Source organism: Myotis nattereri (assembly GCF_964212035.1).
Source record: "Myotis nattereri genome assembly, chromosome: 6".
Lineage (NCBI taxonomy): Eukaryota > Metazoa > Chordata > Mammalia > Chiroptera > Vespertilionidae > Myotis > Myotis nattereri.
This window is the reverse complement of record NC_138081.1, coordinates 75,972,624-76,216,416: the sequence shown is the minus strand read 5'-3', so window position 1 is coordinate 76,216,416 and position 243,793 is coordinate 75,972,624. Positions and strand designations below refer to the sequence as shown.

Sequence of the window (243,793 nt, the reverse complement as noted above, 5' to 3'; positions counted from 1 at the left end):
GTTAAGGCCAGAGTTATTACATTTCTATTTTTCCTGAAGGACACTGTAAATTGTTTGAGCTTCTCCTATTTAGACTATATTAAACAAAGTTGAAAGACCTGTTTTTCCTTTCTTGCTCATTTTGAATTTCATTTGCATTGCCTTTGTGAAACCAGAGTGGTCATAAATGTGTGTGTGTGTGTGCGTGTGTGTGTGTGTGTGTGCGTGTTTACACATCCATATTTGAACGGATGGAGAGGAAAAGCCAGGAGGAAATTAATAAATTATGAATAAATTCCCTCAATAGCTTGAAATTTTTCTTTAAAGATAGAGAAGGGGTGGGAACTAATAAGAGTATAAAGTATTTTTAAAATATTTGTGAGAGACTTTCATTAAAATGGAGTTTTGTGAGAATCTATTGACAGACTCAAAATAACAGGAAATGGAAATGAGTATATGTTTCTAAGTTTTTATTTTTAAATGTACATTCTAGATCAAAAATATTTAGTATTGTAAATATTTTATTTTTTTAATCATCTATAATAATAAAAGTGTAATATGCTAATTAGACTGGACAGCCAAACGACCTTCCAGACATCCTTCCGGATGACCTTCCGGACAAAGCCAGAGCTGTGAGGGCCAAGGCAAGCTGCTGCGGCTGGGAGGGCCAAGGCCCTTGCTCAAATTTCGTGCATCGGGCCTCTAGTATATGATAATGGCTTATCTGCCTAGTGACTAGAACACCCATAAGCCTACATGATTTTTACATAGACCCTCAAACACTAGAAATTCTTCAAAATAATCCAGGTTCTAAATCAATTATAGTAAATCCTCACTTGATGTCAGTAGTTTCAGCAATTTTATGCAAACTTATTTACAACAAATCCAATTTAGCATAGGCTAATTGATATAAACAAGAGTTAAGATCTTAGGGAATCTCATGAACATTACAAGGAAATGACTTGAACTAAATATTATTTGAGGAACTTCTGTCTTTGACTTTTTTTTCTTGGCCATATACTTTAGTATTGTGGCTATCAATTCTTTCCTTTATACCTGCAAACACATGGCAAAGTATTTTTAATAGTATTAGGTGTCCATTGGAACAAGCTGTTTTGACTTTGCTAGTACTCATTCTATTTCTTTTATAGGAGAACTAATCTATTTCCTCTTAATGGGATGTTAGGTTGACTCACAATGCCTGGGGGAAAATGAGGTTATTTTGAAAGTGTATCTTAAAATTTCCTATCGGTAGCACGTAATTGTGGATATTAAGATTTGTCTTCACATGCCACATACTAGCAGAGGAGTTCTCTTTGCTCCATGACCCCTTTGGGTACAGAACCTCCTCCCCATCCCCATTTCCCCATCCCCAGTGATTCAAACTTCTGGCTGCAGATAGGCAGTGTCTCAGTGTGAATGATGCTCACTGAGTAAGGTTAAAATCATAGGTTTGCAGAATGCTCTTCTAAAGGAACTCTCTAAAAGGCAAAAGAGATCACAGCCTGTGAGATGCTAGCTATGGAATGTGACAAACTCACCTTTTGGAGAATTTCTGTGGTTTAGTGATTTTAGTCCAACAAAGGCTTGCATCTTTGTCTGTTTGTCCCAATCTCCTGAGCTTGCAGTTGAGCCAAAAATCTCTTGAGCCAAGCTTTCTCGCAAGATTTCCTGTACTTCCTGTTTCTATGTGAGCCAGAAATACCATGAGAATGACCTTTCTTGTGGTATTTTTGCACTTCTACCCTGAGATGAAGAGAATCCCATATTGGGCAGAATTTTTTTTAATTGTGCAACATTTCCAATTATCAAACTTTCAAATGAAGTAACTTCCTTCTTCCACCTTTGAGATGGTGTTTGCTTGGCCCTAATTCATCTCCACTAGGAAGTATTCATGTTCAATGATCCAACATTGAACATAACTTCTCTAAGATATTTTTACAAGGAAATATGTAGAACAATATAGAGAATACAGTGGAAATATATTCTTGGATTTTAAAAAGTGCCATTCTTTAAGAAATGTGTAATGTGGAGTTGTATGATGAATACATTAGTGTATGTGACATATCATGTATCTGTTTTCTTTGTTCTTAACCCCTTTGTTCTGAGGGTCAGGATATCCTGATGCTAAGTACTATTGCAAAAAAACTCAACAAAAATAAAAATAGTCGAACACTTAGGAAACTCTTCAGTTGTTATGTCAAGGAAGTTTGTGACTGAGGAGTGAGTTTAAGACATTATTCAGGAAATATGCCTATTAAATAAAACAGTCTCGATTCTGGAGAGACTTAATGCCCTCACTCTGATGAAAAGAAAAGATAAGAACTGGAAGGGTTGTCAAAAGTGGTAGAAGTGTCAGACAGATGCTTAAATGCTTTCATCTCTTAACAAAGAGGGAAGTTTAAAAAGACACATCTTTCTCAAAAATGGATCACTGATTATTCCCTAATTGGGTTGTATGAATATCTGGTTGTTATGGGAAGAGCTGTCTGATTAATATTTTAATTAATAAATTCATAAGCAGTAGTGTTTTCAATGTCATTTACTGTTGCTTTATACCCTCAAAGGATGTTGACCCTTCTTTATCTATTAGAAAAGACAGTAGGCTTGCCAGTGTACTTTTCTATCCAGAAAAAAGAAAAGCCACTTAATTCTGTATGGAAAACTCAGCTTATCAACCATGGGTTTAGAAGAATAATAAAAACAACAAAATTACAGTAGATGGTTTCAACTTTTAAAAAAATGATATGAGGCCGTGAAAATAAAACACGCCCTACAATGGTCTTCCTCCTCGCCCCCAGGTCTCCTCTTCCCTCCCCTAAAGAAGCATCCAATGATTGTGTGATAAACCAACGCTGACAGAAATATAGAGCAGGACTGACAGATTTTACATCAGCAAAATAAAATGCCAAGCAAAATAATGCACTTTGCAATGCAGAGAAAGGCAGGATTGTTGCAATGGCCTCCAAGAAAACAGAAGCTATCCGCATGAATGTTCAAGTTCAATTTGTTTCCACAAACCCGATTTGCTAGCAAAAGTGCCAACTACAATACCACCCTGCCTGCGTTTATGTCCAGAGCTTTTCACACAAGCTGCAGGGGGCATCCTCTTTGTTGGATGGGTTCTGACTCCCAAGCTTAGCGCCTCTGTCTCTGAGCCCTGGGACCCTAGACGCGCGACCCATGATTGTCCTCAACTGTACCACTCTCCGTGGGGGCACAGCAGCTAGTGGCCCAAATATTAAGCCCACAGGGCTCTGTTTCTGGAAAGTGAATCTTCGACACTTACTTTCCTTTCTTCTCACTGCCATTTATGTCCCCTACGAATACCTTTGAAATTATGACTATTTTCCTATGAAGTGGGTTGTTAACAATCCCAAGCTATGTGTCCGGACCATGCAACCCTCCTGCACATTTGCATGAGGACCTTGATGCTTCCCTACTTCACTTCTTTCAGAGTTAGCTTTGGAGTGTGATTCAGTGTTATTTCCCTTCCAACGGAGGGCAGCTAAGGTTACAAACGGATTTGACTAAGAGGCCAAAATCCAGTTAGGTTCGCTGAGAACCCAATGACAGCGGAGGGGGAGGGGTGTGAAGGAGGCGGGGAGGCTATATGACCTGTGGTGTTGAGGATCAATCCAAGAGCCTTTTGAAAAGCCCCATCCCCGTGGTGGTGCAGACAGTAGTGGACAGGCAAGGTGGCCCCCAGCCAGACCATCCAGAGAGGAGCAGCTGCAAATCGGTTCTGCGGGAGCTCAGCTTCCCCTGTTTTCTAAGAGCTCCTTGAAGCTTGCTTCCTGCACCACAGGCTGACGCCTTACCTAACACCCCCACAGAGCTGGCCTCTAGGGGACCCCTGTGAGAAGCTGGCAAAGGGGAGCCCACTTTTTTTCTTTTTTCTTTTTGCCTGAAGTCTTTAACGGCTAAACAGGCCACTCGACAAACTTTGACAAGCACCAAAAGAGAATCGAGAACAAATAAATCAGAAGAGAGGAAAAGCAAATGCTAAAACCTGGATGGCTTTTCCCCTGCTGTGGTTCCAGCTGCAGCCTGGGATTAATTAAGGGCTGTGAAGTCAGTGCCTGAGAGAGAAGGGGAAAATGCGTTCTATCTCTCAGGAAGGAGCCTAGTATCGGTTCTCACCAGCGAGAAGCCCCGGCAAGTGAATCGCGGTCGCTGTCAGTGTTTGTGGAGGGACTGGAGGGACAGGGCGGCTGCGCCAGGCTGGAGGAGGCTTGCCTTTCCAAAGCTGGAGAGGATTTCACGGGGGCTCTCCTTCCCGTGCCCGGGAAGAATCTCCCCTCTGCTCGCAGCACCCGCTGCGGCGGCAACAGCCCTACCTCCTCTGCTGGGGAACAGGGCAGAATGCCTGTGCTAGAGCGCTACTTCCACTCGGCAGAGCTAGGCAGAAGGTGGACAGCCCCAGAAGGTGCGCTGCCCTCCTCCCTGGGCAGCCGGCCGGGGTGCCAGCAGGGGCCGCTGCCCTGGGACTTGCCAGAGATGATCAGGATGGTCAAGCTGGTTTGGAAATCCAAAAGTGAGCTGCAGGCGACCAGACAGAGAGGCATTCTGGAGAATGAAGATGCTCTGCACAGCTTTCCAGGTAAATTGACTGTGAGGTGTGGACGGTAGCAGGGCCAGATCTGATTACTTTCGGTCCCTTTCTTGGAGAGGTCAAACCATAAAAATGGGAAAAGGAAAGAAGACGGGCTGTGCAGCAGAGGGTCCGAGGTCTGTGACGAACGAATGTTTGCTCTGTGATAGAAATGCATCTTAAAATTAAATGTTGTGGTAGGGGGAGCATTAATAGCCTGAAAATCAAGAAATCTGGGTCCTGGGCTCAGCTCACCACTTGCTTGCCCCATGGCTTAAGCAAGTGGAATTTCCTGAGCTTCAGCCCCCCAAAGGAGGGGGTGGGTTGGGTGCTCTTTAAGGTCTATTACTGCCTCTGCAATTTCTTGTTGACAAGTCAGAGTTATCTCCGAGAGAATATTCTTCTTGGCTTGTTTTTTATAATGCTCGATACAAGTTAAAATATAAGTTTCCAATGTTTAACTATGAAACCACAGTCTATATGAATGATGAAGCTTTTTATGTCATGGGAAAGTTGGTAAACTTCCTTGCCTCAGTTTCCCATTTTGATAAATGGCAGTCATACGGATTCCCTCATTGATGACAGGAAAAATGAACTCCACAAATGTGCAAATGATTCATTGGGGCTTTGTCATGTTACAAGAATGTGCTGTGTTCGGGTCAGTTGCGGAGAACTTTGCTGTGTTTCTAACAGTGGGCAGTGCAACCACAAAGACACCCAGGAGCCCTGCGAAGGCTCTCGAGGGGCCCTGATAATGCTACACACTGTGATTGCATGCAGGGTGCCACCTTCCTTAAGGAGTATGTTGGCAGGTATTTGGAAAGTGGTGGTCCACTGTGGAAGAATGAATGTGAGCCTGTGTTTATGTATTTGAAGTCGGGGCTAGCCCTGGCATACTAGTACCATTGGTGGTGAGAGATGGGGAACTAGATGGGAAAGATATGCCAAAACTTCTCTCTTTCTTTCGCATGGAAAGAAACTAGGAAATCAAAACTCGACTAATTTTGTTTTTAATCATTTACACAGGCATTGTTTTAAGTTGCCTAAAAGCCTAAAAAGAATGTGACTAAAAAATAATGGTCTGGGGGAAAGAAAGATTTCAAAGGAAGAAAAACACAATGTTAGTCTTTGGTAAACAATGAATACTTGGGAAAGAGAAGGAAAGCAATAGGACTGAGTTTTCTGTGGCAAATTGGAGATGGGTGCCCAGAGAAGTAGGTTTTGGTCAGAAGAAATGAGGTAATGCCCAAGGAATCCCAAATTTCATGTGAGTAGTATAAGAAAAAATGGAAAAACCCACCTGGGCAGAAAAGTTAACTGTGACACTTCAACTATTACCACTCTTGGTTTGTTGCAGAATATTAAATAGGTATGATGCATAATTCAAATCACATCTGTGATAAAACTATCTAGTCAGCAGATATTAGCATGCATGTGGGACTAGGTGTATTATTATCTATGTTATATGTTAGGAGTGTCTAGTTCCTGAAAAAGCAGTACTACAGGGAGAAAACAGAGCTCCTGTAACTTTTTTTATCACTTAAAAGGTACATTTTTCTGGATGTTATAAAATTGAGTTAGTTGAGTGTTATTATGCCCCTGGACTACTGCCTCACTTTAATTGGAATATGTCTCGGTGGCTGCCTTGGTTTCAAGGCCAGCTCCATTTCAACGCCTTGTCTTCTTTCTCCCCTGCCTTCCCATTCTCAGGCTCACACTGTCATGAGCATAAAGCCTGATCCTCCATATTAACTTTGGGGGCCATATGATGAAGCCCCCAAAGACCGGTTGCTTCACTTTCCAAATGGTCTCACACCTTGTTGCTGATGCTGCATGTTCTCCTCCCACCAGGTGCTCTTCAACTGAGCCATTTTCACTATAATAGCCTGCCAGTGAGGGACACAGGGACGCTTATAAAATATTTCAAAATAGCTGGTATGTTTTTACTTTGAAAAAGTGATAGTTTAAGCTATGCTTGGTTCTTGTACAGGGGTTTAAGGTAGAAAGCATCTACAAAAACAAAAACAAAAAAACCACCAAACCAGATAGTAGTGTCTCTGTCTCTGTTTCTCTCTCTCTCTCTCTCTCTCTCTCTCTCTCTCTCTCTCTCTCTCTCTGTCTCTCTCTCTCTCTCATCTGACCTTTGCCTCAGCGCCTCAGTTTCTTCAACAATACTAAACAACTTGCTATTCAAGTGGTGCCCTGCCTGTGAGCCTTGCCTTGGGCTAGGGATGTCTTTCTTTGACTCAGTCTACTGGAAATGGCTGTTCAAACTACAAAGTCTAGCAGCCCAAGCATCCTTTTCTTTGTAGTGACTTTCCTGATCTCCACTCCTGCCCCCACCTTCCCCACAGTCATTGATTCCCCTCTCGTTACCTCTTTACCTGCGGGATTTAACCTATTACATTTATAGCACACAATATTTTTGCCATGTTAGTAACCAAAAACAGAAAAATTAAATCCTGTGACAGTTTATGTATATTTTGACTGCTGTCCATAATGGATGAATAGTTTTACGTTTTTAAAAACCACAAAATTGCAGAAATTCTGAATAGAATCAACAGTCTAAAGGACTTTAGAGACAGAGGTCAGTGTTTCTTTATAAGTCATATTTAACCTTAAAGTTTTCAGCTTTTCTTTTCCTTAGTGAAGGGCATCGTTATTTTTGCTCATACTTCTAGACAAGACTGGAACATTGTTTCTCCCAAGTGAAACAGAAGAGTATTCTGAGATTTTGCTTAGGTAATTAAGGGGAGAGCAAAAAGATGTTTGGGGAAGTAAATGCATAAAAGTGTATTCGTGAGAGATTTTAAGATGAAATATACTGAACTGTGAGTGATGGGAGGCAGAAGGGAGCAGTGTTCCCTGAAGAGAGTGAGGAAGTGCCAGAGAGGAGCTGACACGTGTGAGCCGTCCTGTCATCTTCAGAGGGGCATTCACTGGAGACTATCGGTTACTATTCAAAGGCTGGAGGAGGAAATGGGGGTGACAAGAGGAAGAGAGGCTTGTCATCTTTACATGGCAGGGTGTGTGCATCTGGGCGTGCCCCCAGAGCTGAGCATGGGCACTGTTCACCCTGGAGAAGGATTCTGGAGGTTAGATCGGCATGCCCAGTCAGAGCATCAGTTTAGTCCATTGAATTGTACCCAATTACTTAATGTTATTAATAGTCCCATCATTTTTCCTTTATGAAGAAAATGAAGGGTGGTCTAATTATCTAGTTAACACTAGATCAAGTGAATAGATCAAAGAGACTAAACAACTTGTCCAGGGTCACACATTGAGGCTGTGACAGAACCAGATTTGAATCTCAAAGGCCCATATCTAGTCTACAAAACTTACATGATGAGGGCATGTTCTGAGTAATTTAAATGTGAACCAACATATGGCTTTATTGACTATATGTAGATGGGCAAACATGAGAACTCATAAATCTTGGCCAATCCAGAAAAATAGTATTGCCATAAAAAATAAGTCAAAGGATTGTACTTCCTTTACATTTTTCTATTTATTTTTTAAATATATTTTATTGATTTTTACAGAGAGGAAGGGAGAGGGATAGAGAATTAGAAACATCGATGAGAGAGAAACATCGATCAGCTGCCTCTTGCACACTCCCTCCTGGGTATGTGCCCACAACCAAGGTATATGCCCTTGACCAGAATCGAACCTGGGACCCTTGAGTCCGAAGGCCAAAGCTCTATCCGCTGAGCCAAACCGGTTAGAGCTTTTCTATTTACTTTGTAGACTTTAGTTTTAGATCCAAGCTTCAAGTGCTGGGAAGGCCCTGAGAAAAATCCCCATTTATAGTCAATAGGAGGTAAGCTTTAGAGCTTGGTGGTGAGACCTTGCCCAGAAGTTGGAGAGTGGGGAGAGGGAAAAAGGACAGGAAAGAAATACATGACTTCTCAAGTGCTGTAAGTGCAAATATTATTCTAATTGTGATTCCAGTCTGCAATCTATGTAAGACTAGACATCCCTTAGCAGGCCTTGTTCTTAGTTGAATAAATAATTTGATTTCAGAATTCAACCAAATAACTGCAGACTCTGCAGCTATAGAACTTGCCTTTCATTTGGATGTTCCTGGCCTAAATATTGCATTACATTTTACTTATTTATTAAGCTTGTTCTCATTTCAATAACCCTTGGCTTCAGGAAAATATAAAAACACACAACTCCCTCAAAAAAATTTTATTTTCTCCGTAGTCATTGTACTTGTCCTGTCTTTCAAGAATACAAATATAAATTAGCTTTTCACTCAGCCCTTAAAATAAAACAACTTCAGATGAGAAAATCTCCAAAGGAATTCTCTGATTCCAACACTCTACAATTCAAATTGACATTTAAAGTGCCATGTTAAAATACCTCACTTATCAAGCATGACATAAATTAAAGATGTTGAAGACTGAACACTTGATCATTATAATTCAAAGAGCACTTATTGGATACTTAATGTATACCAAGGATTCAGAGATGAATCAAATGCTTAATGAGAGAAGAAAAATTATCAATTTATGAATCAGAATTCTGTCTACAACTTCAGCATGGAAACAAGCCCTTGTTAGTTTAAACCTCTATGTCAACTGAAAGTATTGGCTATAAAATACATAAAACACTTGGAAAAATTCAAACACACTTTCCAATACTCATCAATATTAATGATTTCATTCAAAGCAGGACAAATTGCTATAATCAAAGAATCAATTAGTCTTAATAAGAGATTACTTGACATTAACTCATAACATTTTTCTAGAACTACTTCTTGTAGATGTTAGCCTGCATTTAGTCTGTAGCTCTACTGGATAATAATCATTGATGATTTAATCTGTCTATGAAATGCAGATGCAAAATTGAGTCAAAACCATAACACATCATCTCACCTTGAGCCAAACCTGTTCTTTCACCTGACTTCCTTGTCTTCATAAAGACATCACCCCTGCAGAAGCCTGGGTTCACAACTGCTCTCTCCAGCTCTCCAATTCCAATTGGTTCTAAGTACATAAGACTGGTTAAGAGTAATCGAGTGTTATTGCAATGTTGAAATTTTAAGTTTTAAATCCTGACTATCTGTTACTAAACTGTGTAAACCTGAGCAAATTACTTCATCTCTCTCTGCCTCCGTTTCCTCTTATGTAAAAAGGGAATAACATTAACACCTTCACAAACGGTAAGGATTAAATGAGATAATGCAAGAAATAAGTACCTAGAAAAGAACCTACGCCCTACTACATTCTCAGTAAATGTTAACTGTCATAATTATTAATATTGGTGCTATTTTTCAGCACCGTAGTGCCTTCTTTCTATTCGGTTATATATGTGGCCTTTAGTCAATTCTCATGCAGTTTTGTCTGAAATGTTGTAATAGCCTCCAACTATAGTACCCTCTCTACCCTTCTTCTTTCTACTCTGTAATTCAGATCAATAACATCAAAAGAAAAATCAGAATATATCTCGCCCCTCTTCAAAATCCTTCAATGATTCTTCATGGTCTGCAGAGAAAATCTAAATTGTTTTATCCTGCATTCAAAGCTCTCCACTCTCTGGATGGAACAAGCTCACTTTTCCCACCGTATTTGTCACTACTGCCTTCTAAGCACTTACATCCCACCCAGACAGGACAAGCATCCCACAGCTTCCTACTTGCTGTCTGCTTATTGTTCTCAAGGCCTGAATTGATTTTCCTCCATGTCCCTAGCTTCTGTTATTCCTTAAGACCCTCATATGCCCTTTCCGGTGCAAAGCCTTCCTGAGATTACTCAGGAAAAGTATGTCTTTCTCTTCTGAGGGCTCACAGAACTTTCTTTGTATTTATTTCACTGGCAAATCACTTTATTTTAGTATAATTAATGTACATTTTCTTCCTCCCCCTCCTAGATTTTTCAGCTTGTTCAAAACCTGGAGAACATTCTATTTTCTTTGTGTTCTCCCTAGAATCATTCACATGTCAGCTACTCAGTACACTTTGATAAGTGAAAAAGGGAAATTATCAGAAAGAACAAAATAGCCTCCGAGTTACCATTAAATGCATGAATGAACATTTTTTCTAGACACAGATTACTTAAGAAATATGAATCCTAGTTCTCCCTTTTAATGGAATCATTTTAAAACTTATATTCTGCCAGAAGATTAGGATTAGTCATTGTAGCTTTTAAAATAGACTACACAAGACTGAATTTCAGAACTATTACAAATATCTAAAGTATGTGCAAAACTAATGTGAGACAGTTCGCTTTTCACACAGAGAAGTAACAATTTACTGATACATATAAAATTTTAGAGCAAATTGCACATAAATTATGCCTGCTTTTATATACTTTAAAAATAATTTATCTGTTCACGCATCTTGAGACATTTTACATCAACTGAATTTCGAAGGTTACTTCGTTGACAGATAACAGTCTGTATATTTCTCTACATAATTTCAAAAATAGAATGCGGAAGGTGTGTGTTTACTCGGTCCTACAAATGAGCTTTTGAGGAGATGGAGCTGAATGGAGGATGTTATTCCCACGTCCTTTGCTCTTTGCCTGGAAACAGTTTCTTTTCCCCTTTTTTTTTTTTTTTTAACAAGACTGGTTTAACTGGACAGCAAAGCATTGACTCTTGCATCTGATTAATTTCTAAAAGGAAAACATTAGAAGCTTTATTGTAAAAATACCAAAAACTCCCATTTATTTTTTAATTTATAGAAGCAATTGAAAATGTGTGCTCTTTTCTACCCTCTGATTATTTTCACTCTTTAACTACCAATACACTTCGTAGTACATAGTAGGTATATACACTATATGAACATAGTAAGCACAGCTCAAGGTACTTGTGATTTAATATGATGCCCCAGGCAAGGGGATACACAGTGTAGACCTTTCCATAAAGTTCTACTTAAAATTGACTTCAATCTCTAAAATGCTAAGAGACAACCCTAGGAGGTCAGTTGTATACCTTTACACTTGTCTTAAATTTCCTCAGATTAAAAAATTATCAGATACCTTCCTTAAGAGTACTTCTCACATAGAAAAACATGACATGATATTTTATAGATTATAAATCCAGTCCCTGTTCTGAGTATTTTGTTATTTCATCAGCTCTTCCACACAAGCGCTGAGGGAGTACTAAAGAAGAGCCTAAAGGTCATGGTCCTTATCATGAGGAACAAGATTAACCTTAAAATGTAGAAGGCATAGGTGACAGAGACAAAGCAAGGTTTAGTTGTGTATAGCCTTAAAAGTGAGTCCAAGGAGTCAAGCATAATGCAGAAAAATAAAATCCCTAGAGATCAAAGGACAAATTTCAAGAGAGATTGAGTAGCAGTTGTATGTACTTGGTAGTAGAAATTGAAAAATGAAAATTATAAAATAAAATCAAGGTGAGAGACATAATGGGAATGAATGTAAACTTTAATAAAGGTATTAAAAAGGAAAAATAAATAACCGAGGGTAATAAGTCACATATACTGCAATAATTAGAACCTTTCCCGTTGAATCTTCAGATAATCCCCAACCTCTGGAATTGAAGGCAAAGCCCAAAATGATCTTTTTTGCTTCCTTCTCCATCTCTTTTTTGAATGGCACTCAAATATCTCACATAAATCTATAGACTTTATGACCATTTCTGAAACCCCAAAGACACATTCATTTAGAGAGTCTGTGACAAAAATTCATTCAGAAAAGTAGATAGAATTTGCCAAAGAAAGTGATTCTGAATAAGAAGAGAAAGGGACAGGTAAAGAGCCAAGCATAGGAAGGAAGTGAGGTGAGGTCACTACAAAGAAACTGAATTCAAGTGTAAGAAGTGTAATAAAAAATACATGAAGAAATGAAGAGGGAACAGTCACTGTTGAAAACATTTGTAACAACTCACAAACTTCCACGCTTATATGTGCAATAAAGTGTAGTCTGTTTCTCTTCTTCAACTAATCAAACCATCCTAATGGGAGATAAGAAAATTTATACATGCTAATTAACGAAGGGGTGGTCCCTCTCTTCCAGGTTAAATTGCTTCTTCTGGATACTTTCCCTACCCTTGCTTCTCTCCAACGTGGTATATGGGCGAATGTGTGTCTTGGGCTCCACACATGTTTCCACCACATGCAACATAAGGGCCAACCTGAGACAGGGAAGCAAAGGCATGTTCATCTGGACTTTGGGTTCTGTTTTGGAGTCTCTTCCCCACAACTCCCCAGGGTGTCAGGAGTAGATGGCTTACCCTATGCCATCTCCTTCTCCCCAGGAGAAGGAAGCCTCAGTGTGGAAGGAGCAACAAACCATATCTGTAGGCCTAATTCTCACTGTTAATGGGATATAATAAAAAATAGAGAGTTTCTTTACCTTTTCACAAAGATCAGTTCTCAAATTTATTGTTCTGCTGCAAACTCACACACAAAAACGAAGAAATAAACCAACTAAACAAAAAGCCTCTTACTATAAAGAACAAATGATGAATACTAACTTTCTCTCTCATTCTCTTTTCCTTCTTGCTATAGCATTTCTAATCATCCCTGATTGGTGCCTCTGGTGGGGTAGCAGGAGAAGATACACACAGGACAATACAAAAGTAAATAGCATACAGATATATTTCAAAAGGCATTGTCTCCATTACACATTGGTTGAGCTACCAGGTGCTGGGCCCTATACTTGAGTATTGCATACTCAATAATACTTAGTTACATTCCTATGCATATGCTAAGCCCAATTGTTCTACCTTTTCTGTTCTCTCTCTTTCTCTTAAAATATAACATGCTTTTCAGCAACCAGCTCAGGACTTTGACACTGAAAAGTTCAACTGAATGCCTGCCAGAAACAGGATGTAGACAAGTCACACCTTTCTGGTCAGTTTCCACATTCTAATACCAATTGCAATTGTCATAATCATGCAGTGAATTGTACTGGCATCAGGTCTGATACATTTTCATTGTTTGAATATGCTAATTGGAAATTTTTGAGAGTTCTTTTTCCCCCTCTTCTTCTCTAGGTCCTAGGCTGAAGATGGGGTGGGAGACATTGGGAGAAGGAAAGGTGCCAGCATTTTAACAGGGATCACTATTTTCTTCTAGCGTTTTAACAGGAAGCATTTATTGCCTCTTCTATGGGAGTTGATACCAAGAAAGTGCTGTATCCCTCCCTGTCCTTCTCTCTATAACTCATTCCACGTTTAGGTACACCTATTTGCCTCATTTCTTCTTTAAATATTAGTTGAGTTTCACACTGCTTTTCTTAGATTCTATAGAACAAAAGAAAAGATTTCCTTGTCAATTAAATTGGTATATAAAATTAAGAATTATAAATTCAACATATTTATAGACTCAAAGTAAATTATTTCTACCCTCTTTAGTCCTAATTACCCTATTGTTTGATTTGGTGATAACTGTGCTGTAGAATATAAATAGATAAAATTAAACTAATGCAAAGTTAGTTTTGAAAAAAAATTATTAAGTCTCTCAAACACTGTAAAATTAATTAGAAACACTCTAGGAGGTCACAGAATGGAAAATGTCTTAATGTTACATACAAATATTTAGCATCTTCTACTACTTAAGAAGTATTAACTGAATAGGGATTTATTCCCAACAAAGAAATAGAAGAATTTGAAACCTATATTTACTGGTTATTTATTCAAAATATTCAAAAAGGGAAATAAATATGTAATTCAGATTTTTAGGTTTGTCTTCCAAAACAATTCAATTGAATAATTATCTTTTGAGTGTCTATTCCATGCATAACATTATGCTCTGTATCTACAAAGGAAAAGAGGTTTTGAGCTGTTGGAAAAGACAAATACATAAACAACTCACTGACATCAAGGCAGAATGGCATATGTTTTAAGATACAATAGAAATAATACTCTGTGGGAACATTGAGGAAGGACCATGACTGTTTATTCAACTAAATTTATTTAGTGATTATCATGTGCCAGGTGCTGTCTAATTCCTTAGAAAATAAAAATTCATGAACCAAGAGAGTTGAGGTAGAGTTGAATAGATGGATAGAGTGAGTGAACTAGGTAAGTGGCATGTTATACTAAAGGCACATACAGAAGGTCTGTGCCAACAAACAAGGGAGTGGTGAGTCTTTCTGTATGATGGGTGTTAAAGGCGTTTTCAGAGAGGAGGTGATATTTGAGGTACATTTCAAAATAAGCTACATATCTCCAAATGAAAAAGAGATGGAAGACACCAGAAGAATAAGAAGCAGTGGACAAAATTCAGAAAATTCTAGGGACTACCCAGTCATGGGATGTGGAATATATTAGCCACTGTGGAGAGCTGGACTTGGGATGAGGATAATAATGGACTTCTAACCATCAGTTCAGTGTTTATTAACCATATTTAGTAGATATTGAGAATTTTGAGAAGACGAATATATATATATATATATTCTAAATATATATATATAAATATATATATATATATATATATATATATATATATATATATATATTTAGAGAGGAAGGGAGAAGGAGAGAGAGATAGAAACATCAATGATGAGAGAGAATCATTAATCTGCACACCTACAACCTGCGCATGAACCCTGACCAGAATCAAACTGTAACCTCCTGATTCATAGGTCAACACTCAACCACTGAGCCATGCTGGCCTGGCTGAATATTTTCCCTTTAATGTAAAAACCAATTTTCCCAGGTCCTGTAACATTTTATACAGACCCACAAGAAATAATACACAAATCATCAAGCCAAAGCACTTTACTACTCGACACCACTCTGTCCTGAGGACTTGTATTCTGGACGTTCTTCCACCCAGAGCTCCCATTCCAGCCATGCTCATCTCTTCCCCAGATTCAAGACCTGAATCAGTCCCAGAACAGTCTACCTTTGCCAAGTCGTATTTCTTCCTGTCTTCAGATTGCTGTGTTTCTTTAAGCAAACCATTCTTTCAAGGCTAGCCGCCACAGGATAAGGAAGAAAATACATAAGAAAAGCACAGTTTTTTATATAGTTTATAATGTAATGAGTTAGATAAAACCACATACTCAAATACAAACCAAGTGACATAGACACTCCATGAGGGCTGGCGTTAACTCACCCCTTTCTAGAGTGACCAAGGAGGGCTTTGTGTGGACTGGTCAAGTCATTACAGCTATGTCTATCAGTTAAAGTCTCAAGAAGAAGGGATAGGTGATCTACTTGGTAAAGGAGTTAATATGAATGTAAGTACAAAGGCAGAAAAGCACGAGAAATGATTGAGAACAGGAGATTCATCTATTTAGCTTGGTATGACATTTGGCATAAGGAATAAAGAAGGAAGGACATTAATGGGACCAGGTTGCATATGGATAAGAAATCTTAGTTTTGTAGAACCATTGAAAAATTTCAAGTGGAGAAGTACAGGTCCTTGCATTGTATAATGGAAAGATCAAATAATCGAACCACTTCATTTTTCAGATGAGAAAGCTGAGGCCCCCACAGAGCTTACATAGCTTCCTTAGAGCCAATTTGAAGTCCCTTGATGTCCAGCCTTGTTGTTGACTCAGCCATGTTGCCTGCCATGGTCAAATCCTTAAGCTCCTCAACTCCAAGAATTTCTTCTCTACACAATAATCTCTTTAAATCTAATTTTCTGTCTTTTTCTACTCCCAAGCAGCAACATCTCTGATTGTTTTATATAAAGGTGTGATGTCCACCCTACACAAGCAATAATGATATGTGTACCCACAAGTGCATATGCATATATCTGTACACGTATTTCTCTTGTTTTCAAACTTAGGTTAATATTTGCTCTGGGCAAGTCCCAAGTCCTCTTTTTGTGAACTTCCCCATCTCCCTCCTCTCCTTCCCCATCTAGAGTGACTGTGGTGTATTAAAAGGGTAGTCAGTTGTCCACTAGAAAAGAATACAAGAGGTGAGAATTTATACGAGATTGTGAGCTTAAACAAGGTTATAGAAGGTAACTAGAGATGGTAGCTGCTGGTTGCTGGACCCATCATAAATGAAATGTTACTGAGATCCTGTTCAATAGCTCTGTTTCTATCTTCATTGCTGCCTAGAGGTAGAGTTTCAGGAGGGTGGGCCAGACAGAGCCAGTGCATGTGGCTATTGGCCCATAAACCAAGGATTAATCTCTCAATCCCTCAGTCTCTCCTTGCTAACATACTGAGCTCAGTGCAAGCAAGTTGAAGATTTACCAGCAACATTTAGGCAAAATTTTATGACGCTTATCCACACCCACTCTTTTAAAACTGTAATATCCTGCATCTGTAAGGTTTTTGTGTCCCCTAAGGAAAAGTGTAACCTTGGTGTTCATTTCTCCTTCTTTTTCCTTCAAAACTATCTCTCCCTCCTCTCAGAAGCCTTCTTGGCTGCCTACAGAAGGCCATTCATAGCCTGCCTGCTTATACCACCCAAATAAGGTATAGTTAGAAGTACAATGGAAGTGGCTTCTTCTTTTTAATGAATAGAGCTTGTTCCATTAAAAATAACACCCCACTCCGAACCATTACAGAAACATTTTTTGATGTTTAAAATGTCAGTGACTGTGAGGAGATAGGGTTGGACAGAGCTTTTTGATGTTGTTCTTAATTATTTTTACTTCATGTTCCCTGTACCGCGGGCTCTAGCTGAGGCAGAAACAGAGAAATGTCATAAAATAACCCTCCCTCGAAGTATATTTGGCCTGACAGGAAACAGGAAATACCAGAAAAGATCACAAGAAAAGCTGTAATCATAAGATTTCTAGCCTAATTCTTTTGACGTCAGCAGTTTAGATAAGTCAGATAAGCAATCACAAGCATCCGTGAGCTCAGAGTGCCAATCCAAATACCCTCAAGTGCATCTTCAACCCTTTTGAACTCTCGCATTGTTGTTTTGCTCCTGCCCTCCTCTCTTCCCTCAAGAAGCATATCCTGAAATTGTGAACTATGGATTTCATGTCAACATTAAGGTATTCAAAGACATTGCACAAAGTTTCCTATAGCCAATTCAGCTTGCTTGCTGCATTATAAACCCTGGATGAAGCTGATAGTTAATCAGTAAAAAAAACAAACAAAAAAAAAACTAACTGGTTTGTCTCAAAAGGAGTTCACTTCCTAAAGTTTACTCCAATCTTGACAACTAAGCTAAAGCTATGAAACATCTTGATAATATACAAAAAGATATATTAACATATCAAAGTATGCCAAAGTCTTCAGTGACTCCAATCATCATTATTATCACCTTTGCTTGGCCACCACTACCGCCATTGCCCACCACAACAAAATATTTATGGGTTGATTAAAAATGAATGACACGTGGAATACATTCCCCTCTGAGAAGTTTTCGTCATTTCAGAACCAGAACTGTAGAGAGAACTTCACCATTACATAACAAGCAGAGGCACATGTATGGGCTGGTCAGAGGATGAGGTAAGAGTTTAAATAAAGATTTAATCGATATTACATTACACATAAATTTAAACATTTTTTAAGAGTTGAAGATAAAAACTTTATACATCTACCTATTTCCAAAATGATGTGTAAGTCATAAGATAAGCTTACAGTAAAACATAAATACTCAAAGTCAAAACCATTCTGTAAGACAAAAAACATATAGTACACTCTGACCAGTGTGGCTCAGTTGGTAGGGTGTCAGTCCCATTCACCAAAGTGTTGCCTGTTTGATTCCCAGTCAGGCCCATGCCTGGGTTGTGGGCCCAATCCCTGGTAGGGGGCATGTAGGAAGCAGTGATCAATGTTTCACTCTCATATTGATGTTTCTTTCTCTCTCTCCCTCTTCCTTACTCTCTCTCTCAAAATCTATTTTTTTTAAATGTTAAAATTAAGAAAAAAACATATAGTAATGTAGGAGGGATGGAAAACAATTATGAGAAGTAATTGGGCATCACTGAGATCTGACCTTCCTTGCAAACAGGCCAAAGGGGAAATAACATAATTATTTTATTTAATACAGCATTTATTATCTCCAGAAGATTTGCTGGGAAGAAAACTGTTTTTCCTGGCTTTGGGTATGTGGCGCACTGATGAGGGCTCTCTGTGTGCTAATGGAGGATGGTCTTCCAAGAAGTTTAAGCAGCTGTGCAGAGGTGTGCCACCAGGGGAGTGTTTCACAGGGTCTCTCAGTGAAAGGTGGCTCCACAGAGACCAGAGAAGGAGCAGCCAAAGGTGAGGTGGCCCCAGCTTGTGGCTCTGGGCAGTCTGACATAACACGGGGTCAAGGACATGTGTATAACTGTGGGCAGTGAGAGTGGAAGAGTGTGGCCTTGTGAGAGAAGTGAGTTCAGCTCTTGTGACTGACAGTCCCCCAGAACATGAAACCCCCACCGTCCCATGAATCTCAGAAAGGGCATACCTGCCATTATCATCTTTAAAGTGGAAAGAGAAAAATTAAGAAGCAAACGCCTCCTCTTAGATGGTGGAAATGTTTTTATATTTGCATTTGGCTCTAATTAAATACACATTGGTAAGGCGTCTTAATTACCTCAGAGACAAGTCCTGAGTCTTTACCTAGGTTTTTACCTGGCACTCTCTCCCTTGGGTGCCACCACTAAGCTCTTTACTTTATCATTGTTCCCTCAGTGTATGAACCCATGTAGGAGCACTCAAAACTATATGTTGTGTTAAAGTTCAGAATAAATAACATCTGAATGTATTTTCCATTTTACTTGAACCAATGTCCCACACTTCATCTAACATTCTGCTCAGTAAAGTACCTTCTTAACATTCCCCATGATTCAGAAAATTGGAGAGAACATATGTATTTAGATTAAATGATAAATATTATATTCAAGGAAGAACAGAAAGTATGAAAACAAGTGGATTTATTCCTAGTCAGTACAAATGTGATGAGCAGATGGGTGTTAAATGTGTTGAGAACTGCAGAAAAGACATCTTTTCTAAGATCACTTCCAAATACTAGTAAACTTGCCAAGGAAGGTTACCAGCTTGTGTCTGTTGAGGGTGTGGGACGATGGAGGGCTAAAGCAGCAGATTAATGTTAGAAAGAAAACAGGGGATACTTCTCTATAATTAATTATCATGATTAAAAGATGGGCTCTGTAGCCAGACTGCTTTGCATCCTTACTAAACTTGTTGGACCTCAGTTTTTTCATCTGTAAAATGGAAATAACAGTAGAAATTGTGTTATGCTGCCGCTATGAGGATTAGGTCAGATAACCCACATAAAGATCCTAACATGCTGTTACAACATAGTAATCACACTTTAGAACAGGGGTGGGCAAACTTTTTGACTGGAGGGCCACAATGGGTTCTTAAACTGGACCGGAGGGCCGGAACAAAAGCATGGATGGAGTGTTTGTGTGAACTAATATAAATTCAAAGTAAACATCATTACATAAAAGGGTACGGTCTTTTTTTTTTTAGTTTTATTCGTTTCAAATGGGCCGGATCCGGCCCGCAGGCCGTAGTTTGCCCACGGCTGCTTTAGAACACTGATAAGTGCTAATGATTATTATCCTACCTCTTCTTATGGGTAATAACTACCCAGAAATATTAAGTTGCCTTTTTAGCTTATCCTTGAATAGCAAGAAATACTCAATTTACACTCATTATTCCAAAGTTCATAACTCTGAATCATAAATAAAGTGGGAAATAAAGGCATAAAATAATATGTTGGTTTAATTATATTAATTATATTTGCAATTCCAGTGGTACATTTCTGGAAGTCCCCTTTCATCAAACTTTCACCCATTATACATCAGTGTGTACAATGAAAGCCTAATACCTCTGATCAAACAACTGCCAAAATGTTCTGATTAATTTGGGTGATAAGGAGTTTAAGTGGGTTGGGTCAAAGTCCCTGTAAAAGTAATTTCTAAAAGCATGTTGAATTTGCCAGTATTTGATTGTCAACTAAATCCTTAGCTAAAATACATCCTATATAATAAAACCCTGATATGCAAATCAACCGAACGGTGAAACAACTGGTCGCTATGATGTGCACTGACCACTAGGGGGCAGACACCCAACACAGGAGCTGCCCCCTGGTGGTCAGTGCGCTCCCACAGGGGGAGCGCTGCTCAGCCAGAAGCCGGGCTCGCGGCTGGCGAGTGCAGAGGCAGTGGCGGGAGCCTCTCCCACCTCTGCTGCAGGTGGGCAATAAGGATCGAGGAGTCCTGGACTGCGAGAGCCCTGGACTCCAAGAGGGATGTCTGACTGCCGGATTAGGCCCAATTCCCAGGGGGATCTGGCCTAAGTCGGCAGGTGGATATCCCCTGAGGGGTCCCGGACTACAAGAGGGAGCAGGCCAGGCTGAGGAACCACCCCCACCCTCAGTGCACGAATTTCGTGCACCAGGCCTCTAGTTAAAATGTAAGAGGCTTGTGTTCTCATTTTTGAGTAGTCTATCATTTATGGTATGAATGGCCAACTATTGTCAAAAACCCATGTAATTACAAACTGTTTTACTGGAATCTAGTCTCTAGATTACCATTTTGTGGGGACAATATCTGCTTAAGACTTTTTAATGCAAAAAGCCAACTCACAACATGTTGCCATTAGAATTCCAGCCACAGCTTTTTAGGAATCAAGATTGATCACTTTTGACAAGCAGCAGAACTTTCCAAAGCATCACAGAGAGAACCTTCTCAGAAAACCAGGGGTTTTGTAAGGAGATCAACATAACAGTTCATTTCTTAATGATGCTGGCAGGGGTCGATGTCTCCTAGTTTTGTTCAAGAAAAACCGTTAGATTTCCTTGTGAGATTTCAGAGTTTGGATGATCTTCAATGGGAGACAAAGGACACCCTGAGGACATATAACATCTGCTCACACCAAAATCTCCAAAGAAACCTGAAAATATTAGGAATAATCAGCATGTTTGTTGGGCAAAGACTGTTCATCCCACCCCTTAGCTCCATCCCACTTCCAAGGTCTGTTTCCTGGGAACTCAGCAGAAAGGTGGAAGTAACAATAGAAAAGTTAAGACAAAGAATACATGGTTAATTGATTTTAGGGGAATAGGACTAGTAAAAGCTATCCCACTTTAAGATGTGCTGGTCATTAGCAGCCCTAGTATATAATATTCCAATGCTTTAAGCAATGGTAGATTCAGGAAGCTTACATACCTCAATTCTTTTCAACTGAAATGTTGATTGGTATCCTCTTATGCTGTAAAACATGTGGATTTGGGAAAGATGAAAGGAAGGACAGAGGGAAGGGAGATTTTCATAGGTGGCATTTATAGAATTCAAGGAAAAACAACTATATACTGTATTCATTTACTTGTGCTATTAGATTTAAGGAATTCCATTGAGGACACTGATGTGAAAGAAAAAAATTAATTTATGTAATAAAAAGCCTAATATAATATAAGGCTTTTAGGTTCTGCTATGAAAAGATCATAAATAAGCTCTAGCTGGTTTGGCTCAGTGGATAGAGTGTCAGTCTGTGGACTGAAGGGTCCCAGGTTTGGTTCCGGTCAAGGGGATGTACCTCGGTTGCAGGCTCCTGGCCCTAAAGCAACCAATCGATGTGTCTCTCTCATATTGGTGTTTCTCTCTGTCTCTCTCTCTCCCTTCCACTCTCTGTAAAAATCAATGGAAAAAATATCCTCAGGTGAGGATAAAAAAAAAAAGAAATCAGAAATAGGATTGGGAAGTCAGCAACCTAAATACACATAATCCACTTTTCAGATGCATGAACTATGAATGAGCCACTCTGAGCAGCTGCTCAGCATGAGCAGTGCTGACACATAAAAATGACCTGTGTTTTGCATCAAGGGTGGTGTAATAGCAACTTTACAGGGTAAGAATTCAAAGTGATTCATTTTTCAGGCCAAAACAGATGGAAGAATAAATGTGGACTCCATCCCTGGCTCTGATCTCTCAATAACTCCTCAATGCAATTATACAAAATTAATCAATTCCCTGGACATAGAATCAAAAGACACATTCTTACTTGCTATACCGCTGCAAACTTTCCTCTCTGCACCAGCCCTGGCGACCTGAGCCATGGTGGAACCATGCCAGGAGGACATGGCCACTTGAAGCAGAACCCACGTTTGATTTAAGCTCAGAATGACAACTTTGGCAAGGCTGGGTGGTGGCTTTCTGCGTTTGAGCAGGAAAAGCCGAGATGCTAGGCATAAATTTTAATTATGCAAACTCCAAGAACATAGTTGCTGTTTGAATACTATCCTAAAGTTCACTTGATTAATTTCCCCAAACTCATGCCATTTAGTTTTCATAATTATTTGACATTTAAGATTTTAGCTCTCACCTCCTCACAGTTGACATAAACTGCTTCCATAAATAAAAGGCTAATAATCCTATGTTTTAATTAAGAAGATAGTGATGATGATTTTAGGAACATCAAACATCACTCTACAAAAAGTACTTTCCATAAATTGATCATTCCCCTTCAGGACTCAGAGCTCTGACAAGCTTGGAGAGGGATACCAAAAAATATGAACTATACCCCCTTCTCTTGAGAATTTGCAATCCAGTTTGGAATCAAGCATGAACCATTAAGTAAAAATTCAAACCCTTATATTCATAGAATACTAGTCTGAAAAATTAAGATACTTCAGAATCAAAAGGATAATTAATTTGAATATATTTGATAAAAATTAATATCCAATTTATCCCTACTTATTCCTTAGATAAACATTATTTTGCAGAGTTTTTTTTTCTGAATAAAGATTATTTCTACATCTGGGTCATAATCCCAGACTTGTGCCCTGTCCCTGACTTTGAAAGAGTGGACTGATTTTTTTTTGCTTCCGTTTGATTTATGGTATTTTCCCTCTCCCTATGTTTTTTTCCCCAGCTCTGTTTTCTCTGCCCTCTTTCCTTTGCTGCCCACTTTAAGAAAACTTAGTATGTTAAAATTCATATTTATAAATAGCCAATAACATAGATATTGGCTTTACAGAAGAAGCATATAAACAAAAATCTAAAATTATTTTATTAGCAAAATGAAAAAATGCAGTAAATCAGAGAAAAAAGTATAAATTACAAGAAAATCTAATTGTGATAATAGAAACAAGTTTATTATAAGGAGCTTTCACATTCATATTTAATCCTCATAACAATCCAGTGAGATCGACAGATACAGAGTTATTACTCCATTTCACAAATGGGAAACTGAGGCTCAGGTTACATAAAAGACTTGTCCCAGATATCAAGGCTAATAAATGATTAAATGAGAAGCTTTTGGATTTTTGGAACAACCTAAAAAGTCCTTGGACAAATGAATGGATAGATAAATCCATGTACATACACATGAAATTATTCAGCCTTTAAAAGAAAAGCCTCCCATTTGCCACAACATGGATGAACCTGGAGTATATCGTGCTTTGCAAAACAAAAAGAAGAAATATTGTATGATGTCACATATGTGGAATTTAAAGTAAGCAAGTTCATAAAAGCAGAGAATAGGGTGGTGGTTGTCAGGAGCAGAGGTGGGTAGGGAGAAGGAAATTGATTGATGTTGGTCAGGGCATCAAGGTTCAGTTCTGGAGACTGCATGTACAGTATGGCGATGCTAGTTAAAGATACTGTAAAGTAGACTTGTAATTTGCTAAGAGGATAGATCTTAAATCTTCTCAACACACACATCTACAATGATAACTATGTAGAGGTAATGATATGTTAATTAATTTGATAGTGGTAATCATTTTACAATGTATACAGATATTGAAAGATCATGTTGTAGCCCTAGCCGGCTTTCTCAGTGGTTAGAGCATCGGCCTTCTAACTGAAGAGTCTTGGGTTCAATTCTGGTCAAGGGGATGTATCTTGGTTGCAGGCTCAGTCCCTGGTCCTTTTCAGGGCACTTGCAGGAGATGTGTCTCTTTCACATTGATGTTTCTCTCTCTCTCTCTCTCTCTCTCTCTCTCTCTCTCTCTCTCTCTCTCCCTCTCTCTCTCTCTCTCTCACCCCCCTTCCATTCTCTCTAAAAACTCAATGGGAAAAAATATCCTTTGGTGAAAACTAACAAAAAAACACACAAAACATCATGTTGTACATGTTAAATATATACAATTTTAATATGTCAATGGAATCTTAATAAAGATTTTTTTAGGTTTTTAAAATAATAACAATAATAATAAATGAATGAGAAAGCTTTGCACAAAACCTGCCACTGGTAATGTGCTCAGTAAACTCCAGGGGTTATACTATGTGACAGCGGGACTGTAATCTTGACTTCTGATTTCAAGTCTAGGGTTCGTTTCACTTTATGCACATTCTCTGATGCATTGCACTTCTTTAGAAAAGAAAAGTCCTTCAGGTGGTTTTGGTTGCTCTTTCAGAGCAAACCTCAGCAGGAGGATTGTCATACTGTTTCCCAGAATTTTTGACTGTTCGTGATGGCTGCCTGGTAATAGCTGCGCAATAATAATTTCTTGAATACATGAATGTAAATGAAAGAGACAAATGCTATGAAGTTGACTGCACCCTCTGTTTTATTTTACTCTTAAATTCAGTTATTAGCTAGTAGCATAACAAACAACTTTGTTTCCTAATGAATCAATATTAATGTTAACAGCATTGTTTATGGAGGAGTCTAATAAAAGATGTTAAGAAATTCTGTCCCAATTCAAAAATAGTTGTTTTGGGTAAAGAGGCCTGAGAACTAGTCTGGGTTTGGGAATCCTTGGGCAATTAACCTTTAATGACTCATCTGTCTCTCTCCCTCCCCCCTATAAGAACAAAAGGTAGCTTCACTTGCCAAATATAAAAGTCAAATTGGGACAGTATCTCTCAATGCTTTCACTTACTTAACACTACGCCACACGGGTCCTATGAGATGTGTTCAAACTCAACCACCCATAGGTAAAATCCAATCAAACCCATTCATCAAGCATTAAATGAGCATCTAATCCATGCTGGGCATTGCATCAGGCCCAGAGGGGTACACAGATAACGAAGACTAAGATAGTACAGGGTGGTGATTGAGAATGCAGGTAACACACCCAGCTCTGAATCCTGGCCTGCTGCTTACTGCATTGATGATTCTTGGTAAACTAACCTCTCAGGTCTCAGTCTTCTCATTTGTAAGGTGACTCTGGCACATTGTCAGCCACAAACGTAGGATATTAGCTTTACCGTTTCAGCCCTCAAGAAACTCACAGTCTAGTGACAAGACAAAATGGAGACAACAAAATACTATGTGGTGCTTGCTCTGACAGAGCAGGGAAAAGGTCTGTGAAAGGTCTGTGAGAGCATGGAGGAGTGGAGGCCTGACCACATCTGAGGGCATAGTGTTTATGGACTGAACTGTGCTCTAATGTTTTAACTATGTTTTTATTGATTTCAGAGAGGAAGGGAGAGGGAGAGAGAGAGAGAAACATCAATGATGAGGGGATTGAGCCCACAACCTGGGCATGTGCCCTTGACCGGGATTGAATCCAGCTGGGACCCTTCAGTTTGTAGTCTGATGCTCTATCCACTGAGCCAAACTGGCTAGGACTGTTCTAATGTTTAACATGCAATCTTCCCATCACCCTCATGTGATAAATACTATTATCCTATTTTGTGTATAGGGAAATGAAGGCACTAAAAGGTTAGAAGAATTGTCGAAGGCCACACAGCTGAGGCAGAATTTGAACTCACATTGGGGATCTCCAGAACTCACACTATTAGCCAGGATAACACACAGCCTCTTTCCCTGGAGGTTTTTCAGAAGATCAGAGAGTTGCCAAGTAAACAAAATGGAAGAAGAACATTTCAGGCCTGAGGAGAGCAGCTCCTTTCCCTCCTGCCACCACATCCTCTCCACCACCTATGTCCAGTTGGGTTCTGGCCCAACCTCAAAGCCCAAATCCTTCTCTAGAATGGATCTGAAGTCCTTCCCAAGGTCCCAGATTGCACTGAATGAATCCTAAGAATGTCCTAGGAATACACTACAATCTATGAGTTGATTCTAGACCAGGGGTGGGCAACCTTTTTGTAAGTGCGTGCCAAAACCAGCAAAATCTCTGACTCAAAATTCTTCTGCGTGCCAACCCTAATTTTTTGAGAACATGTTACGCCTACTTGATATCTCTTAAGGTATATGTATGTGAAGAACCTTGAAGAAATAATAAAATTCATTCGAGCAACAAGAACACAGTATATGATGATGAAAAATACATTTATTTTTTAATGTATACATGTACACTGATAGTCCGACAGAAAACTTTATGATTCCGTTTGCTATTATCAGTGGGACTTTTGCTGCTGCATCACTGATGACAGAGATTTTACATCAGGTTTATATTTCATGACCTTCAGAGATATGCACAAGCTACTACTTTCATCCGTCAGGCTACTCCTATTACGAGACTTAACAAAATTCATCACTGAGAACAAAGATTCACAATTGTAAATGGAAGATTATAAGAGAGGGTTTCACATGCCAGCAAAAGTTACTGGCATGCCATGTTTGGCATGCGTGCCAGGGGTTGCCCACCCCTGTTCTAGACCATTGTGAATTCTTGTCGGGTAGGGATAATGGGGAGGGGGAGGAAGGGGAGTAGAAACTGATTACACTGACCTGAGTTTGAATTAGATTTTCTCCTACTTTTCTGGATTATCAAGACCTTAGTACAGGCTTGCACCCTTAAAATTGAGGCAAATTGAGAGGCAATTAAAAAAAAAAAAACCAACAGTGAAAAGAACCTGGAATCAAATATTTGTTATGATCTTGGGCAGGTTTTCAGTAAAATGAGACTAATATGAACTACCCTGCCTATAAGAACAAGGTTCTATAATGGACAATGTATATGAAAATGAATTTTAAGTAGTTATGGGGAAATGATGCAAACTAGGATTTGCAGATTTGTAGCCAGTGGCCTGGAAGAGGGAGCAGAGTTTGAGTTAACAGTGTATGATTAACTTAGGCACATGGAGAATCTAGCTCAGTGACTGATAAATCTTGAAGATACCACTTTAAAGCCATAATTGGATATTTTAAGATTAAATATAAACCAGAAATATCTCACAAAATCAAAGAAACTATATATGCCCATTAATATCCTTCCTATCCATATCCTCCTGCCTATTTCTCCCACCACCCTGGCAAGTCAGGGCCTCCTTACTACATACCTAAACCACTGCAGCAGATCCTCTGAGGTTCCTGCTTTCAATATGTCCTAAAGACAAATCCATCCTACACACAGGTTACTCTTTCCAAGGCATAGCTCTGCTTATGCCATTCTCTTCAAAATCTTCCAGTGGCTCCCCCCTAACCTGACATCCAAGGCAAACCATGAGCTGGCCCCACTCCTTAATTTCCACTTCTCTGTTTCACCTTCCCTAGGTGCCAACAAAACGTGACAGCTCATGTTTCACTTACTCACTGTTATTTCCTGCCTTTCAACATTTACTCTTGTTTTGCCTGGACATTCATGCCTTGTCTCCAACCCTTTAATTTCCAAATTCCCTTATCCTTCAAGAATCAGCCCTTTCACCACCTTCCTTAATATCTCAGTAATAAATACCCCCACAATTGTAACCCACAGCATCTTTTTCATCTTCTAGCTTGTGCTCTAGTTATCATTATATATTTCATATCTCTCTGGATACATAATAAATCTCCCTCCAACACCCCCCCATTTGCCCAGGGCAGGGTAGATACTCATTAAAGTTCATTTAATTAATAATGTTGAATGAAGAACATAAGTGTTAATACAATGTGGAATAGCATAATTTTATATATTTTTTCAATTGATTTCAGAAAGGAAGAGAAAGGGAGAGAGAGAAAGAAACATCAATGATGAGAGAGAATCATTGATCAGCTGCCTCCTGCATGCCCTCTACTGAGGATGAAGCCTGAAACCCAGGCATGTGCCCTGAGCAGGAATCGAACTGTGACCTCCTGGTTCATAGGTCGCCACTCAACCACTGAGCCATGCCAGCCAGGCAGAATAACATAATTTTTAATACAATGTGGAATAGGATTATATTTACATGTGATAAAATTATCAAAATATTCACAACTTCTTAATTGCACATCTTTCCACTCTGGGGTTGTTTGTAGAGTAAAACAGAAGACTATTAGTAGCTACAGTTTTTCTGAAAGTGCAGCTGTATTGACATTGCAGCTGCAAAGAAAATGCACAAACAGGTCAAACAAATGCTTTAAAAAAAAGACAAACCGAATTACTTATTTTTTTATCTATGTTTGAGAAGCCAAAAATCACCAAACAGCAGGCGAATAAAAACTTCAGCCTTCTATATCATAAATTCAAAAGCTACTCACCTGCCTCTTCATTGATGGCAAGTTCATTGAATACTAGGCTGGGAACAAGGGGCTCAAAAGAAGGAATATACACCTGCTCCTTCGAGTATGGGGTTGTAATGGAGACCACTTTTCTCTTGAAGCTCTGAGCATCTCTAGTTGAGTTCTGTTTCATTCCCTTGCCTGTCTGAATCCTTTCTGAGCTATCTCATATAGTTATCCCCACCTGTACATCTATAAAATTTAGTATATCTGATTAGGAATGGTGCTTATGTGATATTTTCATCTAAATTTTGTGTTCTGGACTTCTTAATCTTTATAATTTAGGTAGAATGCCCCCAACTCCATTCATCCCCCTTTCTTCTAAAAGGGAGTCTGTCTCATGGTCCATAATGCATTGTTTTTATTGTCTTTAGCTTAATTGTCACTCTTTTAGGAAGCCCTTTCCTAATGGCTCTGACAGGTTAGGCCCCTAGTGCAGGCTCCGATTGCCTCTTTCATTCTCCTTCATGACACTTGTAATTATCTGTTTAATTTCCACCTTTCCCCGAAATACTGTAAGCCCTTAGGAGCAGGAACAGTATCTGTCACTGCTTTATGCCTGACACATGTTAGATGCTCAATAAATATTTGTTGTGAACAAATGAACACACAAATGTAAGTATCAGAGTCCAACCATGTGTAGGCTTATAAGGGTGGCGTATGTTTGTGTGCGTGCAACTACATATATATCTTGTCCTTACAGACAACCTGTAGCCCAAGTACCACAGAACACGCATGTGCCTAACAGTCACTGGAGGAGACACCTACTTGGACTTACCTGGGGACAGGGGACTTTGACAGCAGCTACCTGCGAATGCTGCTAAAACCTGGGCTTGCAGGCTTTTCTCAGTTTACGCTGAAGATGTCATGTAATCATGTTAATAACCATTTCCCCTACACAATTATTCACAAATAAGCTTATCAAATTAAACATTTGATTCACAAAATTACATTCCAGGCTAAGTCATCCTTTTTTCTCTCATAAAAGAAGTCATGCTAATGCTTATGAGTGCCATGCTCCAATTCCGGAAGCCCACTGCTTCTCCTGTAGTTACTGGTGTCTTAAACAAGCACCTGACTGAATGCCAGGGTACCAGGAACATTGTTTCTTTAACTCCAGCTGAGGAAGCACTGCAGGTTTCTGCTCAGAATCTCCCCACCCCTTCCACATACCCGGAGGCCATAGGCATTGCCTTGTAAAAGGATCAAACCCAACCCAAATAGCAAGCAAGGAATGCAGGGTGCACGTTGTATATTCAATAATATTAATAAATTACAAAATTTAGTATGTCGGATTAGGAATGGTGCTTATGTGATATTTTCATCTGAATATCACGTTCTGTATTTTTAAAAATGTCTGGCTGGGCATCGATTTCAGAAAGAATTCTAGTCCTAGAATAGCAGCTGTCATTGAACAGTTAATTCCTACTTTAAGCACTAAGTTGTGCTCTTTATTTTATCAGTTCTTAATAATGATATGAAGAGAGCATTTCCTCCTATGATTTTCAGAGTTCTAAGCAGTGGTTTACAATCAGGTCATCAATTTTACCACCACCACAGGACTTCCTCAAAGCTTCTCACATTCCAATGGCTTCCATAAAAGTTGTTTGGGGTTACTTTACGTTTTATCCAGGCATGTCCACATGTGGCTCTTTCCTTATTTTTAGTCAGTCTTAGTTGCAATCCAGAAGGAAGTACCTGGGATGCAATGCAATCATCCCGTCCCCATTGCACAACAGCGTGAGTGCTATGCCCATGAGCAGGGAACCTGGGTTCACCCAAGATGAGAGAGTGAGCCCTGAGAGCCAGCGTGCACCCAGGATTCCTTGTGTGCTGTTTGGGATTGGCTTGGTCCTTCTAGAAGGCAATTGTATGGTCATCAGATAATGGTGGGACGATTCTGAACTAAATCCTGAACAGAAGTGAAACCTTGTTGATGCTCATTTACAAAGCCATCATTTTCTTATTAGAGCATGCATACATTAGGGAAAACACAATGCCCTTAGAGAATGTGACAAGTTAATGGAATAGGCATGGCCTGGGCAACAGAAAAAGAAGATCTATTCTGCTTTCTTGTTGTAGAAGACCGAAGAAACCCAGCAACACTTAGAGATATGGAGTTACACAGCTTTATTATGCCGGCGGTCTCAGAGGAGTTGCCTCCAAAGTTGGGTTTCTTTGTTTCCCAAATATGTATGGGACTTCCGGACCGTTCATGGGCTTTGCAAAAAGCCTCATGTGTTGGGATGGGGGCCTTGAGACCATATCTAAGGGTCTGGCCTGGCGCCCATGCTGATAACCCACTCCAGGGGTTGTGTATTGTTCATGGTTTCTGGCCTCTGTAAAATGTGAGCATTTAGGTAACAGGTTTTGCAAGACCAGATTGTGGAGAAAGGGGCAGTGACTTAATTATAGGTTATCAAGAATGTGCATTTGGTTACTGCACAGATTCAGAGTGCTATCCCCGCCCCCCCGCCCCCCACAAACATCAGGGTTACATTGGAATTAGCCTTTTAGCCTTCTCACTCTCACCATGAGATGCAAAACAGTTATGGGAACAGATGTCTAAAGTAAAAGGGAGTGCGGGGGGGGGGGCGGGGTTGTTGTTTGTTTTGTTTTGTTTTGTTTTCAAAAAATCATCAGATATGCAGTATATTCTGTTTCATAAAGTACTGTGATAAATATAATTTTAAAAAGAAAAGTTGGACAACATTACTTAGCAACTGAAGCAAAAGAGATGGGGAAATAGAGCACAAACCTGAAGCTCGAGAAATATGAATTCTGGCTGCATCTTTGTCAATGGCTCCCTGAGTATTCCTCTGGACAACTGCTTCTTATCTCTGTAGGAATTCCTTCACACGATGGAAATACATAATTTGTCTTTCTCCCTCATTCGCATACACATTCTAGATAAGATGAGGTATGCATATAAAAAATTTCAGCTTCAAATGTCTTCACTATAACAGTTTACACATTTTTCTTCAGACTAAGTAATCCCAATTCTAAGGGAGACTCCATTAAGTTTATTTCTGTTTCTCAACTCTGACCATCTACTCTGCTGTCAACTTTCACCACCATTCGCACTAGACGACATACTCTATGAAGAACTGTACACCCAAAGCTCCGCATAAATATTTTTGTTGAAGTGAATGAATGAAAAGTAAACAGTATTTAAATTATAAAAACTAAAGCTACTAGTATATAGGAAATTCTAATTAAGACTTGAATAGCAAGATGTAAGAACTATGCACAAAGCATGCCTAGAATGGAGGTGTTTTTCTTTGATTTTTTTGTTTTGTTTTGTTTCTCATTTCAACTATTGTAAATGAGACTTTGACCAGCATTTCATGTTGATATAGATGTGGCTTCACATCTAAGCAAGGAAGGTGTTTTTCAAGTTGCTGGAAGTGAGCCGCCCGGCATTTCCCACACATTGGGCTCTGTTTTTCCAACACCTTGTGGATCACTAATTGGAGTTTGCAGACTCCACAGCCAAATCGCAAGCATTCCTCTGAAATGAGTGTGACACACACTTCCCTTTCAGAGTCAATGAAAAGAAAAGGTCAGGAAGAGGAAAAGCAGCAAACAATGATCTTCCAATTAATTTACAAGGAACTGAATTTCTGTTCCTTGATTTTCTCTAGGAGTAGGGGAAAAAATGGGAATGCAATCTGAAAGGAGAATGTGTGCTTTATGTTTAAATCCTAAAAACAGTTCAATAGTTAACTGCCCACATCTCATTAATCTGCACAGCAAAGGAAGAACTATTTTGAAATGATCGGAAAATGTCCTCTCTAGGAAACTGCAAAGGCAGAATAGCTGGAAGCAGCAAGCAGGCAGGGGCACATCATGAGAGAGGAAATGCTGTGTGCATGCAGCGAACCAATCTTCAAACCACTTGGAAGCCTGTGGGACTGTACTGGCATGTGTAAATACGGACATGTGGGGTCACATGCAACGCACTGGTGGAAGGATTAGGATAATCAGCAGTTAACGTGTCCTCAGAGAGAAAGTCATGATTCTGTCCCTCAATTTTAGTCTTTTAAAACAGTCTCAGAAATGCAAGACTGGTATTTTTAAAAGCATTTGATTATATAAATGTGCAGTGTTGAAGGCATTTAAGAATTCAATTAGTAATAGACTATCTGAAATGTGTTAAATTAGTATCTAGCCAATTAAAATAAGCTGGGTCTTTTCAATGAATCATTTCCAGCATTTTTGAAAATTTAGTTCTATGAAATACAATTATAAAACATTTAAAAAAGATCTTAAATTTTTGTTTGCTTTTTTTTATTGCTGCTGTTTTAAAATATCTTCATCAGAAATAACTCAGAGGTGACTTGCCTTGTAAAAATATCACAAAACTGAATGTCAAAAACGTATATTCAGAATGGTAAATATAAATGCTCAAAGATTGTAAAGAGGAAGCCCTCTCCTTCCCTCCCCTTCTCTCTCACCTCTCTGTGGCCATTAAAAAAACATGTTACTCAAACAGAAAATCTGAGCTAAAATGAACACAAAAATCCCCAAAGTTAAAGAATATTAAGTTGATAAATATCAAAAATTAAAAATCCCCCCACTGGTCAACTCTTTCTCAGCATACATGTTAAGTTGCAGGCAATTGACCTATCAGTTGAATATATTGCACTGTATTTTAAAGAATCACAGCCTTTTAAAAGCAGATGCAAGATTTAAAACCAGTTTTAAGAAACAGCTACTAAACTCAAAAATATTTGTTAGCATAACCATTCCAATGTAACATCCAGAAGAGTTTATTAGAAGTAATTGACCAATCAGAAAGGATATATGCACCCCTATGTTCATAGCAGCACAATTCACCATAGCTAAGATCTGGAAACAGCCTAAGTGCCCATCAGTAGATGAATGGATTAGAAAACTGTGGTACATCTACATGATGGAATACTATGCTGCTGTAAAAAAGAAGGAACTCTTACCATTTGCAACGTCATGGATGGAACTGGAGAGCATTATGCTAAGTGAAATAAGCCAGTCAATGAAGGAAAAATACCACATGATCTCACTCATTCATGGATAATAGAGACCATTATAAACTTTTGAACAATAATAGATACAGAGGCAGAGCTGCCTCAAACAGATTGTCAAACTGCAGCGGGAAGGCCAGGGAGGGTTGGGGGGCAGGAGGTAGGGGGGTAAGAGATCAACTAAAGGACTTGTATGCATGCATATAAGCATAACCAGTGGACATAAGACATTGGGGGATAGGGGAGGCTAGGGGACTGTCTAGGGCGGGGGGATAAAATGGACACATATGTAATACCCTTTGTAATACTTTAAGCAATAAATTTAAAAAAAATAAAAAAAAAGAAGTAATTGAGTCTTTAAACTCCAATTGAATAGGAGTAAAATCACATTTCAACGCCTTCGGCTTAGAATCAGTAGAATAAGGTATATTTTTATAATTTCACAATGGTAACCAGGTAGACACTTATTAAGCTTAATGAATACCCACTCAATTTGCTTTCAGACTTATATATTTCCCAATTTGTTATTATATTAATATGTGGTGCTCATATAATTAATATTGGCATATTCAAGCCTCATCACTAACAAAATTGTTCAAAGAAAAACATTTGTGTACTCTAATTTACTTTTTTATTTTAAAAAGTCAGTAATTGATTCAGATGGGATGGTATTTTAGACATTCATTTATGCCATCATTCATTTAATTTAAAAAAACTTTTTTTATACTTTAAAATACTAAAAAAAAAAAAAAAAAAAAAAAAAAAAAAAAAAAAAAAATCCACTCTGGTCAGTTAGAATGGCACTCCTTGACTATTTTTTTTAAAAAATTTGCAACACATTAACTTTTTATTATCAACAAACTAAAGTACTATAATGGATTGATTTTCCTATATGATCATATTACTTAAACACCTACCATTCGAATCAAAAAGCTAAAGTTAGTAGCAAACAAGTTATTGTGGCTTACATAGGAACCAAACCCAAACTCTTGCTGAAAACGAACAATTGAAATTCCTGTTGAGGTTTGAAAAAGTCTCCACAACCCCTTAAAAATGCACTGCTTTTCATGCAGCTCAGCACTTCCCAGCCAGGCCAGAATGAGGAGTGCCGAGATCCCTGTGGTTGATTCTCTCCCAAGTATTGCAAACCCACGCCTGGACCAAGAAGCTCCAGGAATCTCATCAGAAGCCTTGACCCCAGGAGGTTTCTAGCTAGATTTCCAAACCAGAGAGGTTTGGAAAAGATCGCATTGAACCTTCGACCCACTCATGACTTGCCCATCAGAATTTTGGTTTTAGGCACTCACCTTAGAGTACTGACTCCTTTCACTATAACTACATAGTTAATGTGCCATTTGCACTGCAAGAAACTTGGCTGGAGACGGTGAACATGGTTCAATTTAACAACCTAATAAATATATTGAAAATAACCAATGAAAACAAAATTACAGAGACTGTCTTATAACTGAGCTGCCATAGTCTCTGCAGCCAACCTCAGCCTTCACCTCAGCGTTGCTCAAAGTAATCACTAAAACATCAGAAAGGCTGGACACGAGGAAAAAGTAAAATATATAAAAGTTGAATTTCAAAATATTTGGAATTTTATTTTCAAAGTGCTAAAGAAGAGGCGAGAGATAGTCCATTCCACAATAATTACGGAAACACTTCTAAGAAATGATACTTCTCTGGGCATCAGTTTCCTCATTAAATGATGTTCAGAGTGCATCATTTAATATTTTAAGAGTTAAGTGAGATGAGCCTATGACAGCACCTTATAAGGTACACAGCACAGTCAGAACTAAATAGATGTCAGTTTCTTTGGTTTCATTCATTTAGTCATTAATTTGGTCATTCAACAATTATTTATTGAACATCTATTTATGTGGCAAGCATTGCAATTGGTATTGAATATACCTTGGTAAATATTACAAATATAGTTCCTGCCCTCGTAAAGGCTACAATCTAATGGGGGAAACAGAAAATAAAGAAGAAGGGAGGGACGGAGGGTGGGAGGAAATCAGGGAGGAATATAGACAGACAGAAATTATCATCAATGCTATGAAGGAACTAAACAGGTTTCATTGGTAGGAAATGGGGGGTGGAGGGAAGAGGGCACCTGATTGGATAGATGCTTGAATTTTGTTTCTGCATTTTTCTGTTGACCTTAGGAAGGAAAAAATGTCTTCTGGTATCTGTATTTTACCTTAATCAGTTTCATCATAAGCTTCACAGTGCCACACTACCCTTTGAAGAGACCGTGACCCTTGTAAGACAGAATATTTCAGACAGAGGCTATACCACTGGACAGGGATAGTCTGGCTAACTTTTATCTTGTCATTATATTTCCTTTTCTGAGAAAGGTCACAGGAGAGGTTTTGACAGAGTGATGCTGTTGATATTTAAAATCCTGACTCTCTTGATCCTTTTCAGTCCAGCTGTAGACCAGCATGCATGATGGAAACTGGCCTGGTTGCCATGGTGGATAATATCTTGACAACAGACATGGGTCAGGTGTCCATTCGGGATCTTTCAGGCTTGTCAGCAGCTCTTGATAAAGCTGGTCAAGTGGTTTTTATTGGCTCACCTGTACGTTCTGGGAGGAACAGCTAAGAACCACTCAGCGCGCCCTTCTCTTTTTGGAGAAGGCCCAGTGAGTAGGGTTGCTTGTGGCTGGTCTGCTCTGAGAACACGGCTGGTTCTTGCGTCGTTTGGCCTGCTCTCCTGGTCAAAGTGTGTTAATGGAATAGCTGAGGTGGCAATGGCAACAGGGGTGGCTGCACTGAAACCTGCCTTCTAGTTCACAGGCCAGGTCACTGATGCCATTTCTGTATCACACTACCAGGGCCGCACCGAAGACCTCCATCCGAATGACATTAAGGCGTGTATACATCACTCAGCACATGTTGCTGAGCCACTGCCAGGCACTGAGATAGGTCTTAGGGCAACAGATGTTAAAGAGAACCTCCTTTTGGTGTAGAGCAGCGGTTCTCAACCTGTGGGTCGCGACCCCTTTGGCGGTCAAATGACCCTTTCACAGGGTCGCCTAAGACCATCCTGCATATCAGATATGTACATTACGATTCATAACAGTAGCGACATTACAGTTACGAAGTAGCAACGAAAATAATTTTATGGTTGGGTCACAACATGAGGAACTGTATTGAAAGGGCCAGAAGGTTGAAAACCACTGGTGTAGAGAATGTGATTGGGTTAAATGAAGGTGGAAATGTTCTTTCGTGAGTCACAAAATTTAGGGCAACTGTATCGATTTGCTAGGGCTGCCATAGCAAAGTATCACAGACTGGACAGCTTAAACCACAGCAATTTATTTCCTCACAGTTCGGGAGGCTGAGTCCAAGATCCAGGTGTTGGCAGAGTTGGTTTCTTCAGAAGCCTCTTTCTTTGGCTTGCAGATAGCTGTCTTCCCCCTGTGGCTTCACATGGTCTTCCCTCTGTGCCTATCTGTGTCCACATTTCCTCTTATAAGGGACACCAATCATGTTGAATAAGAGTCCATCCTAAAGTCCTCTCGTTAACTTAGTTAGCTTTTTAAAGACCCTGTTCCAAATACAGTCACATGCTGAGATATTGGGGGGTGGGACCTAGGTCTAATTCCTTGTTGGAGAATTCATTCCCACCCCGTTCCCATGACAAAAAGAAATTTAGGAAAACTAGATGTTTTTCCTTTAGATGAGATCATTCATTTGTTAACTATGATAACTCAAGGAAAGTTCTGAAACAACATCACAACATAAAAGACGGGTCAGCAGGTTATTAATGAATAAAATGGTCTCAAGCCACAGCCTCTCTGTCTCTAACTTTTTTTCTCCTGAGTATTTCTCTTTAGCCATAACAGAAGCATAGTTTAGACTCCTTTAAGCCTGGATTATTCAAAGCATTAAAGGAGAGAAGGAATCAGAAAAGTATCCTGTTGTTCTCAGAGAGCTGTAATATCATGTAAATTCTTACTAATGTACTTGGATACTAGGATATCAAAGTGTCAGGAAGCTTTAAGAGAAGGGAGAGAAAGAGAGAGAGAGAGAGAGAGAGAGAGAGAGAGAGAGAGAGAGAGAGAGAGAGAGTTCAGCACAGGAGAGAAGAAAAGAGAATGTCCAGGAGGACAGTAGGACAGTGCCAAGTAGCTGCAGGAAGGAGGTCGATAAGAACAATCTCACACCTGTTGGGCTGGGCGGTGTTAATGTGTTTTACCGTTATTTCGGACACGCAGAACACTATGCAAAAAGAAAAAAAAAAAGGTATACAATAAAGAAAACATAAACACAATGTGGCTCAGCTGTGAAATATTAAAACAATAATAATGGATATAATTTAACCCAAACTGGAACACTTAGGGAATGGAAATTGGGGAAATAAGGGGGGAATAAAGGAAGGGCATGTAAGAGTGCTAATTCCCAATTTCTCTAGCTGTTTAAAACTGAAAATTAAGATATCGCAACACACATATATTATTTAGAAATATGGAGGTTATACCATAATAAAAAATATGAAACTTTTGAAAATAACTACCCGTGGGGTGTGTGATTGGAGACTGGGGTGGTGGTGAGAAAGAGCGTTGCTTTTTGTGTGTTGACCTTTTTTTAGTGGACTTTTTAAACTATCTATGGTGCTACTTATATAAAAGTTAAAATATTAGGTTAACTGGCCCAAATGAAATACATATCTCAGGTGTATCTTTTAAAAACTTAAAGGCTTTTCAGGGATCTTTCAAAAAGAAGAATTTTGTAGTCGAAACTGGTTTGGCTCAGTGGATAGAGCATCGGCCTGCGGACTGAAAGGTCCCAGGTTCGATTCCGGTCAAGGGCATGTACCTTGGTTGCGGGCACATCCCCAGTGGGAGATGTGCAGGAGGCAGCTGATCGATGTTTCTCTCTCATCGATGTTTCTAACTCTCTATCTCTCTCCCTTCCTCTCTGTAAAAAATCAAAAAATATATTTTTTAAAAAAAGAAGAATTTTGTAACTGTAAATCTTTGTAATTATTAGTGCATTCTGTAATATTCCTACAATTATGCTTGTGAAAACAGTTTCATCAATCCTGGATTATTTTATTTTTCAAATGTCTGGCATACTTTCTTTTCTTGTATGAAAAGCTGAGCTACTTTAAAAAAATAAAGAAAAAGAAAAGCTGAGCTACTTGATAAAGCACATGAATGTGTTTGGAGATCTAGTCTGGCTCAGATAGGTGCACACAGGTTTCCATGATTACTTGAAATCCTAAGGAGTCACCATTGCTAATTCAAACCTGGCCAGACTTCCCGATTCTAATCTCAGTCCAGGGTGAACTGAGGTTAGCTACTAAATAGAATGTTCAGTTCAATTGAATGTGAGCCTACTGCCAAGCTACATGTGAGCTGAGTGCTCCAGGGTGCCAGGTGATAAATCGAGGAAAGAGCAATCACAGGAGAAGGATGTTTTTGCATAGGCACAGGGTCTTCTTCTGCAAGAACACTGGGCAGAATTGTAGATCGGGTACAAAGAAGATATGGCTTTGCACTGTAAAAGGCAGCCTTCAAAGGACTAACTCATCTGGGGGAAAAAATGTATGTATGTCAATGCAGGCTAAATGTGAGCTACTTTTGATAGGTGTTTGGTAAATAATTGTATTCTTGGAGTGCCTTCCCAACCTTTAGCCAAGCACTAATCCTTTACAACCTATCTGACTTAAGAAAAATGTATGAGTGCCCACCTGACTACTTTGATGAGCAGACATTGCCTCTTCCCCACCTACCCCTGCAAGATTCCCTGAAAAATGTCAAGGTTAAAGTAGCCTTGGATATCTGAGCATCCCAGTTCCAGATGAGTGATGATAACTCAGAATGCCAATGGTGAGAAAACACTTTAAATATCCCCTGGGGAAACATGCTGGTGTCTGAAGAAGACAAAAAGAAAGAGGAATCTCTCTGGATTCTTGGGTTTGCAAAAGATACACACAACTTTGTGTGCAACTTCCAAATAGTCTTCTTTTGGGCATTGTAGATTATATCATAAGAGGTGGATGGATTTATGTTTTTAAAGTACATATATATATATATTTTAGACTAAATAATGTTGAAAGATGTACAGTGTACACTCCCATAAAACAGTCTGATAATTTTAAAAAAAATCTATGCATGTTTATTGCAAATTAAAAAAACACACACACAGTAAAGTACAAAGTAAAAAGTAGCCCAAATCCTATCGCCCAGGGAACACCTATTTTGCAAATACCTTTCCAGACATCTCTGTATGGACACACATGCAATTTTATGTAAATGGGATCATGCCCTTCAAACTGTTGTCCAATTTGGAGAACAATGTACTCTTAATGAGTAGATAAACTTTCATCAGGCATAGCAGTACCCTGACTTTGTTCTCCAAATTTTAAAACCATCACTGTGTATGTTCAGGATGTTTGTTTTACACACGAAGGCCCAATCTTGAAGCTGTGCTGTTCAATACAGTAGTCACTAACCATGTGTGACTATTTAGAAGTAAATTGTTGAAAACTGAGTTCAATTAAAAATTCAGTTCCTGAGTTTCACTAAGCACATGTCAAGGACTACATAGCTGCTTATGGCTGGTGGCTACACTATTGGACAAGACAGAATCGTTTCATGATGGCAGCAAGTTCTATTGGACTTTCTGTGTTGGAAGCAAATGTTCTTCAGACACAGACCGCTTAAGACCGGGGTTTTATTTATACACCTGAATTTTCCAAGCGCTTTGACTTTTGACTCTTGCCAACATAATTTAGGGTTAAATCCCGACTGTAGAGGCCAGAAGTCACAACTCAGAGACCAGCCATTTGGAGGAAAGCAAAGAGAAAGACTTTGCCACTGTTCCCATTAAATTCTCACAGGTCACGGCTCGCAGCTGTTCGGGTGACACTCTTCATAGCACTCTGCTCCACTGAGACGTCATGTCTCTTGCTCACTCTGAATGAGTGTGAGAGTTTGAGGGTAGAGGCTCCCTGGTAGATTGGGTTCCATCCTACTTCAGCGTGGGAAAATCACTCCAAATATCGGAATATAAATAAAACAAGGACAATTAATGAGCAGTAGGGTCTGGGAACTGGATTCAAACCAACCACCGACCTGCAGTTCCTCTAGATCATATGCTATAATGATGAGAAAGGGAATGAAAAAAAAATGTGTTCTGTATCATGTTCTCAAGCTGAGAAAATAATCCCTCCCCTCTTTTTTTGGTCTCTGTGTCTCTAGAGAACATAATACAAAATTAAATTCCAGGCTTGTTCTAATAACTTGAGATCAACTTTCTAGTTTTCAGAATTTATGTTCAGTCTGAAGAAGCACCTAAAGTTACATGCTCTCCATTCTCACACAAAATGCCTCCCTCCTTCCCCTTAAATCTCTGGAGGCTGAAAGTTTGGCAGTCAGAACAAACATTCTCACAGAAGATTTCTTATCATTTCTCCTTCCACTTAAATTTTAACTTCTTCAAAATGGCCTTCAGGGTTTCATTTCCACATGTCTTCCCCCAGTCCTAGTAGGAATATGGAAATATGAGATGAAAATAACAGCATGAAAAGAAATTTCCAATTTTTAAAAGTTCCCAAAATGGCTCAGTTTGAGGTCTGTAGGAAGACTTGCAGCCATTTTTCATTTGGCATGAACTGTCTTATCTCTACTTATGAGCCATTTTTGTTCAGTGGTTTCCCATTTGATGTGAAGCTCTTTCTCAAATCTCTATCCTAAGGAACAAACAGCCTTTGGAAGGACTAGTGACTCTTCTTATTAATTCATTCATTCCTCTGTTTAGTGAACATTTATTAAGCTGCTTCTATGTACTAGGGAAAGAGCCAAGTGTTATTTTTACAAACATTAATAACAAATGGCTCCCATCCTTTAAAAAAAAACTCTATGGAGAAAGAGAAGCAAGCTGTGATGACTGCTAGGATGAAGAGCTCCGCAGAGGAGACACACCCACTGCAAAATGCATGAGAGAGGTGTGGTCTGAGAAAGCTGCCTCTAGATCAGCGGTTCTCAACCTGTGGGTCGCGACCTCTTTGAGGGTTGAATGACCCTTTCGTAGGGGTCACCTAAGACCATCAGAAAACACATATATAATTACATATTGTTTTGTGATTAATCACTATGCTTTAATTATGTTCAATTTGTAACAATGAAACTGGGGGTTGCCACAACATGAGGAACTGTATTAAAGGGTCACGGCATTAGGAAGGTTGAGAACCACTGTTCTAGGTGATACTTGAACTGAGTCTTTAAGGATAGCTACAGATTAGCCAATCAATGAAGGTGGATAGGAATATCCCAACATAGGGCAAGGGGAGAATGGCACAATGTCTGCAGAAGACCAAGTCAGTTGATGAGGTTGGCCCAGTAAATCAGGCAATCAGGCTGGAGGAATATGCAGGGTCAGATGATGAGAAGCCCTCTGTTTCTGAAGGTGATATAAAGTCATTGAAGGGTTTTAAACATGGCAACAACAAGAGAGATTCATAATGTTAGAGAGATTAACGTGATGTGTTTGGAAGGGATGGACTAAAGGGGGTACAACATGAGAAAAGAGAGCGACATACACACCAAATAGATGGTGACAATAGTGCCTCAGATGATAAATGAGTGTTTAATCTAAGGAGTATTGAAGAAGTAAAAGTACTCAATGAGACGAATTCAATAAATATGGGGAAGTAATATTTTGAGGATCTAATAAACAGTTAGATAAATGGAAGGGAGCCAGAATGGTTTAAAAGACAATTGAATAATTAAAAATAAACTAACCTTTTAATCTTTGTTTTGAGAAAAGGGTGATTATTATCAGACATCTATCCTGGCCTCCAAAATATGAAATATATGAAAAATCCTAAGAGAGGAAAAGAAAGAAGAACACCTTTGGGTTGTCCCATGCACTTCACAGTTGATTCTCATTATCCTAGAAAACCTTGCCTCTCCATTTATTGCTTAATTTTCTAAACTTCAATGACTCTTTAAAAAACAAGCAAAAAAATCTAAAAGATCATTTGCTATGTGGAATATTTTGAACTTTAGCATCAACCTATATAAGGCCCTTTTGGTTAGTCAACAATGTTTACTGAGATTTATTCTGTACTAAGCATTGCAAGTACAAGAGGAGATAGACCTTCTGTTCAAATTTATCTCTATTCCATTTTATTTGCATACTTAAAAAATTCTTTGTTTGCCTGTATCTAGTTATTATCTTCATACATTATAGCAGTGGTCCTCAAACTGTTGGAGAACTTGTTAAACTAGTTTCCTGGGCCTTCATCCCAGAGATAATTATTCAGAAGGTCAGTTAAGGTAGGACCCATGAATTTGCATTTCTAGTGGAGTTGCAGTTGTCTGAGGGCCACATTCTGAGAATCACTAGTTTACAGCTTTGTGTGAGAGTAATTCTGATCTGTGAAGCAATGTAAGGCTCTTTTTCTAAAGCACCCATACCATGGAATTGACGTCAATGGGAATTACACAGGCAACGAAAGCGTCATGCCAAGGCCTTAAGTGTTTATGACCAAGCCCTCACTACCTAGTTCTTGCCTCCTGTTTTCTAGCTGCATTTCCCATTGGGTATTGCTGTTGCTATCAGTCTGTATGTTGCTGCAGTTACGGCTCTTGATGAGGTCAAACAGTCCCCGATGGAGAGACTTGAGAAATGGGAGCAAACTTTCCTCTGTCTGAACTTCTTTTACCCTATCTGAACTTAAAAGCTAAAGATTAATAAACTGATCACATCATCACCTTGGGAAGGTGGAGAGGTTTGCCAAATATTACCAGACACTGGAAAGGCTGAGATGGTCAGCTCAGGGCCAGTCATGCAGTTAGCCTGGACCACAAAAAAGATAAATGGGTAAGAATCTGCCTCTCAGGGTAAATATAATGGCTTGCCAGTTACCTCGGCTACAAATTTGTTTTCTTGTGAACAATTTCAAATTGTGGATCCTTTCTATGTGCAGTTAAGTCCTATTTGTTTATTTATAATATTTAGAAGTTGTTCCTGTCTTGGCCTTCATGTGTATATTTTTCAGTCTCACATACAGGAAAATAAACAGGAAACTATTGAGTAATTCAGGTATCAAGTGAAGAGAACAACAGGAATGAAAAGGATAAATTTTAAAAATATTATAAAGCAAATGGTAAAAGGCTTGGCTCTCCAAAAGGGAGGAGAAGAGGAAGTTGAAATTAGTTGCCAGGTTTCCAACTCTTTTGACTAGGGGAAGGATGGCATCAATTACATAAATATGGAGATTGAAGAGGTAAAATGTTGAGTTTGTTTTGCACATCCAGGTGATGGTAGGACAGCAAAGTGGAAGTGTTTTAAAGTAGTTGGACATCCATGACTGGAGTTCAAATGAGAACAGTGATTTGAAGGGTAGCATTGGGGCACCTCTATGTAGAAGTGAAAACTGAAACTCTGGCAACAATGAGCTCATGAGAGAGGGTCCATGAAGGAGCAGTCAGAGCACTGAGGACTGAACCCTAAAAGTCCTTCCAGAAGGGTTACAAATAAGTGCTTCTTGGAGTTGATACTTTTGTGTATTCTCTGTTAGTGTTTTCATTAACATGTAGATAGTGTTTCTAGAACACAGTATAGAGTTGCCAAAGAAGAGACTCCCCATGTGCCTGAGGGTGTGCATATACCCACTTGCATATGTGCCCATCTGTATAGAAAATATGGCTTAATTTGCATAGTATAGAAGTTGAACTGGGGGCATTTTCAGTTCTTTCAGAAGGCATAATAAAATAGTTTGAAATGGAAAGCTAACTACTATTAAAATGTCTGTAACGTTTCTCCTTTTCCCCCCCATGTCATTCATGCCATGTGATACTGATGGGGGATATTTTCCAGCCCCATTTGAAAAGCCTCCCCTGAAGTCGCAAACCCAGTGATTTGGAAGAGAGATTTCAAATAACTCAAAATATACAGTAAACAAGCTGGCCTTTTCGTATTAAGTGTACTAAATGAAAGAAACCAGATGCTTTGGTTGGCTTGGAACAGCCGGATTATGATTGGCTCTCCTTTACTAATCATTTTCTTTGGAGCATCCTCAGCTTCTTCTCCTTTCTTCTTCTTCCTCCTCCTCTTCCTCTCTCTTCCTCTCTTCTCCCCCATCCCTCCTGCTCTATCTGGCTTTTGTTTTCAGACAGCCATAAGTTTACCAGATACAGGAAACATAGTTCCCAAATCTCAAATGGTTTCTGAAAATAGAGCTGCTCATTTAAATTGTTTGCCTGTACTCACAAAAATGTGCTTACTGGAAACCTGGTGTGAGAGCCTGAATCACACCTTCAGTCATCGTTCTTAATGTGAAGGCCTCTTCTATGTGATAATTTGATGTGACTTAAAAATAATTAAACATTAAAATATTCCTCTTTTACTACTACTACCTGAGACATTTTATAGGACCTTAGGAAACCACTTAGATCCATAAATTTCCAAGTTATTTATTTATATAAAATCATGAAGCCTCACAACCCTCTGAGAAAGGGGTCCAAACCGAAATATCCATGTTCATTGAAAGTTAGATGGAACCTCAATGAAATTGAGTGGCCCTTCCCTGACACACAGGCTTTTCCTGGCCAAATCTACTACGTCAAACCAACTAATACTGTGAGAAATTATTTAATGTGGATTGAAATCTACTTTCATCTGAAGTATCTAGACAACTGTACCAGAAATGTATTTTCAGCTCAAACTCTAGGGATAGGCTCTCAAGAAGGGACAGAAAGAAGAAAATGGAAGCCTGGGGCGGGGGGGCGGGAAGGGAAGACAAATTTCACACAGGCTGAAAGCAGTAACAATAGATCAATACTATTGATTACCTCAATGATTAATATACCACATATTTTGGGGCAATTTCATGTTTCTGTGATTTAATATAAACATCAGTAGACTCTAATGGAAGGGTTAATTATGGCTTAGGTAATAAACATTTTGTAAGTACAAGGTGTTCCATAAGTACTGGGTATAAAAAGCAATTGCCAGACACTACCTCACAACTGTGAAACACTATTGTATTGCAATCGGATAAGTGAATCTCATTGTAGGCCAGGTCATCTCAAGTGTACAAGTATTCATGTTCTCCCTTTAGGGAGAACTTTTCGTTGTGCTTTAGTAAATCAAAGTTTAGCAGTGGCACTGATTCCAAATAAGTGTGTGTGGAGGGGGCAGTAATTTTGTTTTTCATTTCATGGAAATGGAAAGAACACTCCACAAATTCTCCATGGCTTCTTTTTTTCTCCAAAACACCCATCACCTCCACCCTTTCTCTCCACCCTCCTTTCCATCCAGGGTCTCAGCCCCAGGCCATGGCTGGTCCTATGGCTTCATTTGGCACTTGCAGGAACACCACCAGGTAGAATGGGTAGGGCACATCCTGGAGATGAGCATTACAGTGTTTTTCCCACCCCCGTTGAATCCAACAAGAAATCTTTTCCTCAGATGTACTCTTGTATCAGACACATTTCAGTGGATTAACACGGTCACTGAGGCATCAAAGATAGATACAGGACTTTTTGTTGTTAGTCTTTTATTTCAGAGTGTCTTAACTTCCCAGTTCTGAAAACAGGAAAAAGAAAATACGTAGGCTTAACACTCTTTTCTGCTGTATCACTCAGGAGGAAAAAGAGTTCTTTTCATAGAAACTACACATAGAGAATGAGCCAGGAAATTTTTTTGTTTGTTTGTTGGTTGGTTGGTTTGTTTGTTTTTTACGTCTTGACTTTGAATACTCAGGCCAAAGGTGCTGTCCTGGTACTGTTCTGTTTTGGAATTTATGGGGATTTGTAAAAAGCAAAGACAAAAGCTTCTGAGCTGGTTTTCCAGTGTGTCTTGCTTTCGTAATGCACCAGGGTGTCCAGAGAAGCAGCTCTTTGCCTGGCTGACTCCCAGCTCATTGAATCAGTTAACATCTCCTGACAGATATGGAAATCTTGACTTTCATCTGTAGAATGCTGGCTATCCAGGGGATACAGAGGAAAAGGCGAAGAGTTGAAGCAAAAACAGTGGAAAGAAAAGTCAATACTAAAAAAGTGAAAGGAATTTACGAAGCTCTCACCCTTTTCCAAGAACAGCTCCATTTGTAATACTGGGGAGTAACTGTTAGGTGTCGTATTTATGCGTGTCCTTTCCCCGCTTTAATCCCTGACTTTGTGGTGCTCCGTCTCACTGGGTGACATTGAGATGACAGGGGGTGACCTAGCTGGAGAGGCCACACTGCGGACTCAGCACTATTTCATAATTCAGGCCACCTTCAGGTGGTTATTATTAAGCTCTCAGCTTTGTGAGGGATTTTTATTACTCGTCCTCAGAATGCTTGCCCATGGTACCCTTACAGTTCTGCTTTACCGGCCAAGTTTTACACTCTTCTGCCAGGCTGCACTTGCTTCTTTCTTACATAGTTATTTGTAACATGTGTCCAACAGACAGTTATTCTGCATCACTTACCAATATACCCCACCAAAATGCATCTTTGCCAAAAGACAAATGGTCCCATTATTTTGTTTTCTATGTTTGGCTTGTGAGCCTGGGTGACCGGAATGATGACTCCCATGCTTTGGGAATATTCTAGCACACTTGACTAGTCTGAATACACGTCTGTACCTTCCTTTGGCATCTACTCCTATGTTAGTATTCCTTTCCAGGTTTCATATGATATTACAAATGCTTTCAGTATTCTAATTCATTTCTGAATGGCTTTTAAATATTCCCATATGCTTTCTGCTTTTTTCCCTTCACTCTCTTTCCTTTATTCCATGTTGGCCCCATATTGGAACTTTTCAGAAAGGCACATATTACAATATTGGTGTATGCGGGAATCCAGTTTCTCTTTTCCGGACCAACATATCTGCAGTAACGTACAAAACCTTGACTATGAGTGTGCATTTCATCCTAGAGTGAATTTTTATTGCATCTCCTTTGACAAAGGATTAAAAATGCTGATATTTTACTCAGAATAAAAAAAATGTAAAAAGGAAAGATCTGTCATTAGAGACACTCAGCAACAGCTTGAGAATGTCAGCAACTAAAGCTGTGAGCAAACAGCGCCAAGGTGGATGGAGCAGCTGCTTTGGAAGAATATTGAGGAGCCAGCTGTTATTCCCATTGGCACAAGAATGTGCCAATCACCACCCAAACTGCAGGAAGCCTGGGCCAGATTCTGGGAGAAAGAGCGCCTTCACATGCCAACTAGAAAGGGGCCTCTTGTTTCTATGTGTCAAAATTATATCCACGGTTCTTTATATACTCTTCTCTCTTGAACCACCCATTCTCCCTTCATAAATTGGAATGGAAAAGAAAGGGTATTGAGGAGGAAAATATATTTCTCTCTCATTTCAAATTGATATAACAAATAGTTTTGTGACTTAAAATGTGGAGTATATCATGGCTGGGGATCGTATGTTGATTAATGATGCAGACATAACAAAAATACAAGTGAATTTCAGAGGGTGACAATGTACCAGCCCATATAGATCAGTCCATTTTCTCAAGCTCCCTAACTGGGAACCAGACATTTTGGCTTACAATAACAGTACTCCAAAATTTCCTAAGAGACTTTTTTACCTCCAAGCAGAGAGAGAAAATACATTTTCCTCTAAGTTTGTTTACCACAAAGTAGGAAAGCAAAAGAAATTTTCCCCAAAATTTATTCTGACTTGGAATTTAAGTCAATTCTGTAAAAATCAGGCCTGGTTAACTTTCACTCTGGCTGAACGTAAATAGTTTTTCAAGATCCTCAAGCATCAACGTAGACCATTAAAAAGCAGTAATTTCACATCCCTACAGTTCAATGTCTAAGGCATACAACGCTTCTTAATTAAACAGTATAGTCTTCTCCAAAAGGGGGATTATAAAAGAATCCTTCCTGTGTATACCTATTCCTAGCTGGAGGCAATTTGTTCTCATATATTTGTTTAGAGAGTATCATGCAACATAGACATGCTTTACATCTGAAATTGGTAAATCTCTTGCTCTCAGAACTATCCCAGAAATGTGAATAAATAAATAAGCAAAAGCCGAAACCGGTTTGGCTCAGTGGATAGAGCGTCGGCCTGCGGACTGAAAGGTCCCAGGTTCGATTCCGGTCAAGGGCATGTACCTGGGTTGCGGGCACATCCCCGGTGGGGGATGTGCAGGAGGTGGCTGGTCGAAGTTTCTCTCTCATCGATGTTTCTGACTCTCTATCTCTCTCCCTTCCTCTCTGTAAAAAATCAATAAAATATATTTTTAAAAAAATTTAAAATAAATAAATAAATAAGCAAAATGATGAGATTTTCCATGGTTTCAACAAGTCAGTCCTGGTGAGAGAAAGTATTCTCTTTAAATTGCATAAAGAAGAGCAGACAGTCAATTCTTTGGGACAATCCACCCCATTGCCAATACACCAGTGCCCACGAGGTGATGCAGCTCTGACCTCTTTTACCAGGAAGCAAGAAAGCTACTAAGGAGCATTCGAAAATTAGACAAAATAGAGACAGGAGCAGATGGAGATAAGTGTAGTAGAGACTCGTGCAAAAAATGAATACTTGAGTTGGTAATGTGTTATAGCACAAGCTATACATATGCTGTATATGTCACAACATGTTCTCATACTGGTAGGGGATAGAAAAGGCTGCTCCATAATGTGGGAGTGAAGCAGTATAACCCTTTTTAGAGAAACATGATAGACAACTTCTCTTAATGTTAGGAGAAAAAAACAGAAATTGGTTCAAAAATTCGCAAACGCTGATTGAGGGCATGCTGGGTATCCGTGCCGCAGGGAGTACATGAGCCATGAGAGGAACAAAGGCAAGGACACATTAAAAGTTATCAAAGCAGCCCTGGTCGGGTGGTTTTTTTCTTTTTTTTTTTTTTTTACACTTAAAATGTGTGCATTTATTGTATGTAAATTATCTATAATAAAATCATAATATGCTAATTAGACCAGACGACCTTCCATTTGAAGCTGGGGCTATGAGGGAAGCCCGGGTCCCAGGTGCCAGAGGGAAGCCGGTGCTTGCAGCCAGGGGAAGGAAGGCATACTCTTGCATGAATTTTGTGCATGGGGCCTCTAGTAGCTCAATAAAGATGATTACAAAAAAAACCTTGTCCCTGGTGGCAGTGAAAGTTGTTCAAGTGAATTAATTACCTCTTCATTGTTATTTTCCTCTGCCATTTTCAAATGCGGACATACACATTGGCTTGCTAATATCTAAACATGGTGACTACCGAGCTTGCAGGCTCCTCCTGAGACTGGGCCTTAATCGGGGTACTCGCCACTCAGCTCTCCGGCTCGCGAGGTGGGCTTGGAAGCCCTGTCGCCGGCGCCCAGTCCCCACAAGCCACAACCGGCAGCTCCGTCGCGGCCCCGCCTCGGCGTCCTTTTTTTTTTTTTTTTTTTTTTTTGGTGTATATAGGAGGCAACTGATCATTATTTCTCTCTCACATCATTGTTCCTCTCTCTCTTTTCCTCTCTCTCTAAAATCAATCAAGACAAGATTAAAAATAAAAAAGTTATCGAAACACAATGTAATACTACATTACAAAAAAATGCCTTAAGGCAAAGTGGGATTAAAAGCCAACTGAACAAAAGTCCACATATTATATGATTCTGTTTATATGAAATGTCCAGAAGAGGGAAATTTTTGTAGACAGAATGTAGATTCATGGCTGTTTAGGGCCCAAGAATACAGGAATGGAAGCCTAGAAGGGTTATAACTAACAGGTATTGGGTAATACTTTCAACAATAAATATAAAAATATTAAAAAATAAAATAAAGGTTATTGGGTTTCTTTCTGAGGTGATGAAAATGTCCTAAAGTTCAATAGAGTGGTGAAGGTCTGGGAGGGGCGGATGTGGGGTGGAGGGGGTTAATGGGAAACAAACAAACAGGACATCTGTAAAACTTTCAACAATAAAGAAAAAATAAGTAAGATTGACCAAGAGAAAAAAAAGAAAATGTCCTAAAAGTTGACTGTGGTGATGGTCATACATGTCTATGAGTATACTAAAAACGATGGAATTAGACATTTTAAATGAGTGCATTGTGTGCTTTGTAAATTATATCTCAATAGCCATTATTTAAACACTTCAAGATCATAAAAATTTCTTTAGAAAAAGGAAAGCCAAATAAGTGGAAAGAGCATTAAATATTTCAAGAAGGGGGTCTTCTTCCTCCAGCCCCCCACACCCCACAGGACAGAGAGAGGGAGCTGTGAAGAATTCTCACTGACCTGGAAACACAAGTAAACCCTTCAGAGAACACAGGTGCCTCATTTCCTACCACATTTGAAGCCCACTTAACTGTGAGGCTTGATGCGACCCCAGTTCAGTCCTAGGAGCGTTTTCGAGTTCGTGAATTATCATTCAGCTTCTTTTCCAGACAAAAGGGTTTCAGCTCACCACAAATGAATGCTTGGATAAAAAGAGTAGACATTCAAGCTGCCTGAGGCCCTCTCATAAATAACAAAAAAGATTGGCACCAGGTAAGTCTTACCAAAGACTACAGCATTTACAAAGTTCTTCTATTTGAATTTATTTCAAGCAGTCAATAAATAAATGGTTCCACGCTATTAAAAATGGAGAAAAGGGAAGACTACAAACATGTGCTTCTACCTCCTGCAATTTGGTCCCTTTCCCCAGCTCCCGTCTCAGAGAAAGATGTAATTGTCCACTTGATGACCGTGGTACCCGGCATATTTTCTTTGGGACCATCTTTTGAATATTATTTTTGTATAAAGCCAAGTAAGTGAATGGAGAAGTTGGAAAACATAATCAGAATGTTAAATTGACACCGTTGTAGATTTTCCGAATGCCGAAAAACAAGACATGAATGGAAACGAGTTTGCCAAAGTGAACATGTTATGCATCTTTATATAGGGCATATTCCCAAATGGAACAAAATGTACTTGGATAAAATAAAATAACAAAATATTTATTGAACATTTTTAATTTATGACATATATTTGACACATTTAGGTAGAACCCTTATACTCAAAGACTTACATTCTAAGCACTTACTTCTTTGCATGTGTCTTTTTCTCTCTTCCTTATTTTCTATCTCAGAGGCGCTTTTAGCTATTTGGTAGGAGCTATAGATATTCTGCCCAACCACAGGCCTATAATCCCCCTGGAACCATTTGTCCTTCCAAACTATCTTATTGACATACACAGTGATTCTTAGTGATTTTGCAGGCTCTCTGACATCCTGTAAGACGCCAAACGAGATTTTTTAAACTAACCCAAAGAGTCCCGTATTGACATTAACCTTGAATCACCCATAAATGACTGATCATTTTGTACCATCAGAGACAATATCCTTCCATTGGCAGGGCAGCATGGACCCCTTCACACAGCTATGATAAAGGCTGAACCTGTATGGAGCATCAAGGTTTAAAGAATGAAGCGATGCCGAAAATTCTAGGAAAGACCCAAAAATAAGTCCACAGTAAAGTTGGTGATGAGTTATTGCTAAAGACACACTACAAACTTAAAGGTCCTTGTTTAGGAATTTGGAGAACTGTGCTTCTGGTTGAAGAGGCTATAGGGATAAGAGATGGCTTAATGGATGCCCTACTATAAAATAGGCTTTGTGTAATTGCTTCTATTTTCTTCAGAATTTGAATTGTTAGTTCCATATATAAACAATACGAAATGTACCTGTATCTTATTGTGCTCTTACTCTTGTCGGTAAAGAGTTTTCAATGGTGCTACATTGTATTGTTTTAGTTATAATTTTGCTTTGAAGTGTGAGTATAGATTGTTATTGACAAAGTCCTTCCTCAGCTCTAATTGTTCAATAAAAAAAAAAATGTACCAATTACCCTTCCAAGTTTGAGCTGGGCCTTATGCAGAGTGCCCTGTTTTTGTTCAGTGACCAAGTTTCTCGTTGAGCCAAGAGTCTTTATCTCCCTTTCTTCTGCTCCCCCACCCCAACCCTAGCCAATTTGGTTTCCCCAAACAAACCATTCCTCCATCTATTTCTCCACTTGCTGCTCTGGCCCTTCTTTTTGGCTGATCTAGGAATTCACACTCTACATTTTTTACTACCTTTGTCTTTTCAAAATGTTTTACAAGTTGATTTGTTCTACAAAGCTGCTTCCAGCTCACCAGAGCAGTAATAATCTATTCCCCCAACTGAAGTGTCCAAATCTGAACAGGACACACTCAGAAATGACCACAGATGATGCACTGATAAATATTTGGTTTCTGTACTATTTGATTTTCCCTTGTGTCTCCGCTCTACTTTGTGGGCCAGTTGTGCTTTTGGGTGTGTCTTTTCACATGTGTGCTCAGTTACAAAATTCCCATTATCCCACTGACACCCATCAGTGGTTCTCAACAATGTCTCCCTACTGAGTTCACTGGGAATCTTCATAAAATTACCTAAGCACAAACTCACTCCAGACCCATTAAACCAGAATATCTGTTTGAAAACAACTGATTTAAGATAGTTGTAAAACAGAGTAGAATGTTAGTCTAATTTTGTTCTTCCCCATCCTGGGATAAAGAGGGAAATTCCTGACTAGTCTGGAAATACAGTGGAAAAAATAAGAGAAAATGTCATGCTGAATCATGACTAGAAGGTTAAAGGTGAGCAAGGACTTATCTTTTTCCAGGACATCGCCATGTCAGTCCAGAGAAACAAAAACATTTGCTTCAAATGATGGTCCCCTCTTGGACTCCAAGTTTCCATGACCCATATTCCACCCTACCCAATCCCTGCTGATAAGTGGTAAGATTCTTTGAAGATTGATTCTATTGAATCTATGACCTCAAACATATGATAAGCTATGTTTGAGGTTTGTTTTCAGGTAGTATTGTCTTACTTGTATTGATCAGAGTTTCCCAACCAATGTGCTACGAGCGGGTTTACAGTGTGCTGGGACATTGGCCCCCTTCAGCCTCTGCAATGGCCAGGCAAGTCTGAGACAACCAAGAGCCCAGTCCAAAATACTCTGGCCTGGAGTCACCAGATGCATTTAACCCAACGGGAATTAGCTGTTGTTTTCTATGTATGTTATAAAGTGGAAAAGCAGGGAAGTCCTGGAAAAAAGTACAGATGGTAGAATCTTGAGTGTCTGAAATGATAAGCAATACAGAACACCAAGTTTAAGTTCAGTATAGAATAAATGATACACTACACAACATCCATCCATCGGTTACAATGATAGAGGAGTAAGGCCATATGCAGCATACTAGATGACGTGAAAAATTACTCATGCTAAGTGAAATAAGCCAGTCAGAGAAAGATAAATACCACACGATCTCACTCATTTGTGGATTATAGAGAACAACACAGACTGATGAAAAGGGACAGAGCCAAAGACTGAGAAACAGCGCTCAGGCTATCAATCCCCAGAAGGAAAGTAGGGGAGGGCGGGGGTAAGGGGAAGAGATCAACCGAAGGACTTGTATACATGTATATAAGCCAAACCAATGGACGTGGACAACAGGGGGATGGGAGCATGAGTGTGCGGGGCGGGAAGGGGGGGGGGGTTAATGAGGGGGGTGAGGACACATTTGTAATACCTTAACTAATAATAATAATTAAAAAATTAAGCAACTTGTACTAAAAGAAATTGTCCCTCTGATATCACCTGGTAGCATAAAAATTATTGTCATTATTGTTATATTGCTCACAGTCACAGTAATGCAATATAATAATACATGAGTACGCCCACCCTTATGGCTCAGTGGTTGAGTGTTGACCTATGAACTAGGAGTTCATGGTTTGATTCCCAGTCAGGGCACATGCCCTGGTTGTGGGCTCGATTCCAGTATGGGGCATGCAGGAGGCAGTCAATGATTCTCTTGCATCATTGATGTTTCTATCTCTATCTCCCTCTTCTTTCCTCTCTGAAATCGATAAAAATATATTTTAAATAATAATAATTATACATGAATATAATAGACTTATAATAGATACTCAGTGAACATTGATTGAAAAGATTATTGTTTATTTATCATCTCCAAAAGAATTATATCAATACATTTGGATCAGTTTTTCAGTCCCAATTCTCAAAATCATGGATTTGGACATAAAGAATTACTTCCTTGGGTATAATGCTCACAAGAGGAAAGTGGTATAGCAAAATTCATGAAAAATGGAATTCCTGACTAATTAGACTTTAGTTTCAAAAAGTGAGATATTTATGTTGCCATCAAAATAGATTCTAAAAGTCTATAAGGACAGAAAACTCAAAAAGACAAATGTATTATAATGTTTATTCATTCAGGTAATTCAGACATTTTTCCCAATGATGGCTAAGACATTCTTTTGGGGTTTGTAGATAAGAAACATAGAAACCACATTATATTAAGATCACAAAATATCTCAGTAATCAAGAATAGAGAGGTTTACCTAAAGAACCCAATGACAGTGAACAGAAAGTTCTCTGATAGGTTTGAATATTTTAAAAACATTAATAACATGCACAAAAGACAGAGGAGGGTTCATCTAACCAAAGGTGAACCCAAATGTGTGATGCAAACCAATAATAAAGAGCATTTTTAAAGGTTTTATTAAAATGCTCCTTAAAGAACAAAGATGGAAAAGGACTGGTCCATGGTCTAAGAAAGTGGCAAAACATCAAATGCAGCAGAAGACTAAGAGAAGGCAGTAAAAGCTCAGTTACCCATTTCTTGTCTTTCTTCTTGTCAAAAAGAATAAATTCAAAAGAAGAGGTACAGCTTTGTTTTCAAAAAGGGTCAGTGTAGAGGACTAGAATGGAAGCCAAAGAAAGTGAAAAATAGACAAAATAAAAACAAGGGCAATTTTGCAAAAATTCAAGTTTTTGGGTCGAGTGAGTTATACTTCCAACTATGTGCAGATATATTTGCTAAACTCCTGTCAATAATCCTGGTGGAATTTTGGAGAACAGGAAAAGTGTCAGAAAACTAGAAAAAGGCAAAAGTTGTCTGAGTTTTATTTGGTTAAAAAAAACACACACACATCAAATGACCTCTGTTTATAAAGTAGCTCATCTTCAGTTTAGCCACCAAGTTCAGTTATGATGGCTATGTAAACAAACAGGGGCGGAGTGTATTCAAAGTACAGCAGAGTTCTGATTGGGCAAGTTAATGTATGATCCAGTCGATCCTATCATGAGTAAGTTCCAGTCACCCAAGTGTAGGTGTCAGGGTCTGTTTCTGCAATAACCAGTGCAGCTTGAGTTTTATATTTTATCTGCTTCCTAAAGAATCCTATACCTAGTCAATATCCTGCAAGATCTTTCCTCCAAGTATGTATCCTGCAAAAACCAGTTTAATTAATTTTGAGATAAAATTAAATACTGCAAAATGCACCTCTTCCCAAAATACATGTGCTTGTATCTTATATACTTATAAAATTGATGTTAACTGGGTGAATGAAGTAGCCATATGACCATGTGCCATGATCCATTTTCTGTCTTCTCTGTGAAGCCAGGAGAATATTTATTGTGGTATAGCAGCCTTTTCCTGAGAGGGGCCTGCACCCTCAGGCCCTAAGAGAGTGCCTACCTTGCTAAGTGATAAAACCACCTGTGGGACAGTGGGGGGAAGGGGTCACACAGTAACAGCCTTGGTGACTGACTAGATTTACCATAAGGAGGACACAAGATAGGACCTGAGTTATAGGAAAAGATAGCATATTCATTTTGGGATCTATTCTATATAATAAAAGCCTAATATGCTAAGTGTCCAGTCATCCATTCAACCAATCAAAATGTAATATGTAATGATATGCTAAGGCCACTCAACTGCTCACTCTGACACGCACTGACCACCAGGGGCTAGACAGTCTACCGGTCAACCAGTCACTATGATGTTCACTGACCACCAGGGGGCAGACGCTCAATGCAGGAGCTGTCCCTTGGTGGTGAGTAAGCTTCCACAGGGGGAGCACCACTCAGCCAGAAGCCAGGCTCACAGCTGGAGAGCTCAGTGGCGGCGGTGGGAGCCTTTCTTGCCTCCGCGGCAGCACTAAGGATGTCCAACTGACGGGGAGTGGGCCTAAGCCGTCAGCCAGACATCCCCTGAGGGCTCCCAGACTGTGAGAGGGTACCAGCTGGGCTGAGCGACACCCCCCCCCCAACCCCGTGCACAAATTTCGTGCACTGGGCCTCTAGTTAAATGTATAAAGTTCCCCAACACTCTATTCTCAACAGAGAAGCCAATGAGGACTTTTAAGAACATTAGTCAGATCATATCACTCTCTCATTTAAAACTTTCTTATGACTCCCCGTTTCTCTCTGAGTCCCTAAACATCATTTGTCATCTGTGTGCCCTCATCTCTTCCCACGTGCCCCACACTCTCTCTGCTCCAGTGTGCTGGGCTCCCTGCTGTTTCTAGAACATGCCCACAGGTTCCTTGTGGTCTTGTGCTTGCTGTTCCCTGAGCCTGAAATGCTCCTCCCAGATGGTTTCATGGCAACTCCCACATTTCATTCAAATCTGTTCCCTGTCACCTTAGAACAGTCCTTAAATAAGCAGACCCTCCTTTATTTAAGCTGCAGTCCTATCCCCATCCAGGCCGCCCAGCCCTCCCTGGCCCCTTCCTTGCTTTATTTCACCCATAGCACCCACCTCATGTCCCTATAGACAATTGACTTCTTGATTTTGTTTACTGTCTATCTCTCCCCACTAGAAACTGAGCCTCACAAGAGCAGTCACATCTTGTCTGTTTTGTTTGCTGCTATATTCCCAGGACCAAGAACAGGGACTGGCATATAGTAGGTATTCAAATAGCTATCTGAGGAATAAATGAATAAGTATCCAGTTGGTCTGTAACCCAAAAATGAAATTCAAACCTAAGCTGTAGACTTATTCATATAGGACAAGAATGCAAGGAGTGATGGTACCAAAGAAGAGAAGGTAGAGGACCTCTCAGCTCCCCCCAGTGCTAAGATTTTTACCTACGTACTACACACACACACACACACACACACACACATACACACACATTCATATTCACTCACACAAAATCTCCAGTATGTATTTTAAGTATTTTCCCCAAAACAGTCATCTTAGAAAATACTTGAAAAAAACATGTTTTGTGGACAACTGTGTTTGGGAAAGGCTAGATGATCTCACCTTCTCAGATATTCACAGTGAACATTAATACATTGAAGGATCTGAAAGATCTCACATGTGTTAGTATCATCCAAATAAATGGCTGACTAATACAGATTTTGGTACCAAGAGTGGTTCCAGAGGAACAGAATCTTAAGGATGTGTCTTCTGAATCAGTTTCAGATTTTTAGAACTGACTCTCTAATCTGATTAGATTTAAAGATACTAACTACTTTATTTCCCATAGTAGAGAGAGCGCTGATAGTCCATGTGGCCATAATATATACAAAATATCAACATAGGGTACTCCTAATCAGCACTTACAATCTTACAAGTTTCTGGGTAGCCATGTAGGTGTTTCCTTTGAGCATTTTTGTCACACTAACAAGTATAATGAGATTTTCTGATGTCTCCTAATGTTGCTGAAGAAAGTAGGGAAAGAAAAAGTTGAGCTAAGGGATTCAGATTTCTACCTGAAGTGCTGCATAAATGACTGGAAAGCTTCTATGTCTGCCCTGAAAGAGATTCATTTCCTACAGCTGCAGAGCTGAGATTTCTGAAAACCAAGCCCAGAATCTCATCCTGCTAGTGGCTGGTTTACAACACAAATTGATTTCCCAACATGGCAAGTGGTCTACTGTTAAAACGAGGGCATTGATTAGATGGAATGGGATCCTGAAAAGTGGGATGAGGACATGAAGCCCCTGACGAAGCGGGGATTTTGAAACCCTCGATGCCGATGAGCCTGCTTTTCCAGTCAGAGCAGCCTCTTCGCCTATCATAAGAATATATAACAGCCTGGGGGTGTCTTAAACATCAGAGATTTGTTTTCTTACAGTTCTAGAGGTTGGAAGTCCCAGATCAAGGTAGCAACATATTTGGTTTCTTCTGAGGCTCCTCTCCTTGGCTTACTGATGGCCACCTTCTTGCTGTGTCCTCACATGGTCTTTTCTCTCTGCTGTGCATCCCTGGCAGCTCCTCATGTATCCACATTTTCTCTTCTTAAAAAACCACCAGTAGGACTGGATTATGACCCACTCTAATGGCCTTAATCACCTCTTAGAGGACCTATTTCTAAATAGGGTCACATTCTGAGGTACTGAGAGTGAGGGTTTCAACATATTTGAATGTGAGCAATGGGTGGGGGTTGGGGAAATACAATTTAGCCGATAACTTGCAATATTTTTAAGTTTAATTTTGTTAAACCTCTATGTTTCCCAAGAATATTTGACTATAACACCCTTAATTCACATTTTAATTACATATCAAAAAAATAATGTTATTCACTTTGAATACACTTTAACACTGACCTAGACTTATATAGCAATATCAATATTATTTTTATATAGGATAATACAATGTATAATTTATATAATATGTAGTATATTATGTATGCTTAATATTTATATAGCTATATCAATAAGAATATTCTTTTTAAAAAATATATTTTTATTGATTTTAGAGAGGAAGGAAGAGGGACAGAGAGATAGAAACATCACTGATGAGAGAGAATCATTGATCGGCTGCCTCTTGCACACCCCACACTGGGGGGTTGAGCCTGCCACCCGGGCATAAGCCCTGACTGGAATCAAATTGTAACCTCCTGGTTCATAGGTCAACACTCAACCACTGAGCCACACCTACAAGGCAGAATATCCTAAAAAACAAAAACAAAATAAAACAAAACACAAAAACCACTTTATTACAAAGTGATTGACAGAGCACTTTTATCCATGTGATTTCATTTGATTCCTACTTTCTGTGAGATATACAGGACAGATATTATTGTCCCTACTTAGCAAAACAGAAGATTGAATAAGGCCCAGAATGTTTAAGACTTACCAAGTTCAGAGAGGTATTAAATGGCTTCTCATGCTATTGATTTCTTTACTTGGTGAAATAATTTTTAAATCCTATCTAATACTAACCCTCCCTTAACATTATATCATGGCTCTCCCTTCAGATCAAGACATATTGTAACATGGACTGTACCATATTAGTTAAGAGCACAGGCTGTGGAGCCAGTTACTCTGGTTTCAAATCTGCCTTCATGCTCACCTGCCATGTCATCGTGAAAAAGTAATTGAACACCTCTGTCTCTCAGATATGATATTGACAACAGAGTATACTTATATCTAAGGGAGTTATTGTCAGGACTAACTGAGTTAATTCATGAAAGTAATTCCAACAACACCTAGCACATACTAAATGCTCAATAAGTCTTAGCTATGACTATAGAAATATGAGTAACTGGTTTTAATGGCAAAATAACATCCTATAACATGGATATAAAATAACCAATTCAACCATTTCCCTACTGAGTCCAGTTTTTGCCATCTGTTTCCCTCCTGAAAAACAAACAAAAAATGAACAACACTTAGAGCTGAAAAGAATCCCAAGTGCCATGTTGGCACAAACTCCTGGAATGAAGAACTCCCAAATACCTTCTGGCTCAGAGCAGACTCCAGCAGTGAGTGTGGTGGCCTGATGCTCCTTCTGAGGTCAGCAGACTTGGTGTGGAAGTCTCCTAAGAACAGGCTATCTCGGGGGACTTTGAGTATTTCCTGCCCGTGATCAGCAACATATTTTCTTGCAGTATTTTGGCAGGTTTGTCCTTGTTCCCAGCCAGAATCAGGAAGTTCAGAAGCACATGAAAACAAACAATACATTAAAACGCTTCTCTCAAATTATTCAAAGTCCAAAAAAACACAAAAAATTATTCAGCAATATTAGGACTTGGTTGGTATTTTATCTTACTAATTATATTTATTCTCATTGATGTGCCCATCCTTTTTTTCCTAAACAAAAACTTTTCTTGGCAATAATTCCCACTAGATATTTTTTCCTTGAAGTATATTTAAGTATAGCAAGTGACTAGACAGGGCATCATTATATTTTGCAAAAATGTATAAGTATTTTCATAACCTGGCCTGTTTGATCCTCTGTTCACTTTTCTAATTATTGATACTATCCTTAGAGATTACTACTGATCTTAAGATCAGCATGATTTTTTCCTAAAAATCCCTTCCCTTCATTCCAATGACCATAGTTGGATCAATTGGAAGCCAATACTATAAAGTACTACTTCTCAAAAATTTACCTATCACTTACGATCCATCTAAATATCAACTTCTTAAGAAAACTTGCCCAGTTTCCCAGCTCTACACAATGTCCAAAGAACTCTGCTTCTATTTCTCACTACAGTCGCTCAACTAAGTCCAAAGGACTTCTTTCAGTTATAATTTCACTTGCCCTTTCAGCAAGCTCTATGTGAAAACCATTCCCTCCCTCTTGAATGACTCTCTTCCACGACATAACAAGCTTCTGGATATCCTCCCACCTCCAAAGTGGGCCTTTCTTCATTTATGGACTACTCCTCCAGCAAGAGATTCAGTGTTTCAGCTGCTCAGGGCTGGATTTAGGCCCTATTCACTTCTTACCCCATTTCCTAGGCAACTTCATACATGCTCACAATTTTACTTGATTTATAAACTTACATCTCCATCTCAGACATTCCCTCTGGGTCCCAGACCCATATTTTGCTTTGAAATCTCAGTAACACTTAAACTCAGTGTGGCCAAAGTTGAGCTCATAAACTTTTCCCCAAAATCTGGTTCCTCTAGATTTGCCATTCTTGTGATTAGCATAATCAATCATCCAGTTATGCAAGCCAGGAATCCAGAAATGATCCTTGATACTTCCTTGTCCCTCAGCCCTCATGTAATTCCTCACCACATGTCAATTCTATTCACTTCTCTACCAGTACCATCACCCTTTCCAAGCTACCATCTTTTCTCACCTAAACTATTAGAGTGATCTCTTAACTAGTAATTCTTGCCCCACTCCAATCTAGTCTCCATACAATCATGGGTGAGGAAGGTTGAGGAGGGGCAGGAATCTCAGAAGAACAGTAACAAAATATGAAAAATAGCTACTGGTTTTTGAGTGCCTACAGTGTGCCAGGCATTGTGTGTGTGTGTGTGTGTGTGTGTGTGTGTGTGTGTAATACGCATTTATAAAAAAAAAAACACGCTTTGTTTTGATACAATTCTGGCAGTAAAAATCACTATCCCAGAAATAAGTGAATAATGTACAAGCTTACATTATTTTCCTTATTAAGGCAGACCCAGATCACATATTCCCTAAAAAAAACTCCTCAAATTATTCCCTTTATTTTCAGTCTTTATAAGAAGACATGTTCTTTGTGTTCTTTTCTTTTGCAGCTTCATAGAATTCTCTTTAGGCATTCCTGCTGCTTCCTTTTCAATACCTTTTTTTATTAGATACCTGTCTTCCTGGTGATTAAAACTTTTTCTCTAATTTTTCCTCTGTAAAACCATCTAGCTGAAGAATGTCTAGTCTGAGTTAACACCTTCTTTACCTGCTATCTAATATTCATTTTCACAGCACTCAAGTCCCAAAATGCACATTTGTCACAAATACCTAATAATTCTAAGCTAAAGTTGCAACGTCATATTATACTGGTTAGAGATGTTAGAGATTCTGACTCGCTGAAATTTCCTTTTTCTAGATTTTAATATAAAGATAAGGTTTTTACAAAGAGAAGAAATAACTTTTACAGAGCTCTCTCAGGGCCAGCCCAGGAACACGCAATTAGTGCAAGAGATCAATGGACAGGAAGCCTCCTGCTCAGTCCGGTCAGCACGTAGCTCTTAGTGACCAGACAGGCCCAGACTCACTCAAGAAAGCAAAGCAGGTTTGAAGCTCCAGAGGAGGAATTGGGCCCAATCAGCCGTTTGGACCTCCTGGGGGCTCATAGCACTGGGAACAGTCATCTCTGCCTGAGTTATCTCCACTGGCGGCCTGGACTGTCCCATAAATCTGGGGAGCGATTAAATTGCACTCACTTCCTCCTCTTTGTTAGACTAGATAAACATCTTCAGAGAAATAATTCACTTGGCTAATTGAGAGTAGTCATCTGAGATATTCGGAGCTGCCGGCTGGTGAATGTGCTTGACTGAGATTTGGATATCTGGGTTCTCTCTGCCTTCATTTTGCAAGTTTGCAGCAGCGACATGAATTAGTAATGCCTAAGAAAGTTCAAAAGGGACACCTTTAGTGAGAGCTTCTCCTCTCCCACTGTATTCGCGCTTGCATCTTCCTCACACTACCACCATCTCACCCTCCTCGCCACACCCCTGCTCTGAGTCTCCATGCCGTGTTCTCTGAGGCCATCACCATTATCCTCTTCATTCGTCTCAGATGCAACTGCTCTGTCCCTTTCCTACCCTCTTCCGCCACCCTGAAGTGACCTTGACACCACGATGGGGCCAGAGTCTGGTTCTAGTCATGTGGCCCGTGTTTCAGCCACTGTAAGTTGTCATCACCATCAGAGCCTCCGCTCTCGTTGCCAGTTACATAAGAGGCCACATAACTTCTGCTCCCTAGCACAAGCTTTTATTAAACAGAGACAGCCCACGAGGCCAAGTGGGCAAGAGGTCCATCCCGGAACCACGTCCCCTGGGAGAGTGAGTGGCCGACTCCAGGTCTTGATTCCTGGAACCAAGGAGCTCAGCTCGCTGCCTGTGTTTGCAGCCTTAAATACATACTCAAGGACGACATGTTATGTTTTCAGCCTGAAGGGGCAAACGAGGAGCAGCCCTTTCAAAATAAGAATTCCCCTGCTGTTTGTTTCATTTTGGAACACAATGAGAACAGACTGAGGACACGGCTGAGCTGTCAACGCTTCCTACCCTGCTTCCACAGCACCTTTCCTTTGCCAGAAAGAGAGTTGCTTAAGTTAAACAAGGGCCTAATGAATAGTCAAAATAATTGTTTAGCTTGGATATAAGGCCTTAGGTAAATAGATGATTGCCTGAGGCTGAGGCCAGTAAAAGCAGTCCAGCAGGACGCCACTTGTTCTGTTCTCCGGACACCAGCCAGTGGCCTCTGCTCCTCCGGGGGCTGTTGTTACTGAATTATTTCTCTCTTCCCACAAGCATACTGAAGCAATTTAGCATCCAAAGGGTTTCATGAAAGCAAGGAGAAAGAGCAAGATCTTTCTATATTATAAATATATACTTAAAACCGTAATTTTACCATATTAGAGTTTCAATGAAATGAAATGCTCAAGATATGGAATGTTTGATGTGGTGGAAAATGTCTAAAATGCATTCATTGTTAGCCCACTTAAAATTGTCCTGCCTCCTGCTTTACTAGTTTTTAACTATAATTTAATCCTTTTCTAAAACAGCTATTTACTACCTCTACAGGCCGTTATTAGATTTATGAGTAATTCTCTTCAAGACTGGAATTGTAGTTATAAACAGTATAAGCACTGAGAGGAAACTTTCAGGTTTGGGTTTTGTAGTAGTTGTTGCCGTTTATTTGTTTTGTTTGTTTGTTTAGGTATATTTGCTATCAAGTTACTGCATTGTTATTTGTCTTTTTTTCCAAAAGTGAGGTTGCATCATAAAAATTCTACTTAATTAAGAGCTTGAGTAAGTTAGTTGCCAGGTAATTTCAGTGTTGCTGAATAATTGCTTTCCATTTCTTATTTGAAAATAACAGGTGCTTTGTTGATCCAGAGCAGGATCTGGTTGTCTGATTCTATAGCCCATATCCCTGGACTACTATTCGAATAAACAACATCCATCTGATCAACTCTCATATTCATCAAGGAAGTAAATTGCCCTGGTATTCAGTTTCCAGGATTCATGATGAATATATAGTTGGTTTATTGGCAAAGAGTAATCAAAGGCTACATTTGGGTAATAAAAAGATAATGCTTAATTGGTTATATAATTTTTTTTATCCTGATAATCTGGAAAAATGGGTAAGAACATGGAGTTTGGAGCCAATTCTGAGTTTGAGCTCAAGCTCCATACTTATTTGCTCTATGATCTCAGACAAATCATCAAATGTCCATTGTCTTTAGTTTCCTCACCTGTACAATAGTCTAATAATCATACCTACTTCATTGGGTTGTTGGGTAGATGATATGAGAAAACATATGTAAAATACTGAGCACAGTGTAAGTATTCAGTACTTGTTAACTATCATCTTATTTTCATGCACCTTATAATTTCCTCACAACAACCCCTTGGGACAGGCAAAACTGCTATAATTATTCTAATTTGAATATTAGAAAACTGGACCTCAAAATGGTTCTTAATTTTCCCTCGGTCACCCAATATGGTGAAATGCTGATCCTCTCAGTAACAGGAGTTCCCTGCTTCCTAGCATGTCACTCTCTTTTTATCAATTCTGCCTCATGGTTCTGTTGCCTGTCAGTTTCTCTAAAGTCTTACATGATAATGGCCCTCCTCTGCTTTATACTCTCAGATGGACAAATGGAATAACTTCTGGCAGAGGCCTTAAAATGTACCTTAATATTATACAGAAGTTTTCTGGGAACATAGTGCTCTCAAGACAGCAAAACCAGGATAACTCTTTGGTAATAGTGAGAAAAAAATACTAGTAGAGAAATGGTTTCCAGCTGGTGAGCCTGAAACGCCTAGGAGAAGCCCAAAACGTCAGCAAATCCATAAGTCAGGCAGACTTTGTAAACCAAATTAACATGGTCTCATCTATGCAGTGTTTCAAGTGTATGTCTAGCTCACTGTCAGTCATAAAATATAAATTCATTTACAAGCAGTGCTGAATTTGTTATATCATTTTTAAAAATAATTTTTATTGATTTTAGAGAAGAAGGGACAGGGATAGAGAGACAAAATATCAATTATGAGAGAGAATCATTGATCAGCTGCCTCCTGCACACCCCTCACTGGGGGTGGAGCCTGCAACCCAGGCATAGCCTGGTTCATAGGTCGATGCTCAACCACTGAGCCACGCCAGCTGGGATGTTAAATAATTTTAACATGCTATACTATTGGCTACTAAAAATATAGCTTCTAGCATAAGCAGTCTGTGATTTTTGTTTTCATTTTAAAAACCAGCTGTGCCCACTCTAAAAGGTTAGAAACCAATGGTATTGAGGAGAGAGAGCTCTGCCTATGAAGTTTAACAACCTAGATTTAAGGACTAGCTCGACTAATTATAAGTTTAAAGCACTATAAACTCAGGCAGTCAATTAAAGTCAATAGACATCTACTGAGTGCCTTTAAGGGACCTGAGCCTTGAGCTGGGTTTAGGAGAGTGAGTAACAGTCCTTCACTTTCTTCTCTGAGCCTCTATTTTTCTCACTTATAAAGTAAGTAGAATAATAGTGACTCTCTTCACAAAGCTAATGTGAGGGTCTAATGAGATCAAACCAGAGAAAGAATATACTGGGAGGTTTGTGAATATGCTTTGTAAACTCTTTAGAGATTTATAAACAGAGGGGACTCAAGACAACTGCTGAGAAGTAAACCCTTCAACTCTATTGACCATCCACCCCCATGAACTTATCAAATGCTGACAGCATTCCCTAATTTGATATCATCTTATGTTTATATTTCAAATATTCTTTTCCATATCTTCCCTTCTCCTCCCTCTTCACTATACTCCATAAATTGTAATATTCTTTAATATCAATATGTCACTACAGTATCAGATTAGCACTAAATAAGGCACCAATATAGAATTCAAAGTAGGGAGTAGCCCAAAGGCTCAGAGCTTGCAGTTTATAAGCCCAGGTGCACACAAGGCCCATCTGTGAGGGTTATTTTAAACATTGTCAATTGCATGAGTTATAGCCAGTGAGGATCTCACCCAGTTACTAGTTAACCCCAGGAGTTAGAAAGACTTGTTCCTCCTCTTTACTCATAGGCTGAGGCCACAGTATCACCTCATGTCAGGGAAAGAGTGGGTCATGGGAGAGGACCCATTACTCATGGAAGAAAACTTTCCTGATTCCAATGCTCAGCAATATATTAGGTCTAATGTACTTGTACCTCTTTTCTGATTTCATGTTGTATGTACTAATTGGGGATTTGGTCTTTCTATTTATTTTCATCACTTAGAATCTGCTAAATACTAGACAATACACAAAGAACTATGGAGAAATGCAGAACATGTAATACGAGTAATCTGTATTTGCAGGACTGTATAAGGAAGTCAATGCAGCATTTATTGCAAGGCAGCAAGTGTTGTTTTATATTCTCCAACCAATGATACCTTGAAGTGAGGCAATGGAGGCTCAGAGCCTACTTAATCCAAGGTCTACATTAGTCTAAAATTCTGGCTCCCTCCACTCTACCTCAGTACCTCCCTTCGTCTGGAAAGCAGGACACACCGAAAAGGAAAGTGAACACAGACATTAAAAGAAACCTCCAAATAAGTTGTCCAAGGGAGGCTGTGTCTGAAGTGCCTGGAGCTAGGCTAGCCTTCCTCTGAGCAGATTCTGAAACAGATCCATGATACAACCTGGGGAACCAGGAAAGTGGACGCCAGTCAGGAAACGGTTGTGCTAGGTCCAAGAGGAATGACACTGGGTGATCAAATGTCTAATAAGTATAAAAGCTCTAATCCCAGAACACCATTTGTCCTTCCAAATTAGGATGCTTCATCTTAATGACCCTTGGAAGGATAAAAAGGCTATGAAAACTTTGCAAATTACTATAATTTTCACAGTCCCATCTTCCAGGCAAATTATAAAAGAGAACGCTACTTCATTTCTTAGTTTTGCCAAGTTCCTTAGGCTCAGCATTCATTAAATATCCCTTCATACATGGCACAATCTGAAGCAAGATGAATGGAAATCATGTTTCTCCTGATATTTGGTGTTGGTTCCAGTGACATAAGTGGGTAAGAGGATTTACAGAGGAAAAGTGAATAAATACACTGGGCAACGTTTTCAAACGGTTGTTTGGACCTTCTGTTTTCTAGGAGATGTACGACTAAGGGGTCAGACGGGGGTTCCTGCTGAACGCCGCGGCTCCTACCCATTCATTGACTTCCGCCTACTTAACAGTGAGTAATCAAGTGTACCTGGAAAGGAACAAATGTTTTCTTTTTTGAAAAAAAAAATCTAACTTCCCTCTGAACTTCAAAACTCTCTGAGGTCTGCCTTCCTTCCTCCATCTCTCCCCTCCCAAGTGGAACTTAACCCTTTGTCTTTAGATTTCCTCACTAGTGAAGTAATTCTGGCCCTGCCTTCTCAGAGATTTGGGGGACGGGGTGTCAAATGAGATAATGTCAGTTTTAAAATATATATGTAAGTCTTAAAAGTGAAGCCCTACAAAAGGAAACTATTGTCATTATCCAGCATATCCTCTCTACCTTCAGTTATTAGACTAGATAAAATTCAATAATTTTATAATTTATCTAAATTATATAAATGTATCTAAATTACATAAATTCTATAATTTATGTAAAAGTATACATAAAATAAGGAAACCTAAAGTTGCCCTTAGTAATCTACCCAATATTGATTCTCCCTTCTTTGTCTAATCTAAATCCCTATGGTTCATTCTTGGGTTCCTGGCAAAACCCTTCACCTCAGTGAGGTCCTTTTCGTCTGCATTTGCTGCTTCCTCCATTATGACTACCTCGAAAGTTCACTTATTTCTACCTTTCCCCTTCATATATCGGTCCTCATTTGGAATATTGCTCCACCTCTGGTTCATAATTCTCTTAATCTCAAATTCCTTTGGCAATCCAAAACAGTGACCAGTCACCCCTCCAGATTGCCTGTCTCCTAACAATCATCATCCTTCTTCACTTTGGACTTGGAGGTGGGGGTAGGAAGTAGATAAATCTCACAGTTTGCTCCAAGGTTTTCAGTGTTTGGTTCTCATATCACTTCCAATCTATAAATTTCAAAGTGCTGGGTTGTACACACAGAGTTTTACTTTTCTTTGGCATAAACAAGTTCAGCTAAAGAGGTAATTTGATTTACCTCGACCCTTGGAAATGACTAGAAGAAATTAGAACTGGCTCTTTCTGCTCCTTAGATCCTCAAAAGGCCAACAGGAGATGGATTTGTTTGTATTTCTGGCTTGTTAACCTCCCGTATCAATGTGCAATATCTGTTTTCTCAGTGTTTCAGGGACACAGTGACTTGGAGTCATTCTTTCTATACCAGAGACACTGTTGTCTATCCACCCTGAAATCCTCTTTCTCCCCTGCTCAGCGCTCCACTCTGAAGAACTCTTTCACTGTCTTTCCCGGGAACACATGCAAAGGAATATTCATTAGCCTTTATTGTATTGTGCTTTATAAATGGTCTCCATTTTTACTCCCTCCGTGTATAAAACACATCCCTAATCTATTTCAATCTAATTCAAGATCTTAAAGGATTTTCTCTTTATAGATACTGAGCTCCCAATATCTATTGTTAACTTACCAAATAGATTAAAGGGTCCCCTCAGAAGGATTACATTAAATGATTATAAATGTCATAAGCTGAACAGCTCAGATAGTACTGAAGCCCTCTGAGATTCTTCCTTTCTGTGGCATTATCCATTTCATTGTCTAATGCCCCAAATACCTTGTTAGGGAGACTAGAACCAGTAACATCACTGTGGTCACTCTCCACAATTTCCTAACTTAGCCTTCAATTAAACAGCTTGTTAGTAGGTAACAGAAGGCATATGGATATCTGTGTTATGTACAGTCACATAGTGAGATATGATATCGGTCATATCTCCTGCTTCTTCATGTGCACTCTATTTAATTCTTAGTCATGTTTTTGTTGCAGTTTGTCTGAGTTGTTAGTGTGCTTTATGCCTAAATGGAAACATTTTAAACATAACTTTATAAAGATTTTAGAATAAATGCCTAAGGAACATTTTCTCCTAAACCTATCCTTTTACTAACAAAACAGGAATCCAATTCTACACAGAAAGTACCTCACTAGTTTAAAGTGAGTTTTTAAATATCATTTTCCATAATTTTGAGTCGTTTTTTCCCAAGTATAGGCAGAGATCCAAGACTTCATTTTTCTCGGGTGCTTTCAGTTTTGCTAGCATTTGTTGGGCTTATTTTTAAACCATTTGTAAGAAAATCTGAATCACCATGGCCTCTATTCCCTGTGACTTGCATCCCTGAATCCTTCTAATATGCTTCGTGAAACCCACATGGCTGATATTCCCTGTCCAGAATGTTCCTGGGTGCTTGCTCTCCATCATCCACCTCAATATATGCCTTGAATGGTTGGAACATGCACAACAAAAATGTACGTTGAATAGTAAGGCCCATTGAACATTTCCGTTGTTCCCTATAGCCATGGCCCCTACTTGTCACAGCAGATCCAGAAATGTCAGAATTAATATCTAAAATAACTTTCCTTCTATCAGAACAAAGTTTTTAAATATTAGATCAGGGATGGGCAAACAGCAGCTGATGCACCAAATCTGTGCCCCACCCCTGCCTGTTATGTAAATAAGATTTCTCATTGCAGTGTTATTTATAATAGCCAAGATTTGGAAGCAGCCCAAGTACCCATCAGTGATGAGTAGATAAAAACGCTGTGGTACATTCACACAATGGAATACTACTCAGCCATAAAAAAGAAGGAAATCTGCCCTGGCCAGTTTGACTCGGTGGATAGAGTGTCGGCCTGTGGACTGAAGGGTCCCGGGTTCGATTCCAGTCAAGGGCAAAAGCCCAGGTTACGGGCTCAATCCCCAGTAGGGGGTGTGCAAGAGGCAGCCGATCAATGATTCTCTCTCATCATTGATGTTTCTCTCTCTCTCTCCCTCTCCCTTCCTCTCTGAAATCAATAAAAACATTTTTTTAATAAAAGAAGAAAATCTTACTTTTGTGACAGCATGGATGGACCCAGAGAGTATTAGACTAAATGAAATAAGTCAGTTAGAGAAAAACAAATACCATATGATCTCACTTCTATGTAGAATCTAATGAACAAAATAAACTAACAAACAAAATATAAACAGGCTCATAGATACAGACAACAGACTGGCAGCTCTCAGAGAGGAGGGGGTCAGGGGGCTGGGTGACAAAGGTGAAGAGATTAAGAAAGAAAAAAGCAGACACAGATAACAGTAAGGTGATTGCTAGAGGGAAAGGGGGAGGGGGAAGTAAAAGGAGGTAAAGGGGGGAATAAATGGTGATGGAAGCAGACTTGACTTGGGGTGGTGAATGCACAGTACAATATACAGATGATGTATTATAGAGTTGTACACTTGAGACCTGTATAATTTTATTAACCAATTTCTCCCCAATAAATTCAATAAAAAAATTTTAAATAACCTGGGGGGAAAAAGATTCTATTAGAACACAGCCATGCCTATTTGTTTACATATTATCTGGAGCTTCTTTCACTTTATGATGGAAGAGTAGTTACAACAGAGACCATATGGCCCATAAAGCCAAAAATACTTACTATATGGCCTATACACAAAAGTTGCCAACCCCTAACTTAGATTTTTAAACAGAATTCAAAAGATTTTATGACCTCTACATAGGCACATTCAGTCCAGTCTATTTTTCTTTGTTAATATCACTTTTTTCTTTTCAATTCCAGTGCCATTACTTTACTTTTAAAAATGGATTCACATTGACTAAATTAAATGAGACAGAAGTATAAACAAAAGGGCACCTCTTTTACTGATCCAGATTGTACATATGTATTTTTTAATTGATTTCAGAGAGGAAGAGAGAGGTAGAGAGAGATAGAAACATCAATGATGAGAAAGAATCATTGATAGGCTGCCTCTTGCTTACCCTCAACTGGGGATCAAGCCCACAGCCCAGGCATGTGCCCTGACAGGGGATTGAACCATGACTTCCTGGTTCATAAGTTGATGCTCAACCACTGAGTCATGCCAGCTTTGCCTGACCCAGATTTTAGACTCCACAATTATAATTTCTAATTTCACAATTTTTTTCTGGAAGAGGTATCCCTTTCCCCATATTTTTGAGGGCACAGTACTACAATGCCCATGTACTTATTGTCTACATAATAGGTGACAATATATACCTGGTTGCCTGGCATAGTTCTAGTTTGCACCTGTTGTCCAGCCATATTTATTAATAATGCCACCTTTCACTCCCAAAATAATCTGGCTTGAACAATTAATTACAAGGCCAATGGATAATATAGCTTTTCCCCAAAAAGACTACTTGGAGACAACACCTCTCAAATGTCACCTGCATTCTAGAAATGAAGATGAGAAAATCTTCCTAATGATATCTATCCAGATCCATCCATTTGCCCATTAACATATATGTTAAGATAAAGTTACTTGTTAACAGCCAGTTGCATTTCCTATTAATATTTCAAGCAATTTGAAAAAAAAGGCATCTATATGAATTTTCAGAGGCTTCTCTGGGTAAGTAGCAGGAAACGTACCTTCAGCACCATTGTGTGGAACACAGGAATGATAGGCCTTTAAACAGGACAGTTATTGCTACACCTGAGTATGGAAGGGCAGAGAAGAGGGAGAGAAGGAGTAACAATTATTTGTATTCCACATGAGAGAACTGGAGCAGGGCAGGAGGAACAGAAATATAATGGCTCTGTTATACCAATATCAACTTCCTATAGACTTATTTCATTCACTAACTCTGTTGAGGGGGGAAGAGCAACAAGAGAGGAGAACACGTAGAGAAGAGTGTTCAGAGAGGCATGGGGCCACAGAGGTGAATGTGACAAAAGCAATCACAATTCTCTGCAGAACAGGTGGCTACAGCACGGCCCCTTCATCTTTCTCTCCTGGTTTAATATAATCAGTAGCCTGAGTAGATAATGACTAGGTGGAGATGTTCCCGTGGCAACCATTTCAGACCAACAATGCGATTTCCACACTTGCTAGCATAGGAAGGGACGCACAAAGCGGATATTCCCAGTGACTGGGGACCCTGAGGGAAAGAGGCCGCTTCCACTGGAGGTGTCAGGGCATCCATATCAGCTGCCACAGAGAGCGCGGGTTCCAGCCCAGCCTGGGCTCTGCCGTAGTGGGTTAATTGGATATTTGGTTTTCCTGTGGCTTAATTTGCTAATATTGGTCTTTACATCTCTATTCCTCCATAGCTGCCTTCCTAGGCAGGGCCATTTTAGCTACACATGCATGAGATTATTTTAGTATAGCTACAAAATATTTTCCTTTTCTTATTATTTCTGAAATAGAACTAATATTTACACACACACACACACATAAAGGTATAAGTGACCCAGTGACTCAAATGCTCTTTTAAAAGCTGCCATCTAAAACATATTACGCCAGGGGTGGGCAAACTTTTTGACTCGAGGGCCACAATGGGTTCTTAAGCTGGACCGGAGGGCCGGAACAAAAGCATGGATGGAGTGTTTGTGTGAACTAATATAAATTCAAAGTAAACATCATTACATAAAAGTGTACGGTCTTTTTTTTTTTTTTTAGTTTTATTCATTTCAAACGGGCCGGATCCGGCCCGCGGGCCATAGTTTGCCCACGGCTGTATTACACCCTTAGAAACACAAAATATAAAACATATCCATGAAGGATTGTAAACCAAAACCCACCCAGTATGTTACCACCTGGTGCAAAGTGATAGCCCAACTTAAAGATAGAGGGGTGCCTAAACCGGTTTGGCTCAGTGGATAGAGCGTCGGCCTGCGGACTGAGGGATCCCAGGTTCGATTCCGGTCAAGGGCATGTACCTGGGTTGCGGGCACATCCCCAGTGGGAGATGTGCAGGAGGCAGCTGATCGATGTTTCTCTCTCATCGATGTTTCTAACTCTCTATCTATCTCCCTTCCTCTCTGTAAAAAATCAATAAAATATATTTTTAAAAAAAAAAGATAGAGGGGTGATAAGCTTTAAAAACTTCATTTTCTAAGAGTGAGCTCCATGTAGGTGATGACAGCCTTTCAGTAATCTTCTTTAAGATAATTTTCACATTACCTATGAGAATGAGACCCACACAAAATGCAAAGAACTTAAATTAAATAAAACATTATGGGATGAGATGTTGTTTAAAGGTATAAACTTGTAGCTAGTAGGAAAGTAAGTCTTAAAGATCTAATGCACAGGGTCATGATTATAGTCAGCAGTGCTGTATCATAAACTTACACAATGCTGTAAAGTCAACTATATCTCAATTTTTAAAAAAGAAAAAGAGAAAACAAAATAAAATAAACACATTCTTAAAAAAATATTATAGGGTGATTGGAAAGAAGTGCACTGAGGGGATGCTATCCCCCCTTCCTCAGCGCCCTGACCCCCAGCCCTGAGCTTCTCAAGCAGACGGGGGAGGGGCCAGCTGGGACTGAGCTTCTCATGAGTGCCAAAGTAGCACCCCACAATTTCAAAGGTCAATATTTTCCTTCCTCTAGAAGAAAGGCCAAGCATTGGTTGTGGTTGTGGTGCCTTCTGACTCACCTGGACCATGTTGCATGACGTGTTCTCAGGGTTTCTGCCTGCAAGTTCCCCGGTACTTCAGATGCGGAAATGCCAGACCAGTAGGATGGTCAGCCACTGAAATGCCACTACACTGTGGAAGACAGAGCTGATGGTGTCCTCACTGTTTCACTCATTCCTTGTCACTACTCATCAGTGGCCTGGGGTTGGCAGTGTTCCAGGAGATACAAAGATGAATGAGACATAGCCGCTGCCTTTAAGGATATTTAGAGACATAAGCAGCTATATTTTAAGGGATGCAATACATCTATAATACATGCATGTATAATGGTAGTATCCTTAATATGAGAGGCATGTATCTGAGTACAGGATTCAGAGGAGATTGGGAATGTTGAGGAAGGGAACAATTAATTTTGTCTTGGAAAATTGGAGAAGCCTTTCTAGAGGCATTAAAACATGAGAAATTTCTGAAGCAACAACAAAGTGAAGGACAGCTGCATGCTAAAGCCAACTTTTAGGGCTTCAGTATCAGGAAAGAGTTGTCAACAATTCTATTCAATTGGGTATAAATTCTACTGGAAAATGAGGTTTTCAAGTAAGGACCAGAGAAGTCAGGAGAGATCATGCAACATACCCAAGTGTCTGGGAAAGACCATAGTCACACACACACACACACACACACACACACACACACACACACATACACACACACAGTTTTAATCTAATTCTAGAACTGAAAACAACCATTGCTTTCTGTTAACCTGGCTGATATCATTTAACAGATTTATTTTTTATCTGAGTGATGAAAAACAGAAAATGGAATCAGTGAGTCCAATATTTCCTTTGGGTTATTATTTATTTATTCATTCATTCATTCAACAAATAGAACACCAACTCCATTCCAAGCAGGCCACGAAGCCAAAATGTCCTGAGCCACATCAATAACCACTGGACTAAGATAACTTTTTTTAATCGTCACCTGAGGATATGTTTTTATTGCTTTCTAGAGAGAGAGGAAGTAAGAGAGAGGGAGTGAGAGAAACATTTATGTGTGAAAGAAACATTGATTGGTTGCCTCCCGAAGGTGCCCCAGCTGGGGATCACGCCCACATGGAATACTATTCAGCAGTAAAAAATATGGAACTCTTACTCTTTGAGATAGCATGGAGGGACCTGTAGAGTATTATATTAAGAAAAATAAGCCAGCCAGAGAAAGATAAGTATCACATGATCTCACTCATATGTGGAATCTAATGAACAAAATAAACTGATGAACAAAGTAGAACTAGAGACATAGAAGCATGGAACAGACTGTCAGATCTTAGAGGGAAGGCAGGGGTGGGAAGGTGGGTGGGAAGAGATCAACCAAAGAACTTGTATGCATAAATGTATAACCCATGGACCTACACAATAGGGTGGTGAAGGCCTGGGGCGGGGAGCAAGGGTGGGATAGAAGGGATCAAAAGGGGGAAAGGGGGACATATGTTAATACTTATAATAAAGTTTTTTAAAAACACACATACTACCTAGGTATGTGCACTGACCAGAAATGAACCTGCGACCTCTTGGTATACAAGATGATCCTCCAACCAATTGAGCCACCTGGCCAGGGCTGAAATAACATTTTATATGATGACTAGCTCTTGTCTCAAACTGCTCTTGACTACAGTTTTCCAGAAATATCAAATGCAAATATATGAACATTTATTTTTAAGTCAACAAGGATTAGGGGTAGCAGGGTAGCACCTACCATATCCTATCCCTAGGCTGAGGATTCTGAGTGCTCAAAAGGAAACTTTCAGATATTCCTCTAGTCTCAAAGACCTAACAACCTCATTACATGGACAAGACAAAGACACACTAAACCAAGAGCCATACAAGAGCATAAATTATCTAGTTCTAAAATAATTGACACCAACAGTAAATCAGAGATTAGAGAAGGCAGAGATTACAGAGGTGCCATGAGCAGAAGAGAGCTCTGTGGTCTGGTGCTGAACTCTGAAAGATAAGGTCGAGTGTTGACTGGTTAACAAATTGTCTAGAGTGAGACTGAGCTGACATATGGGAAACATTAACTCACTAAATAGGAAGAAGGTCCAGAAAGTAGTGAAGTATATTGGCTAGAGAGAAAATGAAAGTCTTGAAATGCCAAGATAAAGAATTTGAACTTGATTCATTACGCAAAGAAGATCACTAGAGAATTCTGAGAAAAAGATGGCCAGGATAAAATAGTGTTTAAGAACATTAACTGACACCCATATGTAGGAGGGGACAGACTCAAGGAATCAAGAGAAATGTAAGATTATGATGGCAATAGAAATAAAGGTATAAATCCAGAGATGATGTGGAGAAGAGGAAATAAAACTCAGTGATCTGAAAGCTCCAAGAGTTGGACTGGCCATCTGAAAAATTGAAGATGAAGTCGATGGTGAGGAAAGTTGAAAGGTGAATTGGGGAAAAGATGGTAAGCTCATTTGGGACAATTTATTTGTAGTAGAGTCAAACAGAAATATCCAAGAAAGAGCTGGAAATAAGGTCCTGCAGTGCAGTTGAGAGGCCTGATTTGGAAGTTTCACTTGGGAATGACAATCATCCATGATCCATGGCTAGAACAGGTATCACAAAATCAACAACTTCATTATTTAAGGGCCCCTATAATTTTAGTGTATAATAAGCTTAATTTAGCAAAGCTCAAGACTGTTGACAATAAAGCCCACAAAGAAATAAGTTTCACCAGCAATTTATTTTCCTCTGTGAGAAACTATTTAGACACCACCCTTGTTCCCCACCACCACTACCACCACCATTGTGGGTTCTATTTGGTACAAACATGGCTGCTTGTGTCCTGGCCCAGTGGATTTGCTAACTCACCTGAATATAGCAAGTTAAATGGCAGTTTTCTATTGCAGCACTTGCTTTAGTAAAATCCTAACCCAATAGGAGTATTTCTAGTGACTTTTTTTCATAGTGGCTTCTCTGGATTTCTGGAGACCATAAAATGTAGAGAGAAACAGGAGTAAATTTTCTTTCGATTAAAGTTACCCTATGAGTAACAGAGCTAGAATGACTTGTTTATTAAATAAAATTAACCTCCTACCCAGAATCAGGCACAGCCTATCTCTTATGATTTCATTGATAAAAAACAAATGAGGGTTATGTCCTCTTATTGACACCCTACCTTAAAAGTTTTAGAAGCTCTATACGACTTGAAATGGTCCCCATTTGACTAGATATATGAAAAAAAAAATACAGTGTGTTCCATCCTTGGAATCTTGTGTGTGTTTCCGAACTGAGATCTCAGAAGATTAAGATCTTGTTTTCTCTCTAGCTAACAAACCAAATTGCCTTAGGACTCCTGGGTGGTTTATTACTTATAAGCAACCTTAGGAGGAAGAGCAGTGGAACAGATGCCCGAGAAAAGTGGCAGCAATTAGGGAGAAAAATCCCAAGGGGAAGGTGGCCCATGTCACTGCCCCTGACAACGGCCACCACAACAGCCTTGAGATGGGAGGTGCTTAATCCCAGGCCCAGGGTGCAGGAGCCAAGTGTGGATCCCTCTTGGTCAAGGCTCCCTGAAGCTGTTATTTCCCTAAGGTCTAGAGGCACCGTAGGGTTGCTGTGAACACGGGAAGTAACAGAGGCCATTAACACCCAACCACATGCTGCTTGTCTGACTCATCTATCGTGGTTGTCCCCTGAGAGTTCCACGCTCAGTGAACCCCCACTGCCCAGTGCACTCTCTAAAGCATGGTCAACAGAGGAAGCTGGCAGAAAGATAATGAGCTTTGAAGTGAGACTGGGTTTGAATCCTACTTCTTTTGTGAGTCTGGGAAAGACATCCAAACTACTTAATATCCACGCATGTGAAAGGAGAACGTAACACCAGCCTCACTGGGTAGAGGTGAGAAATGAATGAGATCAATGTATCCAGCAACCTGTCTTGCACACAATAGATCTTCAATAAATGTAGTTGAACTTTAGAGGTACCTTCTTCTTTGGCTGAGTACCCTCTCCCCAGCCACCTCTTCTCTTAGGAAGCCCTGGCCCAGCATTATGAGCCTTCTTCAACCCTCCCAGGGGTCTGCCTCGTGATAGCCATTCCCTCCTCGGTGCTCCCACCCCATCTCCAAAGCATCTATTACATTGTAACTGCAAATTCACTGAACCTGAGCTTCTGGGTACTGTCCTGAGGTAGTAACACAGCAAGTCTGGCTCCGGACCATCCATGAGTGTTTGGGAACCATGAGTAGCACTTAGAAATCACTAATATAGGTCAGTTATGCCATATAGATATCATATCAAACAATACTAATATTAATGGCTGATATGTATGGAGCTCTTGGCTTCTAGACACTGATTTATGTGCTTTGCACAGATCAACTCATTTAATCCCTACAAGATCCCTATGAAGTAGACACTACTATTTAAACTGAGGCCCGAAGAGTAAAAATAACTCACCCCCAAAAAACTTGTTACCCAGAATTCAAACCCAAAACTACAAGGCCAAAGCACAAGCTCTTAGCCATAATAGAATATAATTCTTTCTTATACATGAATTTTAATGTTCAAAGTCAATACATGGATGCAGCATATTCCTTTTATATGACATATATATGACAATTACAAACATTAATTATTTTTTACATAATAATAGTCATTCTCCTTTTATAGTACACTGAGACTATTTGCTTTTTGGTGTGAAACTGCTTCAATATTGAACAAATTGTTATATAATTAATTAGGAAATATGTAATTATATATCTATGTGAATATTAGATTTTGCAAGTTTTCAAATGTATTTTATAATATTCCAGAAGGTGCCAAGTGAGGAATTGCTCACTTCATCAACAACCCTGTGCTCTTTGATAAGAAAGAGAAGGGTGTGGAGGTGACAGCGCAGGACTCTTGTCAGCTGTCTCCAAATAAGGAGGAAATGGAATCACTATTGTGATAAATTAAAGTCGGATTTGGGGCTGCCACTGGTTGCTTTAATTTTTCTCAAGGGGAGTTGGTTATTTCCTGTCATGCAAACTGTGCTTCGATGAAAGACAGTTTCTCAAAATGTTTATAATACAGAGTGGGACAAAAGTAGGTTTATAGTTGTGAGTACACAAAACAGAGTTTATTCTTGTACTATTATTTGTTAATCACTGTATCATTTTCCATATGAACAATTGTAAACCTACTTTTTTCCCACCCTGTATATTAAGTAAAAATAAGTAGTATGCAATTTTGTATATTTTAAAAGAAGATCTCAGTTATGTTTTAAAAATATACATAAATTTAATGAGGGATTATTTCTAGATGATTATTATTTCCTTCTTTCTATTTTTCTATTTTTTCTATCATAGGCATATATTCCTGTTATAATCCCAAAAAGTAAGATTTTTTAAAAAGAAAAAAAAAAAACACCTCAGTGTTGACCAGAAATAGAATCTTTTTTTTTCCTAAATAAAGTAATATCAAGATGCAGAAAATGAAGTTGCAGTTATGAGCCAAAAAAAAACATTCTTTGCTAGTCCAACTTGGAAAAGTGATTGGAAATTGTGAGGCCGAGTATTTATCAAAGCTACATATGGGACTTCACAATGATGGCTCCTCATTTGAAGATGAAATTTATTCAAGGAGCATGAAGTCAAAGTTGTAATCTATGATGAAACAGCACTTTACATGACAAAGCTTTGAAATGAAGGCATGCTAAGAGATCTTTCAGCCCAGTTTCTCAGTTTAATAAGCAAAACAACAACAAAAACACAAGAAACAACAAACAAACAAAAAACCAGAGCGGCCAAGTACCTCACTGCAAGGTAAGAAAAGAGTTAAGATCCAGGATTCGGATCTTTTGACATTCTGTTTTCCACTCACCACATGGCCTTCCTTATTTAATTTCCACCTTACTGATAGAAAATGAATTTACCCCTTGCAATGAGAGAAAAGCTAAGACAAGGCTTCCCCTGCCTAGGGTTGGCATTGGCTCTGGCGCCCACTGCCTGGATTTGGATTCCAGCAGCAGCGGCTTCCCAGACCTTGCCTTTCAGGTTCCTGGACTGGAAAAGGATTGAAGAGGATGAAGATGTATCCCACAGGGTTACCGTGAAAGGTAGTGAGTAAATGTGTCTGAGGTGCTAGCATGGTGTCTATCGCAGTAGAAAATCTCAAAAATGTGGACTTTTATTATTACTGTTATTTGTATTCCTACTTCCCTGTGACCATATGTAGAAGCGCTTGTGAGGAGAGTGTCTAACACATAACAGTACAACTTGACTTACGTTGAAGAAGAGTGTTTCATTATCCCTTTTCAGTTTCCTTTTCTTTCACTTATTCATGCTTTCAACAGATATTTATTGATCTCTGCCTACAATGCCAGGCACATCTCTTTCTGAAATATGATCACAAATAAAATGAGAGAGAAAGACAATAGCTGGAAACGTGGGATTAGAAGAAAGTGTTTCTGCGAGACAGGCACACATGCTGAGAATCGTCTAATTGAGAAAAAACTGTGGACTATATGGAAGAGAAAAGTTATAACTGAGGCAGAGTGTCCTGATAAGGTGGGAGGGAGACTGGCCATAGCAACAGAGGCAGCTCTTCTGATAGGACATGTAGAAAGAAGGAATGGCTGCAGAGTAGAAAGTTTGGGAGGTTTTGTAACAGAAAAGGAAGGCATTTCCCGTCTAATGACTTCCAGTTTCTCTGTACAATAGGAAGCTAGGTGGGGAGTAGTGAGGACCAGGCACTGGAGGACCCTCCTCTGACCCAGCGAGGCAGTTCTGTGCCCTGCCTAGCCACCAGCACTCAGCATCAGAAGAACCACAGCTATGGCCCCACAGAAAGGGAAACCCCAGCAATGGCATGGTGACAATGGCCTCACCGTTGTCAGCTAAGTCTACATCTTTGCTTTCTCTCTCTTTCCCAGTGTGGGCCATTGTTGATAAGCCTGTCACTATGCCTGCCCTTGCCCCACAGTCCCCCATCTCCTGGCAACACAAAACTGGAAAACAAAGAGACTGATAACCTCATGTCAAAGACTCCTCTCTCGTGCTTATTTGTGCTCTCTGGGTAATGTAATCTATGAGGAATGTCCAGCCATAAACACGAATTTTACTTCTGCACACTCACCCTACTACCACCCACAAGGGCAATCCATCACATGAAGACAGCTGACTGCAGCTGGGCTCTTTCCAGGCTGGGGCTGGGAGATGTTCCCTCCTTGCTCTCCTGCCCCAGTGGTTCTGGATCCTATGGCATGTGAAGATTTCTAGCACCTTTTCTCCTAAGAGTTGCCAAGAATTGAGTCAAGCACAATGCACTCACCTTAGTATAAATTACAAGTCCCACTCTCCCCCTCCCTGGCCCATCCACCATTTTTTGACAATCCTTGCCATGTGAGGAAGGAAAATCCCCTATCTCCTCTCTTCTTTTCTCAATCTTTTATTGTATACCTTACCACATTCCATTTATTTTCTGTTTTGGAGACAATTGTTGATAAAGACCATAAAGCTAAAAATCAATCCAAAAATATCTCCCTGGAAGACCTGGAGTAAATCCCCCCTTTTTAAATTAGAAAAGGTAAGCTAGATTAAATGATTTCTTGTGCCAGTCTAGCAGCTATGGAAGATAAATAATGAACAAAACATTTTTAGAAAACCTGGTCTACAACTGAGGTAAACAACAGGTGATTATAACCAAAATTATAATTAAAAAACTAACACAAAAGCTATTTGAGGCATAACTTAGTTTTTCTTCCATGACTCATGACTTCTCAGAATCTTATAATGCTTCAGAGTCACTTATTTTAAATAGCAATCATTAACTGGCACTTCAAAACAATCTTAGTGTAGAGTTTAGCTTTCTTATTTTTAAAATTTCCATTTGCCGAACCTATAAAGGCCAGTGATGCCACCTGATCCTTTGAAAATAGTCTAAAGCAATGGTTTTTTCTTTTAGTTGTTTGAAAATAGAGTAATGCGATTGATGAATTTCATCTAACATGAATAGCTAGATAAGTAAGAAACACCTACTGTATGGAAATTAATAATAAGTCATGCCACCATAGTTTTATGACAGGAATGTTCTCTTGGAGTATTTCTGAACTCGCTATTTAACAGCTCTACCCTCTGGTAATATTTTTAACTGTCTTTAATAAAGAAGATTACGAGAAGAAACACTTATGCTCCTTTAAATGATCATTTAGAACTCTGCAACCATTTACCAATGACATTAATGGCATGAATAATGGGAAAGCGTGACTTAAGGTGATTTAAGGACAATTTAAATTACATATAAAAAATGAAAAGAAAATTATTAAATACCACTCTTTAAATTGTGGAGTTGAATTTTAAATGGGGCCGAGAAATATGTGCAAAGCATCAACAAAATATTATGCTGTTAGAAAAGCTATGCAAACAAAAGAATGTTGAAATCGCTTTGCTATATAACATTAGTTGCTAAATAATAGTATTGATTGTACAGCCCTGAGGCCAAGCTTATGTCATCTGATTGGTATGGAGTGTGCCATGTGCCCGTCTGTTTCCTTCTTGGGGTGAGTGGAAATCAATTTTGCTTTTATTCTCATCTTATGTTAATGACACATAAGCTCCACAGGAGAGGAACTTTGTTTCATTCATTGCTGTATCCTAGCGTCCACATAGTAGGGGCTTGAGAATACTTGTTAAATGAGTGGGTTAAGCTGTTTATTCAAGACTTGTTGTTGTGGATGGCCATTTTTATTTTTGTAAAGTTAAACTGTGCTTAACCTGCTGACAAGTGGCTGGAGAGTTTGCCATGTTACAAAAGCTTTTCACATCAGAGCTCAGTTAAAGGGTATCTTCATGAAGAGATCATCAATATTACACGGAATAGGTACAATATTACATATATTCCATCCTACTTTTAAATTATTTGTATTTTTTATAAAGAATTAATCATTAAAATTAATATTTAGGACCTAATTTAGGAATAGGAGAATCTATAATAATAAAAGCATAATATGCTAATTAGACTGGACAGCCTAACAACCTTCTGGATGTCATTCCGGACATCCTTCCTGATGAAGCCACGGTGGTAGGGGCCGAGGCAGAGGTGGTTGGGGGCAATCAGGCAGGCAGGTGAGCAGTTAGGGGTGATCAGGCAGGCAGGCAAGTGGTTTGGAGCAATCAGGCGGGCAGGTGAGCGGTTAGGGGCGATCAGGCAGAGATTGGGCCTAAACGGGCAGTTGGATATCCCCTGAAGGGTCCTGGATTGCGAAAGGGTGCAGGGCGGGCTGAGAGGACTCCCCTCCCGTGCACAAATTTTGTGCACCAGGCCTCTAATATGTTATAAGGAGCAAAGAAAATTAAAGCATGGGACTGGATTATCCTTTGCCCTTAAATTGTATTTTCCAAGTCTGTAATCTACATTAGTACATAGCGCCATTCCCCAAAGTGTGGTCTGCCTACCAAAGGGTATACAAGATGATTGTATTATGACAGGAACAACCTTTTACTTTTACTTTAAGTGTTGCATATTTATTTCAGTGTGTACTAACCAGCACACTGGAATAAATGTAACTAATATCAAATCTATTTTTTATTCATATCAAATTTATATACAATATATTTAAGTAAAAATTGATTGATTTAATATAAAGAAAGACACTAAATAACTAGTGGTGTAGGCCGATATGCTAAACACCGTAATAACTGCATGCGAATGACTGAAACTGGGAAAAGTCTGAACTTGGTTTCTGCTTGGAGCAGTGAGGCTCAGACAGAGCAAAAGCTGTGCTCCTAAGGAGTAAGGCTCTTCTGTTGCTGCACCATCTTTACCAGCTACACTTTTACCTAGTAGAATGGCTTTTAACCCTCTCAGACCCAATGCCTCTTTTTATAGCACATATTTTTAATGTCCTCCTTTACTATCTTGAAAGGAAATCCATAGCCTATTTATTCACATAAACTCAAAAATATATATATTATAAGTTCCTAGCTATATTATAAAGCAGAAATAAAAGAACTGCTATATGTATCTTAAATACATAATGTTTGGGTATAACCACCCGAGAAGGCATAATGATGTAGTTTATATTGCAGCTACATGCAGAGTCACTGTGAATGTTACAGCAACTAATGCAGGCTGATACGTCTGCAATGTTAGTAACATAATCCGATGTCTTGCCACTAGAGATTTCCTAAGATGGAGAACAACTCCTGATAAGGTCTGCTCCACCACCCCTCCCTGCCAAAGTTGCATTCCTGAAAAAAGAGTATTAAAACTGTGCAAAAGAATACTTTGTGCTTATGTGTAGAACCAGGAAACAGGATTAGGTTTCAGACTTATATAATTACAAACAGGATTTCACCTACATGAATACCTGAACAGCCATTGCAATGTTGAACGAGATAGAGACAACTGTTGGACGTGTAGAACTGTCCCAAACACTTTGAGGCATCTCGCATCTCTGACTCTTCCTCTAAATTCCACTCGGATCCTGTCCATCACTGTGACAACCATAAATGCCCCTCAACATTTGATCTCATAAATCCAATAGCACTCTCAGCCTTGTTTGTTTCTTAAGTTCCTCATTACTACTAATGTGTAGTTATTAATCCACTGTGGCCTTTTATTTATTAGTGTCAGCTTTGAGTTCTAAAGCATCTTAAACAAAGAAGATTACTAGCTCTATGGCTCCTAAAGCTATGATATTCTAATTTATTATTATTACTGAAGTTTTATTGTTTATAGCTTGTTAAAGTTTCCCTGTTGGCTCAGAATTGGTAAAATAATAATAATAATAGAATACTTAAAGTAAATTTCAGAAAATTTGGTTGCTTTTAAGGAAAATATTTCAGAGTTGAGACTCCTGAAAGAATCTGAAATTCAATATAACTAGAAATCTGGTTACTAAAAATCAGATACTTTTTGAATTATCTACGCCACCCAGGGCTGCAAATTTTGACAGCATAGCTTTAAAAGCAGATTCTTGGCATAAATTTGAGTGGATTTTGACCAAGTCATGTTGAGAAATTTGCAACTGCAGCATTTATTGGGGTATACAAGAAAAAGAAAAAGAATTAATGAAACTTTCCAGGGTAAAGGACCTTCAACTTAACTGAACTTCTGAACTTTACGCCCTTTTGTAATCTTTCTGACACTTTGAAGAATAGTTCTGGAGACTCTCCAAATAGAACACTACTCACTGTTCATTCTTAAACACTGAAATCTGTCAACCCAACCAGGTCATCAAGGGGGCAGACTGTGATTTGTCATTATGAAGAGGGATGTTCTCTAGGACACCGAAGATGCTGGGCAGATTTTGCTTTCTACCAAGAGCTAGAGCCTGGCATTTTGAGAGTCTAATTTCCCTTCGTTTGGAAAGCTGGCTTAGCATGTATGCTTGAATCAAAATATGCCCTACACAAGTTACCAAAGCGATGGTTTGACATCTGTTCCCTTAATTATTATCACAAAGCTGACTATTGAAAATAACTAACAGAGCTTTATTTTCAAAAATGGCAAGTTGAAAACACTTGCCTCAGCTCAAGATAGAACCTGCTTTTTTTTTAATTAGCAATTCTATGTGCAACAAATTAGGGATTGAGTGGCAAATAAGGTAAACAGTTTAGTGGGTAAGAAAGACAAGTGAATATGACAATTCTGATATGCATAAATAACTGCTTTGCTGAATATAAGTTGGGGTTGGGCTGCTGTAGGAGCCCAGCACAGAACCCCAGCAACCACTAGAAAGGACAAGGAATACTTTTCATACAACCACCTTGTTTTTCCTCTCTCCGCCCCTCCACCCCAACTTCCAGTTCTCCCCCAAACAGAGCCTCAGCCATTCTGAGATAGAACCCCAAGCTTTAGACTGTTCCCTCTGCCCCCTTCCATCAGAATCTATCAGACACTCCCTGCCTACCTGCAGATTAATTCAAGCTAAGGTATTCGTTGATTGGCCAAGCAATTCTTTCCAGATGATAGTTGTATTCTGACTAGGTCTGTCTTTACACATTCCACTAAATATTATTGAGCATGTATGTACTGTGTGGGTTAATTTCATTTCTTTTACCCAAAAGACTAATAATGAGTAGAAGAGCCAAGACTTGAGCCTGGCCATCTCATTCTGGACTAAGGGCTCCTTCCTTGGAATTACATGTTTAATCCATTTTATCGTACCATATGTAGCCTACATATGTAGCTTCATTGGCTGAGACTCCAAGTAAAACAGTAGGATGATGCTAAACATGGTGCACCTAGGTGGAGATGTGTGAAACATTAGGGAGAATGGTAGCACTATCATAGTGCCATAGCTGCTCCTAAAGGTCCAAATCCCATGAGGGCACTGCCTAGCTATCCAGCACTCTAGCTGCCTGTGGGAAGAGCAATTGGAGGTCCCAAGACAGTTCAGATATCCCATCCCCAAGCCAGGACCACTATTTTCAGCTCTTACTGCAATGGAGGAATGTGAGTGAGCTCCCTTCTTAACAGAGAACTCTCTGAGGGAAGAGGCTGTGTCTTCATCATATTTGCATTCCCAGCACTGCCCAGTGCCTAAATCAAAGTAAACCCTTAGTTAATATTTCAAGAAGAAAAGGAATGCACAGGCAGGAAAGCAGGAGGGGAAGGGGGGAGAAAGGAAAAGGAATAAAGCAGGAGTAAAGGGAAGAGAAGGAAAGGGAAAGGGAAACGGAAAGGAAAGATAAATTATTAAAATAATCAAGGACAATTGTCCTTGGTTGTTCCACAAGTGCTTAGCTGAATTGATTCTATGGCTACAAAGTCACTGCCTTCCCTTCTTCTCTTCCACCTGCTTCATACACAGCAATTAAACTCTTCATTCTGAAAAATCCAGTTTCTGAATGAAAATGAGCTAAAATAATGAGCTACGGTAAAGACATAAGAGAAAGCTCAACACAAACACTTTGCATACTCCTTAGTGCATTTCTATGCTACCTGCTTACACTCCTTTCCATTTGCAACTCCACAACTCCTACTTGAGCAGGCCTCTCTAGCATTAGAAGGTTGTGTGTATATTCATATTTTTTCCAATATGGGCTTCTATAAGCTGAGTTTTAGTCATCTGTGGTCTCCATTGTCCTGAGAATAGGAACATATTTCCAACTGACCACTCTACCCCTGCCGTAGTTAGGCGTCACCTTACCTGGAAGGGCATGTAGAACCCAACCCATTACCAGAAAGAATACAACCTCACAGGTTGCAAATCTAAAACCCATGTGGGAGTCAGGGTGGTGCAAAAAATTTCTTTTCAGATTGGCTTTCACTGGTACAGAGACTACCTCTGGTGGATGCTTGTATGCCCCTTCTCTTTTTTTTTTTTTTTAATATATTTTATTGAGTTTTTACAGAGAGGAAAGGAGAGAGACAGAGAGTCAGAAACATCGATGAGAGAGAAACATCGACCAGCTGCCCCCTGCACACTCCCCACTGGGGATGTGCCTGCAACCAAGGCACATGCCCTTGACCGGAACCGAACCCGGGACCCCTCAGTCCGCAGGCCGACGCTCCATCCACTGAGCCAAACCGGTTTCAGCATCCCTTCTCTTTTGATTTCCCTTCTTCATGTCTTTTTCCTACCCCTTTCTCTCACCCTCTCCATCCTGCCACATCCCCTACAGACATACCAGGCACCATCAAGGGCAAGAGGCAAAGTGAGTCATCACATTCTTGAGAGTAGAGCCCACTAGACAAATGATCTTCCTCTTGCTCACATTTTCCACTTTGCATGATAATTTCTAGGCATTTATATACTAAAATATTGCTTACCCATCACAGCCTAAGTGGAACCAAAAGCAGTAAAGACAATGACGAGCCTATTCCACCACCTTTCTCTAGATAGCTGAGGGCAAAAACACTGTCTTAAAAATCCTGTATACTCACCCTAACCAGTTTGGCTCAGTGGATAGAGCATCAGCCTGCGGACTGAAGTGTTCCGGGTTCGATTCCGGTCAAGGGCATGTACCTTGGTTGCAGGCACATCCCCAGTGAGGAGTGTCAGGAGGCAGCTGATCAATGTCTCTCTCTCATTGATGTTTCTAACTCTCAATCCTTCTCCCTTCCTCTCTGTAAAAATTAATAAAATATATTTTTTTAAAAAAATCCTGTATACTGGAGTGCCACAGTACCTTGTACAGAGTAGGTACTTAATGGATATTTGCAGGTGGAGCCTTCCTGGTGTTTACCACATGGCTTAGATCTAGGCACCAAGAGAGGCTCAGAAAGAACAAATAGCCAAGTCATGCCAAAGGGCTGAGTTTCATTGACAGCTACCAAATAATAGTTCATATAGATAACTATTCTTGATTAGGATGTTATTTAGCATTATTAAGATAATTAATGTTATCTTTAAGAAAGAGGGAGAAAAGAAGAAAGGAAAAAAATGCCTGTGTTAGGTAATATTATGCTCTCCGACCACCTCTCAATCAGCAGTTGCCCTTTGACTAAAATCTTATGTGACTTGAAGTCTTGGCTCCAACATGGTTAAACACTAGGCCTGTGTGCATCCTTCACAGTTTTATTTTGAGCAGCCTGTTTGCCCAAATACCTCCCACTCTTTCCCTTCCCCAGAAACTGCGGCTCTGCTCTATGTACACAACAAAAATGTTTGTCTTTTCCAGGGCTTGAAGTACTAACCAATGCCTACGGATGTCTTTGTATAATAACATAATAATCAAATCACATTAAGTCAGTGTCAGTAATACATGTGTTTCTATTTTAAAATCTACACATGATTTATTATTCACCTTCGAATATTCCATTTGTGCATTTAGTGAAAGAAATGGGAAAGTTACATACATAGAATCACTTCCAAATTTTACTATGAGGTTATTTCTCTGTCTTTTTTTCTAGGTAAATCTTTATTGATTTTAAAACACTTGTATTTATGAATTATAATAAATTTCCTTTTGTTTTAATTTTACCATACTTTTTAAAGGAAGAGAAGCTGAGATTTCTTGAGTATTGATGTATAGGGTTTCGTGTTAGACTTTCACACGTCCCCTACTTTTGTCCTTTCCTATAAAGAGCAGGATATAATGAGCAGAGAATCATTTCCAAAATTAGATAGACTTGGGTTCCAGTCTCAGCACTGCTACTTACCAGTTGTGTAATTTTGGATTACTAAACCTTTCAAATCCATTAGTTCATCTGTATAATGTACCTATTAATAGCAACTTCCTATGCCCACCTTTATGAAAAATAAATGGGATGACAAATGTAAACATACCTAGTAGGTCCTCAATATTTCTTAGTTCCATTCCCCTACTTCCAAGGGCTGTTCTTGCTATAGGTGAAACAAGTGGAAGGAGCGGCCACTTATTTTTGTTCTAGATTAAGTATATCAGTTATATCTTTAGGGACAGTTCAGGGGCCCAATCAGGTGGACACTGCAGTAGTCACTGAAACAATTCTTTCCTCTATGATCTAGCTAATGTGAAAATATATAGCTTTCCATGCCTGTTAATGGTATGAGTCTTATTGGAAGTTTGTTCCTCTCAAGTGTCCTATACCAACAGTTGTAGAGGTGATTACACCTAAGGTGCCACTATAACCCATAAAAAACCACAGGCCATAGGAGACAAACCTCAATGTACAATTAAACATCTCAAGTTCTCTGATGAACTTGTATGAATATTTACATTTTAAGTTTTATACTCCAACCAAATATAACACCCATTTATTTCAATCCATCAAATCAGAGGATTCATTTTGGTGAAATATAATTCAAGTAATCTTTGTAACCTACAAAGAAAAAGGAATTCACTTACAATATACTTTCTTTCCAAATAATAAAACATAAAGGATGCTTTCTGAAAGGTTTTGGAGATGCATGTTCCTGTCTATACCTCTACCAATGGATAAACTTTGTACTAGTCTATGCCTATGCTAAAGATGCACTTATAATCATTTCAGAAAATTCATCAAATTCAGAAAAGAAATAGAAATATTGTGTTAAATGAATGAATCTTCCCTGTTCTGGACAATTCATTCAAGTCAACAATTCCATAGCAGTTCCTACAAGGAGGAAGGTAATGTGCTATAGTAGGTATTAAAAATAGAAAACTTATACCTCATTTGGGAATCACCTCATACCTTCATTTTTTATTCAATAAATGCCTTTTAAACCAGGCACCATACTATATAAAAATGGCCCTATCCCAACATGGTATACAATAGTGTTCTACATGGTAGGAGAGCTGAGAAGATCCACTACTATGATACCAACCACAGAGTGTTAGGAGGACTCACAGAGGATCTGATTGAGAGGTGAGGAGGAAATACTTGAGGTGGGAAATTGAAGGGTGGATGGCATTTTAATAGGTAGAGACAATATCCAATTGTAAAGGAATGTGGGAATCAGTACAGAAACAGAAAAACATGGGGACATGGGGAGGAAAAAAAAACAGCAAGAACAGACACCTAGCTCTAGCCGGTTTGGCTCAGTGGATAGAGTGTTTACCTGTGGACTGAAGGGTCCATGATTTGATTCCGGTCAAGGGCATGTGCCTCAGTTGTAAGCTCCTGGCCCTGGTCACAAGCATGCGGAAGGCAACCAATCAATGTGTCTCTCTTATGTCAGTGTTTCTCTCTGGAGGGGGAGGAGGAGGAGAAGAGGAAGAACAGACACCTATTTATCTGCAAGGGAACTGGTGGGAGATAAAAATGGAAAAATAAGTTGGCATCACATTGTGGGGAGCCATGAATACCAGAATTAATAATATAAATGTAGCTAAGTAGACATTGGGGAGCCATTGAAGAATTTGGAGTAGAGAGCTGACATGATGGAAATTGTGTTTGAGGAATAAATCTGTCAGTGGGAGGTGAGATAGATTGGAGGGGACAACTGGAGGCAATCAAGGGGTTAGTCCATGATCCTGGGGCAGAGGATAAGCAGACAGATTGAAAGGGGATCATGTATATTACAACACACATCTGGAATTTTTGTAGTGAACTATAACAATCCAAACACATATCTCCAAATGTAAGAACAAACTTATTTAAAATATATGCTGAGCACTATGGAGTTAATGCAGCAGTTTTTAACCTCCGGAGACTTAGAATCAACTGAAAGTTTGGTCATCTCAATTTGCTCACCACAAACCATTGCCCTCAAAACCCAGGATTTGCTAAACATTTCAAACTCTGAGAAGCGGAGGGTTCAATAAAACCACATTGTGCCTGGCATATATTTCTTCTTTAGGACTGAGGAAATTTGAGCTGCTTCTCACTAATTCATTTACATTTCATTCAAACTGGGATTTTGAAAAGTCTCTCTATTGCCCAGAAAAGTCTTAAGAGCTTATTTTTAAAGCCCTTTTCCCTCCTTACAAAAAGGAAATAGTTTTTCAACCATCCCTGGACCCCAGAATTTAGAGATTCATAATCCACGGGGTGGAATGGGGTGTATATTAGGTCAAACAATAGGCTAAAAACAGCATATTTTGTCAAAAAAGCAGCACACTGGGTAGTTCAGGAGGACAAGGATTTTAACCCTCTTGGACACTTTCTGAGCACATTTTCCTAGCACTGATGTAGCAGGTGTGGGTACAGTGAACTGAGGAAGGAGTTCATTCTATTCTATGACTCATATCAGCCATGTTGGTTTTCTCTTTACTGTCAGGAACATAAAAGAGAAATGACAATTGAAAAGTAAACATGTTAAAAAGTGGAACTAGAGAAACAATTTACCCTGCCTTAAAGACTTTCTTTTTCCTCCTCCTCCTCCTCCCACTCCGTGGCAGTGTCAAAGCAAAACTCTTCTTTTAGTGACAGCCGTCAAGTAGTCGTGAGTGCTGTACATAGAAGAGCTGATGACATGGGGATTTAATACACCTCCATTCAAGACCTCAATTTAGAGAACTTACTTCTTAGCTCCTTTTAACTCAGATGTATCATTTGCAAATATTTTCTCCCATTCAGTAGGTTGTCTTTTCATTTTGTTGATACTTTCCTTTGTTGACGCTTTTGGTAGTCTCATTTATGTTTGTCTTTGTTGCCTTTGCTTTTGGTGTCAGATTCAGAAAAGCATCACTAAGACCTATATCAAGGAGATTACCATCTATGTTTTCCCCTTAGAGTTTCATGGTTTCAGGTCTTATGTTCAAGTCTTTAATCCATTTTGAGTTAAATTTTGTGTATGGCATAATATAATAGTCCAATTTTATTCTTTTTCATGTGTCTGTCCAGTTTTCTCAACCCTTTTTGTTGAAGGGGTTGTCTTTTCCCCATTGTATATTCTTGGCTTTTTGTCATAAATTAAATGCACGTATATGTGTGGGTTTATTTCTGGGCTCTTTATTCTATGTATCTGTTTTTATGCCAATACTATACTTTTTAATTACTATAGCTTTGAAATACAGTTTGCAATCAGAGAACATGATGACTTGATCTTTGTTCTTATTTCTCAAGGTCACTTTGGCTATTTGAGATGTTTTGTGGTTCCATAGAAATTTTAGGATTTTTTTTCTATTTCTATGAAAAATGCCATCCGAATTTTGATAGGGATTACATTGAATTTGTAGATTGCTTTTGGTAGTATGGACATTTTAACAACATTATTTTTCCAACCCATTAGCATAGACTATTTTTCCATTTATTTGTGTATTCTTTAATTTCTTTCATTGCTGTCTTATAGTTTTCAGCATGTAGGTTTTTCACCTCCGTGGCTAAATTTATTCCTAGGTAATTTATTTTTTTGGATGCAATTGTAAATGAGATTTGTTGTCTTAATTTATGTTTCTGCTAGTTCATTATTAGTATATAGAAATGCAACAGATTTTTGTGTATTGATTTTGTATCCTGCAATTTTACTTAGTTTATTAGTTCTAACAGTTTTTTGATAGAGTCAATAGGTTTTTCTAAAATAACATCAAGATTATTTCTATATTTTAAAAGGCTTTTTGGCAGCTTGTTCTTTTTATGAATAAATGGAGACTTTAATGTCTAGGGAGGTTAAACTGTGAAAGATGAGAGTTGAGTGACAGCCATCAAGTAGTGACAGCAATTGATTAATTAGTTTGATTCCAGAATCAAAATCAAACTAATTAATCAAACTAATTCATTCTTCTCCACATTTTTTTAAAATATATTTTTATTGATTTCAGAGAGGAAGGGAGAGGGAGAGAGAGTCAGGAACATCAATGATGACAGAAAAATCATCGGCTGCCTCCTGCATGCCCCCTACTGGGGACCCAGGCATGTGCCCTTGACCAGAATCGAACCTGGGACCCTTCAGTCCACAGGCCAACGCTCTATCCACTGAGCCAAACCAGCTAGGGCTCAACATTTTTAAAACTGCATCTTTAAAACTAGAATTTCATCCAGATTTCTCCAAGGCTCATCGTTCTTGAAAATAGAAGTGTAGCACACACGTAGGAAAGTTATTTAATTCTGTCAGCATACATTTAACACCTATAACTTGCAGCATATTGTGCAAATGCAAAGAAAACTAGCAGGAATCTGGCCTCCTAGACCTTCAGCCTAATGAGAAAGTCAGATGTGTAGATTAGAGTGAATTTGCGATCATATAGGCCCAGCTGAGTGTTATAGAGGTCAGTCACTGGGCAGGAGGATCTGGGCCCAGGACTCCATTTGGGGGTTTGAGAAAATGATTCCAAAAACTAACATGTATGTTTTAGCATGTTGTACTTTATAACTGGAATATTATTTTTAAATGTCATTTGATTATATTTCTGTAAACTGAGAGGATTATTCAAATTAAATCAATGAATTTTATGTGACGTTTTCATCATGTGTAAGATTATGCGCTAGCTATAAGGGATTACAAAATTGGATAAGATGGTTTCTGACCTTGGGGAATAGTAAGTTATTTATACCAATAACTCTGTAGAACAAGACATATTAAAATTTTTATGAGAAGAGTAAACAAAGCATATGAATAACCACTCACCCAGGAAGGAAGTGTATTATAAGTATCATATAATTATTAAAACATATAACAATAATTATATGACATATAAGTATTATAATCATTATTAGTGCCGTGTAAAAGTAGGGCATTTGTTATTAATATTATTTTAAAGATTTAGTTGGATTAATGTTCTGAAAGTATTGATATTAGATTTATGGAGTTGGGTCTTCATGCTTGCTTGAGGCGAGTTCTGTTCACTTAAATAGAAAGATTTTCTTTGTTCCTGGTATCACCTGAGGTGCTCCTGCACCAGCTGCTAATGTGCATACTCTGGAAACAATGCAGGCAGACCTTGCAGAAGGAACCAGGCATACAGCTGACAAAAAGAGCCTCATCATATAGGTGTGCTTATAGCTTTTTTTATCCCAGGTATTTATTCTAGGTTTAAGGTTTCTCCTGGTGCCAAAATTTATTAGCCCTTCTGAAGAGAATATGTCATAGAGAAGGTACTCAAAATGAAAATAATTTTTATTAGCATTTTTGCATCTAAGCCAACCCCAACTTGTGAATTTTTTAATTACCATACTGGCCATGCCAATTTAAACTTTATAACCCTAAAATTAGTGTCTAAATAGCACAGAAATGTGTTAATATGCACATATTTGTGAAATTCATAAAAGAACAAGTAAGCAGAAAATGGATTTTACAATGAAGGTCAATGTGCACATAGATTAGGCAATGAAACATTCTGGAGCAGCACTTTATAACCATTCCAAATGGGATTTGGGGACCCATAGCCCATAAAACAATAAAATTCAACTAAAAAGCACCATTAGGATGATTTTGAATGCCTTTAAGTAATAATCTTTTTAATTAGATAAAGGCATTAAATAAACCAAGTGTTTTATTATTAGGGACATTGTTAAGACTAAATTTTCACAAGCTGAATTTAGTTGAGTTATCTGTAAAACTTAGCTTCGCTAATCATTTAAATGTCTATTTAAAAATACATATTATGATATATCTAAAATAATAGCTATTCACTGAAAGTCCTTTGGAAACAAATGTGTCAGATCTTATTCAGTAATTGTACAGCACATTTTAACACTTCACAAAGCAGTATTTATGACTATTATTCACAGATTGTTCTTTATATGGTTTTTTTTTCTCCCAACTGTACCTTCATCTTCTTATATGCTATTTTTTCATTATTTCACATAGCACAAAGTACTCCCTAAATGAAAGTTGGTAAATAAGTTATTAATATTGTTTTAAATAAATTTGTTTTGGCATTATTGAATGTTCTTCCTCTTTAGAGAGCTACCTTGAGGATTTATTTTTCATTTAGCTTTATGTATGTTCTCAAATAAGAAAATTAAGCCCTTTTGCTTTTATAAATAGCTATCTAGCATCAATTCTGAATTATTTTCTTGTGATAAAAGACTATCCAGATGGAAATACTAAAAAGCATTGTCATGGCTTGCCTTGGTAGTTTAAAAAATATTGCTATATATAGCATATGCTACATTTTTTAACCTATAGGCTACCATAAAAATTAACTATGAGATGATTTTATTGTCTAGGTTTATTTTATTATTGAATTAGTAGGGGCCCAGTGCATGAATTCCTGTATCTTGAAAGGAACTGTGGGCTGCAAGGCTGCAGTAGGCACAAGGGCGAGTCTCGGCCCATCCTTCGCACCTCCACCTGGCCCCTCCAACCACGGGCCCCCTGTCTGCTGGCAGCCCCGCTCCCGCCTCCACTGTTCCCACTCGCTGCTGGTTCCAGCCCTGCGCGCACCTGCTAACGGTGCAGAGTGGTCAGGACCAGCTCCGGGCACCAGCAGAGGGTGCAAGCGGCGGCTCTGGCGCCAGCAGTGGGCGCAAGTGGGGCCGGCGCCAGCAGCAGATGCAAGCGCCAGGTGGGACTACGGCACGCAGGAGCAAAGAATTTCCAGTAACCACCAGAGGCTCGCCCCAATGGCAGTGACCAGCAACCTGCCTTGGTCTGGTGCCCCGCTCACCTGCTCCACCATCCGGCCATGGTCAACGCCCACCATGTTCAGCTCATGCCCCCTGGTGGTCAGTGCACATCATAGCAACCAGTTGTTCGGTTGTTACCTCCATTCGGTCTATTTGCAGATTAGCCTTTTATTATATAGGATTTTTACATTATCTGTGCTTATGCTCCAAAGATGTGATAGGACTGGAACTAGGGTGAGGGACTGAGGCATTTACCTTGGGCTCAAAATTCAAGAGGGTACCAAATAACTCAGTAATCAACATATCATATTTTAACAAAATATTTTTAAAGTAAAAATTAAGGCCAAGAGCCCTAGCCGTTTTGGCTCAGTGGATAGACCGTCAGCCTGCAGACTGAAGGGTCCCAGGTTCGATTCCAGTCAAGGGCATATGCCCAGGTTTCAGGCTCAATCCCCAGTAGGAACTGTGCAGGAGACAGCTGATCAATGATTCTCTCTCATCATTGATGTTTCTATCTCTCTCTCCCTCTCCCTTCTTCTCTGAAATCAATAAAAATATTTATTTTTTTAAAAATTAAGGCCAAGGAATATCATAAATTTAAATCAAGATCAAGAGATCTGTGTTCTGTCATGTTTGTGGACTGTTATCAGTTTGATTACAGGGTGAAACAAACAAGTAGGGAAGGCGAGAATCTTGTTTTCTTCTTTGGTTTAAGGATAATAATATCTCCATTTCACAGGATCATTAGATCAATAGTATTTTAATCAAAATGACAATTTTAGTGAATAGAAACTATTACTTTCTGATCATCTACATTTACTGTATGTAACTCTTGTATGGAAAAATAACATGTAACTCATATTTAAGTCCATATCCTCATTTCACAAATTTCCCTAATAGTTTCATTTATGGAAATTTTTTCTAATCCAGGATCCAATTCAGGGTCATGCTATGCATTTAGTGCACTATATCTGGCATCTAATATCATGAAACAATACCCAAGTTTGTCTTTTATACCATTGACATTTTTTAAGAATATAGGTCAATCATTTTGTAGGTTATCCTTCAACTTGGGTTTTTCTGATATTTCCTTTTTATTAGGGTCAGATGTGCCTTTGGTGGAGGAACACTACACAGGCAATATCACATTATATCAGGAACTGACATCATATGAGGTCAGTTTCTCCCATCACCGGTGATGATAACTTTATTTAAAATAGTAGAACATTTGTTCACAAAAAATACTACTCATTTTTTTTTCTAATGAATATTTATGGGGAAGATACTTTGATACAATGTAATTATTTTGTTGCTTTTTAAACTTTGGCTTAATAATGTTAGTATCCATGGATGATTCTATTTGAATCAGTTTTTACTATGAAGGCTGCAAAATGGTAATTTTCTAACTCTTAATTTCATCTACATTATTGGTTGTCACTCTCTGCAAGAAAGAACTTTCCCTTCTCCTTATTTATTTATTTACTATTTACTTGCTTCCTACCAGTATGGACTGTGGATTCTTCTGTCCGTCTAGTGTTTATGATCCATTCTCCCATTTCCCATTTTGATGCTCCAGTTTTCCCATATTTGCTCAGAGGGATCCCTTCAAGTTGTCTCCTCGGTCATTTTTAAGTAATCCCATCACTATTTGAGCCCTCCCTTATTTTTTGGCATAATAAGAAGTTATAGTTCATCTTGTTCTTTGCCTGCCCTAGTTTTCAGCCATTTCACCAAGGTGGTCTGGTTCCCTTTACTGAAAAATTGTATTTGAAAAAACAAAATCTGAGTGCTAAATATGCTTGTCTACTAGGGCGTTGTTGCTTCTAGGCATACAATAAAATGTGCTCTTTCAAGCGCATAGTTCAGTGAATTCTGACAGATTTATATGCCCACGGTCAATGCTCGGTCTTCATTGTACTTGATCTATTAGCAGCATTTGAGACTGAGGGTCACAACTTTCTCCTCACAATATTGTCTTCACTAGCCTCCCAAACAATGGTACTCTCCTGGTTTTCCTCCAACCCCCTGGGTACTCCTTCTGTCTCTTGATCTTTTCTACTCTTCTCCATACCCGTTTAAGTTGAAGTACTGCAGAACTCAGACTTGGATGCTTTTCTCATCTGTATCTACACTCGTTCCCTAGGTAATCTCATTTGACAACTGCTAAATTTATGTTTCTAACCCAGTCTTCTCCCCCAAGCTCTGGATTTTATATCCGCTTATTTCTGTTATTTCATGTGTGTGTTTTTTATTGATTTCAGAGAGAGGAAGGGAGAGGGAGAGACAGAAACATCAATGATGAGAGAGAATCATCAATCGGCTGCCTCCTGTACGTCCCCTACTGGGGATTGAACCCACAACCCAGGCAAGTGCCCTGACCAAGATTCAAACCATGACTTCCTGGTTCATGGCTGGACCCTCAACCACTGAGCCACACTTATTTCTACTTGACATCTTCACCTGATTTTCTAATAGACTTCCAAATTCAACATATGCAAAACTGAAATCCACCCTCACACCTGCTCCACCTGCAGTCTTTCCCATCTCTGATGATGGCAGCTCCATTATCCTGGTTATTCAGGCCAAAAACTTGGGGGTACCCAAAATATAGTCAGGACCTCTTCCCTACCTCAGCACTGCTCTCACATGGTGTGAGCAGCCATAACCTCATGCCTTGAGTATTTCAATGGCCTCAACAGGTCTTACTACATCAAAACTTACTCCTATAATCTGCTCTCAGCACAGAAGCCAGGATGACCTATTTTAAATGTAAGCATGATTGTACCACCCTTTTACTCAAAGTTTTTGAAGTGGTTCCATGTTTCACTCAGAGTAGAGCCCAAATGTTGCAATGGCCTACAGGGTCCTGTATGATTCTCATACCCCCTTTGCTCTAAGCCCTCACCTCTTACTCCCCCCTTTCTCTCCCATCTCCATCCCCACAGGACAGGTGCTGCTCTCCCTCCTGCATACCAGCATGCTAGGGATCCTTCCCACTCTAGAGTTATTGGTGCTGGTCCCTCCATATAGAAGGCATTTCCCCAGATATCTGCTTGGCCAGCTCCCTCATCTACTTCAAGTTTTTTTGTTTGTTTAATTGCAGACTCTGATGACACCAAACATAACTCCCCTCCCCCAACACAGAACTTCTGAGCCCTCATTCCCTGCTCGCCTTTTTTGTTTTTACCCATTGCACTTAAGACCTTCTAACACATTGTTGTAAATTACTTCTTCTTTATTTTTATTGCTTATTGTCTGTCTCTCTGTCCTAGAATGAGATCAGGGATCTTTGTTTTTCTCACTGGGGCATCTAGAACTGAAGGATCTCATCAGGTTTCTAGAACAGTGCCAGTCTGTCCTTAGTCACACTCAAAATATTTTTTATATATGTATTTTTTATTGATTTCAGAGAGGAAGGGAGGAGAGAGAGATAGAAATATCAATGATGAGAGAAAATTATTGATCAGCTGCCTCCTGCATGCCCCCGACCGGGGATCAAGCCCACAACCCAGGCATGTGCCCTGACCAGGAATTGAACCATGACTTCCTGATTCATAGGTCAACCCTCAACCACTGAACCATGCCAGCCAGGCTCAAAATATTTTTTAAATAAATAAATCACCTACTTTATCTTGTACTTTGACTTGATAAACTGATAAAAATGAGTAAGAACTCACTAGTAGAATTGAGTCATATAATCCATTTTTTTAATATTGATATGTGCCTAAACACCCAACTTTTATTATATTCCTCTTATCTACTTGTTTGCCTCTTTCCACACATGAAATCTAGATTCATTTTAAAATAAAATAAAAAATTAATTAGGCAGCATTTCCAGAGAACAGTAGGTTTTGTCTGCCCTGAATTATGCCTTAGCATGTATAATACAACATAAGTAACAAACCGATATCAGTCACTCACTCACTGTCGGTGGGGAGGGCCGCATTGCTAGGGAGCCCCGGACCACTGTTTCCGCTGCCTCTGGCATCCACTGTGATTTTGAGCTCCATAGAGGGAAAGGGCAGATGGGAGGAGGCATGAGAGAAACCAAAGTTCTTTATACATGAACAGTACATTTTCCTACTAAACTGTTCAATTGACTCCAGATCCAAAATTGGCAGCAGATGTCTCTTACGTGGCCGTAGAGTGACTCACAGCATTTCAGCTGAGACAAGACTTACCTTGACAGGCATTCAGATAACGTGCTTGGGGTATTTCTGGGCAATCACCACGATGTCAACAGTCAAGTTTTGAAAGGTACATGTGAATGAGTATTAAAATCTCTCCCTACTGACAGGATCAGACTCTCACGGCCACCAGCACAAGAGAATGTGCTCCATTAGAAAGCAAACGCTGCATGTCAGGAGAGCGTAGGTGGCTTTTAGGCTGAGATTGTTGGTGCCTTTGCCACTGATGTTCTTGGAACATTAGAAAACATTCCCCCTTGTCTAAGCTAGTGTATTCTCAGTCCTTCTACTTCAGGTGCAGGGTTTGATCAGACTAGAATGAGTGTAGAATGAGAACCTAATCTAAATTTTCGAACATTGGTTCTAATGCAGCAGAAAAAAACCTTAACTGTTTCTTTAAATGCATGCAGAAGTATGGGAATTTTTCTTACTAAGCATATTGGCATCATTAATAAGAAAATGCAGTTTTTAATTCATACACTTTGTCTTCGAAAATTACATTTTAAAATATCTCAACTTTAAAAATTTTTTTAAATGTATTTGTTTTTAGTGAGAGAGGGGAAGGGAGACGGGGAGAGAGAGAGACAGAGAGAGAAAGATTGATTTGTTGGCCCACTTGTGTATGCATTCACTGGTTGATATGTGTCCTGACCGGGTAGCCAACCTACAATCTTGGTGTATGGAGATGATGCTTTAATCAACTGAGCTACCTGGCCAGGGCTAAAAATATTTCAGTATTTTAATAAACATAATATATAAGAAATATTACTTTTTGTTCTAGAAAAATTTTAAATATAGAGTTAAATAGACTATATTTAAGAAAGCATTGAGAGCATCTTTATAAAAAAACTAGAGGCCCAGTGCACGAAATCTGTGCACTGAGGGAGGGTTGTCCCTCAGCCCAGCCTGCACCCTCTCCAATCTGAGACCCCTCTGGGGATGTCCGACTGCCGGTTTAGGCCTGGACATCCCTCTCACAATTCGGACTGCTGGCTCCCAACTGCTTGCCTGCCTGCCTGCCTGATTGCCCCTTAACCACTCCCCTGCCAGCCTGATTGATGCCTAACTGCTCCCCTGCCGGTCTGATTGCCCCTAGCTGTCCTCCCCTGACAGCCGGTCGCCCCCAACAGACATCCCCTGCCAGCCTGGTTGCCCCTAACTGCCCTCCCCTGCAGGCTTGCCCCCACCCCAACTGCCCTCCCCTGCCGGTCATCTTTTGACCACATGGGGGTGGCCATCTTGTGCGAAGGTGTGAGGGTCAATTAGCATATTCCCTCTTTATTATATAGGATATGTTTTTTATTTTTATGTGGGCTCCCTACTGGGGACCGAGCCCACAACTCATGCAGGTGCCCTGACTGGGAATCAAACTGTGACTTCCTGGTTCATGGGTCGATGCTCAACCATTGAGCCATACCACCTGGGCTTGAGAGCATCTTTAATACTTCTCTCCTTTATAATACCTTGTATTTTTACATAGTGGGTAAAATGGGCCTTATAAATATATAATTTCTGAATTTGGTTACTTTCCACAGATACAACACACTCAGGGGAAATTGGCACCAAGAAAAAGGTGAAAAGACTGTTAAGCTTTCAAAGATACTTCCATGCATCGAGGCTGCTTCGTGGAATTATCCCACAGGCCCCTCTCCACCTGCTGGATGAAGACTACCTTGGACAAGCAAGGGTGAGCTAGCTACCCCCATGCCACCTCACCGCAGACAGGGGCCGAGAGCATGTGCCACCATGGGTAGTAGGGTTGAGTCCTGCTTCTGACACTGAGATGCTCTGTGGCTTTGGCTGGTTACTCAACATATCTGAACTTTTTTCTCTAATATAAAATGAAGTTAATAGAAATACACACCTCATAGGGGTGATGAGGTAAAGCATGTCTGCATGCTAAATATATTCATACCTAGTTATTTTTAGTGTATAAATGTGCAAAACATATTTAACCCATTGAATTATCTCATTGTAATAGCTACTATGAAATTAACCCAATAATTACCAACTCTTAATTCCATTTTAAGATAGCAATATGGTGCATTATCTTTTTCATAATTTTTAATTCATTCAAATAATTGTTACTAATTTTATAATTATTTTTGCCATTCATTGGTCCAACTGAGGGTAGACACTAATGTGTGACATTCTAAACAAAAGCCTGCAGGCTATCTCTAACCCAAACTGCCAAAGGAATTTAGAGTTTAGAAATAAACTGCCTCAGTTTAAATATAAGTCAAAGGTAGTGTCTTATAGTTTACATGCTAAGTAATATTATGCTATATATATATACTATTAAGAAATAAGTAGCAAGTAATATCAGAAGAACTAGTTCCCAATATTAGGTCTACAAAAGAGAAGGGGTCGGGGATCACGCCTTCTAACAACCCAAGGCCTGAATTGAGCGAATTTGCTTGTTGTTGTTCATTTGTTTGGTAAGAGGAGAATAAGACCAAGCTCTCAGCACCGGAGCCTCAGTGACAGCAGCCACCTCTCGAGAAAGGCAGCACTGAGACACAGAAAGAGCAGCGGGCCAGAATTCATGGTATCAGCACCAACTCCTGGCTTGGCCCTTAGATGTGTATGACTTGGGTAAAATGCTCACTCCATCTAGATCTCACAAACAACCTCTTAACCCTTCATTGCCCTGATGTTGTTGTGAAAGTCTTCGTGGGCCACGATGAGGCCTTTGGATTTCTCACAAGATACAAAGAAGCCTTTCAGGGGCAGCTAGGGGAGCAGGAGCTGGTCTTACCTTAGCCGTGGCTGTGAGAGGAGAGGAAGAAAGGCAGTCGCAGAAGCTACAGTGAGGAGAGAATCAGCACCTGCAACTTTGCGTCTAACTGAGAGTTTCTAAGCATTGGGGTATTTTTAAAAGAAAAATAGGATTATAAGCCTATTGAAAGTAGGTCTTTTGATTACCCCAATATTTTCAATTGCTCGCTCTTCAGTTTTCTGTTACAGTGGTTCATTTCACATTTAGTCCCACCTTGAGCAGAATAATGTGCTCAGCCATCGTTTTGACTCCATTTTATTAAAATTAGTTGTAAACCTGCCTTAAGTGAGTAATAGTTTACCATGTAGAGGCTTCACTGAACTATAGTTTTAATAGACATCTAACATGGGTGTGCTTACTATATATAAGCACTGTTCTAAGCCCTTAAATTACAGGCATTTATGTTTACATATGTTACATTATTTAATCCTTACAACAACCCTCTGAAGGAATAATATCAGCCACATTTTTCAAATTCGGAAACTGAGGTACAGAGAAGTTAAGGAACCTGCCCACAGTTCCACAGCCAGTAAGAGACGTGGTTGACATCAGATCAGGCAGACTGATCCCTGAGCCTGTCCCTTTAACACTATTGTGATTAGCCAGTAGAGTAAGATTTATTTCACCACAAACCAGTTGTACGTTGACAGTAGAATGCTACTGTATTTTCACCATCTTAATTGGTTAAGCCACTGTGTCTCAAAGTGAATATTTGAGTCTTCAATGTGATTCATTTGAGTGTGTTTTGTTTTGTTTTTTGCCTTTCAGCATATGCTCTCCAAAGTGGGAATGTGGGATTTTGACATTTTCTTGTTTGATCGCTTGACAAATGGTAAGTCACCCCAAAGAATTCACACTAAAATATACACCATAAATGGGATTAATTTTATGAAAACAATACTTATTTTTAAACATTGGTAATCCTTTTTCCCTCTTTCTCCCACTTTCATAAGTCTCCAGCACTCAAGGAGGACCAGGGCAGGGAAAATTACTGCCAAAAAAGAAGAAGGAATAAATTCGGCCTTAGAGTCTTAAGACAGTTTCCTTCTGGCCTTGATGATCCCAAAGGAATTAGGAAACCACAGATTAGATTCTGTCCTTGCAGAGCATCTTGGCTCTCTCCAAAAGGAGGAAGTTCAATGTTAGCCAATAATATTAGGACCTGCTCATCTGATCAGTCCTGCAGGTATTTGTGCACTTCATTAAGTGAGTCAAACCTGCCCTGGCGCCCGGTATTGTCCAGGTATGTTTGGCGTCTTCAGAAGAAAATAATTGCTGAGGATAGAGTGGAAACACTTAGGCTGCAGCTGAAAGGAAAGTAGATATTCTTTTTGGTTTCACTTTTAAAATGTTTGTGCCTACAAAGGCTTCCTTTAAGAAAATAATAAAATCCTATTATATTTTCATCTGCCTATTCAACTAATGCTGATGAGCTTAGGGAGCCAATGAAAGACATCATATTTAATGCTAACTTTCCGATGTCCCACCATCTACCAAGCTTGTGATTTGTCGTTGCAACTTGTTTTCTCATCATTCTATTACTGGAGAAACAACATATAGTGGAAAGAGTACAGCCTCAGACCATAAAACTGAGCTTTCCACTGTGGAAAGCTAAGTAGGCCACATAGGGATGGATTCCATAATTCCTTAGCTCCCTTTGCTCAAATCATCTGAGAAGTTGGTACCAGTAAATGAAATTAACTGTGAACCAAAGAACATGTTCAAAAGAGATTATACGCATGACTCATAGAAGTATGAAATGAGCACATGTCGAAGATTTGTTTAACTCAATTAGCAATGTGGTAAGATGCTATAGGTCTTTCAAAGGAGGATCCAAAGAGCCACACATATATAAGCAGTAAGAAACACATGAATTTATAAATAGCTGTAAAACTGGGAAGAGGAAATCAATTATATTTCCATCTGAATTATTTTGTTTGCATGTATATGGACAAGAGTTGCTTGAAATACTATCAGTTATCTACAACTTGATAGTTGTGAAAGAGCCCAAAACAATGAAAGTTGCAGAAACACTTAGAATGAGATACCCTGGAAGAGTATTCTTAGGCAACACATTGTTTTTATTTAAGACATCCAGTCGTCTTCTTGGCCCATTTCACAGTCTTTCATAAATTCTATGATACTTTTAAAATTCAAAATCATGATTCTTTAGTAAATAATATTCCTTCAATATTTACATGTTATTGTAGCTTCAAATTTGTATCTTTGCCAGCTTGAGTTATAAAATGTTTCAAGGTAAGTATAATCTTGATTGATACCTAAGTAGGCAGATTCCTTCTATAACTCCTTATAACTCTTAATATTGCTAATAATTCATTGCCTTTGGTATAGGGAGACAATCTGAACTAATTTTCTTTGTACAATAAGAGAAAACCTAGGACCAGATCATAGTAATGATATCCTTTATACTTGAATAATTTCAAATTTAAAGGGGAAAATAAATGATCCCATTAGAGACCTTTCATCACAGAAACTGTGGATCCTATTGTCAATCTTGATAATTTAATGGTAATGAAAAGGAGTTAAAACTGGTGACTGTTTTCCTCCAGGAAACAGCCTGGTAACACTGCTGTGCCACCTCTTCAACACCCATGGACTCATTCACCATTTCAAGTTAGATATGGTGACCTTACACAGGTTTTTAGGTAAGTCTCTTTTTTCTTTCATAGTCCTACCTCCTTTCCCATGAATAATGGCAGTCCACAATAAACTAGCAGGAACCCTAGCATGATAGATGAAGACCTCAAATTAATCTCAGATTATCTCATCTTAATTTTAAAATATGGTTTACCCATTTAAATCACTGAAAAAAATGTTTATTTGGTTAGTTATGTTTACAGTAGATAAAGGCTATACAGAGAAAACCAATAAGAGCAGGTACCCGTCAAAGAAGTTACTGAACTGTTCACATGTCAATAAAACTCCAGTAAGGCATGCCTCAAAGAATCCCAATCTGGACATGAGTTGTTGAATATCTTCAATAGACATTCTTTTTTTAGTAATAAGAACTACCATTTATGTAGTGGTATGTTTTTCTAATCATTTCAACAGCCCTGCAAGTTGGGCATTATCCCCACCACTTGGCCCACAGTTAAGGAGAAGTTCAAAGTGGTCTTGTACCTTGCTCAAGGTCAACAACTTATCATTGGCAGAGCCGCAATCTAAACCCAGGCTCTCTGACTTGAAAGACCACCATCTTTCCCCTTAACTCCACCATCACTCTCTGTCCAAAACAGCCCCAGTCTTATTTGACGTTATGTGCATCCTTATTTATCTGCCAGTGAGTTATCTAGGGCACATTTTTAATCACCACATAACTTTCTGCTGCCACTTAGTATGTTTCTGGCTTCTGTGCTTTGAATTTGAAAGCTGACTTGATGCCATCAATAGTAAAATAGCAGTGAAAATGATAGCCACAGTAGCAGCAACCAGGCTTATATGGTGCTTACATATGCTGGGAACTCTTCTAAGGACTTGCATGTATTAACACTTGCCATAGCCCTTTGAGATTGGAGTCATTGTTATTCCCATTTTATAGAGAAGGAAACTGAGGATCCTTGTGGTTAAGTCACTTGCCTGATACAAATAATAATGATAGGGGCAGAATTCAAATAGAAGTGTAACATAAACCTGCTGAATAAAAGGTATACGTGACACAACAGAAATTTTTTAAAGCAGCCACAACATGGATCAGTTTCAGAAATACAAATAACCTCGGGCAATTGAAGTTAGATTGCTTGAGCAAAGTAATGGCCATGAATAAGGCCAAATAGGTTTGATTTGTCTAGAGAAGGAGAATGCAGATACTTTGGACATGTGTATGCACTCAGAGTACATGTAAAGAATGCAAAGATTTGATGACAAAAATAACACCAGAATCCAGAGCCAAACCCACAGCATGGGCTGACAAAATGTGACCACACTTGCAAACCTGGATGCTCTATACACACAGGCTATATTGCATCCTAAGCATTGCCTTGGTTTTTAGCTGAAGCAGGCTAGTGGCTTCTCTAAATAGCAAATTAAAATTGCCTTGCTTATGTCTCTACTTGATTCCAAGAGCACTCTGGTCCTTAAATTGGAAGGGCATGAAAGATGATAACTATTCTGAATGAGGCAGAAATAAAGCCAGGGAGTCCTCAGTTGGATCAACACAGTAAATAGAAAACCTGCCTGAAGAAGCCCCAGATTTGCTGTGGTCAGTATTTGTTACTCAAGTGGTAGACCCATCTTTGGATCTCAGGAGTCTGATGCTACCTACTGGGGCTGTTTAAAAGGAAACCTCTCTTATGGCATAATATTCGTAAATGGCAGCAAAATTAAATAATTAAACTATAGTGTGAAGTAAAGTTGTTCATTTCCTACATATTTATTTTTCCTATGAATGAAAGCCTTCATGAATGCCAGAGAGGGATGATTAATGAAGGTGGTGAGGGTTCCCAAGGGCCTCACAAATCCTTTTAACCTTTTCCCCATCTGCCTTCCCCCTTCTCGCCACTAAAAGCAGCTCAGTAGAACTGTGAAACTCCCAAGCCATGTTCATTTTTAAAGAATCCCTCGGGTGCACATTTTGGAGACACTAATATTTTTAAGCAAAAGGGACCCTTAATAAATCTGAGGTCTTCCTGTTTTGGTTTTAACTGACTGTGATATCTGTTTACCTCCTAGTCATGGTTCAAGAAGATTACCACAGCCAAAACCCGTATCACAATGCTGTCCATGCAGCCGATGTCACCCAGGCCATGCACTGCTACCTGAAGGAGCCAAAGGTAAGGCCAGACCCGGCTGCCTCCTCAGCCATCTGGAAATGCCAAGTCAACTACTTGCTGGGTTCTAAATCACCCAACATACCAGAATAGCTGTTATGGGTCCTTTATAACACAAATACAAATTGTTTAGATTCCAGTTCCAATATCAACTCTGATAATCATGCAATACTCATGAAAGAGAATGTAAATTTTCCAAGGTTTCCTTTCATAACTTGTATGAAAGGCTGCATTAGGACAAAAAAAAAATCCTCCCCATGATAGTCTGCATCTTATATATCTTCAACAGTCCCAGGAACTAGCCGTTTTGCCTTGAATCTTTGCTACAAATGGTACCAGCATTGACATTTTCTGGGAAAGGTCCCCCACCTCATGGTTGTTGATGGACAAATAGAATCAAAACTCCTCAAGGCTCAAACTCCACTTCCTACTAAGGCAACTGAATATCCTGATTCAGGCCCAAGAAAATGAGTGAACGTCACAGACCTCTTAGCAAGCATGCTCTGATGTGATCAACCAATCCAAAATTAAAAACATGAGGACAGTGCTTGTTACTACAAACCGAGGCATTTCTTAGTCGTATAAAGTTGGTATAACATAGAGGATGAATTTCTTAAGGTTTTTGAAAATAAAATCCCAGTCCAAGACTCTGTTCAGTTCAATCAGTTTTAACATCAACCACCGACTATGCAGATGCCAAACCAACATTCCCAAGACAAAACTGGGTAAATGCCTCATCCGTATAAAATAGCCCGGAGACATTAAAGGCTTTCTTTTTTAATCTCTAGGTAGCCTGAAAGTTATATATTTAAAGTTAGTGTTAGATTCCCATTCCCCTGCTTGTTTTCCTAGCTAACAGAGAGAGAGAGAAAGAGAGAGAGAGAGAGAGAGAGAGAGAGAGAGAGATTCTCACACACCCACACACTCCACTATTACACATTGAATAAATATGCAAATTTTGCAATTCATTTTTTAATATGTTTTTATTGATTTCAAAAAGAGGAAGAGAGGGGGAGAGAGAGAAACATTGATTGGCTGCCTCCTGCAAGTTCCCTACTGGGGATTGAGCCCACAACCCAGGCATGTGCCCTAACCAGGAATTAAACTGGGCAACCTCCTGGTGCATAGGACAATGTCCAACCAGCTGAGCCACATGGGCTGGGCATTCAGCACACTCTGAATTTCATATTCAAAGGGTGGCAATGATATAGTGGATGGTTGAAATAGACAAATTATTCTTTTATGTGTCCATCATTTTGGTTTTAACGTTTTACTTCATTTGTAGTTTTCTCTGAAGCAAAGCTGATTTCAGGCTCTGACTTCTCCTTACCCACAGACAGGCAACAACACTGCAACAATAAAAGGAAACGGAGTGGCAGTAGGAAATGGAGGGTACCTGAATGGTCTATACAATTTGACTTGCTCAGTTACTTTCTGCACAGTCCTTTCTTGCAATTCCATGTGACTCTCACCTCACCGACTGCTTCAGAGGATAAAAGTCTGGAGGATGAAAGGCCTGGACAGCTTTGTGATGCTTCATTCAGTATGATTTAGCCAAAACAAATGGTAACCTGTTTGTGAAAACATACCCTTTGACCTCCCAATTTGACTTTCTTTACAGCTCGCCAGCTTCCTCACACCTCTGGACATCATGCTTGGACTGTTGGCTGCAGCAGCCCACGATGTTGACCATCCCGGGGTGAACCAGCCATTTTTGATCAAAACCAACCACCACCTTGCCAACCTGTATCAGGTAGGAGAGCTCAACACTGGGCCAGGCACAGAATGGCCAACTGCCTTAGACCCAGTCCCGGAGCCTGAATCTCACCCTTGGAGATGGCTTCATTCAGGGTCAGCCATAATGATGAACACAGCCAAAGAGCATGGGTTTGAAATAGGTCCAGGATATCCCCCCAAAAGGAATAAATTGGTTTACAAGGATCTACAAGGAATTCAATTTGCTCTGAAGCAGATTTGAAATTATTAGAAGTCAAGCAGGATCCTTACTCTCTGATGGTCTGAGAATATCTGTGTCCCTGGGAATTATCTCATATATCATGGCTAATTGAAGCTCATCTTTGTAGGACTTCTATAAATGATACTGCTCAGGTGCAACCCTAATTCAGACTTATGTCTCTAGGGCCATTTCTGTACTTTATAGGCCTCTGAGTTAGAGGTATTTTATCAAAGACAATAGACATTGTTTAAAAAAAACTAGTTCAGCAGCATGAGAAGATTGGCCAGGAGAATTTTCACCCCATGATACTGTTTCAGATATTAAGCCATATGTCATAAATGAATTATCCCCAGAGTTTTCAACAGGATTCTTTGGAGACCTTTGGTTGTCATTCACAAAATCATTACATACAAGAAAATCATTGATCTCAATTTTAGTAGAGCTTCTGTAAAAAATTTAGTGCTGAAAGAATTCCTGGCAGACCCCTCCCATAAAACAGCTTCCTTCTACAAGATGTTGCAGCTTAAGAATGCATTTATTTCCAACAAAGCACAACTGGAACATTTTCAATAGCCTTTCCCATCCAGTTGATTTGCTTTGGGCATAGGGAGAAACTGGTATTCCAAGGTTTATGGCTCCATCTGGTATGTATTTTAGCATTGGGCTTCCCTGGGCTGTCAGCCAGCACCCGGAGCTGGGATAGATATGGTCATAGAGAGGGGACAGGATGACAGAACTAAGAAAGTCTTTTGATGATAAACTAAAAACTAAAAGAAAAAGAAGGAAAGAAAGAAAAAGAAAGAAAGAAAGAAAAGAAAAGAAAGAAAAGAAAGGGAAAGAAAAGGAAAGAAAAGAAAAGAAAAGAAAAGAAAAGAAAGAAAAGAAAAAGAAATCAATCAATGCAATTGGCTACTTAATCCATTCCCAAATAATCTAAATGCTTATATAACTTCAATTTCTCATCATCAAGTAAATTATATCAATGGGAGTTTGAGAGTGTTACTGCTATTGGGTAATTTACACATAAAAATTAGGTTCATCATACTGTACTTTGGCAGGTAGTAAGTATATATAAAACATATAATGAATTCACATTTAGATAGAAGTCAGAAATATACCAGATATTAAAGACATAAAAACAAGAAAGTAAGTGTAGATTTTATCAATAATGAAGAATTAAGTACCCACTGCTAATTAATAAAAATTGATTCTCAAAAGCAAGATACTCTATCTTCTTAGGATACTAAAAAATGTTCTCAAAAAATGGATTCCTTCCTCAAACCTTTGAAGTGCAAATAGTTTTAATAATTTTTATTAACATTCCAATACAACTAAATTCTCCAGCCTTTTCAATACAACATATAGTTTTGTATATTTTTCATCAGCAACTATTGCCTATATTTGATGATATACTGGGATCTAGACATACAAACATGAATAACATATAATCTCTGCCCTCAAACATTTGTTCAAACTCTGATGTGCAAAATCCAAGAAAACGTAATCACAATTTGAGAAAGGTTTGAGGAATTAGCTAAAGGTATGCATTTAGATACAACTTTTTTTTTTAAGTATTTGAAGAGTAAATGCCTGTGTTGTTCGTTGCATCCAAAGATATTACTATAATCAAGTAAGTTATTATTTTTTTCTAGCAGTGAATTTATCAGCGTCTAATATTTGATAGAAAAGAAAAAGGTCCTTTTGACAGTGACTAGAGAGAAATTTGGGTACAGGACTCAAAAACCACATTCAAGATACTGTCTTCATCAGTCTCCTGCTTGACTGGTCTTAGGACCTCTTGGAGGCTAGAGATCTGTCTTTATGTTATAGAAACAATGCTGAAGGCAAACCAGTATTATAAAATTACTTCCAATATGAAACTTTTATCAGTCAAATGAGATTTCAATTCTGCCCCCAAAATTGATGCTGCCTTTAATATTTGGCTATATACCATTGTTGACTATCTGAAGGAACTCCCAAAAGATAAATTCCCTGTTAAATTCAGTTTTAAAAAGTATGTAACTGACCTTTATTCAACACTCACTATGATTCAAATGATGTGCTAAATGCTTTTTATGGATTATATTATTTAATCTTCACAGTAGCCCAGTTAGGTGTGTAGTATTATTATACCTATTTTACAGAAAGGTGAAAATTGATACTTAGGAAAAATCAAGTATTTTTCCTAAAAACAAACAGCTAATTAATGACAAAGCTAGGATTGGAATGCAAGTCTTTTGTCTCCAGAGCTGAAGTGCCTACACACAATACATACTGCCTCTAAAACTCATATAAATTACCTACTATGTGCAGAAAACTAAGAGCTCTCCTCCAGGTTATCCTATTGCAGTGAGGGAGACAAGAGGATTAGAGATCAGTGGCTTAAAGCAGGAGACTTTGCTAAGTACTCTATAGTAGACAGTGAGAGAGTATGGGGGGAAGACAGTAATTGATTCTACAGATGGTTTCTGAAAGTAAAAAAACTCATGGAGGAAGCATGGTGTAAACTAGCCTTGAAGCATGTGTAACATTTTGAGTAACATTTTGGAAGTCACTAGAGACAGCACAGTCCGGTGTACGCACAACTTCATAATAACTGAAAATGGACTGTCCCTGTGGCCTTTAGCTGAGCATACTCCTGCCATGAACACACCCTACTCTCAGATCAGTGTCTGATAAATTCCCTGTAGATTAGCTGTACCGAAAAGGACCTGGGTCAGAAAATCCCCACACTGCGCAGGCTGTAGATGAGGAACTGGCATAAGTCTCCAGGTTTTCAATTTCAAGAGGAAAAATCATGGTACATAACATATAAGCTGAGTGAGACCATTAACAACACATGATATTTAAAAATATTTTGGAATTGTAGCCTTTTAACCTACCAGGAGTCTGCTGGTTGAGACATGAATGAACTTTCAGGAAATTACATGCAGATTTTGAGCATGTACCTATGCACATATTTCTAGAGAGAGGACCCATCACTTAGACTCATATTTTAAAATGAATTATAGATTCAGAAAATATTAAGAACCATGGTAATGAGTGAAAATATATTTATGTACACACACTACATATATTATACAACATATTGTGAAATTATACAGAAACATGCACTCACATTTGGTTAACAAAGAGACAATAGAAAGGATGTGCTGGGAATTATGTGGCTTTGAGAACACCCTGTGCATGACTACTACAATCCAGATTTACTATAAATGAGATAAAATGAAAGGATGTCCTCTCCCTCCTTTTGTTGGCTATGTTCTTTCAGCTCGGATACATAAGATCGTTGCATAATGCCTAGCCTGTGCTTCTGCCCTGAGACAAAGAGAGAGCCAGGACAGCTGGATGAAGGCTGGGTCAAGGGGCTCTCTCCCATTGTCGGTGCCTGGGCTGGACTCACTAGCTGAACTTCCAACCCAAGTTCAACATGAAGGCCATCAAGGCACTTCCACCTGGCACCTCTCTCATCAGAGTGGAAACAGCCCAGGTGTCCATGGTGGACTGAGAGGGAAAGAGCATGTGAAAGATAGAACCCACAACTTGCCTCTGTCCCTCTACCCTGCAACCCCACACACACCTGGGCTCAGCCATTGGGCAAAGTAAGCATTAAGTCACATATGGTATTATTACAATTGCAAAAGAAATCACTTTCAGTTTAATTTAAAATTGAATTCCCTTTGATGGAGTCCAGCTATGTATTAACTAGTGACAGAGCAACCTAATGAATAAAATAATTAATAATTAATTGCTCCATAAAATTTCATATTTATTACATTTTATACTGTCTTGCAGAAGTTTATAATCATTTTCTTAGTCACTTATCACAAACACTAGGAGGAGGTCAGCATTTTTAACCACTTTTTATTATTTTAATGACTCTGAACCATAAATATGGAGCTGACAGAACCAGAAGTGTTCCTTCCACCGGGTCCTACGGCCTCTTCTCAAACAAGCAACTGCATAGGTGATACGTAACTTCACGATCCCTGCAATAGCAAAGCTGTTTGAGCAAATGTTGTGAAAATATTAAAAAGGAGGCTCAACTTTGATTTTCTACTTGATAAAGTTTCTGCTGCTCATGGCGAGGTGGCTGGTATGTGGCAGGTCCGTGGCCCTGATCTGAACACAGGCCTGCCCCTTGGACAACAATGAATGTCCAGGCTCCTTGCTCCCAGAACAGTGACTTGGGCAGGTGTAGGTCGGACAAAAGAGCGGTATCTTCAAACAGGCAGTAAACGTAGCAGTGCTGTGGTTTCTCCAAAGGCCAAGGTCTGTTCCTCTGAGACCTCCTGGGCTGGGACTCGTGCAGCATTACCAAGGAGACCACTTGGCTTGTTAAGGAAGAGCTCAGCCACTTCATTATCTCCTAGAGTCTTGCTTCTCTGTTTCATGAGCAATTAAAAATGAAAACAGACTATGTTCATGTTGTTTTTCTTCCTGTATCCTCTGGTTTAAAAGAGTAATTAACTCTGACTCCTGTTGAACACCAGACTCAGTTTAGCAACATCATCCTGAGTATTTTAATCAAAGAAAGTGTCCAATAAATAGCCCAGGAGTGGCGGGGAGATGGCGGGGGTGGGGGTGGGGGGAGAAAGGGTGCAGAGGGGGGCGGGGGGGAGGGACCAACGGTTTGAAGCCACCTTGTACGATAGCAAACCTGCTCTGCCAGATTTCCTTTGACAAATAGACTCTTGATTTAATTTTAAAACCTGTATTGTTGGTTTACTAAATGCTAGCTGTGTTATTATTGGGGGACAAAAGGATTGTTTTTGTTCTCAGAGTGGATAATACTTAAAAATTCAGATACAAAGAAAAATAAAGGTTTTGCTGTAGGGGATTTAAGGGTTTCATTTATTCCAAATTAAAATTCTAATAGGTTTTGTGACACAAAGGTGGATATTTACTGTTTCAGCTTTAAAGTCAAGATTATTCTTAAAACTACAAATAGGAAGCGTTTGCAACACTAGAACAAATTGTCCCTGGGATAAGGTGAAATTGCTGAGGGGATGCTCTTACGGGTAGACAGATGTGGTACCCTAGGTGGGGGTCCAAAACAGTTCCAGATTTCAACAGAAGGGCGTCATCGCATCCTGTGCTCAGATATCCATGAGCATTTCTGATTATTTTCTTCTTTAATTCAAACCTACCTTTTACTGAGACTGTTCTCTGAGCCACTGTGAAAGCAGGTGAGCCGATAGGAGCAGAGCCGCCTCCCTGTGAGTGGGACCCAGGTAACTCCGGTTGTTCCCTGTGAGACACCCGTAGGATCCACCCTGCTCGCCCCAGCCTCTCCCCTAGTGCAGGACACCACCAGCCTTGTCTTGTCTACATCCAGGCCGATATGGCTCCAACCTTTCCTCTGCTAACCCAAGGTGCCTCCCTAAAATCCCACTGCCTCAGGATTCAGTCCAAATGTCATCACAATTTACAAATCCTGTTTTGATCTGACCCTGTTATACTTTCCAGCTTCACTTCCCATCATTACTCAACCATGCCTCTGTGCATCATCCCATCTGAACTTCTCTCCAAGTCCTGAACGTATCGCTCATTCCTTTTCCATTCAACAAATGTTCATTGAGTGCTTAGCACATGCCAGGTGCTGGGAATACAGGAGATGAACAGCACAAATGAAAATCCCTGCTTTCTACTAGGGGAAACAGAAAATAGCTAAGTAAAATATGTAGCATATTAGATAGGGTTCCTCTTACTTACAGGTCTGCAACATGTGCTCTTCCTTCTGCCTATTTTAATGAATTATATTCCCTCTCCATGGCCTGAACTCTTTGACTGCTCTCTAACTCACTTATTCCTTCTATCTCAACTTGGACATATCTTCCTCCTGAAAGATATTTCTTTCAATGTCCATCTTCCATGTCCCTCTTCTACGATCTCACAGCCTTCTATTTTTTCCTCTATCAGTGTTCTCTCTCAAACCTGCCACTGCCTGATTCGATGTCCACATCCCCATAGTCTGCAAGCTCCTGAACACCCACTTATCACTGTTGTATCCTCAGCATCCAGCAGGTTTCTGGTGTCCAGTGAACACCAGAGGTTTGTTCGATGAGTAACTAGATGGGTAGATGGATGGACCCATGAACACACTGGACACATGCAGCAAGAAAGACAGAACCTGAGTAACACTGAGAGGCGGGGACTATTGGCAACGGCGAGTACACACAGAGACCGGGGTGGAAGCCTGACAAGCAAAGGTACGAGCACGCAGACCAGGGAGACCACCGAGCCAAGGCACGCACCCCCGCTGCCCCCTTAGGAGCTGCTCCTGCTGCTTATTACATTCTTGCTACCCCACATCAGGGGTCCAGCATAAAGAATGAGAAGCATATACTGAAAAATTCCTTATGATTATTTTCTTACTTTAGATCTTACTAGAGGCCCGATGCATGAAATTCGTGCAAGAGTAGGCCTTCCTTCCCCCAGCTGCCAGCACCGGCCCCTCTGGCACCGGGACCCAGGCTTCCCTCTGGCCCCAGCTTCGTCCAGAATGATGGCCGGTCTAATGAGCATATTACCCTTTTATCATTGTAGATAATTGACAAATTATCTGATATATGTTATTTCTAGAAGAGATATAATTTTAAAATCTCTTAGGCTTTTACTTAAGTCTAAGGATTTCATAACAAAAGATCCCAAGTCTGGCTTCTATCAGCTATTGACCAAAATTTTAACAGGACTCTTTTTCTTTTAGCAGTTACTTAAACTTTTGCAGCTACTGGACTTTCAGGTTTCGGAAATTATTTATTCAGTATCCACTCAACAAATATTTACTTTTTAAATGGCACTGTGCCACACACTGGGGCACAGAGATGAATAAGATACACTCCCTGCTCTCCACAGCAATTATGTATGGCAGCCGGTCTCCGACAAGGCATGTGTGCCCGTGGGGACACTCGCAGGCTTCCTAAGGGGGCTAGGCATGAATATGCTAACAGAATCCATTTTCAGGTCCTTAAACCGACCTGCCAGGAATGTGCTTGCAGGGAGTCAAACCAGTCCTACTTTTCCACTCCTTTCCCAATCACCCTGTCCCCACTTTACAGAAGACAGAGCTCTTACCCATGATGCATGCTGCATATTGCTCCAGTTGTGCCAATATCACAAACTGCCTCCATGTGAAAAAAAACAAGGGAACAATGAAAATATTAAAGGAAGTCTCCTATGACTGAGGTGCTATAACTCTCCCAGACTTCTCATAAATAGATGCATCTCTAATACATTTTTATTCTTAAGCAACTTATTTTTTTCACATTTGTAATATAAGTGTATTTTGATCACTTAGTTGCTAATAATTATAGTATTATAAAATGCAAGCTGGAAAAACATTTACTACTTAGAGACTGATGTTAGGAAAATTTGTTCAGTTAAAATTTCAATGCATATGCTTATTTTTGCTGCAGAGAAATGTGATAGGGTGACAATAAAAGAATTTCACACATAAAATGTTTTATATTACTACATAACATAAAATTCTATGGGAAAATAGAGTGGAAATATAAATTCTAGAGGGAAAAGAATCAATTTATAATTTTCGACTAAAAGAATAAATTATTCATGTGTTTTTTTCTGTGGGTGATGAATGGGCATTAAATGCCATTGGCTTTTAGGTTCCCTTAGATGTATTTAATATATAAAAGAATGTTATGACTTTACATTAAAATTCTATATTTACAAATATACAGAACATTGCATCTTTTGTTACCATGGAAATTTGTGATTTTAGGTATCAATACTTTTAACAATAAAGTTTTTTTAAATAAATAAAAAAATATTTTATAAAACAAAATATAGAAAAACAGCTAAAAATAATAATAAATAATAAATTAAAGTAAATAAAAAGTATAAGGAAAGCACCATTTTTAAAAATTATTTTCAAGAGTAAATGAAGAAACCTGTGTAGATCACTGACACATGAGAGCAAGGCCAGGGAACAAAGTTGTCACAGTCTTTTAGGCACTGGGATAGAAAGAAGCTTGAATTGGGGTGTGGAGCTAGGAGAGGGAGCTGTCAGTTCTCTTTGGAGAACCAGGAAGGTCTTCCCCAACAAATGGTAATGGTTTATCTCAAAAAAAGGAAATGTGTGCCTTGGCTGGTGTGGCTCAGTGGGTGAGCATCGGCCCAGGAACCTACTGAAGTTAGTGAGCTCCTGAGGGCAGCAATTTAGTCATTAATCTTTGGATCCCCTGGGGCCTGCCCTAGCACCTGGCATAATAGTAGCACTCAATACATATTAATGTTTCAATCATTGATTAAGGACACGGTAGGAAATTCTGTCAGATAAATAAGTCACATTCTGGCAGCTTAGGGAGTGTGGACTGAAGGAAGCACTGCAATGAAAGAAAGGGGTAGACATAAGTGATGTCATGTTGGAAGAGCCAACAGGCCTCAGAGACTGATGGGATGTGAGGACTGAGCGTGGCTGGAAGATGAGTTCGCCCCCAATACAACCGAAATCTACTCAACTCCCAACATTCAAACTGCAGGGTTTTTCACAATGAAACCAAATTTGGAGGGAAAGATTCCGGGCTGGATTTTCAAACTAAAATCTAATTAAAACAGGCAACCATGGACTTTTGAAGCAGCGACTACACATTATTTTTGGAGAAGTAAGCATCACTACAGGCATTCTCCAGTTTGTAAATTTCCGGCTTCTGAATATTTGGATGTGGCCCCACAGAGGAAATTCTTGGGAGGCAGCTAGGTGTGTGTGCAAAGCTCAGGTCTTGACAACTGGCAGGCCTGGGTTTAAGGCCTTCCTCAGCCCCTCACTAGCTATGCAAACTCTCAGAGAAACCTGAAACTGTATTACCTATGAGTTAATGATGAAAATAGTAGAATTATGTAAAGATTAAATGAGATCGTGTAAACTGGGTGCTTCATAATTGTTAGTTCCGCTTCCCTGTGCTGCCCTTCTTTTCTTATTCTCTAGGATCCACTGAAGTACCCCAACTTCCAACACAGTTCTAGCCAAAACACACTTTTATTTATAGCGACTGCCCCAGAAAGGTTGTGTTTATAATCGAGTACTCCATTGTCTTTTATTCTGTGCCAGCTTCCAGGCCCCCTCAGTTGCTTTCCATCTCCCTGGTGCTCATCTCCAAATATGGTTTCACCAGCAAATTTCCAAGTATCCTGTTATTCTGTCTTTGAAAAGATTATTAATGAAGATGTTAAATCAGGCTGACATAAATAACAATGCTTAAAGCAATCCTCCGGACACTTTTGTTCTACCCATCAGAGATATGGTGTCATTTGTCATTAGGTCTTGTTACAGTTTTCCAGCCCCTTAAAAACTCACACGAAGACACTCATTTCACTTGAATTAATCTTGCAAGTGACCGCTCATGAGTTACGGAATTATATGTCACCACAAGATAGAACATCTGTTACATCACACTAACCTATCACTTTCTTCCCTCATAAATCTTGACGGTCAAAACAAATTAGTCTAGCATGTTATTTCTAATAAACAGTCTCTTTTGTTGTGTGTGGCTCATACCCAAAAGGAGATAATAGACCAGTTGATAAAAGTAACAAAATCTCATCACTGGTTCCAACATAGTCAAGTGATAAATAACGAATAATGACTCTTTGGCAAGGAGAGAAATGAATAGCAATAAAAGAGCCCATACAGAAGGTCAGTATCAGACTGTGCCTCATGGAACTAAATCCTACAGAGTCCTGGAGAAAAATTGCTGTCTGGGTTCAGAACCAAATATAGTGGCAGTTTTCTTGAACTTGCTTTTTCCTAATAGATCCTTGGTTGTGTTACTCACAGAGGTTCTCTTTTCTCACTTCCTGAAAAAGTTGAGCATTATATGGGTGGCTCCGTTATAGCAGCAGGAGGCATAATGATGGAATATTTTCCCCTCTCTCTCTCCATTTAGTCTCCATGTTGTTTTATTTGCTTCTTTCCCCTCACCTTTTTATTTCATTGTGGCACAATAACACAATATAAAATTTACAATGTTAACCATCTTAAGTGTGCATTTACATTGCTGTGCAGTCGCCACCCCCAATTCCTCTCTAGAACTCTTTATATCTTGCAAAACTGAAGCTGTGCACCCATTAAATAATAACTCCCTATTCCCCCAGGCCCTGGAACCACCATTCTTTCTATCTTCATGAATGTAACTACTCTAAATACTTCATATAAGCAGAATCATGTAATTTCTCCTCACTTTTAATGAATGCTATCTTCCTGTATTTTTCCTAAGTTTTATAATCCCCACTTGAAACAAAATGGAGAATGAATAAATAAACAAATAAGGAAATAGAGCAAAATTATTTCCAAGGAGCTAGGTGAGTCCCATTCTACATTTATACATATCAAGTCAGTAGTAAGGCCGTAATGTTTGCTAACTAGAATAAAACACTGGATTGTAAGAAATATTCATTATTTCAATAGTTAATATTCAGACAAGCAGCATATTTAAGATAACAGTGGGGTCAAAGGAGAGACTGAACATGGTAAAAGTTCCTACAAGGAAAGAAATATCAAGATAATGGAACAAGGAAGCAATTGTAGATTCAAACTGAGAACTAATGGGCTAAGTGCCAAAACACTAGGTCATAAAGATTACGGACAGAGCTGTCCCTATCGCAGTGGTTCGCAAACTTTAGTGTACATAGAAATTAATCAGTACAAACCCACCTCACCAAAACTGGATTGACTGGGCCTCAGGAGTCGGAGTATGTCATCAGCTTCCCAGGTGGTTTACGGAGAAGGTTTCTTATGCGTGTTGAGAAACAATGGTGAGTGTAGTAGATCAGAGAGACTGTGAGGCCTGCCTCTATTTGGTTGAGTCGTATAATCTTGGTGTATCTTATGCACATAGCCCCATGGTATCCATTACTACCTTTTTGTATCTGCTTCACTTTCTTTCTTCTACATTGAGTGTTGCCTGACCAAACTAGCAAAAACAGTGGCTGAAGCAGGAGTGAATGACTCTAGAAATAGACCTTCATTCAGTCCTCCACTATAGGGCCAGCAAGGGCCACTATCCTGTCTTCCGTGTAGCCTTGAGAATAGGCCCTATGATTGTTTTATTTTGTGTTGCTTTTTCAGTCTGCCTCTTTGTCATCAAAGAGGGAAAATGCTGGCCTCAGGGAAGCTGTGTTCAGCATGAACGATCAGTATGTAGCTTCTCTCTCGTTTATAGCTTTAATTTTCTCTCTAGAATATGTCTGTGCTGGAGAATCACCACTGGCGATCTACAATTGGCATGCTTCGAGAATCCAGGCTTCTTGCTCACTTGCCAAAGGAAATGACGTAAGTAGTGCAGAGATGAAACACACTGATGTCCACACATAAGAGATAAGCCGCTTTCTCTAGGGCACACTTGAGACCCCCCGGGTTGATGGTAGGGAGCCAGCTCGCTGTGCTTCCTGCCTGCACTCTGCATTGTCCATCAGAGGAGATTCATGTCAGTTACGGCAACGCAGAAACCAGAATCTCTCTGTGAGCTTTGAAAGGGCCTTGGATCGTCTCTGACCTAACGTCAGGAAAAGGAGAATAAACAGCTCTCCCCTTTCACACTCTTCAGCATCAACACTCTGCTTTGCCAAATTCCTGTCTTTTATGTTAACAAAATTGTCCTCCCGTGTAGACCCAAATAATAAATATTTATCAAAAAAGAACACAGGAGTTCTCAAGCTAGCTTTAAGACTAGTTCAATGACGTTTGTTTCATAATTGCCAGTCTCAGCGAAAATAAAAGTCAGGAATTTTTTTCTAAAATGTCTTTTGTTAAGTAACTGAGTTGGCCCCAGCAATTTTTTCTCCATCAATTTACGTAGGTCTATGGTATTTTAAACAGAATGGGAAATACTAGTTTCCTGATCTGCTGTTTGTTAGCCCGAGTATTTAGGCCTAGTCCTACTAAATCCAAGGCCAAGGCCCTTGCCTCACTGAATGCATGGCCCCAAGGTAGCTGCTGTACTGTCTACCTAGGCCAGCACAAATTCTGATCTGTGAAATTAAAATGCACAGAACCCGAGGTAGCTAAGAGAGAAGTAAATAAATAAGCCTCTGTACCCTTCTTTCTGAAGGGCACACAGCTTAAGGTCAGGTTATGTCTCCCCATAAAACAGGCAGTATGCTCTGGCCTCCGCGGTTTATTCCTGGCCATCTGATATTATCTCATGCTGTTTCCTAGCACCCGGAGGAATGTTGAATTTGCAGGAAGAATTTCAGTTCTGATAACTTTTTACTCCCAGAAACTAAAAAGCAATCCTCATGCATGAGATCAAAACTTGTGCCTTTTACTAAAACAATACATTGCAAAGATCAAGGAAATGCAAAAAGAACTAAGAACTAGAGCAAGAAATCATGTAAGAAGGAGATGAAATAGGAGGTTAGTGGCAGGGTCAGCTAAAGAAAGAAAGGAGAATGGAGGGAAGGAGAATGGGGACAGGAAAAAAAACAAAACAAAAGGAAAAACAGAGGACTTGTCCCAATAATGCCCACATTAATTCTCTGTTTCTCAGTTCATATTCATTTCCTAAGATACTCCTATTCATCCCTACGGATTCCAAATAAAAGTCCCAGATTTTTTATTTCTTTGTGGAATGTCTTTGCTTTTGCTAAAAGAATCGTTGGTATGCAATAATATGTGTGAAAGGGCTTTATAATGAAATTTATCATCATCATAACATGATTATTCCTTCTATCCTCGTGTAAATGCTTTAAAATAATTTTTCTGTTTTTAAAAGTAAAGGTTAACTGTACAAACTAAGGAAAGCTCAGAAAAGAACTAGCTTAACCATAAATTTAAAAACTTATAGATTAAGCTACACTAAAAATTAAGACTTAATTTTACCAAAAGACATCATTTTTTAAAAGTAGAAAGACAAGCCATATTATGGAAGAAGATATTTGCAACACATAAGTGCCAAATGACTATTATTGAAAAAATATTTTAAAACTCTCAGAATCAGTAAGCAAAAGGGAGAGAACACTATAGGATAACAGAAACTTCACAAAAGAAGAAATATCAATGGCAAATAAACACATGAAAATATGTCCTACCTCATTAGTAATCAAGGAAATTCATATTAAAACTATAGGAGTTGCATGACAACTCTCAGATTGACACTTTTGTTTTATTTTCTCTATACCATTTTTTACTAATATATTGCTTGCCCGTCGATTTTTAATGGTGCCTTAATCAACCACTATCATTTTTAAGTTCCAGTATCTCTTTCCAGCCTACCTGGGGTTTTTTCCATTTATCAGTCTTTCCATCCCACAGTATCAGTCACTACTATGTCTTCATTATTATTATTACTGTTATTATGCTCTTCTTTCCCCATTAAAATCTTAATATTTGAGCTTGTTTCAACTCTATAAAAGCACAACCCAAACTCCTATGATTCTGTGAGTCTTTTTGTCCTCCATAAAGCAGACATTTCTACTTCGCTTTCAATTTTTCCACCCATGGGAACCGTGGGAATGCAAAAACTACCACAACTTTGTTCACCCGGGGTTTCAATCACTCGCTACAGTTCTTGGTCTGAGGGCAGAAGCCATGGTGGGTGAGAAATTCACTCTTGCTCTGTGAGGGACTGGAACTTTGTGTAATAAACAATATCAACGGCAGGAATGAGATTGCAAGCCACCTGTTGATGGCAGAATCAATCACCCTCCTCAAAAGGATTTTCTCTCTGTGTGTGTTTTCTCTTTCATTCTTGTGGATGCAGACAGGATATTGAACAGCAACTGGGCTCCTTGATCTTGGCAACAGACATCAACAGGCAGAATGAATTTTTGACCAGATTGAAAGCTCACCTCCAAAATAAAGACTTAAGACTGGAGGATGTACACGACAGGCACTTTCTGCTTCAGGTAAACCACAACAACAAAGCCATTATTCTTGCTGGGGTAACAACACATAGGGACACGATCATTAATGTTAGCACATTTGGGAAGGAATATCTCCCATGGTATAAGTTAGAGCAGTGACCTACTTTATGAAAAGCTTTGAGACACGTGAAATTTTTAAGTGGTTTCCAAGCAAGCAAAATCTGGGTTTCGTGTCAGTAAGTTGATACTATCTCACTCTTCCTTGTTTGGTAAGTGCTTCACCACAAAGTAACCACCCCTCTGGGCAGCTGCACACAGTAAGAACCTACCACATCTTGTTGCTTGATGTAAAATTGGCCACTGTGATACCTGTGCAGTTTTAAAAGGCTGTTTCTATAACACAAAAGTATATTATGTTAACTATGGTACAAATAAAATATTAAGAAGCAAGTAACCTTCCTTTACCTGAAATCTATTTAATCAAACCCTGCTTTACTTAAAGTCATTACTACCTAAAGTCATATTTTCATCTGAGGCTCAAACATTTTCTCTCTGTGTGTATTTACCTAGTCTTAGCAGTTTTAGGCACCAATAATTAAATTGTTTCAACTGAATTAATTAAATCATATCAAACCCAACCCTTTCTGTGTCATTCTATGGCAAGAAGCCACTTGCAACATGAGAAAAAGAGGAGGAGTGGACGCCAGAAGTAGAATTCTGAGTTGGTATCAAACCAGCGCCTTCTTCTTGATCTTCCCTTTTCTTTTGTCTTCCTTTTGGCACAAAAGACTGAACGGATGGACCCTGGACTCATCTGAATAGATCAACTTTAACCAGGGGGCTGGAGCTGCAGGTGGCAGACTGGACCGCGCAGTCTTTTCTGCTCCATGCCTCCGTGCTGCCCCCTAGCTGTCCAAAGTGCCCCATCCTTCCCAGGAAATGCTCTCCTGCAGCCCTGTATCTTCTTCCTTCCTCTTCCCAAATTAGTCTTCTCTTCCCTGAGTGCCACAAAGATCAGCCAGGGTCTGGTTTTAGAGACTCAAACCAAGTTGTGAGTAGCTGAAAGATTTGGCCTGAGCACTTGCATCTCAAAGGGAAAGCTAGCTAACACAAAGAAACCCCTAAAGGGCAGAATTTGGAGGGGACTTCTGCCCCTGACCTACTCCAACATGTACTGGTGCCCCCATTAGCCAGGAAATAGAGAAGCAACCAAATTTGCAATTTAATATAATGCAGGCTCTCCCAGACCCCAGCACTGTTAGCAGCTCTATAATCCCAGGGAACTGGGTCAAAACAAACAGACCTTGCTGGTGGGCAAGACATACCGCAGGAGCCCATCTGGGCTGTGGTCTCTCTGCAGCTGGTGGTAAGGGGCAGAATCTACTTCTCTGGGAACTCAAGTTATCCTCCTCGGATCAACATCACCGAGAAAGTGACATCCCAGATCCAGACCAGTTTGAGGCAAGCCGAGAGGCCTTGATTTAGTTCTGCAAATAAAACACTCCTAGCTTGATATGACCTAGCTCCCTGGCTGACAGTCTGAGCTTGTTCACACACACAGACACGGGAACATAAATGCAAACACACATCATTTAAGTGATGTATGTGGTTGGCCATTTTGGCCACTGTGAGAGTGAGGTCCAAATGATCTCACTTGAGCCTGGCTAGGGCCCCGGTGGCCTCCCTCCCTGTGAGAGGTGGGGCAGCAGAAGGAACCAGGCCCTGGCTTTCCTTGGCCAGCACACCCCAAGTCTCCTCCAGAAAGCTCCGTGTCCTTGGACGGTGGCTCTTCTCTCCTTCTCACTGCTATAAAGTGGGAATTCTGAATGAAGGGTTTGTGTGTGGTGAAGAAGTGTTGTTTCCTGAAGAGACACATCAGGGAGGCCCTGTGTGGACATGGGCCTGGCACCATGAGGCACTCTGGCGGGTTGGACAGCCCCCTGGGCTTGGGGTGCATTTGCTGCTGAAAGATCACTCTCTGACAGTCTCTGCCTGCCCTGTCACTTCTCAGATTGCCTTGAAGTGTGCTGACATTTGCAACCCCTGCAGAATCTGGGAGATGAGCAAGCAGTGGAGTGAAAGGGTCTGTGAAGAGTTCTACAGGCAAGGTTAGTTGCAAGCCTACAGCTGCGTTTTCACGGCCCCTCCTCCTTTCAGGCATTTGTCCTAATAAAACAGGAAGTGGCTAATCTATCATGACATTTGTTCTTTCATCAACTCTTATTATCCTAACCTTTCTCTAACTCTCTTGCGAACCATCCATTCCTTTTTTGGAAATAATTTCAAAATAAATAACATTGACTTATTACCGAAACAGGTAGTAATGAGGTGCAATAAAAGTGAGTGAGAACGGAATATATATTTTTTTTAATGGTTTCCCTCTGTGGATATAAACATGTGAGGGACAGTTTGATTTTTACCCTGACCTTCATTTTAATGAGCTGAGCACAGCCTAAAAGCTAAATGCCGTCTGCGGTCAATGTTTTCCACTCTGACAGAAGGCCTTCACTCCTTTTGTGTTCCTTCCCCTCACTTTCTCAAATAAAGCTAATAATGAAATAGAACATCGCTGACCAAGAATTAATTTCATCCTCTCACATAGATACATGAAAAGTCAAATGGCCCCAAGTTAGGGTATAATGTTTAAGAGATCAAACTCATTCGGAAATAAGGCACTGAATTTGAGCAGGATCTTGCCGTCGGGTGGGATATCAGCCTTTACACACAGTTTTGCTTCTCCTGGCCTGGTTTCAGTGCTCAGGATGTTTGTTCAGGCGCAACAGTGCCCTGATGTTAGTGATGGGATCAGGTGTGAGAGGCTGAGAACAAATAAAGCCTGATGTGTCCCACATACCAGCTCTGGGGGAGGTCAAGTAGCTACAGTGAGCCTTTTGGAGAAGCCTCCATCTAAAGATGTGTCGGTGACATTGTAATGGCCCTGAAGACAGAAGACAAAGCAGAATGGATTGGGTTGTGTGGGGCCAAAAGGCTCTACTCACCGCCTCTTTCGCTTAGAGGAAAAGTGCTCACGTGTCTCCCACAATCTGTGTCATTTCACTGCAGTTGGGTGTAAGTGGTTACAAATCAAAAGGTCAGTTCTAGTTGCCCGCGATATAAAATCTCCACTGAGGGAAAAACAAAGGAAAATAGGATGAAATTGGAGCAGACAGGTTTCAGATTTGATATGATACTTCCTTTACTGTGGGATATAGAAAATATTGGAATAGCGTAGTGAAAGGAGGGCTAGGTTCTTCGTTCTTGGAAATCAAACAATGGAAAAGAGAAGAGATTCCACTCTGTCCCTCTTGGTTTTGACTCAATCATGTGCTCCTGTTGGCATTTATTGCAGTTTAACCCCTTCCTTTGCTTAGCTTGCACTTTTATTTGGACTATGAGCAACTCGGGGACCCTGTCACCTGGACAGATTGTAAAGTCCACACAGTTGGTATATCAAAGTTGTTGTCTAAGTGCAGAATAAATAGGACCAACCAAGAAAAATAATCTGTAAGATCTCTGCCAAAAACTGGTTGTTGTTCTCAGAGTATATGCACGCGCAGCCTCATAAGAGGAACAACCTAGAACATCTGTTACTCTGATCACTAAAGGTGAGCTTCCATGCCCTTTGCTCTGGCATGTCTCCTGGCAGAGAGAGAAGGTAGAGAGGGCATATTAGGTCCTTGTTATTTAATTGCATGTTGGTCTAGCAGAAGTTCAGCCAGTTTAAGAAAAGAAAGCAAACTCTTGCCATCTAAACTACACATCCTCCATACTGAATTGATATTTTAAAAATTCTTTATCATTTTGATTAATCCTATCTGGCTTTCAGTTTAGGATTTGGGCTTCCACAGACTGCTAATAGCCCCATCCAAAGTATCTTTAATAACTCGTGGTGTTGAGCAAAGGACAGAGAGAAAGGAAGATGAAATTAGGAAAACAGTGTTAAATTCTGAGAATGGGGGTTAGGATTCTACCCCTTCTCTTAATGCCTTAAGCAAGTAGAATCTCTGTCCTGTTGGAAGTACAGATGGGTGTCTTCTCAATCAACCAGATTAGAGTTAGGCAGAGTGAAAGTAGTGGGGGAAAGGCAAGAGAAGAATAAACAGGATTTGATGCCTCAATGTGGAGGGTGAAGGAAAAGGAAAAATCAAAGACGATTCGTCCAAAGTGTCAAGATTGGTTGAAGAACCACTATTAACAGAAACAGGAAGGTAAGCAGTAGAATTGGCTTTAGGGGAATTCAATTCAGTATTAAACAGTGGCACGCCCAGTCCTCAGCCATTGTCATCCGGCTTCCCTGAGCTCCTCAGGTTAAGCCAGAATGATTGCCTCACATCGTTCTTGAGAATCGCCAAAGCACAGACACCAGGGGAGGCACAGCTACAGCCTTAGAGAAAATGAAGGAAATGTGGCATCTCTGAGGTCCTGCCTCAGTGGTGAAGTGCAGACATTCTGGAGCCTGACTCCCTAGGTTGGAACCCAGGCTCCCCTCTTTACTAACAGTGTGACCTCGGTCAACATACTTCCTTTCCCTGCATCTCAATTTCTTTATCTGTCAAATGGGGATTATAATGAGGTGGTTATGAGGATTTAAAAAATTAGTTAATTGTAAGTAGTTAATTACATAGGTAAAATAATTAAGTTAATTACGTAGGTAAAATGTTTAAGGCAGTGCCTGACACACTGAGTGAGCACGTATAAATGTTGTATTTTTAGCTCCTCTAGTTTGGAGGGGCACGTTCATACCAGTAAACCCAGCTAATCTCTGAGGACCAGCTTATCTACTACTTAGCCAGATTGTTTTTTCCCAATGCAGCAATTACCCACAATTTTTCACCCTCAGGAAGAACCAATAAAAGTATTTCGATAAAGCTTTGCATGAAGCATTTCTCCTTTGGTTTTCTAGCTTACATAGGGATTAAAAAGAACTATCATTCTGACCTTTATACTTTTTTAAACCTTCAGTTATATTAGGTAAAAGTCTAAGGAATGAGAATGAAAGATATCAGACCCTTATTTCTGATAAATTTTGTAGCTGCACACTGAGATGCTCTTCAGATGAGACCTCCTGGTTCCTGGCCTCCATTTCCTACCTACTTATCATTTCTGGTTTTTCAGGTGAAACCAGACGAGGGTCAGGAAGAGTGAAAGGTGGGGGAGAAGCATAAAATCTGTTTCCTTAGCCTGTAACTTAAAGCCAGAACTTGCATTTCAGGTTAGGAATGCCCATTAGTCGTGTCCTTGTTTTTGTAGAGCTTGTTCGAAAGTTTATTTTTGTCCCAGAGCACAGCTATTTACAACAAGCCTATTATAAATGGCCATTGACACTCTGATATTTTAAATTTTCACAGAAGCTACCAGAGCAAGACAGGGCAAATGGAAGCAAAAGGCTTCCTAAGGATAACAAGGCAGAGAACAGTAATTCACAGAATCCTTTTTCCAAATAGGCTGATAAAATTATCAACGCTCATTTGCATAAGTTCTAGATTACCGACGTGTTTCTTCTTTCTTCTTAGGTGACCTTGAACAGAAATTCGAACTGGAAATCAGTCCTCTCTGTAACCAACAGAAAGATTCGATCCCTAGTATACAAATTGGTGAGTCAAATTCAATTTTAATTTTATTTTTTTATTTTTTTTAAATATATTTTATTGATTTTTTACAGAGAGGAAGGGAGAGAGATAGAGAGTCAGAAACATCGACGAGAGAGAAACATCGATCAGCTGCCTCCCGCACATCCCCCACTGGGGATGCGCCCGCAACCCAGGTACATGCCCTTGACCGGAACCGAACCCAGGACCCTTCAGTCCGCAGGCCGACGCTCTATCCACTGAGCCAAACCGGTCTCGGCCAATTTTAATTTTAAAGGAATATTTTCAGCACCTCTGCCAAGAATCACAAAGAAAAGACGATCTACACACAGTGTTTGAAAGGCCCAAACTAGAGCTTTAATCAATGCCCCCATGAATGACTGAGTCCAAATAAACACCGTAATCATGACTAATCTACTGGGTAATTACCAATTGAGAAGTAATGAAAACTTGGGTAAAGGCTTTATTATAAACCCTTAACTTACCTTTATTAACTTCATTAACTAACCTTTATTAACTTCATATTTCATAATTAAATCAAAACCAAATAGAGTAGAAGTCATAAGAATCAACTATTTGCTGCTGAGGAGCAGATTAGTTCACCTTCTCTTAAGGACTTAACGGGTGGGAAGTCAGCAGAATCGGCCTTTAGGACCATCCCAATTTGGATAACTATGACTCGTCCCCAGCATTCAACTTCCAGAGCCCAGGCCCAGATCCATCCCGGCCCTGCCAGCCATGCTATGCCTTGTGGCCAGGGTTTCTGTGCTTCTCTGCTCTCCTTCAAAACTTACCTTCAGTCTCACTCTCTTAAGCCCACACTCTCAAGTGTCCATTGCACTGAACTGTTAAACTGTGATGTTAATGAATCTAAAATAATTATTACTTTTAAAAAGTTATATATAAGATGGTTAAGCAAAGCAAACTGGAAATTTTAGGCACCTTAGGGGGAAATATTTTTGAGCCAATAAGAATTTCCATCACTCCTTAAACACTCTACCAATTTATTCCATCTACATATTATAAAGCATGTTTTTCTTTTCCTTACAGTTCCCTCCAATTAAAACCACTCAGAACTTTAATGTCTATAATATAATAAAAGCATTATATGCTAATTAGACCGGCACCCTTCTGAACAAAGCCAGGGCTGCTGCGAAGGCCAAGGCAGCCACCTCGTCTGTGAGGGCCAAACCCCTTGCATGAATTTCGTGCATCGAGCCTCTAGTTTTACTTATAAGCAATGGCCCTGACATGTACCAGTTCATGTTTTTCACCAGTTTCCACAGGCCTCAGACAGCTTAGTGCATTCGCAAAGTTGCAGACCTCAAAGCCTCAAAGCTTAATGCCCTGACACTGGGAGGGAAAGGGGCACTGGAAAAAGATAAGCTTAAAATTGAGAAAACCAGAGCAAGTTAATATGATATGCTTACAGTTGAGAAAAGATAAACCAAAGAACTTACATACTTATATGTATATCCCATAGACACAGACAATAGTGCAGTGAAAGCCTGGGGGGCGGGGGGGAGAGGGTGGATAGGGGCTTGGCAGAGGAGGGTAAAGGGGGGAAATAGGGGACATCTGTAATACTGTCAACAATAAAAATATTTCTTAAATGATACACTTATGATCGCTGAAGTTCAAATCAAATCCTCAGTCCCATAAAATATGAAGTAATCCCAAGGAAATAGGAACAAAATTAACCTAGTTACAAAGAATTGAATGGAATCTACAAACATTAAGATAAATATGTTGGAATAATGAGATTATTGGTTGTCCTTTTTTTCCTTAATATTGTTCCGTTGTTTTTACCATTAAAGTGATTCCTCCCCAAAAAAGGGAAAGGGAGGTTTATTAAAAATTGAACCCAGGAAGAATCTGGGGCAGGTGAAGCCAGGAATTGCTGGGAGAGGGGAGGAGGAACAGTGTTAACAGAAATGCAACCTTGGCCTCCCTTGATCCAGCTCCCTCCAGTCGAGGTTCCGCAAATGTGATTCAAAAGGAATACACCCTGACCAAACTCCTAATCCACTGACCCACTTTGTTAAGCTCTGGATAGAAAAACTTGCCAGGCACCTGTTAAAGACACTTGGCACCACCAAAGAAAAACATTCGCATTGTTAAGCACACAACCTGGATTTTCACGATGAAGCTGATTTCAGAGATTCTATCCTGTTGTCATGAGAACACATTTATTTTGTCAGATCATACGTCCTGATTTTCAGCTCAGGAAAATGTGGTTACCATAGATACCTGTTTTTAAAATGGGATGGGGACTAAGTGACTAGGAAAATCCCCTGGATGCTACACCAGCACTCCAATAATAAAGAGAAAAAGAAGGTGATTATAAAACAATCCTTAGTCATTTATCTTTGTCTCTGTTTCACATCTCCCAGCTGTGTAGGTTCAGGCTTGGGAGGTGTGGTGTGTAGAGCTAGATCAGACTGAACTGGAAAAATCCAAACAAATAAATAGAGTCCAATGGGGGCTGCAGGCCTCAGCGTCCCAGACAAAGGTTTTCCCAGTGGGTCCTAAGTAATGCAGCAATTTCCTCTGTCTTGGTTCCCCTGGGACTGAACATGTCCGCTCTCTTTTCCCAGTCGCAATCCACATGGGAATTTCCTGAGTGTCATCCCAGGTTTAGATCTGATTTTCTGTTTAAGTCATTCATATTCACCCAAGTGGAACTGGGACTTCCTATCTCCCCGCCCCACCCACCCCACCCCTGCTCTCCTCTTTCCATCAAACTCTACCTTTTGAAAAGAAGATATTGGATTGAAAGAATCTCTGGTGACATGTGTAGAAAGATGAGGAGAAGAGGCTTTCCTTCAATCTTTGTTTACTCTAAGGCCGCCATCTCTCCTTTCCCCCTTCCCACCCCTTCAAGAGGACAATATCCTGGCAAAGTCCATTTGCGTAGCAGAGGGAGGTTCCCAGGTCTGGTCCTGCGTTTGAAATGAAAGCCTGCCCTCATCTGAAAAACAATCTGTCGTTCAGACTTTAAAATGGCTTTCCTATCTACTGTAAGAGGTCTTTATACAGGACAAGTGGAAACACAGAGGTGTAATTCTGGAGTACTTTCAGGAAGAAAATGAGTTGATTTTTAAGTATTGGATTTTAAAATGTTGGATTCGTAATGTTTTTATATTTAAGGTAAACTTGATAAATATTTACATCTAAAACATTATCGTTTTGCAAACTATCTTTTTAGATATCTAATCTTTGTTAAGATGAAAGATATTAGAAACTAGATATGGAGATTGTGAAGGAGGTGAAGAAAATTCAGGAATAGGAAGCAAGAAAATTCAAGAATGAAATCCTTACTTGTTCACTGCCTACATAACCTTATTAAAATACAGACATAGCCGTAGCTGGCTTGACTCAGTGGATAGAGCATCAGCCGGCAGACTGAAGGGTCCCAGATTCGATTCCGGCCAAGGGCACATGCCTGGGTTGCGGGCTTGATCCCCAGTGTGGGGTGTGCAAGAGGCAGCCAATCAATGATTCTCTCTTATCATTGATGTTTCTATCTCTCTCCTTCTCCCTTCCTCTCTGAAATCAATAAAGACATATATATTTTAAAAAAAATACAGACATAAAGTCACTGGCTTAACTTTCCTCCTCAGTTTGGGTTATCTAAGATGATCTCATAATATTTAAATTATATTTCACTTAAGATGAGATAATGCAGAAATGTACAGTAACATTCTGCATTGCTACATCCTCTTCCCATCTGTATAGCATCCTCAAAGGCCAAGGATCTACTCTTTGTCCAATGAAAAGATAATCAAATCAAGCCTCATAATTCACATGCTTATACACATACAGGATGAGTTGGTGGGAGATTATTTTGCTGAAAAACACTTGCCTTTTCTCCCCACACCTATATTTCAAGGAAATAACAATAAAACCTAAATATGTATATGTTTGTGATCATTCTAATAATTCCTGCTTAGACTGAAAGTTATCTTTACTTTCATAAATCATGTTTAATATGAAACACACATTAAGAGTGAAATATGATTAGAAAGCAACAAGTCTAAAATAATTAAGAGAACAGGCATGCAAAAATAGAAGTCTTATATCAGTCTTATCTAATTAAACCAAGACTTTTATGTACGTAAAAATCTGTATTGAAGATGAACTTTTATTTACCTACTGTTAGTTGCTTAACATAATTGAAAGTAAGACAAAACTATGAAAGGATAATCCTTAAAAAAGATTCTACAGGCTAATGTATGAATTCTTCAGATGGCCTAAATCAGTGATGTGCCCCTTGCTGATTTCATTTTCCCTTTCCTGCCTCCCCACCCATTCTCCTTAGTCCTAGCACAGACTTCCTTCCACTTGTTTGTTTATGTCCTTCTCCCTCTGTGAGGAATAATAACCAATATTTACTGAGTGTTTACTATGTGCCAGGAGTTTTCTAAGCATTTTACATGTGTTAGGCCATTTCTTTGTCATAACAACCCTGTGGGGTTGGTACCCTTCTTAACTCCTTTTTACAAATGAGGAAACTGAGGCACAGAGAGGTTAATGCCACGCCTAAGAAGACATAGCTCACGCTCCTTGGCTGCGGGTAGGAACCACATTTACTTTGCCTCCATATCCCCGGGCCGAATACATAGTGGGCCCAGTCGTGTCTGTGAGGGAGGGAGGAGTATGTTTTACTGCCCTTGTGGTGATGCGTTTGGCCTTGCCTGTTTCAGGGTTCATGACCTACATCGTGGAGCCACTCTTCCAGGAATGGGCCCGTTTCACCGGAAACAGTGCCCTGTCTGAGAACATGCTAAGCCATCTTGCACACAACAAAGCCCAGTGGAAGAGCCTGCTGCCCAAGCCACACAGAAGCAGTGGTGGTGGCTGTGCTGGTGGCAGCCCAGACCACACAGACCACGGGACTGAGAATGAGGAGCAGACTGTGACTGAAGGCATAGCCCCCTAGTGCCAGCCAGGCCTGCCCCCTGCTCGGCACACAGAGAATGAGAACCACCTTGAGCAGAGACCTCCTGAGAGGGGAGTTCTAGGGGTTCTTCGCCATTAACCCAGCTACTCTCTGGGTTTCATCCTGGGGCTCTTTGCTCCCACTCACCTTGCTCCCACTCACCTGCCTCCCCTCCTTCTTCCAAGTGTACAGAAGCCATTCATCACCTCAGCATCAGCTGCCGAAATGAGCAACTCCATTCAGTAACATGGGAGCCAAGTCCAGGGGCACGCCTGCCCCTCACGGAGAAGACTGGGAGAAAGAAAGAGGTGCTACTGCCATGTCCCCACGGCCCTGGGTCACACTGTGACAGGCAGCAGTTCCTAAGTCCAGAGCATTTTAGCATTTGCCATCTGACTGCTGATCTGCATGACAAAAACACCAGCATATTTGGAACTCCAAGGATATTGGTCTTAAGTGCAAGAGCACAGATGAGAGCATGAGAGAAAGAACCTTCTATTTTAATAATAATTATTATTATTATCAAATAATAATAAATCTTTTTAACTTTTATATTTTATGCACTAGACAATGGATCTAAAACTTTGGACTAAGACCCAAACTTGAACAGGGGGTTCATCGTTTTGTTACTGACTTTATGCCACTTTGGGTCAGAGATTTGGCATCTTCTCGATTTAAGAATCCACGTTTCCTATCCGATCCGAGGGGAAGGTGCTGTACAGTTCATTCCTTTGCACCATTAGCCAATCTATCTTTTATCAATAACTCAGTTTCAATGACATGTTTATATTCACCACATGTATATTTTCTGTAAATACCAAGCGCTACTGATTCCCATGCCAAAATACATGAGTATTATGGGATTGCTACCTGTATAAACAATGGCACTGTGAACAGAATCCTGTTAGTTTTAATACAAGAGAATGCATTTGTAAATATGGTATAGAGTTTATTAATATACTATTGTTTGCAGATAAACGCCTTAACTTTAAACATCTTTCATCTTCTGAAAGCTGCCCAACTTCAGTCCTCACAGATGTCCTTCTGAACTGCCTTCCCATACCCATCTTTCTGCATCCCAGCTAAGGTCACAAATCAAACCCAATAAAGTCTTTGAGGAAAGATTCTGGAAACTTCACGTGCATTCCACTTGAGACCACAGCGTTTGATCTGTGGCACCAAGCATCATTTCCTCAGATTAACAAGACCCTTTGGCAAGCCTGAAGTCACTTTTCAATGCAGCGATGTTGCACATTCTGTCCCCCAAGCCCGTTGATGAGCTTGTGTTTATGTGACTCTTGTCATGGAACATGGCAGTGGGTCAGCCTTGCAGGAGACATGGCAGGTCTCAGGAGTCTCTATGGCCCTGTCACCTAAGCGTCAGGGAATTCTCTGCCCCTCTCCCACCCTCCCGTCCATGACTGTAGTACCAAAGCACCTTTGGTTAATGGTTGGCGTGCATTTCTTTGGTGTTCATCGTAACTGGATTTTTCTTTTTCTGTAATTTCATGTGAATAGCTACCCACCTGTTTAGCTGAAGATGGGTGACGTTATTTAAGTAGAGAACATATTTCCATTTTCTCACAGAATTTACCTTTCTGGCAGGCATTATGCTGAATCATGGCTGTCACTAGCAGAATCAGCTGGGAATTTTGTGGCCATTTTTCTTCTGCAAACACTTGGCTGTAAATCAGCTTGTGACAGTCTTCTCTAGTCGGCTAACCTTTGTTCATTGAACCTTCTGTTTAGCAGCCCCAGCATCACTAATGTTAGGTGAAAACCGACACTGCCCTTTCTCTTTACCTTAAACGGGGTGGTGGTGGAGGTGACTTTATGATAGTGTCTGCCGCTATCCAGCTGTCTCACAATAGAACGCCAGTTAACTCTCATTTCCTACGTGCGGCTTTCATTTCTCCTAACTCACAGATGAAATGTTGGAAACTTGATGGGACTGTAAGAGGTTCCTGCAGAGAGACTAAGGCTTTGTAGTTAAGGTTTAGGAAGATTTGGGAACGTTGGTTATAGTTTTATTAAATATGGAGAGATTGTCAGATGGTAGTAAAGAAAGTGTGGAAAACTCATGAAATGGATGGATTTGATAAGTTGAAATAGTTGGTAGGGGTAAGAAGGGAAGTTGTGGAAACTTAACACTAACTTTATTTTTTTTTTTTCTGTAATAACTATGAACTGACAGAGGATTCTTTAGTGCTGTAATACTCGGAAGCTCTCAGCTTGGTAGGGCCCCAAGAGGGAAGATGTTGAATGTATTCCTGCTTCCAAACCTCACTTATGTTGGTTTGATGATGCAGAAAGGGCTTTTGAGTCGTCTATTTTTAATGTCCATGAGATCAAAGCAAGGACAGCAGTTACTGGGGACAATACAGTAGAGATTAGAAAGAAAAGGCTATTTTAGCTCTACCTTGACTTTAGGAAATGGACTTTGTTTAAATTATATTTATATTGTAACTTAAATAAATAATATTGGGGGCGTTTTTACTAGTTCCAACTTTATAGGGCCAAAGTATTTATGCTACAATTAGGTCTTAAAGAAAAAGTCACAGAGAAAACTACCAAATATCCAGGGGTTGAGCCTATGAAGCAGCTACTGGTGCAATAAAAATCAGAAGTAAAATGAGACATGTGGCATTTGTGGCCTCCGTTCAGTCATCTTTCTTGAGATTTCTTGAGTTCTTTATTTTTAGGCAAAACAAGAGAATGTGAAAACATTTCTTTCTTGCCTACCAGTAGCTCTCTTGCAATATTTCAGTGGAAGGAGTCCAGTTACTAGTCAAGACACAGCTGCAGATCATCCATGGACCTTGTCTTCACATTCTTCTTCTGGTCCATGGGCCACCGACAGCTGACTTGACTTTAATTCTTTCACTGCTTGAGAAGAAAGGGTCAAAGGGCTATTTTTAGTAAGCAAGGTAAAGTTGAAATCAAATTAAAAGAGAGAAAGAGAATATATAACACTGCCAGGCCTGGTAGGCAAAGCCTGCTTTTCCTTGTAACAGCCTCTGTGAATAGTTAGAACCTTGTTCATGAAAGCCTGACCCACCCATAGCCCCTGCGAGGCTGAGTCAAGATCCCAGTTTCTAGTGCTTACGGCTTCCCGCAAGGGGACTCAGAGCGCATCCTGCAACACTGTCCTTGTATAGTGCTTCCTACAAAATGCAGACCTGTTTTGTAGCCTTTTCTCATATAGAATCAGATATGCTCATTGATTTGAAAATCGGTTATGAGCTTGTATCTCACTGTATTTCTTACGCTTTGTTCTTTTAAGCAAATCCTTAAAATTGTGTTGTTTTGTGTACACAAGTAAGCTTTGGGGAGGGAAAAAAATAAACACCTTGTGAGTTTTTGCTCAAAATGTGGCCTAAATATCCATTGGCATGTCTAGATAAACAATCAAAATAAAGATAATTTCTTAAAAATATAACAACATGCTAATATCCTGATTCTCACCAAGTAACATGTTACCAACTATCCAATTGGATTCAACAAAAAGGACCCCTTGCTAAGTAGAGGAAACATCCAAGAAAAAGAGCACAGATGCAGATATGGGCCATGAGACTTCTTCCACGGGGGGTTGCAGAAATAGCCATGTCCTTAAAGGCATCACCAGCCAGTTCATCCCAAGTTAGGGAAACAGGGCCACCATTCAGCTCTACCTTTCCCCTGAATCCTGATATTTTTCTAATCCACATTTGTAAAACTCATATATGAGAGAGAATGGAATCCAATGTTTTATGTTGGGAAAAGGTAACAGACTCAATTCAAAAATTACGTGTTCAAAATATGGTCTTGCATATCAGGATTGGAAGCCACCAAGTAAATAGAACAGTTCGGGCGGGATGACTGAGTGTCCCACATTTATCTAGAAATAGAGGAGAACAAAACACAACCCTTGTTTCCCAGAAACGCCCTCGTCTCCTTATAACCCATGTCCATTATGTTAAGATTGGCGTGCAGGATCTCATTGATTTCTTAATGCCTCCCATGTCTGAAGGCAACGCCCCTTATCCTTTATGCATGTTCTATGTCACAAAATCAAAATAAGACCCCAGTGTAAAGGTCCCAAGTAAAGGGCAGACATGACTTAAATGTACCTGGAAACTTAGCTGACACATTGCCAAACAGGCCCCATCGATGTGAGCAGTTGGATTCCTATGCAACAGATATTGATTGAGGATCTACTATGTGCCAGAGACTGTGCCAGACACTTGTGATCTAAAAAGACCCCGCCCCTCCAGGAGCATGCCGACTTGTGGAGAGACTGGCATTGCCAGTAAACACTTCCTGCGGGATTCATAAGCCGTCTGTGAGGGCTCAACCGCATCTAAAGCTCTCTCCTGCGGTACATCATGGAGCACAGGTAAGCTTTGGAGACTAAAGTGGGTCCCCATCTTGGTTCTGTCACTAACCTACTCTGTGACTTCAGGAAAGTTACCAAACCTCTATAAAATTATCTCTAGACAGTAATATCTGTATCATATTGTTGTGACAAAGAAAAGAGATTGGGTACAAAAAGCACCAGGCACTGCCTGGGACGTGGTAGGCTTTCCAGAGTTTCAAGAAGGTTGGCCAATAGCTATTAACACCTGGTTGAGAATGTGGAGAATATATGGGGGACATTTGGTAAAGAAATGCTGGTATTCTTACCATTTGCAACAGCATGGATGGAACTGGAGAGCATTATGCTAAGCAAAATAAGCCAGTTAGAGGAAGATAAATATCACACAATCTCATCATTTGTGGAATATAATGAACAACATAAACTGATGAACAAAAGCAGATCCAGAGACAGAGAAGCATCGATCAGACCGTCAAACCTCAGAAGGAAGGTAGGGGAGGGTGGGGGTAAGGGGGAGAGATCAACCAAAGGACTTTTATGCATGCATATAAGCTTAACCAATGGACACAGACAACAGGGGGGTGAGGGCATGAGTGAGGGGGAATATGGGGGGATGGGGGCAATGGGGGGATAAGGACACATATGTAATACCTTAATCAATAAAGGGAAAAAAAAGAAATGCTGGTAACTTTACGTTAGGAAATCAAGCTCATGTTTACAATTTTTCAACAGATTGGTTAATTTACGACTTATTTATTGCAAGATTGGGTAAAAGAATTAACCCTTCATGTCGTCGCTCAAAAGAGAGCTCTTCCTCAGCTACAGCCCACTTTTCTGTTTGGTCCTCTATACTCAAGAGTAGAAGATAGATAGTGTACCTTGCTTGCAGTTCTGTCAGAAATTTCTGAGAAGGAAACAGTGGGCAAAAAAGAGAGAGAGAATCATTTCTCTTCCTCGTATCTGTGCCTCCAAAGCCCTCATTTTGGCTGGGGATAACGACTCTGGTCCTCTGTGTCAGACCCTGAACCTTTTCTGGGCTTGCACAGGCTCTGAGGGAGAAGGTGGGTTGGTGCCTCTGGGATGCACATGGCGCGCGCACGCGCGCGCGCACGCACACACACACACACACACACACACACACACTGTCCCAGGGCAGAACAGAGAGCAGGGGGCTTCTTACCATCCCATCAGAGAAGAGAGGAGACTCAGTCCTGCCTCCATGGGAATGTAACAGACAACCAAACAAGGAGCTTTTCACTATGAAACTGTCCATAATGGGCTTTTCTTTTTTTCCCACTTAAGCCAGAGAGATGATTGGAACAATTTTAAGTTTTAGCTGGTATGGTTTGAAAATTGCCTGTCTTGATCATCTAAGCAACGACGTATTTTCTTATTCAATTGCCTGAAATGCTTTAAATTCTAATATTCCAAGGGCTGATTTATTCTTCAGTCATTTTTCCCCATTTAAGGAAACAATGTGGTAGAGGTTTAAAAGTGTGGCTTTGGAGTCAAACTGAGAAGAATTCAGATGACTGTTATCATTTGCTATTTAACCCCAAGTAGTTAATTTAATCTTTCTGAGCCTCCGTTTCCTCCTGTATAAAGTGAGAGTGACACCTACCTCCCAGAGTGAGGTCAACATTTGAGACATACATAACATATAGTTTCTAGCAGAAGGAGTGTACTCAACAAATGTAAATGTCTATATGTTTAAAAGGAAAAAAAATCTACAAAGTGGGAGTTGGGATACATCTTTTGCTTTCTCTAGGTTGTACAGTTTTTGTGCAAAAGGAAACACAAGACCAATTAATAGACACTGAACATGATTATAACTACAGGTGACCAACATGACTGTAAAATAATCCTTATGATATGGACAAAATGTTATAAAAGTGTATTACAGAAGATAAAAGTGTTCCTATGGAACTAAATACCTAAGATCAGAGAAAATAAGGAGCTATCTTCTTTTTTCAATATGTTTTTATTGATTTTAGAGAGGAAGGGAGGGGGAAAGAGAGAGAGAAACATCAACATTGACAGGCCACTTCCTGCACATCCCCTACTGGACTGTAACAGCCCATCATGGACTGTTTCATAGCAAACAGCTCCTTATTCACTCGTCTGTTACATTCTCATGGAGGCAGGACTGAGTCTGCTGCAGTCTTTCTGCCCTAGGGTTCAGTTATCTGGAGAAGGGGCTGCGTATAAATGGATAAACTAGACATGAAATATAAATTTGGGAGGCATGTTGTGGGATCCAGGGGAGGCTTAGCTCTAGTGACTAAGCTCTCTGAATGTCCGGACCCTCGGCTTTTTATTCACACGTTTTGCCCTTTAGTAAAGCAGATATACATATCCAAGGTAAAGTCCAGGTAAACAATAATGGACCATCAGGTTAGGGGAATTGCCTTCAGCTGTTCCAGCAGCAGGTAATAACATGCAGATTTTCAGTCCTGCTGAATATGTCCATTCAACCTTTTGAGGACTTCTCACATTTATTATGACCTGCTGAGAGTCTCCTCTCTTCTCTGATGGGATGTTAAGAAGTGTCCTACTCTTCTAAGTGATGGGGATCGAGCCCACAACCCAGGCATGTGCCCTGACTGGGAATTGAACATAACCTCCTGGTTCGTGGGTTGGTGCTCAACCACTGAGCACATGGGCCAGGCAGGAACTGTCTTTTTTTATGTTAAAGTAAATACTCCTCAGTCAGCCAGAGTGAACCAACCTGTTTAATCTACTGCTTCCCTAGAGTCCATGACAATACAACCAGGGCTAGAGAGAAGGTTTACCTAATAAATAAAACTTGATGGTTGTGAATTCCACTCACATCCTACAATCCTCTGATGTTTCCAGTGGCCCTTCCTCTCATAACTTCAGATCCTTTCTGGATACTGACAGCAGAGGCAGAGAAATACAGGGTAGTCTCTGTAAATAGATGACCCTACAATCTAGTTCACTCTTCTAAGCTAACATTTTCTATGCTGGGCTGGGGCTGGGGTCTCTTCTCCACGTCCCAAACAGAGAGAGAGACGTGAACCAGTTAGTTAAGTTAGGAGGTGCTTTTGGGATTAGGGAAAAATGAATTGGACAGACACAAATTTAGATTAAAAGCTTGGGCTGGGTGTGGCATCTGCCCTCTCATGGAGGGACAGACAGAGAGCCAGCACCAGAAGCAGTTTTATTTATACTGGAATTACAGGAAGTTACATCACATCTGGGTGGGCCTTGAGCTCCTGGTGACATCACGAGATCCATCCCCTTAACACTGGGCGGGAAAGTCAGACTGAGTGGCGTCCAGTCTCTTGACTGGTCCCACCCTCAGGGCATGGCTCTGCCTTCGCTCTGAGTTTCAGCTGTCCTAATTAAACCGAGTGTTTACTAACAGCCCTCAGCAATTTTCAATATTGCTTTAAAATGTGACAAAGATATTCTTTAAGTGTTCCCTGAAGAAAAAATGGCTTCAAACCCAAAGAGTTTGAGAAACAATGGGTTAAAGACACAGGTTCTCTCCTGCAGCCTCTGTGTGCTAAAGGAGAGGATGGGAGTGATCTCATTTGTTTGGATCTAATTGTGGTTTCACATCACAAAGGCCTCCTTGACCACACCCCATTCATCATTTATCACATTACCTCCCCATTTATCATTTGCCTTAATATTGCTGGTGACTGCTAGTAATTTATTATTATTGATATATATTGTATGTTCTACCCAATGTGAGATGTAATATAACAATTGTGGTTAATTCACCTGAGTTTGTGGCTTGATTTTACTACTTACCAGGTGTCTGACCTTGGGCAAGTTTCCAAACATTTTTTGCCTCAGTTCCTTCATTGGTAAAATGATGATAAAAATATCACCTATTTCATGGAGTAGCTAAAGATTAAGAGTTTATGCTTGTAAAGCACTTTGAATGGTACCTGACACATAGAAGTCACTCAATAAGTGTTGGCAAAAGCCATCTCCTTCTCTTTCACCTGTGCACAGCTCTCATAGACCTGATCTGTAAGCTCCTTGATAACAGGAATAACTCCTTGGTAACAGGAATAACTACCTAATAAATATAGTCTCCATAGCGTAGCACAGAAGGTACAAAATAAATACTTAAATGAAAAAATATATTTTTGATTGATAAGTTGAAAATCACATCAGAATAATATGCTAATATTTAAATACAAGCAAATAAGTTCTGATTGTAACAATAAATGTCCCAAGAATTTGAATGCAGATGTTGTTTTTCTCTCTGGTAGTCTTATCTGTTCCTAGGAACATGGTTGAGAAAGATAATAGGTTTTCTCCTGTCCGTTTATAAGCCTACTCTTCTAAGTGATGAGGACTAAGAAAATGCCCCCGAAAGACTTGATGTCCAAAGACCTCTAGTTTTTCTCCCTTCCAACTGGAAAAGAAGCCAACAGAAGGACCACAAAGTGCTTTCTTTGAGAGAGCAAACAAAAGCCCCATTTTAATACCCAATCCAAGAAAAGACAGAGACAAATGCCAATCCTCATCTTTAAAAGAAACGTAGCCATAGCAGATGAGTCTCCTGCTCTGTCCTTGTTCGCTAGCACCCGAGATTACCTCTCAGGACTGCTGCTTCCTTCCCAGGAGGCAGTCACACATGCATATGTAAAGGTGTTGGCAAAGGAAGCCTCATGGACCAAAGTGCAGGGTCAGTGGGGGGTTATTTATTTAACCTGTCTGGCTTGTTCAGTCAATCACTGCACAGACAGCGAAGTCTGGAGCATGCGTGCCCACCTCTGAGCAGGATGAGGTGAGAAGGACGCCAAGGGGCAGGCAGACCACCAAACAGCAGCCTTGTGCCCGGGCAGGGCCTCCCTCTGAGAGTTTGGGTTTGTAGAGTGTCATGGAAAGTGCTGTGGGATTGAGGGCGGAAGAGGAGGAAACCTGGACTGAATATCTCAGATGTCTACTGCACGTTAATAACATTTTATTTGGGCTAGCAAGCAAACCAGGAGCAAGCCATTACTGGGCATCATTCTTTCTTCTTCGTCATATTCAGAACTAAGTGTTTTAGGGACACAATTTTTTTTTTTATGCACGGTTGGTAAAGACTCTAACCGGATGTCGAGTCTGTCATCAAACTGTCCACATAAATCAATTTACTTGTAAGGAGTTTTCCTGAGGCTTCATTTCACTTCAGAAATAGTAATAATATAGCCTATTTTGCAAAGCTGCCGTGAGGATTAGAGCTAGTAATGTATGTGGAGTGCTTTGCCGTGTTTTGCATATTATTGACACTTAGTAAATACTTGTTTTAATCCAGCAAGAGCAATGGTGATGCTGCCTCTGTTCCATTTTTTGCAAGAGATTATTCCATTCTTTTTCGAACTCAAATGAGACTGTCAATGGAGATAGGAGGCAAGGAGGAGAGATGACGGGGGAGTAGAGTAATGAGTTTCATTAACATGCAGGGAAAATAAGCGCTTCAGGGAGAATAACCAAGATGAAACAACCTCACTACTCCCCTTGTGTGTTTGTTTCCTGGGGCTGCTGTAACCAATGACCACAAACTGGGTGGCTTACAACACAAATGTACCCTCTCCCCGTTCTGGAGGCCAGAAGTCAGAAACCCAGGTGTCAGCAGAGCCGTGCTCCCTCTGAAGGCTCCAGGGGAGAACCCTCTTTCTTTCCTTAGCTTTATTTTTATTGCTGACACTATTCCAGATGTTTCCATTCCCCCCACTTTGCAAGAAGAGTCCTTTCTTGCCACTTCCAGCTTCTAGTGGCTGCCGGTAATCTTTGGTGCTCCTTGGGTTGTGGCAGCTTAGCTCCAGTCTCTCCCTGTGTCGTCAGATGGCCTTTTTCCCTGTGTTTATGTCTGTTGTCTCTTCTTATAAAGAAATCAGCCGAAACCGGTTTGGCTCAGTGGATAGAGCGTCGGCCCGCGGACTGAGGGGTCCCAGGTTCGATTCCGGTCAAGGGCATGTACCTGGGTTGCGGGCACATCCCCAGTGGGAGATGTGCAGGAGGCGGCTGATCGATGTTTCTCTCCCATCAATGTTTCTAACTCTCTATCTCTCTCCCTTCCTCTCTGTAAAAAACTCAATAAAATATATTTAAAAAAAGAAAAAAAGAAATCAGTCATAAGATAAGGGTCTACCCTAATTCAGTTTGATCTCATTTTAACTAATTACATCTACAAAGGCCTTATTTCCAAAAGATTCAGAAGTTCTGGGTGGGCATGAATGTTGGGGAGGGAGGCGCTTTTCAGCCCAGTACACCTGTCACCCCTCACTTACCAACCCCATGCACGACCTTTCATCCTCCCTACCACACACACAGCCCCAAAGGCTACAGTCGCGTCCTCTAGATCTCCCCTGAATGAGGCTATTGGGACAGACTGCTTCAGGTTTGAGATATGGTTGATTTTGCATATTTGGAGGAAAAGCCTGGAGAAATCACACAGGAAGGGGGGTTAAAAGCACATCTTTGTTTCTTCTATATTCTTTCCTTACTAATTCAAATCTGCCAGGGGGGGAGAAAGCCTTCAAAAATCCCCCTGGCATCAACCACCTGGGGATGATGTGATCTCATTCCACATTTCCACATTTTTACTATCTCATCATCATTATTGTTCCAGATGTTTCCATCCACTCATTCATTATTTTAGAAGCAACGCATTTGATGTGAGGACGGGTCCAGGAGGTTTGGCCATGGGAGTGGGTAGCTTCAGAAGTGCGGAGGGCAAAGTTATTGCAGATAAGGAGCAAAGAGGTCCTGGCGAGATGAGTTATCTACTTCATCACTGATGCAGGATGATGTCAGGACTTGGGGTGAGAAACCTGAGCCCCTCCAGTAACTGGGGTAGAAAATATGGAATGTCAAATGATGAAAGCGACAGGAGGCGGTGGCACTCATGGCAAGAACCCCAAGAAGAATCATTTCAGGGGTTTAGATCCCTCAGTGAGGGTGGAGGACTAATAGTGAAATGAAGCAAGACCTCAGGTGATACTGACCCCATCCTTACCACTGACATGAAAGACAGTCGGTAACAAATGGCTTCCAGAAAGCTGTGTCCTTCAGGGACAGTTTTTGATTGAAGCATGAAAGATAAACGAATGCCTGGTGCAGAGAGGAGAGAAATACGAATGTGTCTATCCTGGTCTGGAAGCTTCAGAGAATGGGATAAAAAGGTCAGAGAAGGTTGAATCAGAATGACATGAGAGAAGATAAATGAATGAAGCTTTATTCTTAGGTGTTGAACCAGGTTGGGGTGGGGGGGTGGGCGTGATTAAGCTGGCAATTAGATTGCCCAGAGAATTAGTCCCAACATTCCCTCTGTGGCTGGGAGGAGACTTGGGGAGTTACAAAACCTTCCTAGATCTACTTCTAAGCCACAGGGGAAATGGAGGAAATTCTGAGCTCTTGGACGATGTGACCTATTGTGGTGGCTCCAGGAATACTCTGGTCATGTGCAACTTCTAGGCAGGTACCCAGAGGGTGGTTCGAACCCAGAAGGCCCAGGCTGGAAGGTGGTGGTGGGAACAGGCTCTTTAAGGGAGAGGTAATGACCAGGAGAGCTTGGTATACTACCGGCCCTGCTTTTCCTTTTGGCGTCTCAGCCCAGCAGTAGCTGTTATAGATTCTGCGTGCAATCTGGAGGCAGTAATAGGCCTGCAGGTAACGCTTCTCAAATCTCCTTTGTATTGTGTCCCGAGGTCAACTAAAAGCCCAGGAAGCATGCTGAGGCAGGGAGGGCCATCAGACCACCAGTTTTCTGGATGAAACAAAGAGGCAGAATAAATTTGAAAAGTGGAAAGGAGTCTACCCCTGACCAACCAAAGGGGCCACTCTTTAATGATGGAGAACTTCATTTAGCAGCAAAGACCAAAAGGTAAATGATTTCTGATAAATACTTTCAATGATACATTGGAAATGAATGTAATCACTTAGTAAGGTATCAATCAAGCAACATCAAGATTGTAATCTAAATTCAGAGTCCTGTACCCGGTTACACTCAGCTCAAGGAGAAAAAAAGAAAGAGGTTCCACTTGAGCTCTCTACACTAGATCAGAGTTGGCTCTCAAAAAGCCAGGGGACATGAGGAAAAATAGATCACTTAGAATAGCATCCCCACTGTACAGCTATTTCTTATTAACACTTCATCTGAGAAAGAGATTTTAGAATTTGCTAGAAAATATCTATTTTCCCCTGAATGTGACCTTGCAGTTCAGAAACCTCCAAGTCCCCTGGAATTTTTATTTAGAATTCCGGAGAGTTCAGTCAAGATTTTCAAATGCAACTACATCTTCTCTAACATTATACTCAGGGGCTGTTCTCCTCCTAGAACCACAGGGTATATAATCCAATATTCTCTTGAAATAAAAGGGTTATATGATAATTCTGTTACCAAACGAAAAACCCTAAGGAGGCATCCTCCTTTCATCCCTCCTCCCCAGCGGAGCTCCTCCCTCTCCCCCCTCGCCTCCGGGGAGGAAGAAAAAGAGAGTCTCTCTCTCTGTGTGTGTCTCTCTCTCCCCCCCTCCCTCTTGGCTGGAATCGAACCTCAGGCCCTTCAATCCTCAGACCAATACTCTACCCACTGAAGCAAACCAATTTGCACTCTTCTCCTCTCTTTTTTTTTTTTAGGGCCTAAAGTAGAGGGTTTCAATCACCTTCTTTTTCCAGTAGATTCAACTAAGACCACTTGTTGAGGTTAAAGCACTCACATTTGCCTTTTGTTGACCACTGAGAGAGAAAAAATTCTATAGGGCCCCCGGGGCCCCTGTAGTTCAATCGTGAAATCTCTACATGAGCAGACAGAAAAGAAGAATCTGTCATTTTTCTCCATGTCTCTAATATTCAGAAATGCTCCCCAAAGAAAATTGGGGAGAAGGGACAGGGAATAAGGTTATGTGTATGTGTGCTCAGCTCCTGATAAGCCTTCTCAAACTCTGAAAGAACAGGATAACTCCCTGTGGACTAAAAGGCATCTCTGGTCAGCCTCAGTCTTGAACAATGTCTTGGCTTAATAGTCCTTTTCCAGGGAGCAGGTTGCCTAACTGAGTGAAGAAGTTGCACCATGTGTATGTTTTCCATCCCATTCCCTTGACCTCATCCTCTTAGGTTTCTTCTCTGCTAAGCCAACTTAACAGTTATATCTCAGACTCAGGCTCAAAAACCAGGTTCATCTATTTGCTTCAACATAACCCCTCCATTGAAAATTGAAAACAATTCAGGAAGGAAGACTTGCAACATAAATGGCACCTGTGAATGCTCTGGAAATTAATCTGTTATACACATCATTCTTTTTTGAGGTTGTTTTATCTTCCTTCTAAAGAACTCAGAAACTCAATGGCAACTTGAAACAGAGCCCAATTTAGTCCTGTCATTAGACCAAGAGGGTTTTATTCTTCCTGGTCCTCTGTCAGATTTTAATTGGATGTGGTTTTATTCCCCTTCTCATCTAATACTGGAACATATCCATCTACACAAAGATCTCACTTTTAAATGATGTTCTTGTATTTCAAGAGATCTTTTACAGGGGAAAAATAATAGCTCCCTTCTAGACAAAGCTCATGGCTAGAAAGTGAGTCTATTTATCTCCAAAGATTCAACAAATTCCTACAGTGTTGGGCCGAAATTCCTGGTGGCTAGAAGAGGAGGTGGGGTTCAGAAGGGGGACATGACTTGCTCAGAGTCACATAGCTAAGTTAGTGTGTCACCTGTGTACTTTCTTTCTTCTCATAGCTATTGAGTACTTTCCCTCAAAGTGAGACCCAGACTCTGGTTGGAACAAGAATTCCTGTCCTATGCTCCTCCGAGATATAGCACCCTAGAGAATTAACATGTTCAGCTGTTGCTATTGTCTGGTGTAAATCTCTCTATATTCACCTGTTTCCCTTAGGAGAGAGTTACTCACTGGACCATGGCTGAAAACCCCATAGTCCAAACCTTGGTGATCTCTCAATGGTTGGTTTATTCTCTCAATGGACCTCTTCTCTGTAGCCACACACACCCTCTGTCCATTCCTTGTACTGTTTATAGTACCTCCCATCACAGGGTCTGTGCATTTATGTATTTCCCACATTCAATCGTCCTAGCCCACCCTACCAGCCACTGTTCACCGGCCTAATCCTCTCTCATTCTTTAGGTCTTATTTTAAATGTCCCCAAGGCAACCACCACCAACCACTGACTTCTCAGACTATCAGGAATATAGCTACCTGGACCATTTATTCATCACACTGATCACATTTGTGATTATTTAATTGAGAGTCTCTCCCACTTCTCCATAAACCTCATGAAAATGAGAACGGAGCTAGTCATTCTCTTCATCGCGATAGAAGTAGTCATGTGTTGACGAACTAGCCAATGTGGCCTTCAGGCTCTGGGGTGGAGGAGAAAAAGCAGGTGCTTTCATTATAAAGGACAATGGGACTGGTAGGAATTTGTCCACTCTCCTTTATGATGGGCCTTTCAAAAGGCTTGTTTAATCCCACAGGGTCCCACAGGACCCTATTAAGCTCCTGGATTTTGTAACTGGCATCAAAGAAAGCAGGTCTCTAATACCCTCACTTCATTTACAAGCTAATCTTCAAATCTTTCTCCTTAGGCCTCCTTATGTTCCAGGACGGCTTCTCACCTCTGAGAGTCTCCTTCTCTGATTTCATTTCTCCTGCATATAACACTGCCTCCAAATCGTTTTGCCTTTCTCCATCCCCAACCATGGTTGGAGCTCCATCCTTCTTAGCTGAAGATGTGCCTGTCCATGTTCTGGTTCCCCCCAAATGCAGCTCTATGGATACTCCAGCCTGATTCTTGGCCTTTCAGTTTCTCAAGTCCTTTGCTCCCTCAACCCCCAGAGTTCCGCATATGCTTTTCCACTGCCAGGACTATTCTTCCTACTCTGCTCATGTGGTTAACTCAGACTCATACTTAAGACAACAACGCAAATAAGAACCCTTCCCTGACTCTTAGCTTCTGTTAACACCATAAACAGGGCATTATTTAAAAAAATATTTGGAGAGCAAATGTAATAATCTGAACAATAAAGATTTAATTAAAAAAAGAAAAGAAAAGAAAAGTGCAACCACAAAAAAATAAAATAAAATAAAAATAAAAAATATTTGGAGCAGTTTATAAGGTTGTATTTGTGAGATTATTAATGTCTATCTGTTGTAGACTTTAAACGCCAAAAAGCAGTCATCCTCTGCCCTTGACCGGAATCAAACCTGGGACCCTTCAGTCCGATGCTCTATCTACTGAGCCAAACCAATCTATGCTCTTCTCCTCTTTTTTTTTTTAGGGGATAAGGCAGAGGGTTTTCAAGCCATACCAGAGGAGGGATAAAGAACTCTACTTCTCTACTTGGATACAGAGCAGTCCAAGTAAGACCCCAGAGGCTTAAAATAGTGTACAAGTTGGGGAATTATGATGTGTTCCAACCAAAAAGTGAAAGAAAGGATGGAAGGAGATGAGATTGGAGACAGGGGTCCCAGGCTGCCCTCACATGGAAGTCGTTATAAAGCCTCTCTTTCTCACACTCTCTCTCCACTCTCTTTCTCCCTTTCACCAGGTTCACCTATTTGCTTTAAAATAACCACTCAATTGAAAATTGAAAACAATTCAGGCCTTAGTCAGGATGTTCACCTTCACCTGAGAACAATAGGGAACCATTTGGCAGACTTAATCAAATGAGTGGTCAGAGCAGGTTTTCTTTTTAAGTTTATTCTCGTTGCTGCATTGAGAATGGTCTGAGAAGGAATGGACAAGAAAGATTTGGACAGAGCAGTCAGGTGGTGATAGGTAAGAGAGATCATGGTGAACTGGAGTGGTGGAGCAATAAGATAGAAGGAGTATTGGACAGGTGTGGAAAGTACTTCTAAGGTAGAATTGATAGTTCTTGCTGATGGGTTGAATGATCTTTTACCCTCTCTGCATCCACCCGCTTGGGCATTTAACTTTGAAGTGTCCTCTGCCTCTGTCTCTGGACTTGACCATGTGCCTGGCTTTGGGTGATAGAATGAAGCAGAAGTGCAAGTATGGTGCTTCTAAGTCTACAACTTGAGAGGCCTTGCTCTTTCTTGTGTTTCTGTCATCTCCATGGGGACATTCCTGAGGTAGCTACTGGCCTGGAACAGATACATGGCAGAGACTTGAAGTGCCCCGTCAGCCCAGTTGACACTCGTTACATCAGTGGTCGGCAAACTCATTAGTCAACAGAGCCAAATATCAACAGTACAACGATTGAAATTTCTTTTGAGAGCCAAATTTTTTAAACTTAAACTATATAGGTAGGTACATTGTTATTAACTTAATTAGGGTACTCCTAAGGCTTAGGAAGAGCCACACTCAAGGGGCCAAAGAGCCGCGTGTGGACCACGAGCCGCAGTTTGCCAACCACAGCCCTAGATGGTTCTCAACCTTGGCTGCACATGAGAATCCCCTGGGAATCTTTTTAAAATCCTGATTTCTGGGCCTCATTCTCCAGAAATTCTGTTTCTTGGTTACTAATGTTGTGGCCCCACCCCATAACAAAGAAACAGAATTTCCTGCTGAGTGCTTTGGGGGGCCTCCCACCGCCCCCCTCAATGTTTCTCTCTTTCTTATTCCTCTGTTTCCCCCCTCTCCCTTCCTCTCTGACAGAAAGCATGTATAAACCCAGGCGAACTCTGATCAATGGCAGCAATGTTAACTCCCATAACCTCGTAAACACGTGTGCCCCTGGCGACGCTCTTTGCTGGACACACGCAAACATCTCGGAGGCCCGAAGGTGTGAACGCAGCTGCCACACGGAACGGCGGGCGGGGTGGAGGCACTGAGCCCTGACCGCGCTCCCCAGGGGGAGCCTGAGCTGGGGCCTCCGGTCCCACGGGAGGTAGAGATCCCTGTGATGAGAAACGCTGGGCACCCGGGGGCGGGAGGCCCTCCTCCCAGACAGTCCGTGAACAACCGGGCTCACGCCACCTACTAGGCCAAACCCCGTCCTCCTGGAGGGCGTGCCCGCCCTGGCTCAGAGGTCCAGGCTGGCAGCGTCTTGCCCACCGGCTGGCCGTCCCAGAGGCAGGAGGTCGGGAGGCCGCTGCACGGGCTTCTGGAGCTGAACCCTGGAGACCCCGTCGGACATCTCACCTGCCCAGGCCTGAAGGGTACCTGTGCTCTCGCTAGAATTCCCTGGACTTGGAGGTGTATTAACGGTCGGCGGGTGCCATGCTGAAGGATTTACCATTCAGTGTCCATTAGGGATGTCTTCTGAAAAGAGCTGAGAAAGCCCCGCTGGTAAAGAGCACGGCGCTCTTTGCCTCCCCTTCCCCGCTCCAGTTTCTGCACTATCGCGTCCGTGCAATGTTCCAGTTCAAGGCTCCGTGGGCCCAGGTCGGGTCAGAGAACTGCGGAAGGCGGCAGGCTGTTGTCTGCTGCCCCTTCGTCTTTTCATGCTTGTAGGTGCGGCTCCTCGGCCTAGCGCTTCTCTCTGTTGCCTTTATTGGTTGATTCTGTTTTGTTTCACTGCTGAATTGTTGTTAGATTGTTGAGCAGACTTCTTTTGCTTGTTTTAATGTTTGTGTATTGCCTTTTATTTATTTTTTTAATATATTTTATTGATATTTTACAGAGAGGAATAGACAGTTAGAAACATCGATGAGAGAGAAACATCGATCAGCTGCCTCCTGCACACCCCCGACTGGGGATGTGCCCGCAACCAAGGTACATGCCCTTGACCGGAATCGAACCTGGGACCCTTCAGTCCGCAGGCCGACGCTCTATCCACTGAGCCAAACCGGTTAGGGCTTGTGTATTGCCTTTTAAAAAATTATGGTAAAATACAGGTAACATAAAATTATACCCTGAACCATTTTTAAGTGTACAGTACAGGGGCATTAAAGGCAGTTACATTGTCACTACCACCCATCCCCATAACTCCTTTCCTCTTGTCATCTGAAACCCTATACCTAGTAAACAACAAGGTCCCAATCTCCCCTCCCCCCACCCCGGAGCCACCATTCCAGTTTCTGTCTGTGACTTTGACTAAGTACCTCATATTGGTAGACTCAGACAGTATTTGTAACTGGCTTATTTCATGTAACAGACTGTCTTCAGATTTCATCCATGTTATAGCACATTCTTCAGTCTCCCTTGTTTCTTGGGTGCGGGCTTTGGGGGGCAGCTGGTGGTTCAGTATCAAGGGGCCAGATGGGGCTGTGGGGGGTGGAGGTGCTTTGCCCCTTTGGTTTGTTTTTGGGGTCTTTTTGCCCTTGTATTTTAAAAGGCTGGGACAGTGTCATTGTCTTTCCCCTCCCCCTCAGCAATGCCATCCTAGACTCTGATTTTCTGTGAGGTTCTCAGAGCCCCTGACTGTCCTACATCCCCACCTTCCTTTCCACCCCATCCATCCATTCCCTGTTCCTACACAGAGCCTTGCCCTCCATTCTGGGCCTTCACTCTCTCCTCCTTCTCCTGTCTCCTCTTCCCATCACCCCCTAAACAGGTCTGGCGAGAGGCTGTGGGGCGATGGGCAGAGAGACAGAGGCGGAGGAAGGACACAAAGGGATGTGCCGTCTTCTGTTCATTAAACAAAAAGTTGTCTTGTGGTTGCCATCTCTTTATTACTGTTAGAGGCCTCATTTTATATCTATAAACATTAAACTGGGTTGTATCACGGAAAAAAAAAAAGAAAAGAAAATGAAAGAAAGAGACAGACACTGAAATGGAAGAAAAAAGCTGGGGCCGGATGGGACCACTGTCTTCTGATGCAGAGATAGGGACAGGGACCCAGAGCGGAGACAGCGTATTTATTTTATACAGCAAAAACAGGAAGTTTTACTAAAAGTCAAGACAAAGGAGATTATTTCATTCTTGGGTGGGCCCAGAGTCATATTCATTCCTGGTGCTTGGCTGGATTTAAATAACAAAACCCATCCCCTGCCACCTGGGCTGAAGGTCAAGCTGACAACACTCCTGCCTTTTGGCAAAGGACATGTTTCCAGGACGTGGCTTTGCCAAAAGCCCCTGGATTCGGCTGCCAATAATTAAAGAAATGCCCATGTGACGGGCGCTCGCTACGAAGTTATACTAGTCCATTGGGTTAGTTCAAGAACACTTTGGAAGGAAAATAGAGCTCAGCTTGGTTTAGATGGTTACAAAACTTCTCAAGGACTTTTAACCAAAAGAATTCGACATTTGAGATGTTACTCGCTCCCCACCAACCCACCCACAACTCTAATACAGTGAACCAGCAGCTGTCTACCAAGCCAGTGATTTCCAGTGGGAATCCATGGAAAGGCCGCATAGAGGAGTGGTTACAGGCAGATTGCCTGAACTGGAATTCTGGCTCAGCCACTTACTAGCTGTTGATCCTTTGGCTGGTTTCTTAATCTCTTTATGCCTCTCTTACATCAATGAAGTAATAATAGTACCTCTCATGGGGTTGTTATGAGGATCAAATGATTGGAACAATGCCAGTCACATACTAACAGGTTGATAAGTTCTTAAATTTGTAAATGGTCCTAGGAACAGAAAACATGCTCTCTGGACCTTGCTTGAGCTCAAGGAAGGAGGGTCGCCATATGCACATTCTCAGTGTGTATTTCAGTATGGGCCCTTGAGCGTTCAGAAATGTTTTACTTCCATGGCAGGTGTTGCAAGACTCCTGTCATATCTTTGGAGTCAGTGCTCCCAGCACTCGGTCTTTTCTGGGACTGTCTGATTTATCTCTCCCAGCCCTGCCACAACCTTTTATGGTGGGGGTTCAGGATCTGAAGAAGGGGCCGACGCACAAATGAAAACACTAGACAAGAAATATGAATTTAGAAGGCATGGGGGGCCAGGTGGAGTCCTCTCTCTTGGAGAGGCACACTGAAACCTGGCCTTATCGCTTTTTATTCAATTTTAGATACACATCTTGCCCTTAGTAAAGCACGGCAAACAGGTAGCAGACAAACCGTCTCTAAGGTCAATAAAGATCAGTAAAGATCAGTAAGGTTCAGGAAACATTTACTTTGAGGCTATCAGGTCAGGAAATTGCTTCGAGCCACCACTATCTCAACACAGCCCTGCTAATGCCCGAGGTCCATCGGCCTTCCGCATTCCTTGGTGCACTCTTACGACAGTATTGGGAAAGCCGTGGCTTCCCGCACAGCCCAGAATATATCACAGTCTAGCAGGGCTTCCAAAAATGATTGTTCAACTTAAAGGAACCTCAGAGAAAATAGTTATAGAAGCCTGAAGTTAAAGCTATGAAGAGGGGACAGAGTGCAAAGAATGGGACTATCTGAGAGTGACGAACCAAGGTATGGTCAGGGTAGCCTGGAAACCAAGGCCTGGAAGGAGAAGTGTAACTCCAGCACCTCTTTCCAGGATCTTCAGCTTGATGATGCTCTCTCCATGCTAACTTGTCCACACTGGTGAAGCGTGCCAATCACCAAGCTGCTTAGAACAGAGCCGTACAAGTTACTAGGAATAAAGAGGACAAACTTACCATACCTTGGTGAGATGTGAGCAAAAGCACAACAGTTGAAAGCGTTCCAAACAGGACACAGACAGCAACTGTAATATTAGAGTTGGTGGGGAAGGGAGTAACACCTCAAATGTTGAATTCTTTTGGTTAAAAGTCCTTGAGAAGTTTTGTAGCCATCTAAACCAAGCTGAGCTCTATTTTCCTTCCAAATTTTTCTTGGACTAACCCAATGGACTGGTATAACTTCCATACATTGTGTTTTTATGTAATGACTAGAGGCCTGGTGCATGAATTCATGCATGGGTGGGGTTTGGTAGACCTGCCCTGATTGGAGCTGATCAGGGCCAGGTCGGCCAGGGGGAGGAGCCTCGGGTGGTTGACCAGCCAGCCCCGCCCCCAATTGGGGGGGCGGGGTGGCGATTGGGGCCGCAGTGGGCGTCAAATCAACTGGTTGTTCCAGTCAATCCGGTTGTTCTGGCATTCTGGCCACTTGGCTTTTATATATATAGATTGCCATCCTGGGTCTCAATTTGCAAGTTATGTTCTGCTTGAAATTGGGGCTTGTCATTTGGTAGTAGAATTGCCATATAATCCTTTTATTTCCTGAGCAGTTGCTGTCTTAATGATGACTCTGCTTCCAGGGGCTCACTTACTCTGCCCGCAGTTCCAATCAAGTTCCCTCAGCTCTGCTCCAGTCCTCACCTCATTCTCTTCTCCGATGTGTCCTCCATTTCCTAAGATATTTAAATGCTGTTTTTTTCATCTAAACTCTGACATCTCAACACTAAAATAATTTATGTTCCAACCCTGTGAGAAGCATGTAGAGGAAGACTAATCACCAGAGGCTTGGAAGAATGAGAAAATAGCATTTCCTGAGCTAGATGCAATGGTATTCAAGGCCCAAGTCATCTACAGTCGTAGGTCAAATAATTTTAAAATGTTCACTTAGGGAATCATAATATCTTACCAAAACATAAACAGAAATAATAGAAACAGCAGAAAACTTGCCTTTCCCTCACACAGGAAACAGATATTTTCTCTTTTTGTGTACATTTTAGAATAGTTGGTACAGCTTAATTAAGGCTGAAAAAACAAACAAACCCTAGAATCTCATTATATAAAAACCTCCCCCCAAAGTTCCTGTATTGCTGTCTGCACTTCTCATGAACTCCTGACTGTAATCTGACTTTTATCTTTAAAAGGTCCCTGAAACTTCTCATCTTCACATATTCAGATGACATTTCTATGCTTATCTGCAACTTTTGTCATTTTGGGCCAGTTTCTTCCTTTGAACATTCTTATTCACATCATAGTCTCCTGGCTTTTCTCCCTGTACCTTCTAGCCATTCTTTTGTAAGTGACCATCCAGTTTGTCTGGGACTGCCCCAGTTTTAGCACTGAAAGTGCCACATCCTGAGAAACCCCTCACTCCCAAGCAAACTGGGCTAGATGGTCACCCAAGCCGTAAGTCTCCTTTGAAGTGTTTGTGCCTCCTACTCATTACTAAATGTCAGTGTCCCAAGGGCTCCATCCTTGGCCCTCTGACCCTTTCACCATTAAAGTCTCTTTGTTGGCCTCATTCAACACAAAACTTTAAAAACTATGGATATATTTGTATGATGGTTATTAAATCCATGTCTTCTTAAAACCCAAATAACTTAATGTATCAAAGCAGAACACATTTTCTCCACAAAATTTACTTCTTATCCTGTATCTTAGTAAATAACCAACAATGTCCATCCACCTAATCCAGGGATGGGGAACGTGCGGCCCACAGACCATATAAGGCCCATGAAATCATTTCATCTGGCCCTGCCAAGGTGTTAGGGGTGAGTTAATTAAATGTTTGACCAAATATATATCAGGCTGATTTTTAAGCTGATAATTTTGTATGGCCCAAGAATGATGTTATAAGTATCCAAATGGCCCTGGGCAAAAAAAGCTTTGCACCCTTGACCTTGCCAGACAAACTAAAACCTGGAAATCTTCCATAATTCCTCCTTCTCTCTCACCCTGTTGATTCCACCTTCACCACCCATCTCCATTTCTCACATACAGCTTTTGTTCAGACTTCATAATTCCCCATCTGAATATTACAACTCACTCTGCCGACCTAGTGGTCTTTCTAACATGTTAACCTAAGTAACCTTTGTGCATCATTGAATGGTCCCCCCAGTGGCTTTTCAGAGTAAAATTCAACTCCTTCATTTAGAACACTAAGATCCTCATAATCTGAACCCTGCCAATCTCTGTGATCTCCTCTCATTCTCTATCCCACCCTCCCTCTTGGGTTTAGAGACACCTAAGGTCTCTAAGGTCTCTAAAGTCCACATGCTATTTCCCACCTATGAGCCTTTCCCCTGAAGGTTCCCTCATCAGGAATTCCCATCCCCAATTCACCCTTTCTGGACCTTTCCAACTCAGATAATGATGCCTTCTGTATGCCTTGGCTGCACTCCATTGGACCCTCTATCATAACACATATCACTCTGTGTTCTCATCATTGGTTATGTGCATATCTTCTGAGTGGGCCTTGAGCAACTAGAGAATATCAGCCACGGGTTAGTTGTTGGAAACCCAACACTTAAAACAACAGTGCTGCCGAAACCGGTTTGGCTCAGTGGATAGAGCGTCGGCCTGCGGACTGAAAGGTCCCAGGTTCGATTTCGGTCAAGGGCATGTACCTGGGTTGCGGGCACATCCCCAGTAGGAGATGTGCAGGAGGCAGCTGATCGATGTTTCTCTCTCATCGATGTTTCTAACTCTCTATCTCCCTCCCTTCCTCTCTGTAAAAAAATCAATAAAATATATTTAAAACAAAAAACAAAAAAAACAACAACAGTGCTCACTGAAAGTTTCTTAAATAAAAAAGTGAATAAATGAGCAAATGATTTGATACCTGAAAACCAGATAGGATGGCTATAAATGGTTTCATGAGCTTTATTTCTTAAAGTTGATGTGTCTACATTTTCCCACATTTTAGAAGCTAGAGAACGTGGCAGAGTAGCGAGAATGAAAGCAAGATTCCCATGATAAAAGGTATGTGAGGTTCCTTCATTTAAAATATCTATGAATTTATAAATGTGTTATGAGAAGGATTTTTACAGACAATTGTTCAATAAATAAGTGAAGCAATAAAGCAATCATTGTAAGACTGTATGTGAGTCTTGTTTTCTGAAGAAGTCACCAAACACTAAGAAATATTCTGTGGACAAAGAAGACTAAGACATAATCCTTGCCTTCCGGGAGCTCAAGACATGCAAGGTGGCCTCAGTGGGGACCCCACAGAAGAGAGACTTCTAGCCTTGGTCTGGGACAGAAAAGACTTCACAGAGGATGAGGACCTTAGAATTGACTTTGAGGGAGAATCTGAATGAGACTGACAGTGAGAAAGAATCAGAAACATACACCACAGTGTGGAAAGTGGCCTTACCATAAGTAAGGGCCAAATTTGCCATCCTGTACACCTGGTGATGAGGCCCATCGGCCAGATAAAGCTGAACATAGGAATGAGCAGGACTGTAGGGTGAGCCAAACACCACATGGCCCACCTGTGCAGCACCTCGAATGCCTAAGGATGGTCAAAAGACAAATATCTCTTTGGAGCGGTCAGGTAATGAGAGAAATGGTGTTGATTTAGTAGTTGGTTGCCAAACCAGCTGAAAGATAACAAAAACAGAGAAACCAAGGTATTTTTACTATCGTAGTAATCAAGAACTGACAGGGGAATTGGAATGCTGATTTTCTAGGAGTCCTCATTTATTGGGAAGTCTCAGACATAGGAAATGACATGGCCCATTACGAATTTGAGTCCAGAACAGAGACCTGCATGCCAGAGTATGGGATGGCAGGGCCGAGGAAAATCCAAGTAAAGGAAATCCAAATTCTCTGTGAGGAAGGTCTATGTTAAGGAACACTTTCTTATAAAAGAGATAATGCATTAACATATAATCAAGAAAATTAAAGCCAGTTAGTAATGAGAGCATAGGTACTGTACCAGGATGGATATTGAGCTGAGCTCCCTGGATAGAACAAATGACGGCTTCACTGCCATGGCTGAGGGGCTAGCAGTCGGCTAATCACCGGGGCAGGACTGGCTCACAGGGCATCTGGCAAACCTGAAAGATCTGAGCGGCACGAAGGCAAAGCCACAGAGACAGAGATGAGACTAGAAAGCTCAGGCAGGTGCCCTAAGTTCAGTCATGCACAAAGCTTTTTCCAAAATATGAATAAGTTCATATTTCTTTGAAAGTTTGCTCTCACATCCATTATTTCATTGGAGTCTCAAAATGACCCTGTCGTGTAGATGGGGTAAGAATTATTGTCCCTATTTTATGACCAAGGACAGTGGGACTCGACATTAATAAATTACTTGTCCAAGGTCTCACAGAGAGTAAAATATGGAGCTGCTCTGGGCTTCTGACTTCAAGTTCAGTGCTCTTTCTCCTATCACAGGGCCTCTCTGACTTAAGCCTCACCCTAGAAAGAGAGAAAACAAGGACTGGTGAGGGGATGGGAGGCCTTGCAAGGCTGGAACTCGGTGCCCCAAGTGAGAAGCTGGGGTCAGGAAGGCTCTGTGATCAAAGAGAGCTCTGGAACCTTGGTCACCAGGTGTCCCTTGGCGTGACAGGGAATGGCAGGTGACCACCTCATCCTGATTGGCCCAGATCTGTCCTCATATTACACTGTCCAGTCCCTGGTCCTGGAAACTTCCTCATTCTTGGGCAGACGCAGATGTTGGTAGCCCTGCGGAGAGCAGAAACTCGGGCATCAGAAGAGGGCCTGGGGTTCAGACTGGGCTCAGTCACGCAACAGCCCATGTGGCCGTGGTGCACCATTTAACGTTCTGAGTTAAAGTTTAGAGATGAAGTTGGTCATTAGTACCTGCCTTTTCTGTTCAAAGGGCCTCTGAAATTGCCCTTTTTCTTTTCTTTTGTCAAAAAGGGCCACATATTATTATGGTTCCACCTAATAATTCATAGTGCAATTAGTAGGATAAAGGAGATGTGGGAATTAGTAGGATAAAAGGAGATATGAGAATACTGGGCAAAGAGTAGAGAGCTTACAAGTATAAATTATTATTACTATTATTATTATCATTATTATTATCATTATTAAATGACCCTTTGCTGTCAATAGCAAAGTGGACACAGGCCTGGAGTGACAAAAGTGCTCACTCAGTGAGGAACCCCTTGTTCTGTAATATTTCTTTAAATTTCCAAGAAAATTACTACCATATAAAATGTTCTCATGTAAAACTTTCCTGCCCAAGATTCATGGTCATTCTGATGTTTACCAAATAATCAGAGAGCAAACCAACAAAACCAAAGGGTTTTGACATCTAGTTTGCTCTTAAAACAACAACACATTTCTAAAATTGCAACTTAGATGTGTATCGCAGTGAACATAAATAAATGCCATCACCAAGACTCGTGAAACCAGAAGCAAACCACAGAAATGAGCCTACTTAGCTCACTGGGAAACATGAAGACGTGAGAGCCCTGCTTGCTGGAGCCCGTGTTCACGTTGTGCTACCCAGAAATATCTGTGTAATTCATTGAGCAGGACAATGTACTGTTTCCACCTCATACACACCTCAGAGACGTGCAGAAACAAAGGAGATCAAGCTCCATCCCTTAAAAGAAAAAGGGAAAGGAAGGTGTAAGAAACGAACTCTACAGAAAGGGCCAGGTCTGTCTCCTGGGCCAGACATGAGCTCAGACAGGAAGAGTGATTTAGAGCCATTGAAACAGGCCCCTTCGGCTAAGGAACCCTGTGAACCTTCTCTGACTTCACAGAACACTCACAGGATATCGGTAACAAGTGCACAGCTTCTAGAAAATCTGTCTGCTTCAGACACGGGCACTGGCTTTGCAAAAATGGCATCAACAAAAACTAGCAGCTGAAGCCCAGGGCCCTGAGAGAGTAGCATTGCCAGCCACACGTAATGTGGCCACAAGGAGCCCAGCCACCGTCTCCAGGTGGAAAGAGGGCCGCCCTTGCTCCCGTGGCCTGTTCTTGCTATTTGCATTGCATTTATAGGACTCCGGACTATGTGTTAACTTGCAAAGAAAGCGTTGGTTTCCTTTGTAATGCTGAAAGTTGTTATACCCCTGAGAAGTACTTTTTCTCAAGCCCTGACAGAGCAACAGTTTTACACACAGGCAGCATTCAACCAACTTTGGGAGTTATTGCTGTTGCCAAAACCCTTTCAGAACATGGAAAATGCAGTCCTGAGCCAGGCCCATTAGTCCGTTAGTGGGGACACCTGCTCCGCCCTTCCCACCGCGTGCTTGCCGGTGGCAGTACCCTGGACCCTAGTGATGGACAGTGCAGGGGACAAGGCAGACAACGGCCATCGACCAGGCCGACTGCATGCACACACGCACATCTGGACCTATCCCACTGCTGGGGTCTTACTAACAGGCAGAGAAAAACTCTAACCCGAGAGAAGAAACAGCATAAGCCCAAGGAAGTCTCAAGTTTTGGCAGCTAATCAGTGGCAACTTATGCGGGAAACAGTGCGAGAACTCATCACAAATGCCAGGCCTACCTGAACTCCAATGGCCTGAGATGCTCCCTGGACCAAAAGGACCCCCCCAGGCCGGAGAGCCCACCCAGCAGTCCGGTGATATGGTGATGATGAAGAGGATGGTGGTAACAGCTCACATTTATTCAGCACTTGGGCAGGCATGGTTTTAAGGACTTTGTATGAATTAACACACAACAGCTCTAGGAAGTGAGACCTACGATTTCAGTTTCTGTATGAGAAAGCTGAGGACCGATGAGTTAAATCATTGTCCAGGCCAGCTGGCTCCAGATCCTGACCAGTTGGACAGCCCTCCACATGCTCTCTGAGGAGTCCCCTCTGCCTGAATACCACCAAAGCAGGCAACTCCACAGCACCAGCCAGCTCTGATCATTGCATTCGTTGGTGTGAATGTATCCTGTTGCACAGGACCTTATCAGCAATTGCACCTCAGGAATTTTCCACACACATGTGCATGCAGACAATTATGGGTGCCTGCTACAGGAACCGCCCACATTCCCACTGAGAGGTAACCACAGTGGGGCCTTGACTTACGAGTGTCACGACTCACGAGTTTTTTGAGATACCAGCTGTCTCTCGGCTGATTTTTTTGCATTGAGTTGATAGAGTAATTTGAGTTAACGAGCTCGTTAACGAGCTTGGTCTCGGAACGAATTAAACTCATAAGTCAAGGCCCCACTGTAGTTATATACGTACATCCAGGATAACCACCCAGGGCTCTAGTCTGTAAAGCTGGTTCCTCTGCTACCCCCCTTTAGTCCTGCAGACATGTGGCTTGACAAGTGGATGGCACCTTGGTGGGAAGTAAACCAGACCCTTTCCTCTAAAGCAGCAGCTCTCAACCTGTGGGTCGCAACCCCTTTGGGGGTCGAACGACCCTTTCACAGGGGTCACCTAAGACCATCGGAAAACACATATATAATTACATATTGTTTTGTGATTAATCACTGTGCTTTAATTATGTTCAATTTGTAACAATGACATTGGGGGTCACCACAACATGAGGAACTGTATTAAAGGGTCGGCATTAGGAAGGTTGAGAACCACTGCTCTAAAGTGTTAGCAGCCCCAGGGCAAGGCAGGTGCACAAACCAGGCACTGCAGGCACAGCCCTATAGCCTCACAGTGAGTAGCCACGCAACAGTGAAAAGAGAGGCACACACAGACCCACAGAGAGATGCCCAATGACCGCAGCTGATCTGAGGAGGGCATGGGGAGATGTGTCTTGGACTTGTAAGTCTTTAGGTCGTGTTTGCATTTTTACATGTACGTATGAGCCAAGGACACCTTACAAAATAACAAAATTTGAAATAAAAAAAATTAATAAATAAACCAATGAAAATAAAATATTCATTATTGATCAATCACAAACAACTAAGAAAAAAACAATCTAAATGTCCAAAACTTGAGGGGATGTATAAATACAGAAGAGGGTACAACCTCAGTGAAATATTGTACAATTATTAAAAGTTGAGGATGCGGAAGTCGTGTAACAAAGTCGTGTAACATCGTTTAGATGATGTTAATGAAAGAGCAAAATGCCATTCTGTAAGTGCAGTGTGACTGCGATCACAACATGAAGAGAAATGTCTTCTCTTACCGTTTCTCCTAAAGGTGGGGATGGGAACCTTCCTTTGTTGGGAAGGTGGTTCAACAAGCCCATCGGTGCAGAAGCTGAGGGCTTAGCGCTTCTCCTCGAGATCCCTGGGGAGAGTGTCAGCAATTTCTATTCTGCACCCCGATGACACTGTAAATTGAATGGATTCTTTCCACAAAGACCACATGGAAAGACAGGAGACAGCCAACCCTAGATTGTACAGAAAAGGAAAGAAGGGTTGAAATAAACTATGATAAATTGCTGAGCAGTCATGTTAGTAAGGGATTCCCTCAATTTTTTTTTTTCTAATTTAGGTAATGTGATTTTATTACCTCTAAACTTTAAGAACTCAACGTGTAGGTGTCTTTAAGACAGTGGTTCTCAACCTTGGCTGCACATTAGAATCACCTGGGAATCTTTTTAAAATCCTGATTTCTGGGCCTCATCCTCCGGAAGTCCTATCTCTTTGTTACTAATGTTGTGGCCTCACCCCACAACAAAGAAACAGAATTTCCAGAGGATGAGGTCCAGGAATCAGGATTTTAAAAAGATTCCCAGGTGATTCTAATGTGCAGCCAAGGTTGAGAACCACTGATTTAAGAAGAGCAATGAGACGCAGCTCAGCTGTCAACGGCAGGTGGCAGTCTTACGGGAAGATTAACGGAAGGCTTAGTAATGAAACCTCCATCTTTCTCAGATCTTCAGGGCTTTAGGTTCTTTCTGCCCTAGTGTTCAGAAGGGAGTCTGAGCTGAGGGGGTAAAGGGAGAGTTGGGGAGCAGGAGGAGGAAGGAGCACCTTAGAGTCAGAAACAATTAATATTTTCTCTACGTTTTTAAAGACACCTTGCCCTGGGACTGCATCCCAGATAATCGACGCTGATAGAGAAAATGAAGTTCATTACAGGGAAAACTGTCGGACAGACAAGTGGGTCCTAGAGCAAATGGAGCCTGAGACACGACTGGAGGCAAAAACGACAAAACCGAAGCTGTCCTGCTTCGGGCTCCTCATGCGAAGGCAGGACGCTTTGGGAAAGGTAATATGCTGGGAAATAGAAGGCTGCAGGAAAAGGGGAAGAGCAAACATGAGATGGATCGACTTCATAGAAGAGCCACAGGCATGAGTCTGCAGGAGCTGAATATGGCTGCAGAGGATAGAACCTGGGGGACATCACTCATTCAGAGGGTCACCAGGAGTCAGAGCCAACTCAACAGCACATCACACACACACACACACACACACACACACACACACACACACACCATTGAACCTAACCAGCCGTGGGCAAACTACCGTCTGCGGGCCGGATCCGGCCCATTTGAAATGAATAAAACTAAAAAAAAAAAAGACCGTACTCTTTTATGTAATGATGTTTACTTTGAATTTATATTAGTTCACACAAACACTCCATCCATGCTTTTGTTCCAGCCCTCCGGTCCAGTTTAAGAACCCGTTGTGGCCCTCGAGTCAAAAAGTTTGCCCACCCCTGAATCCCTTACTAGGATGCTGTTCTCACAATGCTCACCAGAGGGCGCGATCGAGACTAATCCCTTGCTAGGGTGCTGTTCTCTAAATCCCCAGAAGAGGGTGCTACTGAGCCTAATCCTTTATTGGGGTGTTGTTCTCAGAATGCCCACAAGAGGGCAGATTAAAAATGGCCACAGTGTAATTGGATGGTACACAGACATACTCCCTGCCTGGACCAAACTGGGGTGCAACTAAAATACAGAAAGACATGCTGAGTAACCCCTGAAGACTAGCTGGAGCTCACACTGATAACCAAGGACGGAAAGTGCAGACCGCGTAGAGACTGGAAGGAAGGACGGAATTGCGAAAGGGCTGGCCGGGCTCCCACAGACAGAGCTAAAGTTTCAGAGACATGTCTCCGCTGTTGAGGGTTCCCACTGAGGGCTCTGGGTCATAATCCCCCAGCTGGGCCCCCAGCAGAGAGCACCCGAACTGAGAAAGGTGCCCATAACACCTGCCTGTGAAGAGCAGCAGGTTGCTGTCTGTCAGGGAGAGATGGCTGGAAGTGCAGGCACCCTCTTGAGGGCCAACACACAAAATTTCATGTGCAGGCACTTACCTTGTGCTGCAGCAGAGGGAGGGCAGAATGGACCGGAGCGGTGTGAGCAGAAGCCAGGGTTGAGGGCTCTGGGCTTAGAGCTCAGAATGCAGACACCACGGTTTCTTGTGCTGAGTCAGAGAGAGAGAGAGAGAGAGAGAGAGAGAGAGAGAGAGAGAGAGAGAGAGAGAGAGAACAGGATGTCTCAATCATATCTGTTCCATAGAGTATATAACTGCACAGTCTTGAGGCTGGTTTCCCCAAAGAGCACATTGTATGAAACATTATTTTGCTAAAGTCCACCACATCTTGAGCATTTCACCTGATATATGCTGTGTTGATATTAGTTTCATAGGCTTGAGCGCAAGCTTTATTTTGTGCGAATTCCAGCATTAGCCTCCTTCAACCTGGTTTCAGATCTAAACTTTTAGAAAAGCATATTAAGATGGGCTCCTGTGCAATCTACTAAAATTGTCCATCTTTTCCTCTGTCCAGAGTGACAGGGAGGAGTTGTGATGAATAGAAAGAGCATAGACCAGGCATTAGGAGACTGGAGACCTAGTCACTGGTGTGACCTAAGTTATTGTTTAATATTAGCTAATACACTTCACATCTTTGAGCCTCAGTTTCTTCTCTATAAAATGATGACTGAAAGGGAAAAAAATGACTAAATATTTAGAGGCTGAAATGTATATTGTTATAGGCCTTATCACTTAACCTATTATTGTAGCAAAACAATTGCAATAGCTTTGAAAACATATATTTGCATGTATATGTTATGGAATCCCTAATAAAAATTCCCCATTTTAATATACCAATCTTTACTGGGATATAAGCAAAAACTGTAAACTTATTATTCATAATAGCCCTGTGCTTGTCCCTAGTGAAATAAATAGTTGTGCTCAAACTGAAGAACTTATGAGAACCTCGGTGCAATCTTTAAGTTTGGCAATTAAGCAGTACTATCGTTTACTTGTATCATTGAATTTTATGAAAGATTTAGTATTTGGTGGGGAAAGCGTTGGATTAGTCTGACATGAGTAATCTGAGATCTGTCAAGGACAGGGCCATTTATAATCCATGAATGTCGTTAAAAACAGGCTGCTTTTGCAAGCAATACTGAATCTAACCTCACTCTGTAACTTCTAAAAATTTGGAATTCAAATGTGATAGATAACGGATTAGCCATTTTAACAGCAGCCGAGGCCCTCTCTGATGCTATACTGCTCTCTTGTGGCCCACAGGGAAAACTGCAGTCTGAAGAGTTTAGGTTCTTCCTCCATTTCTTATTTTACCATGCTTTACATATCCTTGCATGCTGCCTTAAAAACTTTATGAAATAAAGCAAAATCTAAACAAGTAAAACATTATGTCTACGACGAGCAGTGTTGCCTAAGGTTAAAGATGAGTGTTTGAAAACCAGTCTGCCTGGGTTCAAATTACCAGCTGTGATAACTAGGAAAGTAACTTAGGCTCCCTACACTCTGTTCCTCCTCATCTGTAAAATGAAGGTAACTATAGTACCTGGTGTTATTATGGGAATCAGTGAGTCAATATATGGGAAGGACTAAGAACAGGAGCTGACACATGATAAGCGCCATTAAAAGTGAGAGCTCAAGGTTAAGTTACAGCCCGTTCTCAAGTGCAGTGACAGACCTTCTCAGATACCCTCAGACCACAGCTCCTGGGTGAGAATATTTGGCACAAAACACAGAAACTGAAATGGCAACCAAGTTGAGCTATGAGTATACAAGTCATCGACTGTTCATGCTGTGCATGGGCCTGGGGCACACTCCATTCGCCTCCTTCTCTCACAGCTGGGGAGCAACTCCCTTCTCCTGGCGCATTCCCAGCACTTTTCCCGTCGGTCCCAGAGCCACACGATGTGATAACTGCTCCGTGTTCTGCGTCCTTGTAGACATGAGTGGTTTCCAAGAAGAGAACAGGACAACCAGAGCTTACCCACAGGGAAACCTGGGGCCGTGGCTGGAGGGGGACAGACCTTTGGCGACAGAAAGGCTTTCCTTCCCTTCCCTGCCCCCAATTTTTTAAATTCAAATATTTTCAAGAAAATAAGTGTAAGAACTAGCCTGGGCAATGACAGGACATACCGTTCGCGCTAACCGCAATGCAAGGCGGGCTGGGCTCTGCAGGTTTTTGTACCTATGTCCCTTGTAATGGACTGTGATGCACCACTATGATCCGTGTTTGGAACGGACAAACCTCTGTGGAAACTGCCCTGTTCTGAAGAGGACTGCCTTGCTCAAGGCCGTGCCCCCTTCCCCAGAGTTGGGTCCACGTGAGGGTATAAGGACCCAGCATCCTCAGAGCAATGGGAGACAACCCCGCAGGGCCAGTCCCAGCTCGGAGCTCCCTGTGAGACAGGAGACTGCGTCCCAGCCCAGCTTCTCCCTCACTCGGGCCTGCTACTTCCCTTGCAGGGGATTAGCTTGAGGGCAAACCCAATAGACTTCCTGCACATTAATCTCTCTCAGTGTCTGCTTCCGAGAACGCCACCTGCAATGTAGCCCTTTTCTCACACCTCACTCTCCCTGACCTGTTTCTGGTGTGTTTTCTTTTCAATTTAAAACCAATCCAATCGCATACTTAACCTCTCCAACCTCAGGAGAGCCTGTGCTGAATATCCAGCAAAACCTATTTCAAATTCTCTCTCCATTGTTACCATGTAAATAGCTGCTTCTCCCCCAAGTTAAATTCTACTTAAATTTTATAATTAAAACACAAATGTTTGCACTGTAAAAACAAGACTTTGATTCCCCCTCTTCTTAACAATACCTGGCCCCCGGATTCTGCTTCATACTCCACAGAACTCACCTCCCTCACTGCCTTGACAACCACGGCTGTCATTATCTGTGAATCTCAACCAGTTGAGATTCTGCACAGCATTTATTTCCTCTGGTCTATCTTATCAACTTTCTTTTTTTTCATTTTCCAAATATATAGTATTAGACTGCTTTGTCAAATACCGTTGCTCAAACACCTTGGCTTATCAAGATTGACAGCCAATGGGGAAGGAGAATGTACTGGAGTCTAAGGCATCTGAGGAAGAGGATGGGGAGAGAAATACTTCTAGGCGAGTGAGAGATTGTTTTAATGTCAGGAAAAGAAGCTAGCATTTATATAACTTGCAAGAACAGAACCCATTTTAGCATTCATAGTGTATTTAGATACGTTTAAAATGCAATCAAATATGGTTTTATAAGTGAGGTATTCACTAATTTATGGACAGGTTCATGGTGAATCCCTACACTGAATCCCTAACCCTAAGGAACTCTGTGGCAAACCAGGAGCCCAAATTTAGGCCATTCTGGAATTTCAAGGCCTGAGCTCACCTGCTCCAGGACACCAGAAGTCATACTTCTCAACAGAGGTGACCCCATGATCAATTCAATCGTGGTGGCATTGTGGTGCTGAAATGTGCTCTTGCAGCAAATTCATTCTGAAGTAGAACAGAGAAGGCCACGCCCCCCGCCCCCCCCCCCCAAAAAAAAAATCAACTTGAGCAACCTGGTCAGTGTGGCTCAATTGGTTGGAGCATCATCATCCTGTACACCTAAGGGCTGTGGGTTCAACTCCTGGTCAGAGCACACATCTAGGTTGCAGGTTTAAACCCCGGTGGGTGCGAGTATGGGAGGCAGCCAATCAATGTTTCTCTCTCACATCAATGTTTCTCTCTCTGAAGTCAATAAGCATGTTGAGTGAGGATTTAAAAAAAAACTTTTATTTAAATCAACTTGAGCTATCTCAAGAGATATACTTCTCTTGGCTGAGAGTGGTATCTTCCAAGGGTATCTGCTGGTTGTTGGGGAGGGGTTGTTCTTTATACATTTTAAAATAAGAAAACTATAAAAGTAAAAATGCAAGCTACCCTGGGAAATAAAAAACAGTTACTTCATTGGGGGTGGGGGGAGTTCTAATTACCTACAGAACTCATTCAAAATATAAGTTCAGATTTCCAAATGAAGTAGTAAGAAGAAAAAACTGAATTTGAAATGCTACAATACACAACCACATTACAAATGTACATCTATTTTATTTACAAAGGAACAGAGTATAACTGTAATGTGGAACAAAAGAAAAAGATAGCCATACATATTTACATAGTAAGTATAGGTAAAACTTATGATGATTCTTTAAATACTAGCATTTATCAAATCAGTTTCTAAAAGATAATCATCACCTTCAGGAAGAACTTTTAGGAGGCTCAACCTATATGATTAAAGCTATGACTATCTGAGTGAAACAATTACATTCTTTAAAAACCTTCCAAGTTTCTGGAGGTCAAATAAACCAAATCACCAACAATTTTTAAAAGAGTCAAAGGCTCTTCAATTAGGATGTCATAATTGCTTTAAGAAATTGTTTTTTAAAAATTCAAACATACTGTCATTTGCTGAGTGATACAATATAGACTTAGCTTGTATTAATATCTTAATCCATTAAAATGGTTTCTATTATCTTACAATGATACCCTACTGTTCTCTAATGAGAAACATTAAGTCAGTCACTACTTTGCTCTTAGAAAAACCATTCCAAGTGTGTATTCAGCCTTTAATAACATTAACATACATGAAAAAAAAAATCAATGATTATACCTATCATCAGTAACCAAATCCAGAGACGGGTATTCTTAAAAGTCAAGACTTTTCAGATCTCTGCACTAATATATCCTGGCACACAGACTTCCTTTAACTTCGCTAACAGATTAACATTTGGTGAAAGACATGCTGGCGAATCTGTGTCTCTCCTTGTAGCACAGACACAGCTCACGTCGCCCACACCTTGGTCGTGACGCCTTTTGCGTTTGTCGGTTCTTCCTTTAGGTCACTGTCCTTTTGCCTGTGAAATGTGATGTCCAAACTGAAATAAAGCAGATGTTTAACACAGAAATTATTCCAATGTTTAAAAAAAGAAAAAATGGCAATACCAGCAACAAATGCCCCCTTGAGATTTAATCATTCAACAATACAGTTATTGAGAGTGGGCCGTGTGGCAGGCACTGCCCCTGAAACGACACAAAAAGACATGCTCTTCCTCCCAGATGCACAGCTGACTGGAGAGAAATGCTCAGAACAGTGCACAGTCTGAGACACCTCGGTAATACCTCATTAATCCACTGTCGCTGGGAAACAGGATGTTCTATTCAGTATATTCAGCTACCCAAGTGAATTCCTTAGGTAACTGAAGACTTCAAACATCCTAGAATTTTAATAAACCAGGTTCTAGTCACAGCTCTGACAATCAGACGTGGGGTTACGGGCAGATTACTTAAACACCAGGAGGTTCATTTTCCTCGTGTGTAAAGTAGGTAATATTAGCCTGGAGATTTTTTTTTGTATTTTTAGGATATTGCTGTGAAGATCGAATACTATGAGTAAAAAAGTACTTTGCAAGTTCTAAATCTATATACAAATGTTAAGCATTTATTTGTAGGCACATTTGATTATTATAATAGTTCTAATCTATATAATTTTTGTCTTCTTAGAGTGAAGGATGTAATTTTCTGAGTCAACATAATAAACATCAGATACTGTACACACACACCGCGGCTCAGACTACTCACGCTAGGACCCGGTAGGACAATCTCCCCCCACTCTGCTGTGCTCCCTGCGTTGCTATCTGCTTCTTAGTTTTTCCGTCCCCTCTGCTGATGGCTGCCACCCTGAACGCTCTCCACCCGACTTCAGACCCTGCTCCTCTTCCACAAGCTTCTTGTCCCCAAGGGTTACCCCCCTGTACTACCTCAGCTAAACTACGAGAGGAAATAAAAACACCCTCAAAATTAGAATTAAGCCTAAATTTTAAAAGATACTTCAAGTAAGGAGCAAGCTTCAGGGTCAAGCATTGGAAATATAGTATGGCCCTTTAAGCCACCAAGAAGCATTGTCACTAAAGAGAATAATGATCCCATTTGTCTTAAAAGCACAGTTAACATTCTATTTGCCTAAATAATCCAGAGTCTACATTTGACTGGAACAATGGAGCATTCTCACGTGACCGTAGTTGGTGTGAGCCTATGGCATGGCTCTTCTGTGTCCTCCCAAAGAGTCGGCCCCAGCTCACGCCGCAGACAGCAGCATCGAGCGAGCACCTGCCCAGGTGAACCGGCACAAACTTGTGCGCATATTTTCCAAATCAAATGTTTTATTTCAAAAACTTCATAGAGGCTGAAAGCTAAAATGAGTATGTAAAAGCTAACGAAGACAGAAACATTAGCAGCGCCAACAAATAATTGTGTCCCAAGCATGTCACACTCACGGTCGGACGCATGCAGCCCGCCGGCCGCGAGTATGACCAGCTGGGGTAGCCCATTCTGCACAGTTACTTTAAGAGAACTTGAAGGCGAAGACATGTCATAAATAATACACTTTAGAAAAACTGAAAAATTAACTTTACATTGTTAGAGCTCAGCCTTGAAGTTTCTGGACTAGAAAATGGAGAAGACTCCCAAGACCTATTTTCTTTCTCAAAGGAATCATCTTCTTGGAACGCAAATTTCTGCTTCAGTGCCTGGGAAATTAAAGACACTGGATCCCACTGCGAACTGTGTCTTTTCCTCTTACGAATGGGTCTGCCTCCAGGTGACCTATTTAAAAAAAAATAAATTAATTAAAATTGGTGTAATTTAAGCTCCTTGTTAACAAGCACAGCAGAAATATAAGCATAATGTACTACAATCTAATAGGTCAAGAGAGTGAAATTTTTTACCACGAATCAGAAAACCAAGTGGGGCTCTACCACAACCTTGTTATGACCTAGGACTCATCAAAAATCTCTGTGCTGAAGATCTTTATTTTTAATCACTGAGTGTTTCAGGGGGAAATTTTAAAAAAATATTTAAGAACTTTTAAAAAAGAGTTCATGAAAAGAGAAGCTTTCACCTTCACTTAATGCCTATTAGACCAGGCTCCTTGTGACAATTTGAGGGCAGAGCAGTATCCGGCTCCCATGGAACATTCTGGGGGCAGATGGTCAATGAACATGTAAGCAAGATGACTGGGTGCAGTAAGTGCTACGAATAAAATAAGCAGGTCAACGCGACGGTGACTAGACGAAAGCACCTCAGATGAGATGACCAGGAAAAGCCTCTTTAGGGAAATGACCAGCTGTCAGCTTAAGAGTAAATATTGGTGGACTCATCGGGACGGAGCTTGGTGCGTGTGAGAAGAGGAGGAAGAAACCAGGACGAGCTGCCGTACCACGAGTACCACAGGAAGTAGGGCTGAGGTTGGAGAGAAGCCAGAGCCGGGTCCCGGCGGGACTTACAGGCCCCAGCAAAGTGTCTGTATGTTATTCTAAGCTCGTGGAAAATCACCAGGGGTTTGAAACAGGGGAAGGCATGATTGACTTCAGTTTTTAAAGGAACACTCTGGTTACTATATGGAGAAGAGGGAAGGAGGCAAGAATGAAAACCAAGAGACCAGCAAGGAGGCTGCTGCAGGGCTCAAGCTGAATGAGATGGTGGCTTAGGTGGGAGTAGCAGTTGGATCATGAGAGTACAGAAATTTGAGCTACATACTGATGGAATTTGAGCTATGTGGGACAGAAGGTATTAAGAAAGAGGTATTAAGAAAAAGTCTACAAACAGAATGATGAACTCCTACCTGGCTTGCATGCCCCGTGTAACCCGCATTTCTCCTGACCAAGAAGGAGACTGGAGAACTTCCTAGGAAAACTCAAGCCCCAGAGAAAAGACAAACAACTACTGAAACCTGGGGTCTGGCCAACGTGACCGGGTCTCTCCTCACTCACTAAACTGTAAAGCCCCCGGCGGACACGCCGCCTCACACAAAGCACCTGCAAGCGGCTTCTCACCGTCTCACTTTTAAACATGAATTTTTAGGTCCCACATCACCAGATAATTAAGGATTCAGAACCACACCTAGAAACCAAAATCAACAACATTCTACACACTGACTTAACTAAAGACTGTGATTTAACGATACTGGGAAGATGTAGTAAGTGTATGTGTGCCTGTGTGTGAGAGGGTAGAATGTCTATGAGAATATATTCCTAATCTTTAACAGTGGGAAGAAAATATAAATAAAATATTAAGAAACAGCAAATAAAGTATGTTTTTTCAAAACTATGGAGCTAATATACTAGAAGAGTCAAAAAATTGAAATGATTCTCTGGGAGGGCCTTTTGGGGTGAAAGGAAATAAAAGAGAAGATGTGTATAGGTTTAGTTTGATAAACATAATTTTTTAAAACATTCCTGATAAAATTTTGGTTCATTTCTCAAATTATGACAACATACCGTTCAACAGCACGAAGTTTAACCTTATTCATATCCTTCAGAACATCCAACATGTTTGGCACATCTTTGTTTTTCTGGTTTTCTGAATGAGGATTATAATTGGTCTTACTAGCACCTGGGTGCTGTCTTTTCACTTCAGTTGCTGTATTCTCTGAGCCACAAATATGAGCATATTCTGGCTGCACAAGAGAACATGGAGGCTGCAGAGAAGAAAGCTGAGGGGGCAGCGGGGGCGGAGGAGGAGGAGGAGCGGGAAGCACTGAACTTGAAAATGGGTCTGGTCTGACACTGAGTCGAGCAGTTCCTGAGGATGGCACTTGTCCCAAACCACTAGGCCCATCAGTCGAGTCAAAGGAGCCTAGAAAACAAAGCAGTCTGTTGAAAAATCATGCAAAATTCTCTTTCACATAACACTAATCAAAACCAAAACAGAAACAATTTCTGTAATGCTGCTAAAATAATGACGTGGCCAGAAAGGAGAAGCAATCCCATCTGCTTTGTCATTTCTGTAAGAGTCAAGCCAAATAGGAAATTTACTTTTAATCCAGTTAGGGTTCTCTGTGCTGGCCCTTAAAAGTGGGAATAGGGAGAAACACTTCAAAGAGAAAATAAAAAGTGCTTTTTCAGTAATTCACATACAATCTAAATTTCATCCTCTATTTTAAAAAGCTAAAACATGATCAAGAACTTATAGTTAGAAACACTCAAAATGGTATCTCTATGATAAACACCCAAGCATACACGTTAGGCAAGAGCTTAAGGATGAGTCGAGTACAGTCGTCTTCCTTATGCATTTTCACTTTCCATGGTTTGTTACCCAAAGTCAACCTTGGTCCAAAAACATCAAATGGAAATTCCAGAAATAAACGACTCGTAAGTTTTAAATTGAGTGCCCTTCTAAGTAGCACGATGAAACCTCTTATTGTCCCACTCTGGCTCACCTAGGACATGAATCGTCATCCCTTCACCCAGCATCTCCACACTGTACACACTCCCCACCCATCACTCACTCCGTAGCTGTCTGGGTTATCAGATCGACTGCTGAGGTGTCACAATGCTTGTGCTCAAGTAACCCTTAGTTTACCTAATGTTGGCCCCAAAGCAAAACAGTACTGATGCTGGCAATACGGATATGCCAGAGGGAAGCCGGGAAGTGCTTCCTGTAAGTGAAAAGGGATGTATTTATCGGAAAAAGCAGAATATATATATATATATATATATATATATATATATATATATATATGGTTCAGTACTAACTGTGGTTTCAAGCATCCACCCGGAGTCTTGGAACATACCCCCCTTGGAAAAGGGGGGACTGTTTTACTAACTCTTTCATAAGAGATTTGCTCCTAAAAGGCTGTAGCACATAATTGCTAAAAAATGTGTATTTACATCTCATTTTTATTATTACACATTATGTAATATCTATTATATATGTATATTTATAGTATAATGTATATACATTGTTATATGTAAATTATATGTGTGTGTGTATGTACACCTATATATATTACATGTGTATATCTATAAGTTAAAGCAAGTTTTGTCTCTAAAAATTTAGAAAAGGGTCATCTAGAGAACATTATTCTCCTAACGAGGTGAAATAGCAGCAGTAACTTCAAACTACAAATCTATGAAATCTCAAATCTTTCAAATTAATCCACTCTTCCTCTTAAATTTCCAATGATTTTCTGAAGATTTAGAAAAGTTTACTTAGAAAACAGGCTTTTCAGTATAAAACTACTATCTTCTGCAGTATAGTTAGCTCTTCTTTAAACCAAAACTATCTCCCTCAATACAAATGTCTTTTTTTTTTTTAATCCTCACCTGAGGATATGTTTTCATTGATTTGAGAGAGGAAGGGGGGCAGAGAGAGAGAGAAAGAGAGAGAAGAAACATCGATCAGTTGCCTCACGGATGTGCCCCAACTAGGGATCAAACCTGCAACCGACGTATGTGCCCTGACCATGAACAACCTTTTGATGTACAGGATGACACTCCAATCCACTGAGGCACCCAGCCAGGGCCAAATGTGTCTTAATTTATTCTAAATAAACATCAAACAAAACATTTTTAGATAGCCAACATCTTTTTGTATTTAATGACATTCACGAGATACATAAACATCAAGCGTTCTTATTCAGAACTGTACTGACTGAAATACTAGGCGAGTACCATCTACCTGAAACAAAAACCCAATGTTACTTACCACAATTAGTACTGTTTTTCAGCTCCTGCATTTGCACAATTGCAGCAATCTGAGAACGAAGAAAAGTGAGCTCGTCTTCAAGGGCAGCTATTTTTTTAATTGCAGCTTCATTTACAGGCTGAGAATTCTTCACTGGTTTGTTATGTCTTAGACCAGGTGACGGTGGATCCCGAACTAGTTGCAAAGGATGGAAAACCTCGGTCTCCTCTTCCTCATTTTTCCGTATACCATTTCTGGGGGTGGAAAGAAGGAAGAAATGGGGATGGAGAGAGGGGAAAGGGGAGGGGGGGGAGGGGAAATTTTCCAAAAGAAATAAATTATTTCAGTCCAAGAGGAGTACAGACACCAAGACAAAATCAGAGTAGCTCTCTTTATCCCATGACTTATCTCTATACTCACTGGGGACAAACACAACATCTTATGTAACTGTGTATTCTCAGTATGTAAAACAGAAATTAACCTTTAATAGGTGACCAATAAGTGGTCAGTGAACGAAGGAACAAGCCCTGCTTTTAGACTGTAAAACAAAAATAATTATCCTGTAACTGTTCTTCCTATTCACTTTAAACACATGACAAGTTGTTTTATTTAGAAATTCTGTGTTCTGAATACACAGTACTGAAAGGCCTTATATTCAGTACAATGTTAAGAGTAAATTTACGGTATTCTAATTTCTTGAAAATTGATAACCCAGTTTGACATGTAAAAAATTTAGTCGTAGTATTTCAATTACTGAGCCTGGTTGTGCTTATAGCCTGCATCTGAATATACTAACACATGTTAGTATTCCCTAGGAGAAAACACACACAAATGTTGAAATAATGTTTAACATCATTGCCTGTAAGAACTAGGTTAAGTTTTGAATAAATATATGAAATAAAATAAACCTAGTTACCTAGTATAGAAAATAGCTTTCTCATAAATACAAACACAGTGACTGTGATGCTGTTTAAATATCATTCCTTCCTAGGCCTGGTGCTAGGTTTAAATGTTCAGTAAGAAAAACTGGCTAAACCTGAGGAACAAGCAGTCATCCTTATTAGGAAAATATTAGTCGGACACAACGCAGCAGAGAGACAGACAAAACAAAAAGGCCCACTGAGTCTGAACTTGAACACGTCCAAGAATTCAGATGACAGCCCATACCCCACCTTCCAAGATCAGTATATAAATTTACCGAAATCTGAGATAAATGGATTCTTCATCATTTGCCACACACAAAATATCAGCAAAAGATGGAACTACAGAGCCACAGTTACCAGAGGCTACAGAGTTCAAGAGGGGGATCAGCTAAAGGGAAAAAAGGAAAACGAAGTCAGAGCTCTGTAGGGAGTAGGGGGAGACACATGCCATGGACATTACATAAGTTAAAAATCCAAGCGGGAAAGGGATATTCAGTAGAAAACCATGCACCTATTAGTAAGAAAAAATACTGAGGAAAATATCATCCCCAAGTCTATACGTGTAGCAATATCCTCTCCCCGGGTTAATGTCATCTATCATCAATCACAAACTATAAGAATAAAATACTTGGTATTGCTTTGTACCTGCCCATTTTTGAATGTAATTATTTAAAGAAATAAACACAAAAACACACGTGATGACTTGTTTCCAGGGATAAAGGTCTTTGCAGGAAATATTTCTTCTTTTGTTCTATCCTGTATCCCCTGGGTTACCTGGGATTATTTTATACATAGTGATTCAACACTGCATGCTGGCTGACATACCTCGAAATCAGGCCTGCGACAAGCTTCTAAAGGAAGAATTTTCCCAATAATACGAACAATACTCCGAGCTGATCCATAACCTTTGTTTCCCCAAATCTGCAAAAGCTATTGAAACATAAAATGTTGTTTTAAAAAGTACTCTATCTTAGGTATCTTTATACATCTAATGCAAAAGATGCAATCACGTTTATTTTTTAAAAGAAAATACAGAACGGTGTTCTCAAAGTCTTGTCTTCAAAGAATTACATTTTGCACCAAACCAGATCTCAATTCAGACATTTCAAGCAATTAAAGGTGATACCTGGCCAGTGGTGTCCATATTGAACAGTGTGGCCTTAAGGATATACTAGTAGATACCAGAGCTATTAACACTAGAATCTCTGCCAGCCTGAGCAATTGTATTTAAAGTGTCCTGCTGCCACTCATGTGTGCCCTCGCTAAGAACCACAGGCCTAGCGGCTTCACTGCAGTGAGAGTACGTACTCTGCATAGTCACCCGATTCTTGATTAACTTGAACGGTACCTTCATACCTCTGCAATTTCCATCCTGACAAACTTCTACCCTTCTAACTCATTCCTTCATTGCCATTGACCATCTTCATCATTTCTATTATTTCACCTCCTTCTTCTATTCCTGATCTAGGACCCTCATTTTTTTTTTTAAATCCTCACCTGAGGATATGTTTACTGATTTTAGAGAGGTAGGAAGGGAGGGAGAAAAAGAAAGAGAGAGAGAGAAAGGGAAACATCATCAATAGGTTGCTCCTAGATGTGACCGGACCGGGCATGGGACTCGTAACTTTTTGGTGTACAAGATGATCTTTTTTTTTTAATTGATTGATTTGAGAGAGAGAGAGAGAGAGAGAGAGAAAGAGAGAGAGAGAGAGAGAGAGAAAGAGAGAGAGAGAGAAACATTGATTTGCTGTTCCACTTATTTATGCATTCTTTGGTTGATTCTTGTATGTGCCCTGACTGGGGATCAAACCTATAACCCTGGCATATCGGGACGATGCTCTAACCAACTGAGCCATCTGGCCAGGGCCCCCTCATTTTGACTTGACTGACTTTCATACCAAGCAGGGATTATCAAGTTATTTCAGTTGATATGCTCTCAAAAATGGTTCAGCCTTTTTTTTTTTTAAATATATTTTATTGATTTTTTACAGAGAGGAAGGGAGAGGAATAGAGAGTTAGAAACATCGATGAGTGAGAAACATCGATCAGCTGCCTCCTGCACACTCCCTACTGGAGATGTGCCTGCAACCAAGGTACATGTCCTTGACCAGAAACGAACCTGGGACCCTTCAGTCCACAGGCTGACCCTCTATCCACTGAGCCAAACCAGTTAAGGCTGGTTCATCCTTTTGATATGTGTCCTCATATTACTAATGGATAAACTACCCCCACTACAACAATATTTACAAAGATTACTCTGCACAGGTATTCTGCAAACCCTTCATAACATGTTATGCTCTCTGTGTCACCCCAAGTAATTGCCAATCTCTGAAATCCCCAACACCACTACTTTCATCACCTATAAGTGGTCTCACCTCTCCTATTACTGAGAAAATCAAGTACAATGATTTAATATAGTTCAATTTTCACTCCTCTCCATTCAAAATCTCCCCACTATCTCTCAATTTTATTCTACTCTTGACTGTCCAGCTTCTGTCCAAGGCTTATTTATTTATAGGCTCTGCCCAAGTACCTTTTTCAGGGCATTGCTCAATCACTCTCATTTGTATCTTAAATATTTTCCTGTCTATAAGGGTCTTCCCCAGTGTATAAAAATATGATGAAGTTACTTCTAACACTGAAAAGAAAAATATTCATTCCTGCTGCCCCTTCAAGTTGATGGCCTCTCTTGATTTCTTTTCACAAACTGATGCCACCTCCCTTCCTCAGTTGAATATCCAATTACATACTATAATACAGCTGCCATTCCCTACCTACTGAAATCCCTAAAGGCACCAATAATAGAATGATAAATCTTCAACTATTACTCAGTCCTTGTTATCTTCAACATCACTATTTCTGAAATTCAGAATGCTTCAATGACATCTTCCATTACGTCATTAAAGTCCATCAGTTCAAATCTCAAAATAACATAGATAACTCCAAATGTGAATCCAGTCTTTTCTTTCCTACATTCTAGAACCATTTATCCCATTATCTGCAGGATACCTGTACTTGTCTATTCTAACAGCACATCTGGCTGACCTTATCTCCTACTCAAACTAGTTCCTCATACTGAGTTGCCTATTTATAAGGATGACACCATCATTCTTCAACTTACTTTTACTTAAAATCTTGAAATTATCCTTGACTACTCTCTTCTCATTCACACACCAAAAAGTCTATTCTATAAACCTCCCTACTATTCTTATATTCAGTCTTGTATTATACTTATCTGCAATGTTGGCTAGCCCTCATATTTTTAAACACCATAAATACAAAAACCATGTATTGCTATTCTGTATCACCTGCAGAACCAAGTATATTGTCTTAGGTGTAGGAGATGCTCAGTAAGTAGACAAAATTGGATTTGCTTTTCATTCTCAGACTTAAGTCATCCTCTCTCCTTCTGACTTATTCTGAATATTTTGAGCTATAACTTGCCATTTACCTTAACAAAATGATTAGATGATTAAAAATGTAATTTGCCTATGCAATAAAAGGAATTCCATGAAGGTCATGCCTATATTTTGTTTGTTTGCATATTTTTTTATATTTTATTGATTTTTTTCAGAGAGGAAGGGAGAGAAGGATAGAGTTAGAAACATCAATGAGAGAGAAACATCGATCAGCCGCCTCCTGCACACCCCCTACTGGGGATGTGCCCACAACCACGGTACATGCCCTTGACCAGAATCGAACCTGGGACCCTTCAGTCCACAGGCCATCGCTCTAGCCAGAGGTGGGCAAACTTTTTGACTAGAGGGCTACAATGGGTTCTTAAACTGGACCAGAGGGCCGGAACAAAAGCATGGATGGCGTGTTTGTGTGGACTAATATAAATTCAAAGTAAACATCATTACATAAAAGGTTACCGTCTTTTTTTTTTTAGTTTTATTCATTTCAAACGGGCCAGATCCAGCCCGCGGGCCGTAGTTTGCCCACGGCTGCTAGCCATTGAGCCAAACCGTTCAGGGCTGTTTGCATCTTTTGTTGGCATTTGACCCATCAGGTAAACAGGTTCCTAATAATCTTATCCCTTTTTAAAATCAAACTATCAAAGGTAAACTATTGCAAACTCATCGTAGTCACACCTACAGAGAAATAACAATTTCGCCTTAAATGCTTACATATAAATCATTTTCAAAATGAGACCCAAGAACAACTACAACAGGTTCATTCAAATCCATTAAAAACATTTACCTGGTCCATGGGAACACCGAAATATTCCAGTATCTCTCTTAAGGTATTCAATATGAAAGACATTGATGAAGCAAACACAGGAGAAGTTCAAGGAAACATAATCAGTTTCTTGATACCTTCAGGAAAAAAAATTAGAGACTGTTACTCTTGATAAATAAATAGCTGCCGTATAAATTGTATGAAATTAACTACAAGTCCTATCGTTACACATTACACCATCAACTAATCTCTTCGGGCCAGCATTATTTTGAAGTACGTCAAAGAGAGAGGGCATGGGGCTTGGGGAAGGCTTGGTACAGGAAGCTTCCATGTATCCGTTAAATTGCATTACAAGCTCATAGGCTGTTTAAGCCTCATAAATGTCAATCAACAAGAGACCGGACACTTAGCAGAGAAGCCCTCGAGTTGGCCGGGGCAGAGCAGCTCCCGCTGACCCGACAGCTGCGGACAGATTCGGGAGAGGGATGTGGTCCGCCCACCCTGGAAAGCAGGCAGGGGGCCGACACAAGCTGCAGCACCCCCCAGCCCTCCTCGCTCACTTTGAAGAAAAGGAACGTGAACCCCAAATCGGTGACTTCACTTAGTCACCCAACGAGTACCTAACTGGCCGAGACTTGCACCCGGCTGCTCCCGCGCTCAGGCCGCACGAGTCCTTGGGGGCTCTCCTACCAGCGGAGTCGCCTCGCTCACCTTCCTCCCAAGCCGAGCCCCCGGCCCACTCGGGACGCGGTCGATAGGGAGCTCAGACTCGGAATCCTCCGTTGCCTAAGCCCCACGGGCGCTCAGACCCGTGTCCGGCCGTGCGCTCGGCCTGCGGGCCCCCGGCGGCAATAACGCCCCCAGCGACCCGGGTCTGGATCGCGGAGCACCCCCTCTGCCTGGGTAACTCCACCTGCTCCCCGGTCCCGCTACTTCCGCGTCCCTGGACGAAAATCAAACTCCGCGGGCCGTCACTTGCGCCCGATGTGATTGGACAAGACTGAAGATTGCTGCTTGTGATTGGTGGTACAATAACCAATCAGATTACTGTTACTTGGACAGACTACAGGGATTTTCCTTTTTTTAAGAGGGCGGGCTTTCCGCGGGACAACCAATGGAAACCATAGGCAGCTGGTGGGCGGGACGCTGCAAAGGGCCGCTCGGGGCGCGGTTTTGGTTCCGGTGCTGTCCAAAACGAGTGTCCACAGCCGGGCGCTGTGGAATCATTATGGGCCCTTGAGCCAGGCCCGCGACCCGGAGTTCCTGTTCCACACAGATCTGCGCAGAAAAATCTTCGTCGCCCCTACCCCCAGACCGGAAACGGGGCCACTCTCCAAAGTCACTGGCCTTTTGCTGTTCGATCATTTATTCGTTCAGAGAGTGAACACATGCTTATGGGACTAGCCCGAGCTCAGCACTGTCCTCGAGGGATCTGCAGCTTTACAGTACCTAGAATGTTCTTTCACGAAACGCTCCTGGTATCCAGGCTGCCAAATACGGGCTGGACACTGACCTGGCCTCACCGTGGATGGCAAAGTGACCCCTAAGTCATAACAGGTGATATTCCAATTTTCAATTCTGATCTGAGGTTACTGGCTTCATAAGAGACCAGCTTTCTCTTCTCGTACTTTAGGGAGGGATGAATTAGTTATATGACAACCTGAGATCAACTGTTCAGGGGGAATTGCAATGATGGGCAAGACAGGTAAGGTCCTTGCCCTCCTGGAGCTCACCTTCTAGTGGAGACCGGAGAGAGGCTTTCTCTGAGCACCATAACTCTCCACTCTCCTTCCTACTTTTTTTTTTAAAGCACTTGTCACCGTGTATAGTACACGGTGGGGCAAAAGTAGGTAGTTGTACCTGAAACTGTTTATTCTTGTACTAGAGGCCCGGTGCACAAAAATTTGTGCACTCGGGGGGGGGGGGGGGGGGGAGGGGGGGGGGCGCCTCAGCCCCGCCTGTGCCCTCTCACAGTCTGGGACCCATCGGGAGATAACGACCTGCTGGCTTAGGCCTGCACCTGGGTGGCAGAGGGCAGGCCCAATCCCTAGGTGCAGCCCCTGGTCGGGCTCAGAGCGGGCCAATTGGGGAATTGGGGCGCTGCCCCCTGTCATGCACAGAGCAGGGCGGATTGGGAGGTTGCGATGCCACCCTCAGTCACGCTCAGGGTAGGGCCGATTGGGGGGTTGAGGCACCGCCCCGTCACACTCAAGGCAGGGTCAATGGGGAGGTTGCGGCACGACCCCCTCACGCACAGAGCAGGGCCAGTCAGGGGGTTGGGGCACCACCCCCGTCACGCACAGAGCAGGGCCCATCAGGGGGGTTGGGGCTCTGTACCCTGTCATGCACAGAGCAGGGCCCATCAGGAGGTTGAGGAGCTCCCCCCTGTCACTCACAGAATAGGGCCGATAGGGGAGTTGGGGCACCGTCCCCTGTCACCCACAGAGCAGGGCCAATCAGGGGGTTGGGGCGCCGCCACTGTCACACTCAGGGCAGGGCTGATGGGGAGGTTATGGCTTTACCCCGTCACACACAGAGCAGGGCCCGTGGGGGGGGGGGGGTGCCACCCTCTGTCACACACAGAGCAGGGCCGATCAGGGGGTTTGGGTGCTGCCCCCTGTCACGCTGATCCCAGTGCCGAGAGGCCTCGCGGCTCTGCTGATCCCAGTGCTGGGAGGCATATTACCCTTTTACTATATAGAATAGAGGCCTGGTGCATGGGTGGGAGCTGGCTAGTTTGCCCTGAAGGGTGTCCTGGATCAGGGTGGGGGTCCCCACTGGGGTGCCTGGCCAGCCTGGGTGAGGGGATGATGTCTTTTTGCAGCTGGTCACACACCCTTCAGGGTGGGGGTCCCCACTGGGGTGCCTGGCCAGTCTGGGTGAGGGGCTGAGGGCTGTTTTCAGGCTGGGGGTGACTGAAGCTCCCAACCGCTCCCTTTTTCCTTTTTTTTTTTTTATTCTGGGCCAGCTTTAGCTTGAGGCTTGACTCCAGCTCTTAGGCCTTCGCAGCTGAAAGTAGATTTCTGGCCTTTGCTTACAATGTTGCAATCCTGCTGGCCGAAGTCCGGTGGTATTTGTTACATAGTTTCTTAAACTGCAGGCTCAGAGTCCTGCAGCCGCAGGCGGGGAATGTTGGTTTCCTCCGTCACTGAGGCAAGCAAGTCTCATGTTAGTTTCAAGCTGCCTGGCTGCCGGCTGCCATCTTGGCTGTCAGTTAATTTGCATATCTCGCTGATTAGCCAATGGGAAGGGTAGCAGTCGTACGCCAATTACCATGTTTCTCTTTTATAGTGTAGATTATTTTCCATCCAAACCACTGTAAACCTGCTTTTTGCCCAGCCCTGTATTTATGCTCCCCCTGCAGCCAAACTAAACTCTGAACTCCAGAACAGCAGCTTTGTTTTGACCCCTGCTGTACCTTCAGTGCTTTAGAAGCCTGGTACTGTATCTATACTAATAAAAGGGTAGCATGCTAATTAGACCGGATAGACCGGACATCTGGACATGCTTCCAGACAAAGCCACGGTGGCAGGGGCCAAGGCAGAGGTGGTTAGGGGCGATCAGGCAGGCAGGCAAAGGGGTTAGGGGCGATCAGGCAGGCAGGCAGGTGAGCCGTTAGGAACCAGAGGTGCCGGGTTGGAGAGGGTGCAGGCCAAGCTGAGGGACACCCACACCCCCGCATGATTTTCGTGCACCGGGCCTCTAGTATATAATAAGCATTTAATCAATTTGTTGAATAAAATAATTGGATATGGAATGAGAGAAAACAATCACCAAGTATTGTTTGCAATTAAGCAACTGGCAGAACACTAGTGATTGTAAATGACAGGCCCAGATCTTCGCAGAAAAAAATTTGTCTATATTAAGATGAAAGTAGGGGCAGAAGAGTGTCGAGCAATAATATATAAGGCAAATGGATAAGCAATCCTACATGAAATCAGTAAATTACAATATTCTCAATATCCCTTGCCCTTCTCTTTTGCCCTCAGAAGTAATGATCTTAACACCTTATCCCATTCCAGTGTGATATCAAACAGCACATAACAGTGGCCAGAACAAACGCATCCCTTGAAAACGTAACAGGAACCAGCACTAACGCCTCCTTCAGGCTGCACTATTACTAGAACTCAACATTCAGCTCTGAATTAGATACAAAGGTGGGCCCATGTCAAATGCTACAGCCCCCATGAACGCTTTGCTGATTTCCCCCTTAAATTAATTTTTCAGACCCTTTCTCCATTTTGTTTACTAAAGCATGCATTCATACATCTACATCTTGATAATCTTGAGATTTGACATTTTTTCGATTGTTCATTTTTATGTGAAATTATTTTTCTCAACTTTGAGAATGCAGGATTCAGAAACGCTTCTGACTTTAATGGAGCTACCTTTTTTACTGATTTTGACTAATGTTCAGAAATATGGTGGCTTGCTTTCTAAGACTTTCCTGGCTCAAATTTAATTCCCCTGAACTTTAATCTAGTCCTCTTTGTCTATTGTCTCTCTCCTGCTTACTTTTATTCCATTTTTAGTACTTTCTTCTCAGTATGAGTCTGGTCCCTACAAGGCAGTTTTGTCTTGGCAAGTCTGTTTTGAGATTTCACTGGGTTACACTACTCCAATCTCTCCATTCTTTACTGTGGGTACCTTGCACTATTAGAGAGGGGAAAAAAACTCATTTCAGCTGGCTGATGTGGGATTCCCCATTTCTCATCTATCAGACACTATCCCAATTCCTCTACTGGCATAGAAATCAATACCAGGCAGGTTGATGACTTGCCCTCATTTGCTATTTGGGGGTTCATGAGAAAACTCACCTAGTTTAATTGCAAATGCCATCCATAGTTATCCAATTTTGGTAAGTAGGTGTGTTTTTTCAGAACTAATATATGTTCTGAATTCCCAAGACCAAGAATTAATTAACCTATGCATCCATTGCCAGGTGTACCTTTCCAGTGAATTAATGGAGAGAGGCCGAGGGTTGGATAGGACCAAGACTAGAAAGATGTGTATACAGTCTTGCAAACTGCCCAGAACTCCATTAGCCTTGTGACCTACACCTAACTTTTAGATAAATTCAAATTACTGTAATAATCCTATCTAATAAAGAGGGAATATGCTAATTGACCACCACACCCTCACAAGATGGCAGCACCCACAGCCACAAGATGGCGGTGCCCAGTTCCCTCAGCCCCGCCTCATCCAGCCTCAGTCCCCCAGTCCACTCAGTCCCACCTCACCCAGTCCCCAGTATCCAGCCTTATCCAGCCAGAGTCCCCTAATCCCCTCAGCCCTGCAGGGGAGGGCAGTTGGGAACAATCATGCTGGCAGGGAAGCAGTTAGGCATAAATCAGGCCAGCAGGGGAGTGGTTAGGGGGCTATCAGGCTGGCAGGCAGAGTGGTTAGGGGTAATCAGGCAGGCAAGTGGTTAGGAGCCAGCAGTCCTGGATTGAGAGGGATCTCAGACTGGAGAGGGTGCAGACTGGACTGAGGGACACCCCCTCCCATGCACGAATTTCGTGCACTGGGCCTCTCGTCTTAAATAATGGGGCAGAATACAACATACTACCAAAGTATGCAATAGCCTCTCCAACCTGAACCATAAGTCCCATGAAAGGGTGATCTCCGTATTGGGATGTACATGCCCATAAAATTAAGTTTTATAACTTCAAAAAGAAAAATATTTAGGGCCTTTTTCCTTGTTGTGTCTATGCTTGAAGCCTCTCAGAGTAGTAGTGACACAGTAAATATAGACAGACCAGTACTATTTAAGATTACACACCTCTTAAAGGGTCATTAAAACTTCATATTTATTCAAAAATTTTAGAAACTAAGACCAAGATTTTCCTTGATATTAAAATCATGTTTCAAATTAAAATCTCCTAAAATTTTCCTTTTTTTAATTGACAATGATCAAGTAATGAAAAACAGAGCAGAGGCCTATTACTTATATCTAAATTGCTATTACCTTATAATGATGTAATATGAAAATTACAAAATCTAAGTTAAATGTTTATAGTATAAAAGCAGATTTGAAACTTTTAAGTAATTTATATAAAAGCAAGCCTAGATTATGCTTAGTGTTTGAATCCAAAGGTCTTATGTTTTAACTACTATTTTCCAACAAAAAATTATACTATAGCTAGACCTCTCAAAAAGCAAAAATGGTTAACTGATGTTTGATTTTCTGATCCCATTTTTTTAGATTTGTGACTTGATAAGATTCCGTAATTTGTTTTCTTTTTTTTTTGTTTTATTTTTTTAGTTTTATTGCTTAAAGTATTACAAAGGGTATTACATATGTCTCCTTTTATAATCTGTTTTCTGGTACATTCATATGCTCATGAGTAGGAATGCTTTGACTCTTATCACTTAAAACCTAGAACACAGGGAAAATAGTTAAAGGGATGTTCTGCCAGTCTTCTGGATCATCCAAAGAGTACATCAGTACTCCCAATGTTTCCATTTAATCCTTTTCATTTTTAGCAATAACTTTTAACAAGAAAAAATTCGACATAAAAATGCCAAATAACATATTTTGACTGCCTTACAGCTAACAGCAAATTGTCATCCAAGAACTGGCATATAAGGATGGAACCTGCAACCTGTATACCAGCTGGGGCAGGGTTGAGTATCTTTTAAGACAGTATCATGGAGGGTGGAAGGGAGGAAGCACTTTAATTTTGGAAGTTGAATATCATCATCAAATATATGCATAAAAATAATTGTATACTGACATTACAGATAAATTATTTTATTGTAACTACCTTTAGAGACTAAGACCAAGAATAGCATACATTTGTGATGCTACTCAACTTCTTTCAAAAAAGTTCAAAGTGTATTTAACATTCCCCTCATGGCAGTCCTAGAAGTACCCTGGAAGCTTAATGTTTAGTTTTCCCTTTCTAGTACAAATAAGACATAAAAATTATGGCCTTTCATAGTCTAGGACTAGATAATAGCAAGTAAACGACTATCCTGGTAGATGAGAATATTCTTTACTTTTCTGTGGTCCATGAAATTTGCAACCACTATGATAGCACTAAGTTACTGCCAAATAGTTCATGCTATGGATATAAAAATATAAATCCTTTCAATTTAGCTAACTGTCCAGTGTATTTACTATTGTCTGCTTTTATTAAAGGGAGGGCTCATTATTATTGAATCAGGAAGTTGGGCAAAGCCAAGAGATTAAGAAAAACTTGATTCCAATTCTTATGGGAACAGCATTAAAACCCACTTGCCCAATCCTTTTCTACTTACAATAATCAAAATTATCTCCTGCATTTTAAGAGTGCTACAAATCAGTTCACTGTTGTAAAATACCTAAAATATCTGCAGGAAAAATGTTCTCATGTACAGATCATTATAATTGAGACATTTGAGGTTATTTTCCTAGTAGTGGTGGTGAAGTGCCATCCTAATGCCCATTTTCTTTAAACACTGGGATCCATTTTTACAGGCTAAAGAATAATGAGGTAACAATATAGAGAACAAAATTAAATATACAACTTTGGCTTCATCCTCATAACTGATGCACACTAATCATCAGTAATCATTACTAATCATTTCTGGAAAACCAGGTCCCAGCTCATAAATCAAGTCTCCAAGGCTCTAGTCAGACAATGGAACACAACTAATTTCAACATATTTCTGGATTCCAAGAAACTGAGTAATAACAAACCTTGTTCACTTAAAACTTCATTAATGTTAAGACTCCTAATTCTTAATCTCTACTCCAATAAATTTAGACTCTTGACATTCAGATTTAAAAATAAAAGTTTTAACTATTTGAAAAACCTAAATATATAGAACAGATAATACTCTAAAATTTTGTTAAGGGATATATCAACGTCTACTACTGAAGAGACTATACAATCCCATGACAATGAAGTCTACATCTTCATTTGCCTTCCCTATCTAGTGTCTTCATGAATTAAGTCTGTACTTCTCTTTATGAATATAAAAGGAATATGTTTTGTATGGAAACAAAAAGTGTATCAAAATCTAGTTGAAGCCCAAAAAGAAAAGAGCAATTATGTAAATTCTTTAAAAAAAAAAGTTAAATAGTATGTCCCTAATAAGTAAGACAGCATACTTTTATATAGAGAACTGGTATTTAAAATTACCTAGTGATATTAAACATACTTACAAGAGTTACTTCCCTAACAAAGTTTTAAAAGGATAATCTGCCATTTGTATTAAACAAAATCTATTTGTCTCAGTATACACATTTTTGTGAAAATGCATTTAAAGTTGACAGAATGGCCCATTTTTAAAATTTCAAATAAATTGTAAAAGGGGCACTGTAAGAATTGTATCAGATCTTACTCAAAGACCAACTTAAAAAAAAAAAAACTGTTCAGTTAACTGACCACTATGTTTTTAGAAAGAAAAATAATGCTGATTCTCCATCAAATTATGGCTGATGAATTCCTGTATTATTACAGGAATCGAAGGGCTAAACTGGAAATCTGAATTCCTGCATTCTCTAATAATGACCTGGAAAGTTTCCCATTTTTCCAAGGGAAACAAGAAAAAACTGTATATAGGGGTTTGAGGAGTTTTATAAAATACGTATCAACCCCCTCAAAAAGGCCACACCACACCAATAATTTTCCTAAGAGATTAATTGGTATTCTAAAATATAGAAATTGGCCATAGAAATCAATTGCATAAAACAGACACAGATATAATCTCAAAATCAGGTAAACAAACAGCTATTACCACTTATGACATTTTTATTGGCATATGACAATTTACAAGAGTCCCTGTTGCATTACTAGTATACATCACACTGAGTAAGAATCGTTGAGCCATCTACATTCATTCTTATTGGGTAATATTTTCATCTCAAACTATAATTCCCAACACTTGATTTTAACAGTGACAAAAGGGAACAATAGTAATTCCTTAGAGTAGGCTGTAATTGAAAAAACATATTTTGCTTTTTGTATTAAAATTCTAAGATGTTGAAAGGTATACACATCTAAAGACTGAGTCATGGCCTTCTTAAACAGCTATCTGTTCTGGAAATACCCTTTGGTTGAGTTTTATTTTCTTTCTCTGGGCAAAAGGAAATCTGTTAATGCAGATATCAAGTCATCATTTTTCTGGCACTTGCAAACATATATCCTTACCAAGAGAAGCCATTTAACTTTTATAACATCAGGAAGTGTGGAATTAAATTGTGGTTTTAAAATACACACAGCCCTGCCCTATGTGGCTCTGTTGGTTGGAGTGCTGTCCGTACACAAGGTGGCAAGTTCAATTCCCTATCAGGGCACATACCCAGCAGGTTCAATTCCCTGGTTAGTGCAAATGCAGAAGGCAACTAACTGATCACTGTTTCTCTCCCCCTCGCTCCCCCGCCCCACTCCCAACCCTTTCCTCTCTAAATCAATTTAAAATAAAGATACACAGACTACTTTTTATATGCTTGACTTTTTCTGTAAAAGAAAACATCCACAACCATCCTTCCTACTATATTCTGGTAGCATGCTCTCTCCTCAATTTTAAAATAAAGTAATGGAATCCTAAACATATCTGGGTTAAAGCAATGCACCTGTACTGCTTAAAATATAACTTAATAGGACTTAAGTAGCTTTATTCCCAACTCCCTAAAATAATTTCTCAGCAAATTCCCTTTTTCCTGTTGTCTTAAGTGCAAAAGAAAAACTGCACATTTAAAATCATGCATAGAGACTTAGTATTCAACAAAATAACTGTTAAAAGCTAAATTTATTTGTATAAAATAAAATGGTTGTGAAAATTCTCCTGTGTTGGAGATCAAATCCATGTTGCTTTAGCAAGTAATTATTCTAACTGGAAGGGTATTAGTTTTGTTCTGATCAATCCAACACACATACTTGCTTTGACAATATTCCTCTGCTGTAACAATTTCAGAAAAGACAAAATTAACAGGAGAAATCACGCAATACTAAAGATCTTAGGGCCATAAAAATCACATATTGAGGTTCGGTCCCTCTCTCCCGCAACCCACCTAATAGCTCTTAGCAAATTCAAATTACCCTGGCTGCAATCAAGGTGCTAGAAGGATTGCAAATCATCAAATGAGAATGAAAGGGCCATACACTTAAGATTTTTAAAAGATTACACTAGCAGAATAAGCATCATCTCCTTTTAATGCAAACATATACAACTAATTCAATTGCTGAATTAATGAAATTTGACTACTTTTATATATGCTCATAAAGCAGACATACTTAACATTGAAATGTACTATTTCGGATTTTCATTCCTTTAAGAGCAATCAGCATAAGCATAAAGGTAATTCACATTTTCAAGATTATCTACCTAAAAAATAGAACACTAGGAAAGAAAAAGAAAAGGCCATTTTACAAACTGAAATAGGGGGGGAAAAAGTAAAAACAAGTTAGATCAATGCTGCAACAAAACTTCCTGTCAAAACGTTTATTGTTGACATTTGAAAAACAAGTTACTTAAGACACAACTAATGAACAGTACGTTGTTTGCCAATTTTTTATGGTTAGACTACAAACTAATATTTCAACTGTCCAAAAGATCAAATAAATATGTAAGATATCAAATCAGACACATCTTTATTTTGCAGGATAATCCTCTTCCATACCACCACATCACGATTACAGGTTTTGTTGTGTTAAAAATAAAATGTTCGGTAGGAATGGGGTTTTTATTTGCTGTTTATTACAAACCAGTTTCCTCTCTCATAGAATAGCTGCTATCTAAGACCATGACTCATACTTTCAAATAAAAATAGAATACTGAATTTTGAATCCAAATAGTAAAGGCTCCTAAGTGTGGTTTTTATAGGCCACTGCTTGCTCTCAGTAAAAAACAAACAAACAAACAAAAAAACAAAAAAAACCCACAAAACAAACAACAAAACAAACTAATTAATACTTTGTAATCTAACTTTTATGAGCTTGTATTTCTTAGTTCTTGGCAAAGCTGTTTTTCTTCTTAAACTTCTGCTGAAGTATTAAACTAGCTTACGTTTACCAAAGTAACAACTTTTTCTGGGGTACACTTCAAAAATTAGTCACCCTACAATGTAGTGTGTTTGAATTAAGGAAAATGTTAAAACAGATGTATAGAGTTAAAATAACTAGGTGTGATCTCTATAAACAACTTCTTTTCAGAAATCTGTATGTAGAGCTAACGTTTACTTCAGCATAAACATTAACGAACAGGGAGGGAAGAGAATCAGATCTTTCACAGAGCTGTACTTGACCATATCTTATAGACAAAGCAGAATTACAATGCATGTAACAAAAACAGTAAAAGTATTATTTTTAAAAGTTGATAGTTACAAATAGGGTACGTTAACAATTTTCTACTTTATTTCAGTACAATTTTCAACATACAATCTACTATTTTTTCAAGATATTTGAAGACTTAAAACAAAACTTCTATAGACTACTTGCAAACAGTAAAATTTAAGTAAAATGCTTACATTCTTATTTGAAAACAAAAATCAGGTAAAAAAAAAAAGTGGGTGCAAGTTCTGCTCTTTGTTGCAATCTCATGTCAGGTTTATTATTCCTAAAAAGAGAGAGAAAATAAAGATTAGCAAAGATGTAGAGTATGAAAATAATCTATAAAAGTCATTGTTCCTAACAATTAACTGTCCCACCAAACCCAAGAAAATCTGTTAGAGTCACTAACAACTTGAAATTGTCTACCTTTTCTTCTTTACGCCTGTCCTTCTTTTCTTCATTATTTTCCATGGTCTCTTCTTCATCTTCAACAATCCCGTCCCCTTGGTATTTGTCATGAGTCCATTTTGGACTGCTACCTGACTTTTTGAAGTTAAAGCGCCCTCTGCCACGTTGAAAAGTACCACGACCTCTTCCTCTTTTGGCCCAATAGTCCACACCATCGTCTCTGTCATCATGCTACAGAAAGGTTAAAAACAATCACCACTGAAATGTCTTACTTGTAAGGAAAATGATTATATCCCTAAATCATAAGTCATGGTATAAATTTCCTGATTTGGTTTATGAGGTTGGTAATGTTTTAAAACAATAAAACAAAACCAGTAAAATAACTTTTCAACAAAAATTTTGTCAAAGCAAATAATTACATTATACTGCTTAGTAACCCAACCACTGAGAGCTGCCCAGACAATTTTTTGGAAAATCTCAACTGCTAAATTACTGCCAAATTTCAGATTTTTAATTTTTTCCTTTCCAGTATTTCAATGTAAGTCCACTTGTTACTATTTATATTGCATGTAAATGAGACCAACATTTTTCCAAAAAAACTTTAGTCATAAAGATGTGAAAAAGTTATAAAAATATCATTACAGTAACATCAACATTAAATAGGTGGTATGAATTATACCTTACATATAGAAACAGATTTTAAATCTGAGATTTAAATCTAAATCTATGTATATTACACATCAATCTTCAGGGGTAGGTCATCTCAAATCATGATGATTTCTCCCTAGAGAGTATTTCTCCCTAGAGAAATACCTCAACTTATTTATTCTTCACCAATCTGAAGTACTGTAGCTATTACATTCCAATCATAATTTTTCACTAACTGCATTCAAATAGAGTTTCACAAATAAATAATTATTCCATTAATCAAAACAATCTGCAAAACTAAAAAGTACCTGACTTTGTGGACAAGTCAATGAGTATTACATTCCAAAGTTCTCCTGTAATGTAATTTAATTAACTGCTACCCCCCTTCACAATTGAGAAATAAGGCAAAATGATGCCCCTGTAGGAGACAACAGGCATAAATGCAATGTTGCATAACCTATGGATTACTGATATTGATCAACTGCCCAAGTCACTAAAACTTTTCTTCAAATTATATATGAGCACATTTTTCAAAACAGAATATGCCTTTGTGCCTATTCATGTACTACAGATCACCCTCCTGCATGACTTAAAAAGCTCAATTACACATGTAATTAACAGACTACATAAAGAACATTTACAATTCCTAATTATCTTTACCAAACCAATGAAACGTTACTAGCTAGAGGTGTGTAAGACTCCATAAAAACAAATTTAGCAACTATCAAAAGTATAAATTTCAATGCCATAAAGTTTAATTTGAAACTGGAATAAACCATTTTAAAATAGTCTGCCATTCAAAATAATGCTCATGCAGTCAGATAATTTCAAGGCTTCCTTTGATATCAGCACACCCAACTCCAAAGTTGTTTTTTATTGTTTGTGTATTTTCACAGTATTCCATACATTTGTGGGAAAAGCAAACAGGTTTTGTCGTCAGAGGCATGGGTTTATATCCTAACAGAAACTTTGTGACTTTATTTCATTTTAAAAGAGAGAACCTTAAGGAAACACAGATATCTGTAAAGTGTCCAGCCCAGTGTGTGACAAAAAAGGTCTCAATCTACTGTGCTGTTTTATAGTGTTTACTATGGGAAGTCACTGTTTCTGATCACTTTCTATGTATTTATTTACTTATCTAATCCTCACAACCCCACCAAATACTGTTACTAATACCACTTCAGATATGAAAAAACTGAGGCATGGAGAAATTGAGTAACTTGCCCAGGGCCACAGCAGTAGTCCTTTGCACTACCCTTGTACCACATCACCTACAGAATACATTTCCCAGTAATCTTGGTAACAGTGAATGATTACCATACAAGGCAGCTAAGAGTAGAAAACAGAAAAAGCAGTAGCAAAGCTAGACATGAGGTTAAACTAACCAGTACTTTTAAATTAACAATCATTTTAAACTGGGCTAAAAAAAAAAACAACAACCAATGGCTAGAACATTACACTATATATTGTACTTCAGAAGTTAAAAGCATACTAATCCTCAAGTTCTAACACCCATACTAACTCTTAATCCTCAAGTTTAATCTTATTACAACTTTTAAAAATTATTTCACAAATGATAAAAGGGCCAGAGAAGTCAGATATGTGCAGTACACAATTAAAAATGTTATACACGGAGGCCATATTGACAATCAAGATCTTTTGAATCCCTTTATCTCTTCTCCATAGAATGATCAAGTACCAAAGAGTTAAATTCATTAAAACTCCAATCTTGAACCCCCTTTCCCACCAAGGGTTTTTTTCTCTTCCTCAGGATACAACATAAACTCACCACCGAGAACTTGCCCACTGCAGCACTTTTCCACTTGCTCCAACTTCATATACTTGCCCTCCATAGAATTTCAGGTTCTAAGACTATTATATCTCCCGGAGTACTTATTATTGAAAATATCTCCATATCTGCATAAATCCAAGTTTTAAGACAGGAAATTTCAGAAACGTATACAATAAATGTTACTATTACTCAGTACTGGATGGACAATTCCGTGCTTGCAGAACCAAGACTTTGGAGCCAATACATGGGTTCAAATTCTGACCCCACTTCCACTCATCATGTAATATTAACTTTGGTCAAGCTGCTCAATTTCTGTACCTCAGTGTTTGCCATATGTAAAAGTGAAATAATGGCCCCACCTCAAAAGGATTTTATAAGCATGAAATAAACACATGTAAAACACAGATTTATGCCCAGAGTATCATTATTACTGAGTATTATGTTTCATCAATATAGAGAAACCTTCCATGCTGGTAAACTGTTTTGAAAGAATCTAGGGGAATGTGTATAGTTTTCAATCTCATTTCCTCAGAATCCTATTTTTGTTTATACTCCTATTCTCAACATTAGTAGTCTGAAAAATCAAGTTATCTTTACAGAAGATGCAAAAATCTTTTAAATTTAAATATCCATGTAAAAAAATGAGTTGTCATTTCAATGGCTCATTAATTAAGATCCGAAATAAGCCTGGCAGGTGCGACTCAGTTGGCTGAGCATCTTTCCATGCACCAAAAGGTCACTGATGGATTTTTCTCTCACACATCCATGTTTCTCTCTCCTCCTCCTCCATTTCTAAAATCAGTAAAATCATGTTTTTTTTTTAAAAAGGAACCAAAATAATCAACTTTGGGAATTGATTTATAAGAAAAAAATGTAGTGTTCATTTTACTTCTGGTAAACATCAGTTTGTGCCAAACGTACATGTATGCTTAATGCAGAAATGTAAATTTTTAAATATAACCCAGAACAGCAACATATAAAATGTTACTACTTCTTAAAATAACACACCTCTTAATTAGTAAAACTGCTAATTACAGGCCAACCTAAAATGATTATGTCCCAATTTAAGGTAAAAATATGATACTAGGTTATGAAAAAATGCCACAGAAAAATGAAGGTCTGGCCTAAATTAAATATTTGTACAATAGTACAAGTGTTTTATAAAATCTACTAATTTTACTTCTCTTTTGACCTTTCACATTTGATCTACTCTCTGGCATTTTTATCATCACCCAACTCCTCACCCCATCTTTCAAAGGTTGGCCTTTTAATCTCTCCTCTTCTGACTGAGAGATCTTATAATGGCTTTAGTTGTGTCCTATAAAATGAGGCTCCTAAATTTCTCTTTCTAGATATGCATTAAACAACTATCCATTGCACATCTCAACTTGGTTTATCCTGGGATTTCAAGAACTGAACTTAATCTCCTCAAATGGGTTTCTTTCCCTTGTGTCCCTGTACCTCAAGAGAATTTCTTCTCAGTACCAATACCCAACTAGTGGGTCTCTGAGTAAATCCCCACAAATGTTACTTTCTTTTCTCAAATCTAGCCCCTTAGCTCACTCAAAATCACTCAGATGTATCTGTTCACAACCATGATTCTTCTAAAACTGCTTAAAATCCAAACTTACAAAAGTATTATGGCTTTCCACAACTTAGCTCCTGCTTTGGCTTTATTTTCCAGAACTTATACCAACCATCTAGCCACCTGAGTCCTGGAATTCCCTGTATCAGGATCATCTGACCATCTTTTAAGCTCAAGATTCAAGCCAAGGTCCTTTACCAAGTTTTTCTGAATCACTCTTGCAATAATCCACCATTTCCTCCTTTGGAGAAAATCCACAATTCATATTTAGAATGCCTGCTTCTCCCTTACTAGTTTCTAAGCCAAAAATGGAATTATATCATATTTCTCTTCCCATCCTTCAGACCTAGAATAAATAACAATCTGTTACACATAAATTCTGAAATCAAGAGATGGATCTTTTAAACTGTTCTATACTGTAACAATAAAATGCCTTTCACTTTCCAGATTGTCAAGTCAAACAACTCAAGCATAAATTTCTCCTCATAGGAGTACATGCTAAGCAAACATGCATAATGTACTCTGTAAAAATTTAGCATTTTTTGGACTCTTGGTCATTAACCCTACCAGACTGCTGTACCGATTTTTAGGTAATTTCCACACAAAGGTGAAATGAAAGGCAGATGAAAGGTAGACCTATTTTCTACAATGTCTCCAAGTTCCATCTTATTCTAACCACTTGTTTGCATGTAACATTTTTCTATATCATGTTGGTTTTTTCCCTTTAATGCTCAGGAGCCCAGGTATAGGGGACAGTTAGGTTCAGGGCCTCAGGTCTGGTAGACTTAAAGTACCCAAAAAAGAGGCAACTGGGAACTAATTTCTGAAACAATCATATTGTTCATTTTCCAAAAAAAAATCAACCTACTTCAGAATATAGCTCTATCCTCTAACTTAGCTGATATGCCATGGAAATTCAGATTTATTCAAATAATACATTCATAAAAGCCAAATGGACGATACAATTCTGTAAATCCAGTACTATCTTCTACTTGCTTCAACGAAACAACTAGGTCTGCATAACTAATCTCTGAAACATGACTTCCCTGAGAAGCTATGACAAAAATGAATGCTTCTGTGGTAATAGTTTTGGTGTTTCCTTAAGTCTGTGTCTGTAATGCAGGACAGACCCTTCTCCTCCATGTCAAACTGCAGAAAATTCCCATCACTAACTAGAGAATCTTTCATGACCACCTTCTCGTTTCATTCCTTAGAAAATTACTTCAAGTAAAACATCACAAGGAATCATCAAATTAGTGTATCTAGCACATTCCCGTAATGTGATTTTTCATCCTCCTTTTACATGTAGAATTCTTCTCGTCTTTCATTGAAACAATTGGCTGTGATAATAGACAGTAAATCTTAATGAGAAGTTTCTACAAGTTTCACTGTCTTATAGACAGATAACCTATATTGAAATTCTCTGAATGTGGCTATCAAATCAGGTATAAATTTGATACCCTGATCAGCCCATAGGTGATGTCAATGAAGAACAGACTGGACTATAGGAACCCACATTTTCAGTACTTCAAACCATCTGGGTAATGAACTTTTATTTAAGAGTTCCCACACTATGGTGAAATCTTTTCATAGCAGTGGATATCTGTATGCTTTGAAAATTAATGCAAACCAAATAAAGACAGATGTCTAACACCCACCAAGAAGTACTTCTTGCTCTTTGGGGTATATTCTGGATCCCATTCCTCTTCCTTCGGTCTCTTTTGAAAAGTAGTATTTGAGTTGTTTGGACCAGTATTTGTCCCAGCAAAAACTCCTCTGGCTCTTCCTCTGCCTCTAATTCGAAACTGATTAACATTAACAAAGTTGTTTAGTAATGCAATTAAAGGTATTGAAGTTACATGCAAACTCTTAATTTTACTGCAGTAACAAAAAACATATTTCCTAATTTCCTTCCTAAATCCCAACTCATAGCCACTAAGGATGGAAAGGATGGCCATTTTATATCATGGGCAAAAAACACTGCCTTCTGAAAGTGAGGTTAAGAAGAAATGCACAAAAACTAAGTGTTCGAATACTACACTTTCCATGGCCTGACCCAGTATTTTTAAATAAAAATAATCAAATTGATTCTTTTCCCTTTGACTAGCCAAAAGAGTTGTCTAATTCCTTTGAATTATCATAGGAGCCCCAAGTGTTCAACTATACCTATCATCAGTTAAGCAATGCTCTTCTTTTTCTCAATGATCTACTCAATGAACTCTAAAATAACCAACTGGAACTCGATCAAGATAGGAATCTGAATCTAAAAATTAAAGAGTCAAAAGAATATGCACTAAGAAGTTATTAAAATATGAAGGTAATATGTATGCTGTGTAGAATAAAAAGTTATGGTTCCTATGGTTGATACACATATAAACAAGAACTTGAAGAAAACAGGGAAAAATCAAAATGTTATAATACAGAGACAAACATATGGGCTTTTAAAAATGTCTTTAGGTATCTTTCCAAAACTAAGTAATTTTTTTAAAATGGGTCTCAATCCATAAATGTCCTTGACTCTTGGACCTTTAAGCACTATGTATAGTTATTAATTCCAAAGTTAAGAAATGTATCTAGTTTATATAGCTGCTTCTAGATCTCCAAATGACATTTCTTTTAATCAGGCAAAAACATTTATTACTCTGTGTACAAAGAAAGTATCATCCCACTCCAGACCCTCCTCCCTTCCCCTAAATGGCATTACTTAAATGAAGATACTTCAAATACAATTTCATTTTTCAAGACCAATTCTAACTACAGGAGTAATGACTCACATAACAATGTCGAAGTCATTTAATTTAACTGTCCTTATGTACAGTATTCTAAGGTAAAGTCCTATCAAAAATTCAAAGATAATTTTATCACTTACAAAGGTTCCTCGTGGTCGACTAACTCCTGCAAAGCCCGAGTATTCTTTTAGTTCATGGTGAGTTTTAAATTCTTCTTCTCTTTCCTTCTTACTCTCCTTTTCTTCTCTAGAACTGGGAGAAGAAGGTGATGCTGAAGAGGATGAAGATCGAGAATGATCTTGCTCTCTACTTTTATGTTTACTGAAAAATAAAGAAAAAAAATGTGCTATCTTTAAAAACGATGAAGAACCTGTTGAATCTTATAATAAGAGGGATATTTTTCAAGCCAAAAAACTATCCCCTATTACAATGATTACATAACTAAAGTAATTGGGTGTTAAACTTTGACAGTCTGTTTCCATTCTCCTTCAATATTTGTTTTACACCACTACTGAAAATCATACTAGTAGTCTGGGAACTTCAAGTATGAGGTTCAGTTTTTCCATATTTTTAACTTTTTGTTTTTGTTGTAATTTTAAGGAAAGAAAAAGAAGAGTAGGAAAAGGCAAGTTTCAAAACGACTGTAGTTTGTATACCATGGTGAGAATAGTTGGTATGGTTTGGGCCATTACTCCGTTATAGAAATAAAAAACACATGACAGTACAATAAAAAAACACAAGTAAAATCCACCATTTACCTAATGAATACCAAAAATAAAAAATAAATAAAAACAATTATCTATGATACTTAGTATTCCTATTATTTATTTGACACTATGGTGATCAATATTACATGATTCTAATACAACACCCGAAAAGGTCATACCTGCAATAACTCTTACCACTGCTAACAGTATCCATGGAAACATTACTTTGAAAGACTAATACACATTGCTATTTCATAAAAACTAATCCTTCCTCCCCCCATCTCTCCCATGTTAAACCACTAGATATCAGTTTAAAATTCTTGTACTCTGGGTGTTATGAGTTGAAAAAGTGCGGAATCAAGCATAACGAACCAAAGTTCTTACACAAACTGTTTCTAGAAATGCACTGCATTGAAGTCCAACCTCCTGATGTAGCCTGGATAATAGGACACATTAATTTGTCATTTTTTTTTTTCAGTGTTAGCTTGCTATTCCAAAGTTTTTGTCCTCATCCACCATAAGCCGAGTAAAAGACAAATACATTTTTGCTGTAAAACAAATAATTTTAATTGTTTAAATTTAAATATTCGATTACACAGTCAAAATTGAAAGCAATTAAGCTGACAATTATAAAAGGCTAATTAGAAGCTAAAACCTAATTCAGACAGTTTTAACAATTACCTGTCATCTTTGTAAGATTTGTATTCCTTGTAATCTTTTGGAGTTTTTTCCTGCTTTCTTGACCCACTGGATTCCCTGGAGCCCTTGGAATCCCCCCGTTCTTTGCTTCTTTCTTTTCTCCGACGATCAATGTCATGCCGAAGATCAGCAGAGTCACACCTTAATTTTTTATCTCCCTATAAAAGATAGATACAAAGTAACTTTCAGGGGAGAAAGAAAAAATATATTTATGTACATATATAGCCAAATTTTTGCCAGTTTCTAAAGTGACATTTTAGGATCAGAAAAAAGAAAGGATCATAAACTACTTCCGTACTTAGTTTTTGTTAAAAAAAAGTGTAGTTGGTTGTTTTTACTAAGTCGTTATGTACACAAGTGCAGTGAGACTGGAAAAGTTATTAAAATCTATCTTAAAAATCCTAAATTTTTGTGCAAAAACAATCCATAAATTTTTATGCAATAATTATTTTTCCACTCAGCAATCCTATTATCCTCATCTCTCCAAAGAGCATTTTTTAAGGACTTGAACATTGACAAAGGTTATAATCTATTGTTGTGATGTAGCCATCTGCCTATAAAGTTAAGATATCCTAAAGTAATGGTTCTAATTACTTAAACCTCATTATCATCAAGCTCTTTCCAAAGAAGATGACCAACCCAATAAAAACCACTTAAAGAAAGGAATCTGTAATTTCCATAACATGCAACTAGAATATGATTAATGAAACCAATTCAAGTTAAACAAGGGTAGAAACAAAGCCAGAAAGACATTATTCCCAATCCTGTACTCAGTATCTTGGGCCATATACTGCCCTTTCTCAATTCGGGTATTGCAACGGACATTAGTTTAACTGGGTCACAATTCACCTCCTTCTTGTTCCATTGCTTTTTCAAATACTATATAATTTAGGAAGATGGAAAGAGGAATCTAGGAATGAAGAAAAATTACACATCAGTAAGATGCTAATAATGTGGACATCCTTGCTAGTATTCAACAATTAGTAGTACTGGGAAGTCTAACTATAATATTCATAAGCATTCGTAAACCTGAAAATATAAGTATATATCCAAATAATATCAACTACTCACCTATTTGCTCCCAGGCTAACCAAGAAAAAAAATCAAGAGCAAAAACCTTCCTATTTGCCTAGGTATTACCAAGCCCAAAAGTACCAAGCTAAAGGACTAAAGGAAAGTGGAAACAGTTTATAAACTCTAAACTATATGTATATTACACATTAACATATATATATATATTATTCATTCAGACAGGAAGATGAAAGATAAAAGGCAATGGCATATCCACTTGTCCATCCATCAGTAATAACTATTTTTTCCTCTCCAGTTCAAAAACCGGTATGAGTAACTAAAGAAGCAAAATATTCAGTGTCGGAGCACAAGGATAGACTAAATTGTTGGTGAAACAAAACCGACACTGAATCCAAGGTATTGAAAGTAAAAGCCAAAATTAGTATTCACTTCTCAGAATTGGCTTTTCCAAGATCAATATACTCCATGCAAAGAAACCCTTTTCTTTCTAATCTATAAATTCCATATCTAGTAAGTCATATTTTAAAAATTTGTACACAACTATTAAAAGCTTCTAGTAATAAAAGCACCAATGTTTCCATAATAGGCCCATTGTTCAACAACTTTCCAAAACAGATGTAGTCTCGTTTTTCTGAATGGAAAACCAATGTCCAAGAAGCTAAATGTTTTCCAAATATCAGACAGTATTTGGTGACAGCCAGAATTTCAACAAAGCAGTACTTTCAAGTCACCTAACCTTTTCATTACAGTTGCTCACTTTCTACTTTTCCCCAGAGTATCATCTGAGGCCGCCCCCCCGCCACCCCCACCCCCACGAATGAATTTCATTCTCACAGAGCCCCACCAAGCCAGTTATTCATAGAGGCCTCTCTCAAGTTTAAAAACATTCATCCTCCAAAATCCACACACATTCTAATATGACATATAGTTTGTGTTCCAAACATTCATTTGTAAATCAGTTATTAGGATTATTTCTTAGTCCAGAGCAAAAATGCTCAGCAGCCGTGGTATTACTTCTGTGAAGAACCTACAGATCTAATTTAGGCATACATAAATCAAGGAATATTTATTCCAGCTCATCCATTTCACAACAAAACTTTATAGAAACCCTAATATAATTTGTATCATTGCTTTTAAAATGTCCCTTTGTCTGCCCATTGATTCTTTACCCTTTTCTTGGAAGTAATTTCTTTCTTTCATTAGCATTTTTTAAAACTACTCTTGACTTAGGGAGCATTTGAGATCTTGCTCTCTGCATCTATCAACAGCTTGGCCAAAAAAAAGAGAAAAATCTACTCTTCGTTTCTTAGATACATGGTATACTGTCAGCTTAATTTCTTCTAGGAAGGGAATATTGTGTGTGCGTGTGTGTGTGTGTGTGTGTGTGTGTGTAAACAATTTGCCTAGACAAACTATGCTTAATACAATATTAACAAAGCTAAACTTAACATTAAAAAACTGTCCCTTCAAAACATACCTTTTGAATTTCTTCTTTGAAAACTCTCTCTTCCCCTGCTAATCGGGTATGCTTCCTCAGGGCACTTGGAGAGATGTCAATTCTCCTTAATATAAAATAAAGTCTATTTGTAGTCACATTAACTTAATGGTACAAAAAAATCCTTAGAATTTTTCATTTTTGTGAAGAAAATACTAGAAAGGTATTTTTCTCCCAATCGACTAATTTAGCATAGTAAAATTATTAATCTAATTACTGACAATTAAGAAATAAAACTATTTCTATTAAAAATGAATTAAAATGTCTTTTTCAACCAGATTTTTATATATAAATGAAGCCTAATCTTTATCACACTTATTTTAATCAAAAAAGAAAATCTGTTTTGATTAAGCATTATCATTTTAAGTGTCCATCATCATACAATTATAATACAAATACAATTAATATCCTCAATGAAAGTAGAAATAGGATCATTTATTCCTAAGTGTCCCCAATATTTTTAAATATTCAGTGGATCTCTAATTTTATTCTGCACCTCTCCTTGCCTTTTTAAGGTTGTGTCTGTCAGGAGCAGCAACTCGGCACTTCCTCAGCAGTCACCAAAAACCACACCTACTATGTAATAAGTACTAAGTTATATATTTTATAGCCAATAATACTAATTGTCACCACCCTGCAAAATAAACATTGTTATCCTTATTTTGTAGATGAAAAAAAAATAATGTTCAGATATTACATAACTTGTTCAACCCAATTCAGTGAAGTGACAAAGCCAGGATTTGAACTTATACTTGCCTGACTTCAATGTTCATGCTCATTTCATGAAAAATAATTCGGCCTCTCCACCAAGCATTTTTATTTTACAAACTTATTGGAATTAAATTAAATTCAAGGGTTACTCTAGGCATAACCCCCTTCCAAAAAGCAAATGTGCTAACTACTTTAATTCCATACTGGGGAGTAATAAAAGAGTAATTAAATCTTAACAACCAGTTTAAACCAAATAAACTGAAAATTAAGAATAAACAATAAATTACCAACTTTTCAAGAGTAGAAGTATATTTATTCAAGGTATAAATCAGGAATAAAGCCAAAGTTCATTTGTATCATGATAATAACAGTTCCAATATAATCTTGTTTAAACAGTGTTTTCCTATCAAAATAGCATTTTTATATGCCTATTCAGTAGTACACATACCTGTGTATCTCAGGGCTCTTTTGGCGGGTACTATGTTCTTCAGTGGCTTTCTGATAGGAAGTGAACCTCTCATTTAGGGTCATCGCAGGTGATTTGAAGTATTGCTCTGTTGATTTAGGAGAAATACTGCCCAATTAGTTATCTTTACTTTAAGAGGGATATTCATTTGTGACAGAAGGGCATGTAGCGAGTGAAAAGAAAATAAAAATATTCAAGAAACCTAGCAGAAAGGAATCAAGTGTTACAAGAGTTCCTCCTACCCTGTCCCTTTTATAACTCTTGTACCTCAACAGGAAACTGATACAAAGTTCCTCACAGGTCCCTGTCAGTACTACATATAATACAAAAACAATAAATAGATTAAACTGAGAGTCTCTAATTTCATTTCAATAATGCACTATTTCATCAAACAGAACAAAAACAAAATGTGAATATCCTTATACCCTGCCAATTATGAACAAATTGAAGTTACTTCAAGTAATCATTTGCAGAAAATAAAAATGACATAACTACATTGTTGGTTTTAATAAACAAAATTATTTCATCGAAAACTATACTGACAGCAAAAATTGGATTTAAGAAAAAACTTAATACTGCTATTTCAATTAGAAAATATTTCTCAACATTCATTAATTACTCCAAAAATCTGGCATCTTGGCAAACCTGACAGCACATTTGATATTAATGCCTTGTCTTTCTTTTAACAATTTTTAAATTAGTGATATCAATACTAATTTTTAAACTAGTTCATGGTATGTTGTAAATGTAAAATACAGAAGAGGTGTAAGTCATGAAATGTCACATTACGAAGCAAGCTATCTGCTTAACAGGTCAACATACATCTGTGTCAACTTACCGCCCAGTATCCAGCACATGTCTCATAACCAATTAAAACTTGAAACGGCCACTACAAGGGTAGTGCCTCAATCTTAATTCCATGAAACCCAGGAATTTGAGCTAGCAACTCAGTTTTTATGCCATTTTTGCCAGGAAGACAGAAGATTCAACTTTGCCTGTATCTTTCAACAGCTATTTTACTTTGAAACATGGATTTTGCCATTTCAAAACATATTCCAGGACCTAGTTACAATGAAAAAGAAAACATCACTGGGCATTTTCAGCTCTAGATTAAGTAAGAGCTGTTTAGATCGGTTGCACAATACCAGTAATAAAACATAACTACAGTTCTTTAAAAAAAAAAAGAAAATGAAAAAGCAAAAAATTTTTATCAAAACCTGATCTCAAAATTCAGCAATAAATTGTAAAATGTGGAGACAGGTCAAAAAAATGTGAAAAAAGAAAAATGTTAATGTTTCCTATTTTATGTACCACATTAATATGGTCATAAACTGTTTCACAAACCCAGTTATAGCCAAATAACAAAAGAATTTTGTTACCATGCTTAAATAATTACAGTAAAAAAAAGAAATTCATTAATTATTCAGTTTTGAAATATCAAGTGCATAAAGAATTGCTAGTGGTAAGTTTCAGCTATCACAATGAGTTGTTCTCATGCCAAAAGACAAACTTTTTTTTAAAAAAAAATGGTTTTTAAGACCAATAGCCATGGTGACTCCTGAATAAGAATCTATTTCATAGCACACTGCCTTTTAAAGACAAAAACAAAACAAAACTTAAACCTAACTGCCCAAAAAGTCATACCCTAAACCTTTGAAACTAATTTTGAAACTACAATTACATAGTGGGGAAAATAGCACATCAGAACTTCAGTGAAATGCATACCTTTATCATCTTTAGTATCTAAAGAAATCTCACCATTATCCTAATTAGTCATTATTCATGTAATCATTACTAATCTACTTTTAAATTTCTTGAACTTGTTTACCTTTTAAAAATCCTAATATGGTCCTAGCCGACTTTGCTCAGTGGTTAGAGCGTTTGGCCCATGGACTGAAGGGCGCAGGTTCTATTCTGGTCAAGAGCACGTACCTTGGTTGCAGGCTCGATCCTGGGCCCCAGTCGGAACATGTGCGGAAAGCAACCAATAGATGTCTCTCTCTCACATCAATGTTTCTCTTTGTCTCTCCCTATCCCTTTCACTCTCTCTAAAAATCAATGGGGAAAAGAAATAACTTCAGGTAAGGATTAAAAAAAATAAAGTAAAAAATCCTAATATGCCCAGCTGACACGGTTCAGAAAAGAGATTCCCGGTGAGGGCACATGCCCGGATTGTGGGCTTGATCCCCAGTAAGGGGGGCATGCAGGAGGCAGCTGATCAGTGTTTCTCACTGATGTTCCTTTCTATCCCTCCCCTTTCTTCTCTTTCTAAAATCAGTAAAATATCTTTTTTAAAATCCCAATAATTTTTTTCTGGTTTATTTATCATGTAGAAAAGGTAAGTATTATAACAAATTAAGTAATACAAAGACAAGATAGGATAATCCAGTTTTCCCACAGGTTTCAGGTTTTAAGTTGAAAAAATTCTTAATATTCAGTCACAATGCTGTTTGACTTTGTTATAAATCCATGCCAAGTACATTATAAGTCATACACATGCAGGTAATGGAAGGTAATCTGTAAGCATTCTGCACTTCAAATACAGTATAATGGCACATTTCAAAAAAACTTTCAGCATTAACAAAATCTACATTGTGTTTTACCATGATATAAATTTTTAGGGTATGTTTTAGCTCTTAATATTTCAATCGGTTTTTATTAAATATCATCATGCTGGTAAGACTGAAAGCACTCTTCATGAAACACTCCTTTTCCCAAATTTTTAATGCTGTCTGTATTCTTGCTATCCCTAGGCTACATTAATTATTAAGCATTGCTGTTCATTTTCTTCTATTTGCAGGAGAAATTCAATTCACAATACTAAGCATACTAAACATACCTTTAACGTGATGAACCAAGGACACAATGTGCTGAATAAATGACTCTGAAGTGCTCTTGCTGGCCTGAGGCAACTTAATGTGGTCAAAGATGGATCGGAATTCTTGCTCCTTCTTGACAGAATGGACAAGTGTACTAGCAAGTAGCCTGTCTTTAGTCAAGGAAGCAGGTCTGGAACATATCGGTACACACACACACACACACAAACAAAATATACCATTGGTTTGAATATGAAAATGGAAAATGTATTCAGAAAATAAAAAAATTAAATGATTAACCAACCACCCACATTTTAAAAGCCATTATATTTACTGGGCATTAATGTGAAATTACCTGTTAGAATCATCAAGAGGAACAGGGGCCATTTTGAGTTTGACTTCAGGACGATGAGAATCGCTGGCTATCATTTTAATCCTAAGTGGGCTCTCCTCTCTGAAGGTAGACTTTTCTCGTGCATCCAGATTCTTATGTAGAGGGGGACTGTAATCAAAGAGGTCTTTGAGCTTTTCAGACTTTACCTGCTCAGGTGACTGAGTTTCTTTCTTTACTGTTATTCTCTCAGAATTTTTGTCGTCTTCCTTGTGCTTATCTTTTGTAGTGCTAGGCCTTTCCACTACATATCCAGTCTCTTTAAGTTTATAATTTTTTTCTTCTCTAAATCCATCACTTTCTCTATTGCCTTTCAGTGAAACTTTGGACTTGTACTTGTTTCCTTCCTCCTCAGTATTCCGGTGAGATGTAGTAGCAAAATTTTTACCCTGATCTGCAAGGACTGACTTCCTGAACTGTCTATAATCTTCTGTCTCCTCTGTGTCATCCCCTTCTGAATCATTAAACTTTTGTTTTCCAGACTCTTTATCACTGAAGTAATCTAGGGCTTCCTGATCTTCCCATTCTCCCTCTGCCCTCCCTTTCTCTGATCCTTTCTCCTTTGGAGCCTCTTTATCCCTGGTATTACCCCTATCAAGCAGGAATACTCTAGACTCTTCATCTGTGAACCTGTGAATAAGCAAAGAAGAGGATGGTAACTCTGGATTGCATTCACTGTGGATAACTTGCATACTTAAATGTGCTGCCCAATACCACAGGACCGGTAATGAGAGGGAAAAACCCTACTGAAAGTGTTTTCAGATTCCACTTTTACAGTAAAGGCATCCATATAGCACTTAGGTACTGAGTTTTTAAATCAATTTATGTAGTAGACTTCCTGAATTTTGAAAAGCAGAAGCCATTCTCAAAAACCTATTCTTGCCGAGACCGGTTTGGCTCAGTGGATAGAGCGTCGGCCTGCGGACTGAAAGGTCCCGGGTTTGATTTCGGTCAAGGGCATGTATACCTGGGTTGTGGGCACACCCCCAGTAGGAGATGTGCAGGAGGCAGCTGATCGATGTTTCTCTCTCATCGATGTTTCTAACTCTCTATCTCTCTCCCTTCCTCTCTGTAAAAAATCAATAAAATATATTAAAAAAACAACAACAAAAAACCTATTCTTATTCAGTCATAGCCCACAAATCTGCACTAACATCCAAATTCCCAGAAATCCTATAACATACATCACAGCTTAAGTTTAACTTCTGAGGCTAAGAATCACTAGTAAACTATTTATTTACTTAATAGTATTCTACGTATTTTACACAAAATTTCTGATTATTTCATTTAGCAACACTTGAAATTAGAATTCAAACCGAGTATCTGTTTCAAATATCACTAGTCAGTAAGAAATACCATTATCTTTTCTATGGTCAGGCAGATTCATTAAAAATTGGCAGCTGACTATTTATAATACTACACAAGTTAAGAACATGAAATAGAATTGCATTATTTATATAGGTCACATAATGCTGAAGAGAACAACATAAGCTTTTAATGCTCTAACATTACAAAATAATCTCTGAAAATTTTGTTTTTACATGTTAACAGTTATGCTTTACACTACTCATTTTTCGTTTACATTCTTAATTGTGAACTTACTGAAAATGGATAAAAAAAGGAGGAATATAAATTAGTTCTTATTAAAACACAACTTCCAAAGTTAAAGAGATGTAAGTAAAAACAATCTGGAATAAATTTATAAAGGAATTCATGAGTAAAAATAGCTAAATACATATAGCAATGCAATTTTAAGTCTTATAAATCCAAAGAGAATTCAAAGAATAAAACTATTAATATTTTCATCTAAATTCTCTGCTTTAGTTCTTACCTTTTTAAGAATTTTCCTGTCTTTGCAGTTTCCTGATCTCCACCATCAGGATAAAATGAAGAACGTCCCCTAGCCTCATCTCTTGGAGCATTCTGTGGTGTGATTGTCTTTGCAGGGCTTCTTCGTGAAGGGATGTGATGAATTGGACTATTCTGAGAAGGACTGTATCGACTAGATCCATTTCCAACAGAACCAGACCCAGATCTTTCAGGACTATGCTGAATGGAATGTGAATGCTGAGAGGGGGTGTTTTTTGCAGAGTGGACTGTACTGAGCATGGGCGCATCAGAGCAGGATGAACTCTGACTAGGTGGCGTAGCAATTGGTGAAGGACTATGGGGTGATCTAGGACTATTATCATAAGCTGAAAGGCCAGGCCAAATATCACCAGATGTGGCTGATGATTTATTAAACTCATCAATAGATTCAGATGGGTCATGTTCAAATGTATCTTTCGGTTCCTCCTGTGATTTATTTTTCAAAGGACTCTCTTCTTGGGGCTCCCCTTCAGATTTTTTGGTTTGTTTTTCCTGAGACCCTCGTCTTTTAGAGACAGGAGATTTGCTATATGGGGATGAAGAACGAGAAGAGGATGATCTTGGAGACCTAGAGGATCTGTATGACCGGCGAGATCTGCTTCGGGATCTTTGAGAAGAAACGGATCTTCTTTTTGGACTTCTGGAACGTGAACGACCTCGTCTAGGACTCCTAGAGTGTCTTCTGTTCCAGACAGGTCTATAGCCACCTCGATGATATCTACCTCCTCCACCTTGATAATACCCTCTACCCCTTCCTCTGTACCCATAAGGTCGTCTCATTCCTCTATTATTTCTGTAATCTCGACGATAATCTCTAGAATAAATACGATCTCTACTACGAGATCTTGAATACGTCCTGGAACGAGACCTAGAACTAAAAATGAAATAAATATCAATGCAATAAAAATAAACTATTCCATCCTACCATTCTAAATAGTCCTGGTTGAATATAACATGCAAATCAATTGTCAAAACTAAAAATGTACATTAAAAAACAACGCATGTACACAAAAGTAAAAGTTTATTGTTTTTAATGAAAAAGTCTCATTTGTAAGGTAAATACTGAGAGACTAAATTAAAGACCTTAGAAATGAAGGCACAGAAAATGGGGGGAAAAAGACATATTTAACAGAACATACTAACAAATTATAGTACATTTACTCAAGCACTTAAATAGTGTAAAAGAATTTTTAACAGCACAGAAAAATATTCATCAATGAAATACCATTGGCCAAATGCATACATAATATAAAGTTAGGCTTAGAAAAATAATACAAAAAATCATAAACTAGTATTAATTCTTAATGAGATTATGGTCACTTTTATTTTCAACGTATGGTTTCCATTTTCTATGCTAACTATGTATTACTATTTAAAGAAAGATAACTGAAGTTAATAATTTTTAACAAAATAATAAACTTATGGGTGCCTTGAGTCAGAATAGTAAGCAACTATGAAATCATATATAGATTTACTGCCAAATAATTGTTTGTTACTTTATCTAATTCATCTCAACATATAGATAAAAACAAGAAATCACCATAGAGTGCACAGCACAGTAAGAATCTGAGATATAGTGTTAGACTAGCTGGATTCTAATCTAAGCTCTACCAGTTATTAGCTTACAACTTGGACAATTTTCAACTTCTCTAACTGTAAAATGAGGGTAACTGCAGATCAATTTGACAAGATTCTTTGAGAATATATTAATGAATTTAGCACTATTGTATATAGTAAGCACTCCATAAATATTAGATATCACTATCATTAAAAGACTTAAAAAGGACAGTAATTCACCTGTATCTCTTCTTTCTAGAGTGTGACCTTGATCTTGATCGAGAACTAGACTGTGATCTAGACTTTGATCTTGAAGAATGTGATCTAGAATTGGAGCGACCCATTTCTTTACTCCTAGTAAAATGAGAGACCAAAATAGGTTAAAAATCACAATATAATAGAAGTTTTACATCATCTAACTTATTTTTTACAAATTGAATTTTATAAGGAGAAACTTGTATCATTTTCAAATGAGTACTAAGCCAGTCAATTATTCCTAACTAAAAACTGTATTTTCATACCTTTGCATGAAAGGTATCCTATCCGATATAATTAAAACCTTAGTATGCAAATCGACCAAATGGCGGATCGACCCGCGGAACAACTGGTCACTATGATGCACACTGACCATTGGGGGGCAGACACTCAATGCAGGAGGCAATGGGGGGGGCGGGGCTGGCCACCACCCGGCTGTCACTGGTCACCCCACAGATCGACCCTGATCGCTGGCCAGGCCTAGGGACCCTACCCTACATACTGGGAACAGTCTCTGAGATTTAAAAATTAAAACTAGCAAGGCTACTTTAACACTGAAAAAACAGGATGATGCAGCAATGACATGCATGGACTCTGGCTTGCACATTTTGTGGTCAGTCCCGATTCTGACACTTATAACTGTGTGACAAAGCCAATTACTCAATTTCTCTCTGCTTCAGTTTTTTCCACCCATAAGATGGGGAAAATGGTATTACTGCCTCAGAAGGATCATGTTATGTACTACTTTTTATAATGCGGGCAAAAAATGTAGCTGCCCATACAACAGCAAGATGCCTTTCACCCGCATGAAAAGTATGGCCACTGGTACATGCAGCATCCCGGGTTGCGGGAGGGATGTCCAACTGCCGGTTTAGGCCCAATCCCTGCAGTCGGACATCCACCAAGGGCACAGGCTGAGGGACCCCACCCCCCATTCCCGTGCACAAATTTCATGCACGGGGCCTCTAATTGTATATACTTAAGACACAACAGAAAATTTCTATGGACTGCCCCACCTCTGTGCCTCAATCCAAAAACGTAGAAGTCAGAAAGAGCAGTAATACCAGACTGCAGCAGTATGTTAGATGTTATTCCATGCCCAATACAAATGTCTACCTCTTCCATAAAAAAGACAGTATCAGAGTATTACAGATAAGAAATCTGAGACACCTAACCGGTTTGGCTCTGTGGATAGAGTGTTGGCCTATGGACTTAAGGGTCCCAGGTTCAATTCCGGTCAAGGGCTTGTACCTTGGTTGTGGGCACATCCCCAGTAGGAGATGTGCAGGAGGCAGCTGATCGATGTTTCTCTCTCATCGATGTTTCTAACTTTCCATCCCTCTCCCTTCCTCTCTGTAAAAAAATCAATAAAATATACTTTAAGAAAAAAGAAATCTGAGACAAAGAAAATACAAGTTAGCATAATATTGAAGAAAAATAAACCTACCAGACTGTCATCACAATGCTTTATGGCCTTGAAATGGGATTAAACTGACCACTTCATGTACACAATACTGACTGGAATGGTGGATCGTCTCCTAGTTGAAAAAAATCTCTGGAGTCATGACTCTACTCTCATAATAAAAATAGATTTATATGACAATTCCTAGTCTACCTGTAGCTTTCTGGTAAGAAGATGAAAAAGAATAAAAGATAAACTGGAGGAATGCTCCAAGAAAGAGATTGGAACTACAATAAAAAGCTTTTAGAAAAATTTCTAAATTCCCACTAAATTACTCAAAATTAGTAATTTCTATAAGTGACTCACTAAACTTCTAATAACCTGCAATTGCCATATATTTAAACCATTTCTCCTACCACCAAATATTTTTAAGGCATTTATTTTACCTACCTTCCCTTTGCTCAATATTATGAAATAGTATTTAAAAGTTTAATTATGTCTGCATACTTCTTCATGAGAAAACATAAATGACAAATTCAAGGTTTCCGATAAATATTTATTTCAAAATAAAAGGTAACTATCCTTATATACACAAATATCAGCTTTGTCTCTCACTCTTTATTCTAAGAAAGAAAGAAATACATAAAGACAGTATGCTCTTCAGAATTGTAGTGAGGACATGTAACACACTTAAAAGATTAGGCATGCCCTAGCTGGTTTGGCTCAGTGGATAGAGCATTAATCTGCGAACTGGAGGGTTCCGGGTTCGATTCCGGTCAAGGGCACATGTCTGGTTGCGGGCTCGATCCCCAGTAGAGGCGTGCAGGAGGCAGCCAATCCAGGAGTCTCTCTCATCATGGATGTTTCTATCTTTCTCTCTCTCTCTCTCTCTCAAATCAAAAATATATTAAAAAAAAAGATTAGGCACACAGTAAGCAATCAACTTTCATTACATTAGCACCAATGTAAAAGGGAAAAAACCAAATTATGGAACTCTCTTGTATGTGTAAGGGAAGATAAATTAGACAAGATTATTTTGTCTCGCTTTACTTTTAAATAGCTTTGTGTGTTCTGAGTCTTTAAATAGATGTGTTTATAGAAACAGAAGCAGACACACAACTTATAAGCAGGAGAGATAAAAAGAATCTTTATCCTAAAACTAACTTTTAAATCTGACTTACTCCATAAAAGCCACCAAAACAAACAAACAAAAAAGAGCTTCAGACCACATCACTTTTAATCATTCAGTCTGAATCATGAGTGTAGCAGTCACGTTTTCTCAAGCTAAACTGAAAACTAAAAAAAGGATGTTATATACCTTGGGGTTTATGCAGGATAGAGCAATCAAGTGAAGTCTTCGAGATACTGTAAAATTCTTCCTGGAGAATATGTTCTCAGACAGTAAACTCTAAATTCAAATTCCTGGAAAAAAATAAAAAATATGAGTTTGATTTACGGCAAATTCAATACACAGTTTATAATGCCTCATACTCAGCACTACAATACTCTTAAAGGCACTAATGATTTCAGGGAAGGGGAAATAGACTTAGGAAATAAATGTTTTAACCATAAAAGCTTAAAGAACTTTTTTGTTTTATCAGAATGCAACAGTATATCATTAAACTGAGAGCACCTTCACTTTTTAAATACTTCAATTCTAATTTTAGCAATATGGGCTTTACAAAACATAAGCTATGCTGTCATCCTACCAGAAAATTCCAAAGAAGCTAACATAATGCCATCTTGACATATATATGTAGTTAGTATTCTTAATTCTATAGTTTGTAAACTTATCTAAAATGAGTTTATTTTAATTCTCTGCTAACTTATTCTCCCTTGGCCAATTCCTTTTATACAGTTTAGTTTCACCTGAAACTGATTTTTTATAATTCATACAACCATCACCGTAACTCTAAGACGTGTGCCTAAAAGCATTTTGATAAAGTATATAGCAAACATTCCAATAAAGAAACAGCCAGTAAATTAAACAAATACCTAGTGGAAGCCAATATTCTTCCTAAACTAATTTACTACTAATATTCAAATAAATTTAAATATTGCACAAAATATTTAGCAGTTATCAATACTGGAAAGGTTTGCCTTATGAGTAATATTCAGGGATTGTCAATTACGAGCAAAGGATGGTCAAAAAACACTAGGGGAGCAAAAGACACACTAAGGAATACAGGACGGATCCATGTCTACACTGAAAATCTGTGAACCTTACCAAGTAATGGATTCAATTTAAAAAATGCAATAAAATTAGAAATACAAAGCAGAAGAAATGGTAAGATTAAACTGGTAAACCAAGAACAATGTCCACTCAATACCCATGCCCCTAATGTCAGGGGAGATCAAGAGAGTTGAGGATCAAGCTAGGAAGGAGGAATAGGAATCTAGTGATTGAGGGAAACATACTAAAGTAAAAAGTAGCAAAAAATAAAAGGCCAGAACCAGAAACAAAGGATTTCTAAAGTGCATGCATACTTATAGTTTTAAAAATATTAACTCCCTCAAGTGGGCAGAGAAAAACTAATCTTCTAAATTGGTGTTATGAAACTTTATTCTGACCTAGAAGTCCAATACTACTGAGATTTACTGCTGGAAGTGATACAAAGTGCGTTTTACTTAACAAATCTAAAAGGCTAATTTTAATTTCTATATATCCAGACAAGAACCAACTGCCAAATCTCTACTGTCATTATTTTTGAAGTTCTAAGAAAATATATATTAGAAATAGTAACATGAAGGGGAGAGGGGCTGTAGGCTGTCAAGACTAGTATACATATACATTATTGTGCACAATCTATAAATATATTCAAGTATCCACATGGAGAATTCAATTATATTTAAAATATGGAATACAATGTATTTTATAATACTTAACATAAAATATAAGTATTTAACATTTTACATTAATCATATCTAACAAAGTCAGAACTAAGACTATAATCAACTCAGCTAATTTTTTAAAGTGCAGATCTATGTACAAAGCACTGTGCTAAATATTACGGATATGTGGCTATGTAAGAGATCCCTGCCCTCCAAAAACCAACTATCGAGGAAAAGAAATAAACAAATCATAGCAAACTAAATATCTAAAAACCAACTATGTGCCAAGAACTGTGCTTACTTTTAAATCACCTAATTTAATCTTCATAATCTCATGAGCTACACATAACTCCATCTTTCAAATGAAGAGAACGCCAAGCTTTCAGAATTCCTCTGAATTTATAAGGTGCCTATGCCATGCACTATTATTCTAGGGTTAGAAATAGAACACTTCAAGTGAGACACGTTGGACCTTTTGATTCCCTATCCAGTTCTTTGTTAATCACTGTAAATTACACAGAATTCACTAGTGTTAAACTAATAATTTTGAATGATGTTTCTGTAAACTCCCAATCCAAAGCTGTAAGTAGAACTGAAAAGCTTTCTCTATTTCTACAAGTCTTCTCCTCAGACATCTACTACAACTAGCTATCCACATAAGTCAGTCAATAAATTAAACTAGAATAGAGCCTATCAATTGATACGTTTTTACAATTCTGTCTCCCAAGTCCTAAAATACTATTCGGCCACATGAAGAATCAGCTCTAGTTAAATCTCCTTTGCCACCATTTTAATTATCTTAAGGGGAATTTCAGGGTTTACCACATGTAACACGGAACACACGGTATCCTTAAAACAAGATGCTATAAGCCATCGGTAAACAGACTTTAAACTGGTTCACCATGAGTTATTTTACACACACAACCCTTCCCATCAAATTATTTATCTTCAATTGGCTAGGATTACATAAAAACGCAAATAAATTCGTAGCGGTTTTTCCAACGGAAAGGTTCTTATCTAAACAGCAGCGCAACCATTCCAAGCAGACTGCAACTGGAAAGAGAATTCACATGAGGAATAATTCCCTACAAAATTGAAAAGGCGCTGCTGCAAGATGTCTGAGATAGCTAATCTCTTAAATCAGTTTCGGTCATATTTCCTTTCAACTTTGGTCTTAATTTTCTTCAATTCTAAAACGCTATAAAAAAAAAAAAGTCTGATGTATAAAAAAGTAGTTGCCAGTACTGCTGCTTGGTTCTGATGAGATAAATCTTAAAAGTAAATAAAGCCAACTTAACGGACTTTCATTTAAACGAGGGCAAAGTCACTAGCCTCAGCTCACCCCCCCAACTACCAGTCACGGCTGCACCATTTCTGACACGATGTAATGGGCTGAAGCATTTGCTGAAAGGACACGGCTCCACTGGCACCGCTGGACAACCAACTGCCCTTTCGGCCCGGAAGTCGCAGGGCCGCGCTGAGATTGGGCGGCTCAGGCCCGCTCCCCACGCCGGGAGCCCGTAACTAGGCGCCAACTCCTTGAGTCAACAGCGCCCGGTTCCTCCAAAACAGAGTGGGTTGCCAAGGGGATCCGAGAAGATTAACCACAGAGAGAATTTTCCCGAAACACCAAGGGCCCGAGGTGGATGCGGGATTCAGTTACGAGAGACAGAACAGCATCCTACACATGGTAAAATAACAAAAATGAGGCGTAAACCGACGGGTAGCGTGAAGCCGAGGAAAAGGAGTTTAAAGACGATAAGGGGTGTCTACTACCCAGTGCACTTTGCTGCACATCGTAATTACTTTACCAAAATCCTAAAGGCCCAGAAGAAAGGTGGCGATCCCAGCCAATGAGGAGAACCCAAGTAGCACCGCTCGCGGCCTCAGGAGCCAGAAGGCGGGGAACGGAGGGAGGAACCGCGCGTGCGCGGGCCCAGCCTTCAGCCGGGCGCGCGCCGGGGTCCAGGCCGAAGAAATGGGGGAAGGGTTGAGGAGGAGGATATGCGCACGCGCACGGGAAGGCCGCGCGGTCTCGGGCTCTCGACCAGGTTTTTAGTCAGGCGCGCGCGCACTGTTCTCGCAGCTAATCACCACCACCGCCCCCCCCCCCACCTTTTGGCTCGTAGTACCTCAAAAACCTGAGGGAATCTGACGGGGAAACACATAAATAACGGCACAACGTCTCCTGGGTTTTGCTGTCGCCGCCAACCCGCCACCACCCACAAAAGACTCAGCACTCACTACCCTTGCGTGAACGCGCTACCCTGAATGCAGCATGAGGCCTACCTGACACGCCGAAGCAAGGTTCCCGGGACTTATCTTCGTTGTAACTACACAGCGGCCATTTCCCGACTGAAGAACGGGAGGAAAACCATAGAGCTATCTTCGACGCGCTAGCTCCCCTCCGTCACTTCCGATTTGGGGCGTGGCCTCTGGTGCCGCTAAATAGCTGAGCAAGCCCCGCCCACCCTTTCGCCTTAAACCGGCTCCCAGGCCGCTGTTAAGACGTTGCCTGCGGCTTTCTGGGAAGTCTCGTGGCTGGTCTCGCGCGAATTCCGGCGGCCCCGCCCTCGGGCCCTGAGCGGCCGCCTCAGCGCGGATGGAGGGAGCTAGTGGGCGGAGTGATCGGCCAGGGCCGTGAGGTCGCCTCGACCCACGGTGGGGTTAGCGGGCGTTTCTCCTCGCTCCGAGGGGACCCTCGGAACCTGTCTTTCGCCCCCTTTTTTTTGCCGTCTGGTGCATTCCTTCTTAGACCAAACCAGAAACAAAGGCTCGACCTCCCACCGAGGAAAAGACGGGAGACGAGGCCGAGCTCGGCTAGCACACGTCGTCTCCCTACGCCAGAAAGCGCCGGGTTTCTTCTTGGGCGCCTGACTGTAAACTAGGAAATGCCGCGCTCGCTCTGATCGACAAGGTGCCAGGCGCACTTCGATAGGAAAATGGCCACGCTCCGAGTCTCTTCCCTGAGTAGCGTGTGACCACCTCGGCTGCCCCCGACGGAGCTCGGCCGCAGGACTCGCGGGGGCGCGGGCTGTCGGGCGCGTTTCCTCACAGTTTGCTTCTTTCCTCACGACGTGGTGCGGCTTCCCCGCCGCGGCGGCTCGGCCGTCGGCACTAAAATAGAGCACGGAGCGTACGGATCCCGTGTGCCGGCCGGAAAACGGCCCCACCTAGCTGGGTCTGCCAGAACTAGGAGGTTATACATAGGCCAGCCGCGTTTGGGTCGGATAGGACGTGAACGAAGCGCCACGGCACATGCCCTGTTGGTGCCCCTGGGAGCCGCACTGTCCTCCCCCGGGCCTGTAACCGCGGCGACCCCGGTGTCTGGGGGCGTAAACCACCTGAAGGGACTTCAGAGCCGCCAGCAGCACCCCGTCTTCCGTCCGTTACATCCGCCGTCTTGGCCCTAGCTGCGAGTTTAACACTGTGCTCAAGGCCCCCTCCCCTCACAGTCCAGTTCACCAGTTCAAAGTATTTATTAATAATTATGAATTCTCGGTTTTCCCTTCATGCACAGGCTGCCCCCCCCCCACCCCCACCCTCAGGACCTGGGGGCAGTCAGTCATCTTCGGCCTGTGCGGTGCCCTGGGAGTCCCGAGCATCGAGCATCGAGTCGGCGCTCAGCAAACACTGAACGGGTGAACTACATGAAAAGAATAAAAACTACTCATTGGCGGCTCAGCACAACTCTATTCTGCACGGACTTGGGCGAGGGGCAGGGTTGGGGGGGGGGGGGCAGTGCCCGCAGCACTTCCCGCAGTTCCCCCAACACGCCAAAATCGGAGCGCAGTGATTTGCAGCCCAGGACGTGATCTTAAAGCCTTTCCCGCAATTCCACTGCGCCACACTGAAGATAAGTCCCCTTTCCGAGGCAGGCTGACTGTGAGGTAAAATAACCCGAGGCAGTCAGTAACAAAGAAGGACACACATTGGGACAGATTTCTCTGGAACTAAGTCCATTGGATACACCATACTTGATTCTACCTACTTCTTGGTAATAAAACTTTCCTTTCCTGTTGAAAACACCAATAATGTCAAGAAGAACATTGAGTAAAAATTGAGCCCATTTAACAAAACAGAAAATTATCCCAAGAAGTATAAATTGTAAATAAATGACCAACATTACTAGTAAGATAAGTACATACAAATGGAATATTGAAATCATATTTTACATTGAATTACTAAATCAAATTTAGGCCATTGGTAAATTTACTGTAAATATGTTGATAAAACTACTTTCTTAGAAGTATTTGCTTTGTTTCATAATCGCACGAACCAGGAAGGCCCTGGCCAGGTAGCTCAGTTAGAGCGTTGTCTCCAGATACACTCGAGTCACAGGTTCCAGCCCTGGTCAGAGCACATACAAGAATCAACCAATGAATGCATCAATAAGTGGGACAACACATCGATGTTTCTCTTTCCCTTCCCCTCTCTCTCTCTCTCTCTCTCTCTCTCTCTCTCTCTCTCAAATCAATAAATTTTTTAAGTATAATTTTATTGATTTCAGAGAGGAAGGGAAAGGGAGAGAAAGAAACATCAATGATGAGAGAGAATCATTGATTGGCTGCCTTCTGCACACCCCCAACTGGGGATGGAGCCTGCAACCTGGGAATGTGCCCTTGATGGAAATTGAACCCAGGACCCTTCCGTCCGCACATGGACGCTCTATCCACTGAGCCAAACCAGGTAGGGCTCAATAAATTTTTAAAAAAGAGAGAAATAACCAGGAGGCTGGAAAGGACAAAGACAAGATAGAAATGAGGGAGGAAAAAAGGGGACATATGTTATACTTTGAACAATAAAGACTTTTTAAATAAGGAAAGAAAATGGAGTTGGAAGGCTAGATCATCAAGGCAAACTCTCATTCTACTGGTTTTGTTTGTCTTTTTAGGTTGAACTATGTCAACTGCTTTCCTATTTGGGGAAGTTGAAGGGGAGCGGGGATTTGGAGTCTCCCTGTTCCCACGCCCTGAGAATGGCGACATTGGGAACCCAACAATAGTAGACAAACAGGAAACTGAGGAGATGGAGCCAAACTAGACAGTTGTAGGGAGGGTGTTGGCCATAATCACTGTGGCCTCCTCTGTTCCTATCCTTCCCTAGGCTTTGCAATGATTCCTTTATTTTTTGTAATTCTGGTAAAATATGCATTGACACTTTCAGCTAGCTGATAACGTTCAGTAAATTCCTTTTCTGGATGAGTTAACCAGCGTTTGTTTCTGTGGCTCCCAACCAAGAACTGAGTAAAGGTAGTTTCTGTTTATGAGGACATTTCCCAAATGGTCTGGCATTTTTCCATATCTGCACCAATGAAACCAATGGGTCCCTTGACTAACCTATTTCATTTCCTACTGGTGAACACAAGTTGACTGGGTTTCCTCCCCCATCTTTCTATTCTCTTTTGCCTACTAAGAAGGCAGAGGGTTTTGTGTTTATTTTTTTCAAGGTTTAAAATTACAAAAACTTATTTATTCAATAATTATTTATTACAGTATCATTCCCTAATAGTCATCTCTCCATTTTGAAAAATAATTAATAATTCAAAATGTTACTGTTAACTGTTGTTTCTAAATCTCACTGAGATTAATGTGTATCATTTTCATGAAGATTATTGCAACGAACGGAACATGCAATACTTACAAAGTTTTCATAAGAAGTCTTTGACTAAAAATTATGCCAGCTTGCTATTTAATGTAACTACTAAAGGACCTAAAATGAGGTAATGGGATTATGATTAGAATTGTCATCAAAAATATTTATTTAAGAGAGGTTATAAGAGGAACAGAATACCTCCTTCCTTTAAAGCAGTTACCCAGTTGCAGACATATCTCTGTCTGCTCCCCAGAAAGTCTAAATGCTCCGTTCTCATTACACAAATAATTTATCTCACAAGCAGAGGGCTAAAAACCACATAGGCAAAGGGCTAAAATAAAATATTATCCAAACAAAAGTGGTGAAATAATACATTCTGGGGAGAAAAGGGAGGCAATAACCCTTTGCTCTCCAGATTTCTGGGGGTAATGAAATTACAGCCTCATTGCTTATTTTGAACTAAAATTAAGCCTGGTATAGAGAAGAGAAGCCTGGTATATAGGTCAACATTGGTATTGACAAACCCTAGTACTGGTATTTCTCGAAATGTGATATATAAAATCCACCTCCTGATTATAACGTGGGTTGCTTATTTGAAAAATAAATCACTCTACACAGTCTCATGTGGGTGTAGGCATACCCATGAAAGTTTGAGAACCAGTGATTTATTGAGTACTTATAACATTCCAGATATTATGGGGCTACAAAGCAGAATAAGATATTTTTGCTGCCTCTGTGTTGGAACTCAAAATTTAGCAGAGATAGGGTGTAACTCCCATAACCAAGAGAACAAAGCGACTTCATAGGAATGAGTGCCAAGGGTGAAAGAGGGAAGGCCTGCCTTTTAAAGAAGTACGTAGTGGAGTTTCACTACTTATTCATTCAGTCAGTCATTCAACAAGTACACATGAAGTGTGTGCAATGTACACACTAGGTGCTTGGAATGGGGCAGTGATAAAGGCTGACACACTGCTCTCACGGAGGCTGCCGCTGTAGGGAGGGAAACAGAACACACGTAAACAGACATAACACAAATCTGACGCTGATAAGGAAGTGATGGAGAGTAACAAAGGAAAACTTACTTTAGAAAGGATGCATCATCAGGGAAAGTACCTGTGAGACAAGATTTAGGGGGAAATCTAAAAGATAAGGAGAAGGGAAAATAGCAGGAAGACTATTCCAGGTAGAGAGACTGACCTGTGGGAAATCCCTGGAGCAGAAAAGACCTCCTTATGCTTCTGGAACAGAAAAGATAGTAGTGAACGTTGTCAATCATTTTTAACCAAGAACTATAAGGCAAACAAAAACTTTATTTGGGGATATTTTTAGGAATTGCATATCCAGGAGACAGATTTGGGTAGAAACCTGTATTTTGATGGGGAAAGATAGGGGATAGTTTAAATAGATGATAAAAGGGTGGCATCCAAAGTTATTACACAAGTTGCTTTGAAAGAGCTGTGATTGGTGCTGGCAAGCAGACTTACACTATGCTATACACGAGTAATTGCTTATGTCTATTGCTAGGTGAAAATTTTATTTTTTAATAGAGTTCAGTGATGCAGAGTTAGTTTTAGGAACTGTATCAGGATGTGGCCATTTGGTTTACAGCCCCATTCAAACGTTCGGTTTCACATGGAGGGAGTGTATTAGCTGAACTTCCTGAAGGCCTCCCAGCTCCATTTAAGATTAACAATACCAACTCCATTTTGCTGTTCTTTCACATTTCCCCTTTGGGCAAGATCTTTTCTTAGAAAGCATCAATAATCAATCATTAGGAAGTATCATTGGTTCATCATTGAAAAGGCAAGATTGATGCCTCATCACCAGGAAGGCTCATTCTTGGTATGTCATGCCTCATGTAGGGGGAAAGCAGTTTCCTGAGTGTACAATGGGAGAGCTCATGGCCACATTTGAGTAACAAGGGGGCTTGTCAGAAGCAGAGCTAAGTCACATATTCTGCAGATCAAAGGTTCTTTTGTAAAATGTGGCCTCAGTGGGATTTATTCATTGCAGGCTTTGGCCTCCCATTACTCTGGTGGTGCCTATTAGTCTTTGTTCAGTGCATCTAGTAAGACACCTAATTAAGGTAATATACAGTATAATTCAAGGATTTTAATATTTTGTTTCAGTTATTATATCACTTTACCTGATTTGTTTACATAGAAATAGCATTCCTTTTCCAATAGGGCACAAGTAACCGCTTGCTGGGTGCTAACACATCTGGAGCCTTATGGTTTTGTGGTATGACCTCAGTCAGACTGTCAGGCATTCCTTGTTGTTCTTCAAGAGCAGTTGCAGTGCTGTTCAGTGTTTGTACTATGAGAATTAACAATTTCTTTTTTAAAAAAAATATATTTTATTGATTTTTTACAGAGAGGAAGGGAGAAAGAGAGGGATAGATAGGTAGAAACATCGATGAGAGAGAAACATTGATTCAGCTGCCTCCTGCACACTCCCCACTGGGGATGTGCCCACAACCAAGGTACATGCCCTTGACGGGAATCGAACCTCGGACCCCTCAGTCTGAAGGCCGACGCTCTACCCACTGAGCTAAACCGGTCAGGGCAGAACAATTTCTGATAGACTATTCATTTACATTTAGCTACTCCAGCCCAGCCCTTGTGGCTCAGTGGTTGAGCGTCGACCTAGGAGGTCAGGATACATGCCCTGGTTTTTAGCTCGATCTCGAGTGGGGGGCATGCAGGAGGCAGCTGATCAATGATTCTCCCTCATCATTGATGTTTCTATCTCTCCCTCTCCCTTCCTCTTTCTGAAATCAATAAAAAAGATTTTTTAAATAATTGTAAATTCCAAGGGAAGAAAGCTCTAGCGAAGAGATGCCCAAAGCCTCATTTACAGAGTTTCTGGTGGAGAGAGGACCAAGAAGACCATGCCCCGAATTCCAGTTTTGTTGGGTTCATTTTGGTCGGAGTTCATAGACAAAAGAGCCTAGAGTAGGGATAATGGAAGAGACGAGAGTCTTTCTGGTGACAGCATTAGGCACTAACATAACAATACCACATCTGCTTTGCCATGGGGTTGGCAAGGTGACATACATATATTTGGTTCCTACATCAGAAGAAACAACTGGTGCCTTCAAGTAAGAGTGTATAATTAGATCCTTCAACCCAGACTTCGAGGGAAGTATTAAGTCCTATCTGTGATTTATCATAAGATAGATCAAAAGAGTCTCAGAGGTTTCTATATATTGAGTCAGGATTGAATCATTAGCATGGCTTTGATTGTTACACATTTTTGATCTAGGATTCCCTGAGATTTCATTGGTTTTCCACCAAATACCAGATATTTTTTATCTGGTCCCCAAGTAATCTTGGAGACCAGAAGGCACAAGTAATATGACCATTTCTCCTTGCCCTAACATACTTTCTCAGCAATGACAGTGTTGGGGATTATCCACCAATAGATCTTACCTGGACCACTCATTGCCTATACCACAAAACTACTTACATTAGAGAAGACTAAACAGTTTCCAGATCTGGACCACAATGGTGTGATGCAAAAAAGTATACAAAAGGATAAAGGTGAAATGAAAATCTGGGTATGGGGCATTCAGGTCAGTATATTTACTAGTGCTGTAAGAAAAAAGATATGAAGGGCGGGTAGCAAAATGGGCAGATATTATTGACTCACTGCTCCAAGGGGACTATTCAGTATGCTATACCTATTCTAGTCTAGACAGCTAAGGATGGATTTAGAGTGTACATTAATCAGAAATTGAATGTTTAAAGGGTTAGAAAAATGAGGTGCTAAGGGTATATACAATAGAATGAGAGGCGTGGGAGAGAAAGCAGAATTAGATAGTCAACTTTCTCTGAGAGGCTGGCTCAGTTATAAACAAATGAATTACCTTCATGAATGGTATATGCCCTTCAACTTTCCAGGGATAAACAATTGTATTCATATCAAAAGATGGTCAAATTTTGAAAAGTAGAGAAATCAGCTAGATGAATGATGATGCCTATTTTAATCTGTTATTCAGCACATTTTTCATCAAGATAGAAAATAAGTTTTCAGTGCCACACCTGAACTCATTGGACTCCTTCAGACATTTGGTCATGCTCTATTAAAATGTCCAACTCTTGCCTCATGAAACTAAAAAGATTTAAAGAGCAAATGTATGGGATGGAAATAAGTCTTAGTCTGGGCTATAAAGTTACTAGGAGTCTTATGATAAATCCAGGTCATGAGCAAAATTCTAGCCATCATTGCAAATGGTTTATTTTTTTCCAGTGTAAGGTATATGATCTTATTCAGGATAATAATAATTTTACCTTGAATGTTACTTTGTGTGTTCTACAAGCATTATTAGAGACCCAAAAGTTTGACTCTCCATACTGCAGCCATTTATAAAGAAAACTACATTAGAATTTTCTTTTATAATGAGCTAGTAAAAATTACATAATCATCCTGTAACTGATTTCAATGCAGCATAAATTGTTTTTTTCATGTAAAGGACAAGGCCTTTCCTTAACTATGCTATCTTATTTATTTCTAATAATTTCAAATCTCATGTTTAACATATATTTATTTACCACAGAAACAAAATGTTATACTTTGTTATTAAAGAATTGTTTATGACATATTTCATCAAATCTAAAAGACCAACTGTAAAATGCACTATCATCTAGTACTAATGTAGGAGAGAGGCATGAGAACTACACAAATTAACTAAAGTCAAACAAAGTTAAGTTCTGTTTTCCCTCCTACTTTTTGGTTGAGAATTTGCAACAATGGGAGAGTGTAACCTCCTCCCTTACAGATGTGTTTGAGATTAGGTCAGGAAACACTTTGGGGGAGTATTTTGTGAATAATTATGCTTGGAAGCAGTCTGAATGGATGCCTTTCAAATTAATACAACTCTAACCTCTTGGAAACTACAGCATCAATTGTACCTATGTTTGAGTAGTTTAGGGAAAGATGAGTTGAGCTTGAAAGGCCTGGAGTTTCTCTTGTGGCTGAAGAACACTTGTTTACTTATCCTTTTGCTTGAAAATGGCCTGTTCCTGAAATTGAGGTTAGTATTTGTGTGTTGTTAGATAGCTGCTTTCATCATGCTGTTGTTTTTTAACTCTTACTCTTCTTCAACATTCAACATGCTGACATAATATACTGGAACGATGGTGTGAGCTTGGCTTTAAAAGGACAACAGTTTTGGGTGGGAGGGGATGATGGAAAGAGATGTTACTTTGGCTGGTGAGTACACAATGCAGTATACAGATGATGTATTATAGAGTTGTACACTTGACATTAACCAATATCACCCCGATAAATTCAGTTTTTAAAAAATAAAATAAATAAATAAATAAAATAAAAAGGCAAAGGTTTTATGGCTGTTCAGCTGCTAGCTTTTCAAGAACACAATCACTAAACTTCAGAGCAAAAATAATGCTTATAGGCTTGGTCCCAGTGAAATTACAAATAAATAAAATATAGTATTAACAAAGCTTCTTTGAAAAACTCTATGAAAACAAGGTTGTCGCTTTCATTTTAACTATTACTTAACTCAAATGAGGATTGTTAAAAATAATCCTAAAGGAAAATCTCATTTAAAAAATTACATATATATTTATATAGAAACTAGAGGCCTGATGCACGAAATTCATGCAAGAGTAGGCCTTCCTTCCCCCCGGCTGCTGGCACCAACTTCCCTCTGACACCCGGACCTGGGCTTCCCTCGCAGCTCTGGCTTCGTCCAGAATGTCGTCTGGAAGGACGTCCGGTCTAATTAGCATATTGTGCTTTTATTATTATAGATAGATAAGAATAAACCGCAAAATGATACTATATTTTTATCTGTATGGCCACATTATAGGTGATTTAAAAAATTTTTTTGCTTTTATGTATTTTCTAAAATTTCTATAATAAGCATTACTGTTATAATATAAAAGGACTTTAAAAACTTAGACCACTTAATTTTATTTGAATTGTATAAAATGATGAGGAGCTGAGAGCTAAGGAAAGATATTTGTTGTATGTGGTTCTTAAAAACTAAGTGTCAAAACTATAAGGTATCCCCCCCCAAATGTATACACACACTTTGAATAATTATAAAGGCAGTATTTATTAAAATACATTTTATTTTCAAAATTGAGCTATCAGCTGTTAAAGTGTGCATACATATTTTTTGGGACACCCTATATAATTAACAAAGAAGAATAAAATATCCATTACTAAATCACATTCTTGATAAACCTAAATCTAAAGTACTGCTAGGAGGACATTTTCTTTCAGACACAATCTTTGTTTCTTTTTTTCTTCTGTGTCCTTGGTGTGCCCTATAGTCCTCTTTTTGCTTCATGAATCTTCTCTTGAGCAATAATAGGGAGTACTGTAGTTCAGTGGGGAAACAATGTGTTATATTGTTTGCTTCCATTTAAAAGGGACCCATATACTGAATTCCAACCAACCATTGACAGATATGCCTAAAAATGGCTTGATCTTTCGCAAGATAGTTATTTTCAAAATTCATTTTGTGCCGAAACCGGTTTGGCTCAGTGGATAGAGCATCGGTCTGTGGACTGAAAGGACCCAGGTTCGATTCTGGTCGAGGGCATGTGCCTGGGTTGCGGGCACATCCCCACTGGGAGATGTGCAGGAGGCAGCTGATCGATGTTTCTCTCTCATCGATGTTTCTGACTATCTCTCTCCCTTCCTCTCTGTGAAAAATCAGTGAAATATATTTAAAAAAAAAAGAGAAAGAAAGAAAGAAAGAAAAATTCATTTTGTTATATCAGGATCTGGCTAGTTAGGTTAAAAGTTAATTTCACTGGCTCATTCTTTAAAATCCATTTTTAGAAAGGATCGTAGAATCCTGGACCAGACTTTGTTTTTCTAGTGTTTATGCCATTTTTTTTTATATTCATGACAACAACAAAAAAGCTTAACATTGTGCTATAACTAGATTAATATCTGCCAACACAAATCCATCCGGTAGTTTTGCCTAGACATATTCACTCCATCACATATTCCAGGGAGACATCTCTGGCAGTGGCATGTGAGATGATCTATTGCCCCCACTATGGGATGCTCACTGCAAGCAAATTCATTCACATGCTGAGACATCATTCAGGAGTGGGAGCCACACAAATGCTTACCATTATTGGTCATTTACAATTTATTCATAGGGATCCAGCTGGCAACCATCTGGTGCATAAAACTAAAAATTGAAGGGAAAAAATAAAAGTCACTGGAAAATATAATTTAGTCTCCATATGTCTTTGATACATATTAAGTTCAGTTAATTAGCTGGTAGTGGAATAAGATGGATGCTGTACATCAGGTACATATACTAGTATGGAATTCAACAAGAAAGGTAAGCCAAAATTTTACTCAACGTGTATGTTGAAGGACAAAATGAAGGAAGTGGTAACTACAGTAATTAACTGGCAATGTATTAGGTAGTATTGGCGAGGCTGTAGTAACAAATTAGACTCTAAAATGTATAGTGGCTTATGTGCAATAGAAGCTTTTTCTCCCTCAACAGTTGAAGGCAATTGTATTAGGTTGGTAAATATGTTCTCAAGCAGTGATTCCAGGTCCTAAGCTACCTTGTGGATCCTTGATCTCATAGGACCCATGGATAGAATTCTGCCAACACCCAGAGGATCCATGGATAGAATTCAAGCGCTGTAGGTATAGTTGTATGGGGAAAATTACATTTTTGTTAACTTTGAACCAAAATTTATTATTTTATGTTCATTATAAGTATAGGCAAGAAATATGGAAGTATTAAAAGTGCTTGTGACATTGCATCAAATAGAAACCACAAATACTTTTTTATTGCTATTGTTGCAGATCTTTCGAAGAATCATTTATTCTCAGCATTTTTTCAGGATGACAGTAGTTATTAGATCTGCCACTTGATCTTGTATTTTAATACTAACAATCAAAACAAAATTTAAAAAAACCCACAATGTGATATGCAGCCTTTAGGATGTCCCCCTATGATCCCAGATTCCTGGTGTTCATGCCTTTGAGTAATCTTCTTCCAATGAATAGAATATGGCAGCAGTGATTTGCTGCCATTTATGAGATTAGGTTATAAAATTTGGTGAATTTTGTGCCCTCTCTTGGAGCACTGGCTCTGGGAGAAGTGATGCTGCATGACATTAGGTAGAGTTTTGGAAAGGTCAATGTGACAAAGAGCTAAAGACTGCCAACAGCCATTTGAGGTTGGAAGTAGATCTTTCTTCAGTCAAGGTTTCAAATGATTATATCCTGAGATGTCACCTGGCTTTTAGCCTTGTGAAAGACTCTGAGCCAGAAGCACCTAGCTAAGCTTCTCCTGACCCACAGAAACCCTAATGAATGGTTTAAGCTGCTAAATTTTGGGGTAATTTGGTATATAGCAATAGATAATTAATAAGCATTTACATATTATGTCACTAATTGTCTAAATACTTTGATAATTGTTTTCAATATAATTGGCTCCCTTTATAATTCTAGCACTTTATTGTATACATTTAAAAACATCCTGAGAAGGGGTCCCACGGTTTCTTCAGTGTGCCAACCCATGGTACAAAATAGATAAACCCTACGCATTGTTGTCTCCTGCTAGCTGGTAAAAGGAGAAAATAACAGGTAAGAGGCATGCCTGTCATTTATATCTTTGGCCCAGAAAAAGCAAACATTATTTCTGATCACATTTTATTTGTGTGAAGTAGTTACATGGCCACATCTCAGTGCAATGGGAGCTGGGAAATGTAGTTCCTTGGTGAACAGCCTTTTGCTAGCCATTGCTCCATATAAGGGGAGGATATATTTTAATGGCCAGTGCCAGAGCAAATGTTCACAGTATTAAGAAATGCAATGAAAATATCTGCTAGAATAGAACCTTAAAGTTCATTTGGAAAATAAACACCGAGTCAAATGAAAGAAGCAGATGGTGATGACATAAAACATTTTCTGTGATGTGATTTTTATTCCAAGTGATAAGACATCTGTAGATCTGAAGATGTGGAAAACTAATTTGGGGTCTCTGTGAATTTTGTGATATCATGAACACGGAATTTTAATTTTTTTAGAGTAACTGAACAAAGAATAGAATGGGATCATTGGTGTTTAGTTATTTATTCATTCAATAAGCATTGGCTGCATGCCTACTGTGTAACGGAGCCTATGCTAAATACTGGGAAGATGAGCTTGCCAAAAATAAGACAAGACCTCTGTTCTCAAGGAGCTTACGTTGAGGGAAACAGCTCGGCCAAGGAAAGCTATGCAGTGTTCCCTGCTAAGCACCGTGACATACATAACACAGGGTGCTAAAGCAACATTTTAAATCACAATTACTTTTTTTTTATTTCAATATGCCTTGGGCTAAAATGATGAAGTTAAATTGGAATGTCAGGCCCCAGTTGTTAAACAGGGTACGATTCCTCCGGGGATAATTTATCAGGCCTTCCCCAGGATCCCTTAGTGCACAAATAAAGCTGTTCCTCGGTGTTCACAGGAAGTCTCCAGAAAGATTCCAGTCCTCTGCTGATGGGAAAATGACGAGAAAGAATTCTTAGAAGTCCACCGTGTGGTCCCATACATGTGGTGTCGTGTGAAAAAAAATTAGTTATCCTATGTTTCCTCCAGTGTTTCCAAGCTGACTGATGATTGATGACTTCTGTTGAAAAATCAGGACACAGGGAAGCTGGGCTGCCAATAACTCATCAGATGTCTTTGAGAAGATTAGGCAAACTTACTTTTTCCTTGGACTGTGGCAGCCCCATGTTCCAGCACATGGCTTGATGAGCAGGTGAATAGAGTGTGGTGTCCATCTCCAGGTTCTCACCCATTTTCCTCATCACCAGCCACTGACAATTACAACAGTTTAAAAAATAGTGGTTTGTGATGCCAACTAAGCACTGTATAGATCCGCAACTGTCCACCATCCCCCCCCTTTGAAATCGTCTTATGGATCAGCCTTCTTCACATACCAATACACATAACTTCATACAGGTATGCCTGTACAAACACACATTCGCACATAGTCTGCTTTCTTTTTCCTTTGAGAACAAGTTTTTTCAGTCAGTGTGAGTCTATAACACTGTTATCGTCATAATTAGCTAGTTCTTAATATTCATAACAGGAAGAAAGCAAAAGGGGAGATGGGCAGATGCACAGTGAAGCTGGAGTGACATGGGGAAGGTGCTTACCTGTCAATCTAGTTTGGGGAACAAAGATCACTGGATAGGAGGGCAGAGCCACTGCAAACACACGAAATCCTGAAGGGTTGATTGGTTAAGCTCCCAGTTGTAATCCCCAGACAAACAATTCTCTCTCTTGCTCTCTTGTTCTCCTGCTCCCTTGCACTCTCTTGCTCCATGACCCTCACTCACCCATATGCTAGCCTGCCATGTGGCCTTAAGCAGCCCCATGACCCAGGGCCATGTGGACCCCACACACAATGGACTGCAGCTGGGAACACAAACTGAGCTAGCCAGATGCTGGACTGGACTGCACTTTAATATGGAGCAGAGACTGGGCAGTGGCCTTAAGTCCAGCTCTGCTGAAGACAAGGCTGAACTTCTTCCATGGCAGACGGAGGGAGATGGGACCTTGGAAGGGAACCTTTCCACGATACCTCATCCTCCCATGGTGGCCTCAGGAAATTCTTTCCCCACAGTACCCAGAGAACTCCTCCTCCATCAGTAACAGGTGGGGACAGAGCGCACCCCACCGATAACACTATTCCACATTTTTAGGACTTGAGTTCATCCTAGCTGGAAAATGCTAGAGGCTCTAAAAACTCAGTGTATTCTGAAAATACTGTATTGTAGCCATTTGTTTCCTTTATTACGGATGTGTGACCCAGCAGGGTACAGTTAAATAATACTGTGTTTTTCACATACATTTTGATGTTCAAACTATGTATTAGATATTCAAAATATTTGATAAGTAATGTTTAAGAATGCATGCCTTTTTAGAATGACTAGTTTTATAGGCAGTATGGAAAGATGTTGTGGGCAAAAAACGGGGGGACACATACTAAACCTGGCAAGCTCAGGAGAGCCTGCATGGGGGCCTCACAAATTCAGAGACCAAAAGTAACCAACCAAATAGGATGGTCTGAAATTAAAACTTTCTAGCTAAAAGCCGTTCATGGAGGGTAGACATGTCCTAGGCCAGTATTTTCCATGGCAAAGGTCAGACTTTACCATCACCAACCCTGCCTGTTGTCTTTTGTCTTAACATACCTTTGGAATGTCAAAGTAATTTCCTCCTCCCCCTTCCCAGATCCCTCAGAGCACAACCTCTGCACCAGAGACCACACATCCCCTCATTGTTATGATCATACTAGAGGCCTGATACACAGAGTTCGTGCAGGGGGAGTGGGAGGAGGTTCCTCAGCCTGGCCTGCACCCTCTTGCAATCTGGGACCCCTCAGGGGACGTCCGGCAGTCAGACACCCCTCTTGCAATCCGGGACCCCTCACTCCTAACCACCCAACTGCTTGCTCCTTACAGCTTGACACGCCACTACTTAATGCTGCCGTGGAGGCGGGAGAGGCTCCTGCCACTGCTGCTGCACTTGGCCAGCTGTGAACCTGGCTTCTGGCTGAGAGTTGCTCCAGCTATGGGAGTGCACTGACCACCAAGGGGCAGCTCCTACATTGAGTGTCTGCCCCCTGATGGTCAGTGCGTGTCATAGCGACTGGTCATTCCGATGGTCATTCGGCAGTTTGGTTGATTTGCATATTAGGGCTTTATTATATGGGACTAACTGTTGACTGCTAACTCTCCTATACCCACTTAGGCAAAAGAAGTATGTGTCTATTTGTTTTACTCTTTAACCACTCCCAGAAATTTCCCTGCTTTACTTACTCCCACCTCCCTAATCTATCACCAATGAATTTCATATAACCCCCTTTTATTCTGATGTATAAAATAAGTGGTTAAACTGCCATTTTCCATAGCATTTTCTCAATCCGTTGAAATGTTGCTTCCCAGCAATTATCAATTTGGCTCAAATAAACTCATAAATATCCTCTGCAGGTTTGAACATTTCTTATTTTGACAACATTCATGTGGAAAATTCCAGATCATTATCTCCTGAGGGGATTTTAGATCCAGGAAAACTATTTCTTCACTTTCTTTGCTTTTTGCAATAAGCCCACAGCCCTCCACTGAATCTGTGAAAATACGTTAAACTTTGCTAAAATTTAATGAAATGGATTCTTCAGAGGCCATTTTTGCCTCTAGTCAAATTCTTGATGAAAAAAAGTCATTATGAAATGGCAGATTCATTCATCTTTTCTACATCAAGATCTATAGCGCAAAAAGAAAAGCTATATCATACTGGTTATATAAGAATATGTCCTTTGTTTATTAATGCATGCTAAAAAGATTTAGGAGCAAAGGAGTAGGATATTTGCAGCTCACTCTCAAGTGGACAGAGCAGCACTATATAATGCAAGGCAAGCATGTGATTTTAAGTACACTAGTAGCTACATTTTCAAAGAAAAAGCAAACAGGTAAAATTAATTTAAATAATATTCTTATTTAATTCAGGATACTAAAAATATTTTAATTACAGTATGTAATTGATATTGAAAAATTAGCATTGAAATATTTTACATTTCTTTTTTTTATACTAGGTCTTTGAAACCCAACATGTATTTTATACTTATAGCACATCTCAATTAGGATGCTAATTTTTTACTAGAAATACTTGGTCTGTATTTAGATGTCATAAAATTAACATCTTGAAAAAGTAGATTTACATAAAGAAGTTGTTACAAGCATACTTAAATTTTTTTTCCAACAACTGAATTGATTGTCATTTTTTAAGTTTATATTTAAATTAAATTAAATTAGAAATTCAGTCCTTCAATCACACTGGTCATATTTTAAGTGCTCAGGAGCATTAAGAGGCTTAGCACAAGATTAGAGAGGAAGAAAATGGTAACTAAATATAAAGATTGTAAAATGTTGAGTTGCTGAATCTGGGACACAGACATATAAAAGTCCTCTGTACAATTCTTTCAACTTTACTGTAACTTAGAACTTATTTCAAGAGTTAAAGAAAACAATAACACTATAGCTGCTATACAAATGATTAATTCCCCCCCCCCCAAACAAAAGGAATCAATCAAGATTTTTTTTTTAATCCTCACCTGAGGATATTTTTCCATTGAATTTTAGGGAGTGTGGAAGAGAGAGGGAAAGACAGAAATATTGATGTGAGAGAAACACATCGATTGGTTGCCTCCTGCATGAGCCCCGACCAGGGCTGAGGGCTAGCAGGCGCCTGCAGCTGAAGTATGGGCCCCTGACCCAAAATTGAACCCAAGACCCTTCAGTCCACAGGCCGGCAATTTATCCACTGAGCCAAACTGGCTAGGGTTCTATCAAGATTTTTCAAACTAAATTGTAAGGGCTATTTTACAAATAGAATTTTATAAGCAGTTCTATTCTTTCTAGTCTAAATTATATAGTAATTCTTAAGTATGTATATTCCTAGGCACCATGCAAAAGGTTTTCTGTAGAGTCTATCAGGACACCTTTTATTGCAGGCGACAGGAAAAAATTTGAAACTAGCTTACATAGAAGGATAATTTGTTGACTCAGATATCTGAGAAAAACACTTGCTTATTTCACAGGACTGAAAGGGAATTTCCAAGATCATGTATTTAGTACCACAGGACTTGCTTTTTCTGTCTGTGGCAGCCCAGGTAAACTAAGACAGTGTGTAGCAATACACTTACATCTGTTTACTCATTTTAAGGTGTGAGTTCCGTCATTTCAAATGAATCCTATTGTCATCAGTCCATAGCTAAAGAGACCCTCCAGGTATTTTTATATTTACATGGATTGAGTACATACGGAGTATGGTAGCCCAGTGAGTCATCAGTCCATGGCTAAAGAGACCCTCCAGGTATTTTTATATTTACATGGATTGAGTACATACGGAGTATGGTAGCCCAGTGAGATCAAACCAGGGAAATAGCACCCCTTACATAATTCTGCCATAGTGAGGACGATTTCTTCCTGGGAGTGCTACAAATTAAACAGAAGAGTGAGCATAAAATAGCTAGATAAACCAACTTCTCTGCACTATTCAAGTTGGTAATAGGCATTGGAAGGCTGGAAACCTGTTAGGCTGAAATCTTAGTGGTTAGATGCCTCCATCTCCTGGACATTTGGAGACATAACAGGACTATTAGGGTTTTTGTTTGTTTGTTTTTGCTTTATAATTCCTTTATCACTACTCTTATTACTAAAAAGTAATATTGGGGGTGGTGGTGGGGGAGGGAACTGAACCAAAATCCTACCATTTCAAAGTCTTGTAACTTGAAGGCTTAAAAAATTTCACATTTATTTTAATGTTATTTTTGTTTACATCTAGTGATAACTTGCACTTAGAGTCTCTTCCCGCTCATACTGCTTGTCCAGATTACAATAGCTATTTTGTGATCAATACTCCATTCCATTTTTAACCAAATACCAAGTCAAAAGTTACCTTCTTTCACATGCGTACAGAAGACTCTTTTAATTTCATAGATCTTTTGGAGAACAAGGCTTGTGTTGTCCAAATACTTTTAAAATAATGTACCATCGCCGAGACCAGTTTGGCTCAGTGGATAGAGCGTCGGCCTGTGGACTGAGGGATCCCAGGTTCGATTCTGGTCAAGGGCATGTGCCTGGGTTGCGGGCACATCCCCAGTGGGAGATGTGCAGGAGGCGGCTGATCGATGTTTCTCTCCCATCGATGTTTCTAGCTCTCTATCTCTCTCCCTTCCTCTCTGTACAAAATCAATAAAATATTTAAAAAAAAATAAATTAATGTACCATCCATTCATGATAAAAACTGTAGTAGGCCAGTAGTAGGAGAGAACTTCCTAGATGATAAAGTCTATTTTCAAAACACCTACAGCAAACACCATTCGTAAGTGTGAAATGTTGAAAGCTTATTCTCTATATAATAAAAGGCTAATATGCATTGACCAAACAGTGGAACAACTGGTTGCTATGATGCACACTGACCACCGGGGGGCAGATGCTCAACACAGGAACTGCCCCCTGGTGGTCAGTGCATTCCCACAGGGGGATCGCCGCTCAGCCAGAAGCTGGGCTCACAGCTGGCAAGCACAGCGGCAGTGATGGGAGCCTCTTCCGCCCCCGCTGCAGGCAGGCAGTAAGGACAGAGGAGTCCCAGACTGTGAGAGCCCCAGACTGTGAGAAGGATGTCTGACTGGCTGCTTAGGTCCTATCCTGGGGCAATTGGGCCTAAGCTGGCAGGTGAACATCCCCCGAGGCGTCTCGGACTGCAAGAGGGTGCAGGCCGGGCTGAGGGACCCCCTGCCAGTGCACAAATCTCATGCACTGGGCCTCTATTGGGCTATAAAAAGACAGTAAAACCACTATACAGTGTTTAAGTGTGCTTAGGTTAAAAGCATAAGGAGAGCAAAAAAAAAAAAATTATATTTAAGTAAGATAAATGGTTCCTTTTGAGAAGGGAGGATTTGTGTTTTGGAAGGGCTTGCCGAGGCTTTCAGGAGTTCTGATAATGTTCTCGATGACATGGGAGATACTTACATGGGTGTTAGATTTAAAATAATTCCTTAAACTGTAATTTATATGTTACCTGGGTTTCTGCATGTCACACAACACAAAAAAAGGTTAAAACTATATTTTCTTTTTAAATCCTAGTCAAGACAATCAGATAAGTGCACTTTGCCCAAGCTAATGATCTTTGCAAAATATTCCTACAAATTCAGACAGTGTATCTCCAGCTTCAGGCTTCCTTCTGTTGTCATAATAATAGCATTAGTAGCAGCAATAATTATAGTAGCTAATATTTATGTCAAGCACTATTGTAAATGCTTTCTTCATCTTATTTCATTTAGTCACTATTTACCAAAGGAGATGGGTACTATTATTATACCCATTTTACCAGTGGGAATACAGGAACAGAGAAGTTACCAGGCAGCTCATAAATGCCACAGTCAGAAGTGAAACAAGGGTTAGAACTCCCATTGCCCCAAATTTCAACAGGATGCATATCCCTTCCAGTTTGATTCTAGCTTTGGAGATCTTTCAGATTTGCAGCATCAGGCTAAGAAGGCTCTGAGGTCAGGCTGCTGAGCCGCTTTGGCCTCATCTAGATCTGAGTTACTGGTCCCGGATGGAGTGATAGCTGCCAGTGAGAATTAAAAGCAAGAGGCTTTTCATGTCCTAATAAAATCATTCTCTGGGCAGCACATAACAAACCGTTTCAAATTTGTAAGAAGTATAAATCTTTAGTGAGCAACAGCTTGGATTTCCTCTTGAGGTGAAATGTGCTGTATCTTAATCACTCCATAGTGAGGCTCATTTTCTATGTGGATTTTAAAAAATTGCCTTTGCAGTGTATTCTGAAAATATTTAGCACATTTTTTTCTCTTTCTTGCTAGATGCCATGAAGCAGAACTTTTTCTCTCTGAAATGAGATTTAATATTTACCTTAATTAAAAATAATGTTTTTAGTTATTCTGAAGAAAGTCTTAACATGATATTCATTTGTGCAAATGTATAAAAATGGAGGGATAAATAGCGGGTAAATGGTACAATGCCACAGACTATATATAATCCATAAATATTGACTACTATATGATATAAAGGAGTTTTATAAAAGTAGAGGTAGAAGAGAATAATGGAAAAAGAGATGGAGAAGAAGGAGGAGGATGGGAAGAAAGCGAAAAAAAAAAGAGGATGATGGTGATGTGGGTGTAGGACACAGATTCTTCATTTGAAATAACGCTCAGAAAGCAGCACGTATTTCAAATGACAAGCCACCTCACAGAACTGCTGAGAAATCCTAGAGCCCATATTAGACTGGCTTTTGGTACTCTGGGGTTCTATTAATGACTACAACAAAATGGGCTTATTGACAAGGCTTGTGGGTCCTCTGAATAGTACAGATCTGGTTTTGAAAAACACACACATTTACACAGCATGTGATCTTAGAAAGCCAGTTTTACCTGAAATTATTGTGGAGGCTTGGTTGTTTTTCATTTGGGCTGAAAGCTTGAGTAACACAGTTAGCCCATTTATATTATTTCTTTCTCATTCTGCCTTTTGTTATTCATTTCCTGAGAGGATAAACCCTAGTGTAGAAGGAGCCATGACAAGGGCATACAGTATACTTAATAAAGATTATACATAGGCTGTGTTCAGAAAGTGCCCAGTGTCAAAATGAAGGTTAGAAAGGATTTCTTTGCTGGCTGTGTTTCCTTTAATCCCATTTTCTGTGGCCTTGAATAGGATTAGGGCTCTAGGGCTCGGGGAAGGATAGAAGGAGGTGTGAGATAGAGGGGGAAGCAGGGCAGTGGACAGTGTGTGCCAATACTTTCCAGGATTGCTCTGTCAGCCTTCAGTGAGGTCACTTTCAAGCTTGTGAGCTGCAGCGTTAAAATATCACTATGCCGGTGGAACTTTCTAGTACAAGTTAAGTCACTCTCCCTGATGGAAGGGGGGCTAAGATTTGTTTCACTCCTATTCTGTGCCAAGCACTTAATTATATTAGAAAAAGATCTTCTCAATCAGTTTTCTTTTAGCATAACATACCTAGTATCAGGGACAGGGGTGGGCAAACTTTTTGACTGGAGGGCCACAATGGGTTCTTAAATTGGACCAGAGGGCCGGAACAAAAGCATGGATGGAGTGTTTGTGTGAACTAATATAAATTCAAAGCAAACATCATTACATAAAAGGGTACGGTCTTTTTTTTTTTTAGTTTTATTCATTTCAAACGGGCAGGATCCGGCCCGCGGGCCGTAGTTTGCCCACAGCTGGTATAGAAGAAACATTTTCACACTGTAATCATCACGCGTCTTATACTTCTGATGTTTAAGTAGTTGAGTGAGAGCACGAAGCGGTAGAAAAAGAGTAACATTTAGAGTGAGACACACCTAGGTTCCAATCCTGCCTCTGGCTTTTACCAAATGTGAGACATATGTAGGCTCCTTAACTTTTTCTGAGCCTGTGTGTTCAGCTGCAAGATGTTAAATGGTTTTATAACTGCAAGATTTGCAAAAATGTGAGAATGGAATGAGAAATGCAAATGAAGAGCTCAAGAGCCTGGCTTGTGGTAGGCACAGCATTCATCCTGTAGAAGCCATGTTTGTTTTCATTTTCCTACTCAATGAGATATTTATATACAGGTCAGGAACTTTGATTCCCATTCTCTTTCCTATTGGTAAGGCAAAGAAGGGGTAGGAAGCTCAAAGATTCATAAAAGTCTTCTTTGTAGGCTTAGGATAACAAGGAAGAGAGAGAGAAATCAGAAAGAAAAATAAAGACAGGAAGGAGTTCACTTAGTTTTATTCTTGTTCTATTTCTTTTTTAAAGATAATTCAATTTGACTTTTATTTATCATTGTCATTAGGTTTTGCCTTTGAATAATAATGTTTTTAGCCATGAACTAACTTCTGTATCAAGATTTTGTTCATATACTGAGTACTGACCCTTTAAGGGACAGCAGAGTTGATTTTTTGACCTAAGTTTCCCCCCCTCCCCCACCTTACCTGTCTTGAAAAATAGAAAAAAAATGCCCTGACCGGTTTGGCTCAGTGGATAGAGCATTGGCCTGGGGACTGAAGGGTCCCAGGTTCGATTCTGGTCAAGGGCATGTACCTTGGTTGCGGGCATATCCCCAGTGGGGGGTGTGCAGGAGGCAGCTGATTGATGTTTCTCTCTCATCGATGTTCCTAGCTCTCTATCCCTCTCCCTTCCTCTCTGTAAAAAAAGCAATAAAATATATTTTTAAAAAAATAGAAAGAAAATAGTGCCAGAATGGTCCAATTACAACCCTATTTGATATAAAACATGAGGCAGCATTTGGTTCCACATTAGATCACAACATTTTATCTAAAGGTGATTTCTGTTTTCAAGAGTCCCTGTTGTTTGCAGGGAATGGAATGTATCTCAATGTTAAAATGGCAGCATACATGCTTTAATTAAACTTGTGCTCAGAATGGGTGAGGAATGCTTAATTAGGCCAGCTGGGTATGAATGATGTCTCCCCTATCTAGGGGTGGCTCCTGGCCCTGAGAGAATAGCTTCTCCGAAAGCTGGTTGCTTCCACCAGACTGCAAGTGGCCGGTCACCGTAGAGGTTTCTTTTTCTCCCTGAGAATGTTTGCAAACGGAGTATTCTATTGAGTCCATATCTCATTACAAAATCCATCTCATCATCAGTTTCTAATGAAAATGGGAAGAGGAAAAAGAGGGAGGGAGAAGGAAAAAGAATAAATCTGCTTAGAGGGGCTGAAGCTTTGCACAGTGTCTGCAGGCCTCTCTCAAAGCTCTTGCACTCCTATCCCCTGGGCAAGGTGAATTCCAGACAAATTGAGAAGCTATGTCTCCATGGGAACAGCATGGAGAGGACAAAATGGGGAATAAAGTTAATATTTATAGCCCATCGCTGTTGATTTTATGTGCTGGCTTTATTCATTAAGTTATCTCAGGGTTGTGTTGAGTACAGGAAGGTATGTCTCATGGGTGCCTTAGTTCTCAGATCTATTTTTTCATTCCCTTTCTAGCCCATCCCTAAACTGTTAAGCACAGATAGTGAATACGTACTAGCTGTGGAGTTTACCTGTGGGTCTCTCCTTGGGCTGTGTTTGGTGAATAGGTCACAGGCTTTGGAGCCAATGTAACCTGGGTTCAAATCCCAGCTATGGAGCCCGCTTTCTTTATCTCTATTATGGGAATAATGATACTTACCTCCACTGGCTGCTGGGAGGATTCAAAATGCTGCCAAGTCCCTGAGTCTGGTGCAAAGCGGGCCCTTAACAAATGGCTGCTATTGTCCATGTTATTGTTGACCCTCTGCTTGCTCACATGGTTCTTGTCCCATTACAGCTTGTATCTAGAATAGGAAGAAAACATTTTCTAATTAAACATCGAGATTCTTCATGCCTGAGAAGCATAAATAATGACTTTGTTTTCAAGGTCTTATTGCCTTGATATATGTCTTTAAAATATCTTGTCAGTTGCCCATGATTTCTCTATTTCACTGTTATTTCCAGGCTGCCAGACAGTCTGATTTCATCAGCCCTGAAAGCCCAAGACACAGGATACACACCCCACCTACAAAAGCCTCTGCCAGCAAAGCCTATTTGTTTTGTCATGGCAACCCTTGTCACTTCGAGCTGGAGCATGAATGATGATGTCATTATCAAGAGGACCAGGATGCAGGCTGAGAACCCAGTCTGAGCTGTAGCATTAGAGAGAATTATATCTCAGAGTCGAACGATCATAATACAAAGGGAAGCCATCAGCATAAGGCACTTAGGGTTTATATAAACAAACTCATGCTTTGACAAGGAAGGAATTGGGTTTGACATTAAGAGTGATACCTGTGTGTATGCGATTTTAAGATCGAATGTATAAGGCTCCTTCAGTTGGCAGGTAGATCTCTGCTGGTGTTCAGTGAAACTATAAATGATTGTCACCGTGTGTTGATTCTTTTAAGTTTTGAAGACAAAGTGTGATGTTGTCTGGTCAGAGATCTGCTGCCTAGAGATAGGGACAAACTGGGGAGGGGGGTGAGGGAGAGGGATGCATAGGAACCAGAGGACCCACAGGGGGGTCTGACAGCTGCAACCAGAAAGAAGGGCTCTGGCCTCCTGACGATAGACTCTATGACCAAACAGGGACCCTTTGAAGAGTGAAAGGGGATGCTATTAGCATTCACCCTGGACAGTGACATAAATGGGGACTGTCCCTGCACACCAGATCGTGTGGTCATGGCACATACATCATGGCCACAACCTGGTTTCCTCCTAAGAGAGCAGCTCTGATATTTTAGCATTAGAAGTGCTGCCGCACAGCAAGACACCTGGGAGGGAGGTGCTGGCCACCTACATGCAGGTCAGTAGAAAATACCGGAGAGGAAAGGGAGTTTTTCCATTATTCCCTTCTAGCGTCTTTGGCTGGCCTACTAATTAAATTGACGTAAGACAGATTAACAGGAGAAAGATAAATTTAATTTTTCCGGTCATATTGGAACTAATAGAAATATGAAGCTCAAAGAAGTGACCAAGGCAAGCAGCTTTTATACCTTTCAAACAAAGAAACAATTACTTGTGTGAAGAATTGACAAAGGGGTTTGGGCAGTAAGAGTCGCCTGGAACACTCACAATCATACCAAATGAATGATAATCCTCGACAAAGAAACCTGGAAATGTGTCTAATAGAATCATAGTGCTAAGAGGAGGTTTAGCAGTCACCCAGTGCAATTGTGTCTTTTTACAAACTCATGCAGCCGCACTGCAGTTAGCCTGAGCCGTGCATGAGGCAGGCCTGAGTTCACAGCCTGCTCCAGTCCCTTAATAGCTGTGTCTTCCTGGGCCAGATGCGTAGCCCCCTGAGCTCGTGGCTTTGCTGGGAGGATGGTGTAATGTATATGGAGTGGTTTGGCACTGTCTCCACACAGAGTAAGACCTCAATAGATGGAAGCCATTGCTACTGAATGACTTGCTTGAGATTATGGTGTTCGTTTATGGCACAGCTGTGGCAGGAATCTTTCAACAGGTCAAAATTGTCATATTTTATGTGCTAATGGCAGGCAGAAGAAACAGAGAGTATTCTAAACTTGTGTACATGTATTTTTTATCTTTTATTTTGGAATAATTTCATATTCTAGAAAAAATTACAGGAACAGCATAAAGAACTCCCATCTACTCTTCACGCAGATTCCCAGTTGTTAACTTGTTACATTTGCCTCATCATTGGTTCTCTCTCTCCCTCTTTTTCTCCCTCTCTTTCTCTCTCTCTCTTGGGCTGCACACACACACACACACACACACACACTTATCTCTTATATGTATATTACATATATTTCCCCTCTAAGTTATTTGAGGATTACAGACATATGCCCTAGTATCCTTTAATACGTCAGTGTGTAGCTCCTAGTAAGAGTACTCTCTCACCTGTGAAAGTAGAACTATGAAAGTCAGAAAACTAACATTGATGCATTACCACCAGTTAATGCAAGACCCCATTTGTTTTGCCTATTGTTCCAATATTCTCATTTAGGAGTATAGGTTGCATTTAGTTCCTGTTTTCTTTGATATGGAGATGTTTTTGTCTTTCCTTATCTTTCATGGCCTTAATGTTTTTGAAGAGTACAGGCCTGCCATTAGCACATTGTAAAATGTCTTTATTTTGGGATTGCTTGATGTTTCATCATCATTAAATTCAGGTTATGCGTTTTTGGCCCTCTCAGTAGGCAGAGCTAAGAAATAAATGCACATACTGTATATATATTAGAGGCCCAGTGCACAAAATTCATGGGGGGGGGGGAGGGGCAGTTCCCTCAGCCCAGCCTGCGCCCTCTCGAAATCTGGGACCCCTCAGGTAGGGTCCCTAAGGCCTGGACTGCGATCAGGGCCTATTGGGGCTTTCTTTCCCTGGGCTGCCGGCAGCTGGCCCCACCTCCGCTGCTGCCATTGCTTGCCATAAGTGCGGCGCTGCCCCACCCCACCCGCCACCGGTTGCCTCCCTCTGCAGGCGACAGGCGTGGGGTGCAATAACTTGGCTGGCCTGGGCCTCCCTCTGTGGAGCAATTGATCACAGGGCCCCCAGATGCATCTCTCCACAGAAGGAGGCCCCGCCCATCCACCGCAGCACCACCGGGTAGCCTGAGCCTTCCTCTTTGGGGGAATCGCAGAGCTTCCCCCCACCATCAATAGCCCCGCCGACCGGTGGCCTGGGCCTCCCTCTGTGGAGTGATCATGGGGCGATGGCGGGGCCCCCCAACCAATCACATCACACCCGCCTTGGCTGGCCTGGCGCCAGTGTGTGGTCGTCCGGAAGGTCGTCTGAACAGTTGTCCGAACGGTAGTTCTGCTGTTTGGCCAATTTGCATATTATGCTTTTATTATTATCTATAATAATAAAAGCATAATATGTTAATTAGACCGGACAGCCAAACGACCTTCCAGATGTCCTTCCAAACAACCTTCCAGATGACCACGCTGACACCCACTGGTGCCAGGCTGGCCAAGGGGGATGTGATGCGATTGGTTGGGGGCCCAGCCATCACCCCATGATCGCCCTGTAGAGGGAGGCCTAGGACACCGACTGGTGGGCTGTGGCAGGTGGGCAGGGC

The 243,793-nt window shown here is 40.0% G+C and overlaps 3 protein-coding genes across 6 annotated transcripts; 1 reads left to right on the top strand and 2 right to left on the bottom strand.

Annotated features, from left to right (window-relative positions):
• Positions 1-4,078: 4,078 nt before the first annotated feature.
• PDE7B (phosphodiesterase 7B) lies at positions 4,079-133,885 on the top strand (the record flags this gene model as incomplete). The annotated part of the gene is made up of 12 exons (XM_081094295.1): positions 4,079-4,582; positions 67,560-67,643; positions 101,547-101,698; positions 103,559-103,622; positions 105,361-105,456; positions 107,480-107,580; positions 109,199-109,330; positions 120,733-120,824; positions 123,253-123,397; positions 125,367-125,463; positions 128,869-128,949; positions 133,650-133,885. Exons 1-12 carry the CDS (start codon positions 4,345-4,347, stop codon positions 133,883-133,885), a joined length of 1,518 nt encoding a protein of 505 aa, XP_080950421.1. The 5' UTR covers positions 4,079-4,344.
• A 35,016-nt stretch (positions 133,886-168,901) lies between these two features.
• On the bottom strand, positions 168,902-180,575 carry MTFR2 (mitochondrial fission regulator 2). Its single transcript, XM_081094946.1, has 7 exons — positions 180,460-180,575; positions 177,082-177,186; positions 176,532-176,644; positions 175,355-175,587; positions 173,146-173,503; positions 171,283-171,472; positions 168,902-169,746 (listed from the first exon to the last, which is right to left on the bottom strand). Exons 1-7 carry the CDS (start codon positions 180,520-180,522, stop codon positions 169,711-169,713), a joined length of 1,098 nt encoding a protein of 365 aa, XP_080951072.1. The 5' UTR covers positions 180,523-180,575; the 3' UTR covers positions 168,902-169,710.
• Positions 180,576-190,565: 9,990 nt separating this feature from the next.
• Positions 190,566-218,056, bottom strand: BCLAF1 (BCL2 associated transcription factor 1). Of its 4 annotated transcripts, XR_013996147.1 has the most exons (14): positions 217,383-217,610; positions 213,580-213,683; positions 210,845-210,958; positions 209,010-209,921; positions 207,143-207,808; positions 206,811-206,980; positions 203,954-204,059; positions 202,777-202,861; positions 200,250-200,425; positions 199,953-200,116; positions 199,002-199,182; positions 197,791-197,937; positions 192,126-192,338; positions 190,566-191,985 (listed from the first exon to the last, which is right to left on the bottom strand). XR_013996147.1 is itself a non-coding variant. In XM_081094096.1 (13 exons), exons 3-13 carry the CDS (start codon positions 210,946-210,948, stop codon positions 191,980-191,982), a joined length of 2,760 nt encoding a protein of 919 aa, XP_080950222.1. In that variant the 5' UTR covers positions 210,949-210,958; positions 213,580-213,683; positions 217,383-218,056; the 3' UTR covers positions 190,566-191,979. The 4 variants fall into 4 exon arrangements, 3 of the variants coding, with proteins under 3 accessions (XP_080950222.1, XP_080950221.1, XP_080950223.1); XM_081094096.1 differs by lacking the exon at positions 199,953-200,116 and having other exon boundaries at positions 209,010-209,915; positions 217,383-218,056; XM_081094095.1 differs by lacking the exon at positions 199,953-200,116.
• Between the last annotated feature and the right edge of the window lie 25,737 nt (positions 218,057-243,793).

Coding starts and splice junctions, on each gene's coding strand:
- MTFR2 (XM_081094946.1), bottom strand. CDS start 180,522: ATGTCTTTCATATTGAATACCTTAAGAGAGATACTGGAATATTTCGGT. Junction 175,588..176,531: donor TCCATTTATCTCAGATTTCG/GTAAATTTATAT, acceptor TTCCACCCCCAG/AAATGGTATACGGAAAAATG. Junction 171,473..173,145: donor AAACTTCGTGCTGTTGAACG/GTATGTTGTCAT, acceptor TTTTTTAAATAG/GTCACCTGGAGGCAGACCCA.
- BCLAF1 (XM_081094095.1), bottom strand. CDS start 210,948: ATGGGTCGCTCCAATTCTAGATCACATTCTTCAAGATCAAAGTCTAGA. Junction 199,183..200,249: donor AAATCTTACAAAGATGACAG/GTAATTGTTAAA, acceptor TTTATTTTTCAG/TAAACATAAAAGTAGAGAGC. Junction 192,339..197,790: donor AGAGCAAGAAGTACTTCTTG/GTGGGTGTTAGA, acceptor ACCTTTCTGTAG/CATGATGACAGAGACGATGG.